A 246,139-nucleotide genomic window follows, 5' to 3' on the forward strand; every position below is an offset into this window, starting at 1 on the left:
GATGCAAGCGAGACATTTCAAAGGCGAGGTCCGCATATTTATCATGCTTTTCCTTAATCTTGCCAATCACATTCCTGTCAAAAGGGACAGAAAATTCAATGATATATATAAATTCATTGGCTTTATCAAAAAGGACAAGATCAGGTTTGTTGGTAGGAATTCTTCTGAGGCTGTATATGGGCCTATTCCAGAGAAGTTTGAAAGCATCATTTTCCATGACGCCCTGGACATGTTCAGGGTCGTACCGTGGATGGACCTTGGAGTCAAAGCCACAGGCATGTCGGAGACGGTAGTAAAAGCAACGAGCCATGCCATCATGTCGTTTAAGATATGATGTTTGTGCCAAGGAAGGGCATCCACTGACAAGGTGTTGGACAGTCTCCGTGAATTCATTGCAAAGTCGACATTTCATATTGATATTTTCTTTAAGAATCACATTTAGGCGATTGCGAGTGGGAAGTGACTGGTCCTGAGCAGCAAAAAGGAAGCCCTCAGTTTCACATTTAAGACCAGCCGACTTCATCCAGGCGAAGGAGTCGGTGGGATTGCTATTCTGTTCAACACACTGCATGTACACACGATGCAATGGCTTCTCAGAAAGCTTCTCCACAAAAGGCCGAATCTGGGCAGACTTGGTGAAGGACTTCACTTGGTTTACTCCCATCACTGTACCGCCCAGCAGTACATCGCCATCAACAAAATCAACCTCAAATCTCAGATTCTGTCCAACAACCTTGGCACGCTTAAAATAGCTGTGGAATTCCTTGCTTTCATCTTGAGTCTTCACATGCATCACTAGAGGATCATCCGATAAATAAATATGTGCAAAAGTACACAATAAAATTCTATCATGAAGAGCCTCCACATTAATCAAACCCCGACCACAAGAATTGATTGGCATGTATAAACGGTTAAGAGAGGAACGAGGGTGGTGGGCTCTGTTATCAGACATGATCCTTCTGGTCAGACGGTCAAGACTCTGGATGTCTTGTTTTGTCCAATCAACTACTCCAAAGGAATAGGAAAGGACTGGCACAGCAAATGTATTGGTGGCTTTGACCTTGTTTCGAGCATTTAGCTCTGAGCTCCAGATTTTCTTTAAGCGAGATTTTTTTATTATTAGTATTATTATTATCATTATTATAATATAGGAATGACAGAATTATTAAAACATGCATGGTAACCATTCCATTTTTGAGCTAAAGAAACATCAGTACATCTTTCAACAAGCTTCCCTGTGCACATAATTTAAACAACAATCCAGAAAAGTCTATCGGCTTTCAAATCTGAACTTGTCCTTACATTTGAAATGCTTCAGATGCGTTTCATGCCCGAGAAATATGTATATTGACAAAGTGAGTGAGAGAGTTAATATCTAAAGTCACATCGGCAGTTGTTCAGCCATATCATAATTAGACAGGTTTTACACACATATTAATATTTTGAAATAGCTTTAATGAGAAGACAAAAATGTTTTCTTACCCATTTTCTTGCAAGCCTGTGCTGATATTCCACACAACAAGTGTACAGACCCAAAATGTTACATAGTATTGAACAGAAATCATACCTCTTCTCCGTCGACGTTCACTGAAGGATAACAAGAACGTATTACTGCATTCTATTATAGGGTTGTTTTATACATTGTGTAGCAATATCCCCTAATGTTACACATTGTACACGTAGATTCAGTCAGGGTCAGTGATCTGCTATATTTAGACTTGTACTGGATTCAGACAAAAAGATCTGGAAAGTACTGCAGGGTGCTGGTTCCAGTGTCTATTGCCTCCAGCATTGCTTTTTCTTTTATCTTGCCGCTCATGTCACATGAGAAAAATGCATTGTGTGATGATCATTATACCTGGATACTCTGCCCAGTTGCAAGCTGATTATAGTTGATGAGAGGTGAATATTGCAGATCTTGGATTAAATTGCCTTTGATTTTGTATTGCTTTTATTTTGTACTGCCATGATAGCGATACGTTTGTATTGATTTGCGAACTTGAAAACAATTGTCTCCAAATCACATTGCTCGGATGTTTTCTGGTTTCACACCAAGTTCTGTTACTGACTGATTCTCGGTTTAGTTCTATTTTCAAGTTGGGAATCAAAAATTCATACCCTCACATGACAGAAAAAAAAAAATGCATACTGATTCCGCACTACAGATAAAAACTGTTTATTCAACCCTAGAAATCTGATGGGGAGCCAAAGAACTTTGTGAAAGCTTGACTGCCGGTGCGTGATGCTTTTGGACAGTAGTACGTAAAATAGTGGTAGAACATTGCTCTTTGTTATAAAAATTACAACGCTCTTTGTTTAGTGAGTGAGTGAATGAGTTTACCTCTACGCCGCACTCAGCAAATTTCCAGCTGTATGGCGGCGGTCTGTGAATAAAAGAGTCTGGACCAGACAATCCAGTGATCATCAGCATGAGCATCGATCTTCGCAATTGGGAACTGATGATATGTGTCAACCAAGTCAGCGAGCCTGACCACCCGATCCCGTTAATCGCCTTTTACGACAAGCATGGGTTAGTGAAGATCAATATTCTAACCCGGATCTTCATGGGTACTTTGTTAAGTGAATATACAGAACGGGTATGAATTGTTAGCTGTATCGTGGCATCTCAGTTACCTGGCTAAGTCACCTCTTCACAAAATTTGAATAATTATTTAATATATCAATCTATCTATTTAATCTGGGCTTAGAGTAATGGTGTTCAGAGCTATCAGTAGAACAGAGAATGTCATGAAACAAAAAGATTTAATATTCTATACACGAACCATATATAGATAAAAAAAGATAAATGCATATGTACTTACGTTTTCAACCGTAATCTTATCGTTCTTGGTTTTTAAAAGTATACATTAATGACTTTTTGTCGTCACAATATGGCTGAAATATTGGCCATGTGATGTAAACTTTTAGCTCACTCACTCACTCTTTTAAAAAGTATACCTCCAAATTATGTCTGTCTGTGACGAGACGAACAATCACAACAGTTATCTGGCCCGCTGGCATGGCATCCGTGTATTCAGCGCAGCTTTACCCTGGGTATAAACAGGTCCAACGGTCGATGAGACCAGTAGGTTAAGTGAGCCATACCAGGAAGTTTGAAAGTGCATGGCGTTGTTGACAAATGCAATGCGAGCAGGCCGATAAGAGTAATCGTGTTCAACGCACACAGTCTGGAAAAGCAAACACAAATTATTTACAGCTAGGTAGCTGTCTTCGCTCTAAATTTTCCAGCATGAGTAAAAACGAATACTTTGAATGTCAAGGAAGACAAATTTGACACTCCATGTCAGTCATTGTATGCCTAGCGTCCAAGACACCTATGCTGGTCAGACAAATCTGTAATGCATATAAAAGAAACGCAAGTGCTATTGAAATTCAAAAAGATAAATTGCCAACCCTTTGTAAACGTCAATATAAAACCAACAAACCATTGCATACTGGCCACGTACACATGGTTCCACTGACTAAATTCCAGAGAAGCGTATCATTCGAATATGGCAGGCCGGATCAACGTCAACTGCAGCGGGGAGGACTCTGATTCTGGTTATATACAAGCGTCGCTGATTATATAATATACTCACGGGAAAATGTAACTGTGCATAGCATAAAATTGCATAAAATAAAGTTATTTGAAAAGTTACAAATATGACCCTAAATAAACATTTAGCAAAGCACTTTGCATGAAATTTGATATCACGTATTCACATGATATTATAAATTGAAGAACGGTTGATTATTCTCTAGGCTCTCTAACGCTATGGAAACACATTAACTTCAACCTAAACTGCGTGCACGTCATGCCACAGAAAGCGCCGTGGTTTTGCTTGAGACGGGAATGCCCCAAAATGAATTGGCCTGCCATTTTGGTGTCCATCGAATCACGATCCCATCTCTGTGGAGACGTTTTCAACATAACGGGAATACGAGAGAGTTGTTTCGGACCGTCGTGTCAGCAAGACAACTACATTCGGCTGACCCATCTAAGGAATCGATTCCAAACTGCAAGTTTGACAGCTTAGACCATTCCTGGGTTACGTCCAATCAGTTCCAGGACTGTACGGAACCGACTGAGGGAGCACAGCCTCCGGTACCGATGGCCTGTAATACGTCCAATTTTGCACGTCTTGCCTGGGGGAAAAACTTCTACGGTACAGGAGACAAGTTTGGGATGTTGTTTCCTTCACTGACGAGTCGAGATTTCATAGGGACAGCTCAGGTGGCAGGGCAAGGGTGCTCAGAGGTCAATGGTATGCTGACGCATGCGTTGTTCAACATCAACAGTTGCAGCCGTTCATTCAAGGACAGAGACATAACTTCACGCTTCAGCAAGATAATGCCCGTTCACATGTCGCTCGTGTTGTAACAGATTTCCTGAGACAGCAGAACATTACAGAACTCCCCTAGCCAGCTGTTTTTTTCCGGACCTGTCTCTTATGGAGCACGCTTGGGATGAAACTGAGCGACGTTTACGACAATCCCAGCATCAGCCATTGACGTAGCTGAATTGGGACAAGCGTTGGTTCAGTCATGGAACCACAATCCCCAAGTTTTCTTCAATCGCTTAGTGTCATCTAAACGTCGTCGTTGTCAAGCCTGCATCAACGCCAATGGTGGACACACATGATACTGGATTTGACACTTTTGACACCACATCTCTTTAAGGGCGTCACAATGCCTACTGTCAAATCATAGGGATTTCGATATTATCCTGTCAACAGGTAAACAGTGATTAAAGAAAACACTACAAACCTTGTTGTTATCTTTTTGCATTACAAATTGGCGTAATGCACAGTTACTTGCATAAGTATACATAGTGTTATGTGAAGGTGCAGTAAGTGTACAGCCCCACAATCTCTCATCAGGAGAAGTGGTGACTCACGGTGACTCTGCAGGTTATCTTATGACATGTTAATGCCTTCTTCCTTGGTAAAATCATGACATTTCTTGCGTTTATTCATCCAATCATACGTACGTACTGGCATAGAAGTAGTAGGAAATGATAATTTAAATGACTACTAATTTGGTTGAAATGCAATTGCAGCGAACTGACACCAGCCGTCTGACACCCAAGACGCGTCCAGTGTTTGATTCCGGCTTGTCAACACAGTGCGTGTGAATTTAAATCACTGTGGTAGACGTCTTAGCCTGTATCGCACTGGTTTTCCTTCCTTAACACTGCTATTGCCAAGGAAAATGTGCATGTATTCCATGCCGTGAAAATACATGCACATGTGCCCGTTGACTTGCGGTGCTACACACAGCTCAAAGACTGTGACCGCTGTTCATCGATTAAATCATGCACTTCTCGGATATTGTGCGGAATGTATATCTCATTCAGTGAATGTATTTTTGGATGAAAAAACATGAGTAGCCTTTTCAAATGTGCATGTCTGGAAATGCCGTTTAGCAAGTTTTCTTAAGGCTTGATTAATAAGGCGGAGACGCCTGGCGTGAACCCTACCACAGATCCTGAAGGATAGATAAACGTTGAGTTATGACTAGTAGAGTTACGTCCCTTATGGAGAGTCACAAAATGCTAAAGCGTCTGTACGTTAGTCTACTCACATTCCTGATGGTGAATATACAATGGCTGGTAGTAAGTGGTCAAAAGTAAACAAAAGCGACAAAACCCTTTCCACATCCACAAATAGTAGAGTCAGTTGTTCAATTCTGACCATATTATGAACACATGTTTGTTTGTTTAACTCTGCACCCATTAATACCGCAGCTCTATGACGGCGGTCTGTAAGTATTAGCTTCTGGACCAGACAATCCAGTGACTTACTTGAGATACAACGATGATGTTATATTTGGGATCACATTCAGTAAGGCGAAGCAAAAACATTCCAGTACTTTGTGGGGTTTCATTCTCATCCAGGACTCGAGCACACGAAAATGAAGCACCTCAAAGGCATTGTGTATTATATTGGCATAGCATTGGCCATCGGAGCCATGACATTTACTTCAGAAGTTCGTGTTCTGGACTACCTGTTTGGTGGCAGAGTGATCTGGATGTCTGACTTTCTTGGTAGGGAAAGGTTAGACTAAACTGATATATACTGACACACATTGAAAACGCAAAACCCATTTTGGCAATTTCTAACAAAGTTTTGTGAAGCAATTTCATTTACCACACGAAAATATAGTGATGTGAGGTTGCCGAATAAAACCATATGCACATTTGGGTTCGAACCTTTTCGTGTTTCTGGCATGGGTACAGTTCATGAAAACACAGCTCTGGCATATTCCTTGGACCTGTTGGGGTGCATGAATATCATGACATACACATGCAAAGCCAGGTTTTGGACGCTTAAAAGGCACTATGGTTCAACCGTTTCACTAGCAGTCACACAATGTCACGGCTCAGTGAACAGCAGAGGGAACAAGCTATCGGGATGCTGTTGGTGGGAACATCACAAAATGAGGTCACCCACCACTTCGGAGTGAGCCCATCCACCATCAACAGACTCCAAAATCGTCATCAACAAACTGGAAGCGTCCGTGACTGTCCCTTACCAGGACAAACTCCGGTCACGACGGCACGTCCAGACCGGCACATCCGACGAGTTCACCAAAGAAACCGCTTTCAGACAGCAGCAAACTCACCTCGAAACACCGTAGGACGTAAAGGACGCCACATCTGCGCCATGACAGTCATTTGACGTCTGCAGGCTGTGGCACTAAGGGGCCATATCGGGAAACGTCATTACGCCACATGAGTCAACAGACTCCTGTTTGCACAGCAACATAGCCTCCAGCCACCATGAATCTCCAACCAGTGGGTGTTTTTCAATGGGTCCAGGTTCTGTGTGCCATTTGCAGATGGCAGACAATGCGTCTACAGGCAGCAACATGAACATGAACTTGGTCGCCGGATTCATACTGGCGGAACTCTTGCAATCATTTTTTTTGAAAATGAAGCACAATGAAATTCTCAACATATTTGTAGAACAATTTTCATCCAAGTATTGTTGTTTGTTAAGTTTTCCTCATTTGAATTTGGTTTTGCGTTTTATACATATTTACAAAAAAAACATATGTGCCATGTGATCAAATAGCAATAGTGGTGCTCCTGAGCGACGGCCTTAACCCAAGGTTTACCAAAGATAAGACCCTCTGTTCCCATGCCTCTCTATCGATGCTTAAACATCATGACCAGAAACAAGTCTTGAATATTCAGACAGTACAAAACACTTTAATATCTCAAAACGAACGAAACAAAACCAACAGTTGTGAAAGAATATATATATATGGTATCATAATTTGGCATAAAATATGTAACTATTTAATGATGATCAAGATGTCTACATTTTTGTGTGATTTAGTTGCACTAACGTACTGTATCAAAATTATCAATGAATCTGCACTCACATTATTATTTTATTGATTTGCACATATGAGGCAACATGTGACAATTGTATGGGATGTAATGGTAGTTGAAGCATAATGGCACTCCGAAAAACACATCTCCAACTGCAGATAAATTGCAAAGTGTACAGTCACACTCTCATCTCATCAATCACCGGAGTCGGACGGTTTCAATGACTGAATTATTATTTGATGTGCGAAATTATAAAATCCTGAAATATATATTTGTCAAGTGTATAGAACATGCTCCATATTTTGGTCAATAGATAGTAGTGAAATGAAGCACAACCATAACGTGATAAATACGAAAATATAAATTTACAACGCATACATTTGTTTAACAGGATGCATGTTTCAATCTAAATGTCAGTATTCACATTATTACTTAAGTAATTCAAAGTAAAACAATGTCATATGATAGCTGAGCATCACGTTCCAACAATAACCAGAAAGGTGTGAAAATGGCTGTGGTTATATTTTTTTATTTTCGAGGCATATTTATAGAGGGGTTGGGTATGTTTCGAAAAAAAATAACAAAACATTTGTTGCTGACAATTCGAGCTCTGTAAGGTCAAATTATGTTCAGGAATGTTTGACAATTTGAATTTGGCATCAGGAGTTAAAAGGTTCGAATACTGACAAATACCCAGGACCACTTTTCTGCAAAATGATTTTTCCAATCTTGTCAAAGGCGAGATAATTCTATTAAATCAAACAGGAAAAAGGTTATATGTAATTGCTTGTCACATTCCCTTTTGCAAATTTTGGACTTGCGGAACTTGAGTCGTTCCCCTCACATGTACAGTCCTGTGTTTGCTGGAGGATGCTAGGTCTATATCCTCGCAGTGACAATGTTCCTTTAACAATTGTTTTCTTTGTTGTTTCGTGCATCTTTGTTATCTAACGCAGCACCCATCAAGATTCTAACTATATGACGGTAGTCCAGTCACTGGCACCATGGGCATCGATCAACCAGGTAAATAAGTTTGACTACCCGAACTGTCAGTCCTCTTTTACGACATGCATGGACTGCTGAAGATGATAAGCCAGGTAAATAAGTTTGACTACCCGAACTGTCAGTCCTCTTTTACGACATGCATGGACTGCTGAAGATGATCAACCAGGTAAATAAGTTAGACTACCCGAACTGTCAGTCCTCTTTTACGACATGCATGGACTGCTGAAGATGATCAACCAGGTAAATAAGTTTGACTACCCGAACTGTCAGTCCTCTTTTACGACATGCATGGACTGCTGAAGATGATCAACCAGGTAAATAAGTAAGACTACCCGAACTGTCAGTCCTCTTTTACAACATGCATGGACTGCTGAAGATGATTTTCAAACCCGGGTCTTCGCAGGTATTTGTTGAAACTATAGATTTGTATATTTCTTTAAAAGGTATATGCATGTGAGTTATGTTTGTGGCCGTAATCCGGTATTCAATGTTCTTCACGTATGCCACTCGATGTCATGCTGGACATAACTTGTGGAGTTTCGCAAATGCTATCAATACATTCATATGTGTTTGTTTCGTCCGATCGACGAGTCTGTATGGAACAGTATGGTTCTTCATCAGGGCCTCTATCGCGTAAGTTGACATCAAGCTTGTCATACGTCATGTCATCGAACTGACGATTGTTGTCTTCAGGTTTTGTCTTTGCAGGTTTAACGTTTTCATATGACCCTATGTTGTAGCGTACAGCTTGATCTGAGATCTTCGGCTGATCTCTGTAATAAATAAACATCAATGTATGAAAATCAAATGACTCGCTCAAACAAATACTACAGTCCATTAATAAATAATCGGGTCAATTCATTTGGTACAGAATACATTTCAGAAATAACCTGAAAGACACCCGAGATATCTTGTTTTCCTCATCACTTCTGCATTGATATCCTGAACATGTTTTACCTTGTTAGAGTGAGTGAGTATGGTTTTACGCCGCTTGTGACAATATTCCAGCAATATCACGGCGGGGGACACCAGAAATTGGCCTCACACATTGTACCCATGCGGGGAATCGAACCTGGTTCTTCGGCGTGACGAGCGAACGCTTTAACCACTGGACTACCCACCGCCCCTCTAGCTTGTTAGAAACAATGTCAAAACACTGGCCATGTTTTAAATGTTCTAGAAATGTGTTGGTATATATATTGTCTCACTTATGAAGCTGATTTCTCAAAATACATATACTGTTTCAACTGTTTTTCTTAGATTTAAGTATAATGACGGTAACTGATATTCCTTTAAGTTTTAATCAGTGGTACATCATGTTCACTGAATTGGGTGTTCATATCGATAATGCATAATAGACAGGTTATTTCAGGAAAATATAGTACCTTTGTTTCCTCTTCCAGACAACTACTCCAATGACAATGACAGCAACTACAACCACAGCGGACGCAGTAACCGACACAATCAGTACAAGGCTTCCTGTACGAAGATGTTTTGATATCAGAACTTGATTGTTTCATGTGCAATATGACATAATATTCCTATTACCAGGCCTAATGACCAATCAATTACTGTCTGATAAAAGAATCGATCATATGTCTGACGCGGGGATATATTATTACTGATGATATTCATACTGCTGACAAACGACATATTATACCTCTACTCTAGAGCCGACCTTTTTAATTAACAATCAATCAGTATAAATGAATGCTATTGTTAAAGTTCGTATCTGGTTATAACTATTCCACGATTGACGTTACGTGCACATTGTAGACAGACAGATAGATTGTTTATGAAAGTCTCACCTCAATACAATATAGATACAATACAATATAGATACAATGCAAAAAAGGAATAGAAGATTAAGCCGCTCCTGTAAGGAATTATGAGAGATTAAGTTCTGTAAAATGTACACAAAGATAACATATTATTGTATAAAACGAAAAATGTTATAATGAACATAAGCAATTAAATTATAAAGCTGGATTAGGTATTACATACATATGCCTGTGCATACACATGACACTCACGTTTAGAAAGGATAGATTGGCAGGTTTTGGCAGCAATAAAACACACATTAGGGCTGGATAAGATATAGTCTAAGATGCTCCGATGAAAGATCAAAGGCGCCGACAGTACTTTATCAGACGATAATGTGCACCTTTTGATTTACGTCGCAATGGCAGTGACGTCAATAGAGCAGTGCGTCAGTTAGCCCTGTGCGAGGATTCTTAATTTAGGTCGCCGACACCGTGGTTTGTTTTCTGCCTTAGATTAATCGTAATTATACTTAGAAAGTATAAAATTTGGCATCTTAGAAAAGAAATACAGTTCGCTCTACCACCATGTATAGTGTATTGAAGCGTCCTCGTGCTTTAACTATTATAGTTCAGGGCGAAAGTGTGCTTTATTACACTGTATTAGAACTGTATTTCTTAAATATAACTTTTGAATGTCATTAACAGCATCAGATTCATCATTACATTTGTTATTTCAAATAGACCTTTCATCCATACACAATAGACATTTCAGTAAAACAGGGCACTCATCTTCCACTTCACCCTCACAGTATAAACAAACTCTCTCATTTAACACAGCGCCATCACACCAGACAGTCTCAATCACATCTAACATTAGCTATCGCTCTTCTGTGTGACCTAAGGGTGGAAAATTCTACATAATATGCAACATAAAAATAAGTGTCAAAATCACAATACAATATACCCGTAGAACTAAAAGGCTGTGATATTTCCTGTCTCCACTGAACAATAAACCTTCAGGAACAACAAATTTAACATGATAATTAAAAGAAACATTAGCAAGTGAGATATATCGGAAATTTGTTTTGTGAATTATAGAAAGGCATTAGGGCCTATAAGTCTCGCGAGGAGCTGCTTCCGGTCGTAAGCTGGTTCCCGGCTCCCTTTGCGCGTGCCAACTTGCAATATCCGAGACGGGGCCCAGCTTACTTCAGGTACCAGAGTTTCGGTGACAGGCGTATCCTTCGAACCTTCGACAGTGGTAACAGTTGGCTGATTTGGGAATGGTTAGATTGAATTACTTTTAGTCCCAAAAGGATTATCGGTTCCTTACAGTCAACTGACGACCATGAGACTATCAAAAGAGGTATGAAACGTTGTTTGTCACCGGAAGTAACCCCAAATATATACATATCGTAGCATGCTTGTATTCTAGTGAACGTGGCTCTTCATCTCTTGTTCACATGTCTCATGAAAGTATTTATATTTTTTACGAAATATCAACTCTAGAAATGCTCTTTCTGGAGAACAAAGTGTTTTAGCAAAACATCCAGCATATTATCTATGCATTGTCTATTTCGATTATGATGCCTTGAACAATTGAAATGTACAGTAACGGTTAGCCATTCTCAGTTTAACGACAATTTAGGTAAAAGAATACCGGTAAAAGGAGAGGGTTTGCATGTCTCCACTCCATCTGAACAAACGGCATCGCTTCTCTGCTGAGCTCCATTATAGGCGACCACTGTTATGTAAAACTTTCCACAAGACGGTGCTGTCCATGTGGCTTCAGTAGTGCGTGTTGATTCCATCTGCCATCAGAAGAGTAACTCCATAGTAAATACACCTTTATGTACCCTCATAGTGGATATGTAAAAGCAAACTTGTGTTTAAGCATTACACTTGATACCAACGGAAATGTATTCTGAGGAACGAAATCTTAGCGACTCATGCTTGTCGTAAGAAGCGATTAAGGGGATCGGATGGTCAGGCACATTGACTTGGTTTATGCATGTATCCCCATTGCGTTGATCGATTGTCATGATGGCAATCACTGTATTGTCTGGTCAAAGTTACATTATTAGCAGACTGCCTTCATAGAGCTGGGATATTGCTGAGTGTGGCGTTAAATAATAAACAGACAAACCACCAGAATCAACAATAAAACACTAACGTTTTTGGTGCTATTAAGGTCAAACTCGTGTCCCTGTAAACATCTTGGTCCGAAAGTGTACTGGTAAAAGGCAATTGCACTCTCTCTGTCAAAGAATCCTTCCCAGTGGGCGTGGAGCTGTAGACTGTCCTGGTAGTCCACTTCCGGTTGTCCAGACTGACCATCGTAGACAAAGCCAGATTGAAGGGGACTTGCATTCACCTGGATCTGATAGTTATTATTATTATTGTTAGTTTAAATTCTAATCCGTAACATTGAATTGAGTAACCATATTGGATTGAACAAACACACTTGTCATACTTGGCTCGAACCTCTGAGTGAAAGCTTTTCCGATCGAATGTTAATTAATGCTTACCTTGGTTTATTGTCCTGTGTTAAAAGATCTTATAATTTCATTTCTTAACTTTGTCAATGTGCTACAAGGCAATGTGTCTGTTTATTGATGTTTCTTTTTTCAAAACCACACAAACGTTGATCAGTCCTTTTTTGACAATTAGGAGTTGATTCGTTTATGGTTTAGACGGTAAATCAGTTCTTTGACATAGGTGATGTCCCATACAAAAACAATTAAGCCATTTACCTTTACTTCCTGTTCACTTTTTAGCTTAGCATGATTTGTAGCTGTGACTTGAAACCAGTAATCCTTCCCTTCAGCCAACTTGACGTCCCTTATGTCTGCCAGGGCAGGTTTCACTTGGTAGTTGGAATGATAACATGTGCCAGCTGGAGTACAATAACAGTTACCATCCCTTGCATCGTGCATGGTGTAGCATTCCTCCAGAGTCTGGAATCATTCGTTCATAAACACAACAAATTTGATATAGAACTTAAATTTCATCAGAATCATTACTTTGTATTAAGATTCAGTTGTTTAAAACAGGGTGGTGATAGATAAGAGTTCTATTGGTTTCTGATGTCACTGTACCATTCGAATCCAAATTATACCGCCTCCGTGGTGTAGTGGTTAGAGCGTCCGCCCGGAGAGTGGGAGGTCGCGGGTTCGATCCCCAACCGCGTCATCCAAAAGACGTTAAAATATGGTACTTGTTGGTCCCTGTCTAGCGCTTGGCATTAATGGGTACAACAAGGACTGGTCGGCTCGGAGTCAGTATAATGTGTCTGAGTGGGGTATTCATGCTTCACTGCGGCATGGCATCTCAGTGGGCTAGCACTGTAAAACCAGCTTAAGTCTGGGCTAGTACAAGCAGCCGCATATACACATACACACGCATGCACGTCGTCATATGAGCGAAATATTCTCAAGCACGACGTTAAACCCAATTTCACCTCACTTCACCTCGAACCCAAATTATTGACGCCAAGAGCAAACAATGACATACTCCATATCCTTGAACAAAGATGTGATGGACAGCTACAGCAGTGTCTTCATCTTGCCGTTTTTCTACGACTCTCCATACCAACGTTTCCACTCCACTGTGTTCATCGCGCACATCAAACTCCATTCTAGAGTCAGATAAACATATGCTTGATAAAGATTGTTGCATGTTTTCGGATAGATATTCGTGAATACAGTTATTTCACAACATTATTCCTGACATATTTCATTTCACACAATGTTCAAGCTTCAACATGCAGTCGTGCTGTGACGTTTGGAACATGAAAATAAAAAACAGAACTGCCAAATGGCGAAACTACAATAAACGTTCTTACTTTACATCCTGAAGTTCCTCCACCCGATGTATACTGATATTGAGAATGCCGCTTCTGTTTAGCCAAAGGTTCTCCATGACTGGAGGTGATGTGTCGATGTGGACTGTCACATGTTCTTCATGGAATTCGCTTTTAATGTCATAGGCTCGCATCAAGAAGCGTACAGTGTCCCCGTCCACTAGTGAGGGTGTTATGGTCTGTGACTGATTCAGACCTTGACTGGTGAATAGGTTATCAGCTGGTGGACTGGTGATGGACGACCCTCCTTGGTGGTCGAGTTTGTATGACGTCAAGAATCGTGTTACACCTGTTGAATATTAAAGACATCCTAATTTATCAGAAGAGGGGAAACAGATATGATGTCAGCGTTAATATTGGCAAACAAAATGATTATATATCCTTCTATATGGCAGTCATAATAAGTGGCGCATTTGAATTAGCGTATGCATCATGGATAAAGTATGCGAGACAAATATTTGGCATATTGTGTGATGGGTTAATTATGTGTCGATTGATTCCGCAACGTATTTCTATTCTGTGTAAACATGCTTGTAAATCGTGCCAACCTTGAACATTGTTGATGGCAGCCACACTTCTGTCACCCTCCTTATCGTCATAGTCCGAACTGATGTCACCAACAGAAGCCACGCCGTGGAGCCACTTGTTGTTGTGGTGGACTGTGTTGATGTATCTGTTGGTCCAGTCTGCTGTCACTGATGATGACGTAGTTTGCCACACTGATGTTGCTGATGATGCTGTTGTCACACGGAGAGATGTATTTGCTTGTGTTGTTACAGATGAAGTACCATCATATATCAGTATTCTTCTTGTACTTCTGTGATTGCCTGCCTTGTCATAGGCAGTTAGGACGACAGAATAAACACCCTCCTCAGTCAGCGTGTAGCTGTTGGACGTCTGGAACGTGTACATATGTAATTAATACATACATCTGCTAACAAGTGAACAGGTCAGATTCCACCTTTTCAATGCATTGATGTGCTTTGAACGATGTTCCTGTTATTTGTAGCCGAGTCAAGTAGTCGCACTTATCATTTCTACTTATTATCACCAGAATGTATGGAGGTAACACCCGCACACGCACGCACACACACATACGCACACACACATGCACTACCACGCTGCCACATGCATGCATCCACATGACACTACTATTTGTATGCGACTAATCACCCTTGTTGTAAATTGATTTAAATATTGCAACTACAGCAATAAATATCTCACCGTGGAGCTTGTCAACGTTGTTGTGTTAACACGACGCATATTTCTGAGTACATCCCCAACAGCGTGGAGTTCATACACGTCCCTCACAAAGTGGTCGACTCCTGCATCAGCATCTGACCAGCCACTCCAGCGGAGATTCACTGTGGGCTAAAACAAGTCATGGAATCATTCTTCCTGTCTACCATCAACATCGGGTGTGAAATATAACTGTGGTCATATACTTACAGTCTTGATAACATCGGGAACAGTCAGCATGCTGCCAACACAGGCAGTAGTACCAGTACAGTGATAGGGATCCACCAGGTCTATGGACACAGTAAAGGTGTGGGTCTGTGTGGCACCGTTGTAGTAGTAGGTCGTTAGTGTGATACTCTCATTGTCCCGGACCTTCACATACCCTCCATTACTTGTTGCGTAAGTGAATTTGATACTGAAAATAACAAGAAACCTAGGACATTCAGATTCCAAGCTTAGATGAAAGCCAGCATTTGAAATAAACAACAGTGTCTGTATCGTGTACCAGACTATGTGTACCAGACTGTAGGTAAGTAGCAATATGTACTCATACAAAATAAGTTATGATTGTTATGGAAACGACAAAATATAATGTGATGAAATAGGTGTACTCAAATGTCAGGGTGAAAAGCAACACTACCCAAACGTCCATTCTGCTAGACACAGTCTAAGCTGTATAACGTCATTTACACTCAAGGTCACCCATCCCCTCCCCATACTCACACATCTCTATGTTGGAAGGGTAGAGGAAGTACAGACGTCCCTGGTGAGTTTCCTTCACAGGTGTACAGGTCTGTGTCCGGGCTGCTTCGGCTGACTCCTCCACAGTTATACACCTTAGTGGAGACAACACCTGTACCTTGGTACAACAACACAGTCAGGTGAGTGAATAATGATGTACGGATGATGATGAGACAAGAAGCACAAGATCATCAGTTGGATGATTCATGATATGCTGACCTTTTACAGTGATTCAAACAGATGTTCATGTGATAGTCCGCTTTTAGCGGTGGTTTCTAATGGATGTGGAAGGGTGTTGTCGCTTACATTGAGAAATCAACCACCTGATAGTATATTTCTTTGTACAGTCAGATGAACGATGTTATACCAAACTCGTTAGAAAATCCGTTCAAACTTTGAATGCATACATAATATGTTATATTATGGATATTGTGACCTCTTTTATCCGACACACCTCTCTTTAGTTTGAATGTAGCAGAACCACTGACAATTCCCACACGGAAGTCTTCAATGAAGGCATGTCTGGATGGAGGTACCATTTTGTATTCTGCCGTAAACTTATAGTACATTCTGGATGGAGAGTTGATGTTTGACCAGCTAGTGGACTGAGATGAACCACTGTTGATGTTGGGAGGTGCCTCTGTTATGTCGCCGTTGCTGGCGGTCAGTCTCAGGAGGTTGGAGTGTATTGTGGGATTCGTTGTTACTGTGACAAACGTGTACAAATATACGAACAGTGTACGTGTACAAACAATACGCCCAGCAATAATGCAATATAATTCCCTTGATCAGACGGAAAATATGGGCATCATTTTGTTTCGTCAAAGTCTAATCAGGAAGATGTATAGCTCGGTGTATGAGCTAATTATCATGTTAATCAGTAAGACAGCTTTGCATAATGTATAATGCATAACTGTCATTAATCAGTCATCGTCAGCAACTTTGGATATCAATAGGCAGGACATGACTTTGGTTTTTCAAACCTATGTTTGAAATGCTTCAGATGAATGCCCAAAGGCATATGGATATATTTTAACGAGGTTAGTGATAAGGTTACTCTTCTTACCCATTTACTTGCAATCCTGTAAAATCAGAAATACTCCAGAAGAAAAGTAACACTGAAAATGATATGAATGTATCAGTGAAAATCAGAAGTGACATGATATATTCGCCATGAGGTAAAGCATGTTTAGTTTTGTTTGTAATCCCAGGAAGCGTCAACTCACTTGTCTGGCAATGTTTCCCTGTGAAACCGCTGGAGCAGGCACAGTTACTGGCGTACTCGTCCCTGCAGGTCCCGGGGATAACACCGGGTGCTGTCACTCCGCCACGAACACGCCTCTGTTGACACAGATGTGGGTCTAGGATTTACAGCATGTTTAGTTAAGAATCGAAATCAGCTCTGTGTGGTGTAGTGGTGGCATATTTTGTTACTTCTGTGTGATCTGTTGTCAGAGGAAGCAACACATACATTGCCTATGCACATCGGGATAGTTCCTTGTTTCTAACTTAAGTTGACTGGAAATGATTTCGTATGACAACATTTATGATCAGATTCAAGATATATGCAGTTTGTGTGAGTGTGTGTGTGTTTATTCAAAGCTCGATGAACCGGAAAATAAGAAACTGAAACTGGGGGTTACATGTTCTCACTTAGGTTGACTGGACTCTTCCTCTTATATTTTGACAGTTTCAATGAATAAAAAAAAACGTCGCCATCGTATGTTTCGTAACATTCATGATCACCTCACAATGTAATGTCTTAAGATTCAAGGTTCTTGCGGTTTGCGGGTGTGCTTTTGATAATCATAGCTCGATGTACTGGGAAATAACTGTAGCAGGAACCTATAAGCACTAATTTTGGACATACAGTTGACTCGTTGTTCACCAATTGCAACTCACGTATGCATAATCTGCTATAAGAAGACGCCACATACGCCCTGGATCCTGCCTGGTCCTGCACGACCCCCTCACAGCGACTACACACCTGGTTGCTGCTGCTGGTGCATGTCTCCAGGTCACAGTTACTGATGGCGCTGCACACTGTCAAAGGAAACATAGGGTATGAACAACGTGAATTTCGAGTTGGAAACGGGCTCAAAGTCGCATTAAACGGCGTGCCAGCTTAATATGACAGGAACAGTGATGCAGTTTTCATACATTAACTTTGTTAAACCACGATTATGGTGCTGACAGAACACGAAACAAAATCGAGGCGAACCGGGATTCGAACCCGCATGTTTAGGTTAAAAATGTGCCCCAAGGGACGTAACTCTGCAAAACGAATGACTGCGCATGAGTTCACTTGGCCATACACGCCACCCATATGAGTGAGTGAGTGAGTTATTATTTAGCGTCACATCGGCAATATTGCACCCATATCGTGACGAGAACAATCTAGTTTATATCAATATGAAAATCAATAAAGTTAGAAAATATAAACCTGTAATCGAAGGATAGTAAAAATACTAGAGTGTCACAGCCATATAAGTTTAAAATTAGTACGCTATCGTAACATTAAATCACTATAGACAGTACAAAATAAAGACGGGCTGTAGATCACCAACACCACCCATATGAATGGATCGACTAAACCTATGTACACGTACTTCTGCAGCGTTCATTGCTGGGGTAAAAGCCTTCATTACAGTTGACACAGGTCCCAGGGGAAGTACAGCTGCCCCCACTCTTGTACTGTGTGTTGCCGTTACTGTGGACGATGTGAGATGTCCTGTAGTCGATGTTGCAAGCAGCGGGGTTGATTTGATTGTCACATACAGCTGCATTGTGTAATTGGAGTTTCATTGTTACATTATGTGGGATTGAACAATGTGATATAAATGTCAAATCATAAGAATTCGGAGATGTGTTGTGCAATAAAATGTATCTAGCTGGGATTAGAAGAAAGCTAGCATGTTACTTGTCCATACGCATCAGGGAGCCTCAGCATAAACGTCTGTGCATGACATTAACAGTCTGTGTATTTATTCAAAATACATTACACGACCCGTCCAGCCTAATGTTATCAAGGTATACAGATCATCAGATCATAATGATAAAAACTGTAGCTAGGCCAGACCTTCCTCAAACCATGTAGCACAATTCACTTACCATGCGGGCAGCCTCTGTTATCTGTTGTTCTGTACCCTGTTTTGCATCTGTAACTTGTGACTGCCCTTCGCCTGGTAGAACACAAATGTGTTCTCTTACGATGCGTTTGATATTGTCAACATAGGAATGTTAAACGTCATAACAGTGTTAATATAATGTGTTGTAACATTGTACCTCAACTACGATTTGGTCTTTGCAAATCTGTCAGAGAATTTCCGTTTGTTATGGAAGTCAACCGTAACTGGCAGCAAATGTGGTCCGAATATAACTAAATCAGATCAGATCGGGTACATAGCATCGTTTATATATGAAAAAACCCAAAACAAAGCAAAAACTTTATGAATAACAACCATTCGTTTTAAGAAGTGAAGTTTTACCTGTATTCTGTGCACCGCCAAGCGTAGAAAAGACTACACCCCGTTGTGTAACGTGATGACCTGTAAGTTGTATACGCCTCTACATTTACACTGAAACGAAAGTAAGACTTGGAGGTATCATTATTTCCTCCCCTCACAATGTATGCCAACAGCAAATGCCATCATGGATGTATAATAAATTAAGTAAACGACTCATTAATGTGAACAACATCAAATGAATGAAGGTCGTATTTACTAACAAATATCAGCAAACTTGGAACTGACAATATAGCGACATGAATAATACTTTTTTGTCTGTAATTTCTTTTATAGCCCAGCTTATTCTGAAGGGTTGATGCGTCCACTTACTCAGTGACATACGTTGTTTAATGGTTTGACTCATTACTGTGAATGTGAATGTTATTCTTCATTACTTGTGTCTCAATACGTATAATTCACTATGCTCAGGTGAATGTGCACCTTTAGCAATATATGACAAGTAGGAAGAGCCCCCCAAAACGAACATCAAATACTCAACTGGTTGAGCAAACAGTAAAGCCGAATAATTTGGAAGCAGGATTAATGAACGCCGGTCTCATTGCTGTAATCGTGACTGCGAGTACCCATTTTTATCTTTGTTAGGTCAATCTCGGAATTTTAACATATGGGGGTTCTATTTCACCCTCCGCTTTTAAATTTGTCAATTTCTTACAAAAAGTATCAAAATCTGCAAAGCTTCTTTTGTGAGTTAACCCGCTCTTGGCATGAGTTATCACTATGTACAATCGATAGCGAACATATTACTTCATACGTTGCGGCTTGAAGAACTAGTACTGTTATCACGAACACAAACACGCACGTACGCACAAATTATTATGAAAAACTCCTTCTTACTGATCATAAGAGAGTTTAAGATTGACTCATTTGAGGGCAACAATTCATCAATACCAAGCTGAGATCAAAAAGTCAGTTAAAGGGTCCAAAGGGTTTTACATATTCACTGTAACATTACCACATTCAGCAAGGTCGTGATCGTAAAAGAACAAATGACGCCCAACAGTAATCCATACCGACCTCATCCGCTTGTACTTCATCTCCTGTTTAGTGACAGGTCGTATATTCGGGGCATGTTTCAACTCTTCTCAGCTACAGGATTCACCTTAAAATATTAGTCTACGTTTTACAGCTTTACCAAATTAACTTTGATGACTAATCAAAACTGTCTGTTTTCTCTTATAGCATATGATGCCGTTACGTGCCGTAACTGGGACAAATTCCGAATGTAATCCTCTTCAACAGCAAGGAACAAACGAAAACTATTTTATTATGGAAATGTACAGGATATTTGGACAACAGTAGTTATGCTGCTGTTGTCGATAATTCACAAACCTTGTTTCTTAATGATCCATTCAAATGTCCATACACTAAAGTTCACATGAATGCATGTGTTTTTTTCTGTCAGTGTGTCTTGTTAGTTTGTTTATATCTACAACAACATTTAGTTTGGATGTTTTTGGCATTATTTTCATGCTCGAATATGTATTTGAATGGGTGTTATGTCACTGTTACATTTTTCTAAATCCCTAATCCCTAAATAAGATATTATGTTTATCTAACGACACCTCTCATGACAATCGTAGTGTCGCAGTATCATTTGTTCACCTCAAGAATAAACAGCACAAAAAGTGATTTCAAGGCGGAAGTGTTTGCTCAGCCAACATGAATACAGCAATGTTATGAAATGTTACTCCATATATCTCTCTCTCAAGATTGTCAAATCCACTGGACCTGAAACTAGTCATGCATGCTGACACACGTCAGGGTGAAATACAAGTCAGTACCACGATAGTGTTGCAGTGTTCACACGGGTATAGATGTAGTTCCTCATACACAGATTGCATAACTAAACGACTAAACATACATTTGTAACTGACAAAAGTTGCACTATGGGTTTGTTAAATCACATCTATCAGCATAAATAATGCCACTATTTTCCTAAGGTATTAGCAATTATTAAGTTTCAGCGGCGGGCAGGTGTCGCCTAGGCGATTAGAAGCTGTAATCCCAGGTGTTTATGCAGAACATCGATCGAAACATCGGTGTCTCGTTGTTTTCATGCAAGTTTCATTTGAAAACATATAATACCTAATATACAATAAGAATAGACGAGAGGTTGTTCTCATCAACGAATGCTGTATCACCACACCTTGGAGGTGATGTCAGTCGCCGCCGAATGATACTTACGTTTATGGCATTGTACGTCTTGTTAACAGCGATCCCAATGTCTTTATGTAATCTAAATCTTTGCTTATGAACATATTGAACCCATCTTATGGCTTTGTACGACGACACAAGCATGAAAGGTGTTATACTCGATGGGGTTCCTGAACATGAAATCCAAATCTAAACAACTCCTCTCAAATATTGGTGGTTGAGCAGTAGAAGAAGTTCTACTGTGTTGCACCTATTATTTAGATGGTCCATAAAGCCACAAAGGTTCGGGTGGCAAACACTATTCAGCAAAAAACTTTCAGTATTATACCAGCTACTGAAGAGTTATTGAATTTGACGAATAACGCTAAAACATTATGTATGTTATTAAAACATGTCATCTAAAACATTTGCTCTTTTTACAGAATAACAATACAACTTACAAATGTAACATATATACATGTTGTAAAGGGGGTAGGGGAGCCAAAAATCCTCCATTCTGCTTCTATGACGTCATCAACCCCAAACAGTGTTTGGATATTCATTTTTAGCTTAATCGCCAGAGAGAACATCTCTTCTCCGTGAAAACCGTTCTATGCTCTTGACTCTACTGGTTCTGGTGGCTGTTTACCTCGAAGATAGACAATGCAAGCAGTTCACCGTGATATTCACACTTGTGATAAAGAGGCCCTGGTAAAACTTCAAAATCTGAGATGTCATTTACATCTGAGGGACGATGTCTGTGTGACAGCAAAGACATGGAATAGAGAACCAGAAATTCATGTGAGGAAGTACGAAGTATACCCGAGTGGCAAGTCCTACCCTACAAAACAAGGCATTGTCCTGAGTTTGAAACATTGACTGGAAGTGTCTAGTGTTCATGCGCAGCTAAAACAGCAGGGAAGGTACTCACACGACCATGTTGGAAGGATCATGTATGCTTCCTGGGACTACAATGGTATAAATGTGCGACAGTGGGAGAATGATCAGAAAAGTGGTAGTGGTACATATGTATTCTGTTGTCCACTACACAGCTGGTAGATTGAGTTACGTTTGACTTTGTGCCAGAACTGAAAGAGATGCTTCCGCGTATGCTTCAGGACGATCATCAGAATCAGATTGGGTACCTCATGTGTTCCTTCTGTAATCTAGTGACAACAGTCACTGGGTGTAAAGACAGTCTTGGCTTAGGCACTGTACTGTGCGGACGTGTTGCCACTGCTCTCCCATCTGGGATATGATGGATGTGTGAGGACATGAACCACTCGACAAGTCAAATGGCCCAGGCAGGATTTGTGTACTTAATCAGAGGGGACGCTTGCAAGTGTTTTCAATATAGTCTTGTTCTCAAGAACGGGGAAGTAGACGATGATCCCTGGGATGAACATGAAAATGGTCTCAATACAGTCCGTTTTCGGGCCTTGAGGGGAATACCTCAGGTAGAGATGGCCCGCTGGGGGTGTCATGTGGATTTACAGGTGTAACTAAGAGTGTGATATGCATTGTAAAATATTGTATATTTGTGAAACTGTTATTGGTAATAAATCAATCTTAAAATTATATCTGCATTGTCTGTCTATGTATAGTCTTTTGTCGATGTATAATTATAGGTTTACTCAAATACAAATCTCATTGAGATGCAAACCTCGATAGGAATAAGAGCTTGTTTTCTGGACTTATGGCTCGGTACGTGTTGAAACATTACGAGATTTTAAGGTTCATGTTAATGTTTCAAGACTTTGAGCAGATTCAACAAGATATCTTAGAAATGAACAGAGAACAGATTCTTGCCGACAATAGTATTATTAATCAGCTTTTAAAGGGAAGAATACCAGTGACTCGATATGAAAGACGTACGTCGTTTCCTTAGGAACAATGATAGAAATAGCTATCTAGCGGTGTTACGAAGATTAGTTTACCCCCTGTGGACTACAAATGGTATTTGGGAGAGTCCTTTTGCCAGTTACATGCCCATGGTAGCGTAAGTTTTGAAACCCAAATTTGTCAATGCGCTTAGAGATGAGGCCATTCAAACTGCCTGGTTGTTAGATAGAGCATTGGCTTTTTACAATTAGTACAATTACCATTGTTAGGTGTAGTGTAGCGGGAGGCTAGGACTATCTAGCAGTTATGTTATGCTGGACCCAAGAAGCGATACCTAGCTATTGAAACTGGATGTCAATTAAGACGTGGGTATTTGTATAAAAGGCCACTTCAGAGTGTTCAGTTTTAAATTGAAAGCATCAGTTAAAGTTTACCAAGCGTAGGTAGAACTAAAGGAAAATGGGGATTCATCGGTATGTAATTATGACATTTAAATACACAGCTATCACTGGACTATGTCCTCTCGTCATTTTGGTTTAAATACTATACCCGCGGAACATACAGAGCCATATTTCAAGAATACATAGTATTGTTACAGAGGACGTAAGTGGTAAACAGATTAACACCTTACTACGGATGTGTAGAATATAGTTTTAAGTTAACAAAAAGTTTCAAAGTATTCCAGTCGTTGGAGTTAAAAGCAGATATTTTAAATGATACAAATACAGGAAATCATGGAGGAAAGGACAGCGTGTTTGAGACAACCCTGGACAAAATCTGATAAGACGTGTCTTGAAAGAACATGTATCTTGGCACATGGCAACATTGTCAAATATTCGATTTGATATGATTTCAAACAATATCATGCAGCCCATTTCCATGTATATAATAAACTGAACATCAATGAAAACTCACAAGTCTAAAATTGTCCATATTTTCATCGAGATGAATTTCAGCATGACAATGATCAATGAATATAACTAACATGAAGTCCAGTTGAAAAAATCCTTTAGAAACAAATTCCTGTCCACAGTATGACTCTTAATTCCAAAATGCATCAACATGCAGCCACGCCATGAAAAAAGCGCGAATTTCATTCTGAAATCATACTGACTGCGACATTAAAAGCAGGTGTTTGAGAACCGATTCTCATTGCTTCACTAACGATTGGGAAACGAGGACAGAGATGCCGAGGTTAACACCTTAAGAAAGAGAACGTGTACTAGGCATGATTCAGGTTGGCACCAGCAGCAGGGATATTGCTTGACAACTTGGACTTGGCCACTCCACCATCGTTAGGCTAGTCGTAGACATCAGTAGACAGGCCGTGACCTTAAAGGACCTTAGCAACAACGTGTTACGACGCTCCATCAGGATCGCCATATTGACCTTGTCCATATCAGTGATTGAACACTGCCGACTGCCAGGACCTGTGCACTAGTTCAAGGTTGACGTGGGGGTCATCAGCGCTGACTCCATGCGACGCCGTCTACACGCTACAGGGCTCCATGCTCGAAGTCCTTACGTTGGACCAATTCTGACTGACAGACATCGTAATGAGCGTATACAATAGACCAGCATGCATTTTCAGTAAACGTTGCAACAATGGTATACAATAGACCAGCATGCATTTTCAGTAAACGTTGCAACAATGGCATAGTGTGGTAGTGACTGACGAGTCACGTCTTCATCTACGTAATGCTGACGGCCGATTACGTGTTTAGTGTAGACGTGATGAAGTGTGTGTGAGTGTGTGGTTCAGACAGACCTTTGGGTGGTGGGAGCGTCATGGTCTGGGTTGGAATAAATTACAATCTCAGGACTGCCTTCATGTCTGTCAAGGGAGAGTTAATGCCCTTTATTACCGTGATCAGATTCTTCAGGATCACATCGTATCTGTCTTCAATACTTCCATACTTTTCAACAGGACAACACACGGGCACACACAACAAGAATTTCCATGCAGTATCTGTCCCAGCAACACATCCAGGTTATTCATGGGCCAGCACAGTCGCCAGATGTATCCCTCATGGAGCACTTGTGGGACGAAATTGGTCAAAGTCTTTCGCGGCGACAACTGATGCGAAACATCTGGGACACTTGAAACTGCACTACTGCAGATGTGGTATGCCATCCTCAAGAACTCTATTCGGATGCTTATTGACTCAATGACGAGACGTTGAACTGCACGTGTCAATGAAAATGCAGTCACACGCGATATTGACTTTTCGATTTGTCCCCACATGTGTTTGATCTTTTCTGACTGTGGAACATTTTAATGAATGAGCGTCTTTCTGTGTTGTTGTTTTTGTCAGGCGTCCATCTGTTATTATCCACTCAAAAAATTCCATTCCTTAGACGTGCTTTTAATAATCTGAACTTTTATAAGTGGTACGTTTTCAATTATGTTCAGTATATGAAGCTAAATATCGATAATGAGACGCCATTTTGCAGCTGCCTAAACATCAATATATCTCACTTGCAATAGTCAAGAAAAGCCTTTGGTCTTTGAAACCTGTATGCTCCAGATGAATGCCCAGAGGCAGCGATAAAACAGAAGTGTTTTCTTACCCATTTGCTTCCAATCCTGTGCTGAAATTCCACGTTGCAAGTGAACAGATCCAGAACACTATACTGTATTGTACAGACATCATACTTCCTTTCTGTCGATGTTCACTGAGGGATAAGTAAGAACCACAGTGATCACATGGTTGACTTCAGAATTTTGTTATAATTTGAGTGACGCCGCATCCTTTTTTGATAATTGTACGTAAAGGAGTGAGTGAATACGGTTTTATGCCGCTTTTAGCAACATTACCACAACATCACAGCCGGGAACATCAGTAATAGGCTTTACACAGTGTACCCATGTGGGAAACCGAACCCCTGTTTTCGGCGTGACGAGCGAACACTTTATCCAGTAGGCTACCCTACCGACCCTGTACGTACCAGAACATTCCTGGGTTATCAAATGAGTTTCATCTCTTTAAGAACCTGAGGGTTTCTTCTAGGCAGTGAGAGCGAAATGCCGTTGCGACCGACAGTTGAAAAATAAGGGAAACGATGACATCTTTGTCACCCTGTCTATCACTCTGCAAGGTGCATAACCAACACCTGATGAACTCTGATCGCATAATCAAGATACTGTTTTTGAGTGGGGTACCCATGTCAAACAGACTGGGTTTGCACCATGAACTGGGGTTAGTCCAGACAAACACACTCAAGAAGCAGCCACATATTCACATGCACGCTGTAAACAACGCAGTAGTCTTCAACTCGACGTTAAACCACTACGTACGACATGACCCTCGTTTTCCAAATGAAACTTAAAAAATCACAAACTGCAGACATTCAATCAAGAGACAATTCACGATTTATCGTAACCACATTCAAGAATTCCTCAATGCATTTTAGCGTACGTTTTATGTAGCTGTGGAACCAAGCCCGACCGCAAACGAATAATGTCGATAGTCTTGATTCTAATCTGCTCATAATCTCGTCTGAAATATATAGTTTGTGAAATGTCATTTCAAAGTATTATACAAACACATTGACATATTGGTGGGGGGAGTGCACATATATCATGAAGTTCAAAGGTGTTGCGCAGTCCCACACCCCTCCTCTGAATCCCCTGATATGTCATATGAACACCTAATGTTATACCACATTGCTATCTACATGTGCGCCAAATGTTCACCAAATGTTACATTTGGTTCAAACAAAGCCATGGGCACAATGTGTGAAGCCCATTTCAGGTGTTCCTCGCCGTGATATTGCTGGAATATTGCTAAAAGCGGCGTAAAACCAAACTCACTCACTCACTCACTCACTCACTCAAACAAAGCCGAGTCATAAAATTTTGAAAATGGGGCTACACTATTTCTAAACTTCGGATTGGAAACTCTAATAGGATTCTAAAGTGTTGGTAACACGTACATCTATAATATGTACAAATATATGCATAGATAAAGAAAAATATACTTGTATACACATATACTTACTATAGCTGAAATGTTGTCACTCTTGTTTTTCTATACACATCCAAGCACCGTCTGCTTTCTGTGCATCTGTTACGACAGAGTTGCACTCGGGCTGCTGTACCCTGGGTTGTATACAGGTCTAACTGACTATGAGATTGTTGGTGCAAGACTTCTGTACCAGGAAGTCTTATATAATGCATGGGAAACTGCGGTTAACAAAGGCAGCATAGTATGGTGATACAACTGTACACGTTCAGCGTCCGTGTCAACTACACTCATGTTCAACACGACCTTGAAAAGGAAACTTGACACGACTGACATTTTCTTCTTTACATCTATCGGGACCAAATCGGTACACCTACTGAATACCGGATACCTACCAGCCATATTGTTTAGTGTCCCGTCCACATCCTATTATAGGAAAGCACGAGCATCAAAATATAAAAATTACCATTAAAATCTGATTATTTGGGACCACTTCCGGTAAGTAAAACTAACCAACGATTTTGAAAATGAAAGATAAGTTATAACAAATAAAAATATATGCATTTTGAAAAAGCGGAGCTGCGTGAATTTGAATTTTAAGCGATTGAGCATTGGAAAGTTCCTTAACACTAACCTAGCTTAACAAAAGAAGATATCCAAGTGCTAAAAAAGTAAGTACTCTAAGATAGTAAATTACTATAAAATCGAGACGCGTTGCGCACATTTTCCACAGTTCTAAAGTATTCAAGACAAATCAAGGCTGTGACTCTAACCTGTCGATTTGCCGCATCAGCGTGAGGAAAACACGTAATGAACGTCACATTGATCGTATAGGCCAACCGGAGGGGAGGAGAAGGCATCATTGTGTGGAGACACTTGCTTATTATCACAGGATCCCTCTACAAGGATTCCATCTGCGCATCGTTTCTGTTAAATCGTTTAAGTCGTATGCTTCATATTTCACTAGAAGTTTTTGATTTCAGCAGACATCTCAATGTTAAAAACTAAACATTGTTGATCTTTGTTTATTACTTTACAGCCAAAAATGAACATATCACAAATTACTTTTTTGCTAACCTGAAAGAGAATGCACAGGAAAATCTATAAATTGTAGCATTATTTTCCTCATTTTTAATTTTATTTTTCCTATTCCCAAAATAGATACTTCAACACAGTTAAAATCTTTACAGTACATTGTACTTAGATATGCATTCATTTAGTGAAATAAAATAAGCAGCTACACTTGTGGTGTTGAAATCCATTTCCCGGAGAGAAACAAGCATGGACAGTCACTCCTTGCGTCAGGCAACACGACATTATAACATACTTTACTACAAAGCTAGTGATATTTCAAATCGGATATTCCTACAATCTGCATGTATTTTACTTACTTGGCAACTTACACCTTCGTAACATACTCCTACTGAAGCATTTATTCAAAACAAAATGTCGGACTTAGAATTTGTAGTTATTGTACTGATGTTGCTGAGAATGATGGGTGACCGTTCGACAACTTGAATTCTATAAACAATACTGTATGCTCCAACATATAATTGCATATTTTCAAACAAGCTGTAACGCTCTAGTTCTCGGTTGTAAGAACAACCGAGAATTGTGTACCCAAACAAAGCCACCATTGAAGACATCTTGCCAAACGCTGTCGATACCATTTTACAACAATAAGCCGTTTCGCGATGTCAAACGAGATTCACCTCCGTGGTATGTGTCCCTGAATAATAGTATTATATAGTCTAGCGTCGCTAACAAGGAAGTTTAAAGTTAAACGATTGGACCCCTTGTTACTGGCTGTGTCAGTGTCAGCGTCATTGTTATATTAATAGCGCCCATCAACTAGGAAGTTCAAACAATGTGGCTCAGTTGCCATCGATGTTCATAACATTGCACAAAATGTTCCACGAAACTTCAATCTTCTCATGTACATGCTTCGCTGATTATATGATGTATAGCTGTCTGAAGACCCAGTATGTGTATTGTAGCGACATACGTTATTTTCAAGTAGACGGATGTGCGATCCATGTACATGTTTTAATGACTTAATCATCGTTTTAAAGTGTCGTAATTTCATTCTTGTCCATCTTGACCCTTTGAATGGTCACGCGATCAACACAGGAGCATGTGATCAACACTCTGGAAGTTAAGCTTATCTTTTGATATGTGTATTATAATGTAGGCAAAATGAGTTACCTTCCAAGCGCACCGGCTTAGATCTAGTTGTGAATCTTGCATTACAATGCTATGTTGAAATGCTGAAATTGGGAATTTATACCAAACCACTACTACTGCATGTGCTCTGAACCTGAGACTATCTTGATGACAAGTTTGTTGTCTACTCGAGGTAAACGATAATGACACAGACACAACACACATGTACTTGTATGATGGGTTGGGTGTGACAGTGATGAGGATAGATCCGCTAAGCACCACTATTTCCAGCTAGCCTTATTCTTCTACAGCCACAAGCTGCATCAGATCCCAATTAATGGATTAAAAAATACACTGAACTAATTGGATGTTCTTGATAAAATGCGGCCGCTAGTTGACAGGATTCAGTTGTATTGATTTGTCATCAGTCGGACCAACCTTCTTGTAAACCAAGTGTTGTCCTACTGGCTTCTAGTATCCTGGCGTCTCATTGCAGGCATGTCATACATAATCCTGGGTTCGAACCCAAGACGCTCCCTGTGTTTGATTCTGGTATCTTACATGTACTTTTTGTTGTGTTGTGTTTACCATCATACTTGTTAATATTATCTGTTCTTGTTTATAAAGTGGTGCGCACGCTATGACGTTTGCATGTGTTATCTGTGAGATATTTAATGTACTATTCGCATGGCAACACAACAGAATGCACAAAAGTAACTAAATATATAACGAATGAGGAAACATAGCTGTTTATTAATGCAGTAAAATGCAAGATATTTGCACCACCAAATTCCACCCCATTATGTTGCCTTCTGTGTATGCATTACCATCGATTCTGTCCAGGAAGAGATATGGATGAGAGGTCTACGTGGTGCACGACGTGAATGAGTGTACCGTTTGTTTCCCTAAAACTGTTCTTGAATGAAAACGTGGATAACTATTAAGTCGCCAGACACATAAGACGAGTCTCTCTGAGTGTTAACATACCTGCTCGATTGTGCAATACAGAGCCCAGCGACTCATATGCTTTTACAGTCTGTTGTGTTTATCTAGAGATGTTGTGTACTTCTGACGTTTTCACGAGTAAAAAAAAATACAAGTAAAGCACAGAACAGTTTAATAGCTCCAAAAGAACACCCAAATAAAACCAACAGTGGTACAGTGAGTGTATATGTAATATATCATACAGTATGTATCATGGTTGTTGTCTCCAACAGCAGATTGATTGATTGCATAGTATACAGACATTCTACAAACGTCTCGATTGGCAAATTATTATGTGAAATGTCCTTAAATACATTCTTATCAAACCTACAGAACAAATGTAAACTAAAATTAAGCTTGATAACGTTTTATCTCTCCAATTTAAAAAAGAGAATTCTTTTGACACGTAGATCGAGCCATGACGTCGAGGAAATAGATGGGTTATACACACTTCTGACAATAAAACACCATTAACAATAATATAGGTGTTGTTATAAGACAAGAAATAAAAAAAACCAAGCTATCCAGTAAGCTACAGTGATGCATGCTGTGATGCCGATGAATGTGATAACAAAGAGATGACTGGTGGTCCATGGTGACAATCACTGGATTATCTAGAAAGGAAAGTGAAAGGCTAACTATGTCACGTGTAAACCACAGATGAATATATACCAGGTAGTGTTTCTACGAATTCAAGGAAGGTTACACCTGTGACGCGAATATGTTAATACAAGAGTAGGCATGAATAGCGCGCTGCAATAATACTATAAACATTGTATCAAATTAATCTAGTTATATTAGTTTGTTGCAAACCCATATCCCAACTGCATGAAAATATATCACTTCGGACAATTTTAATTCTGCACTAGATAATCCAGTGATTGACCGTCGTCAGGTTACGACGTTTCATCAACATCTGTGTTTTGTTTTGTTTAATGTATGTTTCATGTTTCGTGCTTCACGCAACACCCACCAATATTATAGTTATATAACGGTAACGGTAGAGTAACTGAGTATCGATCAGCGGAATATGGATTCGATGACACGCATCAAAAAGGTCGATAAGCCTGGGGGACGGTGAGGTAGCCTAGTGATTAAAGCGTTCGCTCGTTACGTCGAAGATCCGGGTTCGAATCTCCACATGGTTACAATGTGTGAAGTCCATTTCTAGTGTCCCCCGCCGTGATATTGCTGGAATATTGCTATAAGCGGTGTAAAACTAAAGTCAATCAATCAGTCTGACTACCTGAACCCGTCAGTCGTCTATGACAGGCATGGGCGGCTTAGTTTTTCTTATAAAAGATTTCTGTATGTCTTAAAAAGGTTTACGCATATGGGTTATGTGCGACTATGGGTTATGTGGTAACACGCGGTGGTTCGCCAATGTTCAGGTACATCGGGTTTTCAAGAGCTTCATATATGTTTGTTTCTTTCGCCCGACAAGTCTGTATAGAACAGTATGGTTCTTGACCAGCTCCTCCATCGCGTGCGTTGACATCCAGCTTGTCATACGTCGTGTCTTCAGGTTTTGTCTCTGTAGACTTCGCGTTTTCAGATGGCCCCGTGTTGTAGTACACAGTTTGGTCAGAGATCTTTGGTTGGCCTCTGAAATACATAACCGCCATGGCCAATATATGTACATCACAGGACTCACTCAAACAAATACAACAGTTCATAAATAAATACAGATCAATTCATTCTGTCAAACCTCAATTTACAAATACAGTAAACAAATCCAAAGTATATATAACTCCCCAAAACTATGTATTATGTTCTGGAACATGTTTTCACTAGTTAAACACAATGCCAAATCATTTCCCACTTTTAAATGGCACATGATAAAACTGCCTATGTATTGTCTGACGCATGAACTTAATTTCGCAAAATACCAATAATATTCAATCCGGTTTACTTAGATTATAATGACGGTAGATGGTTGGCAAATGATATCCTTTTTGAGACTATGCCTTAGTCGCAAAAAAAACCCACTAATTCAAGTAAATAGTGGTTGAAGGAGTTAAAATTTTACATCGCCGTAAAGCAGTTGCTTGAGTATCACAGATCAGGTGTAAATCAAACTAATTCAATATTAAGAAATATTACCTACTCGGATTTTTATTTTGTATAAATTAACACCCAGCTATAGGCCACTAGCAACCAAAGTTAGACCACCTTCCCGGGGATCAAGGGGACTTACGGTACTTCTGGTTCCTACATGATTCCTGGGAGGATTTATGTCAGCACTTTGGCCACCAGTGGCTGTTTGGTTACTTACCAGTTGGACTCACGTGTCTTTAAGTAAGTAATTTATTGAGCAGGCAGACACTACTAAGGTAAATGGAGTTTGAAAATAGATCAGCCATCAGTATTGGAACGGTTATTCAAACGTCACATCAATTTAATCGAACTGGGTTTCATATCGAGAGTGCCAGGTATTCCTGGAAAGTACAGTACCTTCGTTTCCTCCTCCAGACAACAACTCCAACGACAATGCCGGCAACTGCAACGACAGCGGACGCAGTAACCGACACCACCAGTACAAGATTTTGTCCGTTCAATGGACTACCTGAAAGAAGATGCTCCGATATGAGAATTCCATAGCTTGATATTTAACATTATCACGTATTATTTCTATTACGAATTCTTGTTGTCAAAATCATTACAATTATTTATTGTTGTAAACATTGAAATGATAGTAATAAAAAGATGTGGGCCTAGAAAGGGAATAAAAGTACATTACCCATTTAAGGCTAACCGTCGGAAGATGGTTAAATTCTGAGTTACAGATCGACATGAACAAAGCTGCCCTACAATGCCGCAGCTCATTTAAGTCTTCCTCCTGTACATAAACCAACCAAACTGGAGATCGGACGCGCTATAAGGGGAGGTACAGAACCCGCCTGAAAATATGTTGGACGAAACAATGAATTTCCAAACTTCTAGAGTGTGCGAAAGCAGCATGCGAACCAGGAATTCAACAAATTAATTAAATCCGGTGTTTAAAAAACCCAAAAACAGTTCGAGAGAAAGTTAACTGAAACAAGAAGAATATGCCCTGGATAGACCTTTCCAGGGCCATGTGATATCCAAAACTGATCTTGATTCTGGAAATGTCAAACTATGTCTTCCAAAGAAACGATTTGACTGACGCTAAAGACGTCTGCCCTTGTGTCTGAATACAAATATACACAATAACAAATCTTCACAGGGTGTTTGACTAGTCTCCTGTCCTCCTACTGTTTTTCCAAGGATATAATTCATAGAAAGCAGAAGATAGCAAAGAAGGGGTCTTGGGCTTGAAAGGATCATCTTCTGGTACAAAGTACAATTTAGGAATAGGTCTATATTCACTTGAAGACAAATTCTACCAACAAGCCTGATCTTGTCCCTTTTGACAAAGCCAATGAATTAATAATTTTCTGTCCCTATTTCAGGTCCCATTATTCTCGGTGCACTTTGTTTGTTATCTCCTGATCTCTTGGGAAGAGAACTGTTTGAGCCCTCGAAATAGAGTGAGGAAGGATATCAGGTCTGACATACTTTCGACAGGAGAGGACTTGCACGTCTCCACACCATCTGAACAAACGGCATCGCTTCTCTGCTGAGCTTCATCATAAGCAACCACAGTTATGTAAAAATTTCCACAAGACGGCGCTGTCCATGTGGCTTCAGAAGTGCGTGTTGGTTCCATCTGCCATCAGAAGAGTATCACCATAGTACTACTCGTTATGTACCCCAATAGTGCTTAGACATGTGAAAGCAAACTTGGGAAGAACGGGTTTTTTTTCCGAAATTACTATGTATTTTCTTTATATATCTACATGTGTCAAAATTACATGAGGAGGGACTAACGTTTGGGGTTTTGTTGAGGTCAAACACGTGTCCCTGTAAACATCTTGGTCCGAACGTGTACTGGTACAAGGCAATTGCACTCTCTTTGTCAAAGAATCCTTCCCAGTGGGCGTGGAGCTGTAGACTGTCCTGGTAGTCCACTTCCGGCTGTCCAGACTGACCATCGTGGACAACGCCTGGTTGAGGGGGACTCCCAGATACTTGGATCTAAACAGACAGTGAATGCTGAGTTTCAATAGCCTATCATTTCCATTGAAGCATATGTTTACAGAGCCAGGGTGCATTCTGTGTAAATGGTCAAATGGCAAAGTCGCATTAATCCCAAATAATACAAAAACGAACAAACCCAAACTAAGCATATACATTACCTCAGTACTACACCGATATGTTTGCCAAATGTGTTAAACCTTTGTGCAAACAGTAGCCCACGCCCACTCACTCTTAAACTTGCAAAATGTGTTATGCTATCATGTGATTAAATAAGAACCAAGGTATCCTTGTATAGATTGAGGGACCAATGGTTCATGTTTGTGAAATGATAGTTTTAACGTTAAAGCTTGAAATACATAACTCCTGAGCCAAAATTGCATGTAACACATGTTATTACTGTGCAAACACTGCCCCTCATCATGATGTTATCATTCTCATTTAAGTTTGAATATAATGTTAATCCGTAACACTGAATTTAGGAACTACACTGGATTTAACAAACATATTTAACAGACTTGCCTCGACTATCGGGGTCAGAGATTTGTCCCGTGAAGGTTCCTACATCCGTAATGTAACTGGTCTGTCTAGTTATGATCCCTTTTCTCAAAAGCTCTATAATAAGCCCTTTTTGACAACTGATCAGAGTCGGTGTTTCTGTGGGTTAGGTTGTACTCGAGCACAAGTGGCGAAATTGTTAGTTCAACTCTGTGGCACGGGTCATGTTACATACTCAAATTAATGACAGGTGTGAGCTCATGTATGAGTTTAGCCATTTATACCTTTACTTCCTGTTCAGTTTTGAGTTTAGCATGATTTGTAGCTGTGACTTGAAACCAGTAATCCTTTCCTTCAGCCAACTTGACGTCCCTCATGTCTGCTAGGGCTGGTTTCACTTGGAAGTGGGGGTGATAACATGTGCCAGCTGGAGTACAATAACAGTTACCATCCCTTGCATCATGCATGGTGTTGCAGTCATCCAGAGTCTGGAATCATTCATTCATTAAAACATCAAACTTGATGACATTTCAATGGAGTTTTACCCATATAATAGTTATTACTGTGTATTGAGGTTCACTGGTTCGAAATGCAAAGTCCATGAGTAATAATGGTAAAAATACAGATGTGTTAGTTGCTTTTGTCTTCGTCCCATTGACATAAATTCTGACCAGCAAGAGGAAACATTCACTTACACGATAGACCTGAGTAGAAATCCACTTTACAGATAACACCATATCTTCATCTTGCCGTTTTTGTACGATTCTCCATTGCACCGTTTCCACTCCACTGTGTCCATCGTACACATCGAACTCAAATCTAGAATCAGATAGAGATATGCTTCATGAAGTGCTTCAATTTGTTTCAGATTTATGTTCGCAAATATCATTATTACACATCATTCTACTTATTATATAGTCTCTTTACACAACGTTAAAACCTTCAGGATAAGGTCGTGTATGCTGGTACGCCGTGACGTTTGCATCATTAAGATGAAAATGGCGAATTGTGAAATGTCGAAACTACTTTCAACATTCTTACATAACGTCATGAAGTTCCTCCAACCGATGCATACTGATGTTGAGACTGCCGCTTCTGTTTAGCCAAAGGTTCTCTATGACTGGAGGTGATGTGTCGATATGGACTGTCACCTGTTCTTCAAGGAATTCCCGTCTGATGTCATAGGCTCGCACCCAGAAGCGTACAGTGTCCCCGTCCACTAGTGAGGGTGTTATGGTCTGTGACTGACTCAAACCTTGACTAGTGAACAGGTTAACAGCTGGTGGACTGTTGATGGACGACCCTCCTTGGTGGTCGACTTTGTAAGATGTGAGGAAGCGTGTGATGCCTAGAACAGATCCCACATCTCAGCATGTGACCTAGTTGTGTTAAGAGTATCCAACTATCATTTTCGTATTGAGTGGAGGATTGTGTTTAGTTTTCCACTGTTAAGCAATATTTCAGCAGTAGCACCGCGGGGACACCAGGAATAGGCTTCTCACATTGTACAGATGTGGGCATTCGAACCTGGGTCTTTGGCATGAGGAGCGAAGGCTTTAACCACAAGGCTACCCTACATCCCTGTCATATGGAAACATGCGTTTCAATGAGGTGACAATCTGCATTTACTCTGAATTATGCCGCGCGTGATTCTCTGTACAATTCATGATTTTTAATCATTTATCTAAGGGAACCAAAGGCTAACTAATATGTCTTGAATTCGAGTACACCACATACCTTGAGCATTTCTGACTTCACCTGTATCTCTGCTTCCATCGTTATCATCATAGTCCGAACTGATGTCACCCAGAGAAGCTACACCAAAGAGCCACTTGTTGTTGTGGTGGACGGTGTTGATGTATCTGTTGGTCCAGTCTACTGTCACTGATGATGACGTAGTTTGCCACGCTGATGTTGCTGGTGATGCTGTTGTCACACGGAGAGATGTATTTACCAGTGTTGTCACAGTCGAAGTACCATCATATATCACTATTCTTCTGGTACTTCTGTGATTACCTCCCTTGTCATAGGCAGATAGGACAACCGAGTACACGCCCGCCGTAGTCAGTGTGTAGCTGTTGGACGTCTGAAACATGTACATATGAAAACAATACATACGTCAGTAAAGTGAACACGTGACCACACACCGAGACAATTCACCTTTCAAGATCTTTGAAACGATGAATCAAGTGGCAGACTTTTTCTGCATATTTATTATCACCAGGATTTGTAAAAGAAATGCACGCACACGCATGCACTATCACACGACCACATGTATGCATGTATAAATTAACATTTACTTTTTTCAAGCATCTAATCAATCATAAGTTAAGCTAATTAAATATTTGAACTACATCAATGAATCCCTCACAGTTGAGCTTGTCAAGGTTGTAGTGTCAACACGACGCTTATCTCTGAGTACATCCCCAACAGCGTGGAGTTCATACACGTCCCTCACAAAGTGGTCGACTCCTGCATCAGCATCTGACCAGCCACTCCAGCGGAGGTTCACTGTGGGCTGAAACAAGTCATGGAATCATCTCCCTGCCTGTAAACCATCAACATCGGGTGTGAAACATAACTGTGGTCATATACTTACAGTCTTGATAACATCGGGAACAGTCAGCATGCTGCCAACACAGGCAGTAGTACCAGTACAGTGATAGGGATCCACCAGGTCTATGGACACAGTAAAGGTGTGGGTCTGTGTGGCACCGTTGTAGTAGTAGGTCGCTAGTGTGTTACTCTCCTTGTCCCGGACCTTCACATACCCTCCATTACTTGTTGAATAAGTGAATTTGATACTGAAAATATCATTAATATGAAAATATTTTGAAAATCATAATTATGATCGACATTATATGCATTGATACACAGTAGTACTGTATTTCGCCAAAGTACTGTTAAAAAGCGGGAAATGTAATCAAAAGTAACCAAGTAAACGGTTCGTTAGCATACTGTGCATTTGTGATGTAAAGTGAACAGTGTCTATGTTATTTCGACACAGGTTCCTAACATCTGGGCACTTAAACCTCAGTGATTACGTATTGAAGTTATTTCTGTGAATTGACGAATGTAAACACGAACAGAACTTCTATATTTAGAAGCTTTTGTTACACATTTACAAATGAATGTCCATAGTAACATTTACAAAAGGCATTATCACCATGATTACCACGGAAACGAACATAAAACAACTAACGTCATAACATAACCGTACGGTGAGAAACCACAAAGCAACAGTAACAATCAAATGCCCATCTTGTCAGACATAGTCTGAGCTGTACCCTTAATTTACAGAGCACATCTTTCAACCATATCCATCTGCCCAGAACTCACACATCTCTGTGTTGGAAGGGTAGAGGAAGTACAGACGTCCCTGGTGAGTTTCCTTCACAGGTGTACAGGTCTGTGTCCGGGCTGCTTCGGTTGACTCCTCCACAGTTATAGACCTTAGTGGAGACAACACCTGCACCTTGGTACAACAACACAGTCAGGTGAGTGAATAATGGTTTTCAGAGGGATGATCTCAATATCAGTAAAACATCAGTTAGATGATTCAGGATATCCTCACCTTCTGGCCAACACATGGTGTTATCCCTGTTTGATGGGGATTAAACAAAACATGCTCGTGATATAGTCGGAATTGTTCAGTAGATTCTACTTCATACTGTATTTATATATTTACCACATCGGGATGGTACATACCGTTGCAAAGCCATTTGAAGATTACTATATTATTATACCTAATGCGTTAGAAAACAGGTTCCATCTTTGAATGCATGAATAAGCTCTGCAACAAAACGTTTTATTGTGCATATTCAATTTGTGCCCTTCTGAAATACCTCTCTTTAGTTTGAATGTAGCAGAACCACTGACAATTCCCACACGGAAGTCTTCAATGAATGCATGTCTGGATGGAGATACCATTTTGTATTCTGCCGTAAACTTGTAGTACATTCTGGATGGAGAGTTGATGTTTGACCAGCTGGTGGACTGAGATGGACCACTGTTGATGTTGGGAGGTGCCTCTGTCGTGTCGCCGTTGCTGGCGGTCAGTCTCAGGAGGTTGAAGTGTATTGTGGGCTTCGTTACAACTGTAACATACACGTACATATATACGAACAATAAGATAGGCGATAGTGCAACAGATTTACGATTTCGTTGATATTTCCAGGTCAAAACTTATATGCATATGGCGTCCATTTGATTTCGACAAATGAAGAGGTACAATCATAGGAAGTGCTTGAATATATTATGTCACTGGCAGTAAATGACGTGTCGAATATCCACTGAGACTGATCCAAACAATCCAGAAACAAAACAACACGGAAAAGTACATGAATGAATCACTGAAAACCAATGATGACATCAGGTCTTGTCTGAAGGTAAGCATGTCTTGCGCCACTGGCAACGCCCGCCATTCACACACAAAGTTGGGGCGTTAACTCACTTGTCTGGCAATGTTTCCCTGTGAAGCCGCTGGAGCAGGCACAGTTACTGGCGTACTCGTTCCTGCAGGTCCCAGGATATCACCGGGTGCTGTCACTCCGCCACGAACACGCCTCTGTAGACACAGATGTAGGACTGGTAGGATGTTGAGATAAACATCTATAGGTAAACCCAGCTTAGGTATTGAAGACTGGCGAAAAGTAGAACTCCTCCATAGTATGATTCAAATATACCCTCGAGATGTAAAATATTTTAAGATTTTTTGATGAAGTTGAAAATATTACCAACTGGTAATACAGTGGACATATTGTTGACTCGTTATTCACCAGTTGCAACGTACGTGTGCATGATCTTCTATCAGAAGACGCCACATATGCCCTGTGTCCTGCCTGGTCCAGCACGACTCCCTCACAGCGACGACACACCTGGTTGCTGCTGCTGGTGCATGTCTCGAGAGAACAGTAACTGATGGCACTGCACACTGGAGACAAGAAGAGCATTCTAACATAAGTGTTATCCTGAGTAGACAACTGAACAGGCGATATGCTATTTCTTGGTTTTGGTAAACCTTTACTCAAGAACGTTTCAAGAACGCACATATGCCGGAATAAATGAATAGAGCGTAAACCTATGTACACGTACTTCTGCAGCGTTCATTGCTGGGGTAAAAGCCTTCATTACAGTTGGAACAAATCCCAGGAGAAGAACAGCTTCCCCCCACTCTTGTACTGTGTCCTGCCGTTACTGTAGACAATGTGAGATGTCCTGTAGTCGATGTTGCAAGCAGCGGACAGGATCTCACTGTCACATACAGCTGCAATGTGTAAATGGTGTTAAATGCTACATTATTTGTGGTTGGACATGTTCATGTAAAAACCAAAAGAAATCTAAGGTATTGTGTATGGTATAATGTATTAGACTTGTCTGTATTGCATTCTTTAGCCTTAGCCGTAGTTTACGCAGGAGAATCGACAGTTTGTGCATTTCTTCAAAACACATAGGACAATCTTGATCTATTTTCACTTACCATGTGAGCAGCCTTTGTTATCTGTTGATCTGTACCCCGTTTTGCATCTGTAAGTCTTGTCTGACTGTCGCCTGTTCGTAAAGAGTGTTTCTTTCATATGTAAGCATATGCTACTCTTACCTTTTGTGTGTGCACCACTTGTATACAGTCGGTTCTAAGTCGGAACAGTGTTTATATGTTCTGACTAAGTACCTACTTCAGAGGAGACGTTATGTCATGATGGTGTACTGTCACCGTTTGGTTGATATTTGTTCAAAGGTCATTACACAAGGATAACTAGTCTTATCAGGGATATATTGTCATCCAAATATTCATAAAATTAGGCGTAACGTTTAATAATAACAATTGATATGCAGTTGGTTACCTGTATATTGTGCACCGACCCCACTTCCAAAAACTACACTTCACTGTGTATTGGTTTTTCCTGTAAGTTGTCATCGTCAGTACATTTTCACTGAAAGGAAAGTACAACTTTGTGTATTCTATAGTCTTTAGCCTCATAGAGTTATGATCTTTTCTGTGAAATTGCAACTAACACATGACTAAATAAGTATTTGATTGGACACGTCAAAGCAACGTTTCTATTTTGATATCTAGATGAACAACTAACAAGCCAAGTATGAATAAAAGTGTTATATTGTTGTCAGGTGTGTCTTTCGATCCTCTTCCCGTCACCTCAGGGCCACATCAGATACATCATGTATCTTGGATTATGTCCAACATTTTTAGAACTTCAAAAGTCAAGCTCAACTCATGACACCATTTTGTGTTCCTTCCAACATCGAAAATGATTTCATGTTACTTGTGACATGATCTCATGTCCACATGTTCTCGCCATGTAACACATGACCACTTTCTAAATGGTTTTGTGCATTCATGTTCTCGACATCTTGACTGATGACGTCAAGGTCAATTTGTCTTTTTCTGCATTTTTTCACCTGATGTGCAAAAATTGTATGCTAGGCACATAAAGAAACTGTGCATACAAAATTTAAAATCTAAATTTATCAAACCTGTGTAGACACATAAAGATATAAACTCAGAGATTAGTGACATGTATCCAGCATGCATGCACGTGCCACATTCCGTGACGTCAGTGGGTTCGTCCTTGAGACGTGCAATACGTTGTTGCACGTGCAATCCGGGAAAGAGAAACAGAGCAAATGAATGCAACACAATACTGTCACTTTGGAAAACTCAACCCCTGCCCTTGCGATCGTTCAAAAAAGTAAACGGCTATTGAAACGCATAGCATGCCAAGGCTCACGTCTGCATAACGTCATGAGGCCATTGGGATGGTCCGTGGTGGAATGTCTCAACGACAAGTGGCTGCACATTTCCACTGCCACCGGAACACCATTTCTGCACTGGTGAGACGCTACCAGAACGCAAATGACGTCATCGATCGACCACGTTCTTTACGTCGTAACAACGCCAAGATAGGACAGATGGATAAGGGTGACCCATCTTTGCCACAGGTTTCAGACTGCCCGAACCATCCCAGGACTTCGCCGTATCCACCCCAACACAGTTCGACAACGTTTACGTCATCACGGGATCACACCACGACGTCCCGCCATACGGCCTATCCTAACACAACGTCATCGACAAGCTCGCTGAATGTGGTGCCGAAATCATGTCCGCAGACCCTTGTTTTGGTGGAGAAATGTTGTTTTTACAGATGAGTCCAGGTTTAACATTTCCCATAGTGATGGACGTCAACGTGCCTATAGACGCGTTGGAGAACGTTATGCACAGGCCTGTGTCTTGGAGAGGGATCGCTTTGGTGGTGGTTCTGTGATGATTTGGGATGGAATAACAGCACGCCAAAGAACTCCTTTGGTGATTGTTCAGGGCAACTTAACTGGTGTGGGCTACAGGGATCGGATTCTTCGATCTGTGACAATTCCTTTTCTGCAACGTCACGGCCCTGGGTTAACCTTCCAACAGGACAATGCCCGCCCTCATACGGCAAGGGTTGCTATGGATTTCTTGCAACACCACAACGTTGACTTACTGCCTTGGCCTGCAAATTCACCGGCTCTCTCCCCGATAGAGCATGTTCGGGACGAGATGGATCGACGTCTACGCCGTCTTCCTCATCCGCCAGATAACGTCCTTGACCTTGCAGCAGAACTTCAGAGAATCTGGCATGACATCCCACAAGCCTTCCTTGCACGTTTGATAGGCTCTATGCGTCGTCGATGAACTGCTGTTCTCAATGCCGATGGTGGACATACCCGTTATTGGGCTTGTGACATGGTCGTTTGACCCCTGTCCCGCTTGTGGACTCGTGACGTCATTGTGATTGACTTTTCAATTGAAATTCTCCCGACTTGTTATGGTCTCATGATCCCTCCATTAAAGTTTATATGTACCTTTGACATTGTTATCGTACTTATCAACTGGGATAATATTTTGACAATGCACAGTTTCTTTATGTGGCTAGTATATATTTAAGAATAAACCATAAAAAACGAAATGGCGTAATCGGTGTTGTTAAACGCCGCACACAGAAAATGTTCAGATATATGGCGGCGGTCTGTAGGTAATCGTGTCCGGACCAGACAATTCAGTCACTGATGTCATGAGCATGGATCTATGTAATTTGGATATGATGACATGTAGCATACAGTTTAGGGATATTTCCTTGTTACTTGTCAGTTATATCTCTTCCAGTATAGATCTCTAAACCTCCACCGGAGCGGTGGGGTAGCCTAGTGGTTAAAGCGTTTGCTCGTCATGCCGAAGACCCGGGTTCAATTCACCACATTGGTACCATGTGTGAAGCCCATTTCTGGTGTCACCCGCCGTGATATTGCAAGAATATTGCTAAAGGCGGCGTAAAACCAAACTCACTCACTCACGATAACATGAGTCAACCAGGCCAGGTTAGTTGCCTCTTACGACTTGCCGATGTTAGAATTACACATTTTACAATGCTCCTAATACCTGTCGTAAATATATATGTCAGCACATCCCACATTACATAGATCGAACATTACCTGCAATCGCTAGCAGCTGAAGGGATAGTTTAAACCAGCTAGGGAACAGTGTTGGAAGCAGAAGTATTATAAGTCCCCATGGCCCCAACTTCCATTGCTAGCAATATATTGCGTCTTTTTATCTCCTATCACTAATTGTTAGTATATGATTTGAATTTTCTTTATTTTCTATATTTAGTATAGTTGACATGGTTTTATACATTTTATAGATTTCTCATGAATTTAGAACTAGTTTTAGTCACAATATGGCTGAACTATTGCCGATGTGACGTAAAATCTGAACCCGTTCACTCACTCGCGTAGATCGATGCTCATGTTGTCGATCACTGGATTATCTGACCAGATTCGATTATTTACAGGCCGTCGCCATATAGTGGGAATATATCTCAGTGTGGCGTTAAACAAACCAACCAACCAACCAAGCAAGATAGTGCAAACACTTTATTAATCCAATAGCTTTCTGCATCATGCCAACGATTGAAAATATCTTAATCTCCGAGTATGGCTAAACTAATCTACAATTTGACAAAGCCAAGTTTAATAAATCTCCAACATCTGCTCCATCTAAAGCTATTGCATCTATGCAACTTACAAAAAAATGACCTTCATACACTGATAGTTTTATCCTGAAGCATTACTTCATGCACAAATCTGAACACAGCATAGTGAATTAGTCCGTCTGTCCACCAGGTAAACTGATAGACACATAAAATATCTGACGTTGCAGTGTCGAATTAAAAATCAAAACTCTTAGATTAAGTCTTCCTGGCATAAATACTTACCAGAGCTAAATGAAAATGTGTGATCCGCGGTTTGTAAAATGGCGAATGACCTTAAAATACCACTGACGTCAAAATTTAAAAACCAAAACACCCTCGGAACATACAGAGTCTCATTTCGAAAATATGTGAGTACTGTCACATAGTACTACAGTAGTAAACAGCGAAAACTAAATGTACAGTAATGTACATATGTTATAATCGGGATTACACTTTCTTAGTAAAGTACAGATTCTAGTACTTTGGGAGTTGCGTCCCATCTGGGATTCGAACCATCAGAGTCTGGGTCAACTCTAAAATGGCATTGTGTATTTCACAGTAGTGTACAGTTAGAAATTCTAGAGAACATGTACAGATGAAATTGTGGACCACATGTGTTTACAATATATACAGCTTTTAAGCTAGGGTATCCACAATGTAGGGGAGTTTACGTTAAGAGCAGCTATTTTTAATGATACAATATATGAAAACATAGAAGAAAGGACAGCGTGTTTGAGGTGTTTGAGACAACCCTTTACGAAATCTCGTAAGACGTCTGTTTGAGAACAGGTATCTTTGCACTTGACAACAACATTGTCAAACACTAGATTTCATATGATTTCGAACCGAATCATGCAGCCCATATCCCTGTATAACTTAACATATTATATAATTAGCTCAAAAATACATATGAGATGCCATTTTACAGCTGCCTAAACACCAGTGATCTTACTGCGAACAGGTACATGTTTATCTATGCAGAACAAACAGACCTAAGATAGCCATAGTCAAAAGAAGAAATTAAAACCTATATTTAAATGCTTCATATAAATGCAAACATGCCAATCGATATTTTCTGATGATAAAACAGAAGTGATTTCGTACCCATTTGCTAGCAATCCTGAGCTGAGATTCCACGTAGCAAGCGTACAGACCCAGAACACCATACAGTATTGTACAGACACCATACTTCCTTTCTGCCGATGTTCACTGAAGAATAACAAGAACGTATCACTGCAGCCCTTCCCTTACATGATAGAAACAGTAAAATACATACTGCCGAAACTCTTCGACAAATTCAGTTGTCAGCATGGGTGGAAACAAACATTGGAATGCTACCTTCATCGATTTATTTTAAGATAATTGTTCTGTGGTTTCCGAGGAGAAGACGTGTGAAGAGAGTGTAGACCAGACAAGCACGCCCGTACTTTCTGTGGGTTGAAACCGTGAAGGTCTGGTTAGAATATTGATCTTCAGTTACCCATGTTTGTCGTAAGAGGCGACTAACGGGATCGGGTGGTCAAGCTCTCTGGCTTGGTTGACACGTGTCATCGGTTCCCAGTTGCGCAGACGATGACCATGCTGTTGATCACTGGACTGTCTGGTCCAGAGTCGATTATTTACAGGCCGCCGACATATGAGTGCGGCGTAAAACTAAACTCACTTACTCACTGTGGGTTTATATTCCCTTGTATAAGAGCAAGTACAAACCTTTTAGAATACACGCCGTGAAAGTAATTTATCAATTTAGTAACAGTCACCCTATTCAAAACCAATTCTTTTAATACCCAATGTGACGCTCTTAACATGTTTTGTAATAAACCACTTTCAATAGCGTTCTTATAGCACCAAACATGCAAATACCATTTATAATTTTTAAGGAGAAAAATATATTCACAGAGATTCTAAATCATTGGCTGCATACACGTACATTTATAATGTGCAAATATATACATTAATCGATCAATAAAAACTATACATAATACATATATACTTACGTTTTCGACTGAAATAATATCGTTCTTGTGTTTTATACACATCTGAGTACTGTCTATGAGGAGACGAAATATCACAAATGTTTTCTGTGCCTCGGCAGTGTTGCAACCAGAACACCTATACATATATACATGTACATGTATATGTTCTGAACACATGTATATGTTCTGAATGTAATGAAAACGACGGTGATATTTATATACATGTACATGTATATGTTCTGAACATGACATTGTGAATGTTTGTCAGGCTTCAAACAAAGTCACAGAATAAAAGGTAGTCTCCCAGTCACATGCATCACGTTACTTATTAACGTTTACGAATGAAGTGGCACCTCATACATACATTACTAAAGCATTTCATGATTTGCAGAGGTTGGTGTAAACTGCAATACAGCTCAAGACTGCTACAATGACTTTGGCGTGACTTGTCAGTTCAGTGGGGAGTTATATCTAACAAACAGGACACGTCATATCCATAATGTTTGGTGTGTTTGCGCATAATCCGTTTCACGTATAAACTGTATGGTAATAGCCATAAGGCTGTTTAGGCTCAAACTCAAGGTGTTAACCTAACCTATTATCTATCATTGCAGTAAATTTGAGATCTGAAATATGCCAAGGAATCATGTGTCACCACAGGCGTGTTGCCTTTTGGTGGCAGTCAGTCTTTATAGCTTCATACCAGGGAAACTATTTGTCTGGCACTGGTATGCATTTACACTTTCCGTGCATTGTGTTTTAAAGGGAATGCTAATACTTTAATGGTATATTTGTAGCTTTGGTTTTAGCTAAGGACATATGACATATTTGAGATGTATAAGATATATCTATGGTGTTATTGTAAAAGCGTTTGAAGCGTCTCTTGTGTGTTCGCTGCGCATTTAACATGTTACAAATCTCATATTAGCGGTGCTTGTTTTGTTTGCTGTTTAACACCACACTAAGCAATATCCCATTTGTTTATATCTCGGTTATCTGTAAATATTTACGTCGGGACCCGACAATCTACTGATAGACTGTATGATCATCGACCTACGCAATTGGGATACGATCATGGCACGTATCAACCAAGTCAGCGAGTCTGACCACACGACCGTTAGACACCTCTTATAACAGGTATGGGTTGCTAACCCGAAGCTTCACCGGTCGGTGGTGCTGTGATAAAGTCTCAGCCTAATTGACTAGTCCAGTGTTCAAACATTACGTCCTGTTCGAAATGTGCATATGCTTATTTTTATTCTGTTTACATCAAAGGAACCCAAGGTATACTGTACATGCAGCTGTAAATGGATTATACATGAAGTTTTAAATTTACCGCCGTTATCTTATATAGTCCGATTTAAGTCTCCTTCTACATCGAGATTGTACAAAGATTAGTTCCAGTTTATAAGGATACGAAATAACATCAGAGATTAAACAACAACACTGTAACTGACACCTAAAGTTGGTTTACTTGTACGGTAATTAGAACAGTTGAAAAGCAACATGAGTCCCTATAATAAATTATCATAACCGTTTTGGATCAGTTAAATTTTTTGGAAGATAGAAATAGTAATTTGCTTACTTGCATGCATTGTAAACGTGACCCCCTGTCATCTAGAGTGTAAATGTATATAATCGTAAACATTAAATGATCTAATGCGCTTACAACGTCCACTATTTCCAACCTGAACACACAAAGCTTGTTCAACAACCGCGACACGTTTATCTGTGTTATATGATCAGTCAGATGTATTTTTCATTGCACACAATGCAGTATACAATTAGTAAACCGATCAGCTCTAGGTAACGGTACAACAACACACAACAATACTGTATAGAACGCAATGCGTATGAATTCAATATGTATGTGAACAAATTTCCGTCCTAAACAATGCACCTGCTTTATATCAAATCACAGATGAATAGAGACATCAAGATTATTATCTTGTACAAAATTGGTGTTATAAAAAATTCCGCGACACAGATATGAGAAGTTCAAACTACGCATAAACATATGTATGTATGCCCAATGAAACTAAACTCTGTCAAAAAAGAAACGCAACCCCTGTATTTTAGAGATTTTGATCTGAAGTTTTAAGACGACACAGCATTTTTATTATTTAAGACAGAAGTCTGAAATTTGGCAGAATAATAACCAAGATGGGCATGTTTAAAATTGTCATTTCAAAAGTCATCTCACAGACACCAGTTTGTCACCAGGGGGGGCGTCTTTCTCAGTATCTCGTATGAGCACCACGAGCTGCAATCACTGCACGGCATCTCCTTGGACAAGAACGGATAAGACGCCGGATTCTTTCCTGGGGAATGGCTCTCCACTCCTCCTGCAGTGCAACGCCGAGCTGTTGCAGCGTCTGTGGCGGCGGCTGACGTTGACGTACGCGTCGACCCAGAGTATCCCACAGGTGTTCAATAGGGTTGAGGTCTGGTGATTTAGAGGGCTATGGCAAGACATTGACGTTGGAATTCTGCAGAAAGTTCATTGTTGCACGTGCAGTATGAGGCCGGGCGTTGTCTGGTTGAAAAATCTGTGTCTGTTGGTCAATAATCGGGAGAAGGTGAGGCTGTAATACGTGGTTGATGTAACGTTGGGCTGTCAGGTTCCTTCAACGATCACCAAGTCTGATTTCTGGTTGTATGAGATGGATCCCCAAACCATAACGCTTTCTCCGCCAAATCTGTCCCCTGTCGGACGCAGATGGGCGCAAAACGTTCATGACGTCTCTCCTATACACACGTTTTCTTCCGTCGTGATGTTGCAAAAGAAACAGGATTCATCAGAAAACCAGATGCGCCTCCAGTTTTGTAAAGTCCATATCCTTACGTTGTTGCACCACCTGAGTCGTCGGCGGAGATGTAGGGGCGTAGTACAGGTCCAACAACTGGTCTACAGGCACGTAAACCCGCTTCTTTCAGACGGTTCCTAATCGTTTGAGCTGACACTCTCCTCAAACCTGGTATTTGTGTGGCAGTCACGGTTGGTAGGGCATGCCGATTACGCAGGTGATGGACCCGGATGTACCGATCTTGAAGGGGGTCGTGATTCTTGGCCTTCCACTTCTCGGGCGATCGTTGGTCAAATTGAAGTTGTTGTAGCGGCTCCAAAGTCGGGATATCGTTGTTTTGTGAACATTTAGGTGCCGTGCAACAGTTCCAAAACTTTCTCCGGCTTGAACACGACCAATGGCGATATTTCGGTCGGCAGCACTCAATCGTGGCATTTTCACACAGCTTTTCATGCGACAAATGAATGAATATAATACGAAAGCACATGGGCTTTTATACACCCCTACATTAACTGCCATTTTCATGATTTGCATGTGTTTTTTTTGTGCGAAGTCACCATGAGGGTCATTTCATGCGTTGTGACGGAATAAGCAATAAAATACACTTATGCGTACAAATGCAGTTGTTTGGATGGTAATCTTCATTAATTACGTGTATAATTTCAATACATTCGAATAACATTTAGTTTGGAAGCAATAACTTCATTCAAACGAATTTTTCATATCTGAGGACAGGGGTTGCGTTTCTTTTTTGACAGAGTTTATTATAGTGCCGAACTGTAGCAGTCGTGTTCCTATCATTATTTGAAAACAACATACGAATGACGAAAGACGATACAATGTCATATGGACACTGACCAATACTGTCACAACTTCGAGATCACAAGAGGAGTGTCTTTATTCTCATGTAAAACTCGAAGAATGAGTGAGTGGGTGGGTGAGTGAGTGAGTTAAAATGTTACATTGGATCGGCAATATCACAGCCATATAGCGATGAAACTAAGGTAATCAATTTAAATAGGTGTCGACAAAGGACACTAAAACCTACTAGACTATCACAGATTTATATTTAAAATGAAATCGAAAATATCTTAACTATAGAGGACGATACAATATAAAAACAGGCTATAGATCGCCAACAACTGAAGGTAGATCACAATACTAGCGTCCATGGGCTCGAAGAATGAAGATTTCCGACCTCTTCAATGGTAGTTAGACATGCTTGTTCTCTGCAAGCTTAAACCTCTTTCATTGTTGGCTTGTATATGGTTAGATATGTACACGACCTATTCACGGACTTTGTGCTTGCCATTTTTCGCGCCGCCCTCTACATATACAGGCTTAACCATTTTACGAGTCAACCAGGATGTACAAGATCATTACGTATATCAACACTATTCATTATACATGTAGTTGCAATGAGCCTCTGTGTCCAAAGTATTAAGTAATGTGCGTGTTCAAGGGCTGAAAAATAGGTTTGTACTCGTTCTAATGTCCACACGTTTTGTAAGCGGAATCTAACTTCCTTGTACGAAAATAGCCTTATACAAAGGCGGGAACGGTGTTAACTATTTGTTGTATTGCTTGCGTAAAAGAGAGCAAGCTTTTGAATTGGGCGGATATCCAGGTAGGAGGGTGGACTGATACGTGATGAATCATTTTCTCAGAATTGCATGTGTCGTTCAGACATGTAAGTTCAGCTTGAATTGCTCATATTTTCCAATCTCGTGAAGATCCGGGTTAGAACTTATCTTCAGTAACCCACGCTTGTCGTAAGTGGCGACTAACGGGATCAGGTGTCAGGCTCGCTGACTTGGTTGACACATGTCATCGTATCCCATTTGCGTAAATCGATGCTCATGCTGTTGATCACTGGATTGTTTGCTCCAGACACGATTATTTACAGACCGCCGCCATATAGCCGGAAGACTGCTGAGTGCGGCGTAAAACTAAACTCACTCACTCATATTTTCCGCGCGTTGGATATATAACTTGCTATTTGCTACTCGATACGAGATGAGCTTTTCGATGGACAGATAAACACCTTCCCACATACATATGGTGGCTGATTAGGGCCATCGCTTTCTCGCCTTAAAATTCGGAGGCGAGAAAGCGAGAAAGCGATATCACGAGACGAGAAAGCGATAACACGAGACGAGAAAGCGATAGCACGAGACGGGAAAGCGATAGCGCGAGACGAGAAAGCGATAGCGCGAGACGAGAAAGCGATAACACGAGACGAGAAAGCGATAGCACGAGACGAGAAAGCGATACCATTACGCGAGAAAGCGAGAAAGCGATAAAGCGATAAAGCGATAGAGCGAGAAAGCGATATACCAAGGCGAGAAAGCGATATAGCGAGAAAGCGATAGAGCGAGAAAGCGATAGAGCGAGAAAGCGAGAAAGCGAGAAAGCGAGAAAGCGAGAAAGCGATAGGAGCGAGAAAGCGATAGAGTGAGAAAGCGATAAAGCGAGAAAGCGATAGAGCGAGAAAGCGATATACCAAGGCGAGAAAGCGATAGAGCGAGAAAGCGATAGAGCGAGAAAGCGATAGAGCGAGAAAGCAATAGAACGAGAAAGCGATAGAGCGAGAAAGCGAGAAAGCGAGAAAGCGAGAAAGCGATAGAGCGAGAAAGCGATAGAGCGAGAAAGCGAGAAAGCGATAAAGCGAGAAAGCGATAGAGCGAGAAAGCGATAGAGCGAGAAAGCGATAGAGCGAGAAAGCGATAGAGCGAGAAAGCGATATTTCACATAATTCTGCCCTGTCTGCACCTGATTTAATCCAACAGGAGGCTTTATTGTCATTTGGTTTAATCGTATAGAAACAAAATGAACATGCTTTCGAATTCTGTGGCATTTTTGTAATTAATCCTTTGACTTGTCCAAACAATAATCCAACAATAACACCAGAAACCGAGTGTGTTTTCGTTGAAATAAATGAGCGCTCTTAAAAAGTCTGTAAAAAGGATAACAATCATTTAATTTATCACTAATCACTAATTAGGCTTGGTTTAATTCCTGGCTTGCATTTCTTTATTGTCATTTCCCTTGTTAAATGCCACCATTGTTATCTCATTATTCATGCCGGGATTAACAATCCCTGGCTTCCATTTGTCCATCCACCCTACCAATTTAGCGTTAATTAAGTACTGGCTTCCCTTGTTATCTTAGCACTGTAGTTTCAAATGTACGTCTTTAGCTTTCTCGTCCTAGTTTCTAGTCTCTTCATTTACCTGATGAAGGATAAGAATATACTCCGTAACATCGTGTTTAGTCCGGTGTTAAACAACAAACCAACCAAACGAACTCCCAGTCGGGCTTTATTGTATCAGTGATGGAATTGCATACACCCTGTGCCTTTCATCTGGTCTTTTTATGTGTGCCTATTTCACACATATATATTTCCACTATTATGTGAAAAAGGTATTGTTCTAAATGTATGTGCCATCGTCTCCCATACTTCTACTAGAATGGCTTGTCTACATACTTATATGTCTGTCTGTCCCCATATCCCAACTATCTACTTGAGGCAGTGCCACAAGTCATCGACCGACGTGATAGGTGTGTTTAACAAAAACGTAATATAATTATTACTTGGGGAATAAAGCACTATATCATAAAACACCTGCATATTGAAGATAATTTAGTTTAGATGGGGAGTTGAGAAGTTGGACATAAGAGGGTTGGGAACTTGATTGCGTATAAGTTCTACTAAGTAAAAAGTGTAAAGTATATTGTGACTTATTGTGCAGAACAGTTCAACTGTTGCTGATAAGCTAATAAGGAGTCTACTAAATAGATGAAAAAGGGGTTAAATGTTAAAAAGTAGGGCTGGGGAGGCAGAGTACGGTGTTTATGTTTTGGTTGTAAAACGTGCGGTGTGTGGCCTTGACATTGTGAGTTAGTCTGGATAATCGAGTTTACACTGTAATGTGTGTGGCTGGATAGGGATGTTTTAAAGGGTTTATTCTGAATTTAGGGTGCCCATTTTTGTTTGGTGTTTTGATATTTTGTTTTCAGACCCAGTCTGGTAGTTATTGAGTCATTTGGTTTCTTCTAGTAACTGTTATCTAGTAGGTACTAGTCTTTGCACCTATGGCATTTTTTATATATTGTAAGGAGTTTAGTTGGGGATAGAGAAGGACGGGAACCACTCACTCCAGTGTGTACATGATAAATGTTTTGTAGATGTGTAGGAGGGTTTATTTGGCTGCAGTGACCTCAATGCTCACAAATATGAAAGATACATTTTAGAAAGTCCGATATGCTTATGTGGACTAGCAAAATGAGGATAGTTTTCACTTTTTCTTTACTTGTCCAACATATACTGTAACTCGAAATAACATGTATTTTTACCATAAGGATATACATTAGACTCAGTACTATTCGGAAATGCCCATGCAACTGCACCTGTAAATATGCAGATTCTTGAATCTGTTCATTTATATATCGTAAAATCAGGCAGATTTGACGCCCTTTTCTCATTTGACTGCATCCCAGTGAATGTCACCTATTGCTCTCATTCGATTTGAATCGTTTTGACATGAGCTGACCAAATTATAAACAAGATGATACAGGTAGATAGTTCCATGTATTGAACGAGTTTCAAGTCCTCCTCTGGAAACGAAAATGTTAGAAAGGTTAATTGGATACACGCGTAACCAATCACTTTTTCAAAACCTATGCGACCACGTCCAGCTGTAGCCTTTACTTTACTTTTATTCTCAATAGACCACCAGTGGTGGTATTAGAGTACATATCACACACATCAATTATTACATACAGTCAAAATGGCGGAGGAGGGTAACAATATATTGTAGAAAACCAGTTGTTGGTATAAAATATTATCTAACTTTTGTCAGAAGAAAACATGGCGGAAAAGATGGGTTTTGATGGCAGAACAGGTTTGAAATTGGCGGACCAAAATGTCGCTTACATTATAATAAAGGAGTTGTATATCCATATAACTTTCCCCGTTGTTAAGCACACCAACTTCTAAATGCCATCTAAAGAAGTTCACTATATATGGCTAGACCAGCGTTTAACTGCGTACTATTTTCAGCTTTGATTAGACGAAGGTTTGACTGCATCCTTTTATTTGCTTTGATTACACCATTGACTGTGGAATGGTTCTGTTACTACATTGAGGTACCGAGGTGCTTTACTGTCACGTGCACCTCCTCTATCTTTGGGTAGGAGCGAATTGGGTTCATGTAGGTGAAGTTCTTCAGTTAATAAATTTCATCGTCTTTATTAATTCAAAGAAACTACAGCTGTATTTGGATCACCCTGAAATACAATAAAGTGACATAAACATAAACGGTTAAGTTCCCATGCCTCATTTCTAATTCCTCCACTTATAACCAAACAGCGAGAACTGATAATTATTTTTGAATTGTCTACATACGGCTCATTTATAGTGTCACATACTTCAAAACTCTGTGAATGTGATGTATATGTAATAAACTGAGCTGCAAAAGAAACGCAAGCTCCAATTTGTTTGAAATGTAAGTGTAACTCACCATTCCATTAAGTTGGAATTGAACTGATGGCGTACAATATAGCGTCACAAAACCATCAACAATGAACCTAAAACATGAATATTGCACTTAGGCGACATATATTTCAATTCACACACTCACTCAGTGATTTTATTTTAGGATGATGGTTTGGATGTGGTTGATTGTCTTAGTGCTGGCCACTCATGGTGGAAATCGCCATGAAAATATACTCGTCACAACGCTTTATTTGTCATAGGTCCCTCCCGTTCATCTGGCACTTCCGACACATTTCTCACACAACATCATAATTCAAAGAAAACCATAGAAAAGAACCAGTCAGACGAGAAAATTTGGAAACTTTTGGAAGCAGTACACATCAAGAAGATACGATCCGCTCTCAACAGAGATGAAGGATAGTACATTTCCTACCATCACTTGATAAAGTAATCAATAATATTTCTTGTGTACATTATCTGTTTCAATTCAACTATGTACATCAAACCCATCTTTTGTATATACATCCACCTGGCCTCCTATAAATTCTAATTCAGACCTTGTATATCACCCTTCTGGCTTCCAATCAACTTACTCAATCTCTTCTACAAGCGTTGTACATCAACCTCATTTAATATATATACAACTCATTCCCTATCTACTGTAATAAAAACTCATGAATATATTCTCTCAATTTGTTACTCATGTATCACTTATGGTGATTGCTTGACAATGACATTAGAATCTATGTCGAAACGTCACCTATATATAGTGAACTTCTTTGGGTGGCATTTAGAAGTTGCTGTGCTGAACAACTGGGAAAGTTATATGGATATACAACTTCTTTATTATAATGTAAGCGACATTTTGGTCCGCCAATTTCAAACCCGTTCTGCCATCACAATATCTATCAAAACCCATCATTTCCTAAAGATTTCTTTTAACAAAAGTGAGATAATAGACATGTTATACAAAGAACTGATTTTCTACAATATATTGTTACACTCCGCCGCCATTTTGACTGTATGTAATAATTGATGTGTGTGATATGTACTCTTATACCACCATTGGTGGTCTATTGAGAATAAAAGTAAAGAAAACTCTACAGCTGGACGTGGTCGCATAGGTTTTGAAAAGCTGATTAGTGTATCCAGTTAATCTTTCGTATCATTTTCGTTTCCAGAGGAGGACTTGAAACTCGTTCAGTATATGGAACTATCTACCTGTATCATCTTGTTTATAACCTGGTCAACTCATGTCAAAACGATTCAAATCGAATGAGAGCAATAGGTGGCATTCACTGGGATGCAGACAAATAAACCCTCCTACACATCTATAAAACATTTATCTTGTACACCTGGAGTGAGTCGCTCCCGTCCTTCTCCCCAACTAAACTCCTTACAATATATTAAAAAAACCACAGGTGCAAAGACTAGTACCTACTACCAATTAGTTACTAGAAGAAACCAAATGACTCAATAACTACCAGACTGGGTCTGAAAATAAAATATCAGAATATATACAGAATAAACCCTTTAAAACATCCCTATCCAGCCACACATTACAGTGTAAACTCGATTATCCAGACTAACTCACAATGTCAAGGCCACGCACCACACGTTTCACAACCAAAACATAAACACCGTACCCTGGCTCCCCAGCCCTACTTTTTAACATTTAACCCCAATTCATTTATTTAGTAGACCCCTTATTAGCTTATCAGCAACAGTTGAACTGTTCTGCACAATAAGTCACAATATACTTTACACCTCTTACTTAGTAGAACTTATACGCAATCAACTCCCCACCTTCTTACGTCCAACTTCTCAACTCCCCATCTAAACTAAATTATTTTTAATATACAGGTGTTTATCATATAGTACTTTATTCCCCAAGCAATAATTTATTACGTTTTGGTTAAACACACCTACCACGTCGGTCGATGAATTGTGGCACTGTCTCAAGTCGATAGTTGGGAGTTCAGGGACAGACAGACATATACGTATGTACACAAGCCATTCTTGTAGAGTATGAGATATTATTGCACATACATTTAGAACAATACCTTTTCCACATAATAGTAGATATATATATGTGTGAAATATGCACACATAAAACGACTAGATGAAAGGCACATGGTGTATAAAATTCCACCACTGATACAATACAGCCCGACGGGGAGTTGGTTTGGTTGGTCTGTTGTTTAACACCGCACTAGGCAATATTCGAGTATGGACCAGACAATACAGTGATCAACATTATGAGCAAAAAAACGCCACGGAGTTGGGTTACGATGACATTGTCAACCAACCAAGTCAGCGAGCCTGACCACCCGATTCCGTTAGTCACCTTTTACGACAAGCATGTGTTGCTGAAGACCAATCTAACCCGGATCTTCACGGGTAACATGGGGAGTAGGCAAATGTGTAGCTTAGCCCAGTGAAAAACAGAGCTCATAAAACAGGACTCATAAAATACCTAAAGGTATTTAAGAGAAGTTATGGGCGTAAACTTCTGTATTTGTATAACACGATGCAACAGAGTATATTCTTATCCTCCATCGAGTGAATGAAGAGACTAGAAACTAGGAAACAGAAAGCTAAAGACGTACAGTGATAAACAAACAGTGATAAGATAACAAGGGAAGCCAGTACTTAATTAGCGCTAAATTGGTAGGGTGGATGGACAAATGGAAGCCAGGGATTGTTAATCCCGGCATGAATAATGAGATAACAATGGTGGCATTTAACAAGGGAAATGACAATAAAGAAATGCAAGCCAGGAATTAATCCAGACCTAATTAGTGATGTAACAATAAATTAAATGATTGTTATCCTTTTTACAGACATTTTAAGAGCGCTCATTTATTTCAACGAAAACACACTCGGTTTCTGGTGTTATTGTTGGATTATTGTTTGGACAAGTCAAAGGATTAATTACAAAATTGCCACAGAATTCGAAAGCATGTTAAACTGACAATAAAGCCTCCTGTTGGATTAAATCATACGCAGGTTAGACGTCATGTGCAGACAGGGCAGAATTATGTGAAATATCGCTTTCTCGCTCTATCGCTTTCTTGCTCTATCGCTTTCTCGCTCTATCGCTTTCTCGCTCTATCGCTTTCTCGCTCTATCGCTTTCTCGCTTTATCGCTCTATCGCTTTCTCGCTTTATCGCTCTATCGCTTTCTCGCTTTCTCGCTTTCTCGCTTTCTCGCTCTATCGCTTTCTCGCTTTCTCGCTCTATCGCTTTCTCGCTCTATCGCTTTCTCGCTTTATCGCTTTATCGCTTTATCGCTTTCTCGCTTTCTCGCTTTCTCGCTTTCTCGCTCTATCGCTTTCTCGCCTTGGTATATCGCTTTCTCGCTCTATCGCTTTCTCGCTCTATCGCTTTCTCGCCTTGGTATATCGCTTTCTCGCTCTATCGCTTTCTCGCTCTATCGCTTTATCGCTTTCTCGCGTAATGGTATCGCTTTCTCGTCTCGTGCTATCGCTTTCTCGTCTCGTGTTATCGCTTTCTCGTCTCGCGTTATCGCTTTCTCGTCTCGCGCTATCGCTTTCTCGTCTCGTGCTATCGCTTTCTCGTCTCGTGCTATCGCTTTCTCGTCTCGTCTTATCGCTTTCTCGTCTCGTGATATCGCTTTCTCGCTTTCTCGCCTCCGAATTTTAAGGCGAGAAAGCGATGGCCCTAATCAGCCACCATACATACATGCTATTACCATGTTATACGTGTATTGTGATATGAAAATAATCACCATAGTCGTCATTGAAGGACTTTGGGTTATTAAATGAATCTTGTTACAAGCAATAAATGTGTGAGAGCGGGTACTCGGTTTGTTGTATCAGGAAGGTCCACAATAAGGCTGCTATTTACAGGTAGACCAGGACTATGGACTGTTTCTTCAGAATGATCTGCAAGTTAGGCTTAATAACTATTTGTGTGATAAGGAACTTATTATCGTACCACTAGACCGAAAAACGTCCTAATTGAATGTGATTGTTTTACTCGATGTATTGTGCAACAATGAGTGAGTGATTATGATTTTACGCCACCTTTAGCAATCTTCCAGCACTATCACGTCAGAGGACACCAGGAATGGACTTCTCACATTGTACCCACGTTGGGAATCGAACCTGTGCCTTCGGCCAAACGAGCGAACGCTTTAACCTTTATCATACCGGTACTAGATTCGGTATGAGTCTACAGGAGAGTGTCATAATGGTGTAAATAAGACAAATCCAAAATTTCATACTGATATCTTGAACAGCTCCACAGATACAGGTATGTTCCTATAGAGGAAAATTGGCAGGATCATCGTAAAAATGAAACAAAACTATACTTTTGTAACACATCTTTTACTTTTTGGAAGTTTAGTGAACAAAACTTTCTTTAACACATAAATCGATGATGCAGGAATGTTGCCGGAAGAGCTAGGTAATGAAATAGTTGTTAAACGATCACATAAATTACGATGATTAGTATATAACGCAGCTGGGATGCGTTTTCTTCCCAAACTTTCAGCGACTAAAATCATGTAACAAGTATACCTGAATGTTAGTCCAGCCTTGTCACCAGGCCATCTGGTTCTAATGGGGGATTTCAATATCCATGTTGATTCTGTGTCTGACCCCTTTGCAAAATCCTTTTTGTGACATCTTTCAATCTCCTACAGCACGTGTCTGGTCCAAGTCCCCGATCAGGTCATACACAACTAGTCATCACCAAGGATAGTTGATATATTGTGGATGTCGTTGATGTTAGTGACAGATATCTGATCATTCACTTATTCAGTGTTCTGTCAAACTTGCTACACTTAAGCAAGTGAGAAAATAAATTAGCTACAGGAAGACTTGAAATATAGATATTAGACAGTTTTCAAATCACACTGAATCTTCTGAGCTGCTACAGTCACATCCCTTGATTCTTGGGGAGTTGATGATCAGACTGATCTGTTAACTACTTGCTTATCACGAATATTAGATAAGCATGCTCCTCTAAAGTCTAGTTCTGTTGCCATTCGATCTTGTAATATACTGTAAACGTATTATATTTCGCGCAGGTTTTGAAGACAGAAATCTACAGGAATCTTAAAATGACGACTGATAGTAGCATAAAGAATCATACTTAACTGTCGCTGTAATGGATTTCCCAAAACATAATTAAATAATGACCGAAATCCCATCGCCTAATTAGCGAAAACAGCAATGTGTGTTGTGGCCGCCATGGAAATTGGTCACATGACAGATGGTTTGATACAAAACAGATTACCATGAAACGACTCGGAAAGAAATAATACAGCAGTTTTTTTATTTATTCATTAAGATTTTATTTACCAGTACATCATGAAGCGAATAGTCACTTAACACTCAATCATCTCATTCACAACAACCCGGCTTGTTTGAAATCACAAAGAGCTTCATATACAATAGAAGTTAATTCGTCAGATCGTCAGAATTCGGAACATAAGACTGATGTGTTTTTCATCTCTCCCGTGAGTAAACGGATTACTGTGTACTAGTATATCGCACAGATAGGGATTTCCTGTGAGTAAGCAATAAACGCCGCCTGACAGGTTAAGCCACTCTGTTTGTTTTCACTGCTATTAGTGGCGGCCAAAGAGGCAGCTGGCAGTTCCGGCAATTACTGACTGCGCGAATAATTGACCGCGCGATGTAGTCTAAACTGTCAATTCCGCGAAAATTGCACCACGCGAAAATAAGTACGTTTACAGTATTCGTTGTTGAGCAGTCTCTTGAAGCTGGATACAAATAGTACACTAGCAAATAGATTTGCCGTTTTTTCCACGCCAAGTGACGGCCTCCGTGGTCTAGTGGTTAGAGCGTCCGCCCGGAGAGCGGAAGGTCACGGGTTCGATCCCCGACAGCGTCATGTCAAAAGACGTTAAAATATGGTACTTGTACTTAAGTAGTATGTATTTGTCTGAACTCTCCTTAACCGAAGAAATAACATAGGTTATATCCAAAGCTAAAACAACTTCTAGCCTGGAAGCCATATTATACCAACATGGCTATGTAAAGCAAGCTTGGATTTTCTCATCAGTCCATTATCCAATTGAAGGATGCTACGGTTCCCAAAGTTTTCAAACTGGCAATCGTCACTCCTCTCATTAAAAAGGCCAATTTAAATTCGGATGAGTTAAAAAAAAAATACCGACAAGTATTTAATCTGTCTTTCATTTCAAAATGTTTGGAGAAAGTTTTTTCACGAAGGCTTGAAGAACACCAAATCAATAAACCTGCTTGAACCCTTCAAGAGTTTTTACAAATCAAAACCCAGCACAGAGACTGCACAAATCCTATCTGTCCGCCAGAACTCAGGTGTTCAGGATTGGCGACATTACGTCATTTCCGACAATAGGTAACGTTGTTGTTCAGCAGGGTTCAGTTCTGGGGCCTTTGCTTTTCAGCATAAATATCATTCCAAAAGGTGATATAATCAGGAAAAACAGTTTGGTGCTTCATCTCTATGCTGACAACAATCAGATCTTCATATCTATAAGGCCATCTAAAACCGCTACTGGGATCAGTGAAATTGAAGACTGCGTGAGGGAGGTTAGATCCTGGATGACTGTCAATATTCTCAAATTAAATGACAGTAAAACATACTTTCTACTACTTGGTTCCAAGCTAGCTATTCTGAATTACTTTTTCTTATATCTCCTGTACACTGAGGAACCTATGTGGATGGTGTGAGTGGATGGCTCATCGGTTTTACGTATATTGTTTCTTATTACAACAGATCATGTCGAAGTAAGACTGACTGACTGACTGAGTTTGGCTTTACGCCGCTTTTAGCAATATTTCAGCAACATCACGGCGGGGGACACCAGAAATGGGCTTCACACATAGTACTCATGTAGGGATTCGAACCCGGGTCTTCGGCGTGACGAGCAGACGCTTTAACCACTAGGCTACCCAACCGCCCCCTATGTGGATGGAAGTTATAAAAATATATTTATTTATTATTATGCTTCACAGACTAAAAATAATATTTATCAGAAAGGGTTCGGTTGATCATGTGGCACAGTCAGGCTGGTAAGGCTCATCATCAGCTCAAGGCCCTAGCCCCCTCTACACGCAGCCCAGTGTCGAACCCACCAAAATGTTTTCGGACAATATGTAGACTCCCCAACACTGCAGCCTTCTGCATTACCCATAGTGTCAGAAGGGCTGTGCTCCCGGTGGAGAACCCGGCACCAAACCAAGGGCACCAAGAACAATGGGGAGGCTGACGACAGTGTAGTTGGGATGCAAGCAAGACATTTCAAAGGCAAGGTCCGCATATTTAGCATGCTTTTTCTGTATCTTGCCAATCACTTTGTCAAAAGGGACATAAAATTCAATTACATAAATACATTCATTGGCTTTATCAAAAAGGAGAAGATATATCATTCCAAATAAAGAATTGAACAGATCATTCGGGTTTTTTCTTATCTATTAATGCAGATGATGTGAAAATATTAATTTTAACGATGATCCTGCCAATGTTCCCATGGTAACATTAAACTTCAATTCAAAATTTTGACCTAAATTCCTGCTACCATGATAACATTTCTTTTGACACTTTATACCTACATCATTTGTTTGTAAGGACATGTGAAAACAAATAATGCAATTATATTTATCAAATCTTTTATAGAACGTTTTTCGGTTGAAAGCAGGTTTTTATGCATTTTTGTACCCTCGTCAATTCTTTTAAAAAACTCAAAAGTATGGTTTTGAAATGTTAGATCATTAGCAATTATCGTAAGATTAATATAGACAAAAAGCATTAATTTATCTTCACGCATAAAAAAGTTACAAAGCATTTTATGACATGTTCCCATATGGGAAAAAGGTTAACCACTAGGCTACCCCAGCGACCCTGTAGATGGATGAAGGAGCACCGCGTACATTATGTTCAAAATTAATCATTGTTATTGCTGCATGATAATTTGATAACTTCTTTATCCTTCTTTCTTTCTGTGAGAATTAGGAAGTTGTATACCCATCAAATTATCTTCATTCTGTTTTGCACACACAATACTCACTTAATGAAAGAACTAAACACTACTGCACCCGTTTTCCGTACTTTTCAGAGGACATGATATGTTTATGGTCACGTTTGCGTACTTATTCAAAGAAACATATTCGCCAGTTTTGCATACATACACAAGTAAGAATATCAAGCATGTTAAATGGTGTAGTCCTACAGATGATATCACAATGAAAAGAAAAACGACAGTTTGACAGCCAACCTATTTCAGAACAAAGTATAGTAACTTGATTGTGTTTTGTGTACCTATATTTACTATATGACTACACTTATTTCCAAGCTTGTTTGACGTTTACAATTGATGTTGTTTGTAAACAGTGTTGGTAAACGTCCGTCGAGAGTTTAAATCAAATTATGGTGTTGAAACGTGTGAAACCGTGACAATGCCTATACACTGCTGAGCGACACACCCATACTATGTGGACCTAACAAATAATCAATTGTCCCATGCATTCGGATCAACGTTATAATATGTAATGTTTAACTTTTTTCCCAATACTCGAGCTTCTTCGTGTCCAACAACTGAGTGAGTGAGTTAGGTCACATCGGCAGAATTTCAGCCATATCGTCACTAAGAAAGTTATAAACTTATAAATGAAGAAAAACAAATTTACATAATATACGTACCTGTCTGCAATGGACAATAAAACAACTAGACTATCACTGGTCGAACTGAAAACTAGTAATTCGAAGTGAAGTTAAAACTAATAGCACAATTTGGACAATGCATAATATGAAAATAGGCTATAGATCGCCTACAACTGAAGGTAGATCACCATATTAGGAACCATGGGGACTTACAGTACCTTTGCTACCTGCATGGACCCTAGTTGATCTACGGTATCCCTTCAGCTGCTGGCGGTTGCCATGTCCAACGAAGTCTATATCATACCTATATCAAACCCAATATCAAATCACATCACATCACATCACATCACATATATCACAGCTTTATGACGTAAGTGTATCATTGAAATTTATACATCCTTTACCTTATATTTGGTGACTTTCAGGCGTGTATATCTCAAACATACTGGGGTAGCCTAGTGGTTAAAGCGTTGACTCGCCATACCGAAGACCCGGGTTCGAATCCCCACATGGGTACAATGTGTAAAGCCCATTTCTGGTCTCCCGCCGTGATGTTGCTGGAATATTGCTAAAAGCGGCGTAAAACCAAACTCAGTCAGTCGGGCAGTCTTAAACATACATACTTCACTTTCAATTCTACACGAATTTCTCGAGTACATACATGTATGTGTATGTTTAAGCATGTTCATACTATGGCTAATATAAATAAGGTAAGCCTTAAACAAAGTATCTGTCTGCCTGCTACGGATAAACATCTAACATGAGGTACAATATGTCAGTGAGAAAGGTTCCTCTTTCAATATGCAATAAATCCCAAAATTGGTTATTTAGTTGCCGCCTAATAGATAAAACCAGAGGGAATTATACACTTAAGGAATAAACACCATGCTAGGTCAAGAGGCAATCTTTCAAGTTCAACCTCGTTACACTCGCGTACATATGTCAACACGCCCTGCTCAATCATATCATAGGCTGATGTGACTTTAAATATTAACTCACTCACTGGAGATAATCCAGTATTGAAATGGTTTCGTCAAGCTAAAAGATGATGGTGTTGGTCTTGCATTAACATATCGTGTATTCTACCATGACATCCAAGAATCCCCGAGCCTTACGGATTCATAATTACCAATCATAATGATCAATGATTGACTAATCCGCTTATTAATGCTTATTTACGTAGTCATATGTTGCAATGTTTTATGACCTTTATGCGACAATCAAATCGGCCACTATTTAGGCTTTCCGTTTGAGCATTGTTATGTGAGAAAGTTTGAGGACAATCTTAGTGTTACACGTTGAGAAATGCAGTTACGAACAACTAGCCAATATCTTGAAAGTGACGTAGCCAAAATCCAGTTGTTATCAGCAATTCCACTTCCAATTTTGGAAAAAGAATTTTGCAATATCTACCTACGGCGTTATTACCGGATCTTTATGCCTAATCTTGATCTAGTCTACTAATATACATATATAACCTCCGATAAAGTACTTTTACACGGAACATGATTTTCAACTTTTTCTGGGCACTCCGAAAGTTTGCCTTGGCCCAACTTCTACCCAGTGAACAGTTTCCTAGTGGTGTGCAGATGCAGAATGCATTTCCTCCAGGTTTACGAGTGAGTGAGTGAGTGAGTGAGTGAGTGAGTGAGTGAGTGAGTGAGTAAGTGAGTTAAAATTCACATCGGCAATATTTCAACCATATTGTGACTAAAACAAGTTTAGAATTCACCATAAATACATGTAAAATTTAAAACTGTCATCGAAGGACAGTATAACCGACTAGAGTATCACAGTATCAAGAAATAAAACTAGCATCTCTCTCTAAAATTGCATTTTATATTAGGACAATACCGTATAAAAATGGGCTATAGATCGCAAACAACTGAAGGTAGGTCACCATACTAGGGCCCTTGGGCACTGGCGATTGTAGGAAAGTTTCAGATTTACGAGAAGTTACGAATGCACTAACTCTTCCTTTTTATCCTTCAGTGAATGCCAGCAGAAGGGTGTTGTCTGTACAGTTGCTGGGCCAATAATAAGAGGTTTAGACCCTAGGTAATTGGTTGCTAACACTTTGTGATGTATCTGGATTTCCCCGCCTTGCTGAGAGCAAAGGAAAACATATAGTTTCCTGCTGCAAATATATCAAACCATGGGTCTCTGGTGTACACTACGAGACCATAAAGTTGATGCTAGCCCTATCCAGGGTTTAGAAGGCCTCAGTACTTATAAAACATTTGACATGAGTTAATATTTATCGTTACATCGGCAACATTTCAGTCATATTGTGTGTCCAGTGAGGGATGGGACATTGAGAACTGTGTTATTCATAAGATGTGACTAACGGGATCGCGTGATCAGGTTAGCTGGCTTGGTTGACACAATCATGTCGTCGTATCCTAAGTACGTGCTCATGCTCGTAACGTTAGTCACTGGATTGTCTGTCAAAGTTCTAGAAAATTATGCACTCGTGTAGCACAACCTCCTCGTGGTGGGTGCTTGGTAACGCTAATAGCTCTTCACCCCCCTGTGGACCCGGGGTCATATAGGTCCACAGCATCCCATTGTTGGTCGTAAGCCGAATTGGGCAACCTGTTTGCCGTGGGCTGCGCGCCTGCGTCGGTGGAGGACGGGATTCTGGTGGTTGAGGACATAGGAACCAGGAACCGTGTTTCTTTTGCCCAAGAGAAAACTTAGTTGGGCGGTATAATAGGCCCGATTCTATCAATCGGCTGGTCATGTCTAACTAAATCCTCTTTAATTTGCCACTTCTGTTATATTATATTTGTCTTTGAAACTAAACATTGATGTGATTGTAATTGCCTAGAATCTTATACCAGAAGGCGGTGGTTTATGGGCCAATTTGGTGAATAATGGTTCTTGTCAAGGGCCGAACCCGTCTGGCATTAAATTGGTAGATAAAACAGCTATTCATGACAAATTCTCTGAATTATACCACCCCTGTATCCCTGATGTCGGTATCTCGGATATCCGATGCTAATTGACACCGCGCTTGTTGACATTGTGGCGGATAGGGAGCAGGGTGCTGACTCAATTATTCTTATCATGGATCGAAAGCAATCTGTTTCATCTCGTTACGAATCGAAGAGATGCCAAGGTGAAATTGAGCAATCTAGTAAATATTTGGGCTGGATATTGCCCTGATGTTCATATTGCGATATATTACAATACTTTAAGATATATTGCAATAAATATTGTGATATATTGACTGGAAGGTTTCTGCCCAAGTGATTACAACATAAATTCATAATAGCTCTCTGTGTGTGACATCATCTTCTTAGTTGCTGTTACACCATACTTTCAGGCTCCCCATCCCCATTGTGTATGGCTGTGTGCCAGTGGTTTACAGATAAATTAATTGATATAGAGCCGGAATGTTGAATGTTTAACTGAAGTATTGCAACAAAGTTTGGCGAACATAATGATAAAGGTAATAGCATTACATGATTTTCATGGTCAGTGTTGTTTGTTTCAACAGAATGCACTTCAGTGCAGTATGTAATTATTGTTACTGTATGCCAGTGATTCAATCAGATTGACCTACAATATTAACATGTGTTAACATGAACTATTGCAAAATGAAACGAAAACATGATTTAGTTGAGCATAAAATCGCATGTGACCTCGAATAACTAAGATCATTGACTAGAATGTCATTATACAGTCCTACAAAATTGATAAGACTTAGACCTTTATGATAATTGATGTCTTATGTCCCATTATGAAACGAACAAAAATAACAAAATACTGTGAATTGTGAAAAGCCACTCAGAGCCAGAGGCTTTACTAATAAATACAAATAAAAAAATGGTCCTTTTGAAACCACTTAATTCCTCCAAATTAATGAAACCATTAAAACCCACAAAACGTAAAGCATTTGGTAGAATATTAGGCACTTTTTGAGCCACTTATAATGACACTTCCACATGTAAAATGTTACATGAAACCAACAGAAATATACATATATTTGGCACTTTTAGAGCACATGTTTTGCTATGGAAACCAAGGGCACATAATTCAAAGGGAGCTAAGCTGGATGAACAATATATAGCAGAATCTGAACCATATCGCAATTATCGTATTGCGATATACTGTACCGGTATATACCGGTTTACCGGTAATATTGCACAGACCTAGTTAAAATATTTCTTAAAATGCTGATTCATGGGCTAGATTCATAAACATCGAAGGTAAAGATGATCTGCCTATAAAGCTAAATCCATTTGCCATCAGCAAAGAGAACTCTGGAATTTGTGGTGAAGTAACGAATGTAACCCGTCTTCGTAGTGGTTCACTGCTGATCGAGTGTGCACGGAGGCAGAAATTTCTGAATATTCTGTCAATCAAAACCAACCACGTCAGTGAGCCTGACCACCCGATCCCTTTGTTCGCCTCTTAAGACAAGCATGGGTTGCTGGAGATCAATTCCAACTTGTATCTTCGCGGTATATCCACAACTGTGCAATTCAAAGACTGGCTTTTGAAGTTATTGAACTTGGGCTTTACTCCATTACGTCTCTGGTAAAACACTTCAACCCATTAAATATTGACCGTTGGTGAGATTTTATCAATAATAACAGTGACATGATTTATTTTCAAAGCTATTTGTATTAAATGGCATGGTTTCACCCGATGAAGGAGTAAGAATATATATAATAAAGAAGTTGACATCCATAAAATGCTTGTCATTATATGTATCGCTTATAAATGCCCTTCAAAGACGCTAATTGTATTGTTAAAAATATTTGTTTTGCAAATAACACAGAGTATTGTTGACTGCAGGAGCGCCAACGCTGATGCCCCAAGGGGAGCTAACTGTTACTGCACGCCGGCCAAAGGCTGCTACCATCGTCACTTCCTAGTAAAGCCCATCGTAGTAGACAGCAGTCGCCGACGTGGAGGAATATTCAGCAACAAAAACAAGGGTTCTCACGACTCTGACTACTACCTAGAGGTCACTGTAACAAACCACGCCAAACTAACAACAAAGGTGGAGTTTAAAGTAAGTGAAACTTTCGTATAATTCATTGAAATCTCTTCTGTGCATTGTATACCAGTATACATGATTTCCTGCTGATCAATATACACGTGATCTGTTTCATATCATGTTGTTTAACGATCTTGTACAGGTGACAATAGATGCAAGTCCCCTCATCCTGGTGTGGCTCACGAGGGTCAGTTGGGGAACCCGGAAGTGGACTACCAGCAGCATCTCCAACTCTACACTCACTGGGACGGATTCTTTGACAAAGAGAGCGGAGTCAAATTCTACCAATATAAATTTGGGTCTCACTGTCTCTCAGCGAATGAATTTGGAGCTGATAAATCTTTAGTCGAGGTAAAGAACCCCATTACAAATCCACCAAGTAACATGTCCTTAACTTGCAGATGTCATATATTGAATGCTACGAAAGTAAATTTGTCAACATTGTTTTCAATCATGCAACTTTGACATGATTAAACTGGGGGTTAAAACGGTAAAATAATGTTTCCTCTCCATGTAAAGATCGCACATATCTGTCTTAATATTTCGGATCATTCACTCATGAAATGCAGGTCACAGAAACCTATTCCACATCCGCCTCCTGGACAGCGCCCTCTGTCGGCAAGTATCACGTGACAGTGGTGGCCTTCAACCGAGCACTGGAAGCATCTGACCCAGTGTGTTCTGACGGAGTGACTGTAGACACAACACCACCCAATGTCAGTGAGGTGGCAGTGAGAGACTCCAGGGTGATGGAGGGGCTGGTCAAGTCATCAGATAATACTGTGTGGTTCATCGACGCCGACAGGAGGCGTACCCTGGTGGTCAATCCAGATGGCAGTTGCAGGTACAAAAACAGTTTACTGAAAAATAAAATAGATTTCCGCGATACGTTACTGTATTTCTCCTAATAAGCGGATAAAATAGATCATTTTCACATGGTACCATAGCTTCTGAAATTGTTTTGGAGGTTAAGAAGCATTATTTTTGTAAGTAGCATCACTTGCAGACATAATGGAGATATCATCCGATCGTACAATCATTTGTGGATTATGGGTGGGATAGCCACTCTTTACGAAGTTACGCAATATGCCAATGTCAATATCGGATAAGCTGGTCCAGACCTGGGATGGAATGTGTTATGAACCTATTTTGGATATTGTTTTCAGCTGATGATACTGTAATTTACATGTGGAACACTGTTGTCGCTATTATTAAGGAAACGATATTTCGCACTGAATGGGTGTGTGTATTTTTTGTTTGTTTTCGGGACAGTTTTCTTTTCCGATATCCAAAAAGTTTTGTGCGTGCCAAAAGTGGATAGCGATTTGAAGCGTACCCTCATGATTAGCCAAGACGTTGCTCCGTTGCTCGATACCATTCAATCGAAATTAAATGGATAGTTGGAAACACTGATACGTCTAACCTCTTTTATCTAACTTAAAACCATTATCATCATAATACATAATCACGAAAATACTGTTTCCGATTCTCTTGTATGCATACAATGGGTATGATATACATACATAAGGTGATCGTGTCTCCAGTTCCAAGGCCACACCATCGGATAACAAGAGACTGTCCCTGTTTCCAATACTTCGGTACAACAGTGGAAGTGGGATGCATCTTGGGATCAATCAGGAGTGTGAATCTTTACTAGCATTGCCTGTCAGCTTCACCGATTTACTCTATGTCTACAGGGAACACCACGTGAGTACCTTATGTCCTCAGGCAGATTGTCATAAACTACCAACATGAACACCACTTCTGTGCTTTGTTATGACTCATTATGTGTTAAACGTAACAATGTTTTGCCTTGCTTCTCATATCAGTGTTTGACTATTTCTGCACGGTAACAATGTTTTAGCTGTATTTCAGTTCTGATTGTGATTACTTTTCGGCTATTTTGTAACTGTGCACTGCTTCTCAGTAAAGTGTTTGATTATTTCCCAGCTCTTCGTAAACTGGACTGGCAGTGACACTGAGAGTGGTATCTATGACTACGAGCTGGGACTGATGTCAGATCATTCTGGTGAAGCAGTGATATCCTGCCATACACGTCCACTCATCATCATCCTCAGTATCAGGGCTACCATCCTCGTCTCAGTGAAGGGCAACAGTTCTACATCGCCATCAAGGCCATCAACAAAGCCGGCATCTCAACTGTCAGAGTAGGGACACTTCTCAACTGTAAGAGTAGGGGCACATCTCAACTGTCAGAGTAGGGGCACATCTCAACCGTCAGAGTAAAGGCACATCTCAACCGTTAGAGTAAGGGCGCACTCAATCGTTTACATTTCATAATTCTGTCCGATGAAATCGTATATGTTTGGAATCATCTGAACATTGTTTTTTCATCATAGGTGGTGGGACCAGTAATGGTACACACAACGTATCCTATATATTCTGGACCAATAACCGTAATGCTGAGGGAAAATTACCTGATTGCACGTTGGACCGAGAGAGCATTCATCGTCACTGAACATGCAAAATACGAAGTTGCAATCGGTATGCACGATCATTACCAACATCAAAACAAGAACATCATATCTGATATCTGTAAGATTTTGTTAAAACTATTATGTTTTCAGGATCTGAAGCCGACTTTGGTTTTAATGCGCAGAACTTATTCAAGTTTGTCTCATCAACATCAAATTCTATCTGTAATTAAATAATCATTTGGTAACGAAGATAAATGTAAACCTATTTATCGTTAAACAGTGTCCGCCTTATAAGTAATCAGTAGCTCACAAGCAACATTAATATCGTTTCCAATACTCCAGTATAAAGTATACAGTTAGGCATCACACAGATATATCATGTAACTGTCGCCAGTTCCAAGGCCACGCCAGTAGATGACAATTGACTGTCCCTGATTCCAATACATCGGTACAACAATGGACGTGGGATGCAACTTGGGATCAATCCTGAGTGTGAATCTTTACTAGCATTGCCTGTGAGCTTCACCAACTTACTCTATGTCTTCAGGGAACACCACGTGAGTATCTTATCTAATGAAGATCGCAATGAAGTACTAACATGCACACCCCTTGTGTATATTTTATTACTCATTATTTGTGAAACTTAACAATGTTTTCTCCAGCTTATCATATCAGTATTTGATTATCTGTGTCAAGTTACAACGTTTTTATCCGTATCTCAGTTCAGTTTTTGATCATGTGTCGTCTATTTATAAACTGTACACTGCTTTCAGTAAAGTGTTTGATTGTTTCCCAGCTCTTCGTAAACTGGACTGGCAGTGACTCTGAGAGTAGTATCTATAACTACGAGCTGGGGCTGATGTCAGATCCTTCTGGTGAAGCAGCTCCAGATATCCTGCCCTACACGTCCACTCATCATCATCCTCAATATCAGGGCTACCATCCTCGTCTCAGTGAGGGGCAACAGTTCTACATTGCCATCAAGGCCATCAACAAAGCTGGCATCTCAACTGTCAGAGTAAGGGCACAAAGAGAATCAGAGTTGTATGTTTATGAAGAAGAGTATATCACATCAACCGTTAGAGTAAGGGCGCACTCAATCGTTGACATTTCATAATTTGCGATGAAATCGTATATGTTTGGAATCATCTGACCATTGTTTTTCATTAAAGGTTGTCGGACCAGTCACCGTACATACACGATACCCTATATATTCTGGACCAATGACAGTAATGCTGAGGGACAACTATTTGATTGCACGTTGGACCAGAGACAGCATTCACAGACACTGAACATCTTAAATATGAAGTTGCAATCGGTATGTGTTATCATTACCAACATCAAAACAAGAACATGCCTATCTGATATCTGTAAGACATTGTTAAAACTATTATGTTTTCAGGATCTGAAGGCGGTCAGTCGACAATAATCCCCTTCACGACGCTGCAGTCAGGAGGAGGTTGTACACTGACATCGCCACCCACGTGTACAGCCGTCTCCCTCACAGACCTCCACTGGGACCTCCATCACAGCCACACCTACTTTGTGTCAGTCAGAGTCACCAACATAGTAGGACTGTCTACAATAGCAGTGTCTGAACCCTACGTCCATGACGTCATGCCGCCGTTACGTGGTGTAGTAGAAGACGTTATTCCAGCTGGGAGAAGAATCTTTGCTTGAAATAAATGTATGTTTATAACTTGATTCAGTGCTCAGTGGGGAACCTAGGTTACAATCGTTCATAAAAGAACGGAAACTTGGTCGTCAGTGCGACTTGATTAATAGTGTCGAATGTAACTATTGCCATTGTCTGTTTGAGACTTGACAAATTACATCATGTGCTAGTTAGGAGGATAATTGTCGAATGCGGAATTTGAAATTAAGCAAACAAACGTGGTGCCCAGCGTTGACGTCCCCAGACACATATACTGGACTCATTATCAACTTATAACATTACAAGAACAACCCACTCCCCATCCGCACGTCTCCGATGTATTCCAAATATAATCAAAAACAGCATAAATACAAATAAGCACACGTTTCGTGTTGATAAATACCATCAATATTGATGGCTCAAATTGAGTTGACGATCTGTCACCGACGTGTCAAAGTCTAACATGATCTCCCACCCTCCTTCTTACAGGATTTGCATGGTCCACATGATATATCCTGGATGTATTGAGCCAGCTGTTTGTTCCAAAACTTCTCTTATCCTGCTCACGGTAGCTATAATGTTAGCATTTATTACCCCTACTTGTTGTGAAGACTATAGTATGTCCTTTTGATAAATACTTCAAAACACTATAAAATGGTCTTGGCACGTAAGTGTAGATACAGGAACCATGAATACTGTTCATCTTTGTTTACAATTTCTTTTGCTATCACTTACGATCGGACATGATCGTTTCAAGAGATGGATGTTCATACAGTCTTCTTCTTCTACTTCAGTGTAGAAACAACGACGTGTCCTAGAAATACAGATCTACCAGCATTGGTATCAATTTGCAGTTCTTAAATAAAATATTTTCAGAGTATACATTACACAGACCATCAAACATCAACAACAACTCTAAGAGCCAGATGGTATGGATTCGTTAATGGTGTTGAAAATGTTACATACAAAGTCGGAATCGGATCTCATCGTCTCGGATCAGATGTCAATGAGCTGATGGAGGTTGGCCAGGTTTTACAGCATGAGTTTACTGGCCTACATTTGCACGAACATCAGGTTTGTAATCTTATCAGAAACTTTATTCACGTATACATCTTTACAATATCTATACATTCGAATGCACGCAATTTGTTGTTTATTACAGAAGTATTTTGTGACTGTCGTGGCTGCCACTGGTGCAGGAGAGATGACGGTGTCCTCTGACGGTGTGACGGTTATCAGGCCAAACGCTGATGTCACAGATGCCACTATCAGAGATGGACCAGGATGCGGGAATTCTGGTATACAAAGGAATTACTAGTTGTCCCATATACATGCTAATCGAGGTCTGACATGTCTTATGACGCGTCCGGCTTTATTAACGCCTCGGCCACTTCGTTTTATTCAACACTACAATATCATGGTGTGGTTCAGACCTTGAACGTTCATTATTATGGTGAGATCCACTTACAGGGGCTCCATGCTGACAAATCTTTACACAAACTCAGGGGACAGTGATATTTTAAAACACAGAAATACCTTTCTGACGCATCTCTGCAGATCCAACTACAAGGCATTCATGGGTTGTATTTCATTTCACTATGTTGTCCCACCAAACCAGCCCGACACGTTTTCCTGTTCTATTTACAGGACAGGATGCTGATTTAAATACAATGGACACCGAGGTATGTGTAAATACGACGCACTGATATGTAGTATACGTGTTACATAGTACATTGACTGTTAATAGTTGCAGAGGCAGAGACGAAAACAATGACTCACATCTAATCAATTCCAGGATTGTGCCCGTGACCTGAGATTCCAAATCTCTACCTCAGCATATGCTGCCCACTGGAATAGGAGCGTCAGTAGTAGCCTGAACTACCAGGATGTACACTGGGGGTTACAAATACGATCTCCCTCTGCAGGTAGACCAGCAAAAGATGCACTTAGTGTTTAAAATGGGATGAAGGGAACTGGAGGTTTGACCAGTCTTGAAAACACAAATGGATACAAAGGCTATCACGTTCAAGTTTAAATGTCGCTTTTTTTATGTGGGAGATGTAGAATATGTCATAGAAAATTTGTATGCTCCATGAACGGCCAAGGCGATTCGCGCCTTTAGGCCACATTAAACAAAGGGTTCCAACCAGTGTAATTGCTTCACAAACATTAAAGTTACTCTTTCACGGTTTACAATATTAATACAAAACTTTTCATTTTTTTCAAACCTGAGTTATCCACTTTGATTATTGTATTCGGCCTTGAGCAGATGTCTGGGACGCTTGAAGACATTTCGAGCCCCTTGGGTCGACTGAGAGGCTCATAGTTGGTAACTTAGCTTTAGAACCAGGACGAACCTTCAGGGCTGCAATCAAGTTCTGTGCTGGTAAAGTCTGTACGAAGCCCATCCATAGTGATGGTGTGACTGTCATACCCCATCCTCCAGCAGCTGGAAGCATGGCATTAACATATCAGGAAATTGACGGGGGACAGGCTCAGGTAAAGGGTACTGTTACGGTTTCTAAAGTCTTATGAGTCCCCTTTAAACCAGCAAAATATAAAACAAACAAGTCTATAGTGTTCAATTATATATTCATTAAACAAAATACACAATGTTACAAAAAATGACAGATTCCCAATATAATACAATGGATTCACCAATCTAACATATTAACTCACTAAAGTCTTGATATTTACAGTAAACAGATGTACTGATTGAAGATTATTGACAGCTGTTGAAAGTTCAATGTCCCCTTGAAACGCCAATGTAAACCCAAAGTCGCCCCCCTCATACACCTACACAACAATCCCTTTTATACCTATTATACATGCCACATTACGATCTCCACACAGCTAACTGCATCCTACTGAAGACCGGAAGCAAAACAAACAACAGGGAGGTGACTCCTCAGCTTTGTTGAACCATAATATCTGAAAGTTATTTGATGTGACATTATGTTTAACAAAATCACATCCTCATAACTGTACATTTCTGATAATATTAAGGTATGTCTGAAATGCATCTTTCTTGAATAGGTTTCCCAGTTACCAAGGTTTCATTGCACGAAAGGAAATGTTCGGGAATCTATATTCAGAAAGAAATCCTCCAAATTTGAAAACACGTATTGTTTATGTCGTATGTCGCAAAAGTAGGATTGTAACTTAACAATCACGTCGACATAGAGTAACGTAAACATTGTGTAGGGAGTACTTATCCGAAGGATCTCGTCAACAGTATCTGTCAGGGGTCAGTGGAAAGTCTTTACATCAATAACGTTACATGGGCCAGTAACATTGGTGCTAGAAATTAGAGCACTTTATAGTGTGTTTCATTTAATCTTTTCCATAGATCCAGGTGACATTGTTCCGTTTCCGTGATCCTGACATACCGATTCTGTCAGAAACCTATGCCGTCATGACCAGATATGAATGGGGTCTCACGGATAACAGTCACAACAGTTGATCAACTGGCAGGAGGTAGATGCTGGCAGTATTGTCAGTATCAAAGACGAGGTGAGCGTGAACAATATGGTCTTTGCTTAATTTATTTGACATACAGCCTGTATTACATTTTGAACCGTATTACCATAGGACCTATAGTTTGTGTTTCATTAGTGAAATATTAATGGCGGTTTTGTGTTTCTAGACACGTTTCCAGATAACTCTTCCGAAGCAGCTCGACTTTACCAAGTGCAGAAGACTGACGGTCAGGGGTTACAATGTAGTTGGCATGTATTCAACAACTTCAGCAGATGTCAAAGACTGTAATGCCTATGACCCACGTAACGTTGTGCCTGCAGTCGTGGTAGATGCTGTTGGTGAGTAAATACTGAAGACGACACGAATCTAGTGTCATAATTGATAAAGATATTTTTAATAATATTATAGTAGCGCACATTTCCATTTGTAAAGTTTGTATATTTCAAGGACACTGGAACACATGCAATTGATGCAAGCCGTTGTGATTTCAGGCACAGCGAAAGGACTTCATCTTGGATATAGCATCAGTTTAGATCAGAACAGTCACTTGGAACACGATGATGTTGACTTCACTCCCTACAAGAACATCCTGTCTGCTGCGTGGCAAACTCTACGTTACAGGAACTACACGTGGGCAGTGGTGGCAGGTGACCAGTTGGACCCCTCATCTCACTACAATAAAGAGACCCTGATGACCGTCACTGACCCCTGTAGCATGCCGGATGTCATCAAGTGTGGAAACACAGGTGATACTGATAACAATGAAACTGATGAAGTCGCTTGTATTTAAAGGTAACTGCATAAAACTGATTTGTTATCAATTCGTATTTACCAGTTCACGAGTTCCTAAACGTAGAATTCACCCAAGAGGAATACCTACAGCATGGCAGGAGATTTTATGTGTGCATCCACGCTGATGAGAAGGAAATGCCGTTCGAGAAGTGGACGTCCAACCTGACTGAAATGAACGCTTGTAGTAACGGCATCACAGTTGACCTTACGCCACCAACACCGGGGACAGTGAACGTCGACGGACTAACAGACGGATCCTTTCAGGTACTGGTAACATAAGTATTAGATCCGACAACAGAGCATATACCACAGTGCATTTTGACAAATCTGTTTGGTTCATTCTATTTATGTATGCTCTCCAACAAACCTGCTCACATGGATTCTCCAACTTTCAGATTAGCAACACAGATGTTGCCATGAAATGGACAAACTCCACTGATGTCGAAGAAGAGGGACATGCGGCCCGTCAGCTTGGAATCTCACATTATGAGGTTGCTCTTGGTATGAGACATCATATAGCGCACTTTAGCTGGAATATTATTCCATTGATACTCTGAACATTGTTCGTCTTGCTGAATGTACACCAGAATGTATTGATCTTTAAAATATATTTAAGTGAATGACTGTAAGTTGATTAACATTAAATGTTTTTCTCTAGGATCTGTCCCTGGTGGACAAGATGTCGTCAAGTTCACTAACGTTGGATCTGTCGACCATTACACACTCCACAGTCTTCATCTACATAGTGGAAATACATACTATGTCTCAGTGAAAGGTACTATTAAATGCGCATTAAATTACAATCTAAAGCGTACAAACTGTCGAGCAGAGGAACGAGTTCATCCAATTCTTGTGGCTCAATAAAAAACAAGGAAGATTAAATCTATTCATTGATGTATTCCATACAGATATAGTAGCTGTGTTTTGACCTGAGTTTCGGCGACTTTGTTGAACCTAGTAATTTTACATTTCTTTGCTCTCGAAAAATTTTCAATCCGTGAAGATCCTAGTTAGAACTGATCTTCAGTAACCCATGCTTGTCGTAAGAGGCGCCTAACGGGATCGGGTGGTTAGGTAACAGATTTGGTTGACAGACCACCGCCATTATTGTTTACAAACCGTCGCCATGTAGCTGAAATATTGCTGAGTGCGGCGTTCAACAACAAACCAACCGACCAACCAATTTTCAAGTGCATCTTTTTTTGTGGTCCGGCAGTTTATACACATTGCCAAAATGGTAGGGTATATTATGTTTTGAGGTGACACTAAAGGAACATAGACTAATGCCCAGCAAACAATTTATAGGACCAAAGAATCGAGCTTTGAGTCCTTATCAGCGCCTATAGGGCGTTAACGTCGAGCGCCAAGACCGTTTTGAGTGCTCTACAATGGTGTGGGGCGGTGTCATAATGTTTGGCCCAAGTGGGTCCCTATATTGTTACAGGACAACACCATTGCACCTCTCGTGGTGCAATTTGCACTACGTGTTGGGCCACGGTTCATCTTTTAAGGTGGCGAGGATAATGCACATGATCACTGAGCCCGGATTGTGACCAAGCTGCTCAAATGCATCCATTTCGTACCAACAGAGACGAATTTACCCGATATTGGTGACATTGGCTACCAATTGCAAATATCGAATTTAACCCGTAGCCTCAGTAACGACCTACTGCTTGACAAACCGATGGCCACCAACCATTACAACACAGTAGATCTGACCTGCTCACGCACAAATAGATACGATTTCTAGTATCAACTATAATTTGGTAGTTGTTATTCATGGTTGATATTAGATACTAGAAACTGCTTTTGCTGATGTTCCCAACATTTCTGACACATGAATTCCTATGTACATTTAACATTTAAGGTTTCCCCAGTAGATATCATAGTTGTCCACAGCACATTGGTATTCTCATTTCAGCTACGGATTTTGTCAACATGACAACAGTGGCTGTGTCAAAAGGTTTCCTTGTTGACTCCACAGCTCCAGTCTTGACTGGCCAGCTTCTACAGCTAGAGGGACGCTACATCACATCACGTGTGGTGCATGTCTGGTAATATTGGACATGATGTCTAGAAGTTCATGGTCAGAAGTGTAATCCTGTCATTTTTCCTGATTGTGTCCAACTATAGTGAGTGAGTGAGTTTAGTTTTACGTCGCACACAGGAATATTCCAGCTATATGGCGGCGGTCTGAAAATAATCGAGTCTGGACCAGACAATCCAGTGATCAACAGCATGAGCATCGATCTGTGCAATTGGGAAGCGATGTCATGTGTCAACCACGTCAGCGAGCCTGACCACCCGATCCCATTATTAGTCGCCTCTTACGACAAGCATGGGTTGCTGAAGGCACATTCTAAGCCGGACCTTCACGGGTGTGTCCAACTAAAACATAAACTGAGTAGAAGGGAACAAATATGAACCATATGTGCTATGTTTGACATGCAGGTGTGTGTTACTATACAATTTTATATTTGTACTATATATTGGACGTACTCCCGAAAACTTACTTATTTCATTTACCGATGGTTACAAGAAACATTGATGAATTATGTGTGTTTTTAGCTGGTCCAACGTGTTCTTAGACGAGGAAAGCGGAGTAAAGGAATACATGGTTTCCATGGGTACCAGACCTGCGTACGCTGACGTGTCAGAGAACGTGATCACTAACCAGGATTGCTTGGACTTTGACACACTTAACAACGTTGTGGATGGACATTCATATTATTTTTCTCTGAAGGTATATGTAGTAGAGAGTGCAATACTTGTATTTTGATAAAGCAAGCAGCAAAGCAAATACCATATTGAGTTTAAGTAAGCGTTGTAAGGTGTAATGACTGCTGTGAAACTCCATGTGACAACAAGAACGGGTATGCATATAATTTTCGCTGTGATTTTCGCCCAGGCGTTCAACGGTGCAGGTTTGTACACTCTCTCTTCATCACGACTTCTGACAGTGGACACCACGCCTCCATCTACCGGCCACGTCTATGACGGATTACAGTCAGCTACCTCAAATGACGACAAAGACAAGGACTATATCACCAGTGTCTTAGAGATGGGGGCCTACTGGGAAGGCTTCGACCTTCCTCATTCAAGTGTCGTCATGTACAAGGTCAAGGTCGGGACCTGTGCAGGATGTGACGACAAGCTGGAAGAGATAGAGTTTGGAAACACAAAAAGTACAGTTTATTTTAGATATCAGGGCATATTACTTTTGAAATATTGACGAATAGAACTTCTTTGAGAACACATATTTATAGATATGAAGGGGGGTATGTTGCATGATAGAACCACTATTTGGATATAATACTTCATACATATTAAATACCACGTATAAAATATTAAATGTTTCACACATCAGCCTCCAGCACATCCTGCTCTCTCCAGGAGTGAAGTACTTCACCACAGTGACAGCCTGTAACACAGCGCAGACCTCTGCAGCAGCTCCTCAACCTCAGACGGTGTGATCCTGGACAGCTCCACACCAGTTCCTGGAACAGTGCAGGATGGCACAGGCGACATGGACATACAGTTCCAGGCAACGAGGTCAATGTTCCAGTTATACGGGAATAATGTTATATTGATTAGAGCAATGCTGTGTGATATTTATTGTTTTTCAACCACTTTGTCTGTCTGAATCCTTGTTTTAGGACATTTATGGGATGCAAATGGCGAGGCTTCCACGATCCTGAATCTGGTTTAGACCACTATGGATGGCGTGTAGGAACAACACCAGGAGGTGATGAGATTCTGGCAGCCAGGAATGCAGCCCTGGAAGAGGGCATCTTCCACATCTTCCCACGTGACCAACAGCTGCCAGTTGGGCACATGATCTACAGTACTATCCGAGCGTTCAACAAAGGAGGTACAATACCTATTGTTCTTATCAGATCTCTTCTGTGTATTTCGATACAAGCACCTATTTATTCTCTCGATATATCTATACATATTAATTACTTTTAACATGTCACTGATTTTGAAATCCGCGGTACAGGATTGCATTTGGAAGCAACGTCCAATGGAGTTATGATAGACAACAGCGCACCTGTTGTTGTGACCTCACCGACGGCGATGCTCGGTATTTCTTCCGTTGTTGCCAACACTACAGTCAGTCGGACAGGTCTGAGTTTACACTGGAAGTTCCAAGACGTTGAGTCCTCCATAGAACGCCTGTACCTCTCCTTATCATCTCACCTGTTTGGAGAGATAGATAGTTCTAATCTTAAGGTACAGTGAAGCTACTTGAATCATTTTTGTCAAATTATACCTGGCGATTATTCCTTGTTCATTAAAAGTAATTGCAGCTGTTTTACTATCCTTTGTTGAAAGGTATGTTTATGATTGAGTGTTTTCTTAGTTAAAAGGCCGTTTGATTGTCGATGCGACTGCAATTCTTGACTTACTTACGCGTGAATAGTGTGAAAGTACTCTGATAAACAATGTTTTATAGATTCTAATAAATACAACTCATACACAACTCACAGTTTCTGAGCTCTATGTACATGTATATGCATTATTACATATATGTTTAATTGATAGTCATGTGCATTTGACACAACACAGCAGATATTTGGCCAATTTAAATAAAGCGTACCATGCGCTGATATTATGGATCCACTAGTAGTTGGATTTTGGATTCTCCAATTAAAGGAAAGACATTTTCGATGCTATTATACGGTTGAAATTGAAAAATCGCCTGGGGTCGACCAATTAAATCATCGAAAAAAGTCGTTTTGCCATTTCTTCTCGTTTTATTTAATAAACTATTTGAGAGCGGGAGCTATCCAGATGTTTGAAGTAAAGCAATAATTATTCCATCACACAAGAAAGCTGATATCCACAACCCAGATAACCATAAGGGCATTTCATTGTTAAGTATTTTAAACAAATTATATACCTGCATATTAAACACTCGTTTAAAACAATGGGCAATTTTCATGAATAAGATAGAAACTCAAGCGGGTTTTAGAGGAGGTTATTCTTCCATAGATCATATTTTCACGTTGAATGCACTTATTGAAAAATGCTTATGTAAAAAGAGAAAATCTTTCATAGATTTAAAAAAAGGCTTTTGATTTAATAGACAGATTTAAATTATGGAGCTTGTTATCAAGCGGTTTGGGTGGGGAAATGATGCTAGCGCTAAAAGGTATTTACTCTTCTGTTAAATCATGTATGCGATGTAATTAGATTTAACAGACTACTTTAACTGTCCTTTTGGTCTAAAACAAGGTTGTATGCTGAGCCCAATACTCTTTTCTCTGTTCATAAATGAACTTTCTAATGAAATTTCACAAAATGGAAAACATGGCATCCAGTTATTTCCCGATATGATAGACATGCTGATGCTACTTTTCGCAGATGATGTTATTTTAGCTTCAGATACTAAATGTGGTTTTCAAAATCAATTACATATTTTACCATTGTATTCAGATAAGTGGGGTTTAAACGTTAGCCTTGATAAATCTAATATTGTTGTATTAAGGAGGGGAGGTAGACTTAAAAGTACTGATGCATGGTACTTTCAAGGTAATAACTTAAAGATAGTCAATAGCTATAAGTATCTCGGTTTTCTATTCACGTGTAATGTTAGCCTGGGCAAGTCGTTATCCGATCTCTGCTTGCGTGGTAAAAAAAGCATTAATGGAATTAAATAGCAACCTTAGAAAAATCGGTTCGTTATCACAGGATATCTTTTTCAAAATATTTGATAGTCAAATACAATCCATCCTATTATATGCTTCAGAAATGTGGGGAGATAAAAATATGAATGTATTGAGAAAATACATCTTTCGGCTTGCAAATTATACCTAAACGTTGGACCTCAGATACCTAACGCTATTGTGTATGGTGAATGTGTCCGTTTCCCTATTTTTAATGTAGCTGTTCATTGTCTTAAGTACTGTCGTCACGATATGGCTGAAATATTGCCGATGTGACGTTAAATATTAACTCACTCACTCTTAAGTACTGGATTAAAATAATAACAATGCACAAAGATCGCATACCAAAGAAAGCTTATGAAATGTTACTTAATCTCGATAACCTTGGCTATGAGACATGAGCTTAACAAAATTGCAATTTGCTCTTTTCTTATGTATTTGGATTTGTTTGGTTATCACAAACTGTTGGGAATCGTGTAAGTTTTATCGGAATCTTTCAAACGCGTTTAGTGGATGTTTTTTTATACAAAATTGGAGATCCGATCGTGACAATCACATATCACACGTTATGTTTTGTATAGAGAATTCAGAAACTTATTAAACCCTGAAAAATACCTTTTGAAATTGCAGATTATAAATTACGTAAATGTTAAGTTAGATTTAGAGCAGGATTATTAAGGGTAAACTTTAATGAAGGACGATGGTGTAAAATTAACGCAACTATGAGAACATGTCCTATCTGTCCTAGAAGACGAATACCATTTTACTTTCATTTTTCCAAGATATGATGACCTACGTCGTTAATATTTACCAAGTGATTTCAAAACGAATATGCATAACTTTAAGAAACTACGTATGACAAATAACGAACATAGTTGAAAATGCTCAGCCTATATATAATGCATTCTTATGAACGAAGATGTGAGCTATTACAATAAATCATAATATTAAATACCATATTATACTTCTGTATTATCATATCATATCTTTTTCTACTTTATCCATATATAGAGAATACTACACGAGGTCTCATTACATACGAATTATACGAAAACGAGTGTCCTTCCTATGGTATCTGACCGAGCGAAAGCGAGGTCAGATAACATAGGGAGGTCACGAGTTTCGTATAATTCGTATGTAATGAGACCGAGTGTGGTATTTTATTTATTACCCACTTCTTACATGCATTAAATTGACAAAATAGCGTATTTTTGTTATTTTTTGGTTTCAAACCGAAACCGGTTTCATAAAGAGGTTGCGGAAGAGTTTTGTACTGTAGTACAATATCTGCATGACGTCACACTGTAATGACGTCACTGACATGGTAACCGACGTCACGATGCATGTCAGTTGTCATCGCCTCGTACAGCCTCGTACAGTAAACTACTCCGTAGCACCCCGTTTCTTGGTTTGCAGTTGCTTCCTTCGGCTAACATCACTGGTGGAAACATTGCGTTTATTTTTTCGACGGATATAATGTCTCAGTTCGACTCACAATTAAACAGCGACACGGCAACGTTCGCAATGTTTATATTCCCACAATGCATTTAAGTTGTAGAATGAAGGAATTCACGTGTTTGTTAAGAATGAAAAAATAGTTATGTCAGAATGTGACCTAACTGAGAGGTCATCGGTTATCCAATCAAATCGTTATAATCTCAGGTCAAGTCGTTACGACGCAGGTCAACGCAATACGACACATGTGTGACGTACGAGATTAGTATGCAACTACCCATACATTGACCTCGTGGGTAATAATAACCTGTATCGTATGTTCTGATTACCTGTATACATGTATGCAGATGGGCGTGTATACATGTATGCAAATTGTATTATAATGGATGACATTATATGTATATTGGCCCGATGGCCTTTGTACGGAAATAAAGTTTTGATTGATAGTGACATTCCCAGTTGAATGAACAAGATCAGTCTTTTGACACGCGAGGAATCATAGATGACTCCACAGCAACGTCTTTCGTTATGTGTCACTCGTTTTCAGTATTTTTTGGTTATCTTTTCATACCAGGGTTCTGAGCCAATTAAAAAGAATAAGTATATTGTTTTCACAATGTTTAACCAAATCCACAACTGGTCCCCAGATTCCAGGTTTTATTCGAGAATACACATACATAAATGTGGACTTGCATGATGGAAGTAAATACAAGGTGAAGGTCACAGCTTGCAACATGACGGGCCTCTGTACATCAGCAGCTACTTGGGACATTTTGGTTGACAGCTCTAAACCCAAAACAGGTAATCTGTTGTTGTGCACAATGAAATTTGGTGATTGTTTCGATTGAATGAAGGTGTAAAAACAGACCATGACACTGCTGTTGTTCCTCTGCAGGATCCTTCGCCATAGAAACGGACCACGCAGTGAAACTTCAACGACATCAAACTGGATGGATGACTTGGAACAGTACAAATCTAAACCTAGCGTGGCTTGGATTCTCTGACCTACATTAAGGAATACAACATTATCTTATATCCGTGGGGTCTGGAGAATTCGGAACTGAGTACAATAAAGTAAGTGAATAACCTTGTGATACGGCATCACAAAGGACAACTGAATAGTCACATATTTATAATATAAAATTATAACGGGTAGAGAAATCGTCTGGCCTTTTGTCAATAGACTAGGTTATAGTATTAGGTTTCAGACAACAATTTTAGTTGTATGCTGTGCACTGAGCATCTTGACATAAACAAGTCTTACCTAAACACTTTAAGAACGATAATGTTCATTATGTCAAGGTACCCTCCAAAATGAAGTTCACAGAGGACAGTTCGATGTAGATCTTCTGTAAGTGTTGTGGCCTCCACTGGTGTCTCTTAGAGGCACACAGTGTCTTCTTATGGATCTTAGAACGTTAGTAAACACACCCAGAGGAAGATGTGTCCATTTCTTAACAACGTCAGTGGTGGATTGACATGCTGATGAGCACGTCGACACAGTTCGTTCCAGATGTGTTCGATAGGATTGAGGTCGGGGCTACACGACGTCCAATCAAGAACTTGAATGCAGTCATTTCGTAGAAAATTCTGTCCAAGAATTGCCGAATGCAGTCTAGCGTCGTTTTGTTGTGCCATGTCTCTGCATAGATGGAAGCATGACAGGTTGCAAAATCTATTTCCTGTACTGGGCAGCATTAAAGTTTCCTCAAACGAGAACAATGGGAGAACGTCCGTGTGCGCAAAACGATTCCATGCCCCTTACGCTCCGCCACCAAATCTGTCCTCTTCACGGACGCAGACTTGAGTGTGACAATCACCTCGACCGCGGTACAGTCGGCCCCTGCCGTCGGCAAATATCAATGTGAAACGAGATTCATCGCTGAAGACAATCGAATTCCACTGTCTTTGACTGAACCTTTAACATTGGTCTATTATGGCGTCTTCAGGGCGAAGTCCAGCGGCATGCAAGCGATTTCTGACAGTTTGTGCAGCTATCCTTCCAACAAACATCGGAAACAGCTCCGGTTTGATCAATCTCATCCTAAAATTATAAATTGTTTGTCGTGAGCAGTCAAAGGCTCTTGCAACAACGACTGCAGACTGACTAGCATCAAGTCTCCCCATAACACGTTGGCGTTCTTGATTTGAAAGGCGTGTCATTTCCAAACAAAAATTAAAATGAAAAGATTAATTTGTTTTTCCACCTCACATTCAATGTGCGTGTCCAGTTTAAGCAAACATGCGGCTAATGACCTCATGAATTTGATTTTCACACGTGCATGTCGTGTTTTTTATCATTATAGGCCACAAAGTCAAGGTTTGCACTAATAAGGTTTGCAATAATTGTGTGTCGACTAATTGTGTTGCCAATAGTCAAACTTTTTAATATACTGAGAACCATTAAAAACGCAATTGGTATTTGTTGTCCTGAAACTTACACAAGTTCCATTGAAGATTTTTTCCTGCGATACAGAGGATGTATGGATAAAAAGCTGTTATTCTGTCCCATTTCGAGTTCGAGTCCCGGAGCATTCCTCTCACATGAACTTTGATACTTAAAACTGAACCTTTGACATTTCTCGTAAACACAACCACATTCATGAAACACGCTGTGCACATGCATTACCTGCACCCAGGCCCTGTAAAAGCACAAGGAATTGTGGAACTCAATCACTTTGAGAAAATGCCACACTTGACACAAGACGAAAGGAATCAGGTTATCGGTATGGTCAGCCAAGGTGCTTCAGATGTGATGATTGTCAGGCACTTTAATGTGCATCCATCCACTGCAAGTCGACTCAGACAACGTTTTCGGGCTACCGGAAGCGATGCTGATCGTCCGCGACCTGGTGCACCACCTGTGATAACAGCTCGATAAAACCGCTATGTCAGAGTTTCACACTTGCGAAATCGGTTCCAAACAGCTGATGATTAGTTAAGGAGGACAATTGGGACAAGATAACGTCATTTCAGCGCCCAAAAGGTGCAAGGACGCCTTGCTGCCTTCAACATCCGGTGTCATCACCACCCTTATTGCATCGCCACAGACTTGCCAGACAGCGATGGGCAGCAAATGGGGCCAATCTTGGCAACAGGACATGGCCAGATGTAATTTTTTCAGATGAATCCTGGTTTAACTTATCCTTTGCAGATGGACGTCAACAGATTTATCGACGTAAAGGAGAAAAGCTTGCGCCAAACTGTGTCCTTGAACATGATCGTTTTGGAGGGGGTGGTGTCATGATCAGACCGCAGACCATCACAGGCTGCAGACCATCAGAGGCTGCAGCCGTTCCAACAGCTGTTCCTGAGATATGTGTGTCTTTCAATGCCCCAAAGACTGCGAGCATGTCTTGCAGCGCTCGGTGGACATACACGATATTGACTGCAAGTGACCCCTCCTTTGTGTGATGTTGTTGCGTCACTGATGTTGTTGTTGACTGGACATTTTCAGATGAAATTATTCACAGATGTTCACTTAAAACATATCTGCCAGTTAGGTTTATATATGTTGAAATTAGTGTGAGTAAAGAAAGTATAAATGTCAAATTGCATTGTTAATGGCTTCCAGTAAATGAAATAATAACGCGTACAGAAACTGTCTTGACATTAATCACAAATTTATAATAGGGCAGTGGACTAACAGAGGTCTCCCACGAAGCAGCCGGAGTTGACAAGGGTGACGAAGGAGTTCTCCAGACCTTCAGTGTGCCCACCAAGACTCTGTCACATGATGTGACTGTGTTTGTAGCTATCTGGGCAGTGAATGGGGTACATGGCATACTTTAGGATGTAACTCACGTGTGTATACCGGTAGATATTATGAATGAATTCTCCTTTTCTATCTTTATACCTGGTATTGTCTGTCGCTGACATTGATGATCAGTCAATAGAATGTTTCGTTGCGACTCGCAGGTTGGCCTGCAGAGTGATGCCTACCACGCTGAACTGGTCCTGGAGGCAGACTCTACACTGTGGCTGGTGAGGAGGTGCCAGGCCTACAACTGTGAGGGACATTGTGTCTGTGCTGTGCAGGGCGGTACCTGTTCTGCCAGTAAAGCATGTGTACAAGACAAAACAGGTTTGTGGAGAAAAGAGAAATCAAACAGAAAAAGTATTAGGACATGGTATCACATTTCAGTCATTTTAGTAGCTAAACATCTCTCCCTTGTTTCTTGCATTTATGACTCTATGTCCAGTACATAAACTCACAACAGGTTAACAGAGCAGGAAGTACAATAACAGGAGGATCTTCAATTGCATTCCTTCATGTAAATATTTCAGTTATACCACGTTGCCATGGTATGGGAATGAAAGTACCTAGTGACGGGTGTCCTAGAAGTATATGATAGACAATATACTTGTTTGTTTATGACAAACGTAACATAGTTTTCATACCTATTTCGCGCAGTTTTGCTACACCAGGTAACGACGCCTGTTTTCTCGATCCAACACGTCGTCTCTAATGACTAGCATAGGGCGGTAGGGATCTATTATATTCCGAAAGGGGCGGTGGGATAGTCTAGTTGCTAAAGCGTTCGCTCCTCACTCTGAAGACCCGGGTTCGATTCCTCAACTGGTGTGAAACCCATTCATTACCGGTGTCCCCCGCTGTGATATTGCTGGAATATTTCTGAAAGCGGCGTAAAACTAAATTCACTCACTCTATTCCGAAAACATGGGTTTTATCACAGTCCCGGGAGGCAAAACGAATTGCGGTGAATCAGAGAATTTGACACCCATACCCACATATTTTTTTATTGTCTGAACATGTGACGGCTTTTCCTCTGTTTTGTCTGTTAACGAACTGGTAAAGTGTAATTCTGTCACAGGGGCCAACACTGTCACAGTCGTCGACACCATCAACCTCTTGTTTCCAGCAGAAGTTGACATGTCTCCTTTCAACACTTTCATGGCTGCCAACTGGTCTGTAAGTAACACGGTATATATACTTACAGATATCCGAAATATCGAGACATCCGTATCGAGTTAAAAGAGTTTAAATTGAATAATGATAAATTATGAAGGATTTTGCCGGGACCGAGATGTTTATTCGAGACAAGTGAGATATCGAGTTATCAGAGTTCGACACAACGGTGCTTGAGTGTATGTCCTCAGATAACTCTATGTACCGTTTACCGGGAAGTGAGGACGATGGCACCAATAAAAGGCTAGGGAATGCGAATGTGAGGATCGCAATATACAGTGCCAAAGAAATCTTATTTTGACATGCGTTTAGTAATTTGAGTATTCAAGAAGGATAATTTATGTTGATAAACAACGTCTTTATTCTACTGTTCACTGTGGGTTTTAAGTGTTATCAAGCAATATATGACATATATACAAGACAGTACAGAAGTGTTTGGATGAGGGTATGGTTACAGGAGAGTGGAGTAGCATGTTAATTACACAATACGATCTCATGTTGGCAAATGTCCTAACAGAAGAAGCCTGAAGTATAAACCAAAAAGATAAAAAAAGATTAGAACTGATTGGAATCCTTGAAGAGTAATGGTACGCTGGAGGCATGTAAGAGCATTGCTGACAGTTGACGAAACATCTTCTGATGGGCACTACTTCTTGCACTTTCCTGATTGTTTAGTCGTCGAGGGTGTGGTCTGATAAAGCTGAAGTTTTGATACTCAGCTCATGTGGTTTTGTTTTAATTCAGGACGTGAGGAGTATTGATGTTTTCCTATCATAAGCGTGGCTTTGGTTGTGTTTTAAATAATGTTTGTAAACTTATACATTTGTATGCTTACACAGGCAGGCGTTTCCTGATTTTGTGGCTGACATTTCATTGGTAGGGGTTTAGGGAGGTCATTATGGGACGATGTCGTATCGGCCAGTCTAGATATGCTCGTGTTTACTCATATGTATCACTATCATATGATAGTGGGTACCTGAAACGGCTGTATTCACATTAAAATCTTATATGACTTATAAAAGTTTTAATAGAGGAAAAAAAATGTTGTTTATCAAGTTTAAAACACCCGAAAGACACAGGAAAAAACAAGTTGGCCTAACGCTTTTGGTATATTTTGACATATGATCTCTGCTGGCAATCCAGTGTGTTATGAATAAAGCATGGTGCTAATACATTTATGGTGTCAACTGAATAAATGGTTTCGTTAGCGTTTAAAACAGCAGGTCGCTGTTAAATATTCATCCATATCATTATCTTACCTTTCCCTATTTCAGTACCATTCACTGATGTCCGTAGCCAAATACAACAACGGGATGATATACTTTGATTCTTGTTGAGTACAATATTGGGCATAAGGCTCACGAGAAGAACAGATAAGACAATGAAGTCTCCAAGGCAATTTAGCGAAGTGCATAAACAGAAAATCTTTTCATTATAAACCTTCTCATACCTATAGCATATGTGTTGTTTTGCAGCTACGAATACAGTGTAGGAGTTAGTGAAAAGGATTTACCGGATGGAGTGTTCAAGAAATCTTCCCAAAGAGTATGGTTTGATGCAGGTCAACAAACATCAGCGATTTTGTCCTTGGACAAAGGTCAATGTAAATTATGTTTTTCCTTTGTTATCAAAAGGGGTATTTTTTCATCTATTTGAACTGTTCATTTATATTCTTCCTAATATGATCCAGTTGTAAAATAATATCAATGCATTTCGTGCCTTAAATCTTGCTGCTGCTGTGAATGGTTTCCTGGAGATATATATCAGAGACGTTTCAGTCAATGTGATGTAGCCTCCCCTGTCGTGTATTTTTTTCACAAAGGCAGTGATGTCATTAAAAGAAATTCCGTTTAACTTTCTTTCTTTCTGAGGTATTTGAAGTACCTCATCGCTTTTCATAAAGACATATGGTTTTCATATTTTATGCCAAGACGCATGTAACATTTACAAAGAGGCGGTCATCACAGCTACATTCAACAATATATATATATGAAGGGGCCAGCCGTGACCTATTTTGAGAAGTCAAAATGTTTCGTATTACATTCCGGAGAAGGGTTCAGTGATGATTGGGATGGGGCTGTCTTAATACATGCTATTTCTTTGTTTCAGGTAGCTTTCTGACACCTGGAATACAATACTCCTTCTTCGTGAAAGCTTGGTAGAATAACAGAAATTACAGCATCTTCAAGTCAAATGGTGTCACTTTCGTTACATCACCACCCACGGTAACAAGAAAGTCAGGGAGAACTGTAAGTGCATTCTGTGGTACATACTGTTTCCCATTAAGAAACGTTAACACTTTCATAGTCACGGATTTCTAATTAAATACATACAATTGTCAGCATTACTTTCCCCTTATACCCGAATGAATCAGGCTCGCCGGATGTTAGAATTTTCTCCTGTCGTTGCTATTTTGATTTGTATCATCACTACATAACTGACAGACTCAAATATTAAACAGGTGAAGGAAGTCCTAAACATCAGTGACTCCAAAGACATAGACTTCCAGACACAGAACAACACACTTGTCGTAACGTGGTCTGGACATTTCCTGCCTGGTATAAGCAGCATCCATCGATACAGGGTCTACATCAGCACGCACACAGGAGGTATTAGGATTACTGATCTTTGTTCATCGCATTATGTACGGGAGTTTTGAACTCGCATGATCCATGGGTGTCATCAAGCCCATAGCGCACTGAAGTGATCTAATCGAATGAGAGAGTTTCAAATGAAACATTTATGTAAATCATACTCCATTTGATCACTGATACATTTCAAATTTATATTTACTAATTTAGTAAAGAGATACTGCTCAGGGTCACATAAATACAAAGCAAGTAAGGTTCTGTTTCTAGTACTGTTTCTGCAGTTAAAGAATGACGATATGTTACCATTAGTAGATAAACAGGATTTCATAGTTTTACACATATCTAGGATATCTTTAACATAGTTTCCTTTGACATGCTTATTTGTTAACTTTGGCTAAGGCGATCCTGAACCCAGTGGAACCAGGATCGGATCATGTCCACATCAATTTGCTATTTGGATGTACAACATAAACAAGCTCTCACAATTGGTTGTTTAAGTCCATGGCATGTCTCGACCTAAATCGATTTTTTACAAGTAACATGATAAAATGGATAATTGCTTACTAGCTTATTAAACACCATTCAATATCTCCAAATCTATTTTACTGACTGGATGTAATGTGCCTGTTTTATAAGTATCCACTTTCCTAATATGTTTACTACTATGTTGATGTTCTCAGGCCACAGTATCCACGAATCAGGGGACCTGACCTCCACCATCCATACGGGGACAGGTCTGAGTTTACGTCCAAACACAGTCTACTACTGCAGTGTCCTGGCTTACAACAAGGCTGGTCTGGTCAGCTGGGCCTATTCTGATGGAGTACAGGTGGACGTCATGCCTCCAGTGGCAGGCAGAGTGAAGGATGGAGCAGGTACGATAATGCGAATATAACTGTCTGTTAAGGGAATGCCCACTACAGAAATGAAAACAGCAGGTATTTTCAGCATTAAAGACGCATTATACATCCATATATTTCTAGCGTGTGGGAACACTGCAAGACTGTATCTTATACATCTGCAGATATCCACGACCAGGACTACCAGAGTTCTACATAAAAAATCTCTGTCTTCTGGCACGGCTTCTCGGACACAGACTCCACAATCGTCAAGTATTTCTGGTGTGTGGAGACAATCAACGACACATCAGATTGCAGTGTGATGGACTGGCTGGATACTGGACTGCACACATCCTTCAGTATATCGCTTCCAACTCCATTGTCTGCTGGTAAGTATATGGTATGTTGCATCTAACATATTGAGCCCGGACATAGTAATATATTTCCTAACATCCAATGTACTGACTATTTTTACAGGTACCATATGGAACAAAGTGTATGCTGTAGACGTGGTTGGCCATGCCTCTGACGTAGCTGTATCTGATGGAGTTGTCATCGACACATCACCCCCGGAACCTAAGGATGTAGCATATCTTGGAGACAATCTGGTAAAGAACCCATCTTTCGAGGTAGACGATATTACAGGAAATACATCAAAATGCAACCTCGTCATACCAACATCATGGGAAACTGACACAGCGTCCTGTATCAGGGTTAAGGCGCCGGATTCACCTTTAGCTAAAGATGGACATATGTTTGTGTCCGTAAGTGGAAGCATCCAACAAACGATCTCAGGTCTTGAGGTTGGGAGGCATCACTGTCATGGCCATGAATGCTGCTGGACTGACCACTGTTTCCCATGCACAACCCATCGTTGTAGATCTGACTCCGCCATTCTTCAGTCATATCAGTGATGGGCCAGGTAAATTCTCCAAAACACGTGAAAACAATGTCGCTTTACTACACATTCGGTGATGTCCCATCCGTGTCACTTCCTTATCATCACATTTTGGCCCAGAAAGTGATTGCAAGGTCAATACTCCAAGACAATTGATGACGGTCACAGAAAGGTCATAGGTTGCAATGCTTGTTCATGTGCCTTAGAATACTTATGGGAAGTAACGACACAAAACTAGCCATAGGGCGAAACATGTCATCAACATATGAGACCAGGTTGGAAATGAAATAGTAACATAAACAACAGGCAGCATATTACAGTACATGTTCAGTTTCTTTGTTGATACTTGCTGGAAATAGTTAACGAGAGACAATCTAAAGTGACTGAACCCAATACTAGCAATGAGCATTTAGTGCTGATAGGCAGTGAACGAATATCTGAACTGAGCAACCGTAAAGTGATGGCTAATTAATACCACTAACAAGACACACAAACAGCTAATTAAATGGACTGTGTCCAGTAAACGGACTGAAGTGAAGGGATGAAACAAGCTACTTAAAGGTATCAGCCACATGTACTCTTAGTAAGGAGACATACATGACTATACATACAAGAGATATATCTAAAGAGCAGTAGGTAATCTTGCTAGGGAGTGACGTGGTGATCAAAGTTATTAATCATTTTCAACAAGTAACATTTTCAATAAGATTCAGACACAAAGTATAGAACTGATAAGCTAATTAGAAAAAATGAAAATATAATAGTTCACTAATAGCGTAATTAACACAAAAGCACAGAATGGAAGCGGAACAGGCCTGCGATTGCCGCACCTTCGAGAGTTGTGGATGGTGAGGTGCTATTGTTAAGCATACCTGAATAACGATGAGCGATATATTTGTATACACACTATTACTTGCATTATTTCGGAAGGTTTTTTAAGTTTAGATTGTCGCTTTCTGAAGTGTTGATTTATGTCATTTCTTTGTGTTTAGGCTCAGATGAAGATCATCAAACATCAAGTGTGGTTAGCGTCAACTGGAAAGTGACGGATGGAGAGTCAGGTGTCGATCACTGCGACTGGGCTATTGGTACGTAAATGCCCGCACCGTAAATGCCCAAACCACTTGCAGTACACATATGCGACATTGTCCGATGTGCACTTGGAGACTGGCTCGTCATACAACGTCTGTGTAGTTCCTGTAGACATCTTTGGTACGACTGGAGAGAGAACTACTTCCTACTTTACAGTTCCCAATGAATCACCTGATGTATCTGGTAAGTATTGATAATGTTACACAATCAACGTTGTGTTATTGTTCGGACATGATATTATGTGTTTATATCTAGGATAAGTTATTCTTTGACAAAAAAAAAGCAAAACGTTTTCAGGTTCTAGAAGCGTGAATGTGGTCTGCACGTTTAGAGACATATTGTGGTAGTTTGGGAAGTGATTATGTCAGTTTGACTCGTTAAGCAAATTTGTCTGTGTTTAATAGTATTTTATTCTTTGTGTCTTTGATGTTAGAAAGACAGGTGGTGTTTGACCAGACCAGTAAAGTACAATTGTTTGAGGCATTTATTTTGTGTATGCAATACCGTCATTAGAATTTCGGTTACACTTCGAAATGTACTGGTTATACACACGGTCGTAATATTGCTGTTAAAGCGGCGTAAAACTAAACTCACTCACTCACCTTTGTTTCAGATTCTGTGGCAAATGGTGAAGTCCTTGCCAACTTGCTTTCGAAAGTGCAGATCAGCTGCCTGGGAAAGCGGATGAAACGCGTACCAAGGTCAGCACCAGGAGGGAAGAAATTCCACATGACTCTGAGAAGCCATTGTAGAGGTCCATAGATGATACATACTTGTATTTAAACAAAAACAAACACGAAAACAAAAACGGTCCTTGATGGTACATACCTGTACTCGAAGAAAAACAAAAGTGTAAAAAAAACACACAGAGTCTGAAGTACTCCACGAGGTTAAACAGGCCTTATCCTGGGAAGCAAGCCAAAGGCCCGTCTGTGCCTATAGATAGCTATACTGAACAAAGACACTATATTTCCTTGATCAGTATATGTTCGGAAACAGGCAACAAATATATGTCGCTAATGCTGCCCAAACCAGGTGGTACCCAAAAATGAGGGTCTGAAAAAAACTCCACGAGGTATAAATACGCCTTAGACCGCGACACTAGCCAAAGGCCCGTCTGTGCCTATAGATAGCTATACTGAACAAAGACACTATATTTCCTTGATCAGTATATGTTCGGAAACAGGCAACAAATATATGTCGCTAATGCTGCCCAAACCAGGTGGTACCCAAAAATGAGGGTCTGAAAAAAACTCCACGAGGTATAAATACGCCTTAGACCGCGACACTAGCCAAAGGCCCGTCTGTGCCTATAGATAGCTATACTGAACGAAGACACTATATTTCCTTGATCAGTATATGTTCGGAAACAGGCCAACTACAAAAAAAACCAAGAAAAAGACTCATAATGGAAAAAAAGAACAGAAAAAAGCGAATGATTGTTATGCATGGTGTTCCTACATTTAGCTACTAGCTTCAGTGTTGTTTTTAGAATCTATGTAGATGATCCACATGTGCACTGGTCCATCGACTTGTGTCGACCAAATCGGGCTTTTACATAATGTCCGTTGTCAGTTGTGACTGGAATATTTCTTAGTCACATAAGTATATATTTTATTCATATGATCCTCACTGGCTTATCCCAATATTTCTTTGATTGGCAAAGGCATTCAGTATTAAAATGTCACATTTTGGCATCTGATATGAGAAAAGGCTTTGAAAAATATTATGACGATAAATAATTAAATCAAATAATGCGTTATGGAAAAGTATTGAAGTAGCCTGAAGTACAATTATGAATAATTTGCCGGGCCATCTAATACAACTGCCTATGAACAAAAAGACAACCTTCATTCGTTTTCATTCCGTTTCGAGAATGAAGATGTCGTACTTGTTCATGGGACATGATTTAAGAAATACAGTTCGCTCAACCCCAATGTATAGTGTAATCAAGTACACTTTTGCCCTGAACTATTATAGTGAAAGTACGAGGACGTTCGAGTGATTTAACATTTTTACAGTGTGTTATGCAAACCATGAAACGGGGTGCTACGGAGTAGTTTACTGTAGGTGACTGTAAGAGGCGATGACAACTGACATGCATCGTGACGTCGGTTACCAAGGGTACGTTTGATAACGAGGGGGCAGACGAGAATGGCGGTGTTACGTCAATACAGTGTGACGTAATACAAAATGTGTACTTTATCGCCCGATAAAGTACAGTCGATGCCTTGGATCTTTAAGCGAAGTATCTTAGATAAGACTTTAATGGATAAATCAGAAATAGACCATAACATATCCATGCCGAAAAAAATATGATTTTTTTACCTATTTTCCCGAACGGCACATTGAAGTGTTTCGTGTATGTGTTATTCATTGTATCAGACTTTTGCATGTAAACCAATTATGTCTGCACGAGAAAAGAATATTCTCATATATTTTATTCCGTTTCGCCGACTTTTCTCGCCTTGGTTTCAAGCGGGGTGCATCAAATTTTCAAACTATGTAAACAAAGTAATCTACCTCAGATCATGCAACATTCTCTCATTTGGATCTCTCTTTGCATTGCATCGGAATTCAGCCAAGTTTAAATTGTGTATTTTGTAACGATTATTGTCTGTGTAAAGATAATTCAAGTAAGGATAACCTGAACCATTTGTTCAACATGTTTCACATGAGAAAAGTAGAACAGTTTATAGGACTTTTTACATGGTATTCTTTCTAAACACCGATGAAATATTTGTTCAAAATTGTCACTATCATTTCACGTTAAACGATAGTTTGACTGATGCTTGATTAGAGGTACATTTCTTTGTAATGCATTACACTGACGACGGTTGTCCCACATCATGTCTTTTATTTGCTTGTTTGGTTGCCTTGTACGGAATTACTACTGTAATAAAATGTACAAAACAAACATTTGTGTGTTCTTCTTTCTGGTAAAGAGCATCTCCTCGTGTGTGGACATTTCCGTGTTGTGCCCTTCACCTTCACCCATAAAGGGTGTTTCCGGTAGAGCAGTGGGCATCCTTTTCCTTGTTTGTTGTTTTATACCGCAGGCAGCAATCTTCCACCTGTTCTCAAACTGTAAAGAACTGAGTTTCCACCAGACAAGACAGTGATTGCCATGCATGATGATCATCGATATAGGCAATTTGGATCTCATGATATATGTGGTACAGTATCAGATAGGTCATCTAGCCTCTATACCTACCCAGCCTCCATGGTATATGTGGTACAGTATCAGATAGGTCATCTAGCCTCTATACCTACCCAACCCCCGTGGTATATGTGGTACAGTATCAGATAGGTCATCTAGCCTCTATACCTACCCAACCTCCATGGTATATGTGGTACAGTATCAGACAGGTCATCTAGCCTCTATACCTACACAATCCCCGTGGTGGCCACCTGTCACAAGAAAGGAGGGAAGAAGAAGCCTTCTCACCTTAAACGGAAGCATCAATGTTACTGTTGATAAGTAAGAGGATGACATTCCAAAGTGTGCTGCGTCAGTGTTATCAATGAGTAGATGTGAACCATCGTACATTTGTAAAGATGTTCAAAGACCAGGGTTAAGACTGGTCTTCAGCAACTCGTGTTTGTCGCAACAGGAAGTTGACAGTTTGGGTGGTCAGGAACACATACTTGCTTGATTCATGTCATTGTAGCCCAATTGCACAGTCGATGCACATGATGTTAATCACTAGATTATCTAGTCAAGACACGAATATTTACATACCGCCGTCATGTACTGAGATACTGCTGAGTGCGACGCTAGACAACAGACAAAGATGATCCAACCATTAATCAGAAGGTGCTACCAGTTCTTAAAGCCACAGTTGATGGCAACATCCATGAAAGAAACTTTCCAACTTTTAGGGAATATATATGCTGAAATATTAAATGGCAAGTTGCTAATTGTTTATCGACGTAACATCGTTCAAAGCAGTGTAACGTTTTACCCATTTCTGACCGACATCGATTGAACAGAGTAATTGTGAACGTATAACCAGCTGAACACGTAGCTTACTACAGTACAGGAAAGAGACGCCTGTACGTTGTTTAACGAGTATCTAGCAAGTGAAAGACTATAAAGAAATTGTATGAATTTAACTTGACTTCCGCCCGGCTTTCACAACTGAACGTGTCCATGTCAAAGGGCAGCACGCACGCGCAGTCATACACACAGATATACACCAGTATACCCTTTGTGATCTTTTCACTGCTGGAATATTAAGCCGAAATGATGGAATTTTCAGTGAAAACCTTTCACTTCAAGAAATCTAATCCCAATGAAGTCAGAAGGACAATAATGACAACTAGAATATGGTGACATTAAGTAAGATGACGGAATTTCAATCAAACAGCTTTCACTTCAAGACATCTTATCCCGATGAAGTCAAAGGACTATCATTTCATAACATCCAAAATATGGTGGCATTACTGTTCTGGAGTGGAAATGATTATTGCAGTGAAACTAAGCAGGATCAACAGATGAGTTTACGGGAATTCCGCATGGGTATCATTTGTAAATTCGTAGTTAATGCCTACATTTACCTGGCTGGAGAAGCGTATATTGCACAACAGGTTATTCTAAAGATTAATTATAACATTTGGAAGGAAGTTTTGTTATAAAGGTCAATGCACCTGATGTACTGAGATGATGGTTTACCTTCTGATGAAGATACGGCGAGCAAGTCTGTCTGGTATAATAATGAAATCAAAATTGATGGTTAGTATATTTATTTTCCAACAATGACATTGAAAAGGTACAGCATTCGTACATGATATCATTAATGATACGGAGAAACATAATCGCGACATTAACATATGAACATAACAACTTCATCTCTTAGTCGCGTTAAATATTTGAACTGGAGAATGAATTATAAGAAAATAGCATTTCAAGCCGATTGGATGGGAGTGAATAGGGGGAGAGGGAGAATGAGGGATTGACTCTATGGTAATAAGGTCATGTGCAGTTACTAATACAAGACCAAGTGTATAACAATTTGTAGGGCTATCAACCAGGAAAGTAAGTGCTATAAATAGATTGCAATGCAATAACTCCGAGATATGTTATCTCAACACACGAAAGACCTTTCTACATGTATGTAGAGAGCATGCGCGCAGAGAACGTGACACCAGGTCACTTTGAGTGGGGAGCAGGCTTATTTTATTCCCTGAGAAACTCACCCTCGCGGACTTGGCTCACATGTGTCAACGCAGGGGAAACATATGGCGTCAACTATTTCAGTCTTTCTTCACGACGTCTACGACCAGTACACATTAATCAAATGGCCGCAGATCAAGTTGTCAAAAGACTTAAGTTTATATTCTATAGTGTTTGGTCATTGTTTAACGTCACGCTCCGAAATAGGTAAACTGTCGAATATGGACCTGATAATCCAGTGATCATTAGTATCGACCTTCGCAACCATTATACGATGACATGTGTCAGCCAAGTCAGCCTGACCACCCGATCCTGTTAGTCGCTTCTTACGACAAGCATGGGCTGCTGAAGATCAGTTCTAACCCGGATCTTCATTGGTACATGTTATTTCTCACAGAATGAAGACCCTCAGAACCTCACGGTGTACAGATATTTGACTAACATTCACACTCATGATCAGCTGGATATCCTATAAGACTTTGAAAACAGATCTCACAGATCAGTAAGAAGTGAGTGAGTGAGTGAGTTTTACGCCACACTCAGCAATATTCCAACTATATGGCCGCGGTCTGTAAATAATCGAGTCTGGACCAGACAATCCAGTGATCAACAGCATCGGCATCAATCTATGCAATTGAGTACCAATGACATGTGTCCACCAAGCCAACGAGCCTGACCACCAGATCCCGTTAGTCGCCCCTTACGACAAGCATTGGTTACTGAAGATCAATTCTAACCTGGATCTTCACGGGTCAGATCAGTAAGAAGAATTAAGCCACAATACATTATAGAAACACTTCAAATATAAGGATAAAGTCAGGTAAAGACTTACCCAAGAGTACCTGAAGTATTAAGGTGGAAGTCGAATAAGGCTGATCCGTATTAAATATATCTTTTAAACAGATTATCAAGAAACATGGATAGAAGATATATTTATTATATAAAGACGATACTAACGACATGGAATTCCTGTCTATCAGGTGCACGATCAGGGAGATGGTTCGGTTCAAAGTAGGTTATAACAAAATACGATTACATCATCGGACAGTACGATTCCGACCGGAGGTAGTGGAATATTACTGTCGCCTGAGGAATATATGCTAATCTTCTTTTAGAAATTACTGAGATTAAAAGCTTGTGAGCCCCCTTTAAACCAGCAAAATACAACACAATCAAGTCTATTATATTCAATTATATAGGGAATATATATAGCTACAAAGAATGTCAGTACAGGTTTCCAATACAATACTATTGGAAAATCAAGATTTATGGATGTCGACTTCTTTATTGTGAATAACAATACAAGTATACAAGAAGAACAATACAACAATTGTGAAATTGACATCCAAAAATGTTGTTTTTCTTATGCATTCCACTTCTAAATGTCCTTCAAAGACAATACTATTGGACCACAAATCCAAAATATTGGGTCACAAATCTAAACTATTGGGTCACAAATGTTAAATAATAACTCACCAAAGTCTTGATATTACCACTAAATACAGATGTATTGATTGAAGACAGCTGTTGAAAGTTCATTGTAGACGAGGCCTCTTGAGTGGTAGGTCTTGAAACGTCGATGTTAGCAGGCAGATGGACGTAAATCCAAAGTCATCCCCCATACATCAACAACCATCCCTTATATACCTATTATACAGTTCTGTTTTTTTCTAGCAAAAACCATGCCACGCTACGATCTTCTCACAGCTTCCACAATCCGACCGGAAGCAAAACAAACAAAGGGAGGTAACTCCTCAGCCCACTCTCAACAGGTGACATTACATAGCCCAAGTTCAAGACGAAAGTTCAAATCCACATTCAGCACCTCAAATATTTGTGACCCATGTTAACTAAAAGTTAATTATGAGACATTGTAATTAACAAATCACATCCTCATAACGAAATACATATTCCAACTGAATAGCCTACTTGTATATATCAATGCGAATGTTCAAAGCAAATAGCTGCACTATATCATATCCAAAGAAATGGTCAAACTAAATGACACATTTCATATCAAAATAAATGTTCAAATCAAATGGCTATATTACATATCAAACTAATATTTAATCTACATGACTATATCGCATATCAAAGTAAATGTTCAAACTAAATGACTATAAAACATATCAAACTAAGTGTTCAAGCTAAATGACTATATTACGTATGCAGAAATCACTTGTTTACATATATATATATATCACATAGATAAATAAAAACAGACTGCCTTTTTCTCCAACATGTGTCGTTCTTTACTCTTCAGGGAGATTGGAGCAGTTACGGTATGACGTCATTACATATATATTGTGACGTCACAATATGTATTTCATATATACACACACACACACACACACACATATATATATATATATATATATATATATAAGTGAATGGCTACAATATATACATTGCAAACAAAATGCACCCCTAAATTTGTAATGTCTCATACCGACGGATGGGAGACCATCAAACAATGTGACCCCATACAAATGTAGTGTGTCATACACTGGGGTGGTACATGAGCTTTTACACAATATGAACCCCAATACATGCTACGTCTGTATACGGGGATGTCTTATTGTGCCTCTCAAGCATGTAGCGTCTCATACACAGGGGGCTGCACATGGTCCATCTTCTCGTACACGTGATCCGGCTGGGTCACACTGGTTATTCCATCTCCTGCATCTCCCGTGTCATTCTCGTAGGTGGGGTTTCTCACGGCACCAGCAGTAACGCCTGTCTTCTTCTGCTTGTTCGTAACGACCATTCTGTAAACAAGTTGTTAAAATATTAACTCGTATTCGTTGCTGACACGCAAGCAAATATTCAATTGATGAACATAATTCAATTCAATGCCAAAACTGTATTACATCCTGATTTTATAGCTCCTAATTTGATAATAACAGTGTAAACAAAAGTAATTGTATCCTAAAATTAATCCGAATTTTATGTTATATATAAAAAGTGAATTTTAACTAAATGAGTGAGTGAGTTGGCTTTTACGCCGCTTTTAGCAATATTCGAGCAATATCACGACGGGTTTTAACTGAATGAAATACTTGACTCTTCTTTCTTGTGGGTCCCTACATTTTAACCTTAATGAAAGAATATTGGTATCTATGGTTACCTTCTACATCTGACCAGGAGGATCACGAGAACCAGCACAACCAATCCCAGAAAGACACATACAGACACGAGCGCCCAGACAACAAGGTTCCAATCTGCAGTACAACATGACAGGTAGACATATTAACAGCCACACAAAATGTGTCACGGTGTGGTCCTGTGCATGGCAGGTAGACATATTAACAACCACAAAACCATGTGGTGGTGTGGTCCTGTGCATGGCAGGTAGACATATAACCAGCCACAAAACCATGTGGTAGTGTGGTCCTGTGCATGGCAGGTAGACATATTAACAACCACAAAACCATGTGGTGGTGTGGTCCTGTACATGGCAGGTAGACATATTAACAACCACGAAACCATGTGGTGGTGTGGTCCTGTACATGGCAGGTAGACATATTAACAACCACAAAACCATGAGGTGGTGTGGTCCTGTGCATGACAGGGAGACATATTAACAACCACAAAACCATGAGGTGGTGTGGTCCTGTGCATGACAGGTAGACATATTAACAACCACAAAACCATGTGGTGGTGTGGTCCTGTGCATGACAGGTAGACATATTAACAACCACAAAACCATGAGGTGGTGTGGTCCTGTGCATGACAGGTAGACATATTAACAACCACAAAACCATGAGGTGGTGTGGTCCTGTGCATGACAGGTAGACATATTAACAACCACAAAACCATGAGGTGGTGTGGTCCTGTGCCTGACAGGTAGACATATTAACAACCACGAAACCATGAGATGGTGTGGTCCTGTGCATACAGCCCAGGTCACAAATCAGTTGAAGTTAAACAACGTTGGTCACATAGAGTCAGTGTTGACGGTGTTCGGCAGCTTGACTCCTGAGAGTTTCTATGACTTCCGTCCTGACACACAACGAAGCATTCGTGACACACGTGGTCTGACACACGCGAATGGGTACCCGGCGGGATAAGTCAGATAACTGTCAAGTTTCTAGCTCCTCACAGGCAGCGTGAATAAAGGCGCTTTATGAATAGCCATCATTGTCTTTATTATTATTCCAAGACAACACCGATGCCAACTTCACCACAGTGGTGGACATCACTGACCAGGGTACTGTTCAAAGCAGTATAGTCTGTTTGCAGTGAAAAACGTATCAATGAATTTTACTTTAAACAAAAAAGTAAAATCAGATAAAGTGAAATTACGATTGCGAATCCTCATAATTTTACCTTTCCAATTGAACATGTAAATCTCAGAATGTTATTCAACTTAGGATAAAAGTTGTTTGACAAACGATCATACTTACAAATCGCTATTATTGGTTTGTATTACAAGGGGGTATGGACATTAAATGAAACACCGAGAACAAGTAGGGTTGGTTTAAGTTAACGCTCATAACGTACCGCACGTGCATTTGTTTCACTGTTCCAACTAATTCGCTTACCCCTTTGTAATACAAACCAATAATAGCGATTTGAAACCAAAGTTTTATCCTAAGTTGAATAAGATTCTGCTACGCGCCTGCCAGGTACATAGAACCCAGCAACGCTGATGGAGCCGTGTAATAAAAAACCCTTCGTGATAACTAGCTTCATTGTTTATACCTTCATGATATAATTCTTGAACCACGTTTCCGGCTTGACACGTGCCGTTAGCGGGATGACAGGGGGCGCCGCCAACACATTGGTCACACAGATTCCCGCAGCGCTCACCGTAGGTACCATTTGGACATGCTTTCAAAAAATACGCCATGTGTAAAGATCTCTCTGACGAATTCATTAGCCATCGTTCAAATCTGATAATCAAAACACTAAATTCATATTCATATCGTCTAGGTACTAAAAGCGATAGAGCCATATCAGATCTAGTGGACAGGTGAGCACCCGGAAGGTACAAAAACTTAAATACCTCCACCTACATTCAGACCATTTAAGACAACATCAGGTGCACCCAACTTAAACCTAACGCTGATGGCCCGACCATTCATTGCGGTAAAGCATGGTGATGTCTCAGTCATCTAAATACGCTAACCACCTTGGCCTGAATTATTTATCAGGTAATTTGAACGTCAGACTAGGATGTTATCTTTGTTCAAGATAAGAAAGCAACTCAACAAAAACTATAGTCGTAAATCTTTAGCTGAACATAGAACACCGTCGCAACTCTGTAGTTGAAAGGACATCACTGTCGTGATTCTGTAGCTTGATATTGTTCACTGTGTTCAGTCTATAGTTTAGTACAGATCAGTGTCGTAACTCTATAGTGTAACTCAGACTACAGTCGTGACGTACTTGTTTCGGATAGACTTCTGTCGTGTCTCTTTAGTGTAGCAGATAATGCTGTCGTAATTCTGTACTTTAACAAAGACTACTGTCGTAACTCTATAGTTTAACACAAACTGTGATTTGAGTACCGTACACATTATACATTGCAACCAACACCCATGTTCAAGTGGACGCTAACTCAAACAGCTCGAGCGAATGCTAATAACACAGCTTTCTCACAGTGCCTTTGCTCGAGAGCTTCTGAACAATTTGTTGGAATTAAGTTTATTATAATCAGTACTATTATTTATTATAACTCCTTCATACACACCAGTAGTGCACGTGTCGCCAATCCAGCCAGTGTCACACCCATCTGCACAATGGCCATCGATGTTGTCACAAGCACTTCCATTGAAGCATTTACCACATTCCTGGGTACACAGCCGACCATACCATCCAGAGGGACACCCTGTTGAACGATACACAGATACAGCACGTTCACACTGTGTGATAGAGATACACTGCCGACCATACCACCCAGAGGGACAACCTGTTGAACGATACACACATACAGCACGTTAACACTGTGTGACAGAGATACACAGCCGACCATACCACCCAGAGGGACAACCTGTTGAATGATACACAGATACAGCACGTTAACACTGTGTGACAGAGATACACAGCCGACCATATCACCCAGAGGGACAGCCTGTTGAACGATACACAGATACAGCACGTTAACACTGTGTGACAGAGATACACGTCTTGATCTACAGTAAATCCACAATCAATGTTTCAATTGTCAACGTATGCCCATAGCTGATCAAAAGATATGTACTAATGTCTTAATAATGTACTAATGTACAATATACGCTTAACTTGAGTCTACCTAATATATCATTACTTTATGTCCTGAAGACGGTAGCACGTATGCCCCCAAGAATGGATGTGTTAAAGTACACATGGGAGCGTGGCCCACAGCCTCCAGGAAGTACATCCACTGTCCCCCTGAAAGGAAATTCATTAGTCAGTTCATGGCAATATTTTGTCTTGTAGACGAAAGGTAAGTTTCAACATCGTTCTGAACGTGTACATATTTATAATGCAACTGGTATTCCGTAAATGAATGATAATTTAATTTTTCTTCAGTGACGCAAAACAGCTGATTTATTGTTAAGTGGCAGTAAATAGTGTTCATGTTTATTGTTGTGACTGTAAAATTATATACCGTAATAGTTTAACGGCAAGCGCGCTCACTGACACCCACAAACATGCATACGCATTTCAATACTGTGTCTGAATACAACGTAATGGATATTACATATGAGGCTCCATGTAACATTTACCTGTCTCCAAAAGGCCCAGCATACAGAACACCTTCGAACTCATGAACAGACAGATATGAAGTGTCGTTACGGTACACAGTGGTAACGTTCGTCTCCAAGTCCAGGGATCCCAAAGTGCTCACTGAAGTGTCGGCGTAGTACAGTCTGTGACCTGCGACAGAAGACGCTGTGTTCGTATCTGAGACAGCTGCCATACTTGACTTGATAGATGGCAATAAACCTAAATCACTTGTCCATTATTATTCCAGCTAAATAAGGACCAGCAAGTCTTTCGTCAGAGTAACGACATCTTTGGAAGCCTGGGAGGCGTTTTGTATACTTGCCACATAAAGAAACTGTGCACACAGAAAATATAAAGATAGACAGACAGTGTCTTTATACATAAATAAAGGTGTGAACATAGCAAGTATTGGAGACAATCAAACGCGCATGCAGGTGCCAGGCGACGTGACGTCATTAATGGTGGCCTATGGACTTGCAATGTGTTACTGCACATGCAGCCTGTGCAGCTGCACACAACATGTGAAACTCAGACATTGCTGTCACTGTCGAAAGCTTGATCTTTGGTCATTCAAACGTTCACAAATTCACATGAGAATTCATATGCACATCATGCCAAAATTAACATGTGCTCAACGTCACGAAACCATTGGAATGGTTCGAGCAGGCATGAGCCAACAACAGGTGGCAGCACATTTCAAATGTCATCGTAACACGATATCTGCATTGGTCAGTTGTTATGGAAACAGTAATGATGTCATCGACCACCCACGTTTTGGGCGTCCCCGAGTAACGACGCCAAGACAGGACGGATGGATTCAGGTGAATAATCTCAGACACAGGTTCCAGACGGCAGTGACCACTTCCCAAACCATTCCCCAGGCCTTCAATGCTCATTTGGTAGTCTATATGCGTCGTCAATGCACTGCTGTGCTTCACGCGCATGGTGGCCATACCCGTTATTGACTTTGTCACTTCGTCGTGTGACCCCCTACTCAATTTTGAACTTCTGACGTCATCTTTACGGATATTGTTCATGTTCTTCATGAACTTCAGCTTATAAAGTGTCTACATCATTTCGTCTTTTCTGTGTTGTATTCCAATTCTGAAGGAATTTTCTGTGTGCACAGTTTCTCTATGTTTCTGGGTCTTGCTCTGAGGATTGGACCTTTTAAAAAAAAACTTATGGTAGTAATGAATAGATCGAGTCCAAAACACGGTTATCTGCCGCTACCCATTCTCTGCTTTGTGAATCCATCTGTTTATTATTTTAGATAATATCTTTAAAAGGACAAAAAGAACCCAACAAAACATCGAAAAGGTTACCAGCTCGAGTTATTATTATTTTCTATTTTGGTAAAAAACAAGAGTGACAAATCAGCTTCATTGACGGAGTGATTTCCTAGAGATATTTAAGATCTATTCAAAAAAAATGTGACTCTCTAATTGTCTTTTATATTCACATCCGCAGATGTTGAAAGACAAGGATTCTGGGCAAGGTTGAATATGTAACCGTCTAAACAGCAAAACGTGTGAACTTAATTACCTTCCTTACCTTCAAACATCATACCAAAATGATGGCCATTCTTTTTGTTTAGTAGGGTGACATAGTTACTCCCGTCGTAGTTCATCATTGTGATTTTTGTGACAAATGCTAGAAACAACTTCCTGCAATGTAAAACAGTATTTCAACAGTTTGCTTTTCGCCGGTTGTCAAATCATTGTTGGCATACTTACTTTACATGGCTTTATCTTGAATCTGTTATTTAAATTTTAGTTGACTGTAATTCTTACTTGTTCCGAGTGTCGATCGCGATTCCCCATACAGGTGAATTTTCAATCGGAACCTTTGTCAGGATCTTTGTGTCCATGTTTATCTTCCACAAGGAGCTATTATCATCATCTTTCAGGTCGAACACAAAGACTGCCCTTAGTTCGGGATCAAGGGCCATTCCATATAAACCTAAAAAGTTGAACCAAAATAGTACTTCTTTAAATACAATCACAAAAACGATACACACATCTGCTGATCTGAAGGGTGATCTCTATCAACATCACAGTGTTTACCTCAGTAATTTAAGATGGCTTCTTTGGTGGGTACGTGTTGGTGAGTTTATTTGTTTTAAGTTCGTAATTATCAATTTACATCCTTACTTCTGGAGACGTTCACCCACGTTTCGTAGTCTTCTCCTGAAGACTTGACCCTACAAACAGATTTGAGAACAAAGTCGGACCAGTAGACGTAGTCGTAGACCGGGTCGTATACAGGACATCTGGGGTTGGGGGTGTGGATCGGGAGAACACTGCAGCTGGACCTGCCATCCAGGGTGCATCGATACACGCTCCCGTTGACATCTACACCTGCACCGCTGTCTGTGATAAACATTATCTTTTCTGTCGCTGAAAATGAAGAAATATCTATTATAATTCTTAAATCGACGCCCTTTGGGGCAATTAGTTATTTCGCCGTAATCAGCGACATGGATATTAACTTCAGATATAAGTACAAGGCTAAGTTCGTATATCTTGGCTGGCTGTTTAGGTCCCTATCATCACATTTCGTCAAAAACTACATGCGAGTTGAACACTATCTCTATCTGCATAGGCGGAGCCAGTTATCTTCAAAGGGGGTTGGGGGTGGTAGGGGGTTGGAGGGGTGTGTGTGTGTGTGTGTGGGTGCGTGTGCCAAAACCAGTTTTAAACAGCAATGTTTTTATATTCGTTACCCTAATTCTTATTTCAATCATCATTTTTTTTTGCATGGACCTAATATCAGGATGTACCTTCATTTACATTATCTCCAGGGAAAAGGTTCCTATAGAACCAGCCTATACTGTACCTGTAGTATATACATTCACTGTGTAAATAATACCACGGAGATAATTCTGGTGTGGCTGTCTCTATCACAGCAAATATATTGATATGCATACATATATATTCAGAGTGACAATAATAGGACTGTACAGTGTATTTGTTAACAAACAGTCACACCTGATTAACATAAGGAAGTTTGGATTAAATAGGTGAGTCATAATATTTCCATATCATAGATTCGCAGTGTAGGCTATGATAGGTGGGTTATGTGGCATTGTGATGTAGGTTTCGACTGGGTTCATGTTAGGCTTTATGAAGAAAGTTCAGTAATGTATGGGAAATACGACTTGTTTGTCTGGAGCTACGTCTTTGCGATTGAATATTTACAACAATTACATAGAGGTCCTTATTATATAACACTCCCTTGCTTTAACCTGAATTGTGTCATATTGTTACATTCCAAATTATGTGTTGTCTCCAACAAATATATGCCAGGAACCGATGGAAGGATGGACAGATCGGATGGCATAAATGCTGCGCCATGCTGGATGCAGGTGAACTAGACAAATTGGTCCTAAATATACCGTGACAGTGATTCCCGACACACAGAGCAATGTCGCATCTGTATCACTACCTCCTAGAAACGTGGGATGTGGGCAAAGCAGGTCAAGACGCGTCACATATTCACCTGACGAGCTTTGGGTACCGAGGAACCATGGTGCATGGAGTATCTACAAAGGTTCTACTGCTACTTACAACATAGCCCAGAGACATAAAAGTACTGAAGTACCAACTTACCATTATTAGATTCAGCGGCAGCGATCAGGAGTGCAAGGGCACACAAGACGAAGACAAGTGTAGTGTCCGCCATGATGTCACACCAGTATATCTACCCACACCAGTATATCTACCCACACCAGTATATCTACCCACACCAGTATATCTACACACCCCAGCCGGGAACACGGGTATTTCAACTCTGCTCAACTATTTGTGTACGAGGAAGTATATTACGCTTCAGCACAACTTGCTTTAGGTGACAGGGTGACAAAACCTGTCGGGTTGCCAGTAAGGCTATTAATGCATGTCATGCCTGTCACATCAGTAATGTATGCATGTGTCATTGTGAGGTTTGAACAGTATGCGATATAAGTCATATCAACTTGCACTGATGTGTGCAGTGTGTTGAGGAGAAAGGCAACCATGCCGACGTCTTCGCTTGGATGACGTCTGGCTGGTCTAGTAAGTGAAACAGAAGATTTTCTGGTTGCTGGTAAGGACCAGTCACTTTCTTCTCAATATGTGATTTATAATGTAAATATGAAATGTAGATGATGTAAAGATTTCCACGAGTCTGTCCAACAGTCAGAGGATTCCTAGCGTTGGCACGAAGACAAGTAGTTTAAGTGAGGTAATTGCATGCAACCGTCGTTTTATTACCGTCTTTGCAATGCTTGTGGTTCAACCATAATACGACCCAGAATATGTGGAGGGCCTCAAGGAAAATGACAACTGTAAAATTCTTTGGAATAAGCCCTTATACAGCCTCAGACGTATCCAAGCCAACAAAAGTGGCCTTGTCCTTTTTTATTAAACTAGTGAAATTCTGTATATGATTGAGTTTTCTGTCCCTTTTGAGACAAATGTGATTGACAAGATTCAGGAGAAGCATGTCAAATATGCGGACCTCGCTTACAATAAGTCACGTGCATCCGAAGAATTAAGTTGTTCGACTCACCATTGTTTTTGGTGCCCAGTACCTCTCAATATGCTGACTGACATTGGCTGAGAACCCGTGTTTACTGCCAGGACCACAGCCCTTCTGACACTCTGCAGGAATCTACACATTCTCCGGAAAGTTCTTGCTGGGTTCGAGAAGGCAGCGGTTCCTGGGAGATATATTTCACTGTCGGGGCTGCATGTAAAAGGGGCAAGAGCTCTGAGCTGAGTACGAACCTTACCTGTCTGCAGTGCCTCATTTTGTCCTTTTTGATAAGGCCACTGAATTTATTTTTTGTCATTTTCTGTCCCTTTTGTCAGCAATGTGATGACCAAGATTCATGAAAAGCATGATAAATATGCGCACCTCGCTTTTGAAATGTCTCGCTTGAATTCTAGTCGTCAGGCTGCTGAAAAACATAACAATTATCTGTAAAACATGAAATTTAGCATATTTTGGATTTTAACACGAAATAGGGTTACCGAAACACAATCGTGGAAAGGCAATAGCTACATGTGCAGCTGGAAATCTTGCAATAATGTTAGTACTGTTTCATGGACGAAACTCAGGACAGGGATGGAATACTGTTGCTTAGATACAAGTATTGCATGAGGAGGAGACAGGAATGCAAAATAGGTGTTCAAAATGGTGCCGGCATAGGTTAGACGAGTCTGTATGTGATAACGTCCAAGTATGCGATATTGATGCCTGTCTCACAGCCCTGGATCATGAAGTTTCCCAAGGATGAGCAACTGTGACATAGATATTTTTCTCAAAGTTTACAAACAGTTCTTGCAGTTTCTAATTACACAAAGAAGTAGAATCGATGTATTGCCCCTGTGTTTAGAAATTATTTTTATCCAAATTATGTCTTTTCAGTCTAGTCAGCAACAGAACAACTTTACACATGCGCTTTGTAAATGGTCCCGTCATAGGTCTGGTGACAATTCTATGCTTACAATCGCGTATACTTTCAAGTCTCAAATATGGTTAGTACCAATATTTCATAGCGTATTTTTTACTACTAACGACTAACAATGTGTGTAAATCGTTTATGTGTGTGTTTCGTTAAACATTGATTTGAGGCACAGTAAAGGACGTTATCCTACATGTGCTATGAAAAAGGACAATTTGGAAAAACGTTTAGCAGACGATCTGTGTGGAGTTGCTAAGTATGGTGACTGTAAAACATTTTGGAACAGTTTAAAAAGCTCTCTACGGAATAAAAACAAAGGATGTCCAATAACACCGGATACTCTACAGTTATATTTTAAGGATCTCTTAAACCCATCTAAACTTCAAACAGATGACGACTTTGATCAACATGTTTCTGATTTTATAACTAACCATTATTGTGATGAGTGTGTGAACTTCTCAGGTATAGATCAATTGTTGTCTGATAATATTTCTGAACTTGAAATCACTGAGGCTATTAGGAAACTGAAAACTGGTAAATCCCCTGGCGAAGATGGAATTCCTCCAGAATTTTTTAAGATTGGACAATCGACGTTACTTGCTTTCCTTAAGCCACTATTTAACTCAGTATTAGACTCTGGAATATTTCCAGATGCCTGGAACTCTGCACTAACCATACCTCTATTTAAGTCAGGTTGTGCAACCGACCCAAGCAACTACAGGGGTATATCACTCCTAAATGTTTCAGGGAAAATATTTACATCCATATTAGATAAACGCCTCCGTCTATGGATAGACTTGAATGGTATATTAACAGAAGCACAAGCTGGTTTCAGGATATGCTACTACAGATAATATATTTACCCTTCAGACTTTATGTTCCAAATATCTTTCTAAGCCTAAGGGGCGATTCTTCTGTGCTTTTATAGATTTTTAAAAGGCCTTCGACTATGTTGATAGAGCCAAACTTCTATATTTGTTACTTAAGTCAGGTTGCCATGATAAATTACACAATCTTCTTCATAATATGTATTCATCTGTAAAATCTTGTGTAAAGACTGGTAATTGTAAAACTGATATGTTCTCAACAAGTTCTGGAGTACGTCAAGGCTGCATTTTAAGCCCAATTCTGTTCATCTTTTTTTATAAATGAACTTGTTGCAGAAATATATAAATCCTGTAAACATGGTGTGTTTATATCTCAAGACATTGATGATATTATGATGTTACTTTTTGCTGATGATGTAAATATGTTTTCCTATATAGTTAATGGTTTACAGCAACAACTTAATGTTTTGCATAAATTTTGTATTACGTGGGGTTTGGGTGTTAATATTAAGAAAACTAATATTATTGTGTTTAGAAATGGAGGTGTGTTAAAAAAAGGATGAGGTATGGTATTATGGTAATACAAGGTTGAAATGTGTTTCGTATTATAAATATTTGGGTTTAATATTCTCATCCAGACTAAATTGGTCAACAGCCTGTAAACATTTATCTGTTCAAGCATCAAAGGCTATGCAATCTGTATATCAGTTATTCAAAAAGAATTCTTTTATTTCTTTCAAAACGGCCTGTACCATCTTTGATTGTAAGATTTTACCGATCCTTTTATATGGGTCCGAAATCTGGGGAACTAAATACTTTCATTGTATAGAAAAGGTTCATGCATCATATTTTAAATGCTTCCTAAATTTGGGAAAGTATGCTTCAAATAAGGCTGTATTAGGGGAAACTGGTCGTTGCAATATATTTGTACTCACCAGATTACGAGTAATAAAATTTTGGTTGATATTATTAAAAATGGATTCTTATAGGTACCCAAGGCAAAGTTATATGTTCCTAAAGCTACAAGATGATATTGGCAAGCTTAATTGGGCATCAGAGGTTAACTCAGTTACAGTTACTTTTTTCGACTGGATTTTCTCATGTGTGGATTTCACAAATGGTTGGAAATGAATGTAATTTTTTAAATGTTTTTAAGCAACGTCTTCAGGACATTTTCTTCCAAGAATGGTCTATGTCTATAAATAATTCAAGTTTCTTAGAACACTATTCTTCTCATAAATCTCTGTTAGAACCGGAGTTTTATATTATGAACCTACAAGACAAATCATTAATACGGGCGTTGTGTAAAATTTAGAATTGGCTTTCATGATTTTAGAATTCACTATTTACGCAAACCCAATAGAGCTTTCAGTGATGTAAATGAATCCATCTGTAAAAATTGTAATACAGGTAATATTGAAAGTGAATTTCATGTATTATTTGTGTGTACCAAGTATTTAGATTTAAGAAGTAAGTATTTATCATTTGTACAAACACCTGTAAGAGATGAACAAACATTGTCCAGTCTGTTAAATTCTAAAAATATTGATATTATCAAATCTATTGCAATTTATTTAAAACATGTCTTTAATGCAAGAAATGCCACCACAACCAACACGTGCATATAATTGTAGCAAGTGTATTTGTACTATAGGCCTTTAGGCCCGAAATACTGAATAAAAATGAATCTGCATCTGAATCTGAATCTGTTATCCTACATGCATTTACTATAGACTGGAAAGTCGGCCATGTTTGGTGCATGCAGAAACATGGGGTTGTGCACTATTTCAGAGATCAGACAGAACCGTACAAGACAATCAGCTTGTCACCTTCCTAATACTTAAGTGTTCAGGGGCCACTCTGGGAAGGGTTGTTAACAAGGCGTGAAAACTGAGGGGCCACAGTGTTTTGTTTCCTCAGTGAGTCAGTATGGTTGCTGTACAATTCATTGGTATTGGTACACACGTCTTTGTGTTATCTCTGACTGAGACTGAGTGAAAACGCCGTGTACCTGATGTGTAATATACTCCACTGATGGTGTCATGGCGCGGATAACGTTGCTTAATTCTGGTTCAGTTGATTCAGTAGGTAGACTGAACTGAGCAAGTAAATGTTACACATATTTTATTTAGTCCAGGTCCTGGACATGTTTTGGTCTACCCAGACGCTAGATGTATACCTAGCTTGACATTTTTCAAACCAGATTAATATATACGTACACCCAAAAATGGACAAATATATTAGCACATAGCACTAGACTTGAATACTATGGACGTTTAAAGATTGGCATTGAAGCAGGGAAATATGTGTACATTTGCAAACGACCTTGCTCGTGCTCAAGGATGTACAAGGCTAAATATTGATACATTGAGACCTCATAAACTTGCAAAGTCTGTAATAGTATGTACAGGTAAGTTAAACAATTTCGAAGATCTGTACCATTTCACTCTTATATGTCTATCTTTAAATAACGTTCGACAGCAATACATACCAAATGAACATTTAATTTAACCTTCAGCACAACAATGCATGTGCCCATGGCAACCACAAATTATCAAGATTTATGATTTGTTATGTTATGCTTCAAATGTGCCTTTAAGAGCAGAAATGAAATGCTAACCTTTTGTGAAAATATTGACGCATATGCATTTCATGTATATGAGCCTATGGCCTTTGATACGATAAACTTTCGATGACAAGGCGATGATCGGTTGTTAGACTGATAGCGCGTTATCGTGTTCCTATCCCCGGTTTATCTGGTCTGGATTTACTGACTGAAATGCTAAAATTAACTCACTCACTCACTGTTCCCCTTGGCAGTATTAGTTGGTTATTGTGCGTATTTGCCTCTACTTCTTTAACACAGATACAACTCGATTGGGGTTTAGGATGAAGATTTACGGAAATAGGGGATGCAAAATTTTACAATATAGAAACAACTAAAATATTCGAGATTACAGTGCAGATCATTGGTGCAATACGTTTCAGAATACCATCTTTTGGTTTCGGAAAGAGATGCGACAGTCTTTTGGTGACAGACAAAAACATAATAGGAGTGGAGAGAGAAGGAATGCTACACCTGTAAGAGATGGTATAAAGCTACTACAGCCTGGTGCCATCTGCGGCAGGAATAAAGTTGTATCGGATATTGAGATGGACAGAGGTCGGGGTGCTAGTGTCTCTGAAACTGAGAAGGAAAGAGATCGGGGTGCTGGTGTCTCCAATACTGAGAAGGAAAGAGATCAGGGTGCTGGTGTCTCTGAAACTGAGAAGGAAAGAGATCGGGATGCTGGTATCTCCGAAACTGAGGAGGGAAGAGGTCAGGGTGCTGGTGTTTCCGAACCTGGGTGCTGGTGTCTGGTGGGAAACTGAAAAGGAAAGAAGTCGGGGTGCTGGTGTCTCCGAAACTGAGCAGGAAAGTGGTCAGGATGCTGGTGTCTCGAAAACTGTGGACAGAGGTCGGGGTGCTGGTGTCTCGGAAACTGAGGTGGAAAGAGGTCGGGGTGCTGGTGTCTCCGAAACTGAGGAGGAAAGAGGTCGGGGTGCTGGTGTCTCCGATACTGAGAAGGAAAGAGGTCGGGGTGCTGGTGTCTCCGAACCTGAGAAGGAAAGTGGTCAGGATGCTGGTGTCTCGAAAACTGTGGACAGAGGTCGGGGTGCTGGTGTCTCTGAAACTGAGAAGGAAAGACGTCGGCGTGCTGGTGTCGTGGAGACTGAGGTGGACAGAGGTCGGGGTGCTTGTTCAGCTGGTAAAAGGAAAATATACAAGGCTTTTGGAGAGGAGGAGGGAGAATGTTTTGGTTGTGGAAGAAAATGGAGGAGAGATCAAAATACTATTGGAGGTGGAGATAGAGGAGACATTGATGAGGAAATTGGAGGAGAAGACGTTGTTGATGGCAAGCAGGGAGGAAGGTGGAAGGGATTTCAGTATATGACTGGAGATGGCGAAAGATCTGTTCTTCGTGGAGGAAGAGAAAGACGAGACAAAGATCTCACTGTTGATGGAAAATGGGGGAGAATATGAGAGGTTTGGATCAATATTGGGAGAGAGATAGAGTACATCCTTGGAGGTGGAGGAGGCGCTGTTGTCGGTGGAGGAAGAGAAAGAGGGTTCAGAGATGGCTCTGTTGGTGAAAAACAGGGAGAATATGGTGATGGCGGTGGTAAAATATGGAAGAAATACCATTACAACACTGAAGGAATTGATACAGGAAACGATGACGTTTGCGGAGCAATAGAGGTGGTACTCGGAGATGGTGCTGTGTTGGGAATGCAGGGAGAATGTGATAGCAGTGAAGACGAAAGGAGAGGAGATCGTTGTACTGGAGGAAGAGAAGGAGATGGCACTGTCAAAACAGCGCAGCCACAATACGTTGATGGTGGCAGAATTCGGACAGGAGATTACATCAAAAGAGAGAGAATTACGAAAAGACAGGACAGCGAAAGAGGACAAAGACTGAGCGTAGATGATGGCGACAGACACAGAACAGATGCTGTTGATGGAGATGGACAGAACCTGATGGTGGACATCGTTGCAGATGTTACCAATGTGCAGAACGGCCATTCCAACATTATAGTACATCAAATACATGTCAAGCATCTGATTGGTATGTATTTTCGTTATGATTTACTGTGTGCGATAACTGTAGATCCATTCTCTTTATATGATACATGACATTAGCGCGACAACAGATGTTCAGAGTGTTAATATTTTATAATGTTGACGGAAATAACCTGTTGAATAGAATATCTGTTCATCTAGACCTATATATTTCAGATAGCACATATGTTTTTCTCCTTTTGATATTCAAAAAATGCGTTTCGCTAATATTGACTTAACAATTTTGAAATTGTGTAAATCTGCTTGTTTGAATCTCTGGATGTTTCTTTACTCAACGTCTCCCATGAATGACATTGTGTTGATGGAAAGGGTCATACATGGTAGAATTGTAATTACTCAGAATTAGGTTTGAATGCAATTACAAACAAAGCCAGGGGATTTAGATAGCCTAAAGGTCCTCTGTTGATAATTATTTCAGTAATGCCAAGACGTGTTGGAAGAAGAAGGAAGCTTCGGCCAAGGTCACGGAAGGTAGCCAAAAGATGTACGCAGACTGTTGGTGAGGTGGCCAAGGTCACGCGACATACACAGACGGTTGGTGAGGTGGCCAATTTCACGCGACATACACAGACTGTTGGTGAGGTGGCCAAGGTCACACGACGTACACAGACTCTTGGTGAGGTGGCCAAGGTCACGCGACATACACAGACTGTTGGTGAGGTGGCCAAGGTCACGCGACATTCACAGACTGTTGGTGAGGTGGCCAAGGTCACGCGACATACACAGACTGTTGGTGAGGTGGCCAAGGTCACGCGACATACACAGACTCTTGGTGAGGTGGCCAAGGTCACGCGACATACACAGACTCTTGGTGAGGTGGCCAAGGTTACACGTCAAACCAAGTCTGTGAGGCGCTACTTGAGGCCACACGGCCAGGATCAGAAGGTCAAAATAAATCTCACGATTTGGTTCCACGTTTTAGTTCAAATCGAGATCCTGGTGGTCCTGATCGTGATGATGTTCATGCAGCATTAATTCAATCCTAACGTTTGCTGCATATAAAGGCGTGCGCAGGAGGGTGTATAACAATTCAAGAGTGTGTTATATGCCGGAAATGTGTAAAACAGTTGTTTCACTTGAAATAGGTATACGACACGTTGATTTTGCAAGTAATATTATAAAAATAGAATTCAGATTGAATTCATACCTTCCGAAAAAATATTTATGAGATTTATGTTCAACTAAGTGATCTACCTATTTGTAAACCACATTTTCAAGTTCAACATTTTGCCTGGATATCTTCCAATGAAATGTTAAACTTGCAAATATAGTTTACAAATACGTTAGATCACTCAGTTAAACATGAATCTCGGAAATATTTTTTCAGAAGGACAGAATTCACTCTAAATTCTATTTTTATAATATTAAACAAAATCAATGTGTCCTATTTCAACTGAAACAACTGTCACACGTTCCCGGCATCAATTCTGCGCATGCCGGGGTGGGGACGAGGGAGTGGGTGGGAGTGGGTTGGGTGGGCTTTTGTGGGTCAGGGAGGGTGGGTTAACATATTCCTGTATGGAATACAAGTGTAAGCCGCATCGGCTACATCACTGCGTGTGCAGTACATTGTATGCCTGTTGTTAAATAACACATTATTTACAACGGAACAGATTCCGTATCCTCAAAGAGGAATTTTGTAGATACTTCTAGATGTTTAGCAAGTATTTGTCATGCCAATTTTAAGCATGTACTGTTATCAGCTTGTCAACGAACTGCATAGTGTAACCCTTTATACTGTGTACCTCACAATAAAACAGTCGAAAAGAAAGCCTTTCTGTGTATTATATGTGTATGATAATATTTAGATGTGTATTTAAGGATCTCTCCTTATGATGAACGGAGTAATGCACAACAAAGTCTGGATTCTGTTTCCGTGGCGAATAGATGCCGTCATTTGGAATCTAAAACGTCATAACAGAATTTGACAAACATGGCGGCATATCAGCTTCACGTGTCAGCTGCCATTTAGTCACTGTCGTTTGCCTGTTTTAGTGAACCTCGTGACCACATGCATGGTGGCGACAAATTAACCAATGATGATAATCGAATCAGGGTTCGAACTACCAGTATGGACCAGATGTTCCCAACTGTTTCCCCTAAATACACGCGTCATTATCCCACGATGACCTGGGTGGCCTCGCCAAGCCGATTCATTCAAGGTGTGGCAGTCATCACTTTGACGTCTTGTCAACGCATATATAATCCGATATAACATGTCAATAGCTCTGTATGAATGTTTAATGTATATTTAGTATAGTATTGTGACTTCCATAGGTTTCTATAGAGCATGCTAATGGTTACCGTTGAGACGTCAGATTGAGAGCTACTCCACAGTTCAGTACAAGATGTCCTGCCTCTGTGACACATGCCTCGGCCTGCTACCAGTGGACGCCAACGGTGAAGATGGCCAGGCTTTATTTACCTGTGTGTACTGTAAGAGGAGATTAAAATACACGTACCACCATTTTCTAACACATACCGACATGTGAGCCGTGAAGAAGAAAGTGTGTTTCCAGAATCCCTCCTGTGCATGTCACAGGAAAGTGCAAGAATAAAACCCCACGCTATGTTTGGGCGACTGACAGTTTCACTCATGCCACATGACGGATAAGACGTCCTCTTTCAACATAAAGAGAGCTCCTGATGATATACCTCGAGACATTTTAGCCAAGTTTAACAAGACCAAGTCAAGTCGAGAAAACCACCCTTGAAGAAAACAACGGCAACAAACAGGAAGCCGCAGAAGAAGAGACAGGTTGCACCTAAGAATAAGAAGAGACAGGTTGCACCTAAGAATAAGAAGAGACAGGTTGCACCTAAGAATAAGAGATGAGGTGAGGTGAAATTGGGTTTAACGTCGTGCTTGAGAATATTTCGCTCATATGACGACGTGCATGCGTGTGTATGTGTATGTGCAGTTGCTTGTACTAGCCCAGGCTTAAGCTGGTTTTATAGTGCTAGCCCACTGAGATACCACGCCGCAGTGAAGCATGAATACCCCACTTAGACACATTATACTGACTCCGAGCCGACCAGTCCTTGTTACACCCATTAATGCCGAGCGCCAGGCAGATACCAACAAGTACCATATTTTAACGTCTTTTGGTATGACGCTGCTGGGGATCGAACCCGCGCTAAGAATAAGAGACAGGTTGCACCTAAGAAGAAGAAGAGACTGGTTGCACTTAAGAAGAAGAGACAGGTTGCATCTAAGAAGAAGAAGAGACAGGTTGCACCTAAGAAGAAGAAGAAGAGACAGGCTGCACCTAAGAAGGAGAAGAAGAAGAAGAAGAGACAGGTTGCACCTTAGAAGAAGAGACAGGTTGCACCTAAGAAGAAGAGACAGGCTGCATCTAAGAAGAAGAAGAGACAGGTTGCACCTAAGAAGAAGAAGAAGAAGAGACAGGTTGCACCTAGGAAGGAGAAGAAGAAGAAGAGACAGGTTGCACCTTAGAAGAAGAAGAGACTGGTTGCACCTAAGAAGAAGAGACAGGCTGCATCTAAGAAGAAGAGACAGGTTGCACCTAAGAAGAAGAAGAAGAGGCAGCTTGCACCTAGGAAGGAGAAGAAGAAGAAGAGACAGGTTGCACCTTAGAAGAAGAGACAGGTTGCACCTAAGAAGAAGAGACAGGCTGCATCTAAGAAGAAGAAGAGACAGGTTGCACCTAAGAAGAAGAAGAAGAAGAAGAGACAGGTTGCACCTAGGAAGGAGAAGAAGAAGAAGAGACAGGTTGCACCTTAGAAGAAGAAGAGACTGGTTGCACCTAAGAAGAAGAGACAGGTTGCATCTAAGAAGAAGAAGGGACAGGTTGCACCTAAGAAGAAGAAGAGACAGGTTGCACCTTATAAGAAGAGAGACAGGTTGCAGCTTAGAAGAAGGACCAAAAGACTGTACTGAATATACAGCCTGTGAAAATACAACATGTGTCAGAGAAGAGGGCTGTGGTGGAACGGGCACTAGCTGTCTTGAAGCGTCAACAAGCAGCCTTAAACCATCACATGGGTGAAGGGTATAAAAGAAAGCTTCAGACCTTCTAATTGCATACCGTATTGGATCACCATGGGGGATGCCACCTGTGAGAAAATATTTTCAAGGAGAGATGTCATGTTACGACACAGAAGAAATAAACATAACCTAAAGACATCTCAGTTACACCCTTCTCCACCGCCGCCACAAGTCCAGCCACCACCGCCGCAAGTCCACCCGCCGTTACAAGTATACCCACTATCTCCGCCGCCGCAAGTCCACCTGCCGTTACAAGTCCACCCACTATCTCCGCCGCCGCAAGTCCACCTGCCGTTACAAGTCAACCCACTATCTCCGCCGCGGCAAGTCCACTCGTCGCTGCCTCATTTACCCAGTACGTCGGATGTTCGAGAACGATTCAAATTCCTGATTCCCTCCAATGTGCTCGTGGTGGGAACCAGTGGCTGTGGAAAGTCAGTGTTTACCTTTCATCTGCTACGACATGGCCATTATATCAACACATCCGCGAACAGCTGCCTCATGTGACGTTTGTGAAAGGAATTCCCTACGATATATTGGACGAGGATTACTTTGATGCTCGTCAACGGAACGTTTTGGTGTTGGATGATTTCCTGGCCGAAGCAAAGTATCACAAGCGTATTTCACGGCTGTTCACTCAAACCTCCCATCACAAAACTGTACTGATCTTTCTTCTGCTACAAAACGTGTTTCAGAGAGACATTGCTTTGAACGCTCATTATGTCAGCTTATTTCATTCGCCCATAGATAAACATCAAATCAAAGTTTTTGCCTGGAGAACTTTCCCCCAAAACATGGATCACTTTATGGCCATGTATGAAAAAGCCGCCGAAAAACCCTTTGGACAACTCACCATCCATCTGAAACCTAGCACGAAAGACAAGGATCGACTGCATGTCAACCTCATAAATGATGACAACGGGAGATCAACAGCACAGTCCGAACCCGACCTGCTGACGGACCAGTTCGCCACGAAAATCGTGGGTTTTAGTAAATTTCTCCAAATATATTTTGAGATGATCCCCACGATTGTAAGTTTCACTAAGTTGTCATAGAACTGTACTTGATGTATTGAGACATTGGATATATAGGAAACACAAGCAAACTCTTCTAATGGGAATCGTTATAGTTTTGTGTTGCATGTAGCTGAAGAAAGTTTTGTAGACGTGTGTTTTATTCCAACAACGTCATACATTCATTAGTTGTCTTGGGATATAAACCTACATGAACATTCATTCATTCATACTTCGCCACTATTCATTGAAATATACCGGTTACATTTATGACAGATAACACATACGCAACAAATATAGGTTCCACAAGGTGAAAACCCACGACCTCTCTGATTTAACCACCTTCAAAATATAAAAATGTACAATACATCCACTCTTACCTATAATGTAATACATACGGTAAACGTATCGCTTCACTGCATGGTTAAACAAACCTGTGTGTCGCGAATAGAACTCGAAGTTAATGTTGTGTCGCTGGTTGTTGAGGATGGAATGTCTCTCTGTTTTATTTAGGGGTGGTGTTCTTGGGGGTGTTTCTCGCGGAGATACGATTGTACATTCAACAGCCCCCAAACCGTGTTGACTCAAGCCCGTCCGCTCGTGTGGCATTTAAGTACTTTCAACACGCACGCACGCGCGCGAACACGAGACATACCCTTTACTCACACTTTGGAGTAGATAGCTGGGAGTAATTTGGTCCGTGGTCACACGTTAAAATAATGCAGAAGCTGAGGTCGCTAGCTGAAATAGGTAGATTTTGTTTGCCATCGCACCGCTAGACAAGGGATGTATGTGTTACGATTCATCTATATACGCCACTAAGTGGCAAAGGAACAAGCACGCTCTTGTGATAAAGAGAGCTTATCAGGGACCCTGAATTTCCAAAAATAGCTGTTACGGTTAATAATTTGCCGTGACAAAAGGTTTAAGAGTCCCCTTTGAACCAGCAAAATACAACAAAGACAAGTCTAAAATTTTCAATAATATATTGAACAGACAATGAGCAAGCTACAAAGAATGACAATACAGATTTCTAGTACAATTCAATTGTGTCACAAATCTAAAATATTGGGTCACAAATATAAAATATTCACGGTGAGGACAGATATACTGATTGAAGGTTGTTTAATTATCACTTAATCAATGTGTTATTACAAATTACAAAACACACACTCTCATAACATAGTATTATATTCTTTAATATATTGAAGAGAAATAAGGAAGGAACTTTCAGTGTGGTTCTGGAGGCTTTCTGCCCTGCAAATGATTCACAATTAAACAAAAATCTGCTTCGTATACTGCGGCTTTGCTATGACGTCATGCATTCATGTGCATATTCCTGAGTTGTCATGCCTTGTTACGATCACGTGACTTGGATGAGCCAATCAACGTCTGATCCGGGTTGGTCCGGCAAAAGGAAGATTGGAGGACAGCTTATCAGGGTCTGAAGATACATTTGCATATCCATGATTTTTTCTTACCACAGTGTCTGTCGTCATAGCTACGATCCATTAACCTCGCCGACCTATGACATACGGCATTTTATTTGCATATATATTATGGCCTGTGACTATATATAGCATTCATTTGCATATTCATGAGTTTTCTTAACTTGTCGTCGTCGTCATAGCTATGATACGTTCACCACCTCGCTGACCTATGACGTCCGGCATTCACTTTGCATATTCATGAGTTTTTCATGCCTTCACTAAGGTCACGTGATTTGGATGAGCCAATCAACATATAGCTACGATTCATTAACCTCGCCGACCCATGACATCATGCATTCATTTGTATTTTAAGGAGTTTCATGCATATTAATGACCCATGTGTTAAATCAACACCGATCTACAGCAATCTACACCGATCTGCATTATTTATTGACTGTCACTAGTCATGTTTTTAAAGTATGAATGGATGGTTGACAGTGTCACATGAGGTGTAATAATATCTCCTTGTTGAATTACTGGCCCCTACCAAGCTTGAGGCTGATAGCATCACGTGACATTATACAAGCCTGCACGGTATAATGCACACCTCGGAATGCACCTAGCTGATTGGTTAACAATGACGTAGCTATTGCAAACAGGACTGTATATAAGAGCTGACAGTCACTCTTATTGCGTGTTAACACGGGGTTTACAGCTAAGGTTGTTTCGACCAGGCTCTGTGGTAGGCAGGACAGGTAAGTGTCACTTTCTTCACTTTACTTTCCTAGCTTGTCCAAGACGGAATTCCGTCATGAAAGTTACCTACAAGTGTTTCAATACTTCAGTTATATTATTATAGTATAGTATATTTATATAGCGCATATATCCACACCAACTGGTGCATGCTCAAGGCGCTGGTATTTTTCCCTCGATCATTGGATGTCAATCTCAACGGCACATCGTATTATCAATCTCATCTCCCTGGGGAGTATACAACTCTTGCTGCCACTAGGCGCACCGAGTTAATGTGGCTCTCTCATCTTGATGTGGCCATCATCTGGTCATATACCAACGGATTCGTGGGTTCTTTAAAGTGCACAGGGTTGTGTACTGTACACTAGGGGTTGTGACAACACGGAAAGAGTCTGCACACAAAGTTGACTCAAGGTTTTACACCCGGTCACAGGTGGGCTCGATCCGGCACCTCAACCTCGCTGGATCACTAGCCTGGCGCCTTAGCCAGCTCGCCCACCGCCCACCTTACCACTATAACAAAGGCAATTGTCAGTGATTCACTATCAAATTGGGGGCGGTGGGGTAACCTGTTGGTTAAAGCGTTCACGCCGAAGACCCGGGTTCGACTCCCCACCCGGGTTCGAGTACAATGTGTGAAGCCCATTTCTTGTGTACCCCGCCGTGATATTGCTGGAATACTGCTAAAAGCGGCGTCAAACTAAACTCACTCACTATCAAACTGTGTTGGCATATGGCGTTTTCCAGCGTATCCTGGCACTCGTCACAAACACATGCGAAGACACGGCAACTCTCATACACCCTCGTATACATACACATATAGCATTACGGCATAACTCAAATCAATATGTTACTATAGATTGACCCACTTCCAATGCTGCAGCAAACAGCTGATGAAGTGAACTCATGACTGTCCTGGTTGCTGCCTTTTTAACATGTAAATTATACAGGTCAAATTACGTGTGTACGTTTGTATTCAAGGTAAATACACGTATGTACGTAGATTTCTAGAATTTAAGAGTGACTTACTTCAATCAGAGTATTGGATGTCCTTCGCAAGACCCCTCTGGCTCTGGTATGCAATATAAGTTACTAGTCTATGAAATCGTTTTAGGATTTGTCGTTTGTAAAGCTGATATAATTCTTTCTACATTTCATCACAGAGACAACGGCGAGTGGCGACATACGAACCAGGGATCTGTTCAAAATCCGGGGCAATGTCTGAAGCTAGGGGGGCGTGCTACGTCATACCGTCTGGCTTCGAGCCAAACAAACAATTAGAGTACAGTTCTCAGCATATGAACGCCCAAAATACATGCCTATCACAGTCAAAGAAAGGTAGAAAAGGAAAGTTGAAACATGCCAACCAGTCTTTACAATCTGACCAAAAGCCAGACAGCTGTAAGAAGCGTCTCTGTAATCGTCCTCAAATCGATATACGGCGCATTGTACAAATCGGGCACAATAGAAACACCATTTCCTTTATTCAAAAGAAAGACTCCAATGCTAGCGTTAGCAATACAACTATTGTACAACTCGGGGACAACAACATTGTATATGTATACTTAGGTGACAAACTCCCCATGAACATACTGCTAGGAGACACGGTCGTCGTGTACGTCCCCCCTGGGTGTGACGGCAGGCCCCGGGTGTTTGTCTGCGAACAGAGAGGACCTGACAACCAGATTGTCACCCACTGTCGCCACAAGTCGCCACGGATCTTTGAACGACAGACATTTGACAACTTCCGGTCACGACACTGTCACGTGATCAGATCTGTCCTGCTGCCAGCTGCTTCCGGCTCCAGTAAGAAAGGTAAGTGTTGCTATGGGCGGAGGGCACTTTGGGTCTGGCATTGTCAGTTATGTTACACTGTTAGTAAAGTAAAAAAACAAATTAACAAGGCTAATGGCCCAAGTACAGTGTAGATACGTATCATATACGAAGTGGTGGCACAATAACAAGATATTGTGTAGTGTTGCCATGGACGGATGACATCTTAGAACTATATCGCACACAACAGTACCGTATGTGTCTAGCATAAAACGTTTTGCATGGGTTCCCCGAACCAAGAACATGATAATAAAGATATAGAAGTTTGTAGTAATGTTCTGAGAGAGTGTACATTTTTTTTTTTTAAATGGTATTTGAAAAATATTTGTGTGTGAAAACATCATACATAGGGCACACTAACATAAAATGTAACTCGTCTTTATAATGTATTTTCTAAAAGGATAACATGTAATGTTTCAAACAATACCCTCCGGCGAGCCAAGCTTTTGTTTTCCTAGCTTGAAATTCTCAAATTCTTAATAATGATGAGTATTTTGTTTGGTCACTTTAAAATAAGACTTAATACTTTTAGTAAAATTTCAATCATGTCACAATACGTTATCACTGAGTCTGCTACTAGCCGGGCTGTGGTATCATTTGCATTTTAATTACTGTAACAATGTCATGATCATGATACACAATACAATAACAGTAACCGAATTGCAACACTATTACAACATTGTATTAATAATGCTATTTAAGTGTTTGGGACCCCCATTTTGTAGTCCAGGACCCCTGAAAATTCAGAGTATGAGTCCAAGGGACCTTCAAAGAAAATCCTTGTCATGGTAATCCAAAACTAGGAATTGATGCTCAGATGATCGACCATTGATTTAATCCAGTTTCATCCCTACACACTCACCCACTAACACTCACTCACTCACTCACTCACTCACTCACTCACTCAAGAAGAGTAAAATATATGAACAATTAACCAACATAATAGACATTGGAGTAGACATTGAGTTTTTTCGAAACGTGTATAAATATGTTCCATCTTGTCAGCTGCGGGCCGTCATAAGCCGTTGACTCCCGGGGACTGCGATGTCGTGACCATCAAGCATGGTGGCTCTCATCGGACTCACACAAGAAGAAGAGTGAAACCTCATAGCAGGAAGTACCCGCTTCTTCATCCCATCGGGGTCAAGGGCACCAGAAAACTGTGAACCCTGTGTGCCTGAGAAGAGGAATCTCTTGAACGTTTTGGCTCTCATCTATTTATAGATATATTCTCAGGCAGTTTCGAAATGGACGCATATTCCAGTTAGGGATACCTTGTAAGCCATATTGGCTCAAGTCTAAGACATTTGTACATTCCCTAGCCATAACTTTCAATGTTAGTATAAATATATTGCACATTTATATTAGCATATGTTATGTACCCATGTAAGCCATATTGGCTATACCAATAATAACTGTAAGTATATTATACATAACACCTTGCAATGTTAGCATATATTGTACTGCCACCTTGTATAACATATACACATGTATATTTATCATATACCATGTGTTCCTGTAAGCCATATTGGCTATATCAATAACAACTGTAAGTATACTATACATAACTTGCAATGTTAGTATATATTGTACTGCCACCTTATATAACGTATACACATGTATATTTATCATATACACTGTGATCCTGTAAACCATATTGGTTGTATCAATGTCAGCTGTAAGTTTATTATTCACAACTTGCAATGCTAGTATATGTATTGTACGTCTAGATGGCATACATACATATCCTGTATATACTATGTTCCCTTGTAAGCCATAATGGCTGCAAATAGTCTTATATACAATCTTATGAAAACACACACATTTCAATGCTTAATATTGCACAATACCACTGTAGTGTGTTACATCGGTAAGGCACTGATCTGGATGTTAACGTGTGTCACTGTAATTTAGTCGTATCGTGAGACAAAAACCTGTAAAATCATTATGATATACAGTTTACCTCTGTCAGATTGAAAGCCTTGTTGTACCTCTGTCAGATTGAAAGCCTCGTTGTACCTATGTCAGATTGAAAGCCTCGTTGTACCTCTGTCAGATTGAAAGCCTCGTTGTACCTCTGTCAGATTGAAAGCCTCGTTGTACCTGTCAGATTGAAAGCCTCGTTGTACCACTGTCAGATTGAAAGCCTCGTTGTACCTCTGTCAGATTGAATGCCTTGTTGTACCTCTGTCAGATTGAAAGCCTCGTTGTACCTCTGTCAGATTGAAAGCCTCGTTGTACCTGTCAGATTGAAAGCCTCGTTGTACCTCTGTCAGATTGAAAGCCTCGTCGTACCTGTCAGATTGAAAGCCTCGTTGTACCACTGTCAGATTGAAAGCCTCGTTGTACCTCTGTCAGATTGAAAGCCTTGTTGTACCTGTCAGATTGAAAGCCTCGTTGTACCTGTCAGATTGAAAGCCTCGTTTTACCTCTGTCAGATTGAAAGCCTCGTCGTACCTGTCAGATTGAAAGCCTCGTTGTACCACTGTCAGATTGAAAGCCTCGTTGTACCTCTGTCAGATTGAAAGCCTTGTTGTACCACTGTCAGATTGAAAGCCTCGTCGTACCCTGTCAGATTGAAAGCCTCGTTGTACCTCTGTCAGATTGAAAGCCTCGTTGTACCTATGTCAGATTGAAAGCCTCGTTGTACCTCTGTCAGATTGAAAGCCTCGTTGTACCACTGTCAGATTGAAAGCCTCGTCGTACCTGTCAGATTGAAAGCCTCGTTGTACCTCTGTCAGATTGAAAGCCTCGTTGTACCTCTGTCACATTGAAAGCCTCGTTGTACCTATGTCAGATTGAAAGCCTCGTTGTACCACTGTCAGATTGAAAGCCTCGTTGTACCACGGTCAGATTGAAAGCCTCGTTGTACCGCTGTCAGATTGAAATCTATGTCACAAAGAGAGCATGTGTGTCACCATTTGCACATGTGGCACACATTTAGACATTGTGTACATGAATAAAATGTCTAATGAATCTATATCATTGTTATTCTATTATTTAAAACTATCTGTATTGAGACATATAGGTCCAAGTCCTTTCAAACAAACATCTTGACATTGTACCTATATTGCAACCACACAGTAGAACATCGCATTGGTACATCTTGGGTATATATAACTAACGATGCTGCTAAAACCTTTGTATTTGATCGATATATCACTGGATATATCTCATATATCACACATGATGCAAGCTAAAAGTACTCATGGACCGATAAAAACGATTGTCTGAAGTATCCAAGAAAACTCCATCACAGCTGTGTTAGAGACTGATGTCCGGGAAACCATTTCGTTGGTTTTTGGCTCGTCACACTGCACTCAGCAATATTCCAGCTATATGGTGGCGGTCTGTACATTATCGAGTCTGGGCCTGACAATATCGTGAGCATCATCATGAGCATCGATCTACGCAATTGGGATACGATGACATGTGTCAACCAAGTCAGCGAGTCTGACCACCCGATCCCGTTAGTCGCCTCTTACGACAAGCATGGGTTACTGAAGACCAGTTCTAACCCGGACCTTCACTGGTTCGGGTAATGAATAATCCTGCAGAGTGAAACACAAAGGGATTTTTTTTTATCTACATCAGAGCATATGCTATATAAGAAGCATTATCTGATGCCATCTGATACCAAAACAACAATGGTATTTTTGGAATCATCAGTACTCATCAACGACCAAATTAATAACCCAACATAACTGTTAACTCTTTAAACAAAGTCACAGCCAACTAAAAAACATTATGCAAACTTGCTGCATGACTGGAAGAAATAGAATCGTGGCGAGAGCATTCGGTGTGTCTACACTTTGGTAAGTGAACCTGTGGCATGGTACGTCACGTGACCGACCTAAATCAGACTGGTCCCGCGTCACAACGTCATCCTGCGACAACCCTATCTCCACCATGGCTACACAGCTGAATCATCGACTACAGCAGATTCTGGGATTGCCAAAGACATCAAACCAGACATTGGTGAACCACCTTTGAGAGGTTGGGGTCAGAGCCAGACCTGCTGGAACACGTGTACCGTTGTTCAGGGTACATCTTTACCCTATAAGGCTCTTTTCAGTAGAACTTGTCAACGGGTTGTTTTGAGAACGTAATGACGAGAATTATGTGTTTCTTTCAGTTTCATTCAGCTTGATCTTAAAAGGGTTTGTAATTGCAATTTTCATACGAACGACCTGTAAATAACAAAGCATGATGCATGTTATGTTTCATATATTTTAGGGCGGAACAAATATTTTAAAATATTAAATTTCATACAATCATGTCTTGTATTGCCTTCGTTAGTTGAATATATTCCGTAATATTTCAGTTAATCCCCAAGTTAATGTACAGAAGTGTAGACGACTACCACCTAACTGAACCTGCTGCTGAATCACGACGAATCATAATCAGTTCCAATCAGGGATTCCAACCCATGGCAAGACGCCCAAATCCAAGCCCAATTTAATACAACAAGGCACCTATCCTCATCGCACTACTAAGTCGGTGGTGTAACAATAAATGTTATTGTGTCAATGTGTTCTTTCTTCAAAGACTCCATGGTGTCGGTCGGTTCCACCTGGCCTTTCTTAGCCTGACTGCAGCACACCACACTTCCAAATATAATCAGTCCAAGGAGCACCGTGCTCCCGAACCCGCCAACCGCCACCAGGAACCCGCTGCCTAGAACGTCAGCTGACTCCACCGGAGTTGCAGTTGTAGTCGTTGACTTAGTTGTGGGAATTTGAACATGAACGCGGAATGTTTTCTCGTCCTTTCCTTTATCGTTGACAGCCTGAACTGGCCATAACCCGTCATGAGAAGCATCAGCAGTCAAAACCGTGCTGACATCCCTTGTTGTCGTATACCGGGGGTCGAAGATGGAGACACTTGAAGCTGAGATTATGGTCCCGTCGGGTCTCATCCAGGTCACATTCGGAAACAGATCACCCTCAATCTGACATGAAATGTGTAGCAGATCTCCCTGTTTCACGGTATAGAGATCCCCGCACTTTAGAATTTTGGGGGGAATACAAGTGAAGTCCTTATCTTCTGCATGGTAAATCGTATGGTATTTCAGTACACTTGGAGCAGAGCATACCGGAACATTGCCCGAATACACGGAGTACATCACGCTCTGGTTGAGGTTCTTCAGCCACTGAATGTCGCATGTGCATCTCCAGGGGTTGTCTGAAAGATGGATGATCTGCAGCTTCTGGAAGATCAGCTGGAATAGTTGCTAATTAATTGTCGGACAGGTCTAGAGTCTTAAGGTTTGTCAAATGTTGAAATAATTGCACAGATACCTTTTCAAAATTGTTTCCATGGAGATCAAGGTTTCTGAGATTTGTCAACCCAGTGAACATGGCACTGGAAACACGTCCAAGGTTAAGGTCACCCAGAAATAGATCTTGCAGGTTCTTCAAGGAAGCAAATGCGTCATCGGCGATCTTACATCCCGTGTTTCCAGTCAGATCCACGAAGACAACATCATTTAAGCCATGGAAGATGCCACTGTTTATCTGGGAGATCTTATTATGTTTCAGGGCAATACGTTTTAGTTTAGTCAATCCTTGAAACAAGTCATCGTCTAACTTTGTCACCTCACTGTAAGTAACGTAGAAATCTTCAAGATTCGAGAACGCTGACAAAGCTGAGTGTTTCAATGTTGATAGAGAGTTTCTGTTATTAAAGGAGCCAAGCAGATTGATGCTGATGGTGTTTGCAGGTAGACCTAGCGGAAATGACGTCATCTTTGGCTGACACGTCACATAACCTGAAACAGCACAGATACAGTTGCTGGGGCAGGTTTGTGACGTCATATATCCGAAGACACAGACCAGTAGGAACGCCAGAGAAGACAAACGTTTGACGTAGTAGTTGACCATGATGAACGTATTTGGACTCAAGACACTGCCATGATGTCGTCATTGGGAATATCGAGAGTGTTCTACAATGACAGAATAGTCAATACAACGAACATACTTGACATGACTTAATAATCGACATTCTCAAATATCATGTCTTAACTGTTGCCAACGCACACATAATACAAAAATAGACATGAGTTTGTAACGGGTGCGGTCATGGAGCCTCTTCGCGAACCTCTTCGCGAACTCCCGGCGTAGTATTGATTCATAAGCACATGTTCATATAGTCAGAATCTTAAAATCGATAATGTAAATAGAAACGATAAAACCCTTTCCACATCCATAAGAAATCTCTGCTAAATCTGTGTGTTTGTTTGACGCCACATTCAGCAGTATTACAGATGTCTGTAAGACATTCTTGTCTGGACCCGACAATCCAGTGATTGACACCATGAGATAAGATGACAGAGCATGTATTTGTGAACCACTACCAGGAGTTCGCGAAAAGGTGAGCGTATTGTGCCCCAATGGTGGCACCCGTCATAAACATATGCAAAGGCTAGTAAAGAATATGACATTTTTAAAGGGTTTTGCCACTTTTATTTATTGGATAAAGAAAGTACTAGAACCATTATGGCTTTATTATTTAACTCAGAATATAGCTTCAGCCATGTTTAGTCTGTGTAGATTTAACTACAACTAATAGTTCAATACAGGCGTTAATGGTCTACATGACATATCACATTTATGAACAGATATCGCTGTTTGTGGGAGACATTTATCATGGGACGCTTTCATCACTGGCGTTACAGTCTGGCTCTCACATGTAGATATGATCGTGAGGGCAAATGCCTATAAATAACGTATACTGTTGACAGGAGTGAGAGAGCATCAGGTTTTATCAGCTTTCAACAGTATTGCTGTTATCATGGCTTGTCAGTTGTATTTGTGGAGGACCTGGTGACGGAAAGTCGGTCTCAGATCGTGAGCCATATTATGGAAACCTACTTCCGCGGGCATGATGCGGTAATGATCAAGGGGAAATGCGACTCGTTATCAGCGGATCCTGGCGTTTCTAAGGGATGTGATGTGTGTGGCTACGTGTATCTGTGTGTATGCTTGAGTGTGCTGTGTGCGTGTGATGTGTTTTTGTGCGGTTTTGGTTTACCTATTTCTGTGTGTCACACTTATAATGTAACTAATATGATAAATGTTTCAAAACATTTAAAATATACTCAGTCAAGTTTGTTTGATACAGCTGCCAAAAATACACACTTCGTCCTTAGGCAAGAAAGATTCCACGGCAACTATCAACAGTAAGGGAGCATCCAATAGATTTCTCTCGTAGGGGGGTTATATAAATGAATAGTTTGTCCAGAAAAAATCCCCAGATTAATAATTGGAGGAAAAGGGAGTACTTCATGTTGTTGAAAATCCCAAATGTAAATGTTTGTGTTGATAGTGAGAATTAATTGTTTGATGGTGCTAAGTAAACAGTTGGACGCAGCTCTCCTCCCTCTACCCCCACACAAATCAAATGGATCCTGCCTGATCAGTAGGGCGGTGGGGTAGCCTAGTGGTTAAAGCGTTTGCTCTTCACGCCGAAGGCCTGGCATCAATTCCCAACATGGGTACAATGTGTGACCCCCATTTCTGGTGTCCCCTGCTGTGATATTGCTGGAACATTGCTCAAAGCGGCGTAAAACCATACTCACTCATTCCCTACTGATCAGCAGTAGGCATCATCTTGACGTCATCTAATGATACACACAGTATGTGACATGCCGTTGTTGCCGGCTATGGAGAGTGACATTCCTCGGGTTGTCGTGTGATAGGGACTCGTATGATTGATGTTCATAGTAACTGTTTGTTTCTCACAATGATAAACGTTTCCAATGTGTCTGACTTCGGGCTTCCTTGTAACATAACACACCGTTAACCTTTACCTACTAAGTCAATCTCTAGTCACAAATACAGTGCAGGAATATGTGTGTGGCGTGCGTGCATTTGTGCGGGCGTGCATGTGTGCATCCAGTGTGCGTGTATAAGTGTGGCGCAGCTTATGTTTATGTGTGAATGTTAACGATGGCTGCGTTACATTTAGAAGTTAGTCTCATACATAACATGTTCACAATGGGTTAACATAAGCAGTGCACGATAACGTTAGCAAAATACCAACGCCTGTCAGTCTGGTTCTAAAATTTCGAGAGACATTTAGACATGTGCGAGATCGGTCTAGCAATGCAACGAATACTTTCTGAGCCCGAACATAATATTTTCTATTACGCATAAAAAATTATGCTAAGTGTCAATCAAGAATAAAACGTGGACATATTTTTTGACAATATGCGAGTTAACTTAAAAATAATCCATAAAACATAAGAGATCGAGAAAAACGAAATACAGCGATATGTCGGATGACACAGTGAGAGCTGATACCTGTAACAGTTACAAATTAATGTGTCCTAATTATTACCTAACACGACACAATTTACAAAATGTCAGAAATTGCATATTATTTGTCTCAGGAACATATATGATACATTGTTTAAGGTTAAAAGACGGTTGGTGAATGTGTCAATAGGAAACAATGCAGGTTCTGTATACTCAAAGCCAGGCAGAACAGATAAGTAAAAGAGGTGTCAATGGCAAAACTAGAATACTATAGCAGTACATATACAGTTAATGCTCTCGTAACTTCCGTACACATTACAAGCAACTCACCATGTTTGGAAAAAAATATCCTCTTCCATCTTTTTCCAATACAATGGCTTAACCTGTTTGCCCTGTGACATCCTTAGTTTGCTCTAATCTCAGATTACCTGGCCCTTTGTGTATGGGATGAAACAGCTGCTCGATTTAGTCATATCTATTCTATGCATCGATATTACGAGTTTTCAGTGAGTAACAAGGCCTGTCATTGTGGACATTAAAGCCCGAGTTATTTCTCAGTGACATTACAAAATACGTATGTTTCCTTGTAAATTGATTGTGACAATGTAATAAATGGATTCATATATATGGGCACAGTGTCAGGCACTGTGTATATTAATGTGTGGCAGGGTGGCGATAAGCGCGCATCATTCACGTTGATATGAACACCTGAATTGATCTACTGATCTCACAGATCAGACCTGCTACCCGTGTTAATGTCCTGTCTAAAGTGGAGGTTCAGTATACGGTCTCCATACTCCGTGAGGTGCCGGGTATATGACTGTCGGGTGTAGAGATGGCTCACTGGGGTATACCTGTGACTGTGACATCTCGATTCACTCCAACGTCATGACGTAGCTAAGAGTCACAATCATTCCACTCTAGCAATATCACCATGGGAGACACCAGGAATAGGAATCACACACTGTACGCATGTGGGAATAAAACCCGTGTCTTCGGTGTGGTGTACGAACGCTTAAACACTGGTCCTTCTCATTGCCTTTATCTGTGTTCGCGCGTACATACGTACATATCATCTTAGTTTGGCATGATGCCGGGAGATAAGATCACCTATCATAATTTCTCCAGAAAGTGTCCTATCCATTGGTCAAGTGAGATGGTTGCATACATTCGGAAACTTTACAGAAAACCAGTGTAGCTCGAAGCAAATGCATCAATATATTTTTCAAAAAAAATCACAAAACAAACAAACAAACAATGTAATACTGAAATGATTCCACATCATTTCACGATAACTAACATATCACAAAACACACAAAAACTTGCCTGGACCTTGACATTTGAAATTGCAACAGGGAAAGCTTCGTCATGCTACAGCTAGCTATGACGAACAAAGACACCACATCGACGTCTCGCGCAATCTATACATATCCAGACGACTTCCGAGAACAGGGCTGTTTCCTGGAAAGCTTTCCTTCCACTGAAATAGTTATGAGGACTTAATCAATCTGAGCGACTGTAGGCGAAGCAGATTGCCTCGAGTGAGGCATACTGCAGGTGACGTGAGAAGAGTATGTAACCTTGCAAGTAAACATTTTCCAGTTGGACTGATATGCTTATGTTCAACGATTCATTGATACATTCATGAATGGTTAATGAGGAAGCGTGTGAGTGGAGCGGGAGGGATGTTGGTGGTGTGTGTGAGTGTGCGTTCGAGGGGGTGGGGGTGTTGTATTATGTTTAGCTACGAAAATAAGTTCGTTTCCGTATCAAAAACACGCTTCCACTCCAACAAGTCAATTTCAACTAAAAACAAGACGCCTAGTGTGGAATCGCGAACATATGTGCGTGTGCGTGTGTGCGCGCTTATGTGTTCGCGCGATGGGAGGAATATTTTAGAAAGTGAACTATAACCAATTTATATTTATGATTTCATTTAATTATGATTCTCGCTTAAACTTTGCAAGAAAAATATTGTCTTTTTCCAAATTGTGTTTGTGGGAGCAAGTTTTGCTGTTGTATTTTTTGCATAAGATTTATTGTACATTTTTTAGCTTTATTGTACATTTTATTGTGGAAGTATTGGGGGTCATTAGGTGCATATGTGAACTCGGTGACGCTTCTTACCCCCTAGTCCCGTGCAGACATTTACTCAGACGTGTGTGTATTTTTTCAGATGGAGTAAAATAACATATCTTCGGTAGACAGACTCATATGCTTAATAAAAGTAAAAGCCTGGCTTTGAATACGGTTATTGTTTGTTTCACCCATGCTTCAGGAAATATTCATTTCATAACAGAATACAAAGCATTGATCTTACCCAAAGGTAAATCCATGCAATGATCGACTCAGATGTTTCAACAACGACACCAGTACCGTAGCCTGCCCTTCTCCCTCATATTTAATTAACATCATCTAAAACTACGCGGAAAGAAAACAGTTGGCTTATTTTTCAGTCAATGTTGAACGCCTAATCATCATCATCTAATGTATCACATAACGGTATCAAATACATAACCATCGAAAACATGTAGGCGCATTCTACGTTAATCTACCAATGTTGCAGCCATGACCGTCCATGGCCCCACGGCGCAACACAGCCTACCCGTCACTCAACAGGTTCTTGAAGTACGCCTGAGTACGGTATGGTTTTAGGACAGACCAACAAGTCAGTGATAAGAGAGCAAGCAAGAATCATAATTTTTCTAACATTTCCTTTTAAAATTTAAAAGTACAGTTACAAGTGCACTGAAATCTCACCCCAAGATATATGCTTAAAGTTACATATAGTCCAGTTAATTTATGAGAATACCCACCACAAATCGCAACAGAAATAATTTCAACTGTTTTAAGACCCTGAACCATCCTTAATAACATATAAAAAGTCCTTGAAAATGTCAGTGGAGGAACAAAGGTCAAATTCGACCCTCAAGGTCATAGGGGCCATCTTCGCTTTCGAAATCTTAGATGGAAATGCAAACTTTTTTGTAATCTACTCAGTTGTGTCATGTTATATATCAAATTAAAGATCAGATTACAGGCTTTTCAAAAAATATATAGTTTAATAGGGATTAGCTTCAGCATATTTGTTCTATTGTTTTAAACAAACATTCCAAAAAATAGGAAAATCGTATCCCGACATCCACATGTATGTGTATGCTACGATTATGCCAAAAATATCATTTTTTAATAGTGTTACAATTTTTAACATGAAGAATTATTGTGATGAGTATGTATGAACTCATAGTCATTCCAAATGATAATGAAATAGAATGAACGATCGATGAATGAACGATCAATCTTCCTTGACTGAAATACGGCCCCAGGTTATCGTAATAATACACCCCAGCATTACTGTATTTACTCCAGTATTACTTACTCCATATGTGTATTGTATTTAATACCTTGAACCCCTGTATTAGTACTTCCTCTTGTCACCCATACAATGGTGATGATGGTTGACGAAGATATCACTATGACCACCGACAAGACCAAAACACTATTTTGCCAAAATGAATTCACAGAAATATTCTTTTGATGTGAGCTTTTTAAATAAAACATATGTTTTGTAATAACCTTTTAAAATGGTGTTTTCTTAGTTTTCTTGAATAAAGGATATGAAAGATTATGAAACGTGTTAGATTTCGTTTTCAAAATTGAAAGGTCAACGCTCGAAAATAAGAGTTACTTGCGTCGGTTGTCTGCCGAAACAGATGCCATTGGTAATATGAAAGGTAAATGGCGCTGAAAATTATGCAAAAGGAGAACTAAAAATGAGTGAGGATATCTCCTATTGGCAAAAAGGGTACGAATGTCCTTCCCCAGCCGCCACCTACAAAGTTGTATTTGCTCGACGCCGCACAAACCAGGGTCCTGTTTCACAAAGCTCTCGCAAGCCTAAGATCTCGGTACTTTCCTCGTAGCATTCCTACCCCTATAACGTAACACTGACTTACGATAGTCGTAGCGCTACGAGAGCTTTGTGGAACGGGGCCCAGGGCAATACGCGCATGTAAATATAACACGTCATGGCAACATGACCAGTCTTCAGAGAGAATCCATTTCGCGTAAAATGTAAAGAAGCCGCGAAATTTGTATCAATGGACTACTGAAAATCAGTGATGACACCAGGTCAAATGGTAGCATGTCCTGCCCTACTGTTAGCGCCAGCTATCCCCACAATTGGCACAATGAAGTAAGTATTTACTGCCTGACGCCGCACAATAGTGCTCCTGCCATGCGACGTAGGAATGTAAAACAAACCAGACAATCAAGTGATTAAACCACAACATGCACTTACACGGTAGTACATTTATGGGTATATTCGTCTACTGATACTGTGGTTCTAAAAAATATATAATTCTTTCATGACACCCATATTCTACATGTTATCCGTGTAGAATATGGGTGTCATGAAGGCATTTTACAGTTGTGGTAAGACTTTAACTTGATATGGTTTTTATTACATCGTGTTTTCCAAGACGTGAAGATCCTGGTTAGATTTGGTCTAAAGCAACCCATGTTATCACATTTGTAAGATGCGACTAACGAGATCGGGTGGTCAGGTTCACTGGCTTGGTTGACACATAAGTCATCGTGCCCAAATCGATGCTCATGATGGACCCGTGCAGATCCAGGTTACTGTTGGTCTTCAGTAACCAATGCTTGTCGTAAAATATAGGGCCTACACATTCTGCTCAGGACCCACAACTTTTTATAGTTCTAGGTCCTTGGGGCCTGCAACTTTTCAGGGTTAAGGGCAAACACTGCAAATCGCCCACAACTGTATTTCGTTCTATGTATGTATGTGTGGTTGATACACACTGGTCTCTGTACCCAGTACATCAGGGCAAAATGACTGGCCTGGCCACTTGACACCACCTTCACAAATACCAGCTGGACAATAATTCCTTTTTCATTTCTTTAATAACTACATATCAAATCAACGACTGTAAAGTCTGTCAGTTCACAAGAATGTAACGAGGTATCTCCAGAAATGTTGCAAACAGAAGTGTTGCAAGCCTTTTGCTGCCATTTTTGTAGCAAACAAAAAGATTTTTCTCGTTGCCTCGATTATTTTGTCGGCCCTTGGGAGTATTTTCTCGTTATTTCAATTATTGTCTTGTTACTTTGAGTATTTCTCGTTGCTTCAAATTTATGTAAAAAAATTAAGATTTCGACTGAAGCAGCGAGAAAATACTCGAAGCAACGAGAAAATAATCGAAGCAACGAGAAAAAATTGAAGCAATATCCAAATAATCGAAGCAACGAAAAAGAATATTTTATGCTGTAAAAATAGCAGCTTTAGACTTTCGTACAAACAAACATTTTCCCAAACAAATCGTCTGTAAAATATCACCCTCTTCAACTGCTCATAGGAATATTCAGATCTGAGCGGATCTTAGTGTAAACAATACATCACAAATAAAAACCTTAAAAAGAGACATAAAATCCTGACCATCGGAATAACTGTAACGTTCTATTATTTTCTGACAAAAAGACAAAATTTGTCTTGTCTTATTGCTTGTCTGATGGCCGTACTTAAACCGCCCTTTATCCCTGGCTGTGACGGTTGGACGTGTGTGCACTAAGCTGTCAGCGTTCCAATTTTTTTTTTTCGGGGCGGTGGGGTAGCCTAGTGGTTAAAGCGTTCGCTCGTCACGCCGAAGGCCCGGGTTCGATTCCCCACATGGGCACATTGAGTGAAGCCCATTTCTGGTGTCCCCGCCGTGATATTGCTGGAATATTGCTAAAACCGGCGTAAAACCAACTCACTCACTCACTCACTCACTCCAAATTTTTTCCTTAACTCGAAAATGGATACAAGAGAAGTTGCCCGGCGGTTATCAACAATTATGAAAACACAAAGGCAACAATATGACGGGAGTTCGGAACACCACGAGCTTCAATCAACACCCGACACGCGCGCCGACACAATGGCAGACATGACACTACAGGCCACAGCACTGGCAACCCCGACCATTAACGCGACCCAACTAAAGCTCAACCCTGACAATGATATCGATATTCAGTCCTACCCTGTATATGTGGTACCATGAACGGCTTGACCATATTGACCAAACAACTACTAAATTGACCATTTTGGAACTTTGTGTTACAAATACAGAAGCAAATTCGAATGATGATGAAAAGTCCAAGTCTTGAAAGACCAACACAGTACGTATTGTTTGTAGTCTAACAGAAGTCCATGATGCCAATAAAAACTGGAATTTCAAAGAAAACTGCTGAAACTGACAAACTGCATTAAACAATTAATGGAAAATGGAAAACCATATTGATATTGTCTTTTAAGTACATGATGCAAAATACAGGACATTCGGTAAGTTAGCGTTACCGAGCGTGGATTTTGGCTCGGAATCGCAAAATCACTAGCTTCAACTTGTTATGTACTATGTCCAGATGTACAAAGCACACAAGTAAAGACAACAGATATCGTTTGTTTTTCAGCTCAAAGAATGACAGTTTGAATTGTTCGCGGCCATAGCTGACACTGCTAAATATTTTGCAAGGAATGTTTGTTTAAAAAATGGCTTCATCGGGTTCTTATGTCGTAATACCCCCATTTCACTGGGCTGCGATCGGTCCGATTGCATTTGTAAAATAAATTCGCCAGCGATCGTATAATGTCGGAAATATACCTGGAGTAGTTGGCAGAGATAAGCAAGATACGTGCATAGTCTGGAGGTGATTTTTTAATCGGCCCAAGGTTAAAAAAACATGAGCCGATTGAAAAAAGTCTTAAGCTATGCGTGACTGATCGGGATAGTCGCCGGTGTTTTGGGAGTTAATCTGGAATGCATCGGCAAGCATCATGAGCAATCGGCTTAACCGTAGGTGAAGCGTGAACGAGTCCTACCATTATTGAGAGGCAGAAACGGCCACGTGTCATCCCCGTAATGCCACGCTTCACACCCGATCAACCACGATTAACGCCAAACACATCTCCAACATGGAACCGACAAGCTAATTGCCTAACAAAGCAGAGCTGTCAAAGCAACGCATCAGCACGATTCCTCCCAAATAAGACAAGATCCACTTACGTAATGTTCACACTATACTCACGATTTGTACGATTCACATCAGACTGACAGAAAAGGTATAAAAGCACAGGCGATCAAAGTCAAGACAACATCACTCCAATTGCAACTGCTTTTAATGAAAACATTGGAATATGGCAAGAACAAAGAGAACAGCCAACAGGAAGAGGGTGAGATCGCCCACCTCACCACCCTGTTGCAAAGTGTTGAGAAGAAATTGCCATCGATTAGCAAGAATACCAAAGGCATTCTCCACGACTCTCCTCTGGAGATCCTGTACCTTGCAATCAGTTCAGCTTCTGACAGACCTCTTCTTGAGTAGGGTTTCATTAGATATTGACGAAGGGAAAATGCATTATCTGCAAGTATGAAGTAAGGCATATCCAGATCACTATTTGGCAATGGTTCAGGTTTGGGCAAGCATATGTTGCCATTTTCTATACACTCCTTCGACTCTGAGGCATTGAGGATTTGTGCATCTGACATATGACCCAGGCCTCCAACGTCCACCCATAGAAATCTGTAATTAGCATCTACAAGGGCCAACAGGACAATGGAGAAGAAACCCTTGTAATTGTGGTAGAGGCTTCCACTACCAGGTGGCTTACGAATCGCGATGTGTTTTCCATCGAGGGCACCAACAGCATGAGCGAGATTCCATCTCAGCTCGAATTCCAGACTGATGATCTTCCAATCCCCTTGAGTGACAGGACATGCAATCACTGTGTCCTTGTAGTGGTCTACGATGGCTTGGCACACCTCTGGGAGAAAGATGGCTATGGTGTGTCTTGACACTCTGAGTGGGAGGGGTGCTTGTCTCCAGAGGCTAGATGCCTTATGGTAACTGCTGACTGCTAACAGACCAGGGTGCAGAGCTTTCCTGAAGTTGATGTCTTTCCTGGTAAGTCTAGGAGACAGCGAATTAAGCAGTTCATCAAACATAGCAGGAGGCATTTGCAGATAGTTTAAGAAAAAAAACGTGTCTTCGAATCTGAGTTCAGATAGGAGATTGTCATAGTTTCCAAAGTGAAATCTTCTTCCAATCTCAACCTCGGACATACCCAAAACCGTTTCTGTTTTCTTCTTCTTTTTGGTGTCTGGTTCCTTCTGTATTCATAGATATCTATTTCCAATCCAATATGTTGTTGCAGCAGAAGAAGTAGTTGTGCAGCTGTCAGCATGTTGCTAGATAATTAGAATCGGCTGTCATCGTCAGCTTTTATATACCAGAATCGGGTCTATTTTGTGGTTTGGAGGCCGATTTTACGTGTCTTACTTGGCAATTACATACATACTTAACTGGGCGTCGATCGGTTATCTTCGCGTGTAATCGGCAATTACGGCAATGAGTCTTCGATATCGTAAGTTTTACATCACCGTGTCGGCGAGCATCGTGAGGAATCGGGAGTGAACAGTAGATATATCGCCGCAAAAACGTGATATAAACGTAGCCAATCGGCCAATACTGGGTGAAACCGTATCAACAACGGGTGCTCAATCGCAGTGTTATCGGTGTTTATACGTAAGTTTACAGTCTCTACATCGTCCATTACGTAGGCTTATCGTAGATACTGCGCACAAAAGGAAACATAAACAAAAATTGGCCGATTGAGAACGATAACATCGTAGGTGACGAATCGGCACTAGTCGGTGTAGTTTTGATTGGTCGTAGCCCAGTGAAATGGGGGCATTACATATATAAATGTCACTTCGGGGTCCCGATCCACAAAACGTTCGTAGAGCTACGACATTCGTAAGCCTATGTTAAACTATAGATTACGACCCGTCGTAACTTTACGAACGCTCTGTGAATCGGGACCCTGATCTAGTCAGTGATAACCAGAATGCTATTCAAACACCTGCCTGCGTCGTCTCAAAAGATTCTACCTATTTCCCCGCCATCATTCGGGGGGAAGGGAATAACACAGGGTACTGACATTTGGAGTGCATTATTAATGTTAAAATCGGTTGACAAGCACACAAATACAGAAATCCGGACAAATACGGGTAGTCGGACATATATGTGGCAGGGGCGGATACAGCATTTTGAGAAAGGTGGGGTGCACAGTTCATTTTCACCCGTTTTCACGAGAGAGTTTCAATGGTCATATCAACTTTCAGGACAAAAGAGGGGAGCATCCCTCTGCATCCGCCTATAGATGTGAGCCTTCCCGTTGCCATGTAGCTCCAACGAAACAGCTACCTCACGTTAAACCCCATAAACCTTTTCAAACGTAAATCGCCCCTCTCTCTCTTTTCTCTCTGTGTGTGTGTGTGTCTCTCTCTCCCCTCTCTCTGTCTCTCTCTCTCTCTCTCTCTCTCTCTCTCTCTCTCTCTCTCTCTCTCTCTCTCTCTCTCTCTCTCTCTCTCTCTATATATATATATATATAGGAACGATAAAACAAACCAATGAGGAAAAAGTAATTGCTTTTGTATCTACTTATAATCCGTTTAACCCAAATGTGTTCCAGAACATAAAAACAAATACGTGCATCTTACAACAAGATGAATAACTGACATCAATGCTGAAATCTAGAAAAATAATAAATAGCAAAAGACAAAATCAGAATCTTAAAAAGATACTAACAAAAGCCAAATTTATTTTAAAGAAACAGAATTTATTAAATCCTACTGTGTCTAGATGCAACAGAGGTAACTGTGGAACGTGTCGACATATTGTTACAATACATTTATAACATAACATGTATACATTGCATGCTAACAAAAAAACACACAACATTTTAACATAGAATACCACAATATACCATAACGTACAGCTCAGGACATCACCACATAAGTTTATAACATAACTCAACTCAACAAATTTACATGAGGAAAGGGTATGTTTTTAAGAATAACTCTATAATAAAACTCCGAGTAGCCGAGCCCTAGTTCATCAGATATGTATGTCGCGACAACTGAAAGATTCTGGTGATAGGTCACCGAAAACACAGGGTTGACATGATCAAACAAATCTACTACAGAAGAAAATATGTACCCACGATCCTGAAGCTTAAGCTGTTTTAAAATAGAATTAATTGAAAACAAAACCCAAACGCGTACGAGCAATGTGTCCGTGTGGGAAATGTCGGAAAGCGCACGTAAAATCTCTAAATCATCCTCACAGTCTCCAATGTCCGCTCAGACAGTTTCAACAGGGCGCAGCAGTCAAATAGTGACGACAATTATAGGAATAGACTACACAAGCTGGTCAAATCCTTCATTAGGAAAACAGGCTGTCACTTCAGAAGAAAAGAAGGTATACTGTTGAGAACCTGGATATCGCCGTTTATGTAACTGTACTCCATCCCCAGGACATGTCCGGTAATGACGATGGAGGTATGGGGACGAAGGACATGAACGTCACCCAGATTGGGTCGAACAATGAGGTTCGGATACAGAGAGAGATGAGGGACGTCTACATTATCTTTAACGTCCAGCCGGCAGACCTGAAGCAGGCCCAGAGTAAGTACAAACTGAATGATTAGAAGACATTTTATTCAAGTCCTTCAAATTCACTTTGTTGTTAAAGGAGATCAACTGAATATAAACTGAACGGTTTTTCGATAAATGCCAATATGAAAAAAAAGGTTTGTGTAAAAAAGAAATAGTAATAGTAATAGTCCGCTTATATGGCGCTCATATCAAGGAACATTGCCTACTCACGGCGTTACGTACATCACTATCCCCCTTCACAGGACACTATCGTACTTTCCGATACGTTTTAAACTCCCTGGGGATCATACATCCATGCTGCAAGTTAGGCGCAATGAACTAAACACTCATATTGCCAGCACATGGGTACCCGACCCATTCGGTGTGTCGGTGGTAGTATTTGATATCATATTCATGATCAATTATTCACGATCGGAGCCCGGTCCATTTTCTTCCAAGTAAACTGTTTCTATTGGATGGTGTAGTTTCTACTGTTTGTTGATTTCACAGGATGGGATTCTTTAATTGCCCGAATCCCACTACCAAGAGTTATCTCCTGCCAAATGTCATATTATGTGTTTATATCTAGGGTAAGTTATTCTTTGACAAAAAAAAGCAAAACGTTTTCAGGTTCGAGAAGCGTGAATGTGGTCTGCACGTTTAGAGACATATTGTGGTAGTTTGGGAAGTGATTATGTCAGTTTTACTCGTTAAGCAAATATGTCTGTGTTTAATAGCATTTTATTCTTTGTGCCTTTGATGTTAGAAAGACAGGTGGTGTTTGACCAGACCAGTAAATAAAGTACAATTGTTTGAGGCATTTATTTTGTGTATGCGATACCGTCATTAGAATTTCGGTTACACTTCGAAATGTACTGGTTATACACACGGTCGTAATATTGCTGTTAAAGCGGCGTAGAACTAAACTCACTAACTCACCTTTGTTTCAGATTCTGTGGCAAATGGTGAAGTCCTTGCCAACTTACTTTCGAGAGTGATGACCATCTGTCGGGGAAAGCGGATGAAACGCAGACCAAGGTCAGCACCAGGAGGGAAGAAATTCCACATGACTCTGAGAAGTCATTGTAGAGGTCCATAGATGATACATACCTGTATTTAAACAAAAACAAACACGAAAACAAAAACGGTCCTTGATGGTACATACCTGTACTCGAAGAAAAACAAAAGTGTAAAAAAAAAAAAAAAATACCCCAAGCATTTTTGGGGGTGGTGTGGTGGTGCCAACAGAGATACTATTTTGTCGGTCACTGTCACAGTGAAAACACACCACCACCCCTCTCATACAGCAAGGTCTTGCAGCTAAAGCTAAGAAAGTACCCACTGCTTAGGGTCTGAAGTACTCCACGAGGTTAAACAGGCGTTATCCTGGGAAGCAAGCCAAAGGCCCGTCTGTGCCTATAGATAGCTATACTGAACAAAGACACTATATTTCCTTGATCAGTATATGTTCGGAAACAGGTAACAAATATATGTCACTAATGCTGTCCAAAACAGGTGGTACCCACAAACGAGAGTCTGAAGAACTCGACGAGGTATAAATACGCCTTAGACCGCGACACTAGCCAAAAGGACCGTCTGTGCCTATAGATAGCTATACTGAACAAAGACACTACATTTCCTTGATCAGTATATCTTCGGAAACAGGCCAACAACAAACAAAATACGAAAAAAAGACTCATAATGGAAAAAAAGAACAGAAAAAAGTGAATGATTTTTATGCATGTTGTTCCTACATTTAGTTACTAGCTTCAGTGTTATTTTTACAATCTATGTAGATGATCCACATGTGCACTGGCCCAACGACTTGTGTCGACCGAATCGGGCTTTTACATAATGTCCGTTGTCAGTTGGGACTGGAATATTTCTTAGCCACATAAGTATATATTTTATTCATATGATCCTCACTGGCTTATCCCAATATTTCTTTGATTGGCAAAGGCATTCAGTATTAAACTGTCACATTTTGGCATCTTATATGAGAAAAGGCTTTGAAAAATATTATGACGATAAATAATTAAATCAAATAATGTGTTTTGGAAAAGTATTGAAGTAGCCTGAAGTACAATTATGAATGATTTGCCGGTCCATCAAAGGAACAATGGATATCCTGTATCTAATACAACTGCCTATGAACAAAAAGACAACTTTCATTCGTTTTCATTCCGTTTCGAGAATGAAGATGTTGTGCTTGTTCATGGGACATGATTTAAGGAATACAGTTCGCTCATTAGGGGTGCATCAAATTTTCGAACTATGTACACAAAGTAATCTACCTCAGATCATGCAATATTCTCTCAGTTGGATCTGTCTTTGCATTGCATCGGAATTCAGCCAAGTTTAAATTGTGTATTTTGTAACGATTATTGTCTGTGTTAAGATAATTCAAGTAGGGAGAACCTGAACTATTTGTTCAACATGTTTCACATGAGAAAAGTAGGAGTATCAACATGTTTTACATGACAAAAGTAGGAGTATCAACATGTTTTACATGACAAAATTAGGAGTATCAACATGTTTCACATGAGAAAAGTAGGAGTATCAACATGTTTCACATGAGAAAAGTAGGAGTATCAACATATTTCACATGAGAAAAGTAGGACAGTTTATAGGACTTTTTACATGGTATTTTTTCTTAACACCGATGAAATATTTGTTCAAAATTGTCACTATCATTTCACGTTAAACGATAGTTTGACTGATGTTTGATTAGAGGTACATTTCTTTGTAATGCACTACACTGACGACGGTTGTCCCACATCATGTCTTTCATTTGCTTGTTTGGTTGCCTTATGCAGAATTACTGCGGTAATAAAATGTACAAAAGAAACATTTGTGTGTTCTTCTTTCTGGTGAAGAGCATCTCCTCGTGTGTGGACATTTCCGTGTTGTGACCTTCACCTTCACTCATAAAGAGTGTTTCCGGTAGAGCAATGGGCATCATTTTCCTTGTTTGTTGTTTAATACCGCAGGCAGCCATTTTCAACCTGCTTTCAAACTGTAAAGAACTGAGTGTCCACCAGACAAGACAGAGATTGACATGCATGATGATGATCGATATAGGCAGTTTGCACATGACCTTGTCAGCAAGCCTTCTCGCCTTGAACGGAAGCATCCATGTTACTGTTAATTAGTAAGAGGTTGATATTCCAAAGTGTGCTGCGTCATTGTGATAAATGAGCAGATGTGAACCATCGTACATTTGTAAAGATGTTCAAAGACCAGGGTTAAAACTGGTCTTCAGCAACTCATGTTTGTCGTAAAGGGAAGTTGACAGTTTTGGTGGTCAGGCACACATACTTGCTTGATTCATGTCATCGTACCCCAATTGCACAGTCGATGCACATGATGTTGATCACTGGATTATCTAGTCAAGACACGAATATTTACATACCGCCGTCATGTACTGAGATACTGCTGAGTGCGACGCTAGACAACAAACAAAGATGATCCAATCATTAATCAGAAGGTGCTACCAGTTCTCAAAGCCACAGTTGATGTCAACATCCATGAAAGAAACTTTCCAACTTTTAGGGAATATATATGCTGAAATATTAAATGGCAAGTTGCTAACTGTTTATAGACGTCACATCGTTCAAAGCAGTGTAAAGTTTTACCCATTTCTGACCGACATCAATTGAACAGAGTAATTGTGAACGTATAACCAGCTGAACACGTAGCTTACTACAGTACAGGAAAGAGACGCCTGTACGTTGTTTAACGAGTGTCCAGCAACTGAAAGACTATAAATAAATTGTATGAATTTAACTTGACTTCCGCCCGGCTTTCACAACTGAAGGTGTCCATGTCAAAGGGCAGCACGCATGCGCAGTCATACACAAAGATATACACCAGTATACCCTTTGTGATCTTTTCACTGCTGGAATATTAAGCCGAAATGATGGAATTTTCAGTGAAAACCTTTCACTTCAAGAAATCTAATCCCAATGAAGTCAGAAGGACAATAATGACAACCAGAATATGGTGACATTAAGTAAGATGGCGGAATTTCAATCAAACAGCTTTCACTTAAACACATCTTATCCCGATGAAGTCAAAGGACTATCATTTCATGACATCCAAAATATGGTGGCATTACTGTTCTGGAGCGGAAATGGTTATTGCAGTGAAACTAAGCAGGATTTCCAGATGGGTTTATGGGAATTCCATATGGGTATCATTTGTAAATTCGTAGTTAATGCCTACATTTACCTGGCTGGAGAAGCGTATATTGCACAACAGGTTATTCTAAAGATTAATTATAACATTTGGAAGGAAGTTTTGTTATAAAGGTCAATGCACCTGATGTACTGAGATGATGGTTTACCTTCTGATGAAGATACGGCGAGCAAGTCTGTCTGGTATAATGATGAAATCAAAATTGATGGTTAGTATATTTATTTTCCAACAATGACATTGAAAAGGTACAGCATTCGTACATGATATCATTAATGATACGGAGAAACATAATCGCGACATTAACATATGAACATAACGACTTCATCTCTTAGTCGCGTTAAATATTTGAACTTGAGAATGAAATATAAGAACATAGCATTTCAAGCCGATTGGATGGGAGTGAATAGGGGGAGAGGGAGAATCAGGGATTGACTCTATGGTAATAAGGTCATGTGCAGTTACTAATACAAGACCAAGTGTGTTACAATTTGTAGGGCTATCAACCAGGAAAGTAAGTGCTATAAATAGATTGCAATGCAATAACTCCGAGATATGTTATCTCAACACACGAAAGACCTTTCTACATGTATGTAGAGAGCATGCGCGTAGAGAACGTGACACCAGGTCACTTTGAGTGGGGAGCAGGCTTAAATTATTCCCTGAGAAACTCACCCTCGCGGACTTGGCTCACATGTGTCAACGCAGGGGAAACAGATGGCGTCGACTACTTCAGTCTTTCTTCACGTCGTCTACGACCAGTACACATTAATCAAATGGCCGCAGATCAAGTTGTCAAAAGACTTAAGTTTATATTCTATAGTGTTTGGTCATTGTTTAACGTCACGCTCCGAAATGGGTAAACTGTCGAATATGGACCTGATAATCCAGTGATCATTAGTATCGACCTTCGCAACCAGGATACGATGACATGTGTCAACCAAGTCAGCCTGACCACCCGATCCTGTTAGTCGCTTCTTACGACAAGCATGGGCTGCTGAAGATCAGTTCTTACCTGGATCTCCATTGGTACATGTTCTTTCTCACACAATGAAGACCCTCAGAACCTCACGGTGTACAGATATTTGACTAACATTCACACTCATGATCAGCTGGATATCCCATATGACTTTGAAAACAGATCTCACAGATCAGTAAGAAGTAAGTGAGTGGGTGAGTTTTACGCAACACTCAGCAATATTCCAACTATATGGCCGCGGTCTGTAAATAATCGAGTCTGGACCAGACAATCCAGTGATCAACAGCATCGGCATCGATTTATGCAATTGAGTACCAATGACATGTGTCAACCAAGCCAACGAGCCTGACCACCAGATCCCGTTAGTCGCCCCTTACGACAAGCATTGGTTACTGAAGATCAATTCTAACCTGGATCTTCACGGGTCAGATCAGTAAGAAGAATTAAGCCACAATACATTATAGAAACACTTCAGATATAAGGATTAGTCAGGTAAAGACTTACCCAAGAGTACCTGAAGTATTAAGGTGGAGGTCGAATAAGGCTGATCCGTATTAAATATATCTTTTAAACAGATTATCAAGAAACATGGATAGAAGATATATTTATTATATAAAGACGATACTAACGAGATGGAATTCCAGTCTATCAGGTGCACGATCAGGGAGATGGTTCGGTTCAAAGTAGGTTATAACAAAATACGATTACATCATCGGACAGTACGATTCCGACCGGAGGTAGTGGAATATTACTGTCGGCTGAGGAATATATGCTAATCTTCTTTTAGAAATTACTGAGATTAAAAGCTTGTGAGCCCCCTTTAAACCAGCAAAATACAACACAACCAAGTCTATTATATTCAATTATATAGGGAATATATATAGCTACAAAGAATGTCAGTACAGGTTTCCAATACAATACTATTGGAAAATCAAGATTTATGGATGTCGACTTCTTTATTGTGAATAACAATAAAAGTATACAAGAAAAATACAACAATTGTGAAATTGACATCCAAAAATGTTGTTTTTCTTATGCATTCCACTTCTAAATGTCCTTCAAAGACAATACTATAGGACCACAAATCCAAATATTGGGTCACAAATCTAAAATATTGGGTCACAAATCTAAAATAATAACTCACCAAAGTCTTGATATTACCACTAAATACAGATGTATTGATTGAAGACAGCTGTTGAAAGTTCATTGTAGACGAGGCCTCTTGAGTGGTAGGTCTTGAAACGTCGATGTTAGCAGGCAGATGGACGTAAATCCAAAGTCATCCCCCATACATCAACAACCATCCCTTATATACCTATTATACAGTTCTGTTTGTTTCTAGCAAAAGCCATGCCACGCTACGATCTTCTCACAGCTTCCACAATCCGACCGGAAGCAAAACAAACAAAGGGAGGCAACTCCTCAGCCAACTCTCAACAGGTGACATTACATAGCCCAAGTTCAAGACGAAAGTTCAAATCCACATTCAGCACCTCAAATATTTGTGACCCATGTTAACTAAAAGTTAATTATGAGACATTGTAATTAATAAATCACATCCTCATAACGAAATACATATTCCAACTGAATAGCCTACTTGTATATATCAATGTGAATGTTCAAAGCAAATAGCTGCACTATATCATATCCAAATAAATGTTCAAACTAAATGACACATTTCATATGAAAATAAATCTTCAAACTAAATGACACATTTCATATGAAATAAATGTTCAAACTAAATGACACATTTCATATCAAAATAAATGTTCAAATCAAATGGCTATATTACACATCAAACTAATATCTAATCTACATGACTATATCGCATATCAAAGTAAATGTTCAAACTAAACGGCTATATTACATATCAAACTAATATTTAATCTACATGACTATATTACATATCAAAGTAAATGTTCAAACTAAATGGCCACCTACTCTATGAAAGTAAATTTTCAAACTAAATTTCTCTGTTACATATCAAAATAAATGTTTAAGCTAAATGACTATATTACGTATGCAGAAATCACTTGTTATATATATATATATGAATGGCTACAATATATACATTGCAAACAAAATGCACCCCTAAATTTGTAATGTCTCATACCGACGGGTGGGAGACCATCAAACAACATGACCCCATACAAATGTAGTGTGTCATACATTGGGGTGGTACATGAGCTTTTACACAATATGAGCCCCAATACATGCTACGTCTGTATACGGGGATGGCTTATTGTGCCTCTCAAGCATGTAGCGTCTCATACACAGGGTGCTGCACATGGTCCATCTTCTCGTACACGTGATCCGGATGGGTCACACTGGTTATGTCTCCTGCATCTGTCGGGTCAGCCTGGTAGGTGGGGTTTCTCACGCCACCAGCAGTAACGCCTGTCTTCTTTTGCTTGTTAGTCAGGACCATTCTGTAAACAAGTTGTTAAAATATTAACTTGTATTCGTTCCGGACACGCAAGCAAATATTCGATTGATGAACATAATTCAATTCAATGCCCAAACCGTATTACATCCTGATTTTATAGCTCCTAATTTGATAATCACAGTGTAAACAAAAGTAATTGTATCCTAAATTAAATCCGTATTTTATGTTATATATAAAAAGTAGGGGTGTCACGATACACCAATCTCACGATACGATACGTATCACGATTTTAAGGTCACGATACGATACGCATCGCGATACATAATTTTCGCGCCTTTTCATAGCATTACCTTACCGGCAACGTTCGCGCTCGCTGATTGGTCTGTCAAAATAGTCTAGCCAATCACAAAAGCTGTTAGTTTCCAACCTATTTTTTAAGCAAATCTAGCTACATCTATTTATCGGAGCGATCTCGTATAATTTTACTATCAAGACTTTGAAGGAGATGGATATAGCATAAAAATTTGAATCGATAAAGTTTAAAATAGGAATCGATACACGCAAGAATGTATCGCGTATCGTATAGTCAGTAAAAATGTATCGATGCATCGATACATTCGCGTATCGCGACACCCCCTAATAAAAAGTGAATTTTAACTAAATGAGTGAGTGAGTTGGCTTTTACGCCGCTTTTAGCAATATTCGAGGAATATTACGACGGGTTTTAACTTAATGAAATACTTGACACTTCTTTCTTGTGGGTCCCTTACATTTTAACCTTAATGAAAGAATATTGGTTTCTATGGTTACCTTCTACATCGGACCAGGAGGATCACGAGAACCACCACAACCAATCCCAGAAAGACACAAACAGAAACCAGCGCCCAGAAAACAAGGCTCCAATCTGAAGTACAACATGACAGGTAGACATATTAACAACTACAAAACCATGAGGTGGTGTGGTCCTGTACATGGCAGGTAGACATATTAACAGCCACAAAACCATGGGGTGATGTGGTCCTGTGCATGGTAGGTAGACATATTAAAAACCACAAAACCATGAGGTGGTGTGGTCCTGTGCATGACAGGTAGACACATTAACAATCACAAAACCATGTGGTGGTGTGGACCTGTGCATGGCAGGTAGACATATTAAGAACCACAAAACCACGTCGTGGTGTGGTCCTGTGCATGTCAGGTAAACGTATTAACAACCACAAAACCATGTGGTGGTGTGGACCTGTGCATGACAGGTAGACATATTAACAATCACAAAACCATGAGGTGGTGTGGTCCTGTGCATGGCAGGTAGACATATTAACAACCTCAAAACCATGAGCTAGTGTGCTCCTGTACATGACAGGTAGACATATTAACAACCACAAAACCATGAGGTGGTGTGGGCCTGTGCATGGCAGGTAGACATATTAACAACCACAAAACCATGAGGTGGTGTGGATCTGTGCATGACAGGTAGACACATTAACAATCACAAAACCATGTGGTGGTGTGGTCCTGTGCATGGCAGGTAAACATATTACCAACCACAAAACCATGAGGTGGTGTGGTCCTGTGCATGACAGGTAGACACATTAACAACCACAAAACCATGCAGTGGTGTGGTCATGTGTATGACAGGTAAACATTACAAACCACAAAACCATGTGGTGGTGTGGTCCTGTGGATGACAGGTAGACAAATTTACAACCACAAAACCATGACGTGGTGTGGTCCTGTGCATGGCAGGTAGACATATTATCAACCACAAAACAATGAGGTGGTGTGGTCCTGTGCATGGCAGGTAGACATATTTACAACCACAAAACCATGATGTGGTGTGGTCCTGTGCATGACAGGTAGACATATTAACAACCACAAAACCATGTGGTGGTGTGGTCCTGTGCATGGCAGGTAGACATATTAACAGCCACAAAACCATGGGATGGTGTGGACCTGTTCATGGGAGGTAGACATATTAAAAACCACAAAACCACGAGGTGGTATGGTCCTGTGCATGGCAGGTAGACATATTAACAACCACAAAACCAGGAGGTGGTGTGGTCCTGTGCATGACAGGTAGTCATTTTAACAACCACAAAACCATGACGTGGTGTGGTCCTGTGCATGGCAGGTAGACATATTAACAACCACAAAACCATGAGGTGGTGTGGTCCTGTACATGGCAGGTAGACATATTAACAGCCACAAAACCATGGGGTGATGTGGTCCTGTGCATGGTAGGTAGACATATTAAAAACCACAAAACCATGAGGTGGTGTGGTCCTGTGCATGACAGGTAGACACATTAACAATCACAAAACCATGTGGTGGTGTGGACCTGTGCATGGCAGGTAGACATATTAAGAACCACAAAACCACGTCGTGGTGTGGTCCTGTGCATGTCAGGTAAACGTATTAACAACCACAAAACCATGTGGTGGTGTGGACCTGTGCATGACAGGTAGACATATTAACAATCACAAAACCATGAGGTGGTGTGGTCCTGTGCATGGCAGGTAGATATATTAACAACCACAAAACCATGAGCTAGTGTGCTCCTGTACATGACAGGTAGACATATTAACAACCACAAAACCATGAGGTGGTGTGGGCCTGTGCATGGCAGGTAGACATATTAACAACCACAAAACCATGAGGTGGTGTGGATCTGTGCATGACAGGTAGACACATTAACAATCACAAAACCATGTGGTGGTGTGGTCCTGTGCATGGCAGGTAAACATATTACCAACCACAAAACCATGAGGTGGTGTGGTCCTGTGCATGACAGGTAGACACATTAACAACCACAAAACCATGCAGTGGTGTGGTCATGTGTATGACAGGTAAACATTACAAACCACAAAACCATGTGGTGGTGTGGTCCTGTGGATGACAGGTAGACAAATTTACAACCACAAAACCATGACGTGGTGTGGTCCTGTGCATGGCAGGTAGACATATTATCAACCACAAAACAATGAGGTGGTGTGGTCCTGTGCATGGCAGGTAGACATATTTACAACCACAAAACCATGATGTGGTGTGGTCCTGTGCATGACAGGTAGACATATTACCAACCACAAAACCATGTGGTGGTGTGGTCCTGTGCATGGCAGGTAGACATATTAACAGCCACAAAACCATGGGATGGTGTGGACCTGTGCATGGGAGGTAGACATATTAAAAACCACAAAACCACGAGGTGGTATGGTCCTGTGCATGGCAGGTAGACATATTAACAACCACAAAACCAGGAGGTGGTGTGGTCCTGTGCATGACAGGTAGTCATTTTAACAACCACAAAACCATGACGTGGTGTGGTCCTGTGCATGGCAGGTAGACATATTAACAACCACAAAACCATGTGGTGGTGTGCTCCTGTGCATGACAGGTAGACATATTAACAACCACAAAACCATGAAGTAGTGTGGTCCTCTGCATGACAGGTAGACATATTAACAACCTCAAAACCATGACGTGGTGTGGTCCTGTGCATGACAGGTAGTCATATTAACAACCTCAAAACCATGACGTGGTGTGGTCCTGTGGATGACAGGTAGACATATTAACAACCACAAAACCATGAAGTAGTGTGGTCCTGACATATTAACAAACTTCACTAAACCATGAAGTGAAAGTGTGGTCCTGTGCATGACAGGTAGACATATTAACAACCACAAAACCATGAGGTGGTGTGGTCCTGTGCTTGACAGGTAGACATATTAACAATCACAAAACCATGAGGTGGTGTGGTCCTGTGCATGACAGGTAGACATATTAACAACCACAAAACCATGAAGTAGTGTGGTCTTCTGCATGGCAGGTAGACATATTAACAACCACAAAACCGTGACATGGTGTGGTCCTGTGCATGGCAGGTAGACATATTAACAACCACAAAACCATGAGGTGGTGTGGTCCTGTGCATACATCTCACAAATCAGTGGAAGTTAAACAACGTTGGTCACGTAGAGTCTGTGTTGACGGTGTTCGGCAGCTTGACTCCTGAGAGTTTCTATGACTTCTGTCCTGACACACAACGAAGCATTCGTGACACACGTGTTCTGACACACGCGGATGGGTACCCGGCGGGATAAGTCAGATAACTGTCAAGCTTCTAGCTCCTCCACAGGCAGCGTGAATAAAGGGGCTTTTTGAATAGCCATCATTGTCCTTTTTATTATTCCAAGACAACACCGATGCCAACTTCACCACAGTGGTGGTCATCACTGACCAGGGTACTGTTCAAAGCAGTATAGTCTGTTTGCAGTGAAAAACGTACCGATGAATTTTACTTTGAACAAAAAAGTAAAATCGGATAAAGTGAAATTACGATTGCGAATCCTCATAATTTTACCTTTCCAATTGAACATGTAAATCTCAGAATGTTATTCAACTTAGGATAAAAGTTGTTTGACAAACGATCATAGTTTCAAATCACTATTATTGGTTTGTATTACAAGGGGGTATGCACATTAATTGAAACACCGAGAACAAGTAGGGTTGGTCTAATTTAACACTCATAACGTACCGCACGTGCATTTGTTTCACTGTTCCAACTAATTCGCTTACCCCTTTGTAATACAAACCAATAATAGCGATTTGAAAACAAAGTTTTATCCTAAGTTGAATAAGATTCTGCTATGCGCCTGCCAGGTACATAGAACCCAGCAACGCTGACGGAGCCGTGTAATAAAAACCTTTTCGTGATAACTAGCTTCATTGTTTATACCTTCATGATATAATTCTTGAACCACGTTTCCGGCTTGACACGTGCCGTTAGCGGGATGACAGGGGGCACCGCCAACACATTGGTCACACAGCTTCCCGCAGCGCTCACCGTAGGTACCATTTGGACATGCTTTCAAAAAATACGCCATGTGTAAAAATCTCTCTGACGACTTGATTAGCCATCGTTCAAATCTGATAATCAAAACACTAAATTCATATTCATATCGTCTAGGTACTAAAAGCGATAGAGTCATATCAGATCTAGTGGACAGGTGAGCACCCGGAAGGTACAAAAACTGAAATACCTCCACCTACATTCAGACCATTTAAGACAACATCACGTGCACCAAACTTTAACCCAACGCTGATGGCCCGACCATTCATCGCGTTAAAGCATGACCATGTCCCAGTCATCTAAATACGCTAACCACCTTGGCCTGAATTATTTATCGGGTAATTTGAACGTCAAACTGGGATGTTATCTTTGTTCAAGATAAGAAAGCAACTCAACAAAAACTATAGTCGTAAATCTTTAGCTGAACATAGAACACCGTCGCAACTCTATAGTTGAAAGGACATCACTGTCGTGATTCTGTAGCTTGCTATTGTTCACTGTGTTCAGTCTATAGTTTAGTACAGATCAGTGTCGTAACTCTATAGTGTAACTCAGACTACAGTCGTGACGTACTTGTTTCGGATAGACTTCTGTCGAGTCTCTTTAGTTTAACCGATGATGCTGTCGTAATTCTGTACTTTCACACAGACTTCTGTCGTAACTCTACAGTTTAACACAAACTGTGATTTGAGTACCGTACGCATCATACATTGCAACCAACACCCATGTTCAAGTGGACGCTAACTCGAACAGCTCGAGCGAATGCTAATAAGACAGCTTTTTCACAGTGCCTTTGCCCGAGAGCTTCTGAACAATTTGTTGGAATTAAGTTTATCTTAATCATTACTATTATATATTATAACTCCTTCATACACACCAGTAGTGCAAGTGTCGCCAATCCAGCCAGTGTCACACCCATCTGCACAATGGCCATCGATGTTGTCACAAGCTCTTCCATTGAAGCATTTCCCACATTCCCAGGTGCACATCCGACCATACCACCCAGAGGGACAGCCTGTTGAACGATACACAGATACAGCACGTTAACACTGTGTGACAGAGATACACGGCCGTCCATACCACCCAGAGGGACAGCCTGTTGAACGATGCACAGATACAGCACGTTAACACTATGTGACAGAGATACACGTGTTGATCTACAGTAAATCCACAATCAATGTTTCAATTGTCAACGTATGCCCATAGCTGATCAAAAGATATGTACTAATGTCTTTGCCCGAGAGCTTCTGAACAATTTGTTGGTATTAAGTTTATTATAATCAGTACTATTATTTATCATAACTCCTTCGTACACACCAGTAGTGCAAGTGTCGCCAATCCAGCCAGTGTCACACCCATCTGCACAATGGCCATCGATGTTGTCACAAGCACTTCCATTGAAGCATTTCCCACATTCCCGGGTGCACATCCGACCATACCACCCAGAGGGACAGCCTGTTGAACGATGCACAGATACAGCACGTTAACACTGTGTGACAGAGATACACGTGTTGATCTACAGTAAATCCACAATCAATGTTTCAATTGTCAACGTATGCCCATAGCTGATCAAAAGATATGTACTAATGTCTTTGCCCGAGAGCTTCTGAACAATTTGTTGGAATTAAGTTTATTATAATCAGCACTATTATTTATTATAACGCCTTCGTACACACCAGTAGTGCAAGTGTCGCCAATCCAGCCAGTGTCACATCCATCTGCACAATGGCCATCGATGTTGTCACAAGCACTTCCATTGAAGCATTTCCCACAAATGTTTCAATTGTCAACGTATGCCCATAGCTGATCAAAAGATATGTACAAATGTCTTAATAATGTACTAATGTACAATATACGCTTTACTTGAGTCTACCTAATATATCATTACCATATATCCTGAAGACACTAGCACGTATGCCCCCAAGAATGGATGTGTTAAAGTACACATGGGAGCGTGGCCCACAGCCTCCAGGAAGTACATCCACTGTCCCCCTGTAAGGAAATTCAATAGTCAATTCATGGCAATATTTTGTCTTGTAGACGAAAGGTAAGTTTCAACATCGTTCTGAACGTGTACATATTTATAATGCAATTGGTATTCCGTAAATGAATGATAATTAATTTTTCTTCAGTGACGCAAAACAGCTGATTTATTGTTAAGTGGCAGTAAATAGTGTTCATGTTTATTGTTGTGATTGAAAATTATATACCGTAATTATTTAATGGCAAGCGCGCACACTGACACCCACAAACATGCATACGCATTTCAATACTGTGTCTGCATACAACCTAATGGATATTACATATGAGGCTCCATGTAACATTTACCTGTCTCCAAAAGGCCCAGCATACAGTACACCTTCGAACTCATGAACAGACAGATATGAAGTGTCGTTACGGTACACAGTGGTAACGTTCGTCTCCAAGTCCAGGGATCCCAAAGTGCGCGCCGAAGAGTCAGCGTAGTACAATCTGTGACCTGCGGCAGACGACGCCGTGTTCGTATCTGAGACAGCTGCCATACTTGACTTGATAAATAGCAATAAACCTAAATCACTTGTCCAGTATTATTCCAGCTAAATAAGGACCATCAAGTCTTTCGTCAGAAAAACGACATCTTTGGAAGCCTGGGAGGCGTTTTGTATTTTTGGTCTTGCACTGAGGATTGGACCTTTTATAAAAAACCTTATGGTAGTAATGAATAGATCGAGTCCAAAACACTGTTATCTGCCGCTACCCATTCTCTGTTGTAAATCCATCTGTTTATTATTTTAGATAATATCTTTAAAAGGAAAAATGAACAAAACATCGAAAAGGTTACCAGCTCGAGTTATTATTATTTTTTATTTTGGTAAAAAACAAGAGTGACAAATCAGCTTCATTGACGGAGTGATTTCCTAGAGATTGTTAAGATCTATTCTAAATAAGTCAAAAATGTGACTCTCTAATTGTCTTTTATATTCACATCCGCAGATGTTGAAAGACAAGGATACTGGGCAAGGTTGAATAAGTAACCCCCTAAACAGCAGAACGTGTGTACTTACCTTCCATGTCAAACATCATACCAAAATGATCGCCATTCTTTTTGTTTAGTAGGGTGACATAGTTACTCCCGTCGTAGTTCATCATTGTGATTTTTGTGGCAAATGCTAGGAACAACTTCCTGCAATGTAAAACAGTATTTCAACAGTTTGCTTTTCGCCGGCTGTCAAATCATTGCTGGCATACCTACTTTACACGGCTTTAACTTGAATCTGTTATTTCAATTTTAGTTGACTGTAATTCTTACTTGTTCCGAGTGTCGATCGCGATTCCCCATACAAGTGAATTTTCAGTCGGAACCTTTGTCAGGATCTTTGTGTCCATGTTTATCTTCCACAAGGAGCTATTATCATCATTTTGAAGGTCGAACACAAAGACTGCCCTTAGTTCGGGATCAAGGGCCATTCCATATAAACCTAAAAAGTCGAACCAAAATAGTACTTCTTTAAATACAATCACAAAAACGATACACACATCTGCTGATCTGAAGGGTGATCTCTATCAACAGTGTTTACCTCAATAAATTAAGATGGCTTCTTTAGTGGGTACGTGTTGGTGAGTTTGTTTTAAGTTCGTAATTATCAAATATCTTTACATCCTTACTTCTGGAGACGTTCACCCACGTTTCGTAGTCTTCTCCTGAAGACTTGACCCTACAAACAGACTTGAGAACAAAGTCGGACCAATAGACATAGTCCTCTACCGGGTCGTATACAGGGCATCTGGGGTTGGGGGTGTGGATCGGGAGAACACTGCAGCTGGACCTGCCATCCAGGGTACATCGGTACACGCTCCCGTTGACTTCTACACCTGCACCGCTGTCTGTGATAAACATTATCTTTTCTGTCGCTGAAAATGAAGAAATAACTATTTTAATTCTTAAATCGACGCCTTTGGGGGCATTTAGTTGTTTCGCCGTAATAAACGACCTGGATATTAACTTCAGATATAAGTACAAGGCTAAGTTCGTATATCTTGGCTGGCTGTGTAGGTCCCTATCATCAGATTTCGTCAAAAACTACATGCGAGTTGAACACTATCACTATCTGCATAGGCGGAGCCAGTTATCTTCAAAGGGGGTGGGGAGACGGAGGGGTGTGTGTGTGTGTGTGTGTGTGTGTGTGTGTGTGTGTGTGTGGAACCTGCATTACCAAAACCAGTTTTAAACAGCAATGGTTTTATATTCGTTACCCAATTTTATTTCCATCATCATTATTTTTGTTTTGCATGGACCTAATATCAGGATGTACCTTCATTAACATTGTCTCCAGGGAAAAGGCTCCTATAGAACCAGCCAAAACTGTACCTGTGGTATATACATTCACTGTGTAAATAATACCACGGAGATAATTCTGGTGTGGCTGTCTCTATCACAGCAAATATATTGATATACATACATATATATTCAGAGTGACAAAAATAGGACTGTACAGTATATTTGTTAACACGCCTGATTAACATAAGGAAGTAAGTCTTAAATAGGTGAGTCATAATATTTCCATATCATAGATTCGAAGTGTAGGCTATGATAGGTGGGTAATGTGGCATTGTGATGTAGGTTTCGACTGGGTTCATGTTAGGCTTTATGAAGGAAGTTCAGTAATGTAACGCGCAAGTGGGAAATACGACTTGTTTGTCTGGAGCTACGTCTTTGCGATTGTATATTTACAACAATAACATAGAGGTCCTTATTATATAACACTCCCTTGCTTTAACCTGAATTGTGTCATATTGTTACATTCCAAATTATGTGTTGTCTCCCAAAAATATATGCCAGGAACCGATGGAAGGATGGACAGATCGGATGGCATAAATGCTGCGCCATGCTGGATGCAGGTTAACTTGACAAAGTGGTCCTAAATATACCGTGACAGTGATTCCCGACACACAGAGCGGTGTCGCATCTGTATCACTACCTCCTAGAAACGTGGGATGTGGGCAAAGCAGGTCAAGACGCGTCACATATTCACCTGACGAGCTTTGGGTACCGAGGAACCATGGTGCATGGAGTATCTACAAAGGTTCTACTGCTACTTACAACATAGCCAGAGCCATAAAGTACTGAAGTTCCAACTTACCATTATTAGATTCAGCGGCAGCGCTCAGAAGTGCAAGGGCACACAAGACGAAGACAAGTGTAGTGTCCGCCATGATGTCACACCAGTATATCTACCCACACCAGTATATCTACCCACGCCAGCCGGGAACACGGGTATCTCAACTCTGCTCAACTATTTGTGTACGAGGAAGTATATTACGCTTCAGCACAACTTGCTTTAGATGACAGAGTGACAAAACCTGTCGGGTTGCCAGTAGGCTTTCAATGCATGTCACGCCGGTCACATCAATAATGTATGCATGTGTCATTGTGAGGTCTGAACAGTATGCGATATAAGTCATATCAACTTGCACTGCGGTTTTGAGCAGTGTGTTGAGGAGAAGAACAACCCTGCCGACTTCTTCGCTTGGATGACGTCTGGCTGGTCTGGTAAGTGAAACAGAAGATTTTCTGGTTGCTGGTAAGGACCAGTCACTCTCTCCTCAATATGTGATTTTAAAATGTAAATATGAAATGTAGATGATGTAAAGATTTTCACGAGTCTGTCCAACAGTCAGAGGATTCCTAGCGTTGGCACGAAGACAAGTAGTTTAAGTGAGGTAATTGCATGCAACCGTCGTTTTATTACCGTCTTTGCAATGCTTGTGGTTCAACCATAATACGACCCAGCATATGTGGAGGGCCTCAAGGAAAATGACAAGTGTAAAATTCTTTGGAATAAGCCCTTATACAGCCTCAGACGTATCCAAGCCAACAAAAGTGGCCTTGTCCTTTTTTTATTAAACTAGTGAAATTATGTATATGATTGAGTTTTCTGTCCCTTTTGAGACAAATGTGATTGACAAGATTCCGGAGAAACATGGCAAATATGCGGACCTCGCTTACAATAAGTCACGTGCATCCGAAGAATTAAGTTGTTCGACTCACCATTGTTTTTGGTGCCCTGTACCTCTCAATCTGCCTACTGACATTGGTTGAGAACCCGTGTTTACTGCCAGGATCACAGCCCTTCTGACACTCTGCAGGAATCTACACATTCTCCGGAAAGTTCTTGCTAGGTTCGAGAAGGCAGCGGTTCCTGGGAGATATAATTCGCTGTCTGGGCTGCATGTAAAAGGGGCAAGGGCTCTGAGCTGAGTACGAACCTAACCTGCCTGCAGTGCCTCATTTTGTCCTTTTTGATAAGGCCACTGAATTCATTTTTTGTCATTTTCTGTCCCTTTTGTCAGCAATGTGATGACCAAGATTCAGGAAAAGCATGATAAATATGCTCACCTCGCTTTTGAAATGTCTCGCTTGAATTGTAGTCGTCAGGCTGCTGAGAAACATAACAATTATCTGTAAAACATGAAATTTAGCATATTTTGGATTTTAACACGAAATAGGGTTACCGAAACACAATCGTGGAAAGGCAATAGCTACACGTGCAGCTGGAAATCTTGCAATAATGTTGGTACTGTTTCATGGACGAAACTCAGGACAGGGATGAAATACTGTTGCTTAGATACAAGTATTGCATGAGGAGGAGACAGGAATGCAAATAGGTGTTCAAAATGGTGCCGGCATAGGTTAGACGAGTCTGTATGTGATAACGTCCAAGTGACCTTGTATGCGATATTGAAGCCTGTCTCACAGCCCTGGATCATACAAGTTTCCCAGGGATGAGCAACGGGGACATAGATATTTTATCAAAGTTTACGAACAGTTCTTGCAGTTTTTAATTACACAAAGAAGTAGAATCGATGTATTGCCCCTGAGTTTAGAAGTTATTTCTATCCAAATTATGTCTTTTCAGTCTAGTAGTTTTGTATAACACATTGTCAGCAACAGAACAACTTTACGCATGCACGTTGCAAATGGTCACGTCATAGGTCTGGTGACAATTCTATGCTTACAATCGCGTATACTTTCAAGTCTCAAATAAGGTTAGTACCAATATTTCATAGCGTATGTTTGACTACTAACGACTAACAATGTGTGTAAATCGTGTAAATGTGTGTGTTTCGTTAAACATTGATTTGAGGCACAGTAAAGGACGTTATCCTAGATGCATTTACAATAGAGTGGAAAGTCGGCCATGTTTGTTGCATGCAGAAACATGGAATTGTGCACTATTTCAGAGGATCAGACGGAACCGTACAAGACAATCAGCTTTTGCCATCCAGTATGATTATGGATGGGTTGTCACCTTCCTAATACCTAAGTGTTCAGGGGCGACTCTGGGAAGGGTTGTTAACAAGGCGTGAAAACTGAAGGGCCACTGAGGGGCCACTGTGTTTTGTTTCCTCAGTGAGTCACAATGATTGCTGTACAATTCATTGGTATAGGTATACACGTCTTTGTGTTATCTCTGACTGAGACTGAGTGAAAACGCCGTTTACCTGATGTATAATGTACTCCACTGGTGGTGTCACGAAGAGCTGATAAGGCTACAGAACGTTAGTTTATCTTTATTTGGTTGATTCAGTAGGTAGACTGAACTGAGCAAGTAAATGTTACACATATTTTATCTAGTCCAGGTCCTGGTCATATTTTGGTCTACCCAGACGCTGGATGTATACCTAGCTTAACATTTTTCAAACCAGATCAATATATACGTACACCCAAGAATGGACAAATAATTAGCACATAGCACTAGACATGAATACTATGCGTGTTTAAAGACTGGCATTAAAGCAGGGAAATATGTAATAGATTCGACCTTGTGTACATTTGCAAACGACCTTGCTCGTGCTCGAGGATGTACAAGGCTAAATTTTTAATATTGATACAGGGACACATAATAAACTTGCAAAGTCTGAAATAGTATGTACATGTAAGTTAAACAATCTTGAAGATCTGTACCATTTCACCTTCCATGTCCATCCTTAAATAACGTTCGACGGCAATACATACCAAATAAACATTTAATTTGACCTTCAGCACAACAATGTATGTTCCCATGGAAACCACAAACTATCAAGATTTAAGATTTGTTATGTTATGCTTCAAATATTTCTTCAAGAGCAGAAATGAAATGCGAATCTTTTGTGAAAATAGTGACGCATATGCACTTTACGAATGTGGGCCTATGGCCTTTGATACAATAAACGTTTGATAACATGGCGATGATTGTGATGTTAGACTGATAGCGCGTTATCGGGTTCCTATCCCCGGTTTATCTGGTCTGGATTTCGTGGACGTTGTACTGGTGTTTGCTGACTGAAATGCTAAAATTCACTCACTCACTCACTCACTGTTAGTTGGTTACTGTACCGTATTTGCCTATACTTGTTTAACACAGCAGGTACCATCGATGGAGGTTTACGATGAAGATATACGGGAATAGAGGATGCAGAATGTTAGAATATAGAAACAACTAAAATATTCGAGATTACAGTGCAGATCATTGGTGCAATACGTTTCAGAATACCGTCTTTTGTTTTCAGAAAGAGATGCGACGGTGTTTTGGTGATAGACGAAGACAAAATAGGAGTGCAGAGAGAAGGAATGCCACACCTGTAAGAGATGGTATAAAGCTACTACAGCCTGGTGCCATCTGCGGCAGGAATAAAGGTGTCTCGGATATTGAGATGGACAGAGGTCGGGGTGCTGGTGTCTCCGAAACTGAGAAGGAAAGAGGTCGTTATGCTGGTGTCTCTGAAAGTGAGAAGGAAAGATGTCGGGGTGCTGGCGTCTCCGAAACTGAGAAGAAAAGAGGTTGGTATGCCGGTGTCTCCAAAACTGAGAAGGAAAGAGGTCGGTATGCTTGTGTCTCCGAAACTGAGAAGGAAAGAGGTCGGTATGCTGGTATCTCTGAAACTGAGAAGGAAACAAGTCAGGGTGCTCGTGTCTCCGAAACTAAAAAGGAAAGAAGTCGGGGTGCTCGTGTCTCCGAAGCTAAGGAGGAAAGAGGTCAGGATGCTGGTGTCTCAAAAACTGTGGACAGAGGTCGGGGTGCTGCTGTCTCCGAAACTGTGGACAGAGGTCAGGATGCTGCTGTCTCGGAAACTGAGGACAGACGTCGAGGTGCTGGTGTCTCCGAAATTGAGAAGGAAAGAGGTCGAGGTGCTGGTGTCTCCGAAACTGAGAAGGAAAGGGGTCGAGGTGCTGGTGTCTCCGAAACTGAGAAGGAAAGAGGTCGGTATGCTGGTGTCTCTGAAACTGAGAAGGAAAGAAGTCAGGGTGATGGTGTATCCGAAACTGAGAAGGAAAGAGGTCGGTATGCTGGTGTCTCTGAAACTGAGAAGGAAAGAAGTCAGGGTGATGATGTATCCGAAACTGAGAAAGAAAGAGGTCAGGGTGCTGGTGTCTCCGAAACTGAGGAGGAAAGAGGTCGGGGTGCTGGTATCTCCGAAACTGAGGAGGAAAGAGGTCAGGGTGCTTGTGTCTCCGAAACTGTGGACAGAGGTCAGGATGCTGCTGTCTCGGAAACTGTGGACAGAGGTCGAGGTGCTGGTGTCTCCGAAACTGAGGAGGAAAGAGGTCGGTATGCTGGTGTCTCCGAAACTGTGGACTGAGGTCGAGGGGCTGCTGTCATGGAAACTGTGGACAGAGGTTGAGGTGCTGGTTTCTCTGAAACTGAGGAGGATAGAGGTCGGGGTGCTGGTGTCTCCGAAACTGAGAGGAAAAGAGGTGGTGGTGCTTGTGTCTCCGAAACTGAGGAGGAAAGAGGTCGGGGTGCTGGTGTCTTCGAAACTGAGAAGGAAAGAGGTCGGTATGCTGGTGTCTCAAAAACTGTGGACAGAGGTCGGGGTGCTGCTGTCTCCGAAACTGTGGACAGAGGTCAGGATGCTGCTGTCTCGGAAACTGTGGACAGACGTCGAAGTGCTGGTGTCTCCGAAATTGAGAAGGAAAGAGGTCGAGGTGCTGGTGTCTCCGAAACTGAGAAGGAAAGGGGTCGAGGTGCTGGTGTCTCCGAAACTGAGAAGGAAAGAGGTCCGTATGCTGGTGTCTCTGAAACTGAGAAGGAAAGAAGTCAGGGTGATGATGTATCCGAAACTGAGAAGGAAAGAGGTCGGTATGCTGGTGTCTCTGAAACTGAGAAGGAAAGAAGTCAGGGTGATGATGTATCCGAAACTGAGAAGGAAAGAGGTCGGTATGATGGTGTCTCTGAAACTGAGAAGGAAAGAAGTCAGGGTGATGATGTCTCTCAAACTGAGAAGGAAAGAAGTCAGGGTGATGATATCTCCGAACCTGAGAAGAAAAGAGGTCGGTATGCTGGTATCTCGGATACTGAGAAAGAAAGAGGTCAGGGTGCTGGTGTCTCCGAAACTGAGGAGGAAAGAGGTCGGTATGCTGGTGTCTCCGAAACTGTGGACTGAGGTCGAGGGGCTGCTTTCATGGAAACTGTGGACAGAGGTTGAGGTGCTGGTTTCTCTGAAACTGAGGAGGATAGAGGTCGGGGTGCTGGTGTCTCCGAAACTGAGAGGAAAAGAGGTGGGGGTGCTTGTGTCTCCGAAACTGAGGAGGAAAGAGGTCGGGGTGCTGGTGTCTCCGAAACTGAGAAGGAAAGAGGTCGGTATGCTGTTGTCTCTGAAACTGAGAAGGAAAGAATTCAGGGTGATGATATCTGCGAAACTGAGAAGAAAAGAGGTCGGGGTGCTGGTATCTCGGATACTGAGAAGGAAAGGGGTCAGGGTGATGATGTCTCCGAAACTGAGAAGAAAAGAAGTCAGGGTGATGATGTCTCTGAAACTGAGAAGGAAAGAAGTCAGGGTGATGATGTCTCTCACACTGGGAAGGAAAGAGGTCGGTGAGCTGGTGTCTCTGAAACTGAGGAGGAAAGAAGTCAGGGTGATGATGTCTCCGAAACTGAGAAGGAAAGAAGTCGGGATGCTGGTGTCTCCAAAACTGAGAAGGAAAGAGGTCGGTATGCTGTTGTCTCTGAAACTGAGAAGGAAAGAATTCAGGGTGATGATATCTGCGAAACTGAGAAGAAAAGAGGTCGGGGTGCTGGTATCTTGGATACTGAGAAGGAAAGAGGTCAGGGTGCTGGTGTCTCTGAAACTGAGGAGGAAAGAAGTCAGTGTAACCTGAGAAGGAAAGACGTCGGGGTGCTGGTGTCTCCGAAACTGAGAAGGAAAGAAGTCAGGGTGATGATGTCTCTCAAACTGAGAAGGAAAGAGGTCGGTATGCTGGTGTCTCTGAAACTGAGAAGGAAAGAAGTCAGGGTGATGATGTATCCGAAACTGAGAAGAAAAGAGGTCGGTATGCTGGTATCTCGGATACTGAGAAAGAAAGAGGTCAGGGTGCTGGTGTCTCCGAAACTGAGGAGGAAAGAGGTCGGGGTGCTGGTATCTCCGAAACTGAGGAGGAAAGAGGTCAGGGTGCTTGTGTCTCCGAAACTGTGGACAGAGGTCAGGATGCTGCTGTCTCGGAAACTGTGGACAGAGGTTGAGGTGCTGGTGTCTCCGAAACTGAGGAGGAATGAGGTCGGTATGCTGGTGTCTCCGAAACTGTGGACTTAGGTCGAGGGGCTGCTGTCTCGGAAACTGTGGACAGAGGTTGAGGTGCTGGTGTCTCCGAAACTGAGGAGGAAAGAGGTCGGGGTGCTGGTGTCTCCGAAACTGAGAAGGAAAGAGGTCGGTATGCTGGTGTCTCTGAAACCGAGAAGGAAAGAAGTCAGGGTGATGATGTCTCCGAAACTGAGAAGGAAAGAAGTCAGGGTGATGATGTCTCTCAAACTGGGAAGGAAAGAGGTCGGTATGCTGGTGTCTCTGAAACTGAGGAGGAAAGAAGTCAGGGTGATGATGTATCCGAAACTGAGAAGGAAAAAAGTCGGGGTGCTGGTGTCTCCAAAACTGAGAAGGAAAGATGTCGGTATGCTGTTGTCTCTGAAACTGAGAAGGAAAGAATTCAGGGTGATGATATCTGCGAAACTGAGAAGAAAAGAGGTCAGGGTGCTGGTATCTCGGATACTGAGAAGGAAAGGGGTCAGGGTGATGATGTCTCCGAAACTGAGAAGGAAAGAGGTCGGTATGCTGGTGTCTCCGAAACCGAGAAGGAAAGAAGTCAGGGTGATGATGTCTCCGAAACTGAGAAAGAAAGAAGTCAGGGTGATGATGTCGGAAACTGAGAAGGAAAGAAATCGGGTTGCTGGTGTCTCCAAAACTGAGAAGGAAAGATGTTGGTATGCTGTTGTCTCTGAAACTGAGAAGAAAAAATTCAGTGTGATGATATCTCCGAAACTGAGAAGAAAAGAGGTCGGAGTGCTGGTGTCTCGGAAACTGAGAAGGAAAGAGGTGAGGGTGCTTGTGTCTCGGAAACTGAGGAGGTAAGCAGTCGGGCTGTGGTGTCTTCGAAACTGAGGAGGAAAGAGGTCAGGGTGCTTGTGTCTCCGAAACTGTGGACAGAGGTCAGGATGCTGCTGTCATGGAAACTGTTGAAAGAGGTCGAGGTGCTGGTTTCTCCGAAACTGAGGAGGAAAGAGGTCGAGGTGCTGGTGTCTCCGAAACTGAGAAGGAAACAGGTCGGGGTTCTGGTGTCTCCGATACTGAGAAGGAAAGAAGTCGGGGTGCTGGTGTCGTGGAGACTAAGGTGGACAGATATCAGGGTGCTGGTTCAGCTGAGGAAAGGAAAATATACAAGGCTTTTGGAGAGGAGCGTGGAAAAGAAAATGGAGCAGAGATCAAAATACAATTGGAGGTGGAGACATTGATGAGGAAATTGGAGGAAAAGACGTTGTTGATGGCAATCAGGGAGGAAGGTGGGAGAGATTGCAGTATGCTACTGGAGGTGGCAATAAAACTGTTCTTCGTGAAGGAAGAGAAAAACGAGACAAAGATGGCACTGTCGATGGAAAGCAGGGAGAATGTGAGAGGTTTGGAGGAAGATGGGGGGAGATGAGTACATCCTTGGAGGTGGAGGAGGCGCTGTTGTCGGTGGAGGAAGAGAAAGACGAGAAAAATGTGGCTCTGTTGGTGGAAACCAGGGAGAATATGGTGATGATGGTGATAAAATATGGAAGAAATGTCATTACAACACTGAAGGAATGGATAAAGGAAACGATGACATTTGCGGAGGAATAGAGGTGGGACTCGGTGAAGGTGCTGCGGAAGGTATACAGGGAGAATACGACAGCCATGAAGAGTGTGATAGTGATGGAGAATGTGATAGCGATGGAGAATGCAATTATAGCAAAAAGAGTGGAGATTATTGTGCTGTAGGAGGACAAAAAGAAGACATAGAATTCGGTCAAGGGAGTGGAGATGACACTGTTAAAGCAGCGCAGCAAAAATACGTTAATGGTGGCAGAATGCCGACAGGGGATTACACCAAAAGAGAAAGAATTACGAAAAGACAGGACAGCGAAAGAGGACAAAGACTGAGCGTAGATGATGGCGACAGACACAGAACAGATGCTGTTGATGGAGATGGACAGAACCTGATGGTGGACATCGTTGCAGATGTTACCAATGTGCAGAACGGCCATTCCAACATCATAGTACATCAAACAGTACATGTCAAGAATCTGATTGGTATGTATTTTCGTAATGATGCGTTAACTGTAGATCCATTCTCTTATATATGATGCATGTCATTAGCGCGACAACAGATGTTCAGAGTGTTGATATTTTATAATGTTGACGGAAATAACCTGTTGAATAGAATATCTGTTCATCTAGACCTATATATTTCAGACAGCACATATGCTTTTCTCCTTTTGATATACAAGAAATGCGTTTTGCTAAAAATAACTTAACAATTTTGGAAATTGTGTAAATATGCTTGTTTGAAAATCTGGATGTTTCTTTACTCAACATGTCCCATGAATGACATTGTGTTGATGGAAAGGGTCATACATGGTAGAATTGTAATTACTCAGAATTAGATTTGAATGCAATTACAAACAAAGTCAGGGGATTTAGATAGCCTAAAGGTCCTCTGTTGATTATTGTTTCAGTAATGCCAAGACGTGTTGGAAGAAGAAGGAAGCTTCGGCCAAGGTCACGGAAGGTAGCCACAAGATGTGCACAGACTCTTGGTGAGGTGGCCAAGGTCACACGACGTACACAGACTCTTGGTGAGGTGGCCAAGGTCACACGACGTACACAGACTGTTGGGGAGGCGGCCAAGGTCACACGACGTTCACAGACAGTTGGTGAGGTGGCCAAGGTCACACGACGTACACAGACTGTTGGTGAGGTGGCCACGGTCACGCAACATACACAGACTGTTGGTGAGGTGGCCAAGGTCAGGCGATATACACAGAGTGTTGGTGGGGTGGTCAAGGTCACACGTCAAACCAAGCCTGTGAGGCGTTACTTGAGGCCACACTGCCAAGATCAGAAGGTCTGGTGGGATCGGCTCTTGTGGGTCAGGGAGAGTGGGTTAACATATTCCTGCATTGAACACAAGTGTAAGCCGCATTGTATTGTATTCCTGTTGTTAAATAACACATTATTTAGCAACGGAACAGTTTCCGTATCCTCAAAGAGGAATTTTGTAGACACGTCCACTTGTTTAGCAAGTATTTTCCCATATCTACGAGCATGTACTGTTATCAGCTTGTCAACGAACAGAATATTGTAACGTTTGATACCGTTGTACCTCACAATAAAACAGTCGAAGAAAGAAAGCCTTTCTGTGTATGATATGTGTATGATAATATTTAGATATGTTTAAGGATCTCTCCATATGAATAAACAGAGTAATGCATAACAAAGTCTGGATTCTGCTTCAGTGGTGAAAAGATGCTGTCATTTCGAATCTAAAACGTCAAAACAGAATTTGACAAAATGGGCGCATATCAGCTTCACGAGTCAGCTGCCACTTAGTCACGGTCGTTTGCCTGTTTTAGTGAACCTCGTGACCACATGCATGGTGGCGACAAACTAACCAAGGATCATGGTCAAATCGGGGTTCGAACTACCAGTATGGACCAGATGTTCCCAGCTGTTTACCCTAAATACACGTGTCATTATCTCATGATGTCAATCAATGGATTGTCTGGTCCAGCTCCGATTATTTACAGAACGCCGTCAACCAGCTGTAAATACACAAACAAACACATGTTTATGATATACATGTAGTCAGAAGTAGCATAACATTTTTTGTGGGAAAGGGTTTTGTCACTTTAATTCCTTATATGGTTGACTGGAGCTGTGATTTGGTGGACAGAGGTTTAGTCCGGAGAACAGAAAGCCGCTTGCTCGAAACCCGACACATTGTACCAAACACTTGATTGTACGGGAACCTGACCTTAAGATTCGTTTGACCACCGACCCCTGAACACAACTCTCACCCTCCTGGGGGTGTTAGCTAAACGTTCTGGTCAAAGCTTAAGTCCATGTGAAAGGTCACCATGACCCAACTTCAAGACGCCGCATTACAAGTGGAGCCAGATCCAGCACCGAACAACGTTGTATCTCAGCTCCTCTCCATCAGTGCATTGATCTCAGACATCTGTACTACTCCCGGATGAAACTTCCAAGGGCATTGTAAGCGGAACCAGACGATCGGGTGGTCATGTTTGTCAACATAGCTGAAACGTCCCTGTACCTAACAATATCCGGACCCACCATTACGGCAAGTGGAACCACCACCATCCAATGGCTCCGATATAACAAACTCTCCCACCGACCAATGGGTTAGGTAAATACGACATCTGTAGGAGTCTGCCAGTTGCATCGGGTCGTCGGTAGTTACTGTCACCGTGACCTATTAAGCGTCATCGCTCATACTGTCAGTCAAACTGTGGCAATTAAAATGCAAGGAACAAAAACATACAAGCTGTTCTTGATAATGTCACTGATGTATTCGAGTTTATTACGGTAATAACGAAGAGGGACCACCTTCTAGTTCCTTCTCGTTATCTGCATTTCGACTAGGTACAGCAAGCATTCGCGACCCCTATAACAGTTCGTTATATCTGTCAGTTCGTTATAAGTAGATAAACATTGACCACTTCCGTTCCACCCGTGGTCACGATGGTTGTTTTTCGCCCTTTGAACTCGGTGACGTATATATAGATATACGATGAGGTGGGGTACCTAACAGACACTCTATACACAATACACAATGCGTATTTCATTCAAATAGAGTGTATGTGTGTATGTGGTGAAAGTTCATCGTATGTTGACTAAAACTGTTGTATTAAGGTTAGACATGACTCTTCACAGATCACGAACATGTTCATATGTCCTGGAGTCGGAATGTACAGAGAGGGGATCATACAGCAGCTACACGAATAACGACGAGGGGAGATTTGGTTCAGGTAAGGCATGTCATTACCTACACAGTCTTACTTAAACAGTTCTGACCTGAGTGGCCTCGCCAAACCGATTCATTCAAGGTGTGGCAGTCATCACTTTGACGTCTTGTCAACGCATATATAATCCGAAATATCATGTCAATAGCTCTGTATGAATGTTGACTGTGTATTTAGTATAGTATGTTGACTGTGTATTTAGTATAGTATGTTGACTGTGTATTTAGTATAGTATGTTGACTGTGTATTTAGTATAGTATGTTGACTGTGTATTTAGTATAGTATGTTGACTGTGTATTTAGTATAGTATGTTGACTGTGTATTTAGTATAGTATGTTGACTGTGTATTTAGTATAGTATGTTGACTGTGTATTTAGTATAGTATGTTGACTGTGTATTTAGTACAGTATTGTGACTGTGTATTTAGTATAGTATGTTGACTGTGTATTTAGTATAGTATTGTGACTGTGTATTTAGTATAGTATTGTGACTGTGTATTTAGTATAGTATGTTGACTGTGTATTTAGTATAGTATGTTGACTGTGTATTTAGTACAGTATTGTGACTGTGTATTTAGTATAGTATGTTGACTGTGTATTTAGTATAGTATTGTGACTGTGTATTTAGTATAGTATTGTGACTGTGTATTTAGTATAGTATGTTGACTGTGTATTTAGTATAGTATGTTGACTGTGTATTTAGTATAGTATTGTGACTTCCATAGGTTTCTATAGAGCATGCTCATGGTTACCGTTGAGACGTCGGATTGAGAGCTACTCCACAGTTCAGTACAAGATGTCCTACCTCTGTGACACATGCCTTGGCCTGCTACCTGTGGATGCCAACGGTGAAGATGACCAGGCTTTATTTACCTGTGTTTACTGTAAGAGGAAATTAAAATACACGTACCGCCGTTTTCTAACACATACTGACAAGTGTGCCGTGAAGAAGAAAGTGTGTTTCCAGATTCCCACCTGTGCATGTCACAGGAAAGTGCAAGAATATAACTCCACGCTAGAGTTGGGCGACTGACAGTTTCACCCATGCTCCAGATGATATACCTAGATACATTTTATCAAGTTTAACAAGACCAAGTCAAAGTCAAGAAAACCACCCTTGAAGAAAACAAGGGCACCAAATAGGAAGACAGGTTGCACCTAAGAAGAAGAGACTGGTTGCACCTAAGAAGAAGAGACAGGTTGCCCCTAAGAAGAAGAAGATACAGGTTGCACCTAAGAAGAAGATACAGGTTGCACCTAAGAAGAAGAAGAGACAGGTTGCACCTAAGAAGAAGAGACAGGTTGCACCTAAGAAGAAGAAGAGACAGGTGCACCTAAGAAGAAGAAGAGACAGGTTGCACCTTAGAAGAAGGACCAAAAGACTGTACTGAATATACAGCCTGTGAAAATACAACATGTGTCGGAGGAGAGGGCTGTGGTGGAACGGGAACTAGCTGTCTTGAAGCGTCAACAAGCAGCCTTAAACCATCACATGGGTGAAGGGTATAAAAGAAAGCCTCAGACCTTCTAATTGCATACCGTATTGGATCACCATGGGGCATGCCACCTGTGAGAAAATATTTTCAAGGAGAGATGTCATGTTACGACACAGAAGAAATAAACATAACCTAAAGACATCTCAGTTACACCCTTCTCCACCGCCGCCACAAGTCCAGCCACCACCGCCGCAAGTCCACCTGCCGTTACAAGTATACCCACTATCTCCGCCGGCGCAAGTCCACCTGCCGTTACAAGTCAACCCACTATCTCCGCCGGCGCAAGTCCACCTGCCGTTACAAGCCCACCCACTATCTCCGCCGCCGCAAGTCCACCTGCCGTTACAAGCCACCCACTATCTCCGCCGCCGCAAGTCCACCTGCCGTTACAAGTCCACCCACTATCTCCGCCGCCGCAAGTCCACCCGCCGTTACAAGCCCACCCACTATCTCCGCCGCCGCCGCAGTCCACTCGTCGCTGCCTCATTTACCCAGTATGTCGGATGTTCGAGAACGATTCAAATTCCTAATTCCCTCCAATGTGCTCGTGGTGGGAACCAGTGGCTGTGGAAAGTCTGTGTTAACCTTTCATCTGCTACGACATGGCCGTTATATCAACACATCCGCGAACAGCTGCCTCATGTGACGTTTATGAAAGGAATTCCCTACGATATATTGGACGAGGATTACTTTGATGCTCGTCAACGGAACGTTTTGGTGTTGGCTGATTTCTTGGCCGAAGCAAAGTATGACAAGCGTATTTCACGGCTGTTCACTCAAACCTCCCATCACAAAAATGTACTGATCTTTCTTCTGCTACAAAACCTGTTTCGAGAGACATTGCTTTGAACGCTCATTATGTCAGCTTATTTCATTCACCCATAGATACATATCAAATCAAAGTTTTTGCCTGGAGAACTTTCCCCGAAAACATGGATCACTTTATGGCCATGTATGAAAAAGCCGCCGAAAACCCTTTGGACAACTCACCATCGATCTGAAACTTAGCACGAAAGATAAGGATCCACTGCCTGTCAACCTCATAAATGATGACAACGGGAGAGCAACAGCACAGTCCGAACCCGACTCGCTGACGGACCAGTTCGCCACGAAAATCGTGGGTTTTAGTAAAATTCTCCAAATATATTTTGAGCTGATCCCCGCGATTGTAAGTTTCACTAAGTTGTCATAGAACTGTACTTGATGTATTAAGACATTGGATATATAGGAAACACAAGCAAACTACTCTTATGGGGCTTCAAAATATAAAATTGTACAATACATCTACTCTTACCTATAATGTAATATTTATCGCTTCACTGCATGGTTAAACAAATGCGTGTGTCGCGAATAGAACTCGAAGTTAATGCTGGAATGACTCTCTGTTATGTAGGGGTGGTGTTCTTGAGGATGTTTCTCGCGGAGATAAGATTGTACATTCAACAGCCCCCAAACCGTTGTGACACAAGCCCGTCCGCTCGTGTGGCATTTAAGTACTTTCAACAAACACACACACACACACAGCGAGAGAGAGAGAGAGAGAGAGAGAGAGAGAGAGAGAGAGAGAGAGAGAGAAAGACAGACATACAGACACACACACGAACACTCAAACACACACGAACAAACAAACACACACGAACACACACACGAGATATACCCTCTACCCACACTTTGGAGTAGATAGCTGGGAGTAATTAGGTCGGTGCTCACAGGTAAAAATAATGCAGAAGCTGAGGTCGCTAGCTGTAATGGGTAGATTTTGCTTGCCATTGCGCCTCTAGACAAGCGATGTATGTATTAAACCACGATTCATCTGCATACGCCACTGAGTGGCAAAGGAACAACTACGCTCTTGTGATAAAGAGAGCTTATCAGGGACCTTGACATACCTGAATTTCCAAGAATTGCTTCGCTTCGATGGTCACGTACATGATAGCTGTTACAGTTAACAATTTGCCGTGACAAAAGGTTTAAGAGTCCCCTTTGAACCAGCAAAATACAACAAAAACAAGTCTAAAATATTCAATAATATATTGAACAGTCAATAAGCAAGCTACAAAGAATGACAATAGAAATTTTTAGAACAATGCAATTGAGTCACAAATCTAAAATATTGGGTCACAAATATAAACCATTAACTCACCAGAGTCTTAACATTCACGGTGAGAACAGATATACTGATTGAAGGTTGTTTAATTATCACTTAATCAATGTGTTATTTCAAATTACAAAACACACACTCTCATAACATAGTATTATATTCTTTAGAGAAATAAAGAAGGAACTTTCAGTGTGGTTCTGGAGGCTTTCTGCGCTGCAAATGATTCACAATTAAACTAAAATCTGCTTCGTATACTGCGGCTTTGCTATGACGTCATGCATTTATGTGCATATTCATGTGTTTTCATGCCTTATTACGATCACGTGACTTGGATGAGCCAATCAACGTCTGATCCGGGTTGATCCGGCAAAAGGAGGTTTGGAGGACCCCTATGGGACACCTTATCAGGATCTGAAGATACATTTGCATATCCATGTATTTTCTTACCACATTGTCTGTCGTCATAGCTACGATTCATTAACCTCGCCGACCTATTACATACGGCATTTCATTTGTATATCTATTATGAGTTTTCTTACCTTACTGTCGTCATATCTACGATTCATTAACCACGCTGACCCGTGACTATATATAGTATTCATTTGCATATTCACGAGTTTTCTTATCTTGTCGTCGTCGTCATAGCTATGATTCGTTCACCACCTCGCTGACCTATGACTTCCGGCATTCATTTGCATATTCATGGATTTTTCATGCCTTCACTAAGGTCATGTGATTTGGATGAGCCAATCAACATATAGCTACGATTCATTAACCTCGCCGACCTATGACGTCATGCATTCATTTGCATATTAATGAGTTTCATGCATATCAATGACCCAAGTGCTAAATCAACACCGATCTACAGCAATCTACACAGATCTGCATTATTTATTGACTGTCACTAGTCATAGTTGGTAAAGTATGAATGGATGGTTGACAATGACATGTGAGGTATGACGATAATATCTCCATGTTGAATTGCCGGCCCCTACGAAGCTTGAGGCTGATAGCATCACGTGACAAACGTACACAGTAACACGCACACCTCGGAATGCACCTAGCTGATTGGTTAACAATGACGTAGCTATTGCAAACAGGACTGTATATAAGAGGTGACAGTCACCCTTATTGCGTGTTTGCACGGGGTTTGCAGCTAAGGTTGTTTCGACCAGGTTCTGTGGTAGGCAGGGCAGGTAAGTGACACTTTCTTCACTTTACTTTCCTAGCTTGTCCAAGACTGAATTCCATCATGAAAGTTACCTGTACAAGTGTTTCAATATTTCAGTTATATTATTATAGTATAGTATATTTTTAAAGCGCACATATCCACGCAACTGGTGCATGCTCAAGACGCTGGTATTTTTCCCTCGATCATTGGATATCAATCGTAACGGCACATCGTATTATCAATCTCATCTCCCTGGGGAGTATACAACTCTTGCTGCCAGTTATTGTGGCTTTCTCATCTTGATGTGGCCACCATCTGGTCATATACCAACGGATTCGTGGGTTCTTTTAAGTGCACAGGGTTGTGTACTGTACACTAGGGGTTGTGACAACACTGAAAGAGTCTGCACACAAAGTTGACTCCAAGGTTTTTACACCCAGTCACAGGTGGGCTCGATCCCGGCACCTCAACCTCGCTGGATTACTAGCCTGGCGCCTTAGCCAGCTCGCCCACCGCCCACCTTACGACCATAACAATGGCATTTGTCAGTAATTCACTATCAAATTGGGGGCGGTGGGGTAACCTGTTGGTTAAAGCGTTCACGCCGAAGACCCGGGTTCGACTCCCCACATGGGTTCGAGTACAATGTGTGAAGCCCAGTTTTTGTGTTCCCCGCCGTGATATTGCTGGAATACAGCGGCGTAAAACTAAACTCACCCACTTTCAACCTGTGTTGGCATATGGCGTTTTCCAGCGTATCCTGGCACTCGTCACAAACACATGCGAGGACACGGCAACCCTCATACACCCTCGTATACATACACATATAGCATTAAGCATAACTCAAATCAATATGTTACTATAGATTGACCCACTGCAAAGGCTGCAGCAAACAGCTGATGAAGTGAACTCATGTACATGTTTACCCTTAATATAAACGTACACACGTTTATATTAAGGGTAAACATGTACGTAGATTTCTAAGAATTATAGAGTGACTTACTTCAATCAGAGTATTGGATGTCTTTCTCAAGACCTCTCTGGCTCTGGTATGCAATATAAGTTACTATTCTATGAAATCGTTTAGGATTTGTCTGTGTAAAGCTGATATAATTCTTTCTACATTGCATCACAGAGACAACGGCGAGTGGTGACCAGGGATCTGTTCAAACTCCGGGGCAATGTCTGAAGCTAGGGGGGCGCACCATCTCGCACCGTCTGGCTTCGAGCCAAACAAACAATTAGAGTACAGTTCTCAGCATATGAATGACCAAAATACATGTCTTTCACAGAAAGGTAGAAAGGGAAAGATGAAACATGCCAACCAGTCTTTACAATCTGACCAAAAGCCAGACAGCTGTAAGAAGCGTCTCTGTAATCGTCCTCAAATCGATATACGGCGCATTGTACAAATCGGGCACAATAGAAACACAATTTCTTTTATTCAAAAGGAAGACTCCAATACTAGCGTTAGCAATACAACTATTGTACAACTCGGGGACAACAACATTGTATATGTATACTTAGGTGACAAACTCCCCACGAACATACTGCTAGGAGACACGGTCGTCGTGTACGTCCCCCCTTGGTGTGACGGCAGGCCCCGGGTGTTTGTCTGCGAACAGAGAGGACCTGACAACCAGATCGTCACCCACTGTCGCCACAAGTCGCCACGGATCTATGAACGACAGACATTCGACAACTTCCGGTCACGACGCTGTCACGTCATCAGATCTGTCCTGCTGCCAGCTGCTTCCGGCTCCAGTAAGAAAGGTAAGTGTTGCCATGAACGGATGACATCTTAGAACTATATCGCACATAACAGTACCGTATGCGTCTACCACAAAACGTTTTTCATGGGTTCCCTGAGTCAAGAACATGCCGATAATAAAGATATAGAAGTTTGTAGTAATGTTCTGAGAGAGTGTACATTTGTTTTTAAAAAATGGTATTTGAAAAATATTTGTGTGTGAAAACATCATACATAGGGCACACTGACATAAAATGTAACTCGTCTTTAAAATGTATTTACTGAAAGGATAACATGTAATGTTTCAAACGATACCCTCCGGCGAGCCAAGCTTTTGTTTTCCTAGCTTGAAATTCTCCAATTCTTAATAATGATGAGTATTTTGTTTGGTCTCTTTGAAAAAATGTCTAAATACTTTTAGTAAAATGTCAATCATGTCACAATACGTTATCACTGAGATTGCTCCTAGCCGGGTTATGGTATCATTTGCAATATAATAACAGTAACTGAATTACAACAATATTACAACATTGTATTAATTATGCTATTTAAGTGTTTAGGACCCCCATTTTGTAGTCCAGGACCCCTGAAAATTCAGAGTATGAGTCCAAGGGACCCTCAAATACAAGGAATTGATGCTCAGATGATCGACCATTGATTTAATCCAGTTTCATCCCACTCACTAACTCACTCACTCACTCACTCAAGAAGAGTACAATATATGAACAATTAGCCAACATAATAGACATTGGAGTAGACACTGAATATTTTCAAATTGTTTATAAACATGTTTCCATCTTGTCAGCTTTGGGCCGTCATAAGCCGTTGACTCCCGGGGACTGCGATGTCGTAACCATCAAGCATGGCGGCTCTCATCGGACTCACACAAGAAGAAGAGTGAAATCTCACAGCAGGAAGTACCCGCTTCTTCACCCCATCGGGGTCAAGGTCACCTGAAAACTGTGAACCCTGTGTGACTGAGAAGAGGCATCCTCTTCACCGTTTCTATTTCTCTTTTCGATTTATCGAAAAGATTGCGCCTATTCCAGTTCGGGATACCTTGTAAGCCATATTGGCTCAAGTCTAAGACATTTGTACATTCACTAGGCATAACTTACAATGCTAGTGTACATGTATATTGTACTGCCACCTTGTATAACATATACTCATGTATATTAATTATATACCATGTGATCCTGTAAGCCATATTGGTTGTATCAATGACAGCAGTACATTCACTATACATAACTTGCTATGCTAGTATATATGTATATTGTACTGCCACCTTGTATAGCATATACACATGTGTATTTATTATATACCATGTGATCCTGTAAGCCATATTGGTTATATCAATGCCAGCTGTAAGTTTATTATATATAACTTGCAATGGTAGTTTATGTTGCACTGCCAATTTCTATAATATGTACACATGTGTATTTATCATATACCATGTGATCCTGTAAGCCATATTGGTTATATCAATGACAGCTGTAAGTTTATTATATGTAACTTGCAATGGTAGTTTATGTTGCACTGCCAATTTCTATAATATGTACACATGTGTATTTATTATATACCATGTGCTCCTGTAAGCCATATTGGTTGTATCAATGTCAGCTGTACATTCACTATACATAACTTGCAATGTTAGCATATATATTGTAATGTCAGCTTGTATAACATATACACATGTGTATTTATTATATACCATGTGCTCCTGTAAGCCATATTGGTTGTATCAATGCCAGCTGTACATTCACTATATATAACTTGCAATGTTAGCATATATATTGTACTATCATCTTGTCCACGTATATTTATTATATACCATGTGCTCCTGTAAGCCATATTGGTTGTATCAATGTCAGCTGTAAGTTTATTATACATAACTTGCAATGCTAGTATATGTATTCTATTTCTAGACGACATACATGAATATCTTGTATATGCTATGTACCCTTGTAGTCTTATTAATAGTCTTATATACAATCTTATGAAAGACATACAAATTTGTATCATTAATATTACACCCTACCACTGCAGTGTGTCACATCGGTAAGGCACGAATCTGGATGTTAAGGCGTATCACTGTAATTGATTTCTTCGTGTATAGCTGAGACACACAGCTGAGATGTTGTTCTTTTTTATTATCTGAACACAGTTTCGAGTAATGTGCTTGTGTACATGAATAAATTGTCTAATGAATCTATACCATTGTTATTCTTTTATTTATAACTATCTGTATTGGGACATATAGGTTCAAGTCCTTTCGGGGCGGTGGGGTAGCCTAGTGGTTAAAGCGTGTGTTTTTCACGCCGAAGACCCGGGTTCGAATCCCCACATGGGTACAATGTGTGAAGCCCATTTCTGGTGTCCCCCGCCGTGATATTGCTGGAATATTGCTAAAAGCAGCGTAAAACCCAACTCACTCACTCACTCACTCAAGTCCTTTCAAACAATACATCTAGAAATTGTACCTATATTGCAAACACATAGTAGACTTTCAGTCGTATTTGTACACCTGGGATATATATAATTAACTGCTAAAACCTTCGTATCTAATCGATATCTCATTGGAGGAAAATCACACATGGTGCAAGTTGGTAAGTACTCATGGACCGATAAGAACGATTGTCTGAAGTATCCAAGATCACTCCATCATAGCTGCATTAGAGACGGAGATCCGGGTAACGATTTGGTTGGCTGGTTGGTTTGTTGTTTAACGCCCAACTCAGCAATATTCAAGCTATTGAGGCTGTCTGTAAATAATCAACTCTGGACCAGGCAATCCAGTAATCAACATCATGAGCATCGATCTACGCAATTGGGATACGATGACATGTGTCAGCGAGTTTGCGAGTCTGACCCGCTCCCGCTCCCGTTAATCGCCTCCTACGACAATCATGGGTTTCTGCAGACCATTTCTAACCCGGATCTTCACGGGTAATGAATAATCCTCCAAAATGAAACACAAAGGAAATATCGATAAACATCAGAGCATGTGCTATATAAGAACCATTATCTGATGCCATCTGGAACCAAAATAATAATGATTATTTTTGGAATCATCCGTTCGCCGCAAATTAATCATCCAACATAACTGTTAGGAACTGTTTTAACAAAGTCAAAGCCAACTGAACACAACTAAGCAAACGTGTTGCATGATTGAAAGCAGAAGAATTGCAAGCGAGCGTGTGTGTAAACTCTAGTAAGTGAACCTGTCGCATGGTACGTCATGTGACCGACCTAAATCAGACCGATCCCGCGCCACAACGTCATACTGCAGCAATCCTATCTCCATCGTGGCTACACAGCTGAATCATCGACTACAGCAGCGATTCTAGGACTGCCAAAGACATCAAACCAGACATTGGTGAACCACCTTGGAGAGGTTGGGGTCAGAGCCAGACCTGCTGTAACACGTGTACCAGTGTTCACTGTACGTCTTTACACCATGTGGCTCGTTTCGTTAGAACTTTGTCAACTGGTTGTTTTGAGAACGTAATGACGAAGATTATGTGTTTCATTCAGCTTTATTCAGTTTGATCTTCAAAGGGTTTGTAATGGTAACTTTCACACGAACGTCCTGTAAATAACAATGATGCATGTTATGTTCAATACATTTCAGGGCTCAACAAATATTTTTAAAATATTAAAAGGTAAATTTACTACATTTATGTCTTGTAGTGCCTTGTGTTAGTTGTGTTTCATGGTTTGCTATATTCAATAATATTTCAATTACCACCGAGGCTAATTTACAGCATCCTCGATAATGTCCAGGATATACGTTCCGATAAATCTCCACTACTAGAACGCCTACCCAGGAGATTATCGAGGAGGAATGTATAGAAGTGTACCCTAACTGAACCCGCCACGAATCATAATCAGTTCCAATCTGGGACTCGAACCCATGACAAGTGACCTAAGTTTAAGCCCATTTATTCGAGTTTGACTCAACAAGCCACCTATCCTCGTTGCTCTATTTAGTCGGCGGTGTAACAATAAATGTTATTTTGTCAATGTGTTCTTTCTTCAAAGACTCCATGGTGTCGGTCGGTGCAGCACACCACACTTCCAAATATAATCAGTCCAAGGAGCACCGTGCTCCCGAACCCGCCAACCGCCACCAGGAACCCGCTGCCTAGAACGTCAGCTGACTCCATCGGAGTTGCAGTTGTAGTCGTTGACGTAGTTGGGTCGGAGATGGAGGCACTTGAAGCTGAGATTATGGTCCCGTCGGGTCTCATCCAGGTCACATTCGGAAACAGATCACCCTTAATTTGACATGAAATGTGTAGCAGATCTCCTTGTTTCAGGGTATAGAGATCCCCGCACTTTAGAATTTTGGGGGGAATACAAGTGAAGTCCTTATCTTCTGCATGGTAAATCGTATGGTATTTCAGTACACTTGGAGCAGCGCATGCCGGAACATTGCCCGAGTACACGGAGTACATCACGCTCTAGTTGAGGTTCTTCAGCCACTGAATGTCGCATGTGCATCTCCAGGGATTGTCTGAAAGATGGATGATCTGCAGCTTCTGGAAGATCAGCTCAAACGAATCTGGAATAGTTGCTAATTTATTGTCGGACAGGTCTAGAGTCTTAAGGTTTGTCAAATGTTGAAATAATTGCACAGATACCTTTTCAAAATTGTTTCCATGGAGATCAAGGTTTCTGAGATTTGTCAACCCAGTGAACATGGCACTGGCAGCACGTCCAAGGTTAAGGTCACCAAGAAATAGATCTTGCAGGTTCTTCAAGGAAGCAAATGCGTCATCGGCGATCTTACATCCCGTGTTTCCAGTCAGATCCACGAAGACAACATCATTTAAGCCATGGAAGATGCCAGTGTTTATCTGGGAGATCTTATTATGTTCCAGGGCAATACGTTTTAGTTTAGTTAATCCTTGAAACAAGTCATCGTCTAACTTTGTCACCTCACTGTAAGTAACGTAGAAATCTTCAAGATTCGAGAACGCTGACAAAGCTGAGTGTTTCAATGTTGATACATGTCGGTGTTGAAAATGGGGTCTTTGTTATTGTAACGATTTTCGTGTCTCGAACCTGCATAAATAACGTTTGCGTACACGGAAAGATTTACGAAAACTGTCGATGTTTACCGAAGAGAGGCCAGACATTTATTCAAAGCAGAGGGTAGTGCTAATGCGAAGGTCAGTGTTCAAATATCAAAAGCGGGTAGACAAATTGAATACAATGAGCAGAAAGGTAAAAGAATAACCTACAAGCTCAAAACAATGTTTTGTGAAAAACGTAAGTTTTGATTGAACCGCACGTTAAAACAGTCGGGCTGTCCGGTTTTCGATAAGGTTTTGAGCATTGCGAGTGTCACCCTTTGAGTATTGTATGTAATGAGTGTAGCGGTAGAATTTTCTTAAAAATTCATTTCTTCACAGATCTCGTTCAAATTTGAAATATAGGTTAATCATAACATAAAAAAGAACAATATACGATTGCAAAAGTCTAGATTTTTATTTGTATTGTCCTAACAGTGATTCAAACTCCTGTGGTTATATAATGCATACTATAATCAATATTTTAACAAAGCGCGACACGCGACAATGCGACAACGCGACATTTCATCAAAATGTTGCGTTGTCGCATTGGTGTGTCGTGTTTTATTAGTTACCGCGGAATTTCAAAACTATTACAAGGATGATTATGTTTAGATGTTTTTAAAGGGCTAAGATACAGAGGGATCGAACTCGAGTAATAATAAATGTGGCCGTGAAGTCTGTGGGTTAAGAGTTCTTGGTAAATGGAATGGATGTGTTGAAACTGGCCATTTTGCTGAAAATTATTTTGATTTAGTAGGTGTATGTTTGAAAAGATACAAATACATGTGTATCGCTTGGTATATAATTATTATTATAAATAATATAGGATTCAAATAGAATTCAAAAACAGACATCACAACACATTATTGTAATGAAATATCTTGCTAATTTACCAGTGGAGAGGAGAGGAGCGGAGAGGAGAGGTGCGGAGAGGAGAGGAGAGGAGAGGAGAGGAGAAGAGCCGAGAGGAGAAGAGCCGAGAGGAGAGGAGTAGAGAGGAGAGGAGAGGAGAGGAGTGGAGAGGAGGAGGAGCGGAGAGGGAGAGAGCGGAGAGGAGAGAGAGGAGAGAGGTGCGGAGAGAGGAGAGGAGAGGAGAGGTGCGGAGAGGAGAGGAGAGGAGAGGAGAGGAGCGGAGAGAAGAGAAGAGAGGAGAGGAGAGGAGAGGAGCGGTGAGGAGAGGAGCGGAGAGGAGAGGAGAGGAGAGATGAGGAGAGGAGGAGGAGAGGAGAGGAGAGGAGAGATGAGGAGAGGAGAGGAGAGGAGCGGAGCGGGGAAGAGCGGGCTGGAGAAGAGCAGAGTGGGGCGGAGCGGAGCGAGAGGACTGAGAGAGGGAGGGTTGGTTTCTGCCACTCCAAGGGTACGCAACTCTGCTAAGCGATTTCATCGTTTCTAATACCATAATGATAACAGTCCATTTGTATGGCGTTTTCCCAAGAAGAATATCACGTTCAAAGCCGACCTAAACTGTCTTTGAGGTGCTGGATGGTTAAATGATATTACCATCTCATTCTACCTGGTATCCATCCACTGCTGGTTGAACAGAGGCAGATGTCGGACAAATTCATCAGCGTCGGACAGGACTGTACCAAGAAACTCTGTCAGGAGCCACACTGTCGAACATAGTGACCCATTGGAGGACTTCACCTGATGTTTATGCCGATGTGGCCTGAATTTTAACAATATTTGAGTTTTTTCACAACCTGTGAGCTTGATATAGGTGAAATGTTCAAAGTGATGAATATGTATGGTGCTGGGATTCGAACCTATGATCATAGTTATCTAGTGTGACTAAGAGACACAACCCTGCATAGCAAATTGCCTCGCCTTGAATGACAGGGCCACCGTGTGCCGTGATTACAATGAATAGTAGCGCTAATAATTTGTCTGGCTGCTAAAACACACTTGATTGGCTAAACACAGTTACAATATATAAAATAATGAAGCAACAATGAAAGATTTCCATTAAGTTCAAGAAAAGCAGCCCCCATTGCCATTACGAGCACTACTACATTGTAAAAACCATTAGAGGTAACAAAAGGCCAGTGAAGTCTGAAATAGAGTATAACATTGTCTGCGCATGCGTAGACTAATTGACTTTCTACACATGCACACAGGTAATCGAAAGGGCGAAAACGCGACGCGACAATGCGACAAATATGTCGCATTGTCGCGTCTTAGTCATATGTTATAATACATACTATACTCAATATTTTAACAAAGCGCGACACGCAACAATGCGACAACGCGACATTTCATCAAAATGTTGCGTTGTCGCATTGTCGCGTGTCGCGTTTTAGTAAATTTTTAGGCTGTTTTTACACATCTTACATAGGGCGATGCGCGACAACGCGACATATTTTGACCTTGAAAGTTGTCGCTATGTCGCGTGTCGCCCTTTGGAGGAATGAAAAAATATATTATTCAAAACGCGACACGCGACATCGCGACAATGCGACAAATGGGCGAAATGTCGCGTTGTTGCGATATCACATGTCGCGTTTTGTTTAATTTTGCTTGTATTTGAGAGGGCGACAACGCGACAATGCGACAACGCGACAATGTCCCTTCCAGGATTCCATACGGAATCGCAAAAGCACTAGCTTCAACTTATTATGTACTATGTCCAGATGTACAAAGCACACGAAAAAAGACAATATAAATCGTTTGTTTTTCAGCTCAAAGAATGACAGTTTGAGTGGTGCGCTGTCATAGCTGACACTGCTAAATATATTGCAAGGAATATTTGTTTAAAAAATGTCTTCATCGGGTTCTTATGTTGTAATACCCCCATTTCACTGGGCTGCGATCGGTCCGATTGCATTTGTGAAAAAAATCGCCAGCGATTGTATAATGTCGGAAATATACCTGGAGTAGTCGGCAGAGATAAGCAAGATACGTGAGTGTGTCTGCATAGTAAGCGTGAACGAGTCATTATTGAGAGGCAGAAACGGCCACGTGTCATCCCCGTAATGCCACGCTTCACACCCGATCAACCACGATTAACGCCAAACACATCTCCAACATGGAACCGACAAGCTAATTGCCTAACAAAGCAGAGCTGTCAAAGCAACGCATCAGCACGATTCCTCCCAAATAACACAAGATCCACTTACGTAATGTTCACGCTATACTCACGATTTGCACGATTCACATCAGACTGACAGAAAAAGTATAAGAGCACAGGCGATCGAAGTCAACATCACTCAAAGTGCAACTGCTTTAATGAAAACATTGGAACATCGCAAGAACAAAGAGAACAGCCAACAGGAAGAGGGTGCGATCACCCACCCCACCACCCTGTTGCAAAGTGTTGAGAAGACATTGCCATCGATTTGCAAGAATACCAAAGTCATTCTCCACGACTATCCTTGCTCTTCTGACAGACCTCTTCTTGAGTAGGGTTTCATTTGACGAAGGGCAATGCATCATATGCAAGGCATATCGAGAACATCATTTGGCAATGGTTCAGGTTCGGGCAAGCATATGTCATTCCAATCCAATCCCATATGTTGTTGCAGCAGAAGAAGTAGTTATGCAGCTGTGAGCAGGTTGCTAGATAATTAAAATCGCTTGTCATCGTCAGCTTTTATAGCCCAGAATCGGGTCCATTTTGTGGTTTGGAGGCCGATTTTACGTGTCTTACTCGGCAATTATACATACTTTACTCGGCGTCGATCGGTAATCTTCGCGTGTAATCGGCAATTACGGCAATGAGTCTTCGATATCGTAAGTTTACATCACTGTGTCGGCGAGCATCGTGAGGAATAGGGAGTGAATCGTAGATATATCGCCGCAGAAAAGTGATTTAAACGTAGCAAATCGGCCAATACATGGTGAAACCGTATCAACAACGGGTGCTCAATCGAACTGTGTTATCTGCGCTTATACGTAAGTCTACAGTCTCTACATCGTCCATTACATAGGTTTACAGTAGATACTGCGTAGAAAAGGAAAACATAAACAAAAACTGGCCGATTGAGAACGATAACATCGTGGGTGACGAATCGGCATTAGTCAGTGTAGTCAGTGTAGACTTGATAAATGTTGCTTCGGGGTCCCGATCCACAAAACGTTCGTAGCGCTACGACATTCGTAAGCCTATGATAAACTATAGATTACGACCTGTCGTAACTTTACGAACCCTCTGTGAATCGGGACCCTGATCTGGTCAGTGATGACCAGAATGCTAGTATTCAAACATCTGTCTGCGTCGTCTCAAAAGATTCTACCTATACCCCGCCATCATTCGGGGGAGGGGAATAACACAGGGTACTGACATTTGCAGTGCATTATTAATGTTAAAATCGGTTGACAAGCACAAAAATACATAAGTCCGGACAAATACGGGTAGTCGGACATATATGTGACAGGGGCGGATACAGCATTTTGAGAAAGGTGGGGTGCACAGTTCATTTTCACCCGTTTTCACGAGAGAGTTTGAAAATTGTCAGATCATTAACTTTCAGGACAAAAGGGGGGAGCACTGTAAGCACCCCCACCCCCCTCTGCATCCACCTATAGATGTGTGCCTTCCCGTTGCTATGTAGCTCAAAGGAAACAGCTACCTCACGTTAAACCCCATTCACCTTTTATTTATGTATGTATGTATGTGTGTGTATGTGTGTGTATGGATATATATGTGTTTGCATGTGTGTGTGTGTGTGTAAAAGGTGAATGGGGTTGAACGTGGGGTAGCTGTTTCCATGACATGCTCGGCTACCCAGACATGTTGTCATACTGTAAGTCAATACTGCGAGGTGAAGCGGACATGCGCAGTTCTGTACTTAGCTACAGACTATTTCGTTCGATGCGAGATAAATCTCAGAGACAGGTAAGGAATCAGGAATGTGGCAGTTTTCTGATGTAGTGTAAGAAGTACCTGTTATATTGAGGGTGAAACACACGAATGTAGCTCAACCATTCCCACAGGCAGGGGCGGTAACATTTGCTTATTGATTTGGGGTATATCTATTGCCACCTAGACAAAATGGCGACAAACACAAGTGACTTCATATGTCAAAGCAAGATGTGATAAGCAAGGAGTTTGTGTGTTCCTTGTTTAACGCTGTCGACAGCTACAAGACGGGGTCTGTACATTATGATGAACATGGACCCGAACAACTAGGATACATTTACATGCCTGACAGCCCGATCTATTCACGTTCTACTGTAAGCCTGAGCTAGTGAAGGCCATTCTATCCAGAGCGGTAACCCAGGAAGTATATACTCAAATGCATGACGAACCTCCGTACTATCCCACAGCCTGAAATACATAACACAACATAACATTATAACGTTAACGTGATATTATAACACTGGTCCTTCTCATTGACTTTGTTTATGTATGTGTAACGAGGTTACGCTGCTTAAAGACAGTTCGCCGACTATGATCGATCCGACCAGTCCTTTTATCTCCTTAACTCTCGGCCAGGCAGGTCCACAATAAGTACCATCTTATAATACCTAACATAATTTCTCCAGAAAGTGTTCTATCCACTGGACAAGTGAAATGGTTGCAAACATTGGGAAACTTTATAGAAAACCAGTGTAACTGGAAGCAAATGCATAAATATAAAAAAAACCCACTGTAATACTGAAAAGATTCAACATCATTTCACGATAACTAACATATCACAAAAGTCACAAAAACTTGCTTGTCCTTCGACATTTGGAATTGCAACAAGGAAAGCTTCGTCACGGCTACAGCCATAAAACAATACTACATTATCTAATTAAACCCACATTGTTTATACAATGTATGTATGGGTGTAGTGTATATAGGGGCAATTGTCAACGGTTCAAGTAGCAATACAATTTTATAAATGCTGCTAATGTTATTTTAGATTAAATGAAATGAAGAAAATGATCAGTTGTCTCCATATTTTCTTCTTTCGTTTTACACTGGAAGCCATTTGCATAGAAGGAGCTTCGAATTAAGTCAATAACAGGCGAGCATATTTATGTATGTGAGTTTAGAAGTTTTTAGACATATTGGGGAAGGTTGTTGAATATTTACAAATGAAATGGCACTGAAGCATCACCGATTCCGTGTATACTGGCTATTGCTGCACACCGACTCGTTGTTGCTGCACGATGGTGGGCGGACACCTGACGCGGTATGGGGCATGGTCCCTGTGTGATGTGTTTGCAGAGGTCTAGATAAGCTGCGTATCCGGGTAAACTACGCATAGAAAATTTCCCATTACGCACTGAAAAATAATTGTTGCGTACCAATTACGCATTTAAAATGTTAGATACGCAAAAAAGTTTAAAACAAATGCGTACGGAATATATTTATAAAAATCGCTTGCGTAATGAAAAAGACATCGATTGCTATCAAGTCGTACTGTTAGTATAGGACTAGTGTAGTACTGTCAGTACAGGATGAGTGATTTTTTATAAAATCATTTCCATTATATTAAAGTTGGTTTTGATTAGGTATGACATAAGGCAGAACATACCTGCTTAATAAACTTACTCAATGACATATACTTAGGTGAGTAAAATAACTGAAATACGCACATATTTGAAAGCAGTGGGTAACGGAAAATGAAATACGCACTCAACATTCATAATACCCACTCCAAAAAAATACAGTGGGTACAGTACCCACATGAGCTAAATCTTATCTGGAGCTCTGCTGTTTGTATTCGTAAACGATTCAGAGATTAGACAACGTTGTGTTGATCACATTCTTTTATTGCACGGGAGCAAAGACACTATCTCCGACGTCCCGCGCAACAATGATCTTTAAATAGCCAGACGACTTCCGAGAACAGGGCTGTTTCCGCGAAAACTTCTCTTCCATTGAAATGGTAGTGAGCATTTAATATATATGAGCGACTGTAGGCGAGGTAGATCGCCTTGAGTGAGGCATACTGCAGGTGACGTGTGAAGAGTATGTAGCCTTGCAAGTAAACATTTTCCAGTTGGACGAATATGCTTGTGTTCAACGATTCATTGCTGCATTCATGATTAGTTAATGAGGAAGCGTGTGAGTGGAGCGGGAGGGATGGTGGTGAGGTGTGTGTGTGGTATTAGAGAGAGAGAGAGAGAGAGAGAGAGAGAGAGAGAGAGAGAGAGAGAGGGTGTGCGTGCGTGCGTGCGTGTGTGTGTGTGCGTTGTTTGTTTGTTTGGGGTTTTGGGGTTTTTATTTTGGAAATTGCATTATGTTTAGCTACCAAAATCACTTCGTTTCCGTATCAAACACGTTTCAACTCGAACAAGTCAATTTCAACTAAAACAAGACGCCTAGTGTGGAATTGTGAACATATGTGCGTGTGTGTGTGTTCGCGCTTGTGTGTTCGTGCGATGGGAGGAAATATTTAGAAAGGCAACTATAACCAATTTTGATTTATGTTTTCATTTAATTATGATTCTCGCTTAAACTTTGCATGGAAAATATTGTCTTTTCCCAAATTGTGTTTGTGGGAACATGTTTTGCTGTTGTATTTATTGCAATAGATTTATTGTACATTTTAGAGCTTTATTGTACAGTTTGTTGTGGAAGTATTGGGGGTCATTAGCTATATGTGAACTCGGTAACGCTTCTTACCTCCCAGTCCCGTGCAGACATTTACTCAGACGTGTACGTATTTTTCCAGATGGAGTAAAATACACATATCCTCGGTAGACAGACTCATATGCTTAATAAAAGTAAAGTCGGACTTTGAATACGGTTATTGTTTGTTTCAACCATGCTTCAGGAAATATTCATTTCATGACAGAATACAAAGTATTGATCTTACCCAAAGGTAATTCCATGCAATGATCGACTCAGACGTTCGAACAACGACACCAGAACCGCAGCCTGCCCTTCTCCCTCATATTTAATTAAATCGTCTAAAACTACGCGGAAAGAAAACAGTTGGCTTTTTTTTCAGTCAAAGTTGAACGCCTAATAAGAACTCGTCTGTCCAATTTAACAGTTACTGTCTTGTAGGAAGCTGTGAATTTCGGACGGTCATCCACCCTACTTATATGCAAATGCATTGTTTATTGACGAGGAGAATCAATTCCATACGATAACTAATGTGGCATGTGGCACATGTTAAGTCCTGTTTGTTGTTACTAATACACCGGGTTACCACCCGTGCTGTGTATGCTGTGTAGATGTACCCGGATAGGTACAAGAACGCGTATACTCTATATGGGTATATGATAAGGCATTATCGTAATAATACACCCAGTATTACCGAACTTACTCTAGTATTACTTACTCCATATGTGTATTGTATTTGATACCTTGAACCCATGTATTAGTACTTCCTCTTGTCACCTTTACAATGGTGATGAATGTTCATGGGGATATCACTATTACCGACGATAAGACACAAATGCTAATTTGCCAAAATAAATTCACAGGAATATTCTTTTGATGCGAGCTTTTTTAACAGAACATATGTTTTGTAATAACTCTTTATGTTTAAAATGGTGTCTTCTTAGTTTTCTTAAACAAAGGATATGAAGGATTATATAACGTGTTAAATTTTGTTTTCGAAATGTGAAACGTCAGCGCTTGAGAACAATAGTTACTTGTGTCGGTTGTCTGCCGAAACAGAAGCCATTGGGATAATGAAAGGTTAATGGCGCAGACAAATATATGAAAAGAGAACTGAAAATGATGCCTCATAATCGGAAAAAGGGTAAGAATGTCCTTCCCCACAAAGTTACATGTGCTCGACGCCGCACAAACCAGGGCAGAGCGCACATGTAATATAACATGACATTGCGAGAGAATGTCTTCAGAGAGAATCTATTTCGTGTAAAAGGTAAAGTAGCAGCAAAAATTGTATGAATTGACTACTGAAAATCAGTGATGACACCAGGTGTTCATGAAAATGGTAAGCATGTCCTGCCCTACTATTAGCACCAGCCATTCACACCAATGGCATAATGAAGTAAGTGTTTGTCTGCCTGATGCCGCACAATAGAAATCCTCCCAGGCGACCAAGTGATCATTAAACCACAAAAAGCAGTTACACGGTAGCACATTTATGGGTATATTCGTCTACTGGGGCTGTGGTTCTAAAGAATATACAATTCTTTCATGGCACTCATATTCTACATGTTATCCGTGTAGAATATAGGGGTCATGAAAACATTTTGCAGTTATATTATTATTATGTTTTACAGATTAAAGATAGTATGCAGCAGAGAGGGTTCGGGTGATCCTGGCACAGTCGGGCTAGTAAGGCTCATCATCAGCCCAGACAGCGAATGGGACTTCTCCCAGGAAACGCTGCCTAGTCGAACCCACCGAGAACCCACAGTGTACTTGGGATGCAAGCGAGATATTTCAAAGGCGAGGTCCACATATCTATCATGCTTTTCCTGAATCTTGCCAATCACACTGGTGTCAAAAGGGACAGAAAATTCAATGATATAAATAAATTCATTGGCTTTATCAAAAAGGACGAGATCAGGTTTGTTGGCTGGAATTCTTCTGAGGCTGTATATGGGCCTATTCCAGAGAAGTTTGAAAGCATCATTTTCCATGACGCCCTGGACATCTTCAGGGTCGTACCATGGATGGACCTCGGAGTCAAAGCCACAGGCATGTCTGAGACGGTAATAAAAGCAACGAGCCATGCCATCATGTCGTTTAAGATATGCTGTTTGTGCCAAGGAAGGGCATCCACGGACAAGGTGTTGGACAGTCTCTGTGAATTCATTGCAAAGTCGACATTTCATATTGATATTTTATTTCAGAATCACATTTAGGCGATTGCGGGTGGGAAGTGACTGGTCCTGAGCAGCAAAAAGGAAGCCCTCAGTTTCACATTTAAGACCAGCCGACTTCATCCAGGCGAAGGAGTAGGTGGGATTGCTATTCTGTTCAACACACTGCATGTACACACGATGCAATGGCTTCTCAGAAAGCTTCTCCACAAAGACCGACTCTGGGCAGACTTGGTGAAGGACTTCACCTGGTTTACTCCCATCACTGTACCGTCCAGCAGTACATCGCCATCAACAAAATCAACCTCAAATCTCAGATTCTGTCCAACAACCTTGGCACGCTTAAAATAGCTGTGGAATTCCTTGCTTTCATCATGAGTCTTCACATGCATCACTAGAGGATCATCCGATAAATAAATATGTGCAAAAGTACACAATAAAATTCTATCATGAAGAGTCTCCACATTAATCAAACCCCGACCTCCAGAATTGATTGGCATGTATAAACGGTTAAGAGAGGAACGAGGGTGGTGGCCTCTGTTATCAGACATGATCCTTCTTGTCAGACGGTCAAGACTCTGGATGTCTTGTTTTGTCCAATTAACTACTCCAAAGGAATAAGAAAGGACTGGCACAGCAAAAGTATTGGTGGCTTTGACCTTGTTTCGAGCATTTAGCTCTGAGCTCCAGATTTTCTTTAAGCGAGATTCATACTCTGCCCGAAGTTTGTCTTGACTCTGGTCATTTTGGAGCTTGTCTCGAACTTGCATTCCAAGATAGGTGTAGGCCTGATCTTCCACAAGATGCTCAATAACTTCCCCCCACCCTTGTAACTTGACCGATCCATCATTAGTTACCTTGCCTCGTTTCAAATGAAGAGTATTACATTTGTCGAGTCCAAATGTCATGCCAATATCATTAGAAAAGGACTCGACAAGGAGAACCTGCTCTTTCAAATTCGAATCTCCTTTGGCAAGGAGCTCGATGTCATCCATGTAAAGGAGATGAGTAAGCGGTGTTGGGGATCTGTGCTGAGGAGGTCCGGGGTGGTAACCCTCCTCTTTATTGAGCAGAAAGCTCAAAGGATTTAAAGACAGACAAAAAAGCAAAGGACTAAAGGAATCCCCCTGAAATATTCCCGGTCTAATTGGAATAGGTTTTCCGAAGTCTGCACCTGCCCTTGCGAGCACATCTCAAGTTGAGTCGACCAGCAACTCATTAAAGACTTGAGTAAATCAAGTAGTCGCTCAGGGAGGTCAATACAATGAAGAGACTTCAGAATCCATTCATGAAGGACAGAGTAGTATGCTTTTTGGTAGTCAATCCAGCAAATGGAGAGGTTGCGGTGATATGTTTTAGCCTCCCTTTCTTGCTCCCTTCTGCTCTCTGTAAATTATATCATTGGAAGAGCAGTAAGATGACACGAGGTTTGTCAAACACCCTGTGAATATTTTGTATTATGTATTCAAACATGTGATGGGGCGGAAGTTTTTGGGATCAGTCAAGTCTCCTTTCTTTGGGAGAAGTATTGTGCGACCTTTGCAGAACCATGGCGGAACATCACCTGTGTCCTTGAGAGTATTGAAACAGTGTATTAATGGTGTTTGGACACAGGGGATCAGTTTCCAATACCGGTTTCGAATGCCATCAGGCCCTGGAGCTGTATTAGATTTGGACTTTGTTATAACACTTTTCAGGCAATCCGGTGAGTTGTAACAGACAAACGGCCTAGTTACCTTCTCATGCATTGCATGGTCATAATCACGGACCCATGGTAGTAAAAGCAGGTGATATGTTTTAGCCTCCCTTTCTTGCTCCCTTCTGCTCTCTGTAAATTATATCATTGGAAGAGCAGTAAGATGACACGAGGTTTGTCAAACACCCTGTGAATATTTTGTATTGTGTATTCAAACATGTGATAGGGCGGAAGTTTTTGGGATCAGTCAAGTCTCCTTTCTTTGGGAGAAGTATTGTGCGACCTTTGCAGAACCATGATTTTTATGTTTTATTATCATTATTATAGCATATTTATAAAGCGCACATATCCACGCAACTGGTACATGTTCAAGGCGCTGGTATTTTTCCCTCGATCATTGGATGTCAATCTCAACGGCACATCGTATTATCAATCTCAACTCCTCGGGGATCATACAATTCTTGCAGCCACTAGGCGCACCGAGATTTTGCAGCTTTCTCATCCTTACGGGGTACCCATTCACAGCTGGGTGGACTGGGACACATAGTCACAGTACATTGTCCAAGTTTACTGCACGTTCCTGTACCCGCAACTAGGTGTTTGCACGTATTCATGTGGCCACCATCTGGTCATATACCAACGGAATCGTGGGTTCTTTTAAGTGCACAGGGTTGTGTACTGTACACTAGGGGTTGTGACAACACTGATATGACTTTAACTTTATATGTTTTTTAGTTACATCATGTTATCTCCGCCCAGAATTGGTCTAAAGAAACCCATATTATCCCATTTGTAAGATGCGACTAACGAGATCGGGTGGTCAGGCTCACTGACTTGGTTGACACATGTCATCGTATCCCAATCGATGCTCATGATGTTGATCACTGGATTGTCTGTTCTAGACTCGATTATTTACAGACCGCCTTCATGTAGCTGGAATATTGCTGAGTGCGGCGTAAAACTTAACTCACTCATTCACTCACTCATGATGTTGATCCTGGATTGTCTATATGTATATGTGGTGATACACACTGGCCTCCGTACCCGGTACGTCGGGGCAAAAGTACGGGCCGGGCCACCTGACACCAGATTCACAAATGCCTGTAGGAAAATAGTTCACTCAGTTTCATTTTTTTTAAAACTTCATATCAAATCAACGACTGTACATTCTGTCAGTCAACAAGAATGTAAAACGGTACCTCCAGAAGTGTTGCAAACATACGAAAGCCCTTTCCTTCCATTTTTGTAGCCAAAACTATTTTTGTGTCGTTTCTTGTATTATTTTGTGGGTCCTTGAGAGTATTTTCTCATGATTTCAATTATTGTCTCGTTGATTGAGTATTTTCTCGTTGCTTCAAATTTCTGTCAAAACATTACGATTTCGAGTTTTGGAAGCCTTTTGCTGCAATTTTTGTGGGAGTATTTTCTCGTTTCAAATTTCTGTCAAAAAATTAAGATTTCGAGTTTCTTGAAAAAAAATACAGCAGCGAGAACGTACTCGATGCAACGAGAAAATGATCGATGTAACGAGAAAATTTGAAGCAGCGAGCATTTAATCAAAGCAATGAGAAATTTCGCTGAAATAATATTTTATGCTACAAAAGTAGGTTTTTGTACAAACAAACATTTTCCAAAACAAATCGTCTGTAAAATATCGCCCTTTTCAACTGCTCATAGGAATATTCAAATCTGAGTGGATCTTAGTGTAAACAATGCAACACAAAGAAATACATAAAAGTGACATAAAATCCTGAGCATCGGAATAACTGTAACGTTCTATTATCTTGTGACACAAAGACAACATTTGTCTTGTCTCTAGACTGCTTGTCTGATGGCAGTACTTTAACCGCCCTGTAGCCCGGATGTTGTGACCGATGGAAGTTTGTCCACTGCATGAGCTCCGAGAGGGCTTAAGATAAGTATGTGTTACTGCTGTCAGCGTTCCAAATTGTTTCCTCAATTTGTACATGAATACAAAAGAAGTTGTCCGGCGGTAATGAACAATTCTGAAAGCAAAAAGGCAACAATATCACCGGAGTTCGGAAAACCACGAGATACAACACATGACGGTCCCGCCAAGTGCCCAGTTCATTTTCACCCATTGTCTAAAGGAAACAGCTACACCACGTTAAATCCCATTCATCTTTTCAAATAAATAACCAATCTGTGCTATAAATATACAGTATATGTATACAAAAAGCAAACTCGGCTACCCAGACATATTTTTCATGCTGTAAGTGAATATTGCGAGGTGACACGGACATGCGCAGTTCTGTACTTAGCTACAGAGCTTTGAGGACTATAAATCTCAGAGACAGGCAAGGAATCAGCTATGTGGCAGTTTTCTGGTGTTGTGTACCAAGTGCCTGTTATATTGAGGGTGAAACACAAGAATGTAGCTACAGGTGGTAACATTTACTTAATGATTCCGGGTATCCTGCCACCTAGGCAAAATGGCGACCGGCACAAGAGACGCTATATGTTACAGCAAGATGTGATAACTAAGGACTGTGTGTGTTTCCTGTTAAAGGAGAACACTAGACAATGGCAATAATTTGCTGGGTGAAAGATAAAATCATCAGAAACATGTGCTCCAATGTTTAACATTCAAACATATGGTTATTAATGTTTTAATCGCGAAAACAGTTTCTGTTGTCTGAGCTTCGGCCATTATGCATATTTCGCTGGAACTCACGTGACATTTCCGCTCGTGACATCATATGCGACTAGAGTCCGCCATATTGCCAAAGACCAAGCGCTACAGTAGTACAAAGTGAGTTGTTTCTGTATTGCGTTGCCTGGGGGTGCACGGCATCATCGAACAGTGGAAAGAGCCACCATTTCTTTCATTTTCCAAGTAAAAAGAGAAATGTTCCGATCGAGTCGGGCACATATGCGAGAGACATGCACACATGGGGTATGAAAAATCAAAAGCTACGCTGAAGAAGGAAGCAGTACCCACGAGATTTATACTATATATACTCAGTAACAAAAGTTTAGCAACACCCAAATCTTGGCAATTGTAAACTCCAGAAATGTTATTCTGAAGTCAGTAATGTCTGGTAAGAACTGGCATGTCACATCGCACAAACATACCAAATTGGGCTGTACAAAACGCACGTGCATCCCGTGAGCTACACTGCACGTAATTTAACAGAATATGGGTCCCACTTTAATTCAATCTTTAAAATCATTTTGAAAACAATTGTACACGTCATAACTGCTTACTGTCAGATAAAAAAACCCACCACATCACAAGGTTGTAACACAAATATGGGGCGTCAGAGGGGAATGCCAGAAAATGCCAGACAAGAAGCCATTTGAATGCTGAGAGCAGGGATGAGCTTACGACAGGCTGCCAGACATTTTCAGGTTCACCACAGTACCATTTCCCGTCTCCAGTCACGCCAGGCACAAACTGGAACAGTGAAAGACCGCCCACGCAGTACTACAGACCTCGGAAAACGACACCACGTGAAGATCGTTATCTTGTGAGGTCATCACGTCGCAACAGATTTGCCAGTGCACCAGATCTTGCTCAAAGTCTTCGGCGGACTACAGGAACACGAGTGCATCCGCAGCTCGTCCGTAATCGTCTCCGTTCTGCTGGGCTCCATGCCCATCGTCCCCTCATCGTACCATTAACGCCACGTCATGTTCAAGAACGGTTAAAATGGACGCGTGCCCATCAAAGATGGCGTCTTGCTCAGTGGAAGGAAGTTCTTTTTAGTGACGAATCGCGTTTCTGTCTGCAGTTTAGAGATGGCAGATGTCGTGTATGGTGACCTTGAGCAGAACGTTTTCAACCTGATAACGTAACGGAGGGTGACCGTTACGGGATGGAAGTGTCATGGTTTGGGGGGGAAGGGAAATCCATTGAGACGGCAAAACTGATCCGATTGTGCTAAACGACCCCCTTACAGCTCAGCGATATTGCAATCTGGTGATAACGCCAGTGGTCATACCCTTCCTTAGGCAAAGTCACGGACACCTTTTCCAACAAGACAATGCACGTCCACATTCATCTCGCCTGACTCAAAATCTGCTGCAGCACAACATTGACGTCTTAGCATGGCCAGCCAGGTGACCAGACCTTGCCCCAATCGAACATGCCTGGGAAATTCTCTGGGGAAGCTTGCGGAAGAACCATCCTAACATCCAGAATGTCAACGACCTTGGTAATGCCCTTCAGCTGGAATGGGGAAACATCACCCTTTATCAAGTTCGGCAGCTCATGATTAGCATGAGAAAGCGTTGTGTGGCGGTACAGCAAGCTGAGAGCCGACACACTCGATACTGACCTCTTCTTCTTTGTGTGTGTGAATTTCACTGACCCGCACCTCTCACTTTGTAGTGCACCGGCTTTCCATTTTGTAATGACGTCACAACTGTTTGTTTCAGTTTTGTAATCGAAAATGCTCAAAGTAAGGTTTAAAACAATGCCGTGATTCTTATCCTCACCTCTTTCTGTTTATTGGACTGTTTCATTGGGTGTTCCTAAACTTTGGTTACTAACATCATTCCATGTTACAACTTACTGTCATTGGTAGTTTTAAAATAGATTATTGAATCAAGTCCGATTGTGATGAAATAGGGTACTAGTCGAATGGCCTCAGCTACAAAATGTCCGAGCAAATTTGATCAAATTGCTCCGGATTTCTGGTTAAATTGCCCCAGGGTGGTAGTCAAAATGCCCCAATATATTAAAAATAACTATGTGTCATAAATGCATTGTTTTTGTCAACTTTGATATTTTGTTCTTCATATAAAAGTTATATGTATAGTTATGAGTTTACCAATGGAACATTTATCAGAAATATTACTTCCTAATAACCTTTATATGAAGAACATAATATCAAAGTTGACAAACACTATGCATTTGTGATATATATTTAATCATTTTAAATACATTTGACCAAATTAGGATCATTGGGCATTTTGTAGCTGGGGAAGTTCGAGTGGTACCTATGAGATATATATCATCAGTAAGAGATTTCACATAAGCTTGAAAATGTTTCGCTACATAACGTTCGTTCTGGTTTGGAGCCCTTAATGCTATAGTCTACCCGAACACTTGCCGAATACAATGGCAAATCATGAAGTACTTGTTACATTCAATCCCAGACACACTGCAGTCACCAATTTGACACAAAAGGAACTGCAATTACATTTCAAAAACATCTTAATTTAGGGACTGGTCATTTATTTATAGGGGTGGGTAAGCTGGTTGGACTGTATCACATTTTGCTGACAAATAATATTCCTGATAAATTATATGGCCTATATTTCAAATTATTTTGACATTAAGCGGTGCCTCCGTTTCATTTGATTTTTTTTCATCTTTACTGAGAGATTGTCTTGCAAGATGTAAAATGGGATCGTATTGATGCGGTCTAACATCCATTTCAGAAATGACATCAGGAACATCTTTTATTGCTTCAGAATCCATAGACACTGCTAAGTTGTGAGGGTAAAATCAACGAGCAGAAAGCCAGCAGCAGCAGGCATATATGACGCCATGTCACGTGATACCCCTCTGCTCATTAACTATCGAGTGCGTTTTAGCGTGTTTATTGCGATTTTACAAACTCTTTTGTTCAGTTTTAATCACGGAAGGTGACTTTTAGAATGTCTTTACCTCTATGAAAAAAATTGGTAATTCCCTTTTACGCTACATGACGGCGGTCTGACCATAATGATGAACATCGTCCTGGGTAACTTGGATACATTTACATGCCTGATAATCCGATCTATTCACGTCTTACTGTAAGCATGGGCTGGTAAATGCCATTTTATCCGGAGCGGTAACCCAGGACGTATATACTCAAATGCATGATGACCCTCCGTACTATCCCCAGCCTGAAATATTTACACACAACATAACATAACAAGATATTATTCTATAACGAAACATAATTTCATATAATACCCTTATACCATAGCATGTTTAAATTGAGTTCATAGCATGACATAACACCTTTTTAAAATAGAATATGACATAACACAGCAGTGGCCAGCACAACATAACTTTATAACATAACTAAACAAAACTTTATAACAAATTTACACGAGGTTTCAGAATAACTCTATTATAAAACTCCCTGAGTAGCCAACCCTAGTTCTAAAAATGCCACGACAACTCAAAGATTCTGGTGATAGGTCACCGAAAACACAAAATTAATGTGACCAAACTAACATGTATACCTACTCCCAAAAAATATGTACCAATGAACTTGAAGCTTAAGCTGTTCTTAAATGGAATTAATTGATTACAAAGCTCAAACGCCAACGAGCACTGTGTCGATGTGCGAAATGTCGGAAAGCGCACGTTAAATCTCTACATCATCATCACAGTCTGGAATGTCCGCTCAAACAGGTTCCAAAGGGAGCAGCAGTCAAATAGTTACGACAATTATAGGAAGAGATTACTTAAACTGGTCAAATCCTTCATTAGGAAAACAGGTTGTTCACTTCAGAAGGTATACTGTTAGAACCTGGAGATCACAGCTTATGTAACTGTACTTTATCCCCAGAACATGTCCGATACTGAGGATGGCGGTATGGGGGCGGAGGACGTGAACGTGACCCAGATTGGGTCGAAGAATGAGGTTCGGATACAGAAAACAGACATGAGGGACGTCAACATCAACATTATCTTAAACGCCCAGCAGGCTGCCCAGGGTAAGTAGAAACTTACAAATTAACAGACCTAGAACATTTTATTCAAGTCCTTCAATCTCACTTTGTTGTTAAAGAAATGAATTGAAAACTGAATGTTTTTACTCAGTGTAAAAATATGTTTGTGTGTCAGTGTTAGTATTTGATAATATGTCTATGATCCATTATTCATGATCAGAGTCGGGTCCATTTTTTTCCCAAGTGAACTGTTTTAGTCCGAAAGGATAGTTTCTACTGGTTGTGGATTTCTTTGACTGTTGTGGCCTCTTCAGTCGCCCGAACCCCACCTCAGGATCCTCTACCAATAGCAATTTCAAACATGTTATGTGTCTAAATCTAGGATATGCTATTGTTTGACATAAAACGGCTTCAGGTTTGAGAAGCGTGAATGTGGTCTACACCTTTAGAGACATATTGTGGTAGTTTTGGGAAGTGATGATGTCAATGTTATTTATTTACGGTAAGTACTTTTTCCATTTTATTTCATTCTTTGTGTGTTTGTGTCTTTCTGTATTATGAAAGATGATGTTAGAAAGACAGATGGTTTTGACCAGACCATTAAATAAAAGTATCTCATCATTTGACTGTTTTGACTGATGCTGAGAGGTCAAGGTTATTCAGCTAAAATTCAGACATTATCTGGTGATGCCTTGGAGAGCGGCGCTTGTACTGCTGTACCCGACCTCATTACAGAAACAGTGTTCGCCTGAGGTCGCCTGAAGGAATTGAGAAACACATTAAGTACATACAGACAACGGCTGTTTCCAACGCCTCTTTGGGGGGAAACATTTGTTTGAGACATTTATTGTGTGTTTGCAACACCGTCATTAGAATTTCTGTTGGACACTCAGATATTTTGGTTATACATTAAGATATGTTCACTTTTGTTCAGTGGCGGTGGGGTAGCCAAGTATTTAAAGCGTCCGCTCGACACGTTGAAGATCTGGGATCGATTCCCTACATGGGTGCAATGTTTGCAGACCAGTTTTGGTGTCCCCACTGAGATATTGCTGGAACATTGCTAAAGTGGCGTAAAACTAAACTCACTCACTTTTGTTCCATATTCTGAAGCAAATGGTGGAGTCCTTGGCAACTTGCTTTCGAGAGTGATGAACAGCTGCAGGGGAAGAAAGGATGAAAAACGCAGTCCAAAGGGCTGCACGAGGAGGGAAGAAGAACTGCCACAGGAGATCGGAAGTGTTCCGATCGAGTCGGGCGCATATGAAAAGACATGCACACACATGGGGTATGAACATCCAAAAGCTAGGCTGAAGAAGAAAGCAGTACCCACGAGATTCATTTATACTACATCATTCCATGTTACAACTTACTGTCAGTGGTATTTTTGACATAGATTATTAAATCAAGTCCGATTGTGATGAAATAGGGTACCAGTCGAATTGCCTCAGCTACAAAATGCCCGAGCAAATTTGGTCAAATTGCTCCGGATTTCTGGTTAAATTGCCCCAGGGTGGTAGTCAAAATGCCCCAATATATTAAAAATAACTATGTGTCATAAATGCATTGTTTTTGTCAACTTTGATATTTTGTTCTTCATATAAAGGTTATATGTATAGTTATGAGTTTACCAATGGAACATTTATCAGAAATATTACTTCCTAATAACCTTTATATGAAGAACATAATATCAAAGTTGACAAAAACTATGCATTTGTGATATATATTTAATCATTTTAAATACATTTGACCAAATCAGGATCATTGGGCAAATCTGCTGGGGCATTTTGAAGCTGGGGAAGTTCGAGTGCTAGCCATGAGATATATATGATCAGTAAAAGATTTCACATAAGCTTGAAAATGTTTCGCTACATAACGTTCGTTCTGGTTTGGAGCCCTTAATGCTATAGTCTACCCGAACACTTGCCGAATACAATGGCAAATCATGAAGTACTTGTTACATTCAATCCCAGACACACTGCAGTCACCAATTTGACACAAAAGGAACTGCAATTACATTTCAAAAACATCTTAATTTAGGGACTGGTCATTTATTTATAGGGGTGGGTAAGCTGGTTGGACTGTATCACATTTTGCTGACAAATAATATTCCTGATATATTATATGGCCTATATTTCAAATTATTTTGACATTAAGCGGTGCCTCCGTTTCATTTGATTCTTTTTCATCTTTACTGAGAGATTGTCTTGCAAGATGTAAAATGGGATCGTATTGATGCGGTCTAACATCCATTTCAGAAATGACATCAGGAACATCTTTCATTGCTTCAGAATCCATAGACACTGCTAAGTTGTGAGGTAAAATCAACGAGAAAGCCAGCAGCAGCAGGCATATATGACGCCATGTCACGTGATACCCCCTCTGCCCATTAACTATCGAGTGCGTTTTTAGCGTGTTTATTGCGATTTTACAAACTCTTTTGTTCAGTTTTAATCACGGAAGGTGACTTTTAGAATGTCTTTGCCTCTGTGAAAAAAATTGGTAATTCCCTTTTACGCTACATGACGGCGGTCTGACCATAATGATGAACATCGTCCTGGGTAACTTGGATACATTTACATGCCTGACAACCCGATCTATTCACGTCTTACTGTAAGCATGGGCTGGTGAATGCCATTTTATCCGGAGCGGTAACCCAGGACGTATATACTCAAATGCATGATGACCCTCCGTACTATCCCCCAGCCTGAAATATTTAACACAACATAACATAACAAGATATTATTCTATAACGAAACATAATTTCATATAATACCCTTATACCATAGCATGTTTAAATTGAGTTCATAGCATGACATAACACCTTTTTAAAATAGAATATGACATAACACAGCAGTGGCCAGCACAACATAACTTTATAACATAACTAAACAAAACTTTATAACAAATTTACACGAGGTTTCAGAATAACTCTATTATAAAACTCCCTGAGTAGCCAACCCTAGTTCTAAAAATGCCATGACAACTCAAAGATTCTGGTGATAGGTCACCGAAAACACAAAATTAATGTGACCAAACAAACATGTATACCTACTCCCAAAAAATATGTACCAATGAACTTGAAGCTTAAGCTGTTCTTAAATGGAATTAATTGATTACAAAGCTCAAACGCCAACGAGCAATGTGTCGATGTGCGAAATGTCGGAAAGAGCACGTTAAATCTCTACATCATCATCACAGTCTGGAATGTCCGCTCAAACAGGTTCCAAAGGGAGCAGCAGTCAAATAGTTACGACAATTATAGGAAGAGATTACTTAAGCTGGTCAAATCCTTCATTAGGAAAACAGGTTGTTCACTTCAGAAGGTATACTGTTAGAACCTGGAGATCACAGCTTATGTAACTGTACTTTATCCCCAGAACATGTCCGGTACTGAGGATGGCGGTATGGGGGCGGAGGACGTGAACGTGACCCAGATTGGGTCGAAGAATGAGGTTCGGATACAGAAAACAGACATGAGGGACGTCAACATCAACATTATCTTAAACGCCCAGCAGGCAGCCCAGGGTAAGTAGAAACTTACAAATTAACAGACCTAGAACATTTTATTCAAGTCCTTCAATCTCACTTTGTTGTTAAAGAAATGAATTGAACACTGCATGTTTTACTCAGTGTAAAAATATGTTTGTGTGTCAGTGTTAGTATTTGATAATATGTCTATGATCCATTATTCATGATCAGAGTCGGGTCCATTTTTTCCTCAAGTGAACTGTTTTAGTCCGTAAGGATAGTTTCTACTGGTTGTGGATTTCTTTGACTGTTGTGGCCTCTTCAGTCGCCCGAACCCCACCTCAGGATCCACTACCAATAGCAATTTCAAACACGTTATGTGTCTAAATCTAGGATATGCTATTGTTTGACATAAAACGGCTTCAGGTTTGAGAAGCGTGAATGTGGTCTACACCTTTAGAGACATATTGTGGTAGTTTTGGGAAGTGATGATGTCAATGTTATTTATTTACTCGGTAAGTACTTTTTTCCATTTTTATTTCATTCTTTGTGTGTTTGTGTCTTTCTGTATTATGAAAGATGATGTTAGAAAGACAGATGGTTTTTTGACCAGACCATTAAATAAAGTATCTCATCATTTGACTGTTTTGACTGATGCTGAGAGGTCAAGGTTATTCAGCTAAAATTCAGACATTATCTGGTGATGCCTTGGAGAACGCTTGTACTGTACCGACCTCATTACAGAAACAGTGTTCGCCTGAGGTCGCCTGAAGGAATTGAGAAACACATTAAGTACATACAGACAACGGCTGTTTCCAACGCCTCTTTGGGGGGAAACATTTGTTTGAGACATTTATTGTGTGTTTGCAACACCGTCATTAGAATTTCTGTTGGACACTCAGATATTTTGGTTATACATTAAGATATGTTCACTTTTGTTCAGTGGCGGTGGGGTAGCCAAGTATTTAAAGCGTCCGCTCGTCACACCGAAGACCTGGGTTCGATCCCCTACATGGGTGCATTGTATGAAGCCCATTTCTGGTGTTACCCACTGTGATATTGCTGGAACATTGCCATACCCGGCGTAAAACTAAACTCACTCACTTTTGTTCCATATTCTGAAGCAAATGGTGGAGTAGATGGCAACATGCTTTCGAGAGTGATGAACAGTTGCAGGGGAGGAAAGCGGATGAAACGCCGTCCAAAGGCAACCATTGGTAGAGGTCAAAAACGAAAACGAAAACAATGTACCAAAAATGGTCCATAGATGGTATATACCTTCTTTGAGAGGCATTTAGAAGTTGGGGCTTTAAGGAAGGATAACAACTTCTTTATTGCTGTGAGAGTGACGTTACGGTGTAGGTTCTAGCACCTTAATCAACCAAGTGATCAAGCTTGCTCTCACACCAAAAAAGAAGTTGTTCATCCATATATTGTTATCCTTCCTTGGTACATACCTGTACTCAAACAAAATCAAAAATGAAAACGAAAACAAAGTACCAAAAAATGTACATAGATGGTACATACCTGTACTCAAAGAAATACGAAAACGAAAACAAAGTAGCACAAAAAGGTACATAGGTGGTACAAACATGTGCTGAAAAAAACGAAAAAAAGTCTGTAGATGGTACATACCTGTACTCAAAGAAAAACAAAAACGAAAACAAAGTACGACAAAACATGTCCATAAATGGTACGTCCATGTACTAAAAGAAAAACGAAAATGAAAACAAAGTACAAAAAAAAGGTTCATAGATGGTACTGACATGTACTCAAAGAAATACGAAAACGAAAACGAAATACCGAAAAAAGGTACATAAATGGTACAACCCTGTACTCAAAGGAAAAAGAAAACGAAAACAAAGTAGCACAAAAAGGTCCATAGGTGGTACAAACGTGCTGAAAAAAAAAAACGAAAAAAAAGTCTGTAGATGGTACATACCTGTACTCAAAGAAATACGAAAACGAAAACAAAGTACCACAAAAAATGTACATAGATGGTACATACCTCTATTCAAAGAAAAACGAAAACAAACTACCAAAATGGGTCCACAGATGGTACATACCTGTACTCAAAGAAAAACAAAAACGAAAACAAAATACAAAAAAAAGGTTCATAGATGGTACTGACATGTACTCAAACAAATACGAAAACGAAAACAAAGTAGCACAAAAAGGTCCATAGGAGGTACAAACGTGCTGAAAAAAAACGAAAAAAAAGTCTGTAGATGGTACATACCTGTACTCAAAGAAAAACAAAAACGAAAACAAAGTACGACAAAACATGTCCATAAATGGTACGTCCATGTACTAAAAGAAAAACGAAAATGAAAACAAAGTACAAAAAAAAGGTTCATAGATGGTACTGACATGTACTCAAAGAAATACGAAAACGAAAACGAAATACCGAAAAAAGGTACATAAATGGTACAACCCTGTACTCAAAGGAAAAGAAAACGAAAACAAAGTAGCACTAAAAAGGTCCATAGGTGGTACAAACGTGCTGAAAAACGAAAAAAAGTCTGTAGATGGTACATACCTGTACTCAAAAAGAAATACGAAAACGAAAACAAAAGTACCACAAAAATGTACATATAGATGGTACATACCTCTATTCAAAGAAAAACGAAAACAAACTACCAAAATGGGTCCACAGATGGTACATACCTGTACTCAAAGAAAAACAAAAACGAAAACAAAATACAAAAAAAAGGTTCATAGATGGTACTGACATGTACTCAAACAAATACGAAAACGAAAACAAAGTAGCACAAAAAGGTCCATAGGAGGTACAAACGTGCTGAAAAAAAACAAAAAAAAAGTCTGTAGATGGTACATACCTGTACTCAAAGAAAAACAAAAACGAAAACAAAGTACGACAAAACAGGTCCATAAACGGTACGTCCATGTACTAAAAGAAAAACGAAAATGAAAACAAAGTACAAAAAAAAAGGTTCATAGATGGTACAAACATGTGCTGAAAAAACACACGAAAAAAGTGTCTGTAGATGGTACATACTCAAACAAAAAAAAAAAAGTACCCCAAAACAGGTCCATAAATGGTACGTACATGTACTCAAAGAAAAACGAAAATGAAAAGCAAAGAACAAAAAAAGGTTCATAGATGGTACCGACATGTACTCAAACAAATACGAAAACGAAAACAAAGTACCTCAAAAAAGGTCCATAGGTGGTACATACATGTACTGAAAAATAAAACGGAAAAAAAGTCTGTAGATGGTACATACCTGTACTCAAAGAAAAACAAAAATGAAAACAAAGTACAAAAAAAGGTTCATAGATGGTACATACATGTACTCAAAGAAATACGAAAACGAAAACAAAGAACCAAAAACTGTCCATAGATGGTACATACCTGTATTCAAAGAAAAAACCGTATATGGTATATACATTAACTCAAAGAAAACGAAAAACGAAAACGAAAACAAAGTACAAAAAAGGTACATAGATGGTACACACATGTACTCAAATAAAAACCAAAACGAAAACGAAATACCGAGAAAAGGTGCTTAGATGGTACATACCTGTACTCAAAGGAAAACGAAAACGAAAACAAAGTAGCACAAAAAGGTCCATAGGTGGTACAAACATGTGCTCAAAAAAACAAACAAACGAAAACAAAGTTCCATAAAACAGGTCCTTAAATGGTACATACATTAACTCAAAGAAAAAAAAAACGAAAACGAAAACAAAGTACCTAAAATGTTACATAGATGGTACTGTCATGTACTCAAAGAAAAAAGAAAACGAAATACCGAAAAAAGGTACATAAATGGTACAACCCTGTACTCAAAGGAAAACAAAAATGAAAACAAAGTAGCACAAAAAGGTCCATAGGTGGTACAGACATGTGCTCAAAAAAAAAAGAAAACAAAATAAAGTACCAAAAAAAAGGTACATAGATGGTACATTCTTGTACTCAAAGAAGAACAAAAGCGAAATGCCGAAAAAAATGTCCATAGATGGTACATACCTGTAATCAAAGAAAAAAAACGAAAACAAAGTTCCATAAAACAGGTCCTTAAATGGTACATACATTAACTCAAAGAAAAATAACGAAAACGAAAACAAAGTACCTAAAAAGGTACATAGATGGTACTGTCATGTACTCAAATAAAAACGAAAACGAAATACCGACAAAAAGTACTAGATGGTACAACCCTGTACTCAAAGGAAAACAAAAACGAAAACAAAGTAGCACAAAAAGGTCCATAGGTGGTACAGACATGTGCTCAAAAAAAAAAGAAAACAAAACAAAGTACAAAAAAAAGGTACATAGATGGTACATTCTTGTACTCAAAGAAGAACAAAAGCGAAATGCCGAAAAAAATGTCCATAGATGGTACATACCTGTAATCAAAGAAAAAACGAAAACAAAGTTCTATAAAACAGGTCCTGAAATGGTACATACATTAACTCAAACAAAAAAAAAGAAAACGAAAACAAAGTACCTAAAAAGGTACATAGATGGTACTGTCATGTACTCAAATAAAAGCGAAAACGAAATACCGAAAAAAGGTACATAAATGGTACAACCCTGTACTCAAAGGAAAACAAAAACGAAAACAAAGTAGCACAAAAAGGTCCATAGGTTGTACAGACATGTGCTAAAAAAAAAAGAAAACAAAACAAAGTACCAAAAAAAAGGTACATAGATGGTACATTCTTGTACTCAAAGAAATAACAAAAACGAAATACTTAAAAAAATGTCCATAGATGGTACGTGTCAGTGTTATTCATTGTATCAAACTGTTGTATGTAAAACAATTATGCCTGCACGAAAAAAAGAAGAAAATTTCATGTATTTTAATTCCGTTTCGCAGTCTTTTCTCGCCTTGGTTTCAAGGTGGGTGCATCAAATTATCAAACTATGTAAACAAAGTAATCTGCGTCAAGTCACGGAACCTTCTCTCAGTAGGATATTAACATGGTTCACTTGATAAAAGTTTATAGGACCTTTTTACATGGTACAATTTCTAAACACTGAGAGGTACATTTCTATGTATTGCATTAAACTCACGACGGTTGCCCCACTGTAAATGTGCTTTATTTGCTTGGTTCTGGTATATCTCTGTTGCCTGTATAGTTTGCTTTCACCATATGTGATTTGTATAATTTCATTCAATTCATAAGGAAATGATCGTTTGTAGTGCTATTGTATGTTATGTTATTTAAAGTTGCTTCTTTTAGTGCTATAAACTTTTTATGTATATATTATGTTATATGAGGTGAAGTGAAATTGGGTTTTACGTCGTGCTTGAGAATATTTCGCTCATATGACGACGTGCATGCGTGTGTATATGTATGTGTGGCTGCTTGTACTAGCTCAGACTTTAGCTGGCTTTTTATAGTGCTAGCCCACTGAGATACCATACCGCAGTGAAACATGAATACCCCACATTATACTAACTCCGAGCCGACCAGACTTTGTTGTACCCATTAATGCCGAGCGCCAGGCAGGGACCGACAAGTACCATATTTTAACGTCTTTTGGTATGACTCGGTCGGGGATGGAACCCGCGACCTTCCGCTCTCCGGGCGGATACTCTAACCACTACACCACGGAGGCGGTCGTTATGTTATATGAATGTGAATTATTTATTATGTAGACAATAGAAATTACCGTCTCAATGAATGTTTAAATAAAAATGGCATTTTACAGCGTGAATCTTGTCCACTTATTTTCCGGTGAACATTTTAGCATTAACCCTTCCGTTGTAAAAACATTGACTGCCCATTGTCTAGAACCTGTCGATCTTAAAGATACATCCCTGCAAACCGACCAGTTTTTACGCCCATCCAAAGGTCGGACTGACGGGACCTAACCGTGTGTGACCTTCACCTTCACTACCTTCCGGTAGAGCAGTGGGCATCCTTTCCCTTATTTGCTGTTTAATACTCAGTTTCCACCAAACTGTGACTAACATCTATGATGATCATCGATATAGGCAGTGGATCCCATGATATATGTGGTACAGCATCAGATAGGTCATCTAGCCTCTATACCTACCCAGCCTCCATGATATATGTTGTACAGTATCAGATAGGTCATCTAGCCTCTATACCTACCCAGCCTCCATTGTATATGTGATACAGTATCAGATAGGTCATCTAGCCTCTATACCTACCCAGCCTCCATGATATATGTGGTACAGTATCAGATAGGTCATCTAGCCTCTATACCTACCCAACCTCCATGATATATGTGGTACAGTATCAGATAGGTCATCTAGCCTCTATACCTACCCTGCCTGCATGATATATGTGGTACAATATCAGATAGGTCATCTAGCCTCTATACCTACCCAGCCTCCATGATATATGTGGTACAGTATCAGATAGGTCATCTAGCCTCTATACCTACCCAACCTCCATGATATATGTGGTACAGTATTAGATAGGTCATCTAGCCTCTATACCTACCCAACCTCCATGATGTATGTGGTACAGTATCAGATAGGTCATCTAGCCTCTATACCTACCCAACCTCCATGATGGCCACCTGACACAAGAAAGGGGTGAAGAAGACGCCTTCTTACCTGGAAAGGAAGCATCCATGTTACTGTTAATTAGTAAGAGGATGACATTCCAAAGTGTGCTGCGCCATTAAATGGTAGATCTGGCCCTAACGGTAGTTATGAACCATCGTACATTTGTATAGATGTTCAAAGACCAGGATTAAATCTGGTCTTCAGCAACTCATGTTTGTCGTAACAGGAAGGTGACGGGTTTGGGTGGTCGGGCACACATGATCCAACCATTAATCAGAATGTGGTACCAGTTGTTAAAGCCACAGTTAATGGCAAAATCCATGAAAGAAACTTTCCAACCTTTAGGGAATTTAAATGCTGAAATATTAAATGGCAAGCTTGCTAATTGTTTATCGACGTAACATCGTTCGAAGTAGTTTAAAGTTTTACCCATTTCTGAACTACATCCATAGAACAGAGTAATTCTTGTGAAAATAAGACCAGCTCAATACGTAGCTTACTACAACACAGGAAAGAGACGCCTATTCGATGGAAACATCATATATACGTTGGTTAACGTATGTCTAGGAAGTGACATACTATAAGTAAATTGTGTGAATTTAAGTTAACTTCGGAGCGGTTTTCATATCAAAAACTGAACGCATCCATGTCAAAGGGCAGCACACATGCGCAGAGATACACAGAACCTTTCACTTCAAGAGATCTTCAAAAGGACAATAATGACAAGCAAAATATGGTGACATTAATTAAGATGACGGAATTGTAGTCAAACAGCTGTCACTTCAAGACATATTATCCCGATTAAGTCAAAGGACAATCATTTCATAACATCCAAAATATGGTAGCATTACTGTTCTAGAGGTTATTGCACTGAAAGTAAGCAGGATTAACAGATGAATTTGGGGGAATTCCACATCATATCATTTATAAACTCGTACTTAATGCCTACATTTACCTGGCTGGAGAAGCGTATATTGCACAATATTCTAAAGATTAATAATAACATTTGGAAGGAGGTTTTGTTATGAAGGTCAATGTACCTGAGATGATGTTTTACCTTCTGATGAAGATACGGCGAGCAAGTCTGTCTGGTATAATAATGAAATCAAAATTGATGGTTAGTATATTATTTTCCAACAATGACATTGAAAGGGTACAGCATTCGTACATGATATCATTAATGATACGGAGAAACATAATCGCGACATTGACATTTTAACAGCTTCATCCCTTTGTCCCGTTAAATATTTGAACTGGAGAATGAAATATAAGAATTAGCATCTCAAGCCAAGTGAATAGGAGTGAATAGGGGGAGAGGGAGAATGAAGGACTGACTTTATGCTAACAAGGTCATGTGCAGTTACTAATACAAGACCAAGTGTGTTTCAATTTGTAGGGCAATCAACCAGAGAAAGTAGGTGCTATAAATAGACTGCCTTTCTGTAAAACTGAGAGCAATGCAGTCACTCCGAGAAATGTCAATACACGAAAGACTTGTCTACATGGACGTATAGAGCATGGGCGCAGAGAACGTGGGACCAAGTCACTTTCAGTGGGGAGCAGGCTTAAATTATTCCCTGAGAAACTCACCCTCGCGGACTTGCCTCACATGTGTCAACGCAGGGGAAACAGATGGCGTCAACTACTTCAGTCTTTCTTCACGACGTCTACGATCAGTACACATCTCACAGATACTGAGTGAGGGAGTGAGTTTTACGCCGCACTCAGCAATATTCCAGCTATATGGTGGCGGTCTGTAAATAGAATCTGGACCTGACAATCCCGTGATCAACTGCATGAGCATCGATCTATGCAACTGGGAACCGATGACATGTGGTAACCAAGCCAGCGAGCCTGACCACCCGATCCCGTTATTCGCCTCTTATGACAAGTTTGGGTTACTGAAGAACAATTCTAACCCGGATCTTCACGGGGGGATCAGTAAGAAGAATGAAACCACAACACATGATCGAAACATTTCAGATGTAAGGTTGAGTCATGTAAAGACTTACCCAAGAGTACCTGAAGTATTAAGGTGGAGATCGAATAAGGCTGATCTGTACCAGATATATATCTTTTAAACAGATAATCAAGAAAGATGGATAGAAGAAACGTTTATTACATAAAGACGATACTAGCGAGATTGAATTTCAAATTATCGATATGAGAGATGGTTCGGTTCAAAGTAGGTTTTATGAAAATAAGAACACATCATACATATAAGCCACAAAACACTATCCACATCTTTCAGAAATCTTTGCTAAACGCAGAGTGGACTGTAAGATTCTGACTACATCATGAGCATGTCTTTTTAGGATTACACACACACACACACACACACACACGCACGCACGCACGCACAAACACACAAACGTATATAACTGTCTCTTGGGGAATATATGCTAATCTTTTTTGTTACGGTTTAGAGATTACTGAGATAAAAGGCTTATGTGGCTCCTTATAACCAGTGAAATATAACACAGTCAAGTCTACAATATTCAATTATGTATTGAATAAGCAAGGTTACAATGAATGACAGTCACAAATCCAATATATTGGGTCACAAATCTAAAATATTAACTCACCAAGTCTTCATGTTCCCAGTAAAAACAGATGTACTGATTGAAGACCGTTGACAGCTGTTGAAAGTTCAATGTAAAGTTCAATGCAAAGGCCTCTTGAAACGTCGATGTTAGCTAACAGATGATCGTAAATCCAAAGTCGTCCCCCATACATCTCAACAACCATTCCTTACATAACAATTATACAGTTTTTCCAGCAAAAAACATGCAACGCTACGATCTTCTCACAGCTTCCACAATCCAACCAGAAGCAAAACAAACAAACGGAGGCAACTCCTCAGCGCACTCTCATCAGGTGAAATTACATAGTCCAAGTTTAAGATGGGAGGTCACACCAACATTCAGCACCTCAAACTTTTGTGACCCATAATGACTAAACGTTAATTAATGTGACATTATAAGCAACAAAAATACATTCCCATACCAAAATACATGTTTCAACTGAATAGCCTACCTGTAGATATGAATGTAAATGTTCAACGCAAATAGCTGCACTATTTATTAAAGAACTATGATAAGCACCAAAATTAATGTTCAAACTAAATGGTTACATTACACATCAAAAGAAATGTTCAAACCAAACGTAAATGTTCACACCAAATGGCTGGATTACATAGTAAGGTAAATATTCAACCCTAATGTCTTTATTACATATTAAGGTATATGTTCAAAGCAATGGTTTAAAAGTATAGCAAAGTAAATTGTATACCAAATAGCTATAATATTTTAAAATATATGTGCAAGACAAACAACTGACACATGTTACAATATATTAACAAATCAAATCGGTTTAATATATATATTTGAATGGCGACAATACATATATTCCAAAAAACTATTCATCTCTTAATTTGTAATGACTCATACCGACCGACAATACACAGACTATCAATGAATATGACCTCTTTTAGATGTAACGTCTCACACCGCGGATGGAACATAGACCCCTAGACATCCAGCGTCTAATACAAGGGGATGGCACAAATACCATGACCCCCTAGACATGTAGCGTCTCATACAGGGGAATGACACAAATACCATGACCCCTAGACATCCAGCGTCTCATACGGGGGAATGACACAAATACCATGACCCTCTAGACATGCAGCGTCTCGTACAGGGGGATGACACAAATACCATGACCCCCTAGACATGCAGCGTCTCATACAGGGGGATGACACAAATACCATGACCCTCTAGACATGCAGCGTCTCATACAGGGGGATGACACAAATACCATGACCCCCTAGACGTGCAGCGTCTCATACAGGGGCATGGCACAAATATCATGACCCCTTAGGCATTTAGCGTCTCATACACAGGGGGCAGCACACGGCGCATCTTCTCGTACACGTGATCCGGCTGGGTCACACTTGTTATTTCATCTCCTGCATCTCCGGTGTCATCCTGGTAGGTGGGGTTTCTCACGGCACCAGCAGTAACGCCTGTCTTCTTCTGCTTGTCCGTCATCACCATTCTGTAAACAAGTTGTTAACATGTTAACTCGTATTATTTGCTGACGTGTACGCAAGCAAATATTCGATTTATGAAGATAATTCAATTCTATGTCAAACTTTATTTCATCCTCATTTTAATGTCTACTAATTTGAAAACCACAGTGACAATAATATATATATGTATATATATTAATCTGAATTTTTATTTTGAACAATGAGTGAATTTTAACTGAAGGAGTGAGTGAGTTGGCTTTTACGCCGCGTTTAGCAATATTGCAGAAATGTCATGGCGGGTTTTAACTGAATGAAATACTTGACTCCTCTTTCTTGTGGGTCCCCATGTTCTAATCTTTATAAAAGAATATTGGTTTCTATGGTTACCTTCTACATCTGACCAGGAGGATCACGAGAACCACCACAACCAATCCCAGAAAGACACATACAGACACCAGCGCCCAGACAACAAGGTTCCAATCTGCAGTACAACATGGCAGGTAGACATATTAACAACCCCAAAACCATGAGGTGGTGTGGTCGTGTGCATACAGCCCAGGTCACAAATCAAAACGTTGGTCACGGAGAGTCAATGTTGACGGTGTTCGGCAGCTTGACCACCTGAGAGTTTCTATGACTTCCGTCCTGACCCACAACAAAGCATTCGTGACACACGTGGTAAATGGGTACCCGGCGGGATAAGTCAGATGACTGTCAGACTTCTAGCTCCTCGCAGGCAGCATTAATTAAAGCGCTTCATGAATAGCCATTATTATCATTATTATTATTTCAAGACAACACCGATGCCAACTTCACCACAGTTGTGGAGTTTCCTGTAAGCTGGCATGATTAACCCAATTACTGTTCAAAGCATTAACTGAACGTACCTAACAACTTAGTAAGTATGAATCAATCAATAACAATGCAATGTAGAACAAACGAGCCACGATTCCGACGAAAGTGCAAATTCAAATCCGAAAGGCTCTTGCTGGACCAAGTTACAACACTTGAGAAACTGGATCCCGTTGTATGAAGCGATCTTAGCGCTAAGGTGATCGTCACTAGCACTCCAATAACATAGACTTAAGACTAGCGTGGCGCTAAGGTTGTTTTAACAACGGCACCCTGCAGAATACGTCCAGCGCCTGCTTGAAAGTGGAGGTTATTTATTTACAAATGGCACGTGCTCATTATGACGTCACGTCGTAACAGAACAGACAGCAGTCAATCATTTAGGAAATATGCTGCCATGTTATAATTGTCATATACAAGAGATAAATGCATTTTTATAGTTCTATCCTTTTGGGCTGTAATAGGAGATATGGCTGGAGCTGTGCTGCGGACGACATTTGTTTTTTTATAATAACATACACATTAAACAGTCCACTGTATAATCAACAACCTGCGATGTGTTTAAGTCAGGTTTGTTCCAGCCTGGCAGGTACATAGAACCCAGCAACGCTGACGGAACCGTGTAATAAAAGCATCTTCGTTATAACTAGCTTCATTGTTTATACCTTCATGGTATAATTCTTGTACCACGTCTCCGGCTTGACACGTGCCGTTAGCGGAATGACAGGGGGCGCCGCCAACACATTGGTCACACAGCTTCCGGCAGCGCTCACCGTAGGTACCATTTGGACATACTTTAAAAAAATACGCCATGCGTGACGAATTGATTACCCATAGTTAACACACTGAATTCATATTCATATCGTTTAGGTACTAAGTGGACCCAGTGGACAGGTAGGCACCCGGATGCATTATGGGAAGGTAGAAAAACCGAAATAACTCCCACATGTGCGTTGAGACCATTAAGGACAGCATCACGTGCACCCAACTTTAACCTAACACTGATGGCCCGACCAATCATTGGGGTAAAGCATGGCGATGTCTCAGTCATACTAAAGACGCTCACCACCTTAGCCTGAATTATATATCAGGTAATTTGAACGTCAGACTACGATATTATCTTTGTTCAAGATAAGAGAGCAACTCAACAAAAACTATTGTCGTAAATCTTTAGCTGAACATAGAAAACCGTCACAACTCTGTAGTTAATAGGACATCACTGTCGTGATTCTGTAGCTTGATACTGTTCACTGTGTTCAGTCTATAGTTTTGTACAGATCAGTGTCGTAACTCTATAGTGTTACTCAGACCACAGTCGTGACGTACTTGTTTCGGATGGACTTCTGTCGTGTCTCTTTAGTTTAACAGATGATGCCGTCGTCATTCTGTACTTTAACACAGACTTCTGTCGTAACTCTACAGTTTAACACAAACTGTGCAGTTGTGATTTGAGTACCGTACACATCACACATTGCAACCAACACCCATGTTCAAGTGGACGCTAACTCGAACAGCTAATGCTAATAACACAGCGTTTTTACAGTGCCTTTGTCCGAGAGCTTCTGAAAAAATGGTTGGAATTAAGTTTATTATAATCAGTACTATTATTTATTATAACTCCTTCATACACACCAGTAGTGCACGTGTCGCCAATCCAGCCAGTGTCACACCCATCTGCACAATGGCCATCGACGTTGTCACAAGCACTTCCATTGAAGCATTTCCCACTTCCCGGGTGCACATCCGACCATACCACCCAGAGGGACAGCCTGTTGAACGATACACAGATACAGCACGTTAACACTGTATGACAGAGATGCACAGCCGACCATACCACCCAGATTGCCAGCCTGTTGAACGATACACAGATACAGTACGTTAACACTGTGTGACAGAGATACACAGACGACCATACCACCCAGATTGCCAGCCTGTTGAACGATACACAGACACAACCCATTAACACTGTGTGACAGAGATTCACGTCTTAATCTGCAGCAAATCCACAATCAATGTTTCAGTTGTCAACGTATGCCCGCAGCAGATCAAAAGATATGTACTAATGTCTTAATAATGTACTAATGTACAATATACACTTTACTTGAGTCTACCTAATATATCATTACCATATATCCTGAAGACAGTAGCACGTATGCCCCCAAGAATGGATGTGTTAAAGTACACATAGGAGCGTGGCCCACAGCCTCCAGGAAGTACATCTACTGCCCCGCTGAAAGGAAATTCAATAGTCAGTTCATGGCAATATTTTGTCTTGTAGACGAAAGGTGAGTTACAATATCGTTCTGAACGTGTACATATTTATAATGCAATTGGTATTCCGTAAATGAATGATAATTTAATTTTTCTTCAGTGACGCAAAACAGCTGATTTATTGTTAAGTGGCAGTAAATAGTCTTCATGTTTATTGTTGGGACTGAAAATTATATACCGTAATTGTTTAATGGCAAGCGCGCACACTCACACCCAGAAACATGCATACGCATTTCAATACTGTGTATGCATACAACCTAATGAATATTACATATGAGCCTCCATGTAACATTTACCTGTCTCCAAAAGGCCCAGCATACAGTGCACCTTCGAACTCATGAACAGACAGATATAAAGTGTCGTTACGGTACACAGTGGTAACGTTCGTCTCCAAGTCCAGGGATCCCAAAGTGCGCGCCGAAGTGTCGGCGTAGTACAATCTGTGACCTGCGGCAGAAGACGCCGTGTTCGTATCTGAGACAGCTGCCATACTTGAATTGATAAATTGCAATAAACCTAAATCACTTGTCCAGTATTATTCCAGCTAAATAAGGACCAGTAAGTCTTTCGTCAGAAAAACGACATCTTTGGAAGCCTGGGAGACGTTTTGTATACTGGCCACATAAAGAAACTGTGCACACGGAAAATATAAAGATAGACAGACAGTGTCTTTATACATAAATAAAGGTGTGAACATAGCAAGTATTGGAGACAATCAAACCCTCATGCAGGTGCCAGGCGATGTGACGTCATTGATAGTGGCCTATGGAGTTACAATGTGTTACTGCACGTGCAGCCTGTGCAGCTGCACACAACATGTGAAACTCAGAAATTGCTGTCACTGTCGAAAGCTTGATCTTTGGTCATTCAAACGTTCACAAATTCACATGAGAATTCATATGCACATCATGCCAAAATTAACATCTGCTCAACGTCACGAAACCATTGGAATGGTTCGAGCAGGCATGAGCCAACAACAGGTGGCAGCACATTTCCAATGCCATCGTAACACGATATCTGCATTGGTCAGTTGTTATGGAAACAGTAATGACGTCGCCGACCACCCACGTTTTGGGCGTCCCCGAGTAACGACGCCAAGACAGGACAGATGGATTCCAGACGGACACAGGTTCCAGACGGCAGTGACCACTTCCCAAACCATTCCCCAGGCCTTCAATGATCATTTGCAGTAGCCTATATGCGTCGTCGATGCACTGATGTGCTTCACGCGCATGGTGGTCATACCCGTTATTGACTTTGAGACTTCGTCGTGTGACCCCCTACTCAACTTTGAACTTCTGACGTCATCGTTACGGGTATTGTTCATGTTCTTTTGACATGTTGTTGTAGCCCGATACTTCAGCTTATAAAGTGTCTACATGATGTCGTCTTTTCTGTGTTGTATTCCAATTCTGAAGGAATTTTCTGTGTGCACAGTTTCTTTATGTGGCTAGTATATTTCTTGGTCTTGCACTGAGGATGGGACCTTTTAAACTAAACCTTATTGTAGTAATGGATAGATCGAGTCCAAAACACGGTTATGTGTCGCTACCCATTCTCTACTTTGTAAAGCCATCTGTATATTATTTTAGATAATATCTTTAAAAGGAAAAATGAACCCAACAAAACATCGAAAAGGTTACCAGCTCGAGTTATTATGATTTTTTATTTTGGTAAAAAACAAGAGTGACAAATCAGCTTCATTGACGGAGTGATTTCCTAGAGATATTTAAGATTTATTCTAAAAAATGTGACTCTCTAATTGTCTTTTATGTTCAAATCCACAGATGTTGAAAGATAAGGATTCTGGGCAAGGTTGAATAAGTAACCGCTTAAACAGCAAAACGTGTGTACTTACCTTCCACGTCAAACATCATACCAAAATGGTCGCCATTCTTTTTGTTTAGTAGGGTGACATAGTCACTCCCGTCGTAGTTCATCATTGTGATTTTTGCGGTAAATGCTAGAAACAACTTCCTGCAATGTAAAACAGTATTTCAACAGTTTGCTTTTCGCCGGTTGTGAAATCATTGTTGGCATACCTAATTTACACGGCTTTAACTTGAATCTTTTATTTTAATTTTAGTTGACTTTAATTCTTACTTGTTCCGAGTATCGATAGCGATTCCCCATACAAGTGAATTTTCAGTCGGAACCTTTGTCAGGATCTTTGTGTCCATGTTTATCTTCCACAAGGAGCTATTATCATCATCTTTAAGGTCGAACACAAAGATTGCCCTTAGTTCGGGATCAAGGGCCATTCCATATAAACCTAAAAAGTTGAACCAAAATAGTACTTCTTTAAATACAATCACAAAAACGATACACACATCTGCTGAACAGAAGGGTGATCTCTCTCAACATCACAGTGTTTACCTCAATAAATTAAGATGGCTTCTTTGGTGGGTACGTGTTTTAAGTTCGTAATTATCAAATATCTTTACATCCTTACCTCTGGAGACGTTCACCCACGTTTCGTAGTCTTCTCCTGAAGACTTGACCCTACAAACAGACATGAGAGCATAGTCGGACCAGTAGACGTAGTCCTCTACCGGGTCGTATACAGGGCATCTGGGGTTGGGGGTGTGGATCGGGAGAACACTGCAGCTGGACCTGCCATCCAGGGTGCATCGGTACACGCTCCCGTTGACTTCTAAACGTGCACCACTGTCTGTGATAAACATTATCTTTTCTGTCGCTGAAAATGAAGAAATAACTATTATAATTCTTAAATCGACGCCCTTTGGGGCATTTAGTTGTTTCGCCGTAATAAGCGACCTGGATATTAACCTCAGATATAAGTACAAGGCTAAGTTCGTATATCTTGGGCTGGCTGCGTAGGTCCCTATCATCACATTTTCGTCAAAAACCACATGCGAACCAGCCTATACTGTACCTGTAGTATATACATTCACTGTGTAAATAATACCACGGAGATAATTCTGGTGTGGCTGGCTCTATCAAAACAAATATATTGATATACATACATATATATTCAGAGTGACAAAAGGACTGTACAGTGTGTTTGATAACAAACAGTCCCTCCTGATTAACATAAGGAAGTATGGATTCAATTTGAGAGTCATAATATTTCCGTATGATAGATTCGCAGTGTAGGCTATGATAAGTGGGTTATGTGGCATTGTGGATGTAGGTTTTGACTGGGTTCATGTTAGGGCTTTATGAAGGAAGTTAAGTAATTTAATGCGCAAGTGGGAAACACGACTTGTTTGTCTCGAGCTACGTCTTTGCGATTGTATATTTACAACAATTATATAGAGTTCCTTATTATATTACACTCCCTTGCTTTAACCTGAATTGTGTCATATTGTTACATTCCAAATTATGTGTTGTATCCAACAAATATATGCCAGGAACCGATGGAAGGATGGACAGATCGGATGGCATAAATGCTGCGCCATGCTGGATGCAGGTTAACTAGATAAAGTGGTCCTAAATATACAGTGACAGTGATTCCCGACACACAGAGCAATGTTGCATCTGTATCACTACCTCCTAGAAACGTGGGATGTGGGCAAAGCAGGTCAAGACTTGTCACATATTCACCTGACGAGCTTTGGGTACCGAGGATCCATGGTACATGGAGTATCTACAAAAGTTCTACTGCTACTTACAACACAGCCCAGAGACATAACGTACTGAAGTTCCAACTTACCATTATTAGATTCAGCGGCAGCGCTCAGAAGTGCAAGGGCACACAAGACGAAGATAAGTGTAGTGTCCGCCATGATGTCACAGCAGTATATCTACCCACACCAGCCTGGAATACGGGTATCTCAACTCTGCTCAACTATTTGTGTACGAGGAAGTATATTACGCTTCAGCAAAACTTCCTTTAGATGACAGAGTGACAAAACCTGTCGGGTTGCCAGTAGGCTATCAATGCCTGCCACGCCTGTAACATCAATAATGTATGCGTGTGTCATTGTGAGGTCTGAACAGTATGCGATAGATGTCATATCAACTCGCACTTCGGTTTTGTGCAGTGTGTTGAGGAGAAGAACAACCCTGCCGACTTCTTCAAAAGTCACGCATCCGAAGAATTAAGTTGTTCGACTCACCATTGTTTTGGTGCCCAGTACCTCTCAATCTGCTGACTGACATTGGCTGAGAACCCGTGTTTACTGCCAGGACCACAGCCCTTCTGACACTCTGCAGGAATCTACACATTCTCCGGAAAGTTCTTGCTGGGAAAGTTCCTGGGAGATATAATTCGCTGTCTGGGCTGCATGTAAAAGGGGCAAGGGCTCTGAGCTGAGTACGAACCTAACCTGCCTGCAGTGCCTCATTTTGTCCTTTTTGATAAGGCCACCGAATTTATTTTTTGTCATTTTCTGTCCCTTTTGTCAGCAATGTGATGACCAAGATTCAGGAAAAGCATGATAAATATGCTCACTTCTGCTTTTGAAATGTCTCGCTTGAATTCTAGTCCTCAGGCTGCTGAAAACATAACAATTATCTGTAAAACATTAAATTTAGCATATTTTGGATTTTAACACGAAATAGGGTTACCGAAACACAATCGTGGAAAGGCAATAGCTACACGTGCAACTGGAAATCTTGCAATAATGTTGGTACTGTTTCATGGACGAAACTCAGGACAGGGATGGAATACTGTTGCTTAGATACAAGTATTGCATGAGGAGGAGACAGGAATGCAAAATAGGTGTTCAAAATGGTGCCAGCATAGGTTAGACGAGTCTGTATGTGATAACGTCCAAGTGACCTTGTATGAGTTATTGAAGCCTGTCTCACAGCCCTGGATCATACAAGTTTCCCAGGGATGAGCAAAGGTGACATAGATATTTTATCAAAGTTTACGAAGAGTTGGTGCAGTTTTTAATAACACAAAGAAGTAGACTCGATGTATTGCCCCTGAGTTTAGAAGTTATTTCTATCCAAATTATGTCTTTTCAGTCTAGTAGTTTTGTATAACACACCGTCAGCAACAAAACAACTTTACACATGCGCTTTGCAAATGGTCACGTCATAGATCTGGTGGCAATTCTATGCTTACAATCGCGTATACTTTCAAGTCTCAAATAAGGTAAGTACCAATATTTCATAGCGTATTTTTTACTACTAACGACTAACAATGTGTGTAAATCGTTTATGTGTGTGTTTCGTTAAACATTGATTTGAAGCACAGTAAAGGCCGTTATCCTACATGCATTTACAATAGAGTGGAAAGTCGGCCATGTTTGTTGCATGCAGAAACATGGGATTGTGCACTGTTTCAGAGATCAGACGGAACCGTACAAGACAATCAGCTTGTCACCTTCCTAATACTGAAGTGTTCAGGGGCCACTCTGGGAAGGGTTGTTAACAAGGCGTGAAAACTGAGGGGCCACTGAGGGGCCACTGTGTTTTGTTTCCACAGTGAGTTAGTGTGATTGCTGTACAATTCATTGGTATAGGTATACACGTCTTTGTGTTATCTCTGATTGAGACTGAGTGAAAACGCCGTTTACCTGATGTAATGTATTTTACTGATGGTGTCACATGGCGCGGATAACGTTAGTTAATTTGGTTCAGTTGGTTCAGTAGGTAGACTGAACTGAGCAAGTAAATGTTACACATATTTTATTTAGTCCAGGTCCTGGACATGTTTTGGTCTACCAAGACGCCGGATGTATACCTAGCTTTCTTAGCATTTTTCAAACCAGATTAAAATATACGTACACCCAAGAATGGACAAATATATTTGCATCTAGCACATTATGAATAGCCTTGAAGCCGAGAAATATGTAATAGATTTAATCTTGTGTACATTTGCAACCGACTTCTCGAGCTGTAAGTACAAGGCTAAATATTGATATTCAGACATAAAATTGCAAAGTCTGAAAGCGTATGTACAACTTAAACAATCTCGCCTACCTGTATGGCCTTGGCACTTGGAAGCCATGTTCTATCATATTGATCATCACAACAATGAAGGTTTATCCTTATAGGCGATAATTTTACTTGCATTTTTTGCTCTGGAAATCAACTGGAAGCTTGTTGACCATTCCAAACAGTTTCCAAGAGATGGCATTTCTTTGGGTGTGTCAGGATTGACCATTCGGATTAATGGACTAAATCTCTAGAGTCACGTAGATCAGTGAATTATGTGCCTATACAAAGAATGCCTCATTCATTATGCTGCCCTGTGCGTGCCTATTGGTGTATGGTGAACGCCATACCAGCCAGACCTTCTGATCCAGCCTTCGTTCAGTGCTACAGGGGGCAGCTATGTCCTTGGTCTCGACAGCAATTGGATCAAAAGGTTAGCAGCCTTCTACACAAATGTGGCCTTGACTCTCAATCATACTCGTTCCACAGCTTGAGAAAGGGTGTTGCTTTGCTGGCTGCAGCTACAGGCTCAAGTGACAGTGGCTTTTGTGCAATCGGCCTTTGGCCATCGTCGTCTAAAAAGGGCTATATCAAACTCTCACCACTCATTCTGTCCCGAGTTTCTGGCAGAATGGCAAAAACATTTAAAAACATTTAAATACTTTGGTGAATGCAGTGTTTGCGGTGCTTAAATTTTCCCGGCGGCCTTCATGGCCTGCTGCCGCCTGCAACTTATAAAATCTCCAGGCCCAGGGTGAAATCTCCAGGCCCATTTTGTTAAAGTCAAATCAATAAAATCAAACTATACTACACTGTACACTTTTTCACACTGTTTCTACAAAATCAGTTTGCGAAGCCTATGGAGCAGAGAGAGGTTTTTATTTGTTAAAGGCTGATGTTGACATTTCTATGCACAAAGCCAGGAAGTGAAACTGTAAGTTATCGTAACATGGTGGATTATGGAGGATTCACGAACGTTAATAAAGAGAACAATTATTGGAAAATTTCCAGTTGAAAAACAAAATGACATATTTACTGAAGGCCACAAGGGCCTGTACATATTTGAAACTTCCGGCCTGATACAATAATAACTGGCGCTGGGCCTCCGGGCCGGGGATTATTTCGAACGCTGGGTCAGTGTACAGTACCTTCCCATGTCGTCACTCGAATTTGTATTCTTAACTTGTCACATCTATATTCACACATTTCCAGTTTTTGTATTTCCTTGGTTTTCTTTCAGGCTGAATGTCAAAAGCCTCTTAATTTAATTTTTAACGACTGCTCATCAGAAAATGTTTTTTCTTGTAATGATGGATCTGCGTAGCTGTTTGAACTTATATTTATAACATGGCTTCATTTTGGTTTAGATGTTATGTTTCACATTTTTACTTTTCAGGCTGTTTTGAGAAATGGATATAATGACAGAATGGTGCTCGATATTTCAAGTATGTCACCTTTTGGGATCTGTCGGTGGAGATTTCCTTAGTCTACAATCTAGTTTCCCCTTCAATGTTAGTTTCTGCTTACAGTTATATGGTTAATATCACAAGTGGTGAAGTGATGTTTTGTAGACATTTTTACTGTTCAGTTTTTTGTTTTTTTATTCACTCTCTTGTTTGGCGGACTTTGCCTTGGTGTCTGTGGTGTTTATAGTATTTTAGGCCAGTCTTGGTCTGTGTGATATATTTCACCTCAGCGACATGTTTACCTATCTTATTAAACTATTAAACTCCACCTTAACAACCAAACAAGTCTTTGTTATCTTCTTAATTGTGTGTATGGAGGTCTAGCAAATTGCAAAATCATGTGTCATGATGTCTAATTTGCATATAAACCGGAACTGTCTGTCTTGTTCCCTACCACGCATGCGTCCTCTCCTTTCCTGTCATGCATGTGCGGCTTTCTTTTTTATTCCAAGCATCTTTTAATTTTCTTAATCACCCTCCCTCCGTCCCTGCCCTCGTTTTTTTGTAGTTAGATATAATAATACTCAGCCTCATGACACACTGTTCTGCCTAAACAACTTCAATATTTTATATGTTTTTTTGCTTTTGACTCACAGCTCTGTTATTATTTTGAGACATGCCATGATTATGGTGCCTGTGGTGTTTATAGTATTTTAGGTCAGTCTTGGGGCTGTGTGATATATTTCACCTCAGCGACGTGTTTACTTATGTTATTAAACTCCACCTTAACCACCAAGCAAGTATTTGTGTATGGAGGTCTATCAAATTACGCAAAGAAGTAAACTCGATGTATTGCCCCTGAGCTTGGAAGGTATTTCTATCAAAATTATGTATTTTCAGAGACAAAGCGTAAGTCTAGTAGTATTGCATAACAGTCAGCAACAGAGCTCGCCCTGCGCATGCGCGGTGCATATGATCACGTCATAGGTCTGGTGACAATTCTATGCTAGCAGTCGCATATACTTTCAAGTCCAAATAAGGTTAGTATCAATATTTCACAAAACATTTTTGCCCACTGACGGACATAGAAGAATGTGTGTAAATCGATGATGGGTGTATTTCGTTAAAACATTGTTTAGAAGCACTGTAAAGGACGTGGTCCTACATGCATTTACAATAGACTGGTAGGTCGGCCATGTTTGTTGCATGCATTGACATGGGATTGTGGGCTTTTTCAGAGGTTCGGTCGGAATCGTACAAGACAATCAGATTTTGTCGTCCATTATGATTATGGACGGGTTGTCTCCTTCCTATTTACAGTAAAAACATTGGATCAGTAACACGACACTAAAGAGCGAAAGCGAAAAAAGGAAACTTTTCAGAGGCTATTCGCGGAATCATATGCGTCATAGGACCTCGAATCCATTTTATTGAAAATACGGAAGTATATTATCCACTTGTATATCATGTACATACTGACTGAATATTGAATAAAACGATGTTGCTGTTTCTGAAAATACAAATGTGTGAAAATACACTGGAATTCCGAAGGTACGATGGAACGAGGGAGAGATGTTTGAGTTGACGTTGGAACTGCATTATAGCTTTATAATACCTATAACGTATACTCTATATCTATGTACCATCTACGTGTACTTCAGACTTTAAGCACGCAGGACATTGAACGCCGGTGTTATATTGCTATAATGCACCGACTGCAGCTATTAATTTCTGTGCACGAACACACACAACACTATTTGCAGGTAGTCACCGACATGTCTGGCAACGTGCCAAACAGATGTGTTGTATTTTTCAGTAATTTGTGTTTGCTGGGTGAGTCACAATGATTGCTGTACAATTCATTGGTATAGGTATACACGTCTTTGTGTTATGTCTGACTGAGACTGAGTGAAAACGCCGTGTACCTGTTGTGTAATGTACTCCACTGAAGGTGTCACGGAGCGCTGATAAGGCTACGGAACGTTGGTTAATCTCTATTCAGTTGATTCAGTACGTAGACTGAACTGAGCAAGTAATGTTAGACATATTTTATTTAGTTCAGGTCTTGGTCATATTTGGGTCCACTCAGACGTTGGATGTATAGCTAGCTTAACATTTTTCAAACCAGATTAATATATACGTACACCCAGGAATGGAGAAATATATTAGCACATAGCACTAGACATGAATACTATGCACATTTCAAGATTAGCATTGAAGCAGGGAAATATGTAATAGATTCGACCTTGTGTACATTTGCAAACGACCTTGCTCGTGCTCGAGGATGTACAAGGCTAAATTTTTAATATTGATACAGGGAGACATCATAAACTTGCAAAGTCTGAAATAGTATGTACATGTAAGTTAAACAATCTTGAAGATCTGTACCATTTCACCTTCCATGTCCATCCTTAAATAACGTTCGACAGCAATACATACCAAGTAAACATTTAATTTAACCTTCAGTATAACAGTGTATTTGCTCAAGGGTAACCACAAACTATCAAGATTTAAGATTTGTTATGTTATGCTTCAAATATTTCTTCAAGAGCACAAATGAAATGTGAATCTTTTGTGAAAATACTGACGCATATGCACTTCATGTTTATGGGCCTATGGCTTTGATACAATAAACGTTCGATGACACGGCGATGATAGGGGTGTTAGACTGATGGCGCATTATCGTGTTCCTATCACCGGTTTATCTGGTCTGGATTTCGTGGAGGTTGTACTGGAGTTTGCTGACTGAAATGCTAAAATTCACCCACTCACTCAGTTGGTTATTGTACCGTATTTGCCTATACTTCTTCAACACAGCAGATACCACTCGATTGGGGTTTAGGATGAAGACGGGAATAGAAGATGCAGAATGTTAGAATATAGAAACAACTGAAATATTCGAGATTACAGTGCAGATCATTGGTGCAAAACGTTTCAGAATACCATCTTTTGGTTTCAGAAAGAGATGCGACGGTGTTTTGGTGACAGACAAAGACAAAATAGGAGTGGAGAGAGAAGGAATGCCACACCTGTAAGAGATGATATAAAGCTACTACAGCCTGGTGCCATCTGCGGCAGGAATAAAGGTGTCTCGGATATTGAGATGGACAGAGGTCGGGGTGCTGGTGTCTCCGAAACTGAGAAGGAAAGAGGTCGGTATGCTGGTGTCTCCGAAACTGAGGAGGAAAGAGGTCAGGATGCTGGTGTCTCCGAAACTGAGAAGGAAAGAGGTCGGGGTACTGGTGTCTCCGAAACTGAGGAGGAAAGAGGTCGGGGCGCTCGTGGTTCCGAAACTGAGGAGGAAAGAGGTCGGTATGCTGGTGTCTCCGAAACTGAAAAGGAAAGAAGTCGGGGTGCTGGTGTCTCTGAAACTGAGAAAGAAAGAGGTCAGGATGCTGGCATCTCGGAAACTGTGGACAGAGGTCATGATGCTTCTGTCTCGGAAACTGTGGACAGAGGTCGAGGTGCTGGTGTCTCGGAAACTGAGATGGAAAGAGGTCGTGGTTCTGGTGTCTCCGAAACTGAGAAAGAAAGAGGTCGGTATGCTGGTGTCTCCGAAACTGAGAAGGAAAGAGGTCGAGGTGCTGGTATCTCCGAAACTGAGAAGAAAAGAGGTCGGTATGCTGGTATCTCCGAAACTGAGAAGGAAAGAGGTCGAGGTGCTGGTGTCTCGGAAACTGTGGACAGAGGTCATGATGCTTCTGTCTCGGAAACTGTGGACAGAGGTCGTGGTTCTGGTGTCTCCGAAACTGAGAAAGAAAGAGGTCGGTATGCTGGTGTCTCCGAAACTGAGGATGAAAGAGGTCGGGGTGCTGGTGTCTCTGAAACTGAGAAGGAAAGAGGTCAGGGTGCTGTTGTCTCCGAAACTGAGAAGGAAAGTATTTCGGGTGCTGACATCTCCGAAACTGAGGAGGAAAGAGGTTCGGGTGCTGGTATCTCCGAAACTGAGGAGGAAAGATGTCGGTATGCTAGTGTCTCAGAAACTGAAAAGGAAAGAGGTCAGGATGCTGGTGTCCCTGAAACTGTGGACAGAGTTTCGGGTGCTGGTGTCTCGGAAACTGTGGACAGAGGTCAGGATGCTGGTGTCTCCGAAACTGTGGACAGAGGTCGGGGTGCTGGTGTCCCCGAAAATGAGATGGAAAGAGGTCGGGGTGCTGGTGTCTCCGAAACTGAGAAAGAAAGAGGTCGGGGTGCTGGTGTCTCCGAAACTGAGGAGGAAAGAGGTCGGGGTGCTGGTGTCTCCGAAACTGAGGAGGAAAGAGGTCTGTATGCTGGTGCCTCCGAAACTGAGGAGGAAAGAGGTCGGGGTGCTGGTGTCTCCGAAACTGAGGAGGAAAGAGGTCGGGGTGCTGGTGTCTCCGAAACTGAGGAGGAAAGAGGTCGAGGTGCTGGTGTCTCCGAAACTGAGGAGGAAACAGGTCAGGGTGCTGGTGTCTCAGAACCTGAAAAGGAAAGAAGTCGGGGTGCTGGTGTCTCCGAAACTGAGAAGGAAAGAGGTCAGGATGCTGGCATCTCGAAAACTGTGGACAGAGGTCGATGTGCTGGTGTCTCGGAAACTGAGATGGAAAGAGGTCGTGGTGCTGGTGTCTCCGAAACTGAAAAGGAAAGATGTCGGTATGCTAGTGTTTCAGAAACTGAAAATGACAGAAGTCGGGGTGCTGGTGTCTCCGAAACTGAGAAGGAAAGAGGTCAGGATGCTGGCATCTCGAAAACTGTGGACAGAGGTCGATGTGCTGGTGTCTCGGAAACTGAGATGGAAAGAGGTCGTGGTGCTGGTGTCTCCGAAACTGAAAAGGAAAGATGTCGGTATGCTAGTGTTTCAGAAACTGAAAATGACAGAAGTCGGGGTGCTGGTGTCTCCGAAACTGAGGAGGAAAGAGGTCAGGATGCTGGTGTCTCAGAACCTGAAAAGAAAAGAAGTTGGTGTTCTCGTGTCTCCGAAACTGAGAAGGAAAGAGGTCAGGATGCTGGTTTCTCGAAAACTGTGGACAGAGGTCAGGGTGCTGCTGTCTCGGAAACTGTGGACAGAGGTCGAGGTGCTGGTGTCTCCGAAACTGAGAAGGAAATTGGTCGGTATGCTGGTGTCTCCGAAACTGAGAAGGAAAGAGGTCAGGGTGCTGGTGTCTCCGAAACTGAGGAGGAAAGAGGTCGGTATACTGGTGTCTTCGAAACTGAAAAGAAAAGAAGTTGGGGTTCTCGTGTCTCCGAAACTGAGAAGGAAAGAGGTCAGGATGCTGGTTTCTCGAAAACTGTGGACAGAGGTCAGGGTGCTGCTGTCTCGGAAACTGTGGACAGAGGTCGAGGTGCTGGTGTCTCCGAAACTGAGATGGAAAGAGGTCGAGGTGCTGGTGTCTCCGAAACTGAGAAGGAAAGAGGGCAGGGTGCTGGTGTCTCCGATACTGAGAAGGATAGAGGTCAGGGTGCTGGTGTCTCCGAAACTGAGAAGGAAAGAGGTCGGTATGCTGGTGTCGTAGAGACTGAAGAGGAAAGAGGTCGGTATGCTGGTGTCTCCGAAACTGAGAAGGAAAGAGGTCAGGGTGCTGGTGTCTCTGAAACTGAGGAGGAAACATGTCGGGACTCTGGTGTCTCCGATACTGAGAAGGAAAGAAGTCGGCGTGCTGGTGTCGTGGAAACTGAGGTGGACAGGGGTCGGGGTGCTGGTTCAGCTGAGAAAAGGAAAATAGACAAGGCTTTTGGAGAGAAGCGTGGAAATTGTTTTGGTGGTGGAAGAAAATGGAGGAGAGATCAAAGTACCATTGGAGGTGGAGATAGAGGAGACATTGATGAGGAAAGTGGAGGAGAAGACGTTGATGGAAAGCAGGGAGGAAGGTGGGAGGGATTTCAGTATATGACTAGAGACGGAGGAGGCGCTGTGGTCGGTGGAGGAAGAGAAAGACGGTTCAGAGATGGCTCTGTTGGTGAAAAACAGGGCGATTGTGGTGATGGCGGTGGTAAAATATGGAAGAAATACCATTACAACACTGAAGGAATGGATAAAGGAAACGATGACGTTTGCGGAGGAATAGAGGTGGGACTCGGAGATGGTGCTGTAGTGGGAATGCAGGGAGAATGTGATAGCAATGAAGACGAAAGGAGAGGAGATCGTTGTACTGGAGGAAGAGAAGGAGATGGCACTGTCAAAACAGCGCAGCCACAATACGTTGATGGTGGCAGAATGCGGACAGGAGATTACATCAAAAGAGAAAGAATTACGAAAAGAGGACAAAGACTGAGCGTAGATGATGGCGACGGACACAGAACAGATGCTGTTGATGGAGATGGACAGAACCTGGTGGTGGACATCGTTGCAGATGTTACCAATGTGCAGAACGGCCATTCCAACATCATAGTACATCAAACAGTACATGTCAAGAATCTGATTGGTATGTATTTTCGTAATGATTTACCTTATACGTCAACTGCAGATTTATTCTCTTCATATGATACATTAGCGCGACAACAGACCCGCACTGTAGAGCGTTGTTTAAAGTTGTAGTCTCTAACAAATGTTCAGAATGTTGATATTTTATAATGTTGACGGAAATAACCTGTTGAAGAGAATATCTGTTGATCTGGATCTATATATTTCAGACAGCACATATGCTTTTCTCCTTTTGATATACAAGAAATGAGTTTCGCTAAAAATGACTTAACAATTTTGAAATTGTGTAAATGTGCTTGTTTGAATCTCTGGATGTTTTCTTACTCAACATCTCCCATGAATGACATTATGTTGATGGAAAGGGTCATACATGGTAGAATTGTAATTACTCAGAATTAGATTTGAATGCAATTACAAACAAAGCCAGGGGATTTAGGTAGCCTAAAGGTCCTCTGTTGATTATTGTTTTAGTAATGCCAAGACGTGTTGGAAGAAGAAGGAAGCTTCGGCCAAGGTCACGGAAGGTAGCCACAAGATGTACGCAGACCGTTGGTGAGGTGGCCAAGGTCACACGACGTTCACAGACTGTTGGTGAGGTGGCCAAGGTCACGCGACATACACAGACTGTTGGTGAGGTGGCCAAGGTCACGCGACATACACAGACTGTTGGTGAGGTGGCCAAGGTCACGCGACATACACAGACTGTTGGTGAGGTGGCCAAGGTCACGCGACATACACAGACTGTTGGTGAGGTGTCCAAGGTCACACGTCAAACCAAGTCTGTGAGACGCTACTTGAGGCCACACTGCCAAGATCAGAAGGTCAAAGAAAATCTCACGATTTGGTTCCACGTTTTAGTTCAAATCGAGATCCTGGTGGTCCTGATTGTGATAATGTTCATGCAGCATTAATTCAATCCTAACATTTGCTGCATGTAAACGCGTGCGCAGGAGGGTGTATAACAATTCAAGAGTGTGTTATATGCCGGAAATGTGTAAAACAGTTGTTTTACTTGAAATAGGTATACGACACGTTGATTTTGCAAGTAATATTATAAAAATAGAATTCAGATTGAATTCATACCTTCCGAAAAAATATTTATGAGATTTATGTTCAACTAAGTGATTTACCTATTTGTAAACCACATTTTCAAGTTCAACGTTTTGCCTGGATATCTTCCAATGAAATGTTAAATTTGCAAATATAGTTTACAAATACGTTACATCACTCAGTTAAACATGAATCTCGGAAATATTTTTTCAGAAAGACAGAATTCACTCTAAATTCTATTTTTATAATATTTAACAAAATCAGTGTGTCGCACACCTATTTCAGTTGAAACAACTGTCACTAGCTACCGGCATCAATTCTGGCGCACGCCGGGGTGGGTGGGTGGGCGTGGGTGGGGTGGGCTCTTGTGGGTCAGGGAGGGTGGGTTAACATATTCCTGTATGGAATACAAGTGTAAGCCGCATCGGCTACATCACTGCGTGTGCAGTACATTGTATTCCTGTTGTTAAATAACACATTATTTAGCAACGGAACAGATTCCGTATCCTCAAAGAGGAATTTTGTAGACACGTCCACTTGCTTAGCAAGTATTCTTTTCATATCTACGAGCATGTACTGTTATCAGCTTGTTAACGAACAGTATATTGTAACCTTTCATACCATTGTACCTCACAATAAAACAGTCGAAGAAACAGAGCCTTTCTGTTTATGATATGTGTATGATAATATTTAGATATGTTTAAGGATCTCTCGATATGAATAAACAGAGTAATGCATAACAAAGTCTGGATTCTGTTTCAGTGGTGAAAAGATGCAGTCATTTGGAATCTAAAACGTCAAAACAAAATTGACAAACATGGCGGCATATCAGCTTCACGTGTCAGCTGCCACTTAGTCACGGTCGTTTGCCTGTTTAAGTGAACCTCCTGACCACATGCATGGTGGCGACAAACTAACCAAGGGTCATAATCCAATCAGGGTTCGAACTACCAGTATGGACCAGATGTTCCCAACTGTTTCCCCTAAATACACGCGTCATTATCTCATGATGTCAATCACAGGATTGTCTGGTCCAGCCCCGATTATTTACGGAACGCCGTCAACCAGCTGTAAACACACAAACACATATTCATTATATAGTCAGAAGTAGCAGAACTTTTTTTGTGGTTAAGGGTTTTGTCACTTTTATTCTTTATACAGTTGACTGGAGCTGTGGTTTAGCGAACAGAGCCTCAGTCCGGAGAAAAGGATGCCGTTTGCTCGAAACCAGACACCAGGGAGTTGTACCTAAAACTTGACTGTACGGGAACCTGACCTTAAAACTCATTTGACAACTGACCCTTGAACACAACCCTCACCCTCCTCCCTCCTGGAGGCGTTGGCTCAACGTTCTGGTCAAAGTCAATGTGGCACGTCGCCATGACCCAACATCAAGACGCAGAATGACAAGTGGAGCCACATCCAGCACCGAACAACGCGGTAACTCAGCTCCTCTCCATCAGTGCATTGATCTCGGGTATCTGTACCACCCCCGGATGAAACTTTGAGCGGAACCAGTCGATCGGGTGGTCATGTTTGTAAACATAGCTTAAATGTCCCTATACCTAACTATATACGTAACGAACCATAACCCAGACACACCATTATTGCAAGTGGGACCACCCGCTTCTGGCTCCGATACAACAAACTCTCCCACCGATCAACGGGTTTGGTTAGTACTAGAGCTGGGACGAGTCCAAATTTTCTATCCGCCCTATTACCCTACCCTACCCGGATACCCAATATGTTAATTCCTGACATCAAATTTGTCAGAAATGACAATATATTCTTCGGACTCTAAAATTTCGAGTTTTTCAGTATTTAAATAATGTATTATATTCAAAACTAGTGACTGTAAATAATGTCTGAATCTTCAAAGACAATACAGACTTTCGATAATGAGAGAATAACATATCACATTGTTTAATCTATTAGTTACATGATCATAACGGGTCCGGGTATGGAGTCGGGTACCCGGGTCCAACTCATTACCCACCCGTCCCAGCCCTAGTAAGTACGACATCTGTAGGAGTCTGTCAGTGGCATCTAGTCGTCGGGATCTGTTAGATAGTTACTGTCACCGTGACTATCATACTGTCAGTCAAACTGTGGCAATTAAAATGCAAGGAATTAAAACATGCAAGCTTTTCTTGATAATGTCGCTGATCTATTCGAGTTTACTACAGTTATAACGAATAGGGACCACCTCCTAGTTCGTTCGTTATCTGCATTCCGACTCAAGGTACAGCAAGCATCCGGGACCCCTAAAACAGTCCGTGATATCCTTCATTTCGTTATAAACATAGTTGACTGTACAGCAAGGGCATTCTTTAAAACACCACATGTGTTAAATCTTTACCTATCTCCATTATTTACTGATTGTCAATAATGTGTTGCTAAGGTATGAACAGAAACCTGACAAGGACAAATGCAGCATGACAATACTGATTATGTTCAATGGCTGGCATCTGCGAAGCTTGAGATCGATAGCATCAGGTGACATTTTGCAAGCCTGCACAGTAACATGCACACTTCGGAATGCACCTAGCTGATTGGTTAACGATGACGAAGCTGTTGGAATCAGGACAGTATATAAGAGCTGACATCGTACTTATTGCGTGTTTTATTCAATACGGGGTTTGCAGCTAAGGTTGTTTCGACCAGGCTCTGTGGTAGTCAGGACAGGTAGGTGTCACTTTCTTCATTTTACTTTCCCAGCTTGTCCAAGACTGAATCCGCCATGAAGGTTACCTTCAAATAATTCTACAAGGAAACACACAAATATTGAACAACTGCAAAACAATATTTCTGTTATCCTGTGAAATCTACCCTGAGGCCGACCCCACCTTACCACTATAACAAGAGCATTTGTCAATGATTCGCTATCAAACTAGGGACGACTACAGCGTTCACGCGGAAGGCCCGATTCCCCATATGAGTAAAATGTGTGAAGCCCATGTCTTGTGTTGTGATATTGCTGGAAGACTGTTAAAAGCGGCGAAAAACTAAACTCACTCGCTCACTATCAAATTGGGGACGATGAGGTAGCCAAGTGGCTAAAGCTTTCACGCCGAAGACTCGGGTTCTATTCCCCGCATGGTAACAACGTGTGAAGCCCGTTTCTTGTGTCCCCCGCCGTGATATTGCTGGAATACTGCTAACAGCGGCGTAAAACTAAACTCACTCACTATCAAACTGTGTTGGCATAAGGAGTTTTCCAGCGTATCCTGGCACCCGTCACAAACACATGTGAGGACACGACAACTCTCATATAGCCACGTATACATACACATATAGCATGACGGCATAACTCAAATCAATATGTATATTGATTGACCCACTGAAATGGCTACAGCAAACAGCTGGTGAAGTGAACGCATGACTGTCCTGGTTGCTGCCTCTTTAACATGTAAATTATACAGGTCAAATTACGTGTGTACGTTTATGTAAAGGTAAACCTTTCCTTGGATGTCCTTCGCAAGACCTCTCTGGCTCTGGTATGCAATATAAGTTACCTTTCTATGAAATCGTTTTAAGATTTGTCGTTTGTAAAAGCTGATATAATTCTTTCTACATTTCATCACAGAGACAACGGCGAGTGGTGACATACGAACCAGGGATCTGTTCAAACTTCGGGGCCATGTCTGAAGCTAAGGGGGCGTACCACGTCGCACCGTCTGGCTTTCAGACGAACAAACACTTAGAGTACAGTTCTCAGCATATGAATGACCAAAATACATGTCTTTCACGGCCAAAGAAAGGTAGAAAGGGAAAGATGCAACATGCCAACCAGTCTTTACAATCTGACCAAAAGCCAAACAGCTGTAAGAAGCGTCTCTGTAATCGTCCTCAAATCGATATACGGCGCATTGTACAAATCGGGCACAATAGAAACACCATTTCTTTTATTCAAAAGAAAGACTCCAAGGCTAGCGTTAGTAATACAACTATTGTACAACTCGGGCACAACAACATTGTATATATATACTTAGATGACAAACTCCCCACGAACATACTGCTAGGAGACACGGTCGTCGTGTACGTCCCCCCTGGGTGTGACGGCAGGCCCCGAGTGTTTGTCTGCGAACAGATAGGACCTGACAACCAGATCGTCACCCACTGTCGCCACAAGTCGCCACGGATCTATGAACGACAGACATTCGGCAACTTCCGGTCACGACACTGTCACGTGATCAGATCTGTCCTGCTGCCAGCTGCTTCCGGCTCCAGTAAGAAAGGTAATTGTTGCTATGGACGGAGGGCACTTTGCGTCTGGCATTGTCAGTTATGTTACACTGTTAGTAAAGTAAAAAAATAAATTAACAAGGCTAACGGCCCAAGTACAGTGTAGATGCAAGTATCATATACGAAGTGGTGGCACAATAACACGAAATTATGCAGTTAACATCCAATTATAAATATAATAATAAAGAACGTAAGGCGATGACATCTTAGAACTATGTCGCACACAACAGTACCGTATGTGTATAACATAAAACGTTTTGCATGGGTTCCCTGAGTCAAGAACATGACAATAATAAAGATAAAGAAGTTTGTGGTAATGTTCTGAGAGAGTGTACATTTTGTTTTTAAAAAATGGTATTGGAAAAGTATTTGTGTGTTAAAACATCATACATAGGGCACACTGACATAAAATGTAACTCGTCTTTATAATGTATTTACTAAAAGGATAACATGTAATGTTTAAAACAATACCCTCCGGCGAGCCAAGATTTTGTTTTCCTACCTTGGAATTCTCAAATTCTTAATAATGATGAGTATTTTGTTCGGTCTTTTTAAAAAAATGTCTAAATACTTTTAGTAAAATTTCAATCATGTCACAATACGTTATCACTGAGTCTGCTACTAGCCGGGCTTGGTATCATTTGCATTTTAATTACTGTAACAATGTCATGATCATGATACACAATACAATAACAGTAACCGAAGTACAACAACATTACAACATTGAATTAATAATGCTATTTAAGTGTCTGTAGTAGTTGTAGTCTAGGGCCCCTGAAAATTCAGAGTAAGAGTCCAAGGGACCCTCAAATACAAGGAATTGATGGGTAGATGATTGACCATTGATTTAATCCAGTTTCATCCCACTCACTCACTCTTTCACTCAAGAAGAGTAAAATATATGAACAATTAACCAACTTAATGGACATTGAGTATTTTCAAATTGTTTATATACATGTTTCCATCTTGTCAGCTGCGGGCCGTCATAAGCCTTTGACTCCCGGGGACTGCGATGTCGTGACCATCAAGCATGGTGGCTCTCATCGGACTCGCACAAGAAAAAGAGTGAAACCTCACAGCAGGAAGTACCCGCTTCTTCATCCCATCGGGGTCAAGGACACCAGAAAACTGTGAACCCTGTCTGCCTGAGAAGATACATCTCTTGAACGTTTTGGTTTCTCGTATCGATTTACAGATAACATGTTTGAGCGGCATTTTAGAAGTTGTGACGCACAATATAGAACAAAGTTATTATGGATAACAACTTCTTTATTTCAGTGAGTGCGACGTTTCGATACAGATTTTGTACCGTTGTCAAGCAAGACAACGGTACAAGAATCTGTATCGAAACGTCTCACTCACGAAATAAAGAAGTTGTTATCCATAAAAACATGTTCTATATTTATTTATAGAGAGATTCTCAGGCAGTTTCGAAAAGATTACGCCTATTCCTGTTAGGGATACCTTGTAAGCCATATTGGCTCAAGTCTAAGACATTTGTACATTCACTAGGCATAACTTACAATGCTAGTGTACTTGTATATTGTACTGTCAGCTTGTATAACATATACACATGTATATTAATTATATACCATGTGATCCTGTAAGTCATATTGGTTCTATCAATGACAGCTGTAAGTTTATTATACATAAGTTGCAATGGTAGTTTATGTTGCACTGCCAACTTCTATAACATATACACACGTATATTTATTATATACCATGTGCTCCTGTAAGCCATATTGGTTGCATCAATGTCAGCTGTACGTTTATTATACATAAGTTGCAATGTTAGCATATATATTGTACTATCAGCTTGTATAGCATATACACACGTATTTTTATTATATACCATGTGCTCCTGTAAGCCATATTGGTTGTATCAATGTCAGCCGTACATTCACTGTACATAACTTGCAATTTTAGCATCTATATATTGTACTATCAGCTTGTATAACAGATACACACGTATTTTTATTATATACCATGTGCTACTGTAAGCCATATTGGTTGTATCAATGACAGCTGTTCGTTTATTATACATAACTTGCAATGTTAGCATATATATTGTAATGTCAACTTGTATAGCATATACACATGTGCATTTATTATATACCATGTGATCCTGTAAGCCATATTGGTTATATCAATGACAGCTATAAGTTTATTATATATAACTTGCAATGGTAGTTTATGTTGCACTGCCAACTTCTATAACATATACACGCGTAGTTTTATTATATACCATGTGCTCCTGTAAGCCATATTGGTTGTATCAATGACAGCTGTTCGTTTATTATACATAAGTTGCAATGTTGGCATATATATTGTAATGTCAACTTGTATAACATATACACATGTATATTTATTACATACCATGTGATCATGTAAGCCAAATTGGCTATATCAATGACAGCTGTAGGTTTGTTATATATAACTTGCAATGTTAGCATATATTGTACTATCAGCTTGTATAACATATACACCTGTATTTTTATTATATACCATGTGCTCCTGTAAGCCTAAGGTTATGACAGCTGTAAGTTTATTATACATAACTTGCAATGTTAGTATATGTATTCTATTTCTAGAGGACATACATGAATATCTGGTATATGCTATGTACCCTTGTAGTCTTATTAATAGTCTTATATACAATCTTATGAAAGACATACAAATTTCTATGCTTAATATTACACCCTACCACTGCAGTGTGTCACATCGGTAAGGCACGAATCTGGATGTTAACGCGTATCACTGTAATTGATTTCTTAGTGTATAGTCCTAGGCCAAATGTTAGAAAAGTCCCTATCTTTTAGGATCTCTCAGCAGCAGTAAAAGCGTTATCCAGTAATTGGTATGACAACTCCCACCCTCCAGAGAGATTCTTGTCAATGTGGAACTAGACACAGAATGTATCAGGTTGCTGAAAACAAACAAGGTTTACCCTGCTGTTGAAACAGTGTCCACATGTTCATAGACCAACTGCATGAGTATTAACTGCATGGTTTAATGGACGGTGACAAGCACTGGTGTTCAACATGATCAGGATATGCAGTATGGGTGATAATACCTGGTGTATCATATTACCTGATAATGATGTCATCTCTACATTTGGCCTAGGAGTATGTATAGCTGAGACACACAGAGATGTGGTATGTTATCATTCTGGTTGTACCCATCCTTTTTATGTTGTTCTTTTTTTTATTGTCTGAACACAGTTTTGAGTAATGTGCTTGTGTACATGAATAAAATGTCTAATGAATCTATATCATTGTTATTCTTGTATTTATAACTATCTGTATTGAGACATATAGGTTCAAGTCTTTTCGGGATGGTGGGATAGCCTAGTGGTTAAAGCGTTCGCTCATCACGCCGAAGACCCGGTTTCGATTCCCCACATGGGCACAATGTGTGAAGCCCATTTCTGGTGTCCCCCGCCGTGATATTGCTGGAATATTGCTAAAAGCGGCGTAAAACCCAACTCACTCACTCACTCACTCAAGTCCTTTCAAACAATACATCTAGAAATTGTACCTATATTGCAAACACATAGTAGATTTCAGTCGTATTTGTACACTTTGGATATATATATAACTAACAAAGCGCTAAAACCTTTGTATCTAATCGATATATCATTGGAGTAAAATCACACATGGTGCAAGTTGGTAAGTACTCATGGTTCGATAAGAACGATTGTCTGAAGTATCCAAGATCACTCCATCATAGCTGCATTAGACACTGAGATCAGGGTAACGATTTGGTTGGTTGGTCGGTTTGTTGTTTAACTCCCAACTCAGCAATATTCAAAGTATGTGGAGGCTGTCTGTAAATAATCAACTCTGGACTAGGCAATCCAGTGATCAACATCATGAGCATCGATCTACGCAATTGGGATACGATGACATGTGTCAGCGAGTTTGCGAGTCTGACCCGCTCCCGATCCCGTTAGTCGCCTCTCACGACAAGCATGGGTTACTGCAGACCAATTCTCACCCGGATCTTCACGACTTCGGGTAATGAATAATCCTCAAGAATGAACACGAAGGGAATATCGATAAACATCAGAGCATGTACTATATAAGAACCATTATTTGATGCCATCTGGAACAAAAATAATAATGGTATTTTTTCAATTAATCGCAAATTAATCATCCAACCTTAACTGTTAGAAACTGTTTTAACAAAGTCACCACCAACTGAAAACAACCAAGCAAACGTGTTGCATGATTGAAAGCAGAAGAATTGCAAGCGAGCGTGGCGAGAACATTCCGTGTGTGTAAACTCTAGTAAGTGAACCTGTCGCATGGTACGTCATGTGACCGGTCCAAATCAGACCGATCCTGCGTCACAACGTCATACTGCAGCAATCCTATCTCCATCGTGGCTTCACAGCTGAATCATCGACTACAGCAGATTCTGGGATTGCCAAAGACATCAAACCAGACATTGGTGAACCACCTTGGAGAGGTTGGGGTCAGAGCCAGACCTGCTGTAACACGTGTACCAATGTTCACTGTACATCTTTACACCATGTGGCTCTTTTCAGTAGAACTTTGTCAACTGGCTGTTTTGAGAACGTAATGACGAGGATTGTGTTTCTTTCAGTTTTATTCAGTTTGATCTTCAAAGGGTTTGTAATTGTAACTTTTACACGAACGTCCTGTAAATAACAATGATGCATGTTATGTTCCATACATTTCAGGCTCAACAAATATTTTTAAAATATTAAATGGTAAATTTCATACAATTATGTCTTGTAGTGCCTTGTGTTAGTTGTGTTTCATGGTTTGCTATATTCAATAATATTTCAATTACCACCGAGGCTAATTTACAGCATCCTCGATAATGTCCAGGATATACGTTCCGATAAATCTCCACTACTAGAACGCCTACCCAGGAGATTATCGAGGAGGAATGTATAGAAGTGTACCCTAACTGAACCCACCACGAATCATAATCAGTTCCAATCTGGGACTCGAGCCCATGACAAGTGGCCTAAGTTTAAGCCCATTTATTCGAGTTTGACTCAACAAGCCACCTATCCTCATCGCACTATTTAATCGGTGGTGTAACAATAAATGTTATTGTGTCAATGTGTTCTTTCTTCAAAGACTCCATGGTGTCGGTCGGTTCCACCTGGCCTTTCTTAGCCTGACTGCAGCACACCACACTTCCAAATATAATCAGTCCAAGGAGCACCGTGCTCCCGAACCCGCCAACCGCCACCAGGAACCCGCTGCCTAGACCGTCAGCTGACTCCACCGGAGTTGCAGTTGTAGTCGTTGACGTAGTTGGGTCGGAGATGGAGACACTTGAAGCTGAGATTATGGTCCCGTCGGGTTTCATCCAGGTCACATTCGGAAACAGATCACCCTTAATTTGACATGAAATGTGTAGCAGATCTCCCTGTTTCGGGTATAGAGATCCCCGCACTTTAGAATTTTGGGGGGAATACAAGTGAAGTCCTTATCTTCTGCATGGTAAATCGTATGGTATTTCAGTACACTTGGAGCAGCGCATGCCGGAACATTGCCCGAGTACACGTAGTACATCACGCTCTAGTTGAGGTTCTTCAGCCACTGAATGTCGCATGTGCATCTCCAGGGGTTGTCTGAAAGATGGATGATCTGCAGCTTCTGGAAGATCAGCTCGAACGAATCTGGAATAGTTGCTAATTTATTGTCGGACAGGTCTAGAGTCATAAGGCTTGTCAAATGTTGAAATAATTGCACAGATACCTTTTCAAAATTGTTTCCATGCAGATCAAGGTTTCTGAGATTTGTCAACCCAGTGAACATGGCACTGGAAGCACGTCCAAGGTTAGGGTCACCAAAAAATAGATCATGCAGGTTCTTCAAGGATGCAAATGCGTCATCGGCGATCTTACATCCCGTGTTTCCAGTCAGATCCACGAAGACAACATCATTTAAGCCATGGAAGATGCCAGTGTTTATCTGGGAGATCGTATTATGTTTCAGGGCAATGCGTTTTAGTTTAGTCAATCCTTGGAACAAGTCATAGTCCAACTTTGTCACCTCACTGTAAGTAACGTAGAAATCTTCAAGATTCGAGAACGCTGACAAAGCTGAGTGTTTCAATGTTGATACATGTCGGTGTTGAAAATGGGGTCTTTGTTATTGTAACGATTTTCGTGTCTCGAACCTGCATAAATAACGTTTGCGTACACGGAAAGATTTACGAAAACTGTCGATGTTTACCGAAGAGAGGCCAGACATTTATTCAAAGCAGAGGGTAGTGCTAATGCGAGGGTCAGTGTTCAAATATCAAAAGCGGGTAGACAAATTGAATACAATGAGCAGAAAGGTAAAAGAATAACCTACAAGCTCAAAACAATGTTTTGTGAAAAACGTAAGTTTTGATTGCACCGCACGTTAAAATAGTCGGGCTGTCCGGTTTTCGATAAGGCTTTGAGCATCGCGAGTGTCATCCTTTGAGTATTGTATGTAATGAGTGTAGCGGTAGAATTTTCTTAAAAATTCATTTCTTCACAGATCTCGTTCAAATTTGAAATATAGGTTATTTATAACATAAAAAAGAACAATATACGATTGCAAAAGTCTAGATTTTTATTTGTATTGTCCAAACAGTGATTCGAACTCCTGTGGTTATATAATGCATACTATAATCAATATTTTAACAAAGCGCGACACGCGACAATGCGACAAAGCGACATTTCATCAAAATGTTGCGTTGTCGCATTGGCGTGTCGTGTTTTATTAGTTACCGCGGAATTTCAAAATTATTACAAGGATGATTATGTTTAGATGTTTTTAAAGGGCTAAGATACACAGGGATCGAACTCAGAGTAATAATAAATGTGGCCGTGTGGTTAAGAGATCTTGGTTAATGGAATGGATGTGTTGAAACTGGCCATTTTGCTGAAAATTATTTTGATTGAGTAGGTGTATGTTTGAAACGATACAAATGCATGTGTATCACTTGGTATATTATTATTATTATAAATAATATAGGATTCACATAGAATTCAAAAACAGACATCACAACACATTATTGTAATGAAATATCTTGCTAATTTACCAAGTTCCCTAAACCTTGAGTGAGTGAGTGAGTGAGGAGTGAAAGTGGAGTGGAGTGGAGTGGAGCGGAGAGGAGAGGAGAGGAGTGGAGTGGAGTGGAGTGGAGAGGAGAGGAGCGGAGAGGAGAGGTGCGGTGCGGAGAGGAGAGGAGAGAGCGGAGAGGAGAGGAGCGGAGAGGAGAGGAGAAGAGAGGAGTGGAGCGGAGAG

General features: G+C 40.7%; 13 protein-coding genes and 5 long non-coding RNA genes across 33 annotated transcripts; 12 read left to right on the plus strand and 6 right to left on the minus strand.

Annotated features, from left to right (window-relative positions):
• Window positions 1-8,811: 8,811 nt before the first annotated feature.
• LOC124280399 lies at window positions 8,812-46,251 on the minus strand. Of its 7 annotated transcripts, XM_046716328.1 has the most exons (20): window positions 27,453-27,668; window positions 26,871-26,951; window positions 26,023-26,127; window positions 19,438-19,527; window positions 19,061-19,131; window positions 18,559-18,729; window positions 17,852-17,992; window positions 17,176-17,290; window positions 16,404-16,655; window positions 15,932-16,067; window positions 15,419-15,623; window positions 15,194-15,340; window positions 14,518-14,866; window positions 13,952-14,258; window positions 13,621-13,744; window positions 12,861-13,064; window positions 12,281-12,487; window positions 11,768-11,918; window positions 9,730-9,823; window positions 8,812-9,117 (listed from the first exon to the last, which is right to left on the minus strand). In XM_046716328.1, the coding sequence occupies exons 5-20, from the start codon at window positions 19,061-19,063 to the stop codon at window positions 8,829-8,831; spliced, it is 2,895 nt and encodes a 964-aa protein (XP_046572284.1). In that variant the 5' UTR covers window positions 19,064-19,131; window positions 19,438-19,527; window positions 26,023-26,127; window positions 26,871-26,951; window positions 27,453-27,668; the 3' UTR covers window positions 8,812-8,828. The 7 variants fall into 7 exon arrangements, with proteins under 7 accessions (XP_046572284.1, XP_046572266.1, XP_046572274.1 ...); XM_046716310.1 differs by lacking the exons at window positions 19,061-19,131; window positions 19,438-19,527; window positions 26,023-26,127; window positions 26,871-26,951; window positions 27,453-27,668 and adding exons at window positions 40,600-40,670; window positions 45,248-45,352; window positions 46,141-46,251 and having other exon boundaries at window positions 13,952-13,988; window positions 14,019-14,258; XM_046716318.1 differs by lacking the exon at window positions 26,871-26,951.
• LOC124280429 lies at window positions 19,534-39,801 on the plus strand. The gene is made up of 3 exons (XR_006899681.1): window positions 19,534-22,089; window positions 25,176-25,182; window positions 39,790-39,801. It is a non-coding gene; the product is annotated as an uncharacterized LOC124280429 (long non-coding RNA).
• A 21,610-nt stretch (window positions 46,252-67,861) lies between the features above and the next one.
• On the plus strand, window positions 67,862-72,192 carry LOC124280704. Its single transcript, XM_046716692.1, has 7 exons — window positions 67,862-68,089; window positions 68,217-68,425; window positions 68,644-68,918; window positions 69,619-69,781; window positions 71,309-71,530; window positions 71,685-71,772; window positions 71,915-72,192. Exons 3-7 carry the CDS (start codon window positions 68,824-68,826, stop codon window positions 72,190-72,192), a joined length of 846 nt encoding a protein of 281 aa, XP_046572648.1. The 5' UTR covers window positions 67,862-68,089; window positions 68,217-68,425; window positions 68,644-68,823.
• An 863-nt stretch (window positions 72,193-73,055) lies between these two features.
• Window positions 73,056-74,777, plus strand: LOC124280601. 2 transcript variants are annotated; one of them, XM_046716592.1, is made up of 5 exons: window positions 73,056-73,240; window positions 73,329-73,464; window positions 73,814-73,848; window positions 73,962-74,091; window positions 74,436-74,777. In XM_046716592.1, the coding sequence occupies exons 1-5, from the start codon at window positions 73,181-73,183 to the stop codon at window positions 74,450-74,452; spliced, it is 378 nt and encodes a 125-aa protein (XP_046572548.1). In that variant the 5' UTR covers window positions 73,056-73,180; the 3' UTR covers window positions 74,453-74,777. The 2 variants fall into 2 exon arrangements, with proteins under 2 accessions (XP_046572548.1, XP_046572540.1); XM_046716584.1 differs by lacking the exon at window positions 74,436-74,777 and having other exon boundaries at window positions 73,962-74,425.
• Window positions 74,778-75,629: 852 nt separating this feature from the next.
• On the plus strand, window positions 75,630-79,737 carry LOC124280510. Of its 2 annotated transcripts, none has more exons than XM_046716469.1 (8): window positions 75,630-75,679; window positions 75,813-75,984; window positions 76,094-76,702; window positions 76,834-76,939; window positions 77,097-77,213; window positions 78,360-78,492; window positions 79,007-79,181; window positions 79,347-79,737. In XM_046716469.1, the coding sequence occupies exons 3-8, from the start codon at window positions 76,574-76,576 to the stop codon at window positions 79,668-79,670; spliced, it is 984 nt and encodes a 327-aa protein (XP_046572425.1). In that variant the 5' UTR covers window positions 75,630-75,679; window positions 75,813-75,984; window positions 76,094-76,573; the 3' UTR covers window positions 79,671-79,737. The 2 variants fall into 2 exon arrangements, with proteins under 2 accessions (XP_046572425.1, XP_046572415.1); XM_046716459.1 differs by having other exon boundaries at window positions 76,138-76,702.
• A 70-nt stretch (window positions 79,738-79,807) lies between these two features.
• Window positions 79,808-84,578, plus strand: LOC124280570. 2 transcript variants are annotated; one of them, XM_046716533.1, is made up of 5 exons: window positions 79,808-79,990; window positions 80,095-80,309; window positions 80,439-80,671; window positions 84,210-84,363; window positions 84,458-84,578. In XM_046716533.1, the coding sequence occupies exons 1-5, from the start codon at window positions 79,965-79,967 to the stop codon at window positions 84,574-84,576; spliced, it is 747 nt and encodes a 248-aa protein (XP_046572489.1). In that variant the 5' UTR covers window positions 79,808-79,964; the 3' UTR covers window positions 84,577-84,578. The 2 variants fall into 2 exon arrangements, with proteins under 2 accessions (XP_046572489.1, XP_046572499.1); XM_046716543.1 differs by lacking the exon at window positions 84,210-84,363 and having other exon boundaries at window positions 84,458-84,538.
• A 2,907-nt stretch (window positions 84,579-87,485) lies between these two features.
• Window positions 87,486-91,095, plus strand: LOC124280642. 2 transcript variants are annotated; one of them, XR_006899729.1, is made up of 5 exons: window positions 87,486-87,646; window positions 88,398-88,495; window positions 89,968-90,089; window positions 90,602-90,741; window positions 90,954-91,095. It is a non-coding gene; the product is annotated as an uncharacterized LOC124280642 (long non-coding RNA). The 2 variants fall into 2 exon arrangements; XR_006899731.1 differs by lacking the exon at window positions 88,398-88,495 and having other exon boundaries at window positions 90,954-91,091.
• A 10,383-nt stretch (window positions 91,096-101,478) lies between these two features.
• Window positions 101,479-105,146, minus strand: LOC124280659. The gene is made up of 4 exons (XM_046716640.1): window positions 105,068-105,146; window positions 104,784-104,921; window positions 102,216-102,309; window positions 101,479-101,856 (listed from the first exon to the last, which is right to left on the minus strand). Exons 1-4 carry the CDS (start codon window positions 105,144-105,146, stop codon window positions 101,676-101,678), a joined length of 492 nt encoding a protein of 163 aa, XP_046572596.1. The 3' UTR covers window positions 101,479-101,675.
• A 214-nt stretch (window positions 105,147-105,360) lies between these two features.
• On the minus strand, window positions 105,361-109,636 carry LOC124280664. Its single transcript, XM_046716655.1, has 6 exons — window positions 109,414-109,636; window positions 107,956-108,201; window positions 107,596-107,764; window positions 107,357-107,469; window positions 105,802-105,952; window positions 105,361-105,463 (listed from the first exon to the last, which is right to left on the minus strand). Exons 1-6 carry the CDS (start codon window positions 109,484-109,486, stop codon window positions 105,361-105,363), a joined length of 855 nt encoding a protein of 284 aa, XP_046572611.1. The 5' UTR covers window positions 109,487-109,636.
• A 5,493-nt stretch (window positions 109,637-115,129) lies between these two features.
• LOC124280438 (filaggrin-2-like) lies at window positions 115,130-234,718 on the plus strand. The gene is made up of 8 exons (XM_046716379.1): window positions 115,130-115,397; window positions 115,537-115,812; window positions 230,659-230,883; window positions 231,574-231,690; window positions 231,727-232,074; window positions 232,303-232,530; window positions 232,687-233,577; window positions 234,048-234,718. Exons 1-8 carry the CDS (start codon window positions 115,232-115,234, stop codon window positions 234,485-234,487), a joined length of 2,691 nt encoding a protein of 896 aa, XP_046572335.1. The 5' UTR covers window positions 115,130-115,231; the 3' UTR covers window positions 234,488-234,718.
• Window positions 125,068-128,717, plus strand: LOC124280532. Its single transcript, XM_046716484.1, has 3 exons — window positions 125,068-125,719; window positions 126,743-126,924; window positions 126,962-128,717. The coding sequence occupies exons 1-2, from the start codon at window positions 125,122-125,124 to the stop codon at window positions 126,901-126,903; spliced, it is 759 nt and encodes a 252-aa protein (XP_046572440.1). The 5' UTR covers window positions 125,068-125,121; the 3' UTR covers window positions 126,904-126,924; window positions 126,962-128,717.
• LOC124280636 lies at window positions 146,723-147,332 on the plus strand. The gene is made up of 2 exons (XR_006899728.1): window positions 146,723-146,926; window positions 147,099-147,332. It is a non-coding gene; the product is annotated as an uncharacterized LOC124280636 (long non-coding RNA).
• LOC124280448 lies at window positions 150,253-162,249 on the minus strand. The gene is made up of 11 exons (XM_046716389.1): window positions 162,017-162,249; window positions 160,542-160,787; window positions 160,186-160,354; window positions 159,941-160,059; window positions 159,225-159,375; window positions 158,785-158,888; window positions 158,214-158,351; window positions 157,774-157,911; window positions 156,783-156,911; window positions 152,858-152,951; window positions 150,253-152,090 (listed from the first exon to the last, which is right to left on the minus strand). The coding sequence occupies exons 1-11, from the start codon at window positions 162,087-162,089 to the stop codon at window positions 151,913-151,915; spliced, it is 1,539 nt and encodes a 512-aa protein (XP_046572345.1). The 5' UTR covers window positions 162,090-162,249; the 3' UTR covers window positions 150,253-151,912.
• On the plus strand, window positions 165,745-167,521 carry LOC124280650. The gene is made up of 2 exons (XR_006899735.1): window positions 165,745-165,813; window positions 167,416-167,521. It is a non-coding gene; the product is annotated as an uncharacterized LOC124280650 (long non-coding RNA).
• LOC124280543 lies at window positions 177,930-240,110 on the plus strand. 2 transcript variants are annotated; one of them, XM_046716500.1, is made up of 3 exons: window positions 177,930-177,980; window positions 238,213-238,864; window positions 239,845-240,110. In XM_046716500.1, exons 2-3 carry the CDS (start codon window positions 238,267-238,269, stop codon window positions 240,003-240,005), a joined length of 759 nt encoding a protein of 252 aa, XP_046572456.1. In that variant the 5' UTR covers window positions 177,930-177,980; window positions 238,213-238,266; the 3' UTR covers window positions 240,006-240,110. The 2 variants fall into 2 exon arrangements, with proteins under 2 accessions (XP_046572456.1, XP_046572450.1); XM_046716494.1 differs by lacking the exon at window positions 177,930-177,980 and adding an exon at window positions 237,252-237,311.
• Window positions 189,549-209,481, plus strand: LOC124280586. 2 transcript variants are annotated; one of them, XM_046716573.1, is made up of 7 exons: window positions 189,549-189,614; window positions 202,694-202,841; window positions 203,910-204,084; window positions 206,177-206,324; window positions 207,392-208,787; window positions 209,090-209,154; window positions 209,319-209,481. In XM_046716573.1, exons 1-4 carry the CDS (start codon window positions 189,552-189,554, stop codon window positions 206,220-206,222), a joined length of 432 nt encoding a protein of 143 aa, XP_046572529.1. In that variant the 5' UTR covers window positions 189,549-189,551; the 3' UTR covers window positions 206,223-206,324; window positions 207,392-208,787; window positions 209,090-209,154; window positions 209,319-209,481. The 2 variants fall into 2 exon arrangements, with proteins under 2 accessions (XP_046572529.1, XP_046572521.1); XM_046716565.1 differs by having other exon boundaries at window positions 209,090-209,481.
• LOC124280627 lies at window positions 208,434-210,286 on the minus strand. Of its 2 annotated transcripts, XR_006899725.1 has the most exons (4): window positions 210,173-210,286; window positions 209,748-209,985; window positions 208,935-209,643; window positions 208,434-208,806 (listed from the first exon to the last, which is right to left on the minus strand). It is a non-coding gene; the product is annotated as an uncharacterized LOC124280627 (long non-coding RNA). The 2 variants fall into 2 exon arrangements; XR_006899724.1 differs by having other exon boundaries at window positions 209,748-210,189.
• LOC124280459 lies at window positions 215,415-223,882 on the minus strand. 3 transcript variants are annotated; one of them, XM_046716399.1, is made up of 10 exons: window positions 223,612-223,882; window positions 222,388-222,633; window positions 222,039-222,207; window positions 221,794-221,912; window positions 220,232-220,382; window positions 219,791-219,894; window positions 219,297-219,433; window positions 218,327-218,458; window positions 217,200-217,290; window positions 216,728-216,838 (listed from the first exon to the last, which is right to left on the minus strand). In XM_046716399.1, exons 1-9 carry the CDS (start codon window positions 223,682-223,684, stop codon window positions 217,222-217,224), a joined length of 1,200 nt encoding a protein of 399 aa, XP_046572355.1. In that variant the 5' UTR covers window positions 223,685-223,882; the 3' UTR covers window positions 216,728-216,838; window positions 217,200-217,221. The 3 variants fall into 3 exon arrangements, with proteins under 3 accessions (XP_046572362.1, XP_046572355.1, XP_046572370.1); XM_046716414.1 differs by lacking the exon at window positions 218,327-218,458 and having other exon boundaries at window positions 217,200-217,293; window positions 223,612-223,881; XM_046716406.1 differs by lacking the exons at window positions 218,327-218,458; window positions 219,297-219,433 and having other exon boundaries at window positions 215,415-216,838; window positions 217,200-217,293; window positions 223,612-223,881.
• Window positions 240,111-246,139: the final 6,029 nt, after the last annotated feature.

The sequence above is a fragment of the Haliotis rubra genome, unplaced genomic scaffold (assembly GCF_003918875.1).
Source record: "Haliotis rubra isolate DU_JTF1 unplaced genomic scaffold, ASM391887v1 Scf1077, whole genome shotgun sequence".
NCBI lineage: Eukaryota > Metazoa > Mollusca > Gastropoda > Lepetellida > Haliotidae > Haliotis > Haliotis rubra.

Excerpts from the sequence above, each read along its gene's own strand:
- LOC124280659 (XM_046716640.1), bottom strand. The coding sequence starts at position 105,146 with ATGGTCGGCTGTGTATCTCTGTCACACAGTGTTAACGTGCTGTATCTG. Across the intron at positions 102,310-104,783 it reads TGGCGACACGTGCACTACTG|ATTGGAACCTTGTTGTCTGG; the intron begins GTGTGTATGAAG and ends GTTGTACTGCAG. Across the intron at positions 101,857-102,215 it reads CTCCTGGTCAGATGTAGAAG|AATGGTCGTTACGAACAAGC; the intron begins GTAACCATAGAT and ends ACTTGTTTACAG.
- LOC124280510 (XM_046716469.1), top strand. The coding sequence starts at position 76,574 with ATGCCGTTCGAGAAGTGGACGTCCAACCTGACTGAAATGAACGCTTGT. Across the intron at positions 76,703-76,833 it reads TAACAGACGGATCCTTTCAG|ATTAGCAACACAGATGTTGC; the intron begins GTACTGGTAACA and ends TCCAACTTTCAG. Across the intron at positions 76,940-77,096 it reads ACATTATGAGGTTGCTCTTG|GATCTGTCCCTGGTGGACAA; the intron begins GTATGAGACATC and ends GTTTTTCTCTAG.
- LOC124280601 (XM_046716584.1), top strand. The coding sequence starts at position 73,181 with ATGGAGGTTGGCCAGGTTTTACAGCATGAGTTTACTGGCCTACATTTG. Across the intron at positions 73,241-73,328 it reads TACATTTGCACGAACATCAG|AAGTATTTTGTGACTGTCGT; the intron begins GTTTGTAATCTT and ends TGTTTATTACAG. Across the intron at positions 73,465-73,813 it reads ACCAGGATGCGGGAATTCTG|GACAGGATGCTGATTTAAAT; the intron begins GTATACAAAGGA and ends TTCTATTTACAG.
- LOC124280532 (XM_046716484.1), top strand. The coding sequence starts at position 125,122 with ATGTCTGAAGCTAGGGGGGCGTGCTACGTCATACCGTCTGGCTTCGAG. Across the intron at positions 125,720-126,742 it reads TTCCGGCTCCAGTAAGAAAG|CTGCGGGCCGTCATAAGCCG; the intron begins GTAAGTGTTGCT and ends CCATCTTGTCAG.
- LOC124280570 (XM_046716533.1), top strand. The coding sequence starts at position 79,965 with ATGGACATACAGTTCCAGGCAACGAG. Across the intron at positions 80,310-80,438 it reads CCGAGCGTTCAACAAAGGAG|GATTGCATTTGGAAGCAACG; the intron begins GTACAATACCTA and ends TCCGCGGTACAG. Across the intron at positions 80,672-84,209 it reads TAGATAGTTCTAATCTTAAG|ATTCCAGGTTTTATTCGAGA; the intron begins GTACAGTGAAGC and ends ACTGGTCCCCAG.
- LOC124280438 (XM_046716379.1), top strand. The coding sequence starts at position 115,232 with ATGGACAGAGGTCGGGGTGCTAGTGTCTCTGAAACTGAGAAGGAAAGA. Across the intron at positions 115,813-230,658 it reads TGAGGTGGACAGAGGTCGGG|GTGCTGGTGTCTCGGAAACT; the intron begins GTGCTTGTTCAG and ends ACAGAGGTCGAG. Across the intron at positions 233,578-234,047 it reads ACATGTCAAGAATCTGATTG|TAATGCCAAGACGTGTTGGA; the intron begins GTATGTATTTTC and ends TTATTGTTTTAG.
- LOC124280399 (XM_046716310.1), bottom strand. Across the intron at positions 18,730-40,599 it reads TAACAAAGGCTGCTCACATG|CTGTATGTGACAATCAAATC; the intron begins GTAAGTGAAAAT and ends TACACAATGCAG. Across the intron at positions 17,993-18,558 it reads CAGCAATGAACGCTGCAGAA|TGTGCAGCGCCATCAGTAAC; the intron begins GTACGTGTACAT and ends TTCCTTTGACAG.
- LOC124280448 (XM_046716389.1), bottom strand. The coding sequence starts at position 162,089 with ATGGCGGACACTACACTTGTCTTCGTCTTGTGTGCCCTTGCACTTCTG. Across the intron at positions 158,889-159,224 it reads GCTGGGCCTTTTGGAGACAG|GGGGACAGTGGATGTACTTC; the intron begins GTAAATGTTACA and ends ATTTCCTTACAG. Across the intron at positions 158,352-158,784 it reads TAGTGTCTTCAGGATATATG|GCTGTCCCTCTGGGTGGTAT; the intron begins GTAATGATATAT and ends ATCGTTCAACAG.
- LOC124280664 (XM_046716655.1), bottom strand. The coding sequence starts at position 109,486 with ATGGCGGACACTACACTTGTCTTCGTCTTGTGTGCCCTTGCACTCCTG. Across the intron at positions 108,202-109,413 it reads TGCCGCTGAATCTAATAATG|CGACAGAAAAGATAATGTTT; the intron begins GTAAGTTGGTAC and ends CTTCATTTTCAG. Across the intron at positions 105,953-107,356 it reads TTTTGGTATGATGTTTGAAG|GTCACAGACTGTACTACGCC; the intron begins GTAAGGAAGGTA and ends CTTCTGTCGCAG.
- LOC124280704 (XM_046716692.1), top strand. The coding sequence starts at position 68,824 with ATGGAGGGGCTGGTCAAGTCATCAGATAATACTGTGTGGTTCATCGAC. Across the intron at positions 68,919-69,618 it reads AATCCAGATGGCAGTTGCAG|TTCCAAGGCCACACCATCGG; the intron begins GTACAAAAACAG and ends TCGTGTCTCCAG. Across the intron at positions 69,782-71,308 it reads ATGTCTACAGGGAACACCAC|CTCTTCGTAAACTGGACTGG; the intron begins GTGAGTACCTTA and ends ATTGTTTCCCAG.
- LOC124280459 (XM_046716399.1), bottom strand. The coding sequence starts at position 223,684 with ATGGCGGACACTACACTTATCTTCGTCTTGTGTGCCCTTGCACTTCTG. Across the intron at positions 222,634-223,611 it reads TGCCGCTGAATCTAATAATG|CGACAGAAAAGATAATGTTT; the intron begins GTAAGTTGGAAC and ends CTTCATTTTCAG. Across the intron at positions 221,913-222,038 it reads GCTATCGATACTCGGAACAA|GAAGTTGTTTCTAGCATTTA; the intron begins GTAAGAATTAAA and ends TTTACATTGCAG.
- LOC124280543 (XM_046716500.1), top strand. The coding sequence starts at position 238,267 with ATGTCTGAAGCTAAGGGGGCGTACCACGTCGCACCGTCTGGCTTTCAG. Across the intron at positions 238,865-239,844 it reads TTCCGGCTCCAGTAAGAAAG|CTGCGGGCCGTCATAAGCCT; the intron begins GTAATTGTTGCT and ends CCATCTTGTCAG.
- LOC124280586 (XM_046716565.1), top strand. The coding sequence starts at position 189,552 with ATGCGCAGTTCTGTACTTAGCTACAGACTATTTCGTTCGATGCGAGAT. Across the intron at positions 189,615-202,693 it reads GAGATAAATCTCAGAGACAG|AACATGTCCGATACTGAGGA; the intron begins GTAAGGAATCAG and ends CTTTATCCCCAG. Across the intron at positions 204,085-206,176 it reads AAGACATGCACACACATGGG|AACATGTCCGGTACTGAGGA; the intron begins GTATGAACATCC and ends CTTTATCCCCAG.